We start from the raw sequence: 240855 nt of genomic DNA, 5'->3' as shown, positions 1-240855 counted from the left end.
TGCATAAATACAAATACAAGAATCCTTCTCAAATTGCAGCCCATCCCCATTAAATAAACTATAGGCCCATCAAATTATGATTTACTTATAGGCCCATAACAAGAATGTCCCTTGGGCTTTGTCTAATTGCACTTAAGAAGAACTATAGGCCCATCAATTGTGATTTATTTGTAGGTCCTTAACAAGGAGGCCCATTGGGCTTCGTATAATTACATAATTAAGCCCATTATTCAAATTATTGCCCGAAGGTTTATAAGAATCCAACAAAAGCCCATTTGCTTTACAAAATTCTGGCCCAATTGAGTTTCTGTAATCTGCTGACCCAAGCAGAAGTTGACAAAGTTTATTAATTTCATAAGCCATCTTCTCTGTGATCTCAAGAAGACAGCCTTTCTTTTTCATGCTAGTAAATGATATTTTAGACTATTTAAATATATAAACTGTAATTCAAACTATATGTCCCATGTGTTCTATTTAGAAAGTTAAGATACACATTCTATTTAATTATAAAAATGTATGAATTTAATTATACATTTAATAGAATGTAATGACTCGAATTTAACCGGCATGCTGCAGTCTCAAAAAATATATACATTTAAATTAGTCAGTGGACGAGACACAGACAAGAACAACCCAGACCCTCATCATCTTCAATTGGGTTTGGGCAAGGGAAAATTCTCAAGCCCAGATAACCCATTCCTGGATTTAAAATAGAAACTTAGGCCTTGTTTGGGTTGGTCATTAAAATGAACCGAACTCGAAGCCCCATCATACTATATAGCCCAAAAGAAAAAGTTGAAAGCTCAGTATTCGGGGACCAGTAATCGCAGCTTACCAGATGAGAAAATTACAGGCTGTACTGGACACGGCAAAAGCTATTTTTGGCCGAGCGGACTACAATCAAACCCAGCTATGAAAAATTGACAACTATTCATTCACATGAATATTTAAGTTTAATAAAATAAATCCACCACACAACCAAACCACTTTTGAACGCAATGCCGAACATCACCTACGAGAAAAGATGACCAACCAAACATCACCCAGAGAAAAGGGTAATAACCAACCAAACAGTCCCCCAGTGAGTGAGTGACTGACTGACAAATGGTTTGATTATGATTGTGATTTTCGACAGGCACAAAAACGACGCAGTTTTGATCAGTTGGATTGTTAAAAAGTAAGTCCATGTTTTTGTTGAATTGAACAGTTTTATTTTTTCTGCTGTTGTCTTCTGTTCAACCACGACCGCGATGGAATGGATAAAACAATTAGGGGTTTCGAGAAAGATGCTGCCTTTTTCTTTCTTTTTATATGTTTAAAATTAAATAATTATGAAAAAATTTTATGAGTTGAATATGGTTGATTTATTGTAAATATTTATTAAAATTTAAAATATATTAATTATATCTTTAAGATTACATTTATGTATAAAATTTACGTAAATAACTAATGGTGAATTAAAGAAAGATTAGGTACTAAAAGCCAAGAATACAATTTGCCTAGAATGGAATCTTTTGAAGATACAGTTGGGTGTAACTGCCACCTCCCCACCCCCAGATTCTCAACACACACTGACGCCCTCGAGATTTTGCACATTATTAAAAAAAAAAAAAAAAAAAAAAGGGTATTCTTCGGGTGGGCCTCAGACAACAAATAATTGGTGTCTGCCAAACACGCCCTTAATCAAATGCTTATTCTGCTGGCATTAGGTTAAAAAAGTTTATAACTTTAATCATATAGAAAAATCAAAATTAAAGTAAAATATTATTATTTTAATCAGCAATCCAGGTCGGAGAAGGTGAAGCTGCGTGGATCTTAATGCATGCCTTCAATGTCCACCGTTGGATGGTCCCACACCGTGAGACCATCAACTCATCATAAATTTGATCCCATGATCTCCACCGTCCAACTTTGACTTTATTTCTTTTTCCAATTTTTTTTTTTTTTTTTTAAAAGAAGAAGAACAGAACAGCGGTTCCCACGTTTGAACATGTCAAATTGGCGAAATGGTCCCCCGCAATCTCTCAAAGGAAAAAAAAGTAGAAATCCATTAACGGGAAGATTTGTGTAATTTTAGAATACTTTAAAGTACACCTCCTCATAATATAAAACCACCATTTTATTATTTATTTTTAAAAAAAAAAAACAACAACAACAAATATATAAATTATTGTCGAGCTGACATATTTATATATAAAATTAAGTTTATTTATGTATTTTTCTCACTATTCAAATTATAGAATTTTACAAATTAACGGTAGAACAAGTTTAATTTTTATCGTGGGTCTAAATTTTAAAATTTTTGTATGTTAATTTTATTTTATTTTTTGAACAGAATAATAAACTGAGTAGTAAACTATATAATAAAAATTAAATTGTAATAACAATCTTATGATATTTAATAATAATAATAATAATGTAAGAAAAAGGAATAAAGGGAAGATTCTTGCTGTGTAGGTGAATGAATATTGGAAGGATACGTAGATAAGCTGCCTGCCAGCCGGCAGCCGCAATGGCTGGTTTGCCTTAACCGTTACGACTCCGTTTAATTGTTATTTCTGTAATAAATATTCTTATATTATTTTAATCAATATAATTAATTTTTACATTTCTATTGAATAAATTTATTTCTTAATTAGTTTCATTTAAATTTAAATAATTTTATTTCACTTATAAAAATAAGAACTCAAAGTGATAATTGGGTATTGAATTTAACAAAAGAAATCATATATATATATATATATATATATGGCCTGACATATCTCAATGCACGCTCAAGTTACACAATTATTATTTCTTTATTCCTATATATTTTAATTGAATTTAAAATTTGTTAAAAAAACAAAAAATAATAAAAAATTTTACCCCTAAATTCCACCATAATTTAAGGTTAAATGTATTTAATTATTATTATTATTATTTTAATATTAGTTTTGTATGAATTGCATATTTTTTATAATAAAAAAAAATTCAAGAGCTGTTTTTTGTTCTGTGGTCGGGATGGGATGAGCGTACTAGGTAGTAATAATTAACTGCATGATGGGATTCCTTCAACTTTTGGAAGTTATTCATGTTTTTTGCATTAAAAATGGGCCAACAAATATTTTTCAAACCCAAATGAACAGCAGAATTTAAATTATAAATTTAAACGCAGCGTTTTAGTATATCTTAACGAATTTTATTTATGATAATAATAATTTATTTTTAATTATTTGATTTATACTTTTTTTTTTTTTTTTTGCTATAAAATTATACAATATATGCTTGGAGTTCACTGCATGATTTTTGCATATAAAAATTACATCCTCCTGTCAGAGTCTTCATGTGGATGACCCAACCATGCACGGGAGAGTTTGTTGGGGTTGCCGGTTCACCAACTTGAGAATGTGTTACATACAAATTAATATAAATTTATTTAATTTATGTACTTAATATATAATCGATAAATAAAAGTGGAATTGACTTCAAGAAAAAAAAAAACAAATATATATATAATTATTTTATAAGAACAAGAGGGTCAAAATAAAATAGAAATCTTAAAATTGACTTGAAGTACATGTTTGTCATTTAAAATTTATTTAAAAAATAATAATAAAGGATGATATTGGACATATCAACAACATTATTGTCAGCTTTTAATATTTACATAATTTATCATGTAACTTTTAAATAAAAAATATATAACTAACAAATTAAATTTTAATTATAACAATTAACGAGACATGTTAAGTATAGATTCAGAAAATGTATTATTAATATAACATAAATTTAATGGCAATACGATTATACTTGGTGGTGTGAAATGGTACGTAGGTATTCAGAAAACTATTATTCTCGAAGAGGGGTCAAAAGTTTGATTTTTTATTTTTTATTTTTTCACGTGGGGTTTTGGTTATAAATTTTGAATTTTCAAGAGAAGATAAAATTCATTTGGGTAAAGTTGGAAAATCCTTCATATCTTTATCAGTAGTTGGCAGTTGGGTCATTTCAGCTTATGCTTTTTTTTTTTTTTTTTTTCCTTCTAATTTTTATTTTACTTTTCCAAACAGGACCTTATTTGGTTCGCTAAGCTGGCCAAATCAATACTTTAATCTATTCACAAACTTCAAAAGCTTAATTAAAATCAACAAGCACTGCTGCCCTTTGTTTATAAGCACTTACAATAAGATAGAAAAGAAAACCAGAGAGAGAGAGAGAAAGAGAATAAGCCATCATTTGAAAGCAAAAGCAAAAGCGTGAGAGAGAGAGAGAAGCAGAAGAGAAGATAGGTGAAGATCGGAATTCGAGGAAGGTGAAGGAGGGTTTTTGTTGCGGGTTGAGGAAGAAGAAGGAGGAGAAGGAGACGATGCAGACAATCGAGCAGGTAGTACAGCAACCCAACCACCAGCTAATGGTGCAGAACTCGGGGAGCTTAAGCTTTAGCAGCCAAATGTCCAAGGAAGATGAGGAAATGTCGAGGTCTGCTCTCTTGACTTTCAGAGCAAAAGAAGAAGAGATAGAGAGGAAGAAGCTTGAGGTCAGAGAGAGAGTTCAGGCTCAGTTGGGTCGAGTTGAGGAAGAAACAAAACGCCTGGCCATGATTCGTGAGGTATTTTGACGAAATCTTCTGCTTTTCTTTTTAAGAAATTTCTTTAGGGTTTCATGAGGAAGAAATGAGCTACCTTGTTGAACTTTAATTTGGTTTTGGTAGGTGGGTTTCAAAGATTTGAACTTTTTAACCCTAAAATTACCTTTCCGGCTGCATGAAAGCTCAAAATTTAAGCTAAAAACTGGAAGATGTAAGCTCTGCTGTTACAGAAACTCATGATCTGAAAATTAGACGGTCATGGATTTTTATTATGTTCAAGTTCTAACCTTTTTTGGTATATTTTGCACTACAGGTAGCTTTGTTCTTCTTCTTCCCTTTTTTTCTTTTTTTTTTTTGGTTAGTTTAATTATTTATTTTTTTCAATAAATTGGGAGTCAGAACTATATTTCAGTTTTAAACTTTAAAAGACAAGATTAAGGAAAGAAACTATTAATTTGGGGTTTTTGGGTCTAATTAATTTCAACCTTAAAATGAAGTAATTGCTGTAAAGCTCTCGAAGAGGGTCGGATGAATTTGGGAATCTTTTAGTCTTCATCAAACTTTTTTTTTTTTTTTTACTGGTTGGAATTTATTTTACCTGAAATTGCAGAAAAACTACGGTAATTACTGTTAATATAGTGTATGAATTTATAGCTAACTTTTATAAATCTACCAGGAGCTTGAAGCTCTTGCAGATCCCATGAGAAAGGAAGTTGCTCTGGTTCGAAAGAAGATCGATTCGGTGAACAAGGAATTAAAGCCGTTAGGGCATACAGTCCAAAAGAAGGTAAAGCTTCAAATAGCACCAAATTTTTAGCCAATTGACACTACCAAACACATTCTTGTTCGTGACAATCCAACTGTTTTATATTTTGGCACATATGAGGATTGAATCAATAATATAAATTTTCTCGTAAACCTTAAATTTTCACCATATGAAACAGGAAAAGGAATACAAGGACGCCCTCGATGCATTCAACGAAAAGAACAAGGAAAAAGTACAGTTAATCACCAAACTAATGGAGGTAATTCTTACCAAACTACCATTCTTAGATGTTCTCAAAACACAAATTAGTTAAGAGGACCGTATAAATGTGATTGCTTTACTTTTAAACTTTGTGTTATATGAAAAAGAAATTTAAAGTAAAATCAATCTGATTTATGTATGGGTCTTCCGACTAATAATTTCCCAAGTAATGCCAGAGTAATATTGATGAGCTAATTCTGATGTGTGATATTTGTTTGTTGTTGAAATTTTTGATACGGGGATGAGCAGTTGGTGAGCGAAAGTGAGCGATTGAGGATGAAGAAGCTGGAGGAGCTGAGTAAGAACATAGATTCGATACACTGATGAGGATTATAAAGATAGAGCCTAGTTCTGATCAACTGATTAGGCTGTGTGATGTATTTAATTGTGACTTCTTTTGATATATTTATGTGGGTGTTTTGGGTTTGGTGTAATTCTATGGTTATCTTCTGTTTGTGGATTATTTTAGCTGATTTAGGAAAAGGGAAATACCCTTATAAACAGGTTTGTAACTAAATCTACCTTGACTCTGTTTTCTTTATCTTCTTCTTCTTCTTCTTCTCATTTTTTGTTCTTCGTATTCAATTTCTATGCTTTCTTTTCTTTAACTTTTGTACAATCCTTGATTATATTTTTGACTACCAATGCAATACAAAAGACTGTTTTATTGGGTTTGTAAAATATATAGCAACTGGATGATCATCTTCATAACTTGGAACAAGTTGCTTGATAATTCTAATGTTATATTATTTTTTCTAGTAGATTATACATATATTCATAAATTAAAGTCATATAATCTTTGAATAACAACACATGCAGTATAATTCAATTCTAATATACAACTATTCACAGAGAATGGGGCGGATTCACGATCTTTTCTAGGCAATGGATGGATGTACCATCATCTGGAAGAGTTGCTTTAGTGGATATATAAATGATTATATTTAGATAATTGGGTAATATGATATTAAAAAATAATTTCACATAATCTTGCCGTGTTAATCTATTTTTGATTAAAATTGAATAATAATTTAATTTATATGGGCAAGAATTATACTGAAAATAAATTACTTTAAAAAAAATATAAACAATTGAATAAAAAATATGGGATTGATAATTACTAACTAGTTATCTTCCTTTATGCTCAAAAGTTTGCTTAAAGAATGAAGATTGAGCTGGAGGTAGGTGGCGCTGTAGCTTTTAACTTTATATAGCGTTCAGACAGTAATTAATGGTGTCATATATATATATATATATATATGTATACTTACACTTACTATCCACCAATACAAGATTTTTCCAATACCCACAAAAAAAGGTGTTACAATTTCGAGTTAATCACATTAATTTAATTTAATAAATTAATTAATTACAATTAGTAAACACCCATTGAGAAAAAAATTAGCGTATGAATTTTTCATAATAAATATACTGATTAATGTGAAAATAATAAGTTTGTACAGTGTAGTTGACACTGACGTTGCATGTAAAAAAAACTGTTAAAATCTCAGCCTCATAATACAAGTAATGAATGAAAGAATTTGTAAGGGGGAGGGGGGGGAGGTACCTTATCGCCCAACCCAATCGCCATTAACTTCCTCCTCTCCACCACGTCTAAATCATATCGTTAAATCGCACGTCGCCGTCTCTTCGAAGTTGACGGCGAAGCAAACTGACGTTAAAACAAAAACGTATGAGTTTCGTGTTTATTATTTTAATTTTGTAAGATAACTAAATACTTGTGATTTAATTTCTATTATATTAAATTTGACTATTATTTTTTACGTATTTTTATTTATTAATAAAATATGTAGAATTTTAAGTAAAAAGTCAAAATTTTTAAAAAAATATAATATTCAGAATATTCTAAATTAAAATTAATTTAATGTTTTATGTCAATTCTTAATTAATATGCACAAAGCTTTACTTAGAATGTGTCTTAATTTGGTTAACCCACGAGTGGCAACCGTATTAACTACTCTAACTGCCAGAACGAGAATTATAAATTTTTTAAAATCTTTTATTTTTCTTCCTTTAAAACATAAGAAACAACTGAATCTTATAAGACAAGACAAATTAGATGTTTGTTGCCATCTGCTTTCCAAATTATTAAAAAAAAAAAAAAGAAAAAAGAAAAATAAAATGATTACAATTTTACTAATATATTAATAAATTAATTTTTATTTTTATTAAATTAAATATTATATATTAATTACAGTAAACGTATAACATAATAATAAAATTGAAAGGTAGAGTAAACGTATATTGAACACTGTAAGTTTTTACGTAGAGTATAAAAATTTTAATTGTTAAATTACTTTATTATTATTTTTTTAAAAAAAAAAATAGGACTTCCAGAGATGCTACAATAAATAAAGCAAGCAAGAGAAACACTTTACGTGCTCAGCATCTTATCAATTACACCCTTTTACTTTATTTTTCCTCCAATTATCTTAATTTAATTTTGGTTTTTTTTTTTTCTAATTGAATGCAAAGTTGACCCATTTGGTCAAACAAAAACCAACCAGCCCTCTCTACTTGGAAAAAAAATATGTATATATATATACATATACATACATTAATTTATCATGAATTTTATTTTATTTAACAATACAATCTGATAAAGTTATTTTATACGAAATTATTAATTTTAAATTATGATTTTATTTCAGTTTTTATTTATTGACGCATTCATGACTCGAATCCCAGACAACATGTGAAATAAAAGAAAAAGGCACATGATATCATTAGAAGGAAAGTTAGAGATTTTATGGGCCAAGAGGCCCAAAAATATAACCGAAGCTTGTTTAAAAAACTAAAGGGCCAGAAGGCCCAGCGAGAATGACAGGTCGTATTATCAAAGTCTCCTTATATAAAAGGTAAGCCCAAAAACGACCTCGTTTTATCTCACTTGGAAGCTCAATTAATGGGCCCTCACTACCATGTTTTTTATTCCGATTTAATTCTGGACCGATCGTCGTATGCATGAATATTTTCCTTACAGACAAAATTACAAAGAGACAATTTGACCTAATTGAAATGTATGGATTTATTCTATTAAAAATAAGCACCAAGAAAATTAGTACACCAATTGACTACTATTTTGTGTGACATAAATAAAATTATGGGCACCATCTGATTCGTACCAAAAAAAAATGGATGAGATTGAAGATTTCGGTCCCGCCTGGTCGAGTGTAATCTAAATTGATTAGTATTTCTTAATAATAAAAATATAAAAATAATATATAGGTACTTGGGGGAGGACCGTGTAACTCTTCTCTACCTTCTCTAATAGACTTATTGACGAGCCCCTCAATCATATAGTACCACCAATCAATATTTTCCTCTAAAAATATATAATCCGAATATTTTAGTATAAATTTTTCTACTTCTCGGCATCCTAAAAATTATAAGAAATTATATTTAAACTCTAAAATCTCATGCACAAAATATGATTCTAGAAATGCGAGCTCTTATGACACTTGTGATAGTCATTTTTTAATTTATAAAAACTTTTAATTTTGTGAAAATTCTCTCATTTAACCTTTAGATCCTAATTTAATTTACTTTATCACAATAATTTAATATTTTTTACTTACTTATTTACACAAACTTTTCGTTGATGATCAGATATTGTAATTCTCCATTCCTTACAAAAATTTGATATTCCAAATTTGATACAATTTTAAAATAAATAAAAATATTGAGTTCATATCAAGTTTTTAGTTCTTCATAAGTAGTTTCTAATAGAGAATGATATTGTCATAATACTTTAACCATCAAAATGATATTATTCTTTGTATCCATTTCATGTAAATAAAATATTAAAATATTTTTAAATACATAAATTTAATTTTTTAAAAAAATAAAACTTGATTTTATTTCAATTCGAGATTTGATAGAGTTAAATCTTTGGTCCGAAAAGTAAATCTTTAATCTAATGTTACATTAATCCAATCTTTGGTCGGAAAAGTTACACAAGCACCACCTTAATTTATTATTTAAGAAAAATAAACGAAAGCGAGAGGCTCAATAATTGCCTTGTTGTCTAATGCTAAAAATAAGTCTTTTGATTTCTATCTCAATGCACGTTTACTTAATTCAAGAACCCTCTTGGCAATTTCCTCTTTGCAATTTTGGCGTGCATGAACCTAGCTCTCTCTTTCAATCTCTAATTATAATATTTCCAAGACAAATATAAAAGAATATAATTAAAAAATTCAAATGAAATAAACATATGTTTTTAATTTCATATTTTTAATATTGAAATACATTAACCAATTACTATGTTACAACAAAAAATATTAAATTGATGTACCACGACAAATTTATATTTATACACAATGAAAGTATGGAGGAACATTCTCATCAACATGATACGTACCAAACATGAAGTGATATTTAAATTCATTATTGTCTCTCCATAATTTTATTTGATATTCACACGTTACTTAAATTTTGACCGAGAAAATAAAAAATTTTACTCATTTTTTAAGTTTTTTTATTTATTATTCGTGATGTATTGGGATAAATTTTTATAGGCGAGACTAATTTTTTTTAATATTTTAAAAAATTAATATAATTCCAAAAATTTATATTAAAAATAGTAAATTAATTATTATATCAAACATTATAAATAAATTAATTAGAGAGAATCTATTGACCCATATCCCCCCAAAATCTTGTGCACCTCACGGCTACATTAAAAGAATCCTATACGAACAAGAACAAGTTGGGAGGGCTTTTTTTGTCTTTTTCCCTTAAATGGAGGTAGATTTTCATGTCTTCTGGTAACCAGAGGCCTACATTAAATACAATATTCAATACTTGCGTGTGAGTCTGTGCTTTTTTATACCCTTTTCTTCTAATTGTATATGTAAACAATCTGTTTGCTTGTTGATTATAAACATGTCGTATGTACATATGTATACATGGGATTTTATCTATCTACATCATATAGCCTATACATACACACCTAACAATACATATGTGTGTATTTTGTACACACATGTGATCAATGGTGACAAAATAAAATTGTTTTAATATTTTTTAAGATTAATAATATACAAAAACTAGTGATATATAAAAGAGGGAAAAGAGGAAGCCACAGAATCCTATGAAGGGGAGAGCCACGTCAGCAGAAGACAAGCGTATTGGCATTTTGACTTGAGGGGACGTAGGGTGGGGCCCGCAATCGGAGGGGTGGAGACAAGAAATCCGACCAATTCTGACACGTGGATGCGGCGAATACGGAACACGTGTGAGATCGAGACGGACCCCCCACCACCCTTTGGCCCCCCCCCCCCCTGTTGTGTGGACGCACCGCATGACGGTGCGTTTACGAGGCGCTGTTTCGTCTCACTATTGCGAATAGGTTCGGAAAGGAAATGAAAAATCAGGGACCCACCAAATATTTATAATTTTATTTTTACAAATTTTAATTTTATTTATTTTCGTATTTACTTTCACTCTATTACTCTTAATTTGTTTTTTTTTGTTTTTATTATTATCTTAATTTACGTCACTATTATAAAATTTCTTTTTTTTTTTTAACAATATAAATATTTATTTACTTTTTATTATAATGTGATTATGAATAAATTATTTACAAGCAAGTTTTTATATTTTTATTCAAGAAACACAATATCCTAAATTTAGTTACAATTTACCCAAGCCATAGGTAAATTATTTTTAAAAACTATTTTTCATGTTAAATAAAAATATAACCTTATTATCTTCTTGACTCTAAAAAATAATATATATATATATATATAGAGAAAATAATTTGATGATGCTCTATATCATCGTTTAAAATATTATGTTTATTTTATCGTATATCAATTAATACGCTACTTTGTATTGTGTTATTATAAAATCTAAAGGTAAGTGGTAAAAATTTGAAAACAATAGTAATTCAATGTACGAAATTAATTACTGTAGTAGCTGTGTGTTAGGTGGGTAGGTCCACTGTGTTTGTGAAAAAATATATTAAGATCAATTCAAATGCAGCTGTATATATGTATGTGTGTGTATATATATATATGTGTGTGTGTGTACACATAGGTGTTCCAATAGGTCAATTTTTAAGTACCATATGGATAAATAAGTCAATGAAGCAAACATGTATGATTGATTTATTATGGTTTGTGTTATTGGAGTCAATATATTAGGAATATAGGGTTATATACTAAAGATTAACTTATGTCAAATCATATTGGAAACTATATCTTAATAAATAATCTCTTTGAATCTTTTTTTTTTTACCCTGGGTAATCCAATTTCACCCTAGTTGACTGAAGTAAATATTGACCAAGTCATGCATGTTTGAAATATGGTCTTTTGAAAAGGCAAACTTTATTATAAGATTCTTTACCTTCTTTACTTATAATTAATTAATATAATTATTAGAATATGAATAATTAATTATGTTGTTTCATATCAATTTTTTTTTTTTTTTTTTTTTTTTTAAGATAAGTGATTCAACAAATTATTTGAAATGCAAAAAGGAAGGTTACGCATGAGAATAAAAATAATTTCATGTGGATTTTATTCCAAGACTTTAAACTGTACATACATTATATATATATATATATATGTATCATATATATGTGTGTATGTATATATAAAGCTGACTCAATAGTAAAAATAATATACACACACCACCACCACTATTACTAATAAATTCATACGTAGCTAATAATTGAGTCCACTAAGCAACCAATTAACGACTACGTTTTAAATTAAACAAAACAAAATTACAAATTAAATTAATATAATTGCATTACATCTTATCTTATAGCTAATAATTAAGACTGCTGCCACATTGCACCATCCCTACCCACCCGGCAACAAAGAATTTAAAAAATCAAAAGAAGAACTTAATTCCATCTTTGAATTCTTATATTTATTTGTTGTTCCCAAAATTCATCACCTCAAGTCATACATATATACACAAATATATGTATGTATATGTGTTGGATTATGGAAACCCTTTAATGGGTGTTTTTAAAATGAACTACTTTTGCGATAGAATTTCAAAAGAAAAAATATTACTCAGTCTATCCACTTGAAATTCAGCACGCAGACACATACACATATACATACATGTATATTCTAATTGTATGCAATTTTAACTACAAGTTTATGTATTTACCTACCAATCGGTTAGTTTAATTGATAAATGACACTTTCTTTTTAATCTTAACCATTCGTGTTTGATTTTGTTTGTAGAATCTAAAATGATATATACATATATATATATATATATTGAAGAATAATAATAATAATTATTATTATTATTATGTGTATTATTATGGTAATTAATTCGCGGCAATCATGATGAGGAATTTAACTCGTGTGCTTAATCATGAGAAATATAAATAATAATTGGCGTGGCCCAAAATCGATCATCTCAAACTCCCCATTAATAAAAGTAATTTGTCATAATCCTTGATTAAGCTAATGGAATCTCATCATTTTGATAAAACAGATTGTAAAGTCTATCCACCACCGTCCAAACAAACCTTAAACTAACAGTACTGCAATAATTAATTAAGTAATCTTGATTAAGCTAGCCAATTGGCTAATAGTTATTAAAATTACTATTTGGGTAATTTTAATTAACTTTAATCGCTAAAATATAATATAGTTATGTCTTAATTAATTATTACCTAATCCGCACTTGATAGTTTTAATCAACTTTATCATATAGTTTATAAAAATATCCCATTACTTTTAACAATGTAATTATAAAGGTATTTTTATTTTTTATTTTAACAAATGGTGCCTTCTTAATTATTTATTTTACCACATCCCAAACATTTAAATATGTAAATGCATGCAAGCCGGCAATAAATTTAAATGAAAAACATTAAGATTAATTGTAACATGTTTATTGGCTTGACAATTCATATTTTTCTCGTTCACCTTACCCATTCGTGTTATATATTGGCGGAGCACTATATTTAATATAAAACGAAAATCATGTTTGATTCGTGTAGCGGAAGATTCTTTATGTATATTAAAATAAAATTAAGAAACTATAATCATAATAATATGATTAATTAATGTATGGTATATCCATACTCACATGGGTTAGTTTTATATTTAACGTTTTGAACATAATATTTTGATTTTTTTTTGGAATAGATAGATATACGAAAATGAATGCATGCTTAGATATGTAGGTGTGGGTGGGTATATGTATTCATATGTGAATTATTAAACATGGCACGTCTCCGACAAATGGAAGTGAATTGAAATAATAAAGTAAGAAAGACAAGAGTACAAAATATGAAAGAGTTAAATTACTAAAATGACTTTGTTTTTTACTATCTTAGGATTCTTAAAGAGTTTTTAAGCCTGTAGCTAAAAGTTTACCCTTTTTGACATTTTCCAATCTGTCTTTTTTATCCATGTGTTTTAACTGTTAACTCTAGCTGTTGCCCACATGGTAATTTATTAGTGTTCTTAAATTGTCTTTATTTTATGATTAATTATAATTAAATTGCGTAATTATTGGGTAATTAATTAAAAAATCCATTCCACCCTTTAATCTACAAGCTGACACGACAGTTTCCAGATTACATGAAGTACGGTTGTCTTTTTTTTTTTAACCAAGAAAGAGGAAAAGTGTAGCACCCGGAAAAAAAAAAAAAAAAAAAAAAAAAAAAAAAAAAAAAAAAAAAAGGGGGGGGCCACGTCAGCAGCCGCGTCAGCAGCCACGTCAGCAGTCCCGGCCAACCAGGGCCTGACACGTGGCAAGATCGCGTCACTCCGAAAGGAGCCACGTTGGCGATCCGCGTGGGTGCGATCCGACGGCCCAGATCAATCACGCGATCGGACGGCCCAGATTCAATCGCACGGACGGCCCAGATTCAATCAAAAACGAACGGCCCAGATTAAAACAAAATGAACGGCTGTGATCAAAAGGCAAGGGGTTATAAATAGAACCCCCACACCAGACCACAAACCCTAGCCGCCAGCCGCTCGCCGGAGAAGACGAACCAGAGGCCGACCGCCGCCACCCGCCGCCGCTCGCCGCCGCACCGGGGAAATTTCCGACCGCCGATCGAGGTAAATTTCATACCCCCGACTCGTTTTTCCCCACTGATTCCTCCTATGGCCAAATCGAAACCGAAATCCCGGCCAAACGGCCGGAATACGCGGCCGAAGCCCAGCGGCGCCGCCGCGCCCCCTCTCGGTTTTTGCCTCCGACGAGGCCCTTCCCGGCCTCCGTTCGATGCAATTTTTATATCACCGTGATCACCATTCTTTTCTCTACAGGTTGACCGGAGCCGAATCACCAAAACACGAACCTCGCCGGAGAGCCGCTGCACCCGAGAGCGCCGCCGCCGGTAAGCTCCGTTTTTCCGTGATTTTTTGGCCCCCCGAGGGCCCTAAGGTTCTTTTCTGACAAGGACCAATGCGAGTGTGGCCGAATTCGGCCGAAAACGGCCGAAAACAGCCAACCCGAGGCGACTCGCCGCCGCCAGCGGCGGCGCCGTCGCCGGAGCACGGCGGAGCCGCCGTGCCGGAGTTGCGATTTGGGCCGAAAGAGGCCCTGGGCCTAATTTGGAATTTTTTTTGGAACACGTGCAGGTACTGTTAGTGTGTTTCAGTTCCCCGAGAAAAAAATTCAGGGAAAATTAGGGACAGCCTGCAGGCGCACTGTGAATCGTATTCGGATCTCGAAAACAAGTAAGGACCCCTCACCCTATTTCCTATCACGGTATTAAAGTTCAAAATGATAAAACGGTATTTCTTGAATTAACGCATGTGTGAAATTGCTTAAGGTTGCTAATGGAGCCCGAGTCTAGTGTGATTGATGATTTACTGTTATTTGGTCTGTTTTACACTGTTTTACAGCTTTAAATGCATTATGGGGTTTGATGTGTTCATTTTACAGATTTGTGTGCATATACTACGTTTTTTATTAATTATGGGTTGAATGACTGAAAAAACTGATATTGTATGTTGTCTGTTGGTATGAATTACGATTTGCTTGTTTAAATGTGAATTGATGATGTTGATTGAGGAAAAGGAAAATGAAAGATTGTATAGACTGATAATTGTATTATGGGGGTCAGCCTGACTAGATATCCTGGGAGATGGTGGACGGACCGGGTCCGTAGGGAACCCTACCGGGATTGTGGTCTCACATGCCGGACGGGGTATGGAGATCTTATGGTTTTGGCGCCCATACCGGACGGGGTATGGGGACGGCCCGTTTCACCCTCATACCGGACGGGGTATTGAGGTTTATGGTTTTGGCGCCCATACCGGACGGGGTATGGGGACGGCCCGTTTCACCCTCATACCGGACGGGGTATTGAGGTTTATGGTTTTGGCGCCCATACCGGACGGGGTATGAGGACGGCCCGTTTCACCCTCATACCGGACGGGGTATTGAGGTTCATGGTTTTGGCGCCCATACCGGACGGGGTATGGGGACGGCCCTGGAAACTGATTATGAATGTTAAAGGTTAACGGGTAGCGGAACCCCTATGGACCCCCACGGATACTAGTAGGCTGGTAAATGAGAAAAAAGGGATATGTTGTACAATGATTGAATTACAAGAGGCGTGATAAGTGTTATGTTTTACAGCTTAGATTATTAAATGATTATGATGATGTTATTGTTTTTCTCATATTGTTTTCATAAATTCCACCAAGGTAAGTGGATGGTAAAGGTTTTCATGTTAATAAACGAGTTTATTGTAAATTGTGCTCCATTGGTCTTTTTGTGGTTTTCTACCCACCTTTATTTCCGTGACGGTGAGATATCGTGATGTTCTTACTGGGCTGGTGTAGCTCACTCCTTATTTAACCATTTCAGATCAGGAAGACATGGTTCCCGAGCCCGTTCCGCAGGAGGACGACGAAGGGGATACCTAGAGACTCTGTAGTCATACTCATAGTCTTATTTTCGAGTTCCTCTCTTAGTTAGTTTAATCTTTTATATTTTAAGTACGTTTTTGGTTTTTCGTGTAAGGGATGTTAACTAAAATTTTGATCTCGCTTCCGCATTCGATATATTTAAATACTCATTTCTTTTTAATATTTCCGGGGTCGTTACAGTTGGTATCAGAGCCGCATTTCCTCGGACCCATCCCTTACACAATAGTGCCTTAGAGTAATACTCATCGATATATCGTTACTCAATCATTACTTGTGAAGACGAGTACACGGGAATGAGGAGAGGAAGGCCCCCACTAAACCAAGCGGCCCAAGATAATTCGCTTCGGGAGGATTTAGACAGACTATTTGAGATGGTGGAGGCTCTCGTAACTGCCCAGCAAAGGCAAGAGGAGAGAAGGGAGTTACCCGGACCTCCTCCGCTAGCGCAGGTTGAGCCCCCGCTACAGTAGGCTGATCTCGAGCCACCCCGGCAGGAGCCTGTTCCTCCACAGTACCACCCGGCGCCACAGCCGCGGTACGACCCTGTACCACAGCCACGGTACCAGCAGGCGTCGCCACAGCACATTCCAGTACCCCCACCACATCAGCAGGTGCCACCACAGGGTCCCCCAGTTAACCCTCAGCCGGCCCAAGTTCCTCTACCTCGGGACCCCGCTACTTCCTTGATCGACCCCGGCTTCATAGAGAGGTACAGAAGACTGAACCCTTCTACTTTTGCAGGGGGATCCTCTTTTGAAGAGGCCCAATACTAGCTGGCAGAGACTGAAAGAGCTTTCGAGACCTTGGGAGTAGTTCCTGAGCAGAGGGCTGCCATTGCCTCCTACATGCTAGTAGGGGAGACATTGCTAGGAGAGGTTGTCTACAGGGCATGTGTCGTGGAGATAGCAGATAGGAAATTGAGGGTAGACCTGATAGGGTTAGACACATGGGATTTTGATGTAATCCTAGGAATGGATTGGCTAGCGGTGTATCACGCCACTATAGATTGCTTTAACAAAAAGATTGTATTTAATCCTCCCAACGAGGAGCCATTTACAAGTTAATAAAATTATTCGGTACTGATTTTCCCTAATGACAAATTCTTTTCTTCTTAATTCCCAGTGCCTTAATATTGTATTTTCCCTAACTAGGTAAACCCAAGAAAGAAGTTTGTATCCAAGAGATTCCAGTAGTCCGAGACTTTCTAGACGTATTTCCGGATGAACTGCCCGGTCTACCAGGGGACAGAGAGGTCGAGTTCACCATAGACTTACAGCCAGGAACCCAGCCCATCTCGGTAGCTCCTTACCAAATGAGCCGCATCGAGATGGAAGAGCTAAGGAAACAAATCACTGAGCTACAAAACAGTGGCTTCATTAGACACAGCATTTCCCCATGGGGTGCCGGGGTTACTTTTGCAAAAAAAAGGGGATGGAACGTTGAGACTGTGTATTGATTATAGAAGGATAAACAAGGTAACAATTAAAAAAAACAAGTACCCTCTTCCCCGGATTGATGACCTTTTCGATCAGTTGCAGGGTGCACAGGTCTTTTCTAAAATAGATCTACGATCAGGTTACCATCAGGTAAAAGTGAGAGCAGAAGACATCCCCAAGACGGCATTCCGAACCAGGTACGGACACTATGAGTTCCTGGTTATGCCGTTTGGGCTAACCAACGCCCCGGCCATCTTTTTGGATCTAATGAACAGAATCTTCAGAGAGTTTTTGGATAAATTTGTCATCGTGTTCATCGATGATATCTTAGTCTACTCAAAAAGTAGAGAAGAACATGCTCATCATCTTGCCCAAGTCCTCCAGGTACTCAGGGAAAAGAAGTTGTATGCAAAGTTGAGCAAGTGTGGATTTTGGCTCGAGCAAACCGCCTTCCTAGGACATGTTATATCGAAGGAAGGGGTGTCGGTGAACCCCGAAAAGGTTGAAGCGGTACTTGGTTGGGAAAGGCTGACAACAGTTAAGGAAAATCGCAGTTTCCTAGGGATGGTGGGTTATTACCGCCGGTTTGTCGAAGGGTTCTCCAGTCTAGCGGCCCCTCTAACCCGACTCACAAAGAAGAATGCAAAGTTTGATTGGAATGAGAACTGCGAAAGGAGTTTTTCAGAATTGAAGAAGCGACTGACTACTGCACCCGTGCTGGCTCTACCGAGTGGATCAGGAGGGTATACAGTTTATAGTGATGCCTCCTATCTGGGCCTGGGTTGTGTCCTGATGCAGCATGGAAAGGTTATAGCATATGGGTCTAGACAGCTAAAGAATCATGAGAAGAACTATCCTACCCATGACTTGGAGCTTGCCGCAATCATACACGCCTTGAAAATCTGGCGCCATTATTTGTATGGAGAGACCTTTCAGATCTACACCGATCATAAGAGTTTGAAGCACATCTTCACTCAGAAGGATCTCAACATGCGTCAGAGAAGGTGGATGGAACTCCTCAAGGACTATGATTGTGACATCCTATACCATCCAGGTAAGGGCAACGTAGTAGCCGATGCCCTCAGTAGGAAGAGTGCAGGCACCCTAGCCCATCTGATGGTTTCGGAATGCAGGTCCATTGGGGCTACGCAGCAGGTTCGACTGCAAGATCTGAAGAGGGCCACATGTTTGAGCCACCTAGCAGTCCAACCCGAGTTAATCCAAAGAATAAAGGAAGCCCAGTCAGTCGACCCCGCCCTAGTAAACCGCAAGAAGGATGCAGAACAAGGAGTAAACTCAGAATTTCAGATCTCTGCCGACGGATTGATTCGTTTCAAGGACAGAATGTGTGTCTCAGACGACAATGAATTAAAAAGAGACATCATGACAGAGTCCCATAGTTCAAGGTTCGCCATGCATCCAGGAAGTACAAAAATGTACCAAACTATGCGACCCCGATTCTGGTGGAATGGGATGAAGAGAGATATAGCCGACTTTGTATCTAAGTGCTTGGTATGTCAGCAGGTCAAGGCAGAACATCAACGCCCAGGGGGGTTGCTTCAGCCTTTGCCGATTCCAGAATGGAAGTGGGAACACATCACTATGGACTTCGTATCGGGACTACCCAAGGCACGATCGGGACACGATGCCATATGGGTAATTGTTGATCGACTCACTAAGTCTTCCCACTTCCTGGCCATCAGAATGACTGATTCGTTGGACAAGTTGGCAAGAATGTATGTCCGGGAAATAGTCAGACTGCATGGGGTCCCAGTAACAGTGGTGTCCGACAGGGATCCCAGATTCACTTCTCGGTTCTGGAATAGTTTCCAGCAAGCTATGGGAACAAAGCTGTCCCTTAGTACTGCCTTCCACCCCCAAACCGATGGACAATCAGAGAGGACAATCCGTACACTGGAGGATATGCTCCGAGCTTGTGCCCTTGACTCCGGAGGCCATTGGGACGACCACCTACCCCTGATAGAGTTTGCCTACAACAACAGTTACCAAGCAAGCATCGGCATGGCCCCATACGAGGCGCTATACGGGCGTCCGTGCAGGTCACCGATTTGTTGGGAGGAAGTGGGCGATAGAAGATTGTTTGGCCCGGATTTGGTGGAAGAAACCACGTCCAAGATAGTTAAGATCAAGAAGAACATCCAGACAGCTCAGAGTAGGCAAAAGAGCTATGCTGATACCCGGAGGAGAGACCTGGCCTTTGAGAAAGGTGACCGTGTGTTTCTTAAAGTCACCCCCTTCAAGGGAATTAGTAGGTTCGGCAGAAGGGGAAAATTAAACCCCAGATACATTGGACCCTTTGAAATCTTAGACAAGATTGGTACCACTGCCTACAGACTTGCACTGCCCCCTGAGCTCTCCCGGGTTCACAATGTGTTTCATGTATCCATGCTGCGCAAGTACAATCCGGACCCTTCTCATGTCGTGGCTCATGAACCGCTTTCACTCCGAGAGGACTTGTCTTATGAAGAAGTACCGGTCAGTATCACAGACCGAGAAAGCAGAATACTCCGTAACCGGGAAATATCATTTGTAAAAGTCTTGTGGCAGAACCACACACCTAGGGAGGCGACTTGGGAGCTGGAATCAGAATTTAGGGCCCAATATCCTCATCTGTTTGATCAAGAGTAATGAGGCAAATTTGGGGACCAAATTTCTTTATGGGGGGGAGAGTTGTAGCACCCGGAAAGGAGGAGGAAAAAAAAAAAAAAAAAAAAAAAAAAAAAAAAAAAAAAAAAAAAAAAAAAAGGGGGGGGCCACGTCAGCAGCCGCGTCAGCAGCCACGTCAGCAGTCCCGGCCAACCAGGGCCTGACACGTGGCAAGATCGCGTCACTCCGAAAGGAGCCACGTTGGCGATCCGCGTGGGTGCGATCCGACGGCCCAGATCAATCACGCGATCGGACGGCCCAGATTCAATCGCACGGACGGCCCAGATTCAATCAAAAACGAACGGCCCAGATTAAAACAAAATGAACGGCTGTGATCAAAAGGCAAGGGGTTATAAATAGAACCCCCACACCAGACCACAAACCCTAGCCGCCAGCCGCTCGCCGGAGAAGACGAACCAGAGGCCGACCGCCGCCACCCGCCGCCGCTCGCCGCCGCACCGGGGAAATTTCCGACCGCCGATCGAGGTAAATTTCATACCCCCGACTCGTTTTTCCCCACTGATTCCTCCTATGGCCAAATCGAAACCGAAATCCCGGCCAAACGGCCGGAATACGCGGCCGAAGCCCAGCGGCGCCGCCGCGCCCCCTCTCGGTTTTTGCCTCCGACGAGGCCCTTCCCGGCCTCCGTTCGATGCAATTTTTATATCACCGTGATCACCATTCTTTTCTCTACAGGTTGACCGGAGCCGAATCACCAAAACACGAACCTCGCCGGAGAGCCGCTGCACCCGAGAGCGCCGCCGCCGGTAAGCTCCGTTTTTCCGTGATTTTTTGGCCCCCCGAGGGCCCTAAGGTTCTTTTCTGACAAGGACCAATGCGAGTGTGGCCGAATTCGGCCGAAAACGGCCGAAAACAGCCAACCCGAGGCGACTCGCCGCCGCCAGCGGCGGCGCCGTCGCCGGAGCACGGCGGAGCCGCCGTGCCGGAGTTGCGATTTGGGCCGAAAGAGGCCCTGGGCCTAATTTGGAATTTTTTTTGGAACACGTGCAGGTACTGTTAGTGTGTTTCAGTTCCCCGAGAAAAAAATTCAGGGAAAATTAGGGACAGCCTGCAGGCGCACTGTGAATCGTATTCGGATCTCGAAAACAAGTAAGGACCCCTCACCCTATTTCCTATCACGGTATTAAAGTTCAAAATGATAAAACGGTATTTCTTGAATTAACGCATGTGTGAAATTGCTTAAGGTTGCTAATGGAGCCCGAGTCTAGTGTGATTGATGATTTACTGTTATTTGGTCTGTTTTACACTGTTTTACAGCTTTAAATGCATTATGGGGTTTGATGTGTTCATTTTACAGATTTGTGTGCATATACTACGTTTTTTATTAATTATGGGTTGAATGACTGAAAAAACTGATATTGTATGTTGTCTGTTGGTATGAATTACGATTTGCTTGTTTAAATGTGAATTGATGATGTTGATTGAGGAAAAGGAAAATGAAAGATTGTATAGACTGATAATTGTATTATGGGGGTCAGCCTGACTAGATATCCTGGGAGATGGTGGACGGACCGGGTCCGTAGGGAACCCTACCGGGATTGTGGTCTCACATGCCGGACGGGGTATGGAGATCTTATGGTTTTGGCGCCCATACCGGACGGGGTATGGGGACGGCCCGTTTCACCCTCATACCGGACGGGGTATTGAGGTTTATGGTTTTGGCGCCCATACCGGACGGGGTATGGGGACGGCCCGTTTCACCCTCATACCGGACGGGGTATTGAGGTTTATGGTTTTGGCGCCCATACCGGACGGGGTATGAGGACGGCCCGTTTCACCCTCATACCGGACGGGGTATTGAGGTTCATGGTTTTGGCGCCCATACCGGACGGGGTATGGGGACGGCCCTGGAAACTGATTATGAATGTTAAAGGTTAACGGGTAGCGGAACCCCTATGGACCCCCACGGATACTAGTAGGCTGGTAAATGAGAAAAAAGGGATATGTTGTACAATGATTGAATTACAAGAGGCGTGATAAGTGTTATGTTTTACAGCTTAGATTATTAAATGATTATGATGATGTTATTGTTTTTCTCATATTGTTTTCATAAATTCCACCAAGGTAAGTGGATGGTAAAGGTTTTCATGTTAATAAACGAGTTTATTGTAAATTGTGCTCCATTGGTCTTTTTGTGGTTTTCTACCCACCTTTATTTCCGTGACGGTGAGATATCGTGATGTTCTTACTGGGCTGGTGTAGCTCACTCCTTATTTAACCATTTCAGATCAGGAAGACATGGTTCCCGAGCCCGTTCCGCAGGAGGACGACGAAGGGGATACCTAGAGACTCTGTAGTCATACTCATAGTCTTATTTTCGAGTTCCTCTCTTAGTTAGTTTAATCTTTTATATTTTAAGTACGTTTTTGGTTTTTCGTGTAAGGGATGTTAACTAAAATTTTGATCTCGCTTCCGCATTCGATATATTTAAATACTCATTTCTTTTTAATATTTCCGGGGTCGTTACAAAAAGACATGCCATGCGAAGTGACTTTTATAATATAAGTAATTACGAGTTGAAAGTAAAATTGAAATTGAAATAAATACATAAATATATATATATATATGTGTGTGTGTGTGTGTGTACTGTTTAGTATTCATTTGGTCATGGTAAAATGAGTTGCTAAAAATATTTAGCAAATAATCTTTTGTAAAGTATTTTTAATAGTAGTATAACATTTATTAAAATTTATTATTAAAAATGTTTTTAATTTAGAATATAAACTATACCCAACTTATAATTAACACAAATATTTAAAAAATAATCCGTATAATTCTGTAAATAAATTTTTTTAGCTTGTAAAAACAAAAGTAATAATTTGGTTAAAAAACTTATTCCTTTAGTACTTTAATTAAAGAAACTTATTATTTTAGTAATTAAGTTATTTTATATGCTATTTAATGATTTTTTTTAGCTTAAAATACACTGGTTTGGTAAATAAAAATGAAAATAACTTTAAAAATAAATAAAGAATGTCAAAAACTAATTAATTTAAAAAATAGACAAACAGAAAGTTTAAAATTTAAAACTTAGTTTAGTAATTTACTATAAAATCAATACTTCAAATTTTAAAATATACTTTTTGGCCTTTATGTTGATTTTGATGATAATCACAATTTAGTTTATGTGTAAACTTGAAATTAATGGTTGAAGAGAAGAGAATAAATTGCAGAACTGAGAGAAGAGGAGAGCTCGGGTGTCTGAAAATGAGAAGATGATTTTATTGATGAATAGCAACATGGTATTTATATAAGAAAAAAAATAAAAAAAATTTAACACTAACTTTGTACATAATTACAATTATATCCCTGACTATATATTTTCATAGCCCACCTCAAGCTGGAGTATACAGATTTTGTATACCAAGCTTGTCAATAAAGTTTTAAAACTGAGAAGAGATAAGCACATTTATGAAACAATCTTCAAGTTGATATGAAGAAGAAATTGGTAATAAGCAGATGAGAGCTTCTGAAATTTTTTATCGAACAACATGACAATCGATTTCAATATGCTTGGTGTGCTCATGAAATACATAATTTTTTACAATCTTAATAGCTGACAAGTTGTCACAATACAAACCATTAGTTAGAAAAGTAATACACAGGTTAGTAAGTAAAAAAGATAACTATTGTATCTCACAAGTAACCATGGCTAAAGCTCGATATTCAGCCTCGGAAAAAGATCGAGAAATAGTATATTATTTTTTAGTTTTTTTAAAAAATAAAAGAATCAACAAGAAATACACAAAATTCCATAAGAGATTTACGAGAATCTACAGAAGGAGCCTAATCAAAATCGCTGAAGGCCATAAGATGAAATGAAGTATGAGCTGAATAAAAGATTCCTTATCTTGGTGTTCCCTTCAAATACCTCAAGACCGGATGTGCAACTTGCAAATGAATCTTAGTAGGGGCATTAAGAAACTGTGAGAGTTGTTGAATTGAATAACAAATATCAGGCCGAGTGTTGGTGAGATACAAAAGTTTACCAACAAGCTTCTTGTATGAGGTAACATTAACAACCGGGGAACCATCATGTTGGACTAACTTTGTTGACGAAGCCATGGACGATGAAGCTAGTTTACAACCTAAGAAACCAGTATCTCGAAGTAAATCCAAAATATATTTTTTTTTATTCATGTTAATACCTTTGGAAGAATGAATGGCCTCAAGTCCCAATAAATATTTGAGTTCACCAATATCTTTAATTTTAAACTCATTATGAAGAAATTCCTTCACCATTTGAATTTTAACCATGTGATCATTTTCCAATATCACATCATCAACATATACAATAAGAGTAATAAAAGAAGATTTTGAACACTTAAGAAATAATGAAGAATCTGAATTGGAATGCACAAAATTACATTTTCTTAAGACTTCAGAAAACTTGAAATATCATTGCCTACTTGCTTGTTTAAGACCATAGAGACTTTTAGTAAGCCTGCATACCTGATTACTCGAACCATGAAAGCTAGGAGGCAGAGTCATTTACACTTCTTAATGTAAATCTCCATGAAGAAACACATTATTAATATCAAGTTGATGTAAATGCCATCTTTTAACCACAACCACAGTCAACATAGTACGAATGGTCGTTAACTTTATAATTGAAGAAAAAATATCTAAAAAATCAATACCAAATTGCTGAGTATAACCTTTAGCAATCAACCTGGTCTTATATCTATCAATCGAGTTATCAACTTTTCTTTTTATCTTATATACCCACTTGCAACAAATGGACTTCTTACCATGAGGTAAATCAACTAATTCCTAAGTCTTATTCTCTTTCAAGGCCTTAATTTCAGCTAGCATAGCATTTTTTCAGAATGTAAATTAAACAGCTTGGTTATAGGAGTTAAGTTCTACATCTTGGGATATAGCAAATACAAAAGACTTATATATTAGGTCCAAGTTGTTGTGAGAGAGTACATGTGAAATACAATGTGGGATAGAAATAGAATTGATGGAAGATTTAAGACCATATAGACAGTAATCATGTAAATGAAATGGTTGCCTTATGTGTCTAATAGATGGCCTTGTTTGTAAAGGAATAGGTTCATCATACATGGGTTTTGTAGAGCTGGAATTTTGTGAACAAATAGGCTCTATTTCGGGAACATCTAATGGTAAATATGCAAAATGAATAAAAGTATCAGTTGAGGAAGGTAAGAAAACATTACCAGAAGAAGTTGGCTCGCTTGAGTGGCTTAAGACTGCATTACCTTGATCTTGCACAACTTGAATTTAGTCATTATTTTCTGCTATCAAATCATCAACACAAGGAAGCACAAAACTATTTGAACTGTTATTGACAAAATAAATAAAAGAAAAAATATGCTTAACAAAATAGACATCCCAGGAAACAAAGATCTTTTTAGATTGTAGATCATATCATTTATACCCCTTTATGTATGAAGAAAAACTAAGAAAAATACATTTAAAGGATCTATGATTAAACTTAGACTTGTCAGGACTAAGGTTGGATGCATAACATAAACATCCAAACACTTTCAAATTTTGATATTTAGGGATTGAATGAAATAAAAGTTCAAAATGAGACTTATTGTTGATGATTGGAGATGGCAACAGGTTGATCAAATAAGTTGCATGTAGCACACAATCAACACAATATTGTTTTAGTATATGAGCCTGAAACATTAAAGATCTTGCCATATTTAAAAGATGTTGATATTTTCTTTTAACCACACCATTCTACTATGGTGTATATGGGTAAAAACATTGGTGCACAATTCCTTTAGTGACAAAGAAATCATTTATCTTAAACTCTTTACCATTATCGGTACGAGCACATTTGATCTTTATATTGTGTTGGATTTCAACATATACAAAAAATTGAATAATGATTGTTCTAACTTCTCCTTTTATCTTTATAAGATACAAACATGTGTATTGACTCTTATCATCAACAATGGTGAGAAAATAACAATGACCGTATAAACAAGAAATAGATAAAGGATCTCAAATATCAATATGTACAATATCAAAGCAAGATTTACTCACAAGAAACGAAAGTCTTATTTGTTTAACAAGATGACAAATGTCACAAACAAATAAATTATAATAAGAAATTGATTTGTCTAATTGATGAATTGTATGAAGTCTTGGTGTGGAAGGGTGACCAAGACGATAATGCCAAAGGTTATGAGTGTTAACAACATTATTACAATGAAAAGAACTAGAGTTTGCAAAGGAACAATCAACAGAACATGACTTTATTGTATTGACAGTGTTTGCTGGTTTTGTATTTACTGCCTCAAGTTAATACAATCCTTACCTCTCTTTAGCTAAACCAATCCTCTCCTTGGTTTGTGCATCCTGGATTTCACAAAAAAAATCATGAAAGGTTAAGCAATATGAGGAATCAGCTAACAATCTCCTAACAATAATTAAATTGAGGGCAAAGTTCGGTGTGTATAGTGCATTATGAAGGGTTAACATGAGCAAAATATATACATCACTTATGTAGGTAATAGGAACTATTTGAGAGTTAGGTAATTTTACAAACATATTGGTCACTGGTCTACACAAAACAAACATTTCTACTGAACTAAGTACATGATCGTAGCTCTGGAATCAATTATTCATTCATTCAGTGAAGTACGGTAAGATAGAGGCAATACCTGGTGAGATATGAAAATTTGTAGAAAGTGTATTGACCTATGGTGCTGAATTTCTGTTTGGTGCACGTGCTTAGGGTTGAATCAAAGCTAATAGTTGTTGGCATTGTTCTTTAGTAAAAGTGAAAGACATGCTCTATGAAATTTAACCCTGAGAATTGAGCTTCACTTGTGAATTTTTGGACTCTGAATTTGTATCCAGTGCATGAGAATTGACTTGATTGATGTTGGATACACTTTTCTGCCTTGATTTATAGCCTGATGGATATCCATACTTTTTGTAATATTTGTCTACTGTGTGACCAATAAACCCAATCTGTTTATTATTGATTTCATTAGTCTTTCTCAAATTTCCTGAATTGTAAATATTCACCGCATTTTGTTGAGATTCATTGTATGACTGAATTATTTTCTTGTCTCAAAGAGTTAATTTCATCAGATAATTTTGAAATTCTAATCAAATTATTTTGTGCATACAAGTCAGATAAATTTTTCCAAATATCATTAACATAGTTAATTCACGTAATACTTTGAGCTATTGAGGGATATGCAGACTTGTAAGGATATCGATGGTGAGCAAGCTTGCTAAATTTTTGTTCGGATGAAGATAATATGGACTCGACACGGATTCTTCTTGATTTGACAATTATGAAACCATAACAGCATCCATAACTGTTGGCGGCCGACGAACATATTATGAGGCTTAAAAATTAATATTACAATCAATGATTTATAAGAAAAAAATTTGTCTGCTATGATATCATGTTGATTTTGATAATAATCACTATTTAATCTTTCTATAAAATGGAAATTAATGATTGAAGAGAAGAGAAGAAATTGCAGAACTGAGGGAAGAGGAGAGCTCGGATGTCTGAAAATGAGAAAATAATTTTATTGATAAATAACAACAAGATATTTATACAAGAAAAAAAATGATAAATTTAACACTAACTTTGTACATAGTTACATTAATATTCCTTGACTATATATTCTAATATAAATATATCATATAATGAATGAAAATTAAATATGGACCCACACGACTTAAATAAATCGATATGAATTGAGCTTAAAATAGATAGTGAAAGGGAAATGAGATTACACTTCGTGGCTAGAAATTGCTTCACTCAAATTCTTTTTATATAAAAAAAAATAAAATATTTATAGTAAAAAATAGAAGAATAAATTTAAAAATTAACGGTGCAGGTTGGTGGGGTAATAAATATTTTATATGTGTAGATAAAAAAGACGTACCCTGCAGCTGCTGTCAAAAACATTCATTTATTCTTTTCTTTAAAAGTTCAATTTCATTTCACCACGTACCCAAAATAAATAAATAAAAATTACTGTTCCTGGTGGGACTCACGCCTCACTCTAATCGAAATCCTCTGTTTTACCACTGTAATTTTTTTTTTTTTTTACATATAATCTAATTATATTTGTAAAAAGGTAACTGGTGAATTATTTTTTACTATATTTATTAAAAAAAAAATGAGCACTTTTAAAAAATTTTAAATTAAAGTTGATTTGTGAAATGGACCCGTCAGTGAAATATAGTGTACGACCATTATATGTATCACTTTTCTTTATGTATACGTTCGTATAAATAAAAACAATAAATGGGTTGATCATTGTTAGACAGCAGATAGAAAGGTACAGTATTCTTGTATATTTTTATGTATTATTTACTATATAGTTATAATTAAATTATTTAATTTTATATGTTAAATTAATAAATATGTACGAAATTAATAGTTTCGAGAAACCTTAATTTTTAATTTTGGATAAATATTGAATGAGTTAAAAATTTAAATTAAAAAAGGAAACGGAAAACAAATTAGGAAAACCTAAAAAAGAGGTTAAAACGCTGATAAGTGGCGTCAAAGATCGGGTCAAGATCCGGGTTCTGTAACTTAGTAAGCACGCGCGGTCTTCTCTCTTTTGTCGTTTTCTCACCGTTGTTTTCGGCTACCGTGTCCTGCGGTTTTTTATTGTCTTCTCGTGATATCAGGTTTTTAGACGAGATTTTGAGATCGTCAACGCTTTATAAATATTTATTAATTTGTGTACGAAAAAAATATTTATTTATTTATTTATTATTATTATTATTATTATTTTTTTACAATGATTTTAGAAACTTGTCGTGTTTAATTAATTACAAAACTCCCGGGCACCTGTCAGTTTACACCCCCGATTGCCAAATGGACAAAATATTTACCCGTATTTTCAGTGTAATTTCTTAATTTATGCAGCAAGAAAAGGGCATGGTAAAATTAAATTACCCTTTTCATAAGCTGTAGATGTAAATAATTTAAAAACAGCAAGTAAATTATTTGTAGTTTACAAGTACTAAGTACATATGTGTTAAATATGATGGTAAATGAATGAAAAAAGAAATCAGATTGAAGAATCATGGCCATGAAAATGCAAAATGATGATAGCCTGCAATTATTTGAAATAATAATGATCGTGATGGCCAGAAACATAAGTTGAATAAATTATTATTATTATTTTTTTACCATTAAAATAAATTATTAAATTTGAAAAAAGAAAACGAGCCAACCAGACAGACAACGGATGCTTCTCAAAATCTCGGGAAAGATGAGAGCTACGTGGAGGGATTCCTCTCCTCCAGGTGAAACGGCGCAGTTTTTGGCAATTTTTATTTTAACCAGCAATTTTTAAAAAATTAAACAACTAACCATAATCTTTTGATTATTACATAACATGTAAGAAAACCAGAAACGTCCAGTTCAGATACTCTGTTTACTGCTGCTCTACCTACACAAACACCTACAATTTGCAGCCCATCTTCTTTTTTCAATTTTCTCCATTTAAGAATTAAATTTGTCGTTTATTGCCCCCATTATTTTATCATATTTTCACTATTCACTCCCTCTGCCTCGGTTTTGTAAACCCCTCCAGATTTGAATCAGGAAGGAACTCTCCTCATTCCTTCTCCTTCTCCTTCTCCTTCTCCTTCTTCTCTCGGGGATATATTTGTATCCGACTACCTCACTTTCAGTGGACCCTTTTCAAGTTGAAAGCTCTTCAACTCTTTCATGGCGCTTACACTGTTAGCGACTTGTTGAAGAATTTCTTTTTCCAGCTTTTTCTTTCTCACTGACGGCGGCAGCATTCCTCGTTTTTTTTTTTTTTTTCTTTTCTGTTAAAAAAGATACAGCATTGTCGATTCTTGTGGATTCTAGTGATGGCTCAAAAACACTTGAGGGAGTTACTGCAGGACGATCAAGAACCTTTCCTGCTTAAAAACTTCATTGCCGATCGCCGGTTACAGCTCAAGCGATCGTCGCCCAACACCCAGTTAAAAGTCAAAAAACAAAGACCCGTCTCGGCTAGCTCCAGCTTCCCAGAAAATTTCTGCAAGAACGCTTGTCTTTTCTCCTTCCATGAGTCTCCCGACCTGAGGAAATCTCCTTTGTTTAGTTTCCCATCTCCGGCGAAGAGCCCCTGCAGAAGTCCCAACACAATATTTCTTCACATTCCGGCGAGAACCGCTGCTCTTCTGCTTGAAGCAGCTCTTAGAATTCAGAAACAGTCATCGTCATCATCGTCTAAAGCCAAAACTCAGAACAAAAGCAACGGGTTTGGGCTATTTGGGTCCATTTTGAAGAGACTAACTCATCGGAATCGGAACCGTAAGCGTGAGATTGTCGGTGACGGTGTTAAGGTGTCAGTGAAAGATATCTTGAGGTGGGATTCTTCAGTAGGACGTAATAGAGTTTGCAGTGAGAGAAGCAACGAAATAAAGAAGGAAAAAAAGGTGGGTGTGGAGGAAGAGAAAAGTGCTTATGAAACGGGCTTTTCTTGTGCCTGCAACGGTAGACCTAGCAGTGCCGTTTGGTCGGAGAGCAACGAGGAGAAATCTTTAGACACCTCAAGCAGTAGCCATTCCGATGATTACGAAGAGATTGAGTTAGCATCAAAAATCATTTTAGGCAATGCAAGTTTCGCGTCTTGCGATAATCACTTCTGTGAAAGCCCTTTTCACTTTGTACTCCAAAGAAGTCCTTCCCCCGGATGCCGGACTCCGGACTTCTCTTCACCGGCGTCATCCCCGACTCGCCGGAAAACAGAGGTTTGTCTGGTTTTCAGTTATCTTCTGTTATCTCAAGTAATCTCACTTGTTGTTGTCTCAATAATCACTTCTTCCCGTCCGAGTCCACTCCGTAACTCAACTGCTCTGACCTTCTTTGAACTGTCGGCAATGGCTCCGCAAATTTGACCGGCATGTTGCGGTCAAAAGACAGATATACCCCAAATTCTTTCTTCTTTGTTTAGTTCTGAGGGCTACTAATGTCATTTAGTCCATTTGCCATCAACCCTTTGGCCCTGTTTGTTTGATAAGTGTAGCTCTCATCATGTCTCTGCCATGCAAATCATTTATTAAGAGTTTGTCTAAGTAAAATAATTTCCCAAAAGAGGACAAATAAGGTTTTTGTTCCTTTCCGGGCGATGATCTCTTGAATAAGATTTCAGGAGTCCGTTTTAGTAATTTTCTATGTTAAAACTTTATTTTCCATCGCAATTTTTCCTGAGAAAAAGTCAACAAAATCCAATCTTACTCCTTCCTATTCACTTGATCATTAATTAAAAGTACCAGAAAGGGAATTAACGATTCCAACCCGGTTTGATGGCGGTATGTTAAACAAGGTTTTCTATGAAATGTAACAGGACGAAGAGAATTACGAAGTGGAAAGCTTAAAGAAATTACAGGTTGAAGAAGAAGATGAAGAAGGTAAGGAGCAATGCAGTCCAGTTTCTGTATTGGACCCTCCTTTCGAGGACGATGACGACGGACACGTGGACGATGAGGATGGGGACAACAACGATTTCGATCTTGAATGCAGCTATGCAATTGTACAGAGTACGTATCTAACAGAGCTCAACCTTTTTTACTGTTCTATTGTAATTTCCCCTGCATTTACTTTGATGAAAGCGCTGTAGTTTTCTGGGTTACGGTTTTTGATGTCTGCTTGCTTTAGCTCAATAATGGAAGCTGTTATTGGGTACCATCCGCATACATCATGTTAGTTTAATATGATCTCATTTTCCTTTAAGAAGATAACATACCCATTGTTGTCATAATTACGTATATGATCGGTATATTAGTGAATGTATATCATCTCATTAATGAATTTATGTAGTTTCGACTAAAATAAGATCGTTTAACTCTATCTTGTTTTTCTAACACCTTTGAATTATCACAGAAAAATTGTCGGGTTTAATTTGTAGGATTTATCTCATTCATTGTACCTTCATTTTCCAGGCTGATCTGTCTTTTAGGATCTGTAAAATTCTTTTTGAAAATTTCACCTAAAAGTCAGATAAATTCTTTTTGAATTTTTCAGTACCCACCCTCAATTGCAGTGTCCAAATTTATTACTAGTGAATTTCCTCTTATCTTGGGGACCCCTTTCATGTCAAAGCCGTTTTGTGGGTTACCCTTCAAGCATTGAAAGCTAAAGAGCTGTCAGATTTCATTCAAATACTTAAATTTTCTCTGTACTTTTTCCTAGGAACATTCAAATTCAAATAATCTGCATTTACTTGGTCGTGCCATTAGCACAGATCCCTATTGAAATCTCTGCAATTGAGCATTGTTTCCACGAAATCAAATGAGCTAATTCATCCGGAATTTTCTAGTTCTAACCTGAACAATTACTCTTGTTAGTTTTACTTTAATGGATTACAATTAATGTGAGTTCAAGAAAATAGTATGGTTAATTGACAAGGCATTCCGTATTACAGGAGCAAAGAAGCAGTTATTGCACAAGCTGCGTAGATTTGAGAAACTTGCTGGATTGGACCCAGTGGAACTCGAAAAACAAATGTTAGAATCCGAGCAAGACAAAGACGAAGACGAAGACGAAGACATTGATAATGACAATGACACAGAGGAAGATGAGGACTACTCCGAACACTATGAGTCAGTTTCATTCTACAGTGAAACTGAATTTGTCCAGCAAGTACTTAAATCAAACTTCAAGAATTCGAGACGAATTCCCGGAGGGATCAAGAGGTTGGTCTCCGACCTCGTCAGAGAAGAAGAAGAAGAAGAAGAAGAAGAAGGGACTTGTAAAAATGGCAGCTGCCTTGACAGAGAAGTAGTGGTGAAGCGGGTGTGCAAGAGATTGGATTCATGGAAAGAGGTGGAATCCAACACCATTGACATGATGGTGGAACAAGATTTCAGAGAGGAACTCGATGGGTGGAAAACGAACCACGAGCAGGTCCAAGAGACTGCACTGGAGATCGAATTCTCCATTTTCAGATTGCTGGTGGCGGAGCTGTCTGACGAACTGGTTTCATTTACATGAGAGGAGAATTTTTGGAAGCTATGATGGTTATTCTGTATTGAAGTTTTGGTTTTTTGCTTATTAACTTGTGATTTTTCAATAATGTCAAGGAGTACAGTCTAACTCGGAACAACGAACAACGAAATTAGGAAAAATTTTTAGAAGAGAAAACGATCCGAGGAGGATCTGGTTTTTCTAGGCAGCATAGTAGCTTATTTAGTTATATAATTATATGTATATGCTTCATGTATGTAATATGGGAGCTGTATTTATCCCCCCGTTAATTATGTATCTGTAGCTCTTTATATATATATATATATATATGTATGTTTATCTTTTCTAGCTTGGTTTATAATAGTCTTAGACATGAATGTGAAAATTAAGCTATATTTTGTACATAAAATCATCTTTCTAATTTATTCTCTCCAAAAATTATTCCCAAAATATCTTTTATATAATGTATTTATATATGCGTGCGCGCGTGGATACATATACATATATATATATATATACATATATATGTTGTAAAGAAAAATTAAGCGAATAGAATATGTTTTTTTTTTTGGGTTCTGGGCAAGCAAGGTATAATATGACAGCTACATTTTCTTGCTCAACAGCACTAGAAAAGGTAGTTCCAAAAGTAGCAATTAATAAAAGCGACGTCTGTTTAGGTCAAATAAATTGTTGTGTTTCTGTAAAGCTGTAAGCAGATTAGGCTGTGATGGGACAATTTATTTATAATTTTCATATACATATACATATATATATATATATATACATATACATATATATGGTAGCTTAGCATGTTTTGTTTTTGGGTCAAACAATAAGAAGTGGAAGACAAATTATAATAACTAATTACTAAATTATTAGTCAATAATAATTCATTCTTAAATTAGCTTATCAAGTTAAGCAACTCATAATAATAAGTCATCTTCGTTGATGCCCAAAACTTACTAGACCAACACATAATAAGTCACTAATTTACTAATATAAGTAACATAGTTAATATTTCATTTATATATTACGAATTTATATACTTTACAATAAACGTAATTTTAAGACTATTATAATATTTAATTTAATAAAATTATAATAATCAACTTATGTTATGCCAAATTATCCATTTCTTTTTTCTTATGTTGATAGTGAGTTAATTAAAATCAAGAGACATTAATTTATTGCACAATCTACCAGTCATCAGCTTAAAACCTGTTAATAGATATATTAATTTTATTTGATAACATATATGTATGTATGTATGTATATCTATAACGTTTAAAATCCATTGGATTTTGTATGTCATAAGAAATTAAAGTTAATGTTGCATCAAAAACGTTTTCTATTTTCTTTTTCAAAATTTATATATATTTTATTGATAGAAATATATTATAAATTTGTTAAAAATTGAGAATAAAATAATAAAGTGATAATAAACTTTGAAAACTTAATTCATAAAACTACTTTTTATTTATGTTTAAAAAATTATTCAAAAGAATAACTTTTTTATTTAATTATATGGATAAATGCATATATAAATTTTAAAATATTTTAACTTTTAATTATTCAATATCTAGAAAATTCGGTTAAATTAAAAAATGGTAAATTTTCAATTCTATAAAAAATATTTTGATGGTTGAATAAAAATAATAATTAATATAATTAAAACTAAGTTAAAAAATTCTCATTCTCGGTATAATAAATGGGCCCTGAGTATAAAACCAAATACAACTAAAGCCCATTTATGGTTGCTGTCAATAAAATCAATTGTTCATGGCTCGGTTTGAGTACATTGGGCTGAGTCAGAACCACTTAACTCGGCCCAAAGACAAAATAAAATTTAATAAATCATAACAAACTAACAATACAATAATAATAATATAATTTATAAGTTGACTCGAATTCGACCCACTGGGTCCCAAAGAGTAAAATAAACTTTAAAAAAGTCGTGTTTACTTTGTTTTATATGTACGTGTATATATATATATATATATATATGTTTTATTTTTCAGTTTTTCTCTATGCGTGTTCTCATTGCAAAAAAAAAAAAAAAAAAACATTAAAAAGTGGGTTCACATTTGAATTCAATTATTTAATGTGAGCACGTGACATTATCAATAATAAAAACAACAAATTGAATTTTGAAGATGTTCGAAAGTTTGGAGTTAATTGATTACTTGGAGTATTAGGGAGATACGCGAATAAATTTAAAATTTGTGAAATTCAATTATGAATAAATTTAATTATAAGAATAGAATTGAATTCATTATGTATATATATAAAATTATAAATTATAAAATTGTCCCGAATGCATTTCTTAGTTTAATAAAGTTTATAAAAAAGAGTAACCAAAAAACGTTTTAACGCATTGAAATACTAAAAATGATGAGCCGCCGAAATTATGAAAGAAATGGAATATAATAAAAATTTTTTGCACGTGAAGCTGCGGATTAGAAAAAGACAAGACCATACAAATTCAAATGAGAAACCAGACACAACCGACTTCACCAAACAAATGTTAAAAATTCAAAGGGCAGAGCCGCAAGACATATATTTCTATTATAATAAAATGATTTAAATTTATTCAAACAAAAGTTTGTTTTATATGGAATATGAGTCTTTTATGAAGAGCTAATTTTGGCAAGTTCCTCGGCAACGAGACAATAATCTTGCCCTACCAAATTATTGTTTAGTGCAGACTTTATAAAATCTTGTTGTTCGGTGCCCAATAAATCTTTATAAAATGTTGTCTAACAGCAAATACGCATACGTCCAGATATAGCAAAAGCGTATGGTAGGTAGCTGGGACTGATGGGTTTTTCAGTTGTAGTTGGGTCCAATTTTCAAATAGAGGAAAAAAATATTCTTTTCATGAGCCCCACAACCCAAAATGATTATTTACACGTTTTACATGCTCTTTTGTTCCTTCATTCTCCCCCCTGCGTGTGTGTGTGTGTGTGTATATTAAAACTTATTACGCATCGTACGGTATTCCTCCTAGCAGTAAGTGCGGGCTTAGTTACCGTCTGGTTTTCTTATTCTCCGTCAACTCTCTTCTTTCTCTTTTTCACTGGATCTTTCCTAGCAAGCTACGAAGCTTGCTTGCCCATTCAATCATAATATATATAGATATAGACACACACACACACACAAACACAGAGATATAAATATTTGTTTACATGGACATATGTAGAGATACCAACCAATCAAAATCAAACAAAAACAACCCGCAATCACCGGAAAAGGCTTTGCATGCATTGGAAGCTCAGACTCAAAGAAGGGGCAACATGCAGAAACGCAAGGCGGGGAGGAAGAAGTTTCAAGAGACTCGCCACCCGGTTTACAAAGGCGTTCGGCGGAGAAACGGGAAGTGGGTGTGCGAGACAAGGGAGCCAAACAAGCAGTCCCGCATCTGGGTTGGGACGTTCTCGAGCCCAGAGATGGCTGCAAGGGCTCACGACGTGGCTGCATTGGCTCTCCGAGGAGAGTCATCGGCTTCCTTGAACTTCCCGGATGAGATACGAGCGCTGCCACGTGCTAAATCATCTGCTATCAGGGACATACAGTGCGCGGCCATGGAAGCAGCCGAGGTGTTTAGGAATACTGGAGATTCTTCATCGGCGATTAATGTTCACGGTGATGATGATCAAGAGGATGAAGGGATGGTGTTCTTGGATGAGGACGAAGTGTTTAACATGCCGGCTATTCTTCACAGCATGGCGGAGGGGTTGATCTTGGCGCCTCCATCCGTGCAAAGAGAGTGTACGTGGGATGATGATATGGAAGATGAGGTTGAGTTGGCGTTGTGGAGTTACTGATCAGATAGATTAGTTTCATGCATATTGTTTGAATCTTTCTTACGATCTTTTGAAGAAAATTTTACGAGTCTTTGTCTTTCTAGAAACAACAAATTAGGAGTATAGGTATATACACATTTACATATAGTTAAGGAGCTAGCTAGTTAAGAAAAACCCAGTTCTGTTTTGTTATACAGTTTTCAGATCGTGAAGCCTCCATGTGTTTCTGCAGGCTTATTCTCGGGGTCCTCGGAGATCATATATATGTGTATACAGATACGAGCACATAGAAGTTAAAAATTTAGAAGATGAGGGCCTTAATTTATAGATATCAATAACCAAGATAAAGTTTACAAGTGTCAAAGCATGATAAAGGAAAATAAGAGTACGAGGACAAAAAGAAATTGTTACAGAAAACATTCTGTTATACGGAGGAAAGCAGCAAAAATTCCTTTTGTCATTCCTCTGTAAATTGCAGATGAGAATGCCAGCCGGTGGTGATCTGGAGATGCCTTCTCCTGCAGCAGCTGTTAGATTGAAGATTAATTATCAATGGTGCCTGCTAATTGATGAGGCTTTAACAATAGAAACATAACATGCACGAGAACAATGGCTTAGAGATGCATATGTGAAAGATTCATTTTATGTGTGTTGGTTCTTGATCAAGAAATATAATTGTTCCGTCTAAATTAACAAAAAAATCAGCAAATAAAAAATAGACGCATGATATGATAAAATAATAGTAAACAAAGAAAATGAGGCACGTAAGTTTACGAACAAAGCTCTCTAAAATTACGTGTCAAACTCCAAGTCAAATATAGTATAAAAAATAATTAGTACAAAATATTTTTATGTAATTTATACTTTAGATCACAAATAATAATAATAATAAAAAAAATACTTAAATACCTTAGATAGTAAAACACAAATTTTCTTAAACAATCTATTTGCAATTAATTCAAAATCTACTTGCAATATTTGTTAATCCACCAAACAAAAATTAAAAAACTTTGGCCAAACACTTTTTCTCCTTAGTTCTCATGTGTGAGTAAGAGAAACCAAAGCATGAATAAGAGGAAATGAAAAACTCAAGAAACTATATACATTTCTTTGCTTCCCGTGCATGTATACGAGGAAAAAACTGCTGACACAAACTGTAAGTAATACTTAATTTTTGAATTCATGGTCTTGTCTATGTAAATATTCAAGTATATGGATATTCATGAACAAAACTTTTAAAATTTTAAATATATAAATTGTAATTAAGTCTAATTCATGTTTCATAATTAAGTGTAAGACATGAACTGCCTAAAAAAAATTAAATGTAATATATGAATTACTTATAAAAACTCAAAACAAACTTATTAGTTATTATATTCATTTATTATATTTAACTTAACTTCATAATAAAATAAAGGGTATAGACGTATTAAAATTTATAAATTATTATTTTTAACGGTAAGAAAATATAAATATATATCATGTAAACTTAACTTTAGAAGCCATTTGTGCTAAAAAAATTATTGAAAATGTAAGTAATTAATTAATATTTCTAGTTGCCAGGCCCAAAACTAGTCTAAGAACATCTCAAGAAGTCCACCTGGTTAATTATTTAATTCGGTAATTAATGATTTGATTAAAAGTGAGGCACGCACGTACACATTTAAATTAAAAAAAAAAAAAAATCCATGTGATCAGGCACTAACTCGGACGAGCTACCCAACATTCACCACTTCACCATTGACAATGTACTCTGCAAAACCACGACCTATCCTCCCCGTTTGATCATCTCGGAACTTACCTTCGCAAGAAAGAGAATCTTTCCACCCATTCAGTGCGATCCTCATAAACATATGGATCAAGTACTGGTACCAGTTCAAGGAAAAGAATCCAGAAAAGATGATCACGTCGTCGAGGTCTGGAATCCGAACAAGGATCACTTAGCGTCGATGCACCAAAAGATCTCACAGACACCGATATTACTGAGCATAGCCGCCGGCAACAGCTCTTGTTGCATCTTCAGAGTCCCGAAAAGCTTTGTTGAGATTAACGATGAGTGCTACCAACCTCAGATTGTCTCAATAGGTCCGTACCACAGAGGAGAGCCAAAGCTTAGAATGATCGAGGAGCATAAATGGAGGTACCTTGGCTCCTTGCTCGACAGGAAAAAGACTAGTTCAGGTCTAAGCCTGGAAGAATACTTGAAGGCCGTTGAGCCATTAGAAATCAGAGCTAGAGAGTGTTATTCAGAGACTATTGGTCTGAACAGAGATGAATTCTTAGAGATGTTGGTTCTTGATGGGTGTTTCATCATTGAGTTGTTTCTAAAAGTTGGTAAATTAGTCCCTTTCGAGCCTGGAGATCCTATAATTTCCATGGCTTGGATATTACCTTTCTTCTACAGAGATTTTCTCCGCCTCGAAAACCAGATTCCTTATTTTATTCTCGAGTGTTTATTTGATCTTATAATGGAAGACGGCCAGTCAGGCCCTTCTCTCTCCTCTCTCGCTCTTGAATTCTTCAACTACGCGATGCAGAGACGAGATGAAGACATTGCCAAATTTCATGATCTCAAAGGGAAGCATTTACTCGATTTGGTAAGGAAAAGCTTTATCCCATTCGACCACGACGGAGATCAACGCCACAAAGGCCCCACACCAACACACATAATCCACTGCGTCTCAAAGCTTCGTCGGTCCGGAATCAGATTCAACCCGGCGAAAGAGGAAACCTTTTTGGTAGTTCACTTCCGGCGAGGAGTGATCCACATGCCGACAATCACCATCGACGACTTCATGAGCTCGTTCCTGCAAAACTGCGTGGCGTACGAGCAGTGTCACCGGAGCTGCACCAAGCATTTTACAACTTACGCGACGTTTTTGGATTGTCTGATCAACACGGCGAGTGACGTGGAGTACCTCTGCGATCGGAATGTCGTAGAGAATTATTTCGGTACGGATATGGAGGTGGCAGGATTCATCAATAAGTTGGGCAAGGACGTGGCTTTTGATATCCAGAGGTGTTACATGGCGGAATTATTCAACAATGTTCATGAGTATCATAAGAGTAGTTGGCACGTGCAGTGGGCGAGTTTCAAGTATACTTACTTTGATACGCCATGGTCGTTTATATCTGCACTTGCTGCGTTTATTCTTTTGATACTCACCGTTTTGCAGACTTTCTTCACCGTCTACCCAGCTGTAAGAGGGGATCCGGTCAAAGGTCAAGGATGAAGCATGCAGTATATAATGTCGTTTGTTTACATGCACGTATATGTATAACATTATGAAAAACGCACTGTTCCCTGTTCAAACCATGAAAAATGATTAAAGCGCTTAAAATTCAGTTAAAAAATAATATGTAAAAAAAAAAAGTTGATGAATTAAACTTGATCATAGTTGATGTATTTAAAATTTTAAAAGTTATATATATATTTATATACTTAAGATTACCATAAATTAAAAAACTTCAGAATTTTTATTAGTTTCTAATTATTTTTCATCTCATTTCCAACATAATATTATATATAATTAACTTATCTCTTAAAATTTTTTCCCATAGAATTTTTACTAACTTCTCATTGTTTTGTTTACTAATTGGTCAAATATATATATATATATATATATATATATGTTGTGTGTAGTGAGGAACGTTAGGTGTTTGGAGCATTTTTTTTCATGCATTGATGCGCCCTTGAAGTTATGTCCTTCACCAAACATTCAAATCGAGTGGTTCTTATCCTCACAAAAACTATGATATACAGTATCTTCTTCGAATAATTTGTATATAATATACAAAAATCTTTCCAAATACATTCTCAAATTGAAAAAATAAAACTTAATTTGTACTTTACAGTATATAATGCAATGCCTCGTGTAATTATGAATTACCATAATGATTTTAATAATTTATTTGGATAATAAAATTTATAGAACTAATTAGATATATTAATATTTGGTCGAAAGTAAAATTACCATTAGACATAAAATAATTTGTAAAATCAGATTAACAGTAGAAAAGAGGTCCATTAGAGCTTGGATCAAGATATTATTAACCCAGTCTTTGCTTTTTGCCGTCAGCCCCTAACCCAAATCCAAAATATAATGTCTGTAATTAATTCATTAGAAATAAATTCTAATATAATAAATTTTATTTAATCAAGTAAAAAAATTGAATTAATATTGCTGAGTAGTTATCAGTTGACCAATGTACACACAGAATTTCACATAATCAAATATTTGCCGTCAAGCACTGTATTTTGTTGCACATAGAATTTTTTTAGTATTCTTAGAGTAGAATTATATAATATTAAAATTTATTTTCAACTAATTTACGTACATTAAGAATATATATATATATTTTCGTCTCCATTTAAAATATAATCAATTTAAATAAAAATTCAAGATTAACAAATAAAATAAAATAAACCTACGTTTATATTTATGCGGCAAAACAACCTAAATAAAAAATAACTTCTTATTATGTGTACACACATATATATATATTATTTTATTAGATGTATAGAATTTTTTTAAAAATCACTGTAGTACTTTCTCTCTCTCTCTCTCTCTCTCTCTATATATATATATATATATATAGGTCAGAAAAAAATAAATTTTGACTCAAATTTTCAAAGTGCACGTGAATGTAACTCGGTGGAAATAAAAATTAGACATCAATCCACCAATAATTAGCTGACTTTATCAAATTCATTATAAAACACGGAGTTTTGTCAATTTAATTTGAAGAAAAAACACGGTGATCTTACTCCCAGAATTCCCAAGTATTTGAATATCTCCATGGATGATATATGCAGCCCTATAAATACTTAGACCTCGGACTTACATATGTATATTAATACTCCAAGCTTACAATTTCCTAAAGCTAGCACAAATCAAACTACACATATAGTTCATATTTTGTTCTTATCAATATTTTTTAACCTTTCATTTCATTTCAATTCATACACTCAATCAATATTAACCAAGAAATATGTCAATGAAGAACCAAGGGTTGATCAATGTTGAAGAATCTCCGATGCAAGAAAGCAATAATTGTAGCTCATGCAATGTAAGTTATGCGTACTACGTGCTCGAGGATGAATTTGAGTACGAAAATCTTCTTCAACGTAGCAATCTTGATTCAGCAACAGAGTCTGCGAAATGCAAAGGAAAAATGACAATTGAAAAAACGACATTTCCAGTTATTTTGAAATTATGGAAGATCATTCGAGGAAGATTGAGATGGGAGGGGGGCCGAGAAAATTACTCGGATCGAGCGGAGGGTGAGGTTGTTTGTGCAATTAGCAGCCAGGCAAGAGGTTTGAACGTTGGGCGTTGGAACCTAAGAAGAGGAGTTGGTGGAAGGTTAGGCAAGCACAAGCTCCAGAGATTCAAGATAAGGACGATTGATTTTGAAGAGGTAATTGCCAAGCCACCCAAGTGATCATCATCCCATCGAGTGTAAAATCAACTATTCACATATAAACATACACACACACACACACACACACAATATATATATATACATATATACAGTTGACAATTTGTATCTATCGAATATATGATTTCACCTGTTATTTCGTGATCAATGTTTATTTCAAAGTGTGCATGGACCAAATGATCGTAAATGGTGAAATTTGGTCTCGACCAATAAATTATTTGTAACATTATATATTCACTAGAAAACTATAACAATTAATTATTTGCATTCTAAATTTTTGCTGTTTTATTTAGAATAAAGCATAATGAAAATAAAAAAAAGGCTCTGATGTTATATTTTTAATTTTTTTTTTGTTATTAGAAAAATTATAGTAATTTCAATTCAAAATATTAACTTTATAATAAAAATATCATATTATTTGAGTTAAATATTGGTAATAATTACTGATAAATAAGAAAGAAAATACCAAATAATTAACATGTAAATTTAATATTGACTAATTAATTGTACATCTCTCTGTGTACATGAATGAGCCTGAAATATATATAGATATATACAATTTGAAGGCCCCCAATCTTAATATTCAAAAGGCAAAGAGATAACGATGAAGACATTATTTAGTTAACACAAGATTTCGTATGATTGATAATTTGTTAAGTTGGATGATTATTTGTCCTAAAAGCTAATTAATATAAAACTTTATATACATTCATACATTATCTTAATCTATATTAAACAATGTTTATTTTATTTAGTTCCTTAACATAAAAAATTAACTTATATATTATTTTAATTTTTGAAAAAGGAAAAAAATATCATAATTATCCAATATTCATATATTTAATAATTAATATATATATATATATATATATATGAAAAGTAATATATTAAAAGGAAAAGAAAGCCAGCGGCTGCTGAATTCGGCAGTAATTATATATACATATATATATATATATATCACTTGCCGATAACGAATATAACAAAATTACATGTAATAAAATAGTAATTAAATAACCATATATTGGCTTATCCATAATCCATTAACGTGATCTTTTCCTCCTCCTTCTATTAATCAAATATCAATTAAGACTTTTACTTTGACCTAAAAGATCAGATAGTTACCATAACAACGGCTCCTATAATGGTAATGAAAGTGATGATGATTCCGCCATTGATCAGCCGCAAATTAAGACTCCATTGACTTTCACTCTTCAAATCAACGTTTGGTTTGATCCATTCTCCAAATTTAACACGTGAATTTCCTCTCCTATAAATGTGCTCTCAACTCTCCACATCTCAAACCACACCAAACAATCCCTTGAATCAGACGCTGCCTCTCATATTTTTCTTATTGTAAATCTACATATACACAGCGAGCTTCAAATACACACATACAGAAGTTCTGACCATGAAAATTCGAGGCTCAGAGCTCGTACAACAAGTTGATCAGAGCTCTTACAGTAGTTTGGAGCATATATGGACATCTCAACATCTCAGACTTTCACGGCAAAATCAACAATGCCCTAAACCCTACAAGAAAGTCACTCAGAACTCTGGAAGCCGTTTTCAAGATGATGAAGTTTTGACATGTTGTACCAGCCCATGCAACGTACGCTTCGTCTATTACGTGGCAGAAGACAGATTTCAATACGATCACTACCGTGTCCAACAGATAGGAAGATCGGAAAGAGGCGGAAGCATTTGGAAGAAACTGCGGAAGGTGATGCCATGGCGCGTGAATATTCGTATCAGAAGCACCAGGCAGAGAGGCTTAAACGCAGGTTCGCGCTGTCGTCTTGGTCGGTTTAAGGTGCGGACTGTTGATGCTGGAGAGGTGATTGTCAACCCCACTAATCAGCTGCCGCCGGCGACTAATAAGTGAATATTCATAAATACAGAAAATGAATGTTTAATTTTTTTTTTCTATATATTTCTTTTAAATATTTTAAAAACCGGGAATTGTGGGCTAAATTAATCAATCTTGCGAACGGTGAGAAATTTGGTCATGTCTCGGATCAGCTCTACTGTACCATTCTTTGATTCTTTAATGTTATATGAAAGTATTCTCTATAGATATGTTACATATATATATATATATATAATACTATGATTTATCTTCCTAAAAAAATCAAATGTAAAAAATTGATATATTTTCAATTTGGGTCAACTGGGTGCGACTCGTGGACTTATGAACTCAACCCAAGAAGCTTGTTGTAGATTTTAGTAGGTGCGTCAAACCCAGTTTAGCCAACAAGAGAAATTATATATTAATGGGCTTTTCGGTTGTTTGTAAAATAATTACTGCTACTTCTGAGGCTTTTATTTTAATTCAAAGCCCATATATGTATGTATGTATATGCGTACATTAATTGAGTGAAAAACATCCAATTGCATGGCACATATAATTTTTATTTGTAAAATTCATTTTAATTTTATAATTATTCAAATAAAAAATGTATAGACTCCTTTTAAAATAAACTGGATAATTTTAATTGTATTATTTCAAGTTATATAACTATATTTATATGACTATAAACAAATTTTCCATTCTGAAAATTTAGTGCCAACCGGATTGATCTCCACGATGAAATGAACAAAATCTGCCGACATGAAATAATTTGAAACCCATGCCAATTCCCAGTTAATTGCACACACGTTATTTCGATATAAACATGTGCATGCTTACTTATACATGTCCAAGTTCAGTTCATGCAGAATAATAACAGATATGATCAAAGGATGTGGCCACTGAAGAGCAAAAAGTTGAGATTATATTCCTTTCCAAGTCTTTTACACACGTGTTTAATTTAAATACATTTAGGGAATGTGGCTGCCGGATTTCCTAATTTCTGCTTCTTCTTCTTCTTTTCTTTTTTTTTTTTTCTGGTTTCCTAAATAAAATCGAATTAAATATTAAAATAATATATTTACTTCAAACTTCTGTATACATCACTTAAATTTTGTCAGTTTAATTCCTTATAAAATAAATTTAACTTTAATTTTTATTTTAATGAGCAAACATGCTCGCAATTAATATTCAAATATATAATTTCACCCAGTGCTATATATATATATATATATATATATCCAAATAGGAAATTGTTTTAATTAAAGTGGAATCTATGACTGATATCGATCACGACTATTGATCACTACAAATTAAAACCAAATCCTAGCAGAATCCGACAGTTGTGTTGTGGCTGTATGTATCGATGTTAATTCCGGCGCAAGTCTCTAAATTGCGGCATATATATATATATGTCTGTCTGTCTGTATATATATAGATACATATATATATATATATGCGCAAAGGCACTAAATGAGGATATTAAAAAGGGCCCATGTCACCCCTAAGCATGAACAGGAGAAGCATAAAAATGAAGAAAGGTGACAATTAAATAGTTTTTTTGGTGCTTTTAATCTTTTCGCTGTTCCTTAAATCATTGCTTAACACATAATTATCACTACCTTTGACTTTCTCCATTAATGGAGATGTCCCTCCTAGCTACTAATCTAACTAATATCGCTTATGGTTTAATTTCTCAATTAGCCAATATATACATAACATTTACACCAACATAAAGTTTTACTTTAAAATATTTGGTTTTGGTATAAATAAAATATTTCTCATTTAATTAATTGAAGTTAATTATTTGATTTGTTTAATTTAATCACAATTAATACACTAATTATATAATTAACTTAATTTTACTTACGTATTTGATAATATAATTTTATGTATTAAGAATATTATATAATCCAAAGTGAGAATCGTATTTTGACTTTTCTTTAGGTAGTTGGAGGAAGTTATTCGTTTAGCTAATTCTAATTCTTAAATTTTTCTACGAATTTTTTTTTTTTTAAAAAAATCATTTAGCGAACCAATAGAAAATTGAGAATACTCCACGTACGTGTCCCAAGCTTTTGACTATGAACTTATGCTCACGCGCTTTAACTTCCCACTTTCCCTTATCGCTCCAGAACTTCTCCTGCTTCATCATTAATGTAGCGGCAGCCAGAGCACACCGATCCTCTATGGCGTATGACACGGCCAACCATGTACCTAATTTCATCACAGTCGTCCATCCATGTCATCGTAGTTGATCCAACGGCTGCCGACGTTGAAGATTTCTGCCTTCTTTATCTACTATTTGGACATGCAGAAGAGCGGGTGTACCTAGACACATACGATGCATGATTCTTGCAGGACCCACAAAAGAGGTGAAACGTCAGCGTCTAGATTGACATGGCAGAGAGGCTGTTTCAATTGTTATGGTGCCACGTGTAACGAGCCTAACTAGTTGAGAATGACACGTCAACAAAGATTTAAGGTGGGCCCCTTATGTTTGTGGGGAAACCTTATATATTTTTTTTATTGGACAGGGAATGTAGGCTGGCTATAACCTAAATAAACCTACATTCGTGTAACATGTACTCCAAGCATTTGTTGATTGGTCATTCATGTGCTCCCACCTAAATAAAATAGTTATAATCATTATAATAACGATTAAATATGTAATAATTCCATTTAAAAAAAAAAATTGAATTAAAAAGTAAGTCACTCTGTCTTATTTTAATTATTTCTTTGAATATATTATTAGCAGATATTAATTAGTACTTCAAAAAAAAGATTGGATAAGTGATTTACAAATAAATTCATTTTAATTATACCCATATATATATATACACACACACACACACCTGTCTACCGATCTATCAATTTTGAATGTCAATTATCCACCAAAGTTTTCATCAATCCATTTTGTTAAATTTTCATAAACTTAACATTAACTTAATTTATTCTTACCCAATTAATTTATCACATGCAAAAATTTTGATTTTGCAAAAATTAATTATTCATCACCAAAATCATCTTGAAAATTCAATTAATACGGAAGTTATACTTAAGGATAAATAAAAATCCATTGAGAATTGAACCAAAAATTAACTTATGGGCAAGTAATAATATATTATCTCTTTCATTAATAAATGAAAAATTATAAAGGATATAAAATTTCATATGACTTAATAAATCATATAAATATGATTAACCCATCTCAAATATTATAGTTTTTTTTTTAATAATAATAAAATTTAGAAAGAAATAGTTGTACGTATGAATCTACATATGCATATGTAATGTTGAAATATCTCATATGCAATTACTGATTGTGACTATTCCTGTAAATTGACTAAAGTTAGCAACTAGCTTTTCTTTTCTTGCTCACCAACAAACAATGGATGTCATCTTATTTTTTCTTTTTAATACTGTTCTTTACCTTTGAAACCCAGTTTCCAACTTGAACTCGAATTGGGTATACTCAAGCATCTGGGTAAAATTCCTCTTCTCCATCAAAGAAAGATACATATGCATAATTTCAACTGATCGTGGGTTGGTACACACACTCGGGTCGGATCTAAAGAACCCTAGAAGAAAAGAGCTTTAGAAAAGTCATAAACTTCATGATCGGTTATTTCCAGATGGATACCGAGCATTCATGTGCGTTATGGAAGCTTCTGTTCAGTAAACCGGCAATTAGAGAAGTACGAATCTCATTCATGAAGCAAACTGATCGTTTTTTTTACTAGTTGCCGTTAGTTGCAGTTGGCGGCAGTTAATGGCTTCAATCAATCACTTCAAGATCACAAATTTTCTGGAAAGGAGCTAGGTTCAATTATTATACATATGTATATATTTATATAAGTTTTCTATTCCAAGAAAGATACATATAAAAGACAGATACCAACTCTCAAGCAGCTCAGGAAATTTAACATATACGTATATATAGAGCAAGCTGCAAAAAGAGCAAAAAGATTTACAAGAACAATCAAAAACAGAGGCAATTATTTATACACATACAGATATACACGCCATATCTTCTTCTCTCTGGCATCTTACCTTTCCGACGGAGGACACCCATAAATTAAAAATTAAGGGAACACTAGTCATTTTTGGTTTTGCCGGTTTTTTTTTTATATATATATATATATATGCATGTATGGCTAGTTTGGTTTTATTATTACCTATAAGAAGCTTATATATAGTTTATGTATCTAACGGGCAGCGGGTGTTTAAGGAAACTTCCAAAGGTCATGATCAGCGGTGGCGGCATCATCGTCGGCAATGTCCAAACGTGGAGGGCTGACAAGCATGCCTTCAGCCATGTTGACAAGAAGATTAGGCATGTCAAAAATCAAGTCCTCATCCACAAACTCATTAACCATCGATGATCTCTCTGCCGTCGTTGTGACATTTTCATCATTTCTTGCGTTCTCATTGGCAGACAGTGCATCATTGGCGGCGCCCAGAGCAGCGGCTGCGGAAGCCGCGGCTGATTGGATGTCGCGAGGGGAGTTAGACTCCGGCACAGGCAGAGATGAAGCTGAATTAGGAAAGTTAAGCTCGGCATCTCGGCCTTTTAGGGCAAGTGCAGCAACATCATAAGCAATAGCTGCCATTTCAGGGGTAGGAAATGTACCTAACCAAATCCTGTTTGGCTTCCTGGGTTCTCTAATTTCACTGACCCATTTGCCGCTACTCCGGCGCCGTACTCCCCGGTACACCGGGTGTCGTCCAGTCACGCTACTGACATTGCTGCGGCTGCTGCCACTGCTAGAGCTACTGGCCTTGTTGGTGGGTTTAGAGTAATACTGCATGTTGGTGATTGGAGAAGGGAGAGCTTAGCAGGGAAGAGGTGTTGTTGTGGCGGGAAGATGGTGGGTTTGAAGTAGGAGGAGGAGGAGGAAGAAGGAGACGCCATTTATGGAGGATTGAGAAACGAAGAATCAGAAGTCTGTAATGAGTGCTGGAGTGCAAACCAGTTATTGATGAACTGCAAGAGAAGGGAAAGGTGAGAGCCAGCTGCTCGTGTGTTTGCTTATCTGGGTTGTACTGCGTTTTGCTGGTTACCAGAAATAACTGCCTGAGATCTTCATTAAAACGTCAATGAAATAGCGACTTATATCTTTCGGCACTCATATATATATTATAATATAAATAATTATCTTATATAATATCTTAATGAAATGAGATTGAATTTAAATTAATTAATTAAGTGTTTTTATTTCCAGAAGGGTAGAAGTATCTACAATAGATCCTGTGGTAAAATGTCGATGTCAGTAAATATTCAAAGCCGCGGTCAGACTTTTTTATACTTTGAAAAAAGATGGTAACATGTTCATCTTCATGGCTATTGTATCTATTATGACAGCATCCTACAGCTGATTCTCTATAATATTTACATGACTTCAAACTCTATATCTAAAACACCCATTATACTATATAGATTGTGGTAAGTTAATGAGTTAAATTACTGAAAAGTCCTTGTGTTTTTTTTACCTACGAAGCACTCGGAGAAGCGAAGGTGGGTTACATATAAATGATCACAGACTTGACCAACCAAGTTAAGGTGTGGTAAATCACCAGACATTATATAATTAATTACTTTTTGCCAATCCTAAACCAATTTAGAAATAAAATAAATGAAAATGGAGCGTAAAGGTTTATTGTCCTTTCCAATTAAGGATAGTGGAGAAGAGCCAAATGCCACCTTTCTTAAACTTTACCCATCCAAAATAATCTTACTACTTCTTATATTAATCCGTACGTGAAAGGTCAATTACATTATATATATACCCTTAATATTGGACGTCATGTATGCATATTCCTATTACTGCTATTTTTTTTAAATCACAAATATTTATTTAAAATAAAGTTTTTAAAAAGATGTAACATATACTATTTATCTTTTCGTTCAATTATAATAAATATATAATAATAAATTATAAAAATACACTCTTAATATATATATATATATATATTAGTGAATCTTTATTTTAATTGTAAGCTCAAGGGTTAAGGGTACCGATATCATTTATTTTTGGTGTAATGAAGTGACAAAATAAGTTTTATAGTTCATATTACCATATTATCATTTTTTGTAATAGTCTAGATATGTAAAAGAGGGTAGGATGGACAGTTGGGCTAGGATAGACATAATCAACGGTCAAGATGTAAAGTTGGTTTAAGGTATAAAAAGGACTTCAGACAGAGAAAGGAAGGAGGAGAAAAGAGGAAAAAGAAAAAAAGAAAAGAGAGAGAAGAAGGGGAGAAAGACCGAGAGACATGAGGACGAGGCGATTGAAATATGCTAGGAAAAAAACAAGATTAAAGAGAAAGGTTGTTGAATCAGAGGGAGATGGAAACCGGAGGTAATTAAATTCCTAACTTAAAATTTTGTGTTGGTAAATGTAGGTAAACTTGCTAGTGTTCCAGTCAAATTTGCTTGAGGAGTACTGAGTGATCGGATAGAGGTGCAAGTTAAGGAGCTGAGTGAGAGTGTGAGCGAAAAGGAAAATGATCGACTTACTAGAATGTGAGCTGAACAATTTACCATTTTGTTGTTTGGGAAACTAAGTTTGATGAGTCCTGTGTGCGTGTGGCCACTTGATGGCTGATAATGGTGTGTAGAGGCTGTATTCCATAAATTGAAAAGTCGAAACAGAACGCTACGGGTATGAGCGGAAAGGAAAATGATCGACTTACTGGAATGTGAGCTAAATGATTTATCATTTTGTTGTTTGGGAAACCTACCGTGAATGTTGTATCATACCGGATAGGGTATGGAGACTTGGTCATTTCGCACTCATACCGGACGAGATATGACGACGACTCGCTTCACCCTCATACCGGACGAGGTATTGAGGTTTATTGTTTTGGCGCTCATACCGAACGTGGTATGGGAACGACCCTAGAATTAAGATTGTTAAGGAGAATAGTTCACGTGTAGCGGGGACCCCTATGGATCCCCATAGATACTAGTAGGTTGGTGAAAATGAAAAACAGTAAAAATCAGTTATTGTTAATGAATACGGATTTATAATATATTTTATGTTATTGATTATGCATGAAATTGTGATCTGTATGATATAACTGCTTCTGTAATTTATTTCCATAAATTCCCTTATGGTAAGAAAAAAAGGGTAAATAGTTTTATTTTAAATAAATGTATTGGTTTAAATCTACTGCTCCATTGGTTGTTTTGATTTTCTACAAACCTTTACTTCTGTGACGGTGATTAATGTGATGTCCTTACTGGGCTAGTGTAGCTCATTCTTTATTTAACCATTTTAGATCAGGAGGACTTGGTTCCCGAGCCCAATCCATAAGAAGACGGCGAATAGATGCTAGATACCTTATAGTTTTCTTTTGCTAGGAAGGGAGATGGAACAATGAGACTATGTATTGATTACAGATGATTGAACATGGTCACAATCAAGAACAAGTATCCCCTTCCCAAAATTGATGACCTCTTCAATCAGTTGCAGGGTGCGCAGGTATTCTCCAAAATAGATCTGCGATCAGGTTACCATCAGGTGAAAATAAGAACAGAAGACATCCCTAAGATGGCTTTTCGAACCAAGTACGAACACTATGAATTCCTGGTCATGCCATTTGGGCTAACCAATGCCCTAGCCATCTTCATGGATATGATGAACAGGGTCTTCAGACAATTCTTAGATCAATTTGTTATCGTGTTCATCGTTGACATTCTAGTCTACTCAAAAAACAGAGAGGAACATGCTCACCATCTAGCCCAGGTTTTGCAGGTTCTCAGAAGAAAGAAGTTGTATGCAAAGTTGAGTAAGTGTGAATTCTGCCTTGAGCAGACCGCCTTCCTGGGGCACATCATAACAAAGGATGGAGTCTCAGTGAATCCTGAAAAGGTTGAAACAGTGCTCGGCTGGGAGAAATTGACATCAGTTAAAGAAATTCGTAGCTTTCTGGGAATGGCTCCCCTAACCCGATTCACAAAGAAGAATGTCAAGTTTGAGTGGAATGAGGACTGTGAAAGAAGTTTTTCAGAACTAAAGAAGCAGCTGACTACTGCACTTGTGCTGGCCTTACCGAGTGAATCGGGGGGATATACAGTTTACAGTGATGCCTCCTATCTAGGCCTATGTTGTGTTCTAATGCAGCATGAAAAGGTCATAGCCTATAGGTCCAGATAGTTAAAGAGTCATGAAAAAAATTATCTCACACATGACTTAGAGGTTGCCGTAATCATATGCACCTTAAAGACTTGGCGCCATTATTTATATAGAGAGACCTTTCAGATCTATACCGATTATAAGAATTTAAAACACATATTCACTCAGAAGGATCTCAACATGCGTCAAAGAAGGTGGATAGAACTTTTTAAAGACTATGATTATGATATCTTGTACGATCCGGGTAAGGGCAACATGGTAGCTGATGCACTCAGCAGAAAAAATACAGGTATTTTAGCTCATTTGATGATCTCAGAATGCAGGCGAATTGGGGCTACACAACAGGTTCGATTTTAAGACTTAAGGAGAGTCACATGTTTGGGCCATTTGACCGTCCAACCTGAGTTAATCCAGAGAATAAGGAAAACTCAGTCAGCTGATCCCGCCCTAGTAGCCCTCAAGAATAATGCAGAATAGGGAGTTAGCTCAGAATTCCAAGTCTCCACCAGTGGGTTACTCCGATTTCAGGACATGGTATGTGTTCCAGGTGATAGTGAGTTAAAGAGAGACATCATGATAGAGGCCCATATCTTAAAGTTTACCATGCATCCCAGAAGCACCAAAGTGTACCAAAGCATGCGACCCCGGTTTTGGTGGAATGGGATGAAAAGGGACATAACTGACTTTGTGTCTAAATGCTTGGTATGTCAGCAGGTCAAGGCAGAGCATCAGCGCCCAGGTGGGTTACTTCAGCCTTTATCGATCCCATAGTGGAAGTGGGAACATATCACCATGGACTTCGTGATAGGGTTACCTAAGGCACACTCAAGACATGATGCCATCTGGGTAATTGTTGACTCGCTTACCAAGTCTTCCCACTTCTTAGCTATCAGGATGACCGATCCCTTGAACAAGTTGGCAAGATTATATATCCGAAAAATACTCAAATTGCATGGAGTCCTAGTGACAGTGGTGTTCGACACTGACCCCAGTTTCACTTCTCGGTTTTGGAGTAGCTTTCAGTAAGTCATGGCAACGAAGCTGCCCCTCAATACTGCCTTCCACCTTCAGACTAATGGACAATCAGAAAGGACAATCTGTACACTTGAGGATATGCTTCGAGCTTGTGTCCTTGACTCTGGGGGCCATTGGGACGACCATTTGCCCCTGATAGGGTTTGCCTACAACAACAGCTACTAAGCGAGCATTGGCATGGCTCCGTATGAGGTGTTATATAGGCGCCCATGCAGATTGCCGATTTGTTGGGAAGAAGTGGGCGATAAAAAATTAGTCGGCCTGGAGCTGGTAGAGGAGACTATATCCAATATAGTTAAGATCATGAGGAACATTCAGATGGCTCAGAGCAGACTGAAAAGTTATGCGAACACCCGGAAGAAAGATTTAGCGTTTGAGAAAGGTGATCAGGTGTTCCTTAAGGTCATTCCTTTCAAGGGAATTGGAAGATTCGGCAGGAGGAAAAAACTGAACTCCCGATTTATTGGACCATTTGAAGTCTTAGACATGATCGGTACCGCCGCCTACAGACTAGCACTACCTCTAGAGCTTTCCAAGGTCCACAATGTGTTTTATCTGTCCATGTTACGCAAGTACAACCCAGACCCCTCTGATGTCTTGGCCCACGAACCTCTCCCACTCTAGGAGGACTTATCCAAGGAGGAAGTACCAGTCGACATTACGGATCGAAAGAGTGAATTACTCCGCAACCGAAAAATATCATTTGTAGAGGTCGTATGGCAGAACCACACACCAAGTGAGGCTACATGGGAGTTAGAATCAGACTTTAGATCCCAGTACCCGCAGTTGTTTGATCGAGAGTTAGAGGCAAATTTGAGAGACCAAATTTCTTTAAAGGGGGGAGAGTTATAACACCAAAAAATAAATTTATTTTCATCTTTATTATTATTATATTATTTTATTTTATTTTATTTTATTCTATATAAATATAATTTAGCATTAATAGAGTTTAATTTAATTTAATTTATTTTAATGGAAATAATAATAATAATAATAATAATAATAAAAGGGGTAAAAATTATTTAGGGATTTAATTGAAAATAATTTTGGAAAAAATGGGTGAAAATTTGTGTTCTAAGGGTATTTTTGAAAAAAAAAATCAGAAACCGGGGGTCAAAACGTAATTTAAAAAAGTTGTGCCACGTCAGCTGCGCGGTCAGTAGCCCCGGCCAACCAGGATGCGCCTGGTGGCAGAGACACTGACGCGGGAGGCCATGCAGGAGGGAGCCGCGTGGGCGATCGAACGGCTGAGATCCGTTCCCGTACGCACGAACGGCCCAGATCAAAAACGCACACGGACGACCCATATTGAATCGCGTACGGACGGCCCAGATTGAATCGCGATGAACGGTCTAGATTCATTCCCGATTTAATCGCAATTGGACGGTCCATATTAAAAGTGATGGACGACTCAGATCGAAAGCGGATGGGTATAAATAACCTCATCCGCACCCAAACCCTAACCCTAGCCACCAGAGCTCATCGTCAGAGAAGACAGCCCAGCCGCTGGGGAGTTGACCGTCGCTACCCTTCGCCGTACCGGAGCAATTTTCGGCCACCAAACGAGGTAAAAATTCTACTCTTTACTCAGAATTTGATTCTAAACCCACCTATGGCCATATCAGAGCGAAAGCACTGGCCAATTGGTTGGAAAACACCGCCAAAGCTCAGCGGTGTCGCTGAGGGTTGTCTCAGATTTCCCATTAGATATCTTGGGAGATGGTGGACAGACCGGGTTCACAAGGAACCCTACCGTGAACGTTGTCTCATACCGAACGGGGTATGGGGACTTGGTCATTTGGCGCTCATACCGAACGAGGTATGAGAACGACTCGCTTCACCCTCATACCGGACGGGGAATTGAGATTTATTATTTTAGCGCTCATACCGAACGGGGTATGGGGACAACCTTGGAATTAAGATGGTTAAGGAGAATGGTTCACGTATAGTGGAGACCCCTATGGATCCCCATGGATACTAGTAGGCTGGTGAAAATAAGAAACAGTGAAAATCAGTTATTGTTAATGAATACAGATTTATGATATGTTTTATGTTACTGATTATGCATGAAATTGTGATATGTATGATATTACTGTTTCTATAATTTGTTTCCATAAATTTTCCGATTGTAAGAAAAAAATAGTAAATGGTTTTATTTTAAATAAATGTATTGGTTTAAATTTACTTCTCTATTGGTTGTTTTGATTTTCTACCAACTTTTACTTCTGTGACGGTGATTAGTGTGATGTCCTTACTGAGCTAGTGTATCTCATTCCTTATTTAACCATTTCATATTAAGAGGACCTGATTCCCGAGCCTGATCCACAAGAAGACGGCGAGTAGATACTAGATACTTTATAGTTTTCTTTATTTTTTTTATTTCTCGTATTTCTTTTAGAGAACTTATTCCGTGATATTGTTTAGTATTTTTAAGTTATTGTGTAAGGGATATTAACCTTAATATTTTTTTTCGCTTCCGCACTCAGATTATTATATGTATTTTCTTTTGAATTTCTGGGGTTGTTACATCTCGGACTGGTATATAATTGTTTTCATAAACGATATACTAGTATACTCTAAAAATTCAGAGGAACATACAGAATATCTAACGAGCGTATTGACAATACTGCGAAAGGCTTAGTTATAAGCCAAGTTTAGTAAGTGTGAATTTTGGTTAGATTAGATATCTTTCTTGGGACATATAGTGTCAAGAGAGGGAATTTCAATAGATTTGACAAAGGTAGAAGTAGTGGTAAAATGGTATAGACCAAGTACTGTAACTAAGGTTAGAAGTTTCCTAAGATTAGCAGGGTACTATCGCCGATCTATAAAAAAGTTTTCAAGCATAGCCCCACTCACCAAATTGACGAAGAAGGGTGCAAAATTTGAATGGAATGAGGATTGTGAGAACAGTTTTGGTCAGCTCAAATAGAAACTCACTATTGCTCCAGCATTAGCCCTCCCTCCGGGAAGTGGGGGTTACGCGGTCTTCAATGATGTTTCTTGTTTAGGTTTGGGTGTGTGTATTGATGCAGCATGGAAAGGTAATTATGTATGGATCCAGGTAATTAAAGGTACATGAAAGAAATTATCCGACACATGATTTGGAATTGATTGTAGTGATATATGCCCTGAAGTTGTGGTGGTGCTACCTATATGGAGAGACCTTTGATATCTATGCTGATCACAAGAGTTTACAGTACTTGTTCACACAGCGAGAGCTTAATATGCGGTAGAAGCGGTGGATGGATTTGTTGAATGACTTTGACTGTCAAATCTGTTATCATCTGGGGAAGAAAAATATAGTAGTCAATGCTCTCAGCCGTAAAAGTACTAGAATGTTGACCCATTTGATGGTGACTAAGTGAGAATTAGGGGGGACCATACAAAGGATGAAAATTCAAGGATCACAACAGGGTAAGTATGTGGCCAGTTTAAGAGCCTAACCAACTCTAATTTCAAAAAATTAAAAAGTGTCAGATGGCCGATGTCAGTTTATAGTTGATGAAAGAGGGGGTGAAGCAAGGGAATTCAACTGATTTTACCTTATTTGAGGATGGAGTGCTAAGATATAGGGACAGGATGTGTGTGTCCAATAACATGGACTTAAAGAAATTTTTTTTAAGGAAACACACACCACAAGATTTATCATACATCTAAGGAGTACTAAAATGTACAGAGATTTGCATAAACATTACTGGTGGCATGGGATAAGACAGAATATTGTTGAGTATGTATCAAGATGTTTGACTTGTCAACTGGCAAAAACGAAACATCAGAAACCTCAGGGATTATTTCAATCATTACGTATATTAGAGTGGAAGTGGAAGCACATTTCAATGAATTTTGTGACAAGTTTACTGAGGAACGACAGGAATCAGGATAGTATTTGGGTGATTGTGGATAAGCTTACCAAATCCTCATATTTTTTAGCTATGAAGATTTCAGACCTGGTGGATCATCTTGCTCGATTATATGTGAGGGAAGTAGTTAGACTGCATGGAGTCCCTGTCTCTATTATCTTAGATAGAGACCACAGGTTCACTTCAAGGTTTTGGATAAGTTAACAGTTAGCAATGGGCACCAAACTGAACTTTAGTACTGTTTTTCATCCCTAGACAGATGGATAATTCGAAAGAACTATACAGGTGTTGGAAGATATGTTACAGGCATGTGTTTTAGATGTGGAAAAGAATTGGGAAGTGATGTTACCATCGATAGAGTTCGCTTACAACAATACTTATCATATTAGTCTTGGGATGACCTGTAATACCCGAAATTAATTTGTAATATTCAAAATTTATGTATAAAATTTAATTTTTAATTTTATAAATTATTATTTAATGTAAAATTAGGAAAAAATAGGTGGATGATGAAATTGAAAATAATTTTTGAAGAAATGGGTAAAAATTTAGGTTTTGAGGGTATTTTTAAAACAAAAATAAGAAACTAAGGGTCAAAATGTAGTTTAAAAAAATGTGCCATGTAGGACGTCCAGTTAGCAGCTTCGACAAATCGGAGAGTGTCATGTGGCAAGGCACGCTGACGCAGTGCCATGTGGGAGGCCACGCTGGTGATCCACGTGCCCGCGATCGGACGGTCTAGATTTATTTCTGCGTGTGTGAACGGTTTAGATCCACTTCCTATTTAAACGCGATCTGACGTCCTAGATCAAATCATAATGAATAATCCATGTTCACTTCCTATTTAAACGCGATCGGACGGTACAGATCAAACACAATTGACAGTGCAGATCAAAAGGAGACAAATATAAATACTCATATTCACACCAAACCCTAACCCTAGCCGCTAGATCCCCCCCGCCGGAGAAGAAGAGCTAGTCGTGGGGAAATGAGCTGAGTGCTGCCCCCTGCCGTACTAGATCCACTTCCGATTGCCAAAAGAGGTAAAAAAAAATTTATTCACTCAAAATTCAATTTTGAACACCCCCAAGGCCAAATTGGAGCAAAAATACCAGCAGATGAGCCAAAAACTGCAAGTAAAGCTCGACGACGTTGCCGCAAAAAAAAAACTGTCTCGAATAAGGCCCTTCCTGATTCCCATTTCGTGTAATTTTTCTACAATTGTAATCACAATTCTTTTTTCTATAGGTTGACTGAAGCAAAATACTCAACTGTAAAGGTAGGCTGGTAGAGACACTACACCAGAAAACTTCACTGCCGGTAAGCTTCGATTTTTTAACTTTTTTCAGCCAACCAAGGCCCCTAAACGTGTTTTCTCGTAAGAATAGGTACACAACTAATCAAAATCAGTTGAAACTGGCCAAAAACGACCAATTCGAGGCAAAATACTGCCGCGAGTGGCGGTGCCGTCGCTGGAGCATGGCGGAGCTGCCGTGCTAGAATTTTAAAATTAACCAAAAGGGATTTCTAACACTGATTTTGAGTTTTTTGGGGTATTTCTAGGTACTTAAAGCATGTTTTAATTCCCGAAGAAAAAGTCAAGGATCGTCAGTAGGCACAACTGAAAGTTTAACATTTCGCACATTAATTTGAGTAAGAATCCCTTACCTTATTGTCTGTTATGAAATTTGAGTCTAATTATAAATAATATGGTGTTTTGAGTACTTTAGAAATATCAATAATTAAAGGTTACTAATGGAGCAAAAAACAGTTATTTATTACTGTTTGCAATGCTTAATTGATTGATGATTTTACAGTTTTGAATGCATGATAATACACTAGAATTGATATGATAATTCGATTGTGTTTCCTTAATATATGTATTATTTGTTTTACGTGATTTACAGTTAATTGAGAAACTGAAAAATTAAAGGTAAACGAAATATTATTTGATTAAGCGAATGGATGAATAGTAGCCTTACTGGATATCTTGGAAGATGGTGAACGGACCGGGTACATAGAAAATCCTACCGTGAACGTTGTCTCATACCGGACGGGGTATCGAGAATTTGTATTTTGGCACTCATACCGGACGGGGTATGGGGACGACTCGTTTCAACCCTCATACCATACAGGGTATTGAGAGATAATGTCTTTTGGCGCTCATATCGGACGGGGTATGGGGACGGTCTGTTAGTTGAAAATATTAAGTAAAGGCTCATGCGTAGTAGAGACATCCCTATGGACTCCCATGGATACCAGTACGCTGATAAAAAAAAAGTTGTTGTTCCGACTGATTGAATATGAGATTATGATATTGTTTATGTTATTGTCTCTATAGGTCAATTTTAGAAATCTCACTACGGTAAATATATGGTAAATGATTTTATTTATGATAAATGAATTTACTTAAATTAAGAGTTTCATTAGTTATTTTTATGATTTATACCAACTTTCATTTTTGCGTTGGTGAGTAGTGTGATATTCTTATTAGGTTAGTATAGCTCACTCTTTTATTAACCATTTCAGATCAAGAGTACCAAGATCTAGAACCTGATCTACAAGAGGGTTACGAATAGGATACCAGTTGTTTACTTTCTATTTATTTCTTTGATTTTTTGTTATTTCTTTTAAAATGGTCATTCCCGTAACCCTATTGGGTAATCTGAATTATTATGTAAGGAATGTAAACTCTAATGCTATTATTTCGCTTCCGTACTTAATTTATAATTTAATTCCTTTTAAGTTTTGGGTCGTTACATGACCCCTTATGAGGCTCTTTATGGCAGACTTTGTAAGTCACCGGTTTGTTGGGTTCAAAGTTAGTGGAGGAGACGACTGCTAAGATATTAGTAATAAGAAAGAACTTGTAAGCAGCCTTGAGTGGACAGAAGGTGTACGCGGATAATAGAATGAGGGATATGGTGTTTGAGGTGGGTGATCATTTATTTATAAAGGTGTCACCCATGAAGGGTTTGTGTAGATTCAGAAAAAAGGGAAAATTGAGTCCTTATTTTGTCGGGCTTTTTGAGATTCTGGAAAGGGTGGTTGCAATTGCCTACAAAATAACACTTCTTCTGAGATATGTGGGGATGCGTGATGTGTTTTACATTTCAATATTGCGAAAGTATTGGTCCAACCCAACACATATTATACATCATGAGTTGTTACCCTTGGAGAGAGACTTGGCGTATGAATTGCGTATCATGGAATGACAAGAAATAAAATTGAGAAGTAGGATAATACAAATGGTGAAGTACTATGGGAACATCACTCGGAGGAGGAGGCCACTCGGGAACGGGAGGACGAGATGAGAATAATCTGTCCGTAACTTTTTTCAGATAATGTAGTATGATGAAATTTGAGGAACCGAATTTCTTTTAAAAAGAAGAGGATATTATAATAGCCTAGATATTTAAGGGAGAGTAGGATGGATGGTTGGGATGTGATGGGCATAATCAACGGTCAAGATGTGAAGTTGGGTTGGGTATAAAAAGGGCATCGGGCAAAGAAAAGGAGGTGGAGAAAAGAGGGGGAAAGAAAAGGAAAAAAGAGGGAAGAAGGGGAGAAAGATTGAGAGGAGTAAGGACAAGGCGACTGAAATTTACTAGGAAAAAAACAAGGTTAAAGAGAAAGGTTGTTGAATCGGAGGGAGATGAAAAACAGAGGTAATTAAATTATGAACTTAAACTTCTGTGTTGGTAATGTAGGTAAACTTGTTAGGGTTCCTATCAAATTTGCATTGGAAGTATTGAGGGATCGGATAGAGATAAAACAACGAGGAAATTTTAGGAGAAGAGTGGAAGAGAGTTTAGTGACAAGAGGTGCAAGTTAAAGAGCTGAGTGAGAGTGTGAGTAGAAAGGAAAATGATCGACTTACTGGAGTGTGAGCTGAACAATTTACCATTTTATTGTTTGGGAAACTGAGTTTGATGAGTCATGTGCGCGTGTGTGGCCAATTGATGACTAGTAATGGTGTGTAGAGGTTGTATTCCATAAATTAGGAAACTAGAACATAATGCTATGTTGGACCAGGGCGCTATATGCCGATAAGTCGGGACAGGTGATGGAAACCTGTGTGGCCAGTGGATGGCCGGTGCAATGTGTTGTGGCTGTTGCTGTTTTTAAAAAAATTGACTAAGTGTTGCTGTGTGCGTGTGTGGCCACAGGGTAGTCGAATTTGAATGAAGCATTATTGATTATAATTTGGGAGGCCAACATAGGCGACTGTGTGTGTGTTGTGTGTGGCCCACAAGTGGTCGGTGGTGCCTAAACCTGCTGTAAGCTAACATAGGTGGCTGTGTGTGTGTTGTACATTGCCAATAGATGTCTGGTGGTGTCTAAACCTACTGTTGGTGTTTCGATCAGCCAATGTAAGTGTTCAGGTGTAGGTGTTGTGATCGTTAATGGGGTTTCTTGTGTGTGTGATGGATGCGGTTGAGGAGATAAAAGCATACGTAGGATAAAAGTGATGTAGTTTTCGAGTAATAGTAAGATTTAGGGGAGAGTGACACTTGAGGATATGCTCCGAGCTTGTGGATAATAAGATTTAGGGGACAATTCGTACACTTGAGGATATGCTCTGAGCTTGTGTCCTTGACTCTGGGGGCCATTGGGACGACCATCTACCTCTTATAGAGTTTGCCTACAACAACAGCTACCAAGCGAGCATCGGCATGGCTCCGTATGAGACGTTATATGGGCACCCATGCAGATCATCGATTTGTTGGGAAGAAGTAGGCGATAGAAGATTGTTCGATCCAGAGTTGGTAGAGGAGACCACGTCTAAAATAGTTAAAATCAGAAAGAACATTCAGACAGTTCAGAGTAGGCAGAATAGTTATGCAGATACCCGGAGGAGAGATCTAGCAATTGAGAAAGGCGACCGAGTGTTTCTTAAGGTCACTCATTTCAAGGGAATTAGTAAGTTCGGTAGGAGGGAAAAACTGAACCTCCGATTTATTGGGCCTTTTGAAATCTTAGACATGATTGGTACTGCCGCCTACAGACTAGCACTGCCTCCAGAGCTCTCCGAAGTCCACAATGTGTTCCACGTATCCATGCTACGTAAGTACAACCCGGACCCCTCTCATGTATTGGTTCATGAACCGCTTCCACTTCAAGATGACTTATCTTATGAAGAAGTACCAGTCGGTATCACGGACCAAAAGAGCAGGATGCTCCGCAACTGGAAAATATCATTTGTAAAGGTCGTGTGGCAGAACCAAACGCCCAGGGAGGCTACCTGGGAGCTAGAATCAGATTTTAGAGCCCAGTATCCCTATTTGTTCGACCAAGAGTAAGAGGCAAATTTGGGGGACCAAATTTCTTTAAGGGATGAGAGTTGAAACACCCAATTTATTATTTTTATTATTTTTTTCTTATTTATTTTAATATATATTAGAATTTTAGTTTAATTTTTTTATATTTAATTTATAAGGTTTTAATTTAATTTAATTTAATTTAATGAAAATAAAAATAATAATAATGATAAAATAAGGTAAAATTATTTTTGGGATTTAATTGAAATTGATTTTGGAAAAAAAATGTGAAAATTTGGATTCTGGTGATGTGTTTGAAAAGTAAATCGGACACCGAGGGTCAAAACGCAATTTAAAAAAGTTGTGCCACGTCAGCAGCCATGTTAGCAGCCCAAACAGCGGCCCCGACCAACCAGAACACACCGCGTGGCAAGGAAGCTGACGCGGGAGACCACGCAAACAGAGCCACGTAAGCGATCCACGTGCACGCAATCGAACGGTCCAGATCTTACGCGCGCGGACGGCTCAGACCTCACGCGCACAGACGGCCCAGATCTCATCATGTGGACGACCCAAATTGAATCACGCACGGACCGTCCAGATCGCATCGCGATGGACGGTACAGATTTATTACCAATTTAATCGCGATCGGACGGTCCAGATTAAATCGTGATGGACGGCTGAGATTAAAAGGAAAAGGTTATAAATAACCTCACCCACACCCGGCCCCAAACCCTAGCCGCCAGTGCCCTCGCCGCAGAAGAAGACCAGTCGCCGGAGGAGCCGGCCGCCGCCACCCGCCACCGCACCGGAGGGTTTTTAAACTGCCAAACGAGGTAAATTTTCTCCCATTGGCTCGTTTTTTGATGTTGAATCTGCCTATGGCCAAATCGGAGGCAAACCACTGGCCAATCGAACGAAAAATACCTCCGAAGTCCAGCAGCACCGCCGCGGCTTCTCCCGATTTTTACCTCCGATGAGGCCCTTTTCGGTTCCCGTTCGATGCAATTTTTACACCACTGTGATCACCGTCATTTTCTCTATAGGTTGACCGGAGCAAAACATCAAACCGTGACTCGCGCCGGAGAAGCCGCCGTACTCAGAGCACGGTGGAGCCGCCATGCCGGAATTTCGATATTGGTCGAAAATGAGCCCTAGGTCTGATTTGAGATTTTTTGGGACACGTGCAAGTACCGGTAGTGCGTTTCAGTTTTTCAGAGAAAATTCAGAGAATTTAGGGACAGCCCGTAGGCGCACTGTAGAGTCGATTTCAGACCCCGAAACAAATAAGGATCTCTCACCCTATTTTCTATCACGGTATTAAAGTTTAATAAATGATAAACGATATTTTATGGATTAATAGATATGTATAATTGATTAAGGTTACCAATGGAGCCCGAATCTGATATATTGTCGATCAATTGTTGTTTGATCTATTTTATAGTTTTAAATGCAGTATGATATCTGATGTGTTTATTTTATGGTTTTGTATGCATGAATCATGGTTTCTTTTATTATTGTTTGAATTATGGTGAACCCGATGTTGTGTTGTTTTGTTTGGTATTATTATTGGTTTACGTGTTTGTGTATGATTGAAAAATTGAGACCAAAAAAAATAGAAAAAAGTTATGTGAATTGATAAATAGATAATGTGGACAGCCTGACTAGATATCCTGAGAGATGGTGGACGGACCGGGTCCATAGGGAATCCTACCGGGAACGTGGTCTCTCATATCGGATGGGTTATGGAGTTCTTATGTGTTTTGGCACCGATACCGGACGGGGTATGGGGACGACCCGTTTCACCCTCATACCGGACGGGGTATTGAGGTTTATGGTTTTGGTGCCCATACCGAACGGGGTATGGGAACGGCCCTGGAATCAGCTTATTAATGTTAATGGTTCACGTGTAACGGGGACCCCTTATGGATCCCTATAAATACTAATAGACTGGTAAAAGAGAAAATTTGTTGTCTGATTATTGAAGTGCAAAAGTATGACATGTGCTATGTTACTAAGTGTATATGATTTTATGATGGTTATAATGCTATTGTCTTCATATGTTATTTTCACAAATCTCAGCGAGATAAGTGGACAATAAAGATTTTTATTATTAATAAATGAGTTTGTTATAAATTATATTACATTTGTTGTTTTTGTTTTCTACTAACCTTTACTTCTGTGGCAGTGAGATAGTATGATGTTTTTACTGGGGTAGTGTAGCTCATTCCTTACTTAACCATTTCATATCAGGTAGACATGGTTTCCGAGCCCGTTCTATAGGAAGACGGCGAGTTAGACGTTTAGAGACTTTATAGTTTTATTTATAGTTTTTATTTCGAGTATTTCTTTTAATCAGCTTATTCTTTCATATGTTGAATACGTTTTTGGTTATTATATAAGGAATGTTAATAAAAATTTTTATTTCGTTTCCGCATTTAAGATTTTTTATACATACATCTTCACTTAAATTTCCGGAGCCGTTACATAATATGTTAAAATTAAAATATAATTATAGTTTAAATTTTCTAGTTTTTTTTTTTATAGTTTTATGTAATTTTTCATGGCAATATAATTATTAACAATTCACTTCATTGTTAATAAAGTGAATTGGATAATCCATGATCTCACTCAATTAATTTTAAATTTTCAACATTGTATATGGTAGGCTAAAATCTCATTGTACAAACACAACATCTATAATAATCAAGTATTTATTAAACAAATATTTTTAATTTTGCAATAAAATCTATAAATGTCATTAGTTAAACTAATAATATTGCATGCAGACGATTAATAATAATAATAATAATGATAATAATAATAATAATGTAACTTTTTAATAAGAAAATACAAGACAAAATTTTATAAAAATAGTATATGACCCACAATTTAATTTTATACCACTATCAAAATGAGCAAAATTACTTATCCTACAACAAATGAATAATTGGTAAAATAGATACTTACAAATTGAAAAGTTAATCACATAGTTGACATGAAATAATATTAAAAAAAAAACAATAATTTACAATCAAAATATCTGGGGGAAAATTATAAAAAAATATATATATAATTAAATTTATTTTGGAATAAAACGAAGTCGTTTAGGCATTTCTTCCCATAAACGTCATAGCTCTGGCCACTTTAATTTATCGGATGTCAAGGGCTCTGCTCGAGATTAAACGAACCCATATCTCTATCTTCAATGCGGGGAGTTCCATCATTCGAGACGCTGTCGTTTTTCCAAATTTGTGCTTTGAAGTAATACGTAAAGAATCAATTTTAAGTCTTTAATAATAAATAGAATTTTTAAATTTGATAAAGAAATTAATTATTATGTTTTGATGTTCCTCTCAGCCTTCCTTGAGCCAACCATACTTCATATTTCTACGCGGTACGCCGTACAAGCGGCATGTAAATTTGACAGTTGATGCAGAATCTTTTAACTGCCAACTGTAAACAAAAAATGAAATCCAGCCCACAGTATTAATCAATTAATTAACTCATTAATCAGGTTCTAATTGGATCATCTTTCAGAAAATAGTAATTCAACAAAACAAAAATATATTAAAGAGTGATCCAATGACCAATTAAACCCAATGGGCCGAACGTATAAAGTTCACTGGAAATCTTATTGGCGGATTTGTATGAGCAGCCCATCAATTTTTTTTTAAAAAAAAAAAAAAAATTATTTTTTTAGCTTGACAGGTTTTTATTTATTAAAATAAATTATAACATTTAAATCTTTAATTATAATTAACATAAAAACACTATTAGTCGTTGGTATTGTATAATCTAAATCATATAATTAATGGGGTGATAAATTTTTTGTATTGAGGAAGCAACTCTTCTTTTTATCCATTAGCCTACTTGAATCGGCACCCATTATTCGATATGATATGATTCAAATAAAAATACACACTTTCCAAGTCCGTGGAAAAGATGTGTCTGTTTGATTATGTGGGTGTGTAGACATATATAAAGATAATGAAATAGAATTAAAGGCGTAAAGTTTCTTAAGAATCATGATTAAGCTTTTTAATGGAGACAACTCACTCGATAAGACAACTTTTAATTACAACAATTAGACCAAAAAGCTTGTGTCTGGTTGGCAACCCTTTCACTTTCTTCTCTCCCTCCGTGTCTTCTTGCCAGGCAATCAACTCCTTCTTGACTCTCCCTCTCCACCACTACTAATTTCCCTGGCATTAATTCTCTTATTTTTCAAAATTAACCATTTAAATCTTTTAATATATCTAATTACTACTGGTAAGAACCAAACTTGTGTATGTGTTTGTATGTATATATATATATATATAATTTACGAGTAATTATTGAGGAATTTTCTAATTACTGGAGAAGAGGGCTCTCTGGTTATCATTGGATGGGGTCATGATCTATCATCCGAATGTTTGGCCCCATGTTGGATCTCAATGAATCGAAATTTCTTTTCATTTGGATGTTGATAACCACTGATCATATATAAAACAAATATAAATATATATATATATATGTAGATATATAATTTAAGTAATTGGGAGATGCTAATTATATATATTTGATATTAATCAAGATCAGATTCTGCCACAGCCTTAACATCATTATGATTCTCAGCGCAAAATTTGCTGCATGTTTGTTGCAGAAAGTTGATTAAGATGCATGCTACCAATCTCCAAGATAGTTTTTCCTTTGTCTTCTGCATATAATATATATGTATACACACACACACCATTAATTAATGAAGGCCTTAATATTTACCCTAAAGTTAATTGTGTCAATTCCTTATTAATGAAAACCCCCGTAGAGATTTAAAATAAGTCATTCACTTTTAATTAAATCATTGCAAACCATTGTCTACTTCTTAATTAAATAATCAGTACATTCTTTATATATATATATATATATATATATATATATAACATATCATAAGTTTGAATAAAACATTACTTTTATATGTGTTTATATTTAAAACTATATTGTAATTGATGTATATAAAATATTACAGTAATGAATATATAAATTTATTTAAATTTTTTGATAAATTAGTCTAAATGTTATCTTTATATCAAATTAAAAATTTGAAAAAATTCATATATATAAATACACACACAGAGATATATATATACACATAAGAGATTGAAGAAGTTTTTGAAGTGAGGGATGACATAACAATCATCTTGGAAAATTGAAATTAGGAGTAATACTGTGAGCGCCAGGTAACACCAGCTAGCCTTTGTACGTACATATATGTGTGTGTGTGTGTGTGTATATAATTATCAGATATATTACGATAAATATGGTAATTAAAGGTTGTGTCTATGTGGATCATCTTGATTCACCCTAATTTTCAGGTTCAATGTCCCTGGGCAGCTCATTCCGAAATTATTAATTTCATCATTAAATATATATATTGTATTAGGATTTTCTTTTCATATCATATATTTTTTTAAAACGAATATCCAAATCACTAATTATGAAATTTCAACATTATTACGCAAACTGTGCTGAGACATGAGTGATCGAAGATTTTTAATCTTAAGAAAATTCTTTGACAAGTTGTACTGATTAAACTTAATTTCTGTTTATGAAAAGTTGATAAATTTTATAATAATAATAATAAACTTTTATTAATTTTAATTAAATCAACTGTTAATTTTGATTTATTTTTTAAGCTAATTTTTATGATATAAATTAAAGGAAAATTTGTACGCATTAAAATAAAATATCTGAAAAAGTTAAAAAAAAAAAAAAAGGGGGGGGGGGGGGGAGGGTCTAAAAAGATTGGTAATGGAATTTTTTGGCCATTCTCCTTTTGAAGATTACGCTTTAAACAAATTATGTGATTGGGTTGGCTAACAAGAATCAATCAATAAAAGCGTGAGTCCTTTTTCTTTTCTTTTTTTTTTTTTTCTCACATCACACCACACCACAGTAAGTCTACAAGACATGCACACACACACAACAACAAAATTCTTTTTCTTTTCATCATTTTTTTTTTTTTTCCTTTCTTAAATCCTGTCCGTCCATCACGTATCAAACAATCCAAAAAGGAAACCAGAAAGCGTTGATAGCCAGCTAGATGAGTGGGCCCACTTACCCATTTTTGTCAAGACAAAAGCCCATTATCGGCCTCACCAGACTTAATCAGAAAAATCCAATCATTCACTCACTTCGTCATCCGCCACGTCACCTCCTGCAGCCCAAGCTCTAGTAGGCGCTGCAGCACCTGATCGGCGTAAATTATGGGCCACTCGTGCACCTTTTTTATTATATATTTTAATAATGAATTTATATATATTATTTAATTATCTTCTATTAAATTTAAATTTAAATTAATTTTTATTTTTATTTTTATTTTTATTTTGTTTGTAGTAATAATTATTGATGGGGGTGTATACAGTGCATACGCATGTATGCATGGATGGAACGTTCTGCTACTTCAAAAGCAAGCTATCAGGTCTGAGCTCTGACCCTCTGACCCACTTTTTCCTCCACACTCACTCACAGAGACCAATTAGATTCTTCTTTCAAAATTCTTCCCCACTAATTCCCCATTATTAAATTATGCTACCCTTCCTTTTGAGTTAATTCCTCCCCTCCCAACATTTTTCCAATATTAATTTTCTAACCCCCTCAATTTAACTTAATCATCAATATATATATATATATATATCCTCATATTTTAATTAATGCCTAGTTTCTATTTTTTTCTTTATCAATATTAATACCCTACCTTTTTATGTATGTATCCAAAAGCATAGGAAACAAATTAAAAAAAAAAAAAAAAAGAATTTTTGTTGGTATACATATATATATGTATATATTACGTACACACGTGTACGTACATATATATATAAATGCATGCAGTACAGTTTGATTGTGGAAGCCTTGATGGTATTAATGAATGATGCACATATGTAGATGGTCATATATATACATATGACAATGACAATGACAAGTCTTGAAACAGAAATTAGGTCATGCATTTATATTTTAATGACATACGTGTAATACTATTTTTGTAAATGGTTCGTGATGTCCGGGACACTTCCATCTCCATTTCATCTCTGTGCACTAAATGTGAAAGCTCTTATTTATACCCATGCATGCATGTATGACATGCATTTCCGTATGTGTGTGTGTGTGTATATATATACACATATATGATCAGTAATGTGATGTAAGGAAGGCGAAAGCTATCCTGCAACGTGCAGCTGAAGTTTACGGTTGCTGTAAAGTTAAGGCACTGATAATATATACATATATATAGATGTATGTATGTATGTAAGTACGTATGATGTGGTGACACTTCTGGACATACAATTTAATTATTTCGTGATAAATATATAATGTACTGTTAATTAAATTAGGTATATGTCATGTGACAGGCCCGTATGTTTTATATAATATGTACATACACACACACAAATATATCTTTGTTTCTTTCTTGGGTGTTATCGTCGTTTGGCAAACCGATAATATACTTTCTTGCATCACATGGCAATTATACTATGCTCTCATACATGCATGGGAGAGAGAGACTGCAGCTTAAGCAGAAGTTCTCTTCTGAAAAAGGGAAACTCCTGAAATATTTCAGACTCCTGAACCAAGAAGATTAGACTGAAATATATATATATATATAATATACATATACGAAAATTCAAATCCTGCCATGCATATTAATTGTAGATCATATCTGAGCTGATCAGCTGGATATCATCCCCTCAATGTTTTCTTTATTAAAAAAAAAATACAAAAAAGAAAAGGGAAAAGAGATGATGACAATTTTTATAAGAGCTGCGCAGTGTGAATTACATGTAGTTAATAAATTAATTAAATATTACTTGTCCTAATTAATTAACTTTTACCTGGGTAATTAATTTAAACATTTCATATTTAACTCCTTGCAATTCTAAGATGTAAAGTTTATATATATATATATATATAAAGGTTTTGCAATAATTTCTTTTACAAGTCAAAGAACAATTTTTTTATTTTAATTTCATAAAAAGTTAATCGGCACATTTAATGAGGTCAAAATTATTTTTCTATTAGACATTGCATAGTAATTCTAATTTTTTTTTATAAAAAAAAACTTTTAAATATTTTTTTACTGGCCAAATTTAGTAAATAATTATTCATAATCGTTTGATGTAAATAAAATACATTAAAATTAACTATTATCCAACTCTAATTAATTATCTCATTTTATATTCATTTAATTTCGCACAATGTATGCTAACCTACGCTTTCAGTCTAAAAAGTAACATAATATAAAATTTTGTAATCATGTATTATAATCAAATCATATCCTTTACAAAAACTGGATACACTTTATATATTTAATAAATATGCATACTAAAGTAATGTATTTAATTGTACTAATCGAACTTTTTATATATTAAATCAATTACTTAACGTAATTATTTCCCATTATATATTATCATTAATTTACTTTTTATTAAATATAGTTGTAATTAAACTGACTGGGTGCTCAATCAGGCTCATAATCATTCAAGACCAAGTACTATGATACAAGTAATTCTATAACCAGGCAAATTAATCAATTTTTTTAAGGAAAAACTTAATCAATTATTACGACATTAGCTAATTATCGAAAAAGTATATGTATGCATGTATATATATACACACACACACATTATAACATCAGCCCAAGCTTGTGCTAGAATTTGGTAGAGTTATGATTTATGAAAATGATGATCAATTTTACGTCACGCCCATGCAATTTCTTTTTCCAAAAAGCAACATTAAAATTAAAGTTTGTCTTTTGACTTTCAAATTCTATGATTTTTTTTATGATGATTAAATATTTAGTTTATTTCCGAAAAATCTTTTTTTTTTAAAAAAAAAATTTTTGTCATAATTTTCATTTATATTTTGAACTATAGAAATTAAACTATAAATTACTGAATTGTCAACAAAAATATATATATATATATATATATAAACTGTAATAAAAGTAAATAATCACATGTTAAACAAAAAAGAAAAATTTCTCACAACATTAATGTAAATTTAGAATCGACTAATTATTTATTATATTTTTTTCAAAAAAAGGGTGATATAATGTAATACGTATAAGCTGAAAGTGTATGTATATATATATATATATATCAGTCAGCATTGGCGTGCTTTTTACATTTGGCCTTTTTGGATCAGAAAGTCATAGGTTTAAGACTGCACGAAGAGCAGCTTTAAGAAACTTTATATTATTATGATTATTATTACAGGACTTGAACGTACCCAATATATACATGAATGGTTAATTGAACCCATAATTTTAATACAGTAAATTAAATTATTTCTATATATATTAATCCATTGCTATAATCATTTTGATTATGAATCAATAATTATTTTTATTAATTAATTAAGTTTGCTTTAACAACACAAAAGCGAAAAAAACTAAATAGCATGAAACATGAGTTTGTGATAAACAAATATCATTTCGTAAATTGAGTTTAGCAGCACTTAATTATTTTATAGTAAAAAATCATGAGGATTTTTCTCATAAATACATTAATATTTTAATTTTAGGGTACAAAAAGTAATAAAAAAATACCTTAATGCTCACAGTATAAAATAATCTATGGGTCATTGATAACACAAAAAGACATTAAGTTATATTAATTTATTAATATTAAAAAATAATTGAGTATGTATCATGCTGCTTATATAATAATTATTCTTTTCTTATATATATACATATACATAATTAAATTGTGTCTGCATACGATTCACCCATCTGAATTTGAGTGCAGAAAAGCTCGTGCAACTTGTGTAAGTCGTTTGGACATGACTAAAAACCAAGATATGAGTCGAAACTTGTAACATTAAAGACTCTAATGCTATATATCCAAAGATTGCAGATACTAAATTTTGATAATTAAGAAAGCCATTTATGATGAATGTATATGATTGTCAAGGAATTAAAAAATAATTAAAAATTAAAAAGAAAATATTGGAATTGGTGTGTTACTTTACAATATTTTAAGGTGAACAACTTTAAATTAAATACTAGGAGAAAATTACCACTTTAATTAGAATTAAACCACTATAATTATAAATAACTTGAAGATTAAATTGAATTTTTAAAAAAACATTAATCATAAAGAATAGTTTAATTCTTACCTGGAAATTTTCATAAAATTTGAGCCCAATCCAAATCGAATTAAAACAAAAAACAAAAAAAAAAAAAAAAAAAAAAAAGAAAGAAAGCATTTCGTACAGCAGCGACAGTGGGTGAGCGGTACGGCTCTACATGCATCACCATCAACTGCTTGTAAATCACATGGGCTCGGTGTTTGCGCTTTGAAAATCAAACTAATCAGTGGACGTAGACGTAGATCAAGAGGGGTCCACCTATCAGATGATCAGCTGGTCAACAGTGCCGAGATAATTCTTCAATTATTGCTTTTTCAACGTCCATGGATAAACGTAAATTAATTTCTACATTAATATTCCCACAATTTTTAAGTTTAATTTTCATGTAAATGTTTACTAAATATTAAATTAATTAATTACGTGTCCATTAAATTACATTTAGAAGAAATATAAGCACTGTATCTTGTTATATGTATAGTTTCCCCATATATATATATATATATATATAGATGTATGTATGAGTTCCTATTAATTCTTAAACGTAGGTTTTGTTTATTTCCTAGTCATGGATCGCATGGATGTTTTGCTTCCAAATCTTTATGTGTTTAGTTTATCATATTCTTACACTACATTTGAAAGATAATTAAAAACATGTTCTACCTGTTAATTACAGATTACCATTAATTTCATAAGTATATACGTGGTAATATTTAGATTAAAAAATGGGTGTATCATCGAACTTTATAATAGGTATTAATTTTTATTGGTAATAAAACAATAGAAGTGAAATATGTTATGTATGAAACTAAAATGGAAAATTTTAAATTAAAATATAAAATAAAATTAACTTTTAACCGATTAAATAACCCATAAAAACACTGATGTCTTCAAATATTTGTTTGTTAAGAAAATATATATGTATTATGTGCATAAAAGAAGTCAAAATTTACATTGAAAACTACATTTAAAGCCAGTGAAATTCATCAGTTGGTAAACTTTTTTGGTCAAATGTCACGAAAACAGGATGTGACTATAAAAGCTATTAATTTGCATTTATTTATTATTTGGTACTGTACGTTTGAAATAAAATCCTACTTGTTTCCTGACAATTTCTTTTTTCCTTTTTTTTTTTTCACTGTCATTAAATTAAAATTAAATTATTTATTTTTAAGATTACTTGGTCTTTCAGAAAATAAATGATACACACACACACGCGCGCGTACTAATGTCATGGGGACATACATATAAAGGCATATTTCAAGAGTTTGCACCTGTCGTTATCCTACGTAAAATACGTATTTATAATGCACACAATTGATTATTAATTTTTGATAAAATTTGAAGAATTAAAAGATAATTATAATTATGTATTGTATAATAGATTAGGAAGTGTATTATATATAAGTAGAGCTTAGAATAATTAATAATAATTAATAATTAAAAAAGAAAAAAACGAGAGAGAGAGAGAGAGAGGGATGGACCATTGGTGGAGACACTTATTGAATGAAACGTGTGCATCTTCATGGGGTCCAATTTCTGTACCTTGTATAGCAGAGCAGCCCATCTATATTTATACTCTTATATATATATATATATATTTTTATTATTCAAGACTAGGTACTTTTTAATACCCAAAAAAAAAAAAATTTATCTATTAATTAAAAATCAAAATATGGATACTAATTAAGCAAAAAATGGAAAATAAGATTTAATCTGTAAATTAGGTTTGGCTTATTACTGACAGACTGACACTTTGGAATTTTGACTCCTATATCACCTAGTGTAACGTGCTAATTTTGGTTCTTAATTCTTTTCATTTTTTCTCTTCTTTGTCCAAAAACACACCTTCTCACTGTATACATAAACATTGGAACATAATATAAAAAAAGGTTTTATAAAATAAAAGTAAAATTTTCATATATATACATATATACGTATATATGGTATTTGATGTTACATTATATAGAAACACAAGAAGCACAAGCACGCAGTTGAAGCAGAGATGGGACCCTTGTCCTGTGCTTAAATTCGAGCTTTTTCGTGGACGACACGATCCGAGTCTGCCGCTCGATCTCTCACTCTCTCTTTCTCTCTCGCAAAATCTTTTATATCTTTCCTTTTTCTTTGATTCTCTCTCATTTTCTTCCTCTTTCTTAATTTTCTTGCTAACCAACAGAAAAAATCTCTTATGGAAATGGACGATCACCATCACCATCATCATCACCAGTATGCTATATCAGATCTCCGCCACCTCATGAACGGTCGTCCTTCAACCCATTTTAGCACTTCTGTAATCCAGCAACCAGCATCCACCGCCGAGATGTACAGGAATCTGGCCCAAGTTCCGGCCCAACAACACCATCAGTATGAGATGATGATGGTGGGTGGTGGTGGTGGTGGTGGTCGCCAAGTTGGCGACTTTATGGCTCGTGGTTTACATGAGTTTTGTGCCGATACTGCTACTACTAGTGCTGCTGCTGCTGCTAGTGTTAGTGCTGCTGCTGCTGCTACTGTTGGTATTAATGCTGCTACTCCGAGTTTCAGTGGATTGGATGCAGACGGCGGTTCCTTCGGCGGAGATATTGGAGGCACCGGGAGATGGCCGAGGCAGGAGACTCTAACCCTGCTTGAGATCAGATCTCGTCTTGATCCAAAGTTTAAAGAGGCTAATCAGAAAGGTCCTTTGTGGGATGAAGTTTCTAGGTATAAATATTCATTTCCCAATATGCCCTAATTCCTCTCTCTTTCCGCCAAGGACACACCTTTACTTCCAACTACTCATCATTTTTCTTTTTCTGGGTATGTTTTTTCTTTCACAAATTCACTCCGCTCAAACTTCGGAAGTTCTCATAGGTGGATTTTTGGAGTATTCTTATTTTTACTTCAACTGATGGTTGAAGAAATTTGGCGGATAACTCGAGAGATACCCAGTAGAATTTCTGTTCTTAGAGCTTGATGACTCCACTCACTTGCATAGTTATGTATTCTTGTTTTGAAAAGTTTTACCTTCTTGCTTTCTTTTAGTACATGACCATCATTATATAAACTCTCTTTATAAATTAATTTCTCCCTTTTCCCCCAACCTCATATATAGTCTTTCTTAGCATGTCTTGCCGGCTTTCTGGGTATTTTCAGCTGATAAATTTGAGCCCCCCAATTAAAAGAAAAAAATCGACGGAGTCTGGCCTAGAAAATGACTAGTCACCATGGAGTTCAGTTACTACTGGCTGCCCAGGTGTTATATTTCTCTCTTTACATAATTTCAGGTGTTATGTCTTCTCTTGCTTTGTTTCCCTGGTTTCTTGTTAAGCCAAAAACCTGTGGAGATCAATAGTGCTTCTTTCACTCACTGGCTTTCCTTATGTATTCCCGCGACCTTCTTTTCTGTGCAAGTTTTTCTGATTACTAGCTACGAAAATGGCTGACCTTTATGGGTTCTCAAGTATCATCTCCTGGTTTCATCAATTGAAAAGACGTGTTTGGAAGAAAGTATTAATTAAGAACTGATCGTTCCACCAAAGCACCCATCTATTTTTAGCAATTTGAATAACCTCGAGCTTAGTTTTGATTAGCTGTAATTACTGAACGAGGAAAAGATATGACATTTGCCTAACATCTCAGAAATCATAATGCAGATGATTAACTGATCAGTCTAGGGTTCCTTTATACGTAATTTAATATATTTATTTAATTTTTCTTCATTGCAGGATTATGTCCGAGGAACATGGATACCAACGAAGTGGAAAGAAATGCAGAGAGAAGTTTGAGAACCTATACAAGTACTATAAAAAGACTAAGGAAGGAAAAGCTGGAAGACAAGATGGTAAGCATTACAGGTTCTTTCGTCAACTGGAAGCTCTCTATGGAGAGTCCAGCAATTCAGTCTCGGTCCCGGAAACGCATTACCTTGGCACCAGTCTCCGCTATCAAGGCGCCACTAACACAAATCCTCATGCAACCCAAGACCCTTTCCTCCATTCTCAAAAACTCTGTGACAGCCTTAGCCTCTCTAATAATACTTCCGAGTTCGATACGTCGTCGTCGGACGGCGCCGGAGGGCTAATGGACAACGACTCGACGGAGAAAAGGAGGAAGAGGAGAGGTGGGAGGAGCTGGAAGACGAAGATAAAAGAGTTCATCGATTTGCAGATGAGAAAACTAATGGAGAGACAAGAGGTTTGGCTTGATAAATTAACGAAGACACTTGAACAGAAAGAACAGGAGAAGATACTGAGAGAGGAAGAATGGAGAAGACAAGAAGCTGAAAGGATTGATAGAGAGCACAAGTTTTGGGCTAAAGAACGAGCAAGACTTGAAGCTCGAGATGCCGCCATGATTGAAGCCTTGCAAAACTTGACAGGAAAGCAATTTAGTAAAACTCCGTCTCCTGAGGAGCTAATGGGTACTGATCAAATCCAAAACAGCAATGAAAACCAGAACGAGAACGGCAGTCATGAGACGATAAACACCACAACGACGACGGGGAATGCGGATAGTTGGCCGGAGTCGGAGATTGCGAAACTTATAGAGCTGAAAGCCAGCATGGATTCAAGATTTGAACAAAGTGGGTGCTCAGAGGAGATTCTATGGGAAGAAATATCTGCTAAAATGGCGTGCTTAGGCTACGAGCGGAGTCCTCTCATGTGCAAAGACAAATGGGATACCATAAACAATTACTTGACACTGAAAACAAAGGAGTACAACAAGAAAAGAAAGGAGAATTCAAGAACCAGCGATGGCGGCTGTGGATATTTCCCCAGCTGTGAGTCATTATATAATCAACCGAATGCTTTTTGCGAGATAAACGAGCAAGGACCAGAGACCATAAGGCTACAAACCACTGATGGGTCTTCTCCGGGTTCTAACTCAAATGCTGCCGGAAACTCCGTCGGCGATAGCTGCTTCCGGTTCTTGATGGCCGACGGAGAAAATCTGTGGGAAAACTACGGTTTGAAGCTAAGCAAAGGAGATGAAAACCAGTAAGTTGTATTCGTTTGTTGATGATGATGATGATGAGTTGAAGGTTAAGCTGATAACGGAAGAGATCGATCAGCTCGATCATCACCGTGTCTCTCTTAACTTCGAGACAGACAAGAAACTGACTGAGAATTTTTATTATGTTGGGATCTTGGCTTTCAATGGGATTAGAGAAGGAGTTTAAGAATTAAGATAAAATAATTACGGGGGTTAATTAAATTGATTAATATCTTGGATCAAGGAGGGAAGGAATTGCTGCATGTTGAATTAATCAATTAATCTCTAATTTTCTTGGCTCTTTAATTAATATGCAGACGATTAATTCTTTTTCTTCCTCTGAATGCAAATTATATACGATATGTGTGCATATTCTATTAATTCCTCGGCTTAATTTATTTAAAGAATAAAATTAATTATTGTCCTTTTTTTTTTTTCTAGATTTTCAGAAATTAGATTTGACTTTTAAGTTTGACTTGGCTGTATGGTGCTAGACTTGGTGTAGACTGCAGGAAATATAGGGTTAGTTTTAAAAGAATACAAAGAGAATTTATGTTTTATTAAGAGTTAATAGGAATTATTGGGTACATGAACTTGATGAGTAAAACATTGGTAGATCATAAATGAAGTACCAGTCAATAACTAAAGATTTGTAAGAGTAGCTGGGGCAGAACACCTATACCGCTATATACACATATATACATATATATATATATATATATTTATGTATCCTCCTGTATCTCATTGGATTAGTCTTGGGGATGGGTTTAATCAAAGTACAGTAAAATTAAACATAAGACTATCATGGATAGTTTGGTAATTCTATATGTATATATATATATATATATTTATATTAAAGAGTATGAAGTTAAATAGGAATGTGGGTATTTTTTCATTAATAAGTAGATTATGTTATTTCCCCTTTTAAAGACACAAATACAAAAATATCATGTAATTACTTGAATATATAAATTTTTTTACTTCCAAAATAACATAGCTCCAAACTCTACTCAATCTTTCTTCAAACTTTAGTCGCTCAATAACTATATATTATTCACCAAATTTATATTATTAAATAAAACTTTTAAGTTATGAATCTAAAACTGAATTTTGCTGAGAAAATTATAAATTTATATCCAATTGCTCTTTTAGTCATTGAATCATTGGTAATGTTATAATTAAATTTAATTTTTTTTTGTTATAATTTAGTGTTGAAACATATAAACTATTTTAAGTTTTGATTTTAAATACAATTATAAAATTTTTAATTAAAAATTATAGAAATTATTTCTGCTTTTTTTCGTATTTTATTTTCCACAATTAAAAATATAAAATAAGTTTAATTGGACAATAAATTATCTGTTATTAACTTTTTAAATCAAAGAATAAAATTAATGTCTTAATACTTTACATGGTTAATTTTTAATTATCTATAAATTCTGAAATTATACTCTTTATTTACATAACACCGAATACAAATCTAGTTATAACAAAAAAGTAACTTCATTGCAATATAAGATATATATATATATATATATACACACACATGTATCTCATATTTCGTGACAAAATTAATAACTTTCTCTGTCATTTAAATGCTACTTTGAAAAAATTAAATGCTAGGTTTGCCATCATTTAATTTCCTTTCAACAATTTTTCCCATGTATTACCGTCTAAATTCTATAACATTATGTAACAATTCAAGATTTATAGTTCAATTTTTAATTACTTTATATTAAATGTCAAATTTTTAATTGAGAGAGAAAAAATTATAGAATTTTAATTATAAAAAAAAAACCAAAAAAAAATTTAAAATAACAATTATTTAAGATGGAAAATAAGAATATGGTAAGGTTATAATTATTTAGTCATAACTATGAGATCTTATAAGTTCTCAGAAACATTAATATAAAATTAATCTCTTCATGTCCAAACACTGAATAAATGGCAGACCATGAAATGACTCATTCCATCTTTTCCTACCTATTTTAGCTTCAGAAAATATCATTTTTTTATTTAAGAAAATCACTTTTTAACCATGAATTCAAGAATCTAAATTCTCATCTTCATATGAGAACCTATATATATATATATACATACATACACATATGCACACACATATATAATATCAGAAAAGGAAATTTCTAGGGTATGAAAGAGCTAACGAGCTCAGACGTCGTTTATACATATATAGAGACAGCAAAGTTCTATATATGATGGATGACTACAAGGCCTTATATATTTTATATTATATTTAAAGTTATAAGCTAATAAAAGAATATGACATTACATCTGGTGATTTAATATTAATTAATTAATTAGTTCATTGATTATTTCATATAATTTCATGTATAATCCCCATTAAATCATCGTGCTCACTGTATTTATTTTAAGTTAAAAAGAATATTTTTTTTTTAAAAAAAAAAAAGAAAAACAAAGATGAGTTTATTAAATTTTACAAAATTTGATTGTCTCTAGTTAAAATTTTGTTAAAAAATTAGAAAAATAAAATTTATAGTAGACCAGCATATTAATGCAGTTTAATAATTTATTTATGTTCGTGAAATATTAAATAATATAAATAAAATAATAATTGGTTAAATTATGAACATAAAAATTCATAATTATTAAAAACTTATACGCACAAATAATTAGAATATAAAAATTGCCCGGAGTTAAAATTCTTCGATGGCTTTATTTACACAAAGCAATTAATCCTTCACATTCATATTTCTCCATCAAAGTGTTTAAACCTGATTAATGCATTTGTTGGCTCCATGCATAAGACAATTAAGCCTTGATCCTCATATTTCTTTGTCAACTCCATTAAAATGAAGCTACAAACAAAACTTAAATATATATATATATATATATATATATATATATATATGCACACACACAGATACATATGCTGGCCTTTGGATGTGGAGTGGGGTACTACTCTTGAAAAACCAACTTCATCAATTGGCTCCTGTTTAATTATTTCAGTCATTACTCACTATACACTGACATGTGCATAAAGAGATATATACATACATAGATATATCTGTGTGTTGTGTGACGTGAAGATCACAGACGAAACAGAGAGAAAGAGAAAGAGAAAGAGAAAGATGAACATGAACATGGCTTTTCTTTATATCTGGAAACTTCACTCTTTTAAAAGAACCCTCATGGATTTTGTATGGTACCCTATAAATACGTACAAATATACATTTTCATGATGACCGAGTTTTGTGTTAGTATAAATAAATTACTCCCAGACAAGGACTCGTCCGTACAAAAAGGAAGAAGTAAAGAAGCTTCCCTCATCAGAAGAAACCAAGCAAATGGGGGACAAATTGCAGTCATCATTGTAAACCCAAAAAGATAATATATACTGAGACATACATATATCCATAAATATCTACATACATAAACACTTGTCTTTTCCCGTTGATCTCTCTGAGCTCGCCATTGCTTTCTGTTTCCTCTTTCGTGAAGCCTGAACCGAGATTGCTTGTCTCGTTGCGTGGAGACAGTTTAGCCATTAGCAGTCAACGTAAAGGATACTACAATGTATACATACATATATAATATAGTGGAAAATTTAAGTTAAGGGAAGTCAGCTTTTTTAAAGGTGGTGTTGAGGATGTGACTAGTTACTGAAGTAACAGAGAAGTTATACATGGAACTGCCATTGCTGCTCTTTGTAGAGCAAACCTTGAAAATATGTATATATATATATATATATATCTAGATCATTGAGTCTTTGATTAATTGAGGTAGAGTCCTGTAAATAAATCTCATAAAAATTTTATTCAACTTTTTAAATTGCAGGAGGTTAGAATCAGCCAAAAAGAAATTTAATCTAAATCATATAGGATGTGTATTTGTTTGTTTGGAACATAATTTGGGCTTATTGTGTTGGAAAGCTGCCTTGTTCGATCAAGCTTTTATGTCAGACTTGACACAAAAGCCCAAAACAAGACCAAAATAAAAGCCCATTTGAGGATTATATTGGCTAAGCCTTTAGGCCTGACATTCAAATGGATTTATTTATTTTAATAATATTTACCTATCAAACAGTTTTATTTACTTATAGACTTATATTTTGATCCATTTTTTAATTATAAAATATGACTTGACATTGTAGGACTTCGAGCTTAGCTCCGTCAAATTAGCCTGATGGAAGTTCTTAAGATGTGGGTTCAAAGTTTACTCTCAGGTTTTGGCTATTATAATTTCAAGACAAACGATGATATCCCATATCCCTGTTTATATGATGTTTTTCTCCTTAAATTTCTTTGGGCTTTAACTGAAAAGTCAGACGGAAAGTTGGGCCCCAAAAGCTGCCTAAACTAAATCAAGATTTCTGGAGTCCGCACCTGATGTGCCACACTAATCATGAAGAATATAAGCTACTACTGCGCAGACAATTAAGGAAATCGAAGAACCTTTTAGAAGACCCATTTCAGGAATTATGAATTGGGCTTTAGGGTACCCTGCCTTTTACGAAGACACAGAAAGAAGAGAGCGATAAGAGATTAAGAAGAGGGAAAACATATTCATCGTCCACATATTCTCAATACAGAAAGATTCTCAATACAGAAAGAAAAGAGAGAGAAGAGATAGGAAGAGGGAAAAGATATTGTCAACTCTATAAAAGACAATTAAGGAAAATCGAAGAACCCTTTTAGAAGACCCATTTCAGGAATTATGAATTGGGCTTTAGGGTACCCTACCTTTACGAAGACACAGAAAGAAGAGAGAGATAAGAGATTAAGAAGAGGGAAAACATATTCTCAACTCTACAAAAGACAGTCTCTTTATAAAAACTCCATTGTCAGTTGAAAGAAAAGAGAAACCCACGTTCAACACTTCCCAAACCAAACTCACCCACTGGAAAATCTACCTCCGGCTTATTATTATCATTATTACCCCTCTACCCTTTGCTTCCTAAACTCCGCCGGTTAATTCAGACAAAAAGGGGCCCAAAAACACAGTGCCTCAAAAACTTTGATAGCCTAAATTAAACACTCATTCCATACAACACCCCCCCGGCAGAACTGAGCATTACTTAGTACTTGTAGTTCTTCACATGGAGGCTCTCTGATGCGCCTTCGCCAAGGTTAGCATCGCCCTTGTATGTACCCAGAGTGGCTTCCGAGTTGGCCTTGCACCGGGTAAGGAAAGCAGCTCGAGCATTCTCCACATTCTCCTCCTTTCCAGCCCACGCCTTGAGAGTGCTCTGCTGAAGGGCACGTCCGAATGAGAAGGACAGCGACCATGGCTTCTTCGTCTGGAGCTTGTTCATAGCATTTAGGTTGAGGGTTGCCTCCTCCTCGCTCTGTCCACCAGACAAGAACACAATTGCGGGGACTGCAGCTGGCACAGTGCGCTGCAAGGCCCTGACAGTATACTCAGCAATCACATCCGGTGAAACCTTGGGGGCATCGGATCCGGGTGTCACCATGTTTGGCTTCAAAAGGGTACCTTCGAGCATGACATGATGGTCGTTGAGGGCCTTGTAGCAGGCAGCGAGAACACGTTCGGTGACTGCAGCGCACTTTTCAATGTCATGGGATCCATCAACGAGGATCTCAGGCTCAACAATGGGGACAAGGCCGTTCTCCTGGCAGACAGCAGCGTATCTAGCTAATCCATAGGCATTCTCATGGATGGACAACTCGGAGGGCTCGTTGGCTCCAATTTTGAGTACAGCACGCCATTTGGCAAATCGAGCACCGGCTTCATAGTACTTGGCACATCGCTGGCCAAGTCCATCAAGACCCTGGGTGGTTGTCTCGCCATTGGTGCCAGCAAGCTCCACGGTACCCTTGTCAACCTTAATACCAGGGAGGACTCCACCCTCCTTCAACACATCAACGAATGGCTTGCCTGCACAACAAAATTAGTTAGAGACCGCCATTAGCTGAGTGCTGCATCACTCATAACAGCAAAAAATCATATACACATGGACATTGCAACAACCTGAGGCAGTCTTCTGGTACAGGGTTTCCTCGAAGAGGATGACTCCGCTCAGGTATTGGAGAGCTCCAGGAGTGCAGAAAAGGAGCTCACGAAGAGCACGCCTGTTTGATTCAACATTCTCTACATTTATGCTCGAGAGACGCTTCCCAATTGTGCCAGTGGACTCATCAGCAGCAAGGATACCCTTTCCAGGGGTGCCAATGTAGGCAGCATTTTTAGCGAGCTCATCTGCAAAAAAAGAAAAAAAAAAACTCATTAACCCATTATTATTCTGTAAAATTGGCTTTAGACCAGAGACACATCCACATTCTACAACAGGGAACATGCAGTGCAAGACAGAAAGTCCTCGCCGACTGCTAATACCATCCATAGAACTTATTCTTCTAACATGATCCAACCATATGAAACTTACAAATCAGGAAATGATCTCTTGAGCACATCCATTCAATAACATAAATAACGAATTTCATCAGGAAAAAGCGATCGACAACATCGTTTTACCAGACATTCACATACATTCACCTCAATAAACGGTAGATTTCATCATTAAAAGATCCAAAGCATAGAAGAACAAGATCTGTAAAACAAGTAACAGTAACTGGGCTCTCATAGAGAACGACCACAGCCATCGAGGTTGATGGTTAGAGACACATCCACATTCTACAACAGGGAACATGCAGTGCAAGACAGAAAGTCCTCGCCGACTGCTAATACCATCCATAGAACTTATTCTTCTAACATGATCCAACCATATGAAACTTACAAATCAGGAAATGATCTCTTGAGCACATCCATTCAATAACATAAATAACGAATTTCATCAGGAAAAAGTGATCGACAACATCGTTTTACCAGACATTCACATACATTCACCTCAATAAACGGTAGATTTCATCATTAAAAGATCCAAAGCATAGAAGAACAAGATCTGTAAAACAAGTAAAAGTAACTGGGCTCTCATAGAGAACGACCACAGCCATCGAGGTTGATGGTTAGATACGAACACTCGAGTTAGACCTGGTCGTGTCTGTCAGGACCCGAAGAAAAAGATCCATAAACAAATATCGGCTACATAGATCGATCTAAAGTCACAATAGATCGATCTAAAGTCACAAGACTAGCATCAAATCTGGAGGCGACATCAAATCCACGAAGATACAGATCGAAGAAATCGACAATATCAAAGTCGATTTTCACCAAAGACGTACAAACAGGAAAATTGTGCATGGGAATAGCAGAAGCCATAACGAAATTAAATCGGAAAAAGCACTCCAACACATAAATGAATTTTCTCGAAAAGGAGGGGAAAAGAATGTGAACAAGCACAGATCTAAACCGAAATGATGATGGGATTAGTAAAATCTACGAAGCAAATAAAACAGAGAAACCATAGACGAGTAAAAACAACAATTAACATAAAAGAAGAAGCCGAAAATTGAAAAGGCGAAAGAGTAAAGAGAAGAAGAATACCAGCGTATTTGCTCTTGAAGCAAGACATGGTCGATGGAGAGTGAATAGAGAGAGTTAGGAGGTGAGTATTGAGTTGAGAGGGAAAGGGGATTGATTGTATGAAGAGGGGAGGGAAGAGGGGGGGTAGGGTTTTTAAGAGAAGGAAGGCAAGTCGAGAGGAGAGGTATAGAGAAGCATCGAGATTGCCGTTAACTATCTTTCTACCTTTTTTGCAAGGAACAGGGTACCGCCGTTGAATTCCACGTTTCTGTTTGCCAGTTTTCTTTCATCTTTTTACTATTTTGCCCTTCCTTTCTTCGTTTCAATTTTTAGGCTTTTATTAAAATAAAATATTTCTAATTTCTAATAAAGATAATAATAAAACCCATCATTTTATCATTATTATTTTAATTTGAGTTTAGAAATATTTAATTACCGATAATTAATTGGTACTACTGTAAATTTGAAAATAAATAAAATTTAATCTAAAGAAAAAAATAATATAATTGGTTTGGAATTTAGTAACCAAAAATGGCTTAGGAAGAGGAGCATTGGAGTTAACGGAAGGGTAAAATAGAGAATTCAAGAAACACACAGCAAAGCTAAGCAACACGTGTTGCGAGAAAACAGCTGCGCGTAGTTCACGGTTTCAGTTTGGTAAGAAGTAAGAACACGGGATTAGCAAAGGGCTGAAGACTGAAAATACCCAAAAAAATAATAATAATAATTATGAAAAGACGAAAATGACCCAACAACCAACCAACCAAAATCATGTGTGGGGCCGGGAGTGCTTCTTGCGTATTGGGTAGATCAATACCTTTTAAAAAATATTTAAAATATATATTTTGGAAATTTCAAAATAAAATAAATATTTTTCGAATGAGAGGAAAAAAAAGGTATAAAACCGAAACCGAAACGTTGGGCGTTGGATGTCTCATTATAAATTGTAGAGATTTTTTAAGTTTGTGTGTAAATATATTTTTTTAAAAATTATAAACTTCTGGCCGTTGGATGTTTTTATTATAAAATGAAATTTTTTAAAAGATTAAGAAATTACAGGGATTTTTAAAAGTTGTTTTAAATTTAATTAAATTGAAATATTTTATTTCTTTATTTGTTTAATATTCTTCAAATTTCTATAAGTTATAAATAAAATTAAGAAACTTACCACTGCCACCTACCCACCACCCAATATTTCCTACTTTAAAGTCAAAAACAATTTTTCTGAATTATGTATACATATATATATATATATGTTTTTATTTAATTATAATCAGTCAAATATTATATTTATGTATAAACAATTTTAACTGACGGCCGGCCAACTATATTAAAAATATTTGTGTATATATAATAACTCTCGAGTAACATAACAAGTTCAAAAATAACTACTAATTTATTTTGTCAAGTTATCATGCGATGGCCAACTAGGTAGTAATTACCGACCAGATTTCAATATTGACTTGTTGTAGTAGTTGACTGTCATTGTCTATATTAGAGAAAAATATATATAATATTAATCAATATTTCTCAACAAAATAAAAAATAACAAGTCAACATCTACTGCCACTTTGTTGCTTAATATATTTAAAATATAGTAAATAAATTTATATCTAAATCTAAATCCACCAACATATTCATTTTAAACTAATAAAATCTATAAACGAATATATACCTGAATTCATAACGGATAAAATTTTTACGTAATACGGTAAATCTTTTAAATTGACACGTGATCTTTCATTATTTTTTTTATGTTGATGGGATAACAAAAAAAAATAAAATTTATATACAATTTAAAAATCATAATTATTTTTTTATATCGTCAATTTTTATTATATTCATCATAAAATAAAAAATTATAAATATAATATCTGTACATATTATAAATTCATATTTAAATTCAATGTATTAAATCTTTTAAACGGAGCTAATAAATTGATAATTTTTTATATACATCGAAACTCATATTAAGCCTATTTATGGATTAAAAAATCCAACATAATATTATAATTTGATATTATTGAAACTCATATTTGTAGTTTTTTTGCTTTTAATGAAATTTTATTAATGTTATTTAATTTTATGATATTTGTATAAAATTATGAATTACAAAATTTGGTCTTTTTAATCGTAAACTACGAATGTGGTAATATTTGAATTATAATACATTTAAATAATAGATCAAAAAATGAAAAACATTATAATGTCAATAACAATTAAGTCAGGCCCACAATAAAAATTTATGATACCATGTTAGTGCTATATTATAAATATGTCATAAAATTTATCACATTATATTTTAGACCATATATAAATAATTGATAAAAGATTGAGTGATTCTTGACACATAAGTTATAGCATGTAGTAATTGAATATTGGATTTTTTTTATGTATATGGTAATAATTATAAAGTAGGAACATAATTGTGTAGTTGGGGAGAGGAAGAGGGAACGGTGTTCGTTTGAAGAAGAGGGTGAGGAAACGGCATCGTTTGGAGAAGAGGGAGTGGACAACTAGGATGAGGTGAGATAGAGGGCAGGATGAGGGGTATGTGGGATATAAATAGGAGAAGAAAAAGGAAAAAAAAGAGGAAAACAGAAAAGAGGAGTTAGGCGAGGAGAAGGTTCGAGAGAGAAGAGGAGAAAGTTCGAGAGAGAGAGAGGAGCCGGAGCAAGGAGGAACGAGAAGAGAGGGAGCAGGAGAAGGAAGACAGTGACAGTGCAAGCCACGGGAGTGCAGAAAGAAAGATGGAGATGGGAGGTACGGTAAATCTTAAGTCTCAAGTGTATGCTTAGGATGAATATGGAATTATGACTGTAGGTTTGGGAAAATATAGGCATCGATTAGGAAATTGAGTAGAAAACTGTGATACATAGAATAGGCGGGTGGAAATAGACGGGAAGTGTGAAATGAAAGGTGAGTGGAGGTACATGGTGGAGGCCGCAGGAGGAGAGAGAATGAGGAGTTCGGTGAGTGAGAGGAATTCTGTGATTAAAAATGTGTAAGGGAGTTTGTAGGGAGATGAGGTGAATAGGTGTGATTGACGACGGGCAAAAGCGCACAGAATGAGGTAAGTGAAGGGAGGTGAGAAATGTGTGGAGATAGGAGCGGTTAGGGACAGAATAGGCCTAGGAGAGTAGTAGAGGGGGAGCTAGCAGAGGAGGATAGGAAAGGTAGGGTGCTGTGAGAGTTGATACATCTAGTAAGAAAGGATAGGAAGCCGAGGCTATTTGGGGAGGAGTGAATTCAAGGATAGAGACTGTGTTGAGTGCTAATAGAGAAGGTAGGCATGGGGGGTGGAGTGTGTGTATTCTGAAAATTAGGAAGTGGGAAAGAGAGGCCTGTAGTGGGTGTGTGTGAGGGATTGGAATAGAGGTGTATTAGTGTGGATGTGTTGTGTGCGGGTATAAGTTGCATGTGCATATAGAGGTTAGTATAGCTGTTGTAAATTTAGGAATTTGGTAAGTGAGCATTAGGTGTAGGGGTGTACTGGTGTATGAGTGCTAAGTGTGAGTGTATATCATATGGGGAGACATGTGTAGGTCCTGTACACATGTTAAAAGTATTGAAGAGCTTCAGGACAATGTTGTGGTGTATGAACGGTTTAGAAGGGTATATCAGTAAGGGAAAAAAATCAAGTATGTGAGTCTACTGGGCAATTTGAGTAAGAATTGGATGAGATTGTCTTTGAGGTGGTTGCGCTGGGGGGACGCCAATATTGGTTGTCGCTATCTAGAAAGAGTAAGTTGATCGCCGATAGTGGTGATAATGGGGTTCTCCGATGGGTAAGGCGTTGGGTCGTCGATATTGGTGACGGAAGAAAATAGTATTGGTGTGTGTGTGTGGCCTGTTAGGAGTCAAGATATATAAGGTTCATTGATGGTCGTCGATACTGGTGACGGATGCGAATGTTTGTACGGTTGAGTGGCCTAGCCCGGTCGAGGGGGTGATGTCGGAGGACGGTCACGCCTAGCATGAGTGACACTTAAAATACCGGGGGATAGGTTAATATCCTGTGTAGTTAAATGGTAGTAATAAAGTATGACTTAGGCTACGGAAAGGGAAAACATATAAAAATGGGATTTTAAATTAGTTTTGCATATGATACTTGTAATTTAATTTTTATTGTACTGAGTTATATGTGGTCACTCTTTATTATTTACGGATGAAGTAGGAATGGAGTCAGGATCGGAGTTGCTAGTTTCTGAGCCTAACCTATAGAGTAACAGTGCAAGGATTTCTACTAGTAAAATTGAGTGTGTAAGAAGTTAGTAGTAGCATAGGTTGTGTGTCTGTTGGGGATGTATGAGGTTGTATTTCACTGTAATGTCACATTTATAGTTGAAGGTTTATATTTGACATTGAGCAATAGATTGTGATAGTTTCTTTTCTATATGTGCGACTGATTTGAAATGAGTTTTTAATATTTGGCCATTGAAGTGTTTGAGACTACGCCGTTAAAAAGAAAAAAAACAAAGCGTTACATAGCATAATTAAATGCTCTATATGGACTATTCTTTATTCGAATCCTAAAGTGTTTTAATTTGATAAAACTAAGAGTTATATAATCCAAATTGTTATAATAAATTTAATCTTCATTGAAAGTGTAACTTGCTATAAAATCATGAATTTAGGTTTTATATGTTATATTAGCAACAACTTATACGTGATGCACTTATCATTTACAATATTAACTCTCTCTCTCTCTCTCTCTCTCTATATATATATATATATATATATTATTAGTACCTGATTAAGTTATAGGGGCATAAAGTCACATTCCACAACTTGCTTTATAGAATATAGTAATTTTAATTAAATAAAGCATCTCATGGTCAGCCTCCAGCATGAAGCGTGGATCCAACGCAAATCAAAAGAATAACGCTAGCTAGCAAATGTTCTATATCTTAATATATTAATCTAATACAAAAAAAGACTATTTATATATATATGCTAGAATTAACTAATTTATATTCGATAATATATATGGTACGTATTTAATTAAAGCAATAAAATAAATCAATTAAAAATATGAATAATTAGGTATGTTTATTTATATTCTAATAATACCATACTGTATATAGTTAAGGTGCCACTTGAGAGATGACTTATTAACTTTATTATATGTGTATATGATGTACACTGGGAAGTAGACTTAATATAAAACATTAATTCATGGAGGCCCGTGCTTCATGAAACATGCAAAATGGAGGCATGAATAATGACCTTATTTGTTTGTGATATCACCTAAAACTGCAAAAAATGTATAATTAAATAGTTAACAAATAATAAAATAAATAAAAAATACACACACACACATATACACATATATATATATATTAACGTGAAGGGATATATATATATATATATTGATTCAAAAGAAATCTCGACACAGTCATTTTTATATAACAACTCATTCTAGTAGTTTATCTTTTTTTTTTTTTTTTTCACGTCAAATTTTTATTTTTTTTTGTTAAAAAATTGGTACTAATTTTAATAGCAAGCAATAGAATAAGATGTTTGTTTTTCTGTTCAAGATCTTTAGTTGTTGATGTCTTTTGTTTTCTTCCATATGCTATTAAAGTTTCAGATAATTTTTACTGTAACGGCTCTTGAACCATAAAGAAAATAAAGTATGAATATAATGCGGAAGCGAAATAATAAATTAGGGTTTACATTCCTTACACAATAATTCGGGATATCTAATAGGGCTACGGAAATAATCATTTTAAAAGAACAACTAATAATCAAAGAAATAAATAAAAGTAAACAAACTGAACGTCCTACTTGATATTCTCTTGTGGATCGGGCTCTAGATTTTGGTCCTTTTGATCTGAAATACTTAATGAAAGAGTGAAATACACTAATCCAGTAAGAATATCACGTTACTCACTGACACATAAATAAAAATCGGTAGAAATCATGAAAAATAATTAATAGAACTCTTAATTTAAATAAATTCATTTATCATAACTAAAATCATTTATTATACACTTACCGTAGTGAAATTTTCAAAATCGACCTATAGTGTCAATAGCATAAACAATATCATATTTTCATATTCAATCAGTCGGAACAATAACTTTCTCATTTATCAGTCTACTGGTATCCATAGGGGTCCATAAAGATGTCTCTACTACGCATAAACTATTTTTCAATATTTTCAACTAACAAGCCGTCCCCATACCCCGTCCGGTATGAGTGTCAAGAAATAACATCCCTCAATACCCCGTCTGGTATAAAGATAAAATGGGTCAACCACATACTCCGTCCTGTATGAGGCAACGTTCACGGTAAGGTTCCCTATGTACCCAGTCCGTCCACCATCTCCCAAGATATTCAGTAAGGCTGTCATTCATCCATTCACTTAATCAAACGATTTTCCATTTACCTTTGATTTACAGTTTTCCAATTAACTATAAATCACGTAAAGCAAGTAAAGAATGCATCAAGAAAAAACAATCGAATTATCATATCAATTCTAGTATATTATCATGCATTCGAAACCGTAAAATCAATCAATCAGTGAAACATGGTAAACAGTAATAAATAATCGGTTTCGCCTCTATTATTAACATTTTATTATCGATATTTCTAAATTACGCAAAATATTATATTATTCATAATTAAACTTCAATTTCAAAACCGAGAATAATGTGAGAAATTCTTACGCAAATTAATGACCGAGATGCTAAACTTTCAGTCGCGCCTACTGGTGGTTCCCGAGTTCCCTAAATTTTCTTTCGGGATTAAAACACATTTGAAGTACCTAAAAATATCCACACAAAAAACCAAAAATCAGTGTTAAAAATCCCTTTTGGCCAATTTTGGAATTCTGGTATGGCGGCTCCGCCATGCTCCGACGACGGCATCGCTGCCCGCGGCAGCAGTTTGCCTCGGGTTGGCCATTTTCGACCGATTTTGTACCCATCCCTGCAAGAAGATATGTTAACGGGACTCGATTGATTGAAAAAAGTAGAAAAACCGAAGCTTACTGGCGGCGGAGTTTTCCGTTGCGGTAGCTCCGCTGGTTCACCTTCGCGGTTGAGTGTTTTGCTTCGGCCAACTTACAGAAAAAGGAATGGTGATTAACAATGGTAAAAAAATTACACAAAACAGGAATCGGGAAGGATCTCATCGGATGCTGTTTTTATTTTTTTCTCACGGCGGCGTCGCCTGGCTTTACTCGCAATTTTCGGCTCATCTACAGTTCTTTTGCTATGATTTGTCCATGAGGGTGTTAAAAATCGAATTTCGAGCAAATGGAGAAAATTTTACCTTTTTTTGTGGTCGTAAGTGGCTCCGGCACGACGATCGGCTTCCTTTCTAGCGACTGCCTCTTCTTCTCCGGTGGGGGGATTTTGGCAGCTAGGTTAGGGTTTGGTGTGAATATGGGTATTTATATCCGTTTTCTTTTAATTTGGATCGTCCATCGTATTTGATTTGGACCGTCCGATCACGTTTAAATAGGAAGTGAATCTGGACTGTCCATCACAATTTGATATAGGCTGTCGGATAGTGTTTAAATAAGAAGTGGATCTATGTTGTTCATCGCGTTTAATCGCTACCGTCCGATCGCGTTTGAGGAGGAAACAGATTCGGACCCTCCACGTGCGCGGGAATAAATCTGGACCGTCCGATCGCGGGCACGCAAATCACCAACATGGCCTCCCGAATGGCACCGCATCAGCGTGCCTTACCACACGGCGCGCTCTAGTTCATCAGGGTTGCTGACGGGGCATCCCACGTAGTACATTTTTTTCTAAATGATGTTTTAACCCCCAAGTTTTCGATTTTTCTTTCAAAACACCCCCATAATATAAATTTTCACCAATTTTTCTCGAAATTATTTTCAATTTCATCCCCTACCTAATTTTTTTCATTTTCACATTAAATAAAAATTCAAAAAAATTAAAAATTATATTTCTATATTAATTTTAAATTTATTAAAATTAATTTAAGGGTATTACATTTACACTCCAAGATTTAAGTCTATTTATGGTTGAACTCAACGTGAGAGAGAAAATTGTAATATTTTTTTTTAATGTTATCTTTTTCTTTAATTATTTTTTACAGAAACAATTTTTAATCCCTTAATGTCCATCAAGAGTTATATATTTTTACAAAAAAGTTCATCCCCTATAAACTTGCGATGAATTTTTACAAATATAATTTTTACAAATGGTGTTATTGACATTTCTAATTTTACGCAACATTCATAAAAATATATTTTCGCATTTATAGAACTAAATTTAAGAATAAAACGAATTAAATTAGAGAATAAATAAAAAAAATGTAAAGTTTTACAATTTAATTTTATAATAATTAGTTTTAAAAATGTATTTATGATTTTTGCCTTACTGGGCTGAGAAACGTAATGTGTATGAGTAAAAAGCCCATTCAATTGTAAAACAAAAACATTACAAGGCCTGCTTTCTCCTTTTCTCATATGTATACAGACCTCTGTGACTCTTAAGCTCTCAAAGGGTCTGATTTTTTATTTAAATAAAATAAAATAAAAATAAATAAATAAATAAAGGGACGAAAACGACAGCGTATTATGAAAGAAAATTAAATGAAAGGGACATTTAACTTTCTTTGGTGAACAGTGCAACCTTGACAGTTCTAACATAAATGACTTAATTAACTTTATCATGGAATGTCCATGAAACGCCTGCTCATGAAAAGAGCTTCTACAGGATGCCAAATATGGTACCAAATTTACTCGTATCACTTTTTTTATTTTTATAACTCTTTTTATTTCAATTTTATATTATAATAGTTTTTTGTCTAATTATCACGTATAGTATAAGTACATATCAATACGATATTATTATTATTTTTTTAAATGTTCAAAGCCCATATATTTTCACGTTTAGGCCCAAAAAAAAAAACCATCATATTATATACATATATATAATATATATATTCATTGGGAATCAACAACATTTTTCACTATTCATCACAATATCAGTGTCACAATAAGCAATAGTCATTGCCATGGACCCCCCGATTTGAAATGGGACATGAAATCAGATACGTCCTTTTATTTTTGGGCATATATCTCCCACATAATATTCTAAATTTCTCTTCTTATTATTTTCCTCATTTTTCATTTTCACATTATTATTTTGTTGAGGTGAATCGATGTAAAAATGATACGATATGTACGTGTCGTACTTATGTGCACACGCGATATGGCTTACCAATTATTAAAAGATTAGTATGAAGGTAATTAAATGATATCTTAAATTATAATTTTTTTATATATATATTTCATTAATCTGAGGTTTGGTTTATTCTGCGGCACCGAAGCTTACAGTTTTCATTTTTACTGGAGGAGGAAAAGAACTAAAAGCTTTTTTCCAGTTACATAAACTCTGTGGTCGCTGAAAGATGAAGGGAAAAAAGATACTAAACGGAAATCATATTTGCTGAAAAGAAAAAAAACTCCCATGTTTAGAGGGAAATTGAAAGAAGCAAGAGAAAAGTTGCCTTTACAATTGATATATGTAAACCAGGGAGACAAGAATAAATCACTGAACAAATTTCTTATCTTACAAAACCCATTATCTCCCTACTCCCAAGTTAAGCATATCTTTATATTTATATTTTCCCTATAATCATAAGATTAGCCTTTTGTTTTCTTTTCTTTTTCATACAATCAGAAGTAAAAGATTAAATAAACCCATAAAGACATAATAAACTGGAATATTGAACGTGATTTTTTTTTTTTTTTAAAAAAAAAAATTTTAAAATTAAAAAATTTGATTAGCCGGGACTCTTACAGGCACGAATGAGTAATGAAAACTCGGGAGCGGCTCTTTCTCTCTTTTCTTTCTGCTCCTCCAACCACAGCCTGCTATCTAATCCACTCCTTGTCCTGAACATGAAAACAGCACAGCCAGAAGACGACGACGACGACGACGACGTTTCGTTGAAGAACCAGTCATGTACATCCCACATCATGTCCACCAGCAGACCGTCCAAGAATATTGTCTGGTTCCCTCTGAAATTCCACTTCAATTTTCTCTCTTGGAAAACTCTCTTATTATCGATCCACACAGACAAAACCGGGTTCTTCCACGACGATCCTCCGTCTTCTCCGCCGCACCTGATCAATATATCGTGAGCTGCTCCCGTGTCGGAGAACTTGGCTTTTGTTGAATACACAGCATGGCCGGAAAAATGCTCGCTTCTCGAAATTAAGGAGAATTTTGCAGGTGGGTTTTCTGGTTGGAGCATTTTGGCGAACAGTTCATCTTCCTTCATGTCTCCGAGGAGAAGAACAAGCTCTGAATCAACAAAAACAATGAGGTAAAACCTTTTGGATGGTTCGGGTCCATTTTCATAACGAGCAACGGAGAAGTCCCAGAAGATTTCAGCCTTGGAATTGTAAGAATATTGAACGATTTTGCTGCCTTTCTTCTTCGTCAAGTGATGAAAGTTCGCGTTGAATTTTGAGGGAGACGACACGTTGTCGCCGATGTTGATAGCGGCGCCATGGCCGTCGATGTTGCGGCGCCATGCGAGGGTGATAAGAAGCTGCTTCTGAGAGGAGAGTTTGGATTTGTATATACACGTAACTGCATTTGGTATGGAAGGGGGGAGGTTTGGGGGAACACATGCCTGGTTTGAAGGGCCCGAGCAGTATGAATCAGAGACCTTAATGGCGTGTTCACTGTAACATGATGCTATACTCCTCATTTGCAGAAGAAAAGATTTATTACCCAGATGAAAATAATGGAAGATGTTCACCACTTACATACAGACACATAGAAATGATACAATACAATACTATATATATATACATATATGTGTGTGCGCGTGTGTGTGATAGTAAATGGAAGAAGAGAGAAAAGGGAGAGAAGGGTAAACTCTTGTTTTCCGATGAAAGAAGAAATTTAAGAGACTGGTGGGTTACTCTTCCTTCTACACGCTTAATGAAGAAAATGTAAAGATTGAAGTTGACAAAAGAGATCTGTGTTTTCCCATGTGATCTGTCCTTTCATAGGGTTTTAAGAGAATTAAAATTAAAATTAGAGAAAGAAAATATTGAAAACAACCATTAAATTCGATTCTCTCTTAAAATTTTTTTTTCCGCCATGAGAGTCGAAAACTTTCTTCCCTCTTTTTGCCAGTTCATTTGCATTTATTTAATGATATATATATATATATATATATATATACATGCTTATAAAACGGACTAATAAATTAGTGTTTGACCTTATCCCACACTAAAATTAAAAAAAAAAAAAAAAAAAAAGTAACATCAAACTTGGCTTTAGTTTTTGCATTATACCGAACATGTAACTATTTATTGGTTCCGGCGAATTAATATTTTATTTGTAAAATTTAGAGTTTGAGATTAAAATAAAAAAGTGGGTCGAATTATTTTATATTTAAAAAATATATAGATAATATAGTGAGAACAGAGGCATTTGGATAACATGTATATAATATGATGGTGATTGTAGGGGCCACTAATTAAAGAGTGTCTTGAGATTCACCTACTACAACTAAAGACAACTATGATTCAAGTATCCTCAATATTTATATTCATTATTAACTCATTAAATTTAATTAACTAAATTAAGCTTCAGTTACAAAACCCTTTTCTTTTCGGTTTTTTATAAGCCTAAATATAATAAATGTAGCAGCAAGGCTTTTTCCCATTCTTAATTCTACATGTATAAGTTAATTAATACTAACTGTGGGTGCATGTGTATACTATAAATAACTTTTAGGTGAAAATTAATTTTATCAGTTTGGAGATTTGGAAGTATCAGGAGGAGGGTATGTGTATATATATATATATATATATACTGACAATTAATTACACGTAATTTGGTACTAACAACTCGGGGAATTAGACAACGACTTTCTGTAATTATATATAAATCTATTGTATATAAAACAGAGACATTGCATGTGAAGGGACTTCAATAATTGATTTTAAAAGTATACTCTTTTTTTTTTTTTTTTTTTTTTTAATGTTACCGGAAAACAGATAACCCGCTTAATTTAATTTTTTGTTTATTTTTAAGAAAATAAATTTCTCATGTTCGATCAATTAATTAATCCTAATTTTAATTTTAGTTTTAGTTTTAATCCTAATTATATGTAATCATTAATTTATGGAAATTAAAAGGGTTATTTCTAATCAGAAATAGTTTACTGTTGTTCATAATTATCCAATGGATGTGATCAATTAACTTTGACATAATATATATATATATTTTTTTCCCCTAAAAAATGTAATGATTTTTATTAAACCTTTTACGAATCTGACAAAAAGAAAAAAACACACAAATCTAAAATTAATTATAACCACGTTCACCAATTTCGATTGTGCCAAGTATATAACGTGTAAAATTCCAAAGTGTACTAGGAGTATTGTAGAAGTAAATATCCATACACATATAAACATATACACACACACACACACACACATGTATATATATATATATGATAACACAACATATTTTCCCTGAGAAGGGAAGCTTGGACTGTCTGCCTCCCCATAATAACCACAAAAACTGTTCCAAGGATGACAGTGTACATGCGCTCTTAGAATCATTATGTTACAGGGTGGTTTTTATTGAATAAAATATCCTACTTTACAATTCTATTTTTCTTTTTTTTTTTCATCTCACTATTTATATGTCCGTAATAGGAAACTAGTGGGTAATTTGTCAATTAGATGGTAATTTTTTGTAAGGACCATTTTAGAGCAACTTTGGTTGGCATTAATGAAATGATGAAGATTGAAAAACACCAGGAATGGCAAAACGGTGCGTCGCATTCAAAAAGCAAAGGAACAGATTGATTGCGTGCAATAATCACAGACAAGAAATTGAAGCAATGGCGGCATCATCAGCAAAGTATCATTCCTTTCTTCTCCTTCCCATTATTTATTCATTTTTTTTTTCTCAGTTTATTAATTAATTAATTAAACTTTGACCAGCTAATTACCAAATTAAAGATTCCCATTTGCATCTTCAGTTAAATTTTTTTTTTTTATTATTCGTCAGTTTTGGAATATGCACGTACTGCTTTGTTAGTTCTTTATTGTTATTATTATTTTTTAAATACAATTAATGCTTATTAAATTTAAATAATTAAGAAGCCAGCAGTTTGGAAATTACCCAGAAGATGGTAATAAAGAATATTCTGAATTATATTAAAAAAAAAATATCCCACCTTTGTTTTAATATATTTTCTTCATTCTCTCTCTTATTTTGTCCTTTTTAATCACATTCAGGATCAGTTATACACTTCTTTCAGTTCCCCAGTTCCACTTTTAACCTACCTAAAGTTCCAAGATATGTGTGTGTGTGTTATAGAGGTTTTGAATTTGGCGAACCCTAATGCTGTATACGTTCGCAAAGTACGACTAGATTGCAAATGTTAACCAAATAGGAGGCAATGAAGAGAGTATATATCTTGGTATATAAGCAACAGACCATTTTCATGTTAGAAAACTTTACTTTTCTTACATAAGTACGTACATATATATATATCATTCATATGTATGTACGTACTGTGATGAGAACTAAGAAAGTAAGGACAAACTCCAGCATTGTGAGAACACCGAATGAATCATTTGACGTAAGAATTTCATATACAACTCTGCAAGGAAACACGAAAAACAACAGACAATCCGGAAGGAAATCATAGACTTCAGTACTAAGCAATAAAAGAGACATATCTCTCTCTCTCTGTGTACGTGTGTGTGTATACACATACACCACGTATTGTGTATTGTAAATCTATAATCTGTATTTATTATACATGTTAGGGAACAAGTAGTGGATTATGCTTGTTTCCCAGTAGCCCACAATTGAAGCTCTTTCAAGTATTCCTGCAAACGTCAATGACTATACATATATGTAATATAATTATTGGATTAGGCTTGTTTCCCAGATTGAGACGAACGATGGGCTGATAAGCAACAATTATTGGATTGGGCTTGTCATAAAGCTTGAATTAGACCACCCTATATAATCTGCCAAAATAGATGGTTTTGGACTTGTAGTATATATATATATATATATATATATGTAAAAATAATATTTCAAAATTAAGATAAAATTTGACAATAAACAATTTTTAATAAACTAAAAACAAACTAAAACCATGGATTGTTTTGATTTTCCAAATTGTCTAAATTTTTTAATTAAAAATGAAATAGAAAGTTAAGGTTGATCACGTGAGGTGAGGCACGTGAAGTGAGAACTATTCGAAAGTCTGCTCTCTGGACAAGTACGGATCCTATTTTGTTGGTTGTAACCTGTAAATTAAAATTTACAAATTTTAAATTTTAGTTTTATAATTTTCTAACGTAAATTTAATTTTTATTTTTTTATATTTACAGAATTTATCAACTAATGCGCGCTCGTGAAACATCTCCACTTTAGATCAAACTGGGCCCACCTTAGAAACAACAAAAATAAAAAAGATCACGTTGATCTGACCCCCCACACAAACCCACTGTCCAGTCAAACCCCACTTACACCAAGCAATATGTCATCCATGACGTCATCAAAATTAAAATATATAGTGAAGGATAAAATAAAATAAAATAAGTAGAACTTATCTCAGTCAACATTATCTACTGCTCATCTCAATGGATCGAAAACTAGCTGACCCGAGATCCTTATAAGGGCCGGGTGATAACCCGTTTTCTTCCTCCAACACCCCTTTCATCCATCTCCTCCTCCTCCACATCTTGTAGCTTCCCAACCCGATTGCCAGAATCAATAACGCTACGAGCCCAGTTAATAACCCAGTTCTGACTCCGAAACCCGATTCCATTTTCTTTTTCCTTGTACCCTCCCGCACCTTAAAATAACCCACTTTACTCTGGTCCCCAACGCCCACCATGGTTTGCGTCGGATAATCCACCAAGTAACAAAACCTGGATGCGTTGTTATACACTGCACTCCAACAGCTACAGTTCCTTTCGCACATGGCTTCGCACAACTCGTGCGACGACGTCGTTTCGTAGCCCATCAGCTCCTTGAACGGTAACTCCACGCCTTTCCTTCTCACCACCCGAAACTGGCTTTTCGAGATATCTCCGCAAAAGTCTCCATAAGCAGTTGCAGAGCACTCGCCGGATCGAAATTCAGTCTGATTGTCCAGACATGAACAGCCTGACCCGGGCGTGCACAAACCGTATGAACCGCATGAAGACGGCAACTCGCAAGCGCCAGTGATCGCCTGGTAATCCAGAACCCAGTTAGACCCGTCCCAGTAGTACGCTTTCAAGTTCCCGTCCGGTTCTAACCGGAGAATGAGAAGCGCGTTGAATGGTTGTTGAAAGCTGTTAAATGGCTGCACGTCTACGGGAGCAGTACCTGTTTGGTACATACCCAGGTAGCCGTTTGAGTTGACTAAAGCGTAAATCGGACCTTGCCCTTCTACGATCTCCGCTTTGACTTCCATTGCTCTGTGCTTCCAATAAATTTGATTTGAGTTTTCATTGAACTTTGCGTATAAGCCCATGTAATCTTCACCTAGACGCATGGAATATAGCCCATTCGACGAGACTAGAGTCATGGCAGATGTAAAATTCTGGTTCGCCACGAGGATATTCGTGGGAAAGTCAAAGCTTTGCCAGACGACGGTGGGGGACTTTCCGACCTTCTGTATTTGCAGATTCGAATCGTTTAAGAGGACAACGCGATCCCCCTCCGTCCCAGTTGTCCAAAATATCCCGGTGGTTTTGTCGGCGATTACCAAACTGCCGTTGAAGGATAACTGGGTACGGTCCGACCATCGGGCTAAGCTGGTTGGGTTGGCGACCCAGAAATTTTCAGAGGAAGCAGCATGGAGAATCACAAGGGCGAGTTGGGTCCGATTGATACGGAGGAAACCAAACGAGAAATTACCTGTGGAGTCTACCAGGAGAGACTGAAATGAAGAGATTGATGGGTCGGGTGTGGCCTTGAAACCATTGATGAGCTCGTGGCCGGCCGTGGCTGCTTCAGTGCATGGTCCCGTGCATCCATAAGCAACACATATTGCGAGAATGAGGAAGCGAGTTGTACCATCTGTGCTTATCACCGAGTAGATGGAGATTCTCATTTTGCTAGAGAAGACGGTTGAAAAAAGAAATAATGGCAGATTGGTAAATGGAGAAAACTAGTATTGCTCATTGATCAAAAAGGTAGGAGAGCTATTGCCATTATCATATATAAAAAGTCTAATTTATACATTGATCGGATACAGATATATACTGAATATATATAGTCTCACAGAATATCACCACCTTGTATATTATATTATATATGGGTATAACCTTTTGCATTGGGCTGTTCTAGCTGAGCCGAGAATTGCATTTTCAATTTTCGAAGCCTCCTGTGATATATTTAAATATTTTATTGTTCGAGTTTGACTAAGCTGATCGAGCAGGGTTGTAAAAAGATTATATTATTATGGAGTGTATGTAGACTATAGATAGACGCAGACATAATAGATTGAAAAGTATGTGCATGCAACGGTTGTGTTAGGCTACCAATTGAGGAAGAGAGTGAGGAGTGGTCATCAACGGACACAGAAGAAGTCAAACCAAACTACAATGTCAAATAATCAGGCAAATTTTTCTTACATCAACAACGCACTAACCCCGGTAATTAATGTCTTAAGGAAAATTGGTGTTCCTATTTTTATGAACTTTTCAACTTATTTTTGTTAGAAAATTATATTATTATTTGGATATATGTATATTTTTCTTTTAAAAAATTAAATTATTATTGCTAAATATGTATTATATGATTAACAAATTATATATTAATTTATTATTATTATTTTTTTAAAAAAAAAAGTTTCATGTTGTTTATCAGACCGTAGATTAATTGTCACTGGCAGCATTACTATACAAATTTTAGATTCTATAATTAATTCCCTCTTGGTTTTAATATTATTATTTGTATTTCTCTACAGATAATTCGATGCCAGTTAGGTGTAAATTGAATATCAAACATCTTCTATGCATAAATTTTATAGTAATATTACATGTTCTTAATTTTGCTATATTTGTGTTCCTATTACTAAAATAAGTAATAGAGGGGAAAATAATTATAATTTTAAAAAATTAAACTCAATAAAAATATAAATGAATAAATATATTGTTTATATTGACCTCGATAAAGACGCATTGAAGACAAGGGTTGACAAAAAACGAAGGACATCAATATTAATGGGTGTAAGTGACGAGAAACTTGAATGCTCGTTGACTATCTTTAATTTACATTATATTTTTTATTTTAAACAACTATACATATATTTTTTAATATAAATAAATATATTTATTGATATAAAAAAAATGAATATTTATTGACTTCTTTATATTTAAGCTATTTTTCTCTTTTTTTTTTTTTTCTCTTTTTCAAGCTTTTGTTTTGACCTTCGTCCATTATAATATAATTTTATTTTACTTTTCAAATAAATAAAAAAAACATGCAAACCATGAAATTTGACTAATCCCGTCTGACACAACTCACGTGCACTGTCTCATGGACTCGTCGCTCGTGAGTCCTTTTGAAATTTGTCACCCCCACCCTCCTCCTAATTTGTACCAATTTTTTCTCTATAAATATTTCCATTAATGATATATTTTATTTTCTAAGTTATACATTCTAGAATCTCACGTGTGAAAAGGTACGAGTATAAGCGTTCGTGTGAGCGAGCCAATTTATTTAATTATTTACGTATTAGAATTTTTAATTTATTAGTGGTTTATCTTTACCCAATAAATAAATAAATAAATAATAAATGATAAAATTCACGACTTATTTATTAACATGTTTTATAACGTCAAATTCAAGTGTGGGCCATCTTATAAAAGTCTACTAATTTATGGGCTGGGTTAAGTCATCAGTGAGATGGGCCGACCCAATGATTCTATCTTTAGACAACCCACACAACTTAAAAACTAGTCGAGATGTTGGCCGAGGTTTATCGATTATGATTATTATTACTATTATCATTTAATATAATAATAATAATAATAATAATTTTTTAGGCAAGTAACCAAAATAATATATTTGGTTGCTTTAAAAGTTTTAGAAGCTTGGAATTTAAGCCCACCCCATCAGTACAAATTATTTGCATATGGGTTATGTGCTAGTGAGATTATTTTGGAGGACCATGATCTTAAATTTATGTAGCTTGATAAATTTTTTTGGATAAAAAAGTTAGAATAAATTGGAAATTTACATAATTTTTTTCAAATCTAAATGAGTTATGTTAATTTATTTATTAACATGATATGGTAAACATGTTTTAATTTTGTAATGACTGAAAATCATATGGACAAATCAGATTTAAATTTTATAGTTCCTATAAGATAATTTAAACTAAAAAGTTATAATAATATTAAAATTTTTTTTGGGAGAAAAATTAGAAAGTGTTATTGTACTCTTAGGCATATTTTAAAATCGCACCATTATTTTCTAATAATAATTATCACTAATGCATTCTCTTAAAATTGAGTGCCATGTGTAAAAAAATTTAAAATAAAAAAGTAATTTGATACAAGATTATATTCAAAGATTCATATAACTAACAAAATTGCAATACACCATTTAATACAAATACAAATAATGTTCAATATTCTTCTTAATAATATCACCCTTTTGTTTTTTGTAGTCTTAATAGTTACCCTTCCTTATTTTTGAAGACAAATAAAAAGCAGAAAAAGTATTTCACCAGAAGGAAAAACTAATATTTATTATTATGTTGAGAGTGGGATTTGAACCCACGCCCTTTCGGACCAGAACCTTAATCTGGCGCCTTAGACCAACTCGGCCATCTCAACTTTGCATGGGTGTTGCTTCCAAACAATATAAGTCTAAACTCTAAAATCAAATGAGGATTCTAACAAATTATTAAATTGTAAATAATTTATGAGACCACAAAAAAAAAATCATAAAAAAGGCACGAATATGTTGAGAGTGGGATTTGAACCCACGCCCTTTCGGACCAGAACCTTAATCTGGCGCCTTAGACCAACTCGGCCATCTCAACCTTGCCTATGCTGTTGCAATCAAAACATATAATGCTCTAGTAAATTCATCTTAAAATCAAATTTAGTATTATATTTAAGCTGTCATATCCAGATTTCCAAAAGGGATAAGAATGGAAGATTATTACATTAGGATAATCTCTTCAGTCTAAAGTCTAAAGTCTGAAATCAAATTTGTGGGCCTAAAAATAAATTACAAAATTTATAAAAAAAAACATACCATTTGTTTATTTTTAAATCTTAACTTTACATGTTAATTAATATAAAATCAACAATGTTTACTTTGTACAAGAAAACACTTCCAAATATTAATCAAACATAAATTAGGAAATTACTCTTTCCAATTATGAAGTGGGCATTTACTACGACATCATAATTATGGATTTTTGATAACATTTTCTTTAGTAATTATAGACACATATATGTATGTATGTATGTAGTTTTATATAATAGTTACGTACAAATATAAATAACTTCGAAAATAGTACCTTACGTAATAATAACTTTTTCCCGATGATGGGTACATCCAAGAATAATCAACGAAGAACACTAGAGTCATCGGGGCTTCACTTAAAATTCCGCAATGGCGTATTAAGTCAATTCACTATTAAATCAGAGATCATAAAAAATGTTAATCACGTGGACGAATCAAATTTGTATGATGTTTTGCTCTCCAAATTTCTCCAACTTCAATTTAACTTATTTTTTGCCGTAATAAATTAATTTCGAATGTCAAAATTTAAATTGTTCATAATATATGACATGGGTACGTATGATAAAATATCATTAACTATTTAATCCATGGTAAACGAATATATATGTATATATATTTTTTCCCTGTGAAATATATGTATTATTAAGGCGTAAATGTTAATTATAGAATATGAATATATAAATTGCGTACCGATTGATGTTTTGTTTGTCCGCGCCTACAAAAGCCAAAACAAATATTGTTATATACAAATTGAAATTGATAGTAGAATGGCGATGGTCAAAAAGAATTTTGTCGATACCAAAAGTTCCAATTATAAGTTCACGCACCATTAATGTCTGACTACGACACGTTGTTACAAAAGTCACACCCCTTCCATTATTACTGAATTTCAAACTATTTCTTATGATATAATTTAAATAATTTCGTGTCATTCTTTTTTTTTAAAAAATAATAATAATAATCTAATTGTAAGATAATGACGACATTTTTTAATTTGTATATATATATATAGCTTATATTTTTATTAATATAATATATTATAAAATAAATTATGTATAATTAATAATTTTTTAACAGCTTTTGGTCCTGCAAAGAAAATAAACGCTTCTCTTTTACTTTCTCCTAAAGTCTTCTCGTATCTTTTTTGGTTTTTATTCACACACACATATCGGTGTTAAGGATTATGATTTTTAATTAAGTAGACAAAGTGGGTTTTACTTCCAGTACTTTGGTTATTATTAAACAAAGACGAACTAAACTTGGTGGTTAAGTATCTATTGTTAATATCACTTGTATCTCATATGTTTATTATTTATTACGATATATACATTTTTTTTTTTCTATAAGTTGTTTATAAAATATAAGATTATAAAAGTACACGCAATATTTTTTTTTATAAAAAAAAAAAGACTATTAGAAATATGTTTAAAGAATAAACCTAATTAGTACAAACATTCCATCACTCATAATTTCATGAAAATCAAACATTAGTGAATAATTTTTGTTGGGTCTCAAGGTTTAATAAATTGATATATGGCATCAATATTTACAAAGGGAATCATCAGCACAGTATTCCTTTCCATTGCAAATACATACGAGTATTAAATGTTGTATTTTCGAATATACGTGTATATATGTATGTATGTATATATATATATATATCTTATTATGGAAGAATATTAATCAGGAAAGAAGAGTGTTTGTGTTTCGCAGGCTTTATTGCATTAGGGTTAGGAGAAATTTGCGCATCAATGGTATGTAAAAAGCATAAAGTGAAGCAAATTGAGAAGTGGGGGCTATTATAAAAAATAGCTTTGTTTTGGAAAAACCCAACAAAAACATCTAATCCTATAATTGCTTCTAAATTAATTATTAAAATTAACACTATACAACTTTTATTTAATAAATTAAGTTAATCTATTTTTTAATTAATATAAAATTAAACAAAAAAGGATTAGAGAAGACGTGAAATGGGAGACAATTGAAAAACAAAAAACAAAAAAAAAAATGTAATTTAATTTAATTTATTTTTTAATTGTCGTCCAATCTCAAGCATAATATTAATATTCTTATTATCTCCACTCCCATAATTTTTATGTTACTAAATGTTGTTGTTGTTGTGTGTGTGTGTGTGTGTGTGTGTGTTTGTACATATAATTTAATTAGATTAGATACGTTGAGTTTAAAAGATAATTAAATGGATAATTATTGAATATAAATTTGCTTAAGTGCATTTATAATTAAATTATTGCTCGAGATGATGTCGAAGGTTAAAAAAAAAAGTTTTGTAGGTGCGCGGAAGTGATGGGAATATATAGAAATGTGAGAATGGAGGACAGCTGTCGGGCTCTTGGTCCCCAAGAGTTGACTTGTTGACCCATCAGCATCTTCGGTCGCATCATTCTCTCTTACCATCCTAAAAAAATTTTTAATTTTAAAATAAAAACTCATATTTTAATATTCTAACACATTAATAATAATAGGATTAGTATTTTAACAATCTCTAAATAGTTTGATTTGGATCCATATATTCAGAGAAAATAAATATTAAAAATTTAAATTAAGAATGATTTATACATATATATATATATTTTTTTTTTCTTATAGATATTACCAATTTAATTGTGGATGATAATTAAAAAGACGAAGTAAATATATATATTTAAAATTAAAAAGAAGAGTGTGATGAAATGATAAAATGGTGGGAGTGGGGTTTACGTCTTTGCTTTTGTTTACACAATTTCAGTAGTGGACCATCCATCACAATGTCCCAATCAAAACTACAATTATGTATGTTATATATACATTCACAAAATTGTAAATAAATAATTTTAATTTTAATTTTAATTTAATATTTTCATTTGGCATTGTGCGCGTACTAAGACCGCGTTATTGGCTTTCGTGCTCGTGAGATAAAATAGTCACGTGAGAGAGATGTGGTCTGAGGATTTTTTTTAAAAAATATCAAACTCTACGAATTTTAATAAATAAATAATAAAATTATTGCTGCAATCACATAAAATTTGAATTGATAATTAAAATAATTGCAATAAAAATAAAAAAGAAGAAAATAGAAGAGAGGGTCAATGGAGATGTGTGGGACCCAGTAACTGTGTTCTGCAGGATGTAACTGCCGTGTCAAGGGTTCTGACTCCCTACTACAACATGCATATGGTGGTGATGCCAGCCCAGCCCAGCACTTGCTTTTTCTTTTGTTATTTATAAACTCACCCTTTCTTCTCCATTCTCTCTCTCTCTCTCTCACTCACTCGAACCTCCTCACAAACACACAAAATCAGAACAACCAAACAGGAACAGAAGAAGAAGAAGAAGACGACAATATTTTAGACAGCTTAATCAATGAATCTAAACATCCATTTATTCCTCCTCTTTCTTCTCTCTGCTTTTCTTCTTCTCTCCTTTCCGGCTTCTGCTTCCCGTCTTCTTCCTCACACCCAAGGTAACTCTCTCTCTCTCTCTCTCTCTCTCTCTCTCTGCCTATTTATATGTATATGTATATTTCTCTCTCTGTATGATATATGTTGCTAGCTTGGGATGAGAAATTGATGAAACGTTCTGGATCCTTCTTTACAGGTGAAAAGGAGTTGAAGACAAACGGAGTTATGGAACGATTGGGAGGAATTTCACTCGAGGAACTCTCAAATGTAAAACGTACTCTCTTATTTTCATTCGGTAAATCTCTCTGATCTAATTCGTGTGTTAGTTAAAACTGATTTCGGATGGTTGTTGTCCGCAGCTGATGGGCGCAGAGGAATGCGACGAGAGAGATGAAGAATGCGTGAAGAGAAGGATGATTGCAGATGCTCACCTCGATTACATTTATACTCAGCACCGCAAGCCTTAGATTCCCGTTCCCTTTTTGTGTACTCGGTCGCCTCCGTTCGTTAATCAGATAAAAAAAAAAAAAAAAAAAAAGGCTTTGAAGGGCGTTACAGAAAAGTAGATGGATGGAGATGTGGGGTTGGGTTGATGCTATTACTTATATTGATAACTCGAGATACATAAATAAATAAAATATTATGTGTTTATTATCTTGTAAATTTCACTGAGTTTCTCTTTTCGTTGCATCTTATGATATATGCCTGGAAGATCATAAATTATTAAATTAAAATAGAACATAAACTAGCATATATTTTCTTTTAGTAGCCACAATAAACACAAATTAATAAAAAAAATCAAATAAATAAATTCCACTCTCATCCAGAACTACTTTTATTAGCCAAGTTTATAAATACTAAAATACTAATTTCTCATTTAAGAAATTATAATTTTAGTTTGATTGATTCCCACCCCCCAGTTAAAACACCCGACAGTGTGATTTTTCCCATCTACATAAAATTATTATTACCGTTTTTACTTTATTTACGCTTTAAAATTACAGAAAAACCAATTTAAGAGTAAGAGATACTCCTGTCCCCTACGTTTTTCATATCTTCAAGTAAAAACAAATATTTTAATCGAATATGTTCATAAAAAAAATAGCATACGTCTTCATGGTATCTGGTTAGCCTAATTTTTTTTTTTTTAAAAGTTGCTGCCATTGGGGCTTTGTTTAAGTATTTGTAGATACTCGGAAGAAAAGGAAAACAAATATTTGGAAGGAATCCAAAGTCTTTTTATATGTCAGTTATATATCCTTTCGGATGTCAGCTGACCTGTTGCATTGTAGTGGGGCCATGTCACATGAGGACAAAAGTAACCACAACATGAATGCCAAGTGAAAAATTTCCAGCCACCACAGTTTTTAGGGTTTCTATAGAAACTCCATACAACAGTAAATAATTTAGTGCTAAGTAACTTGTAAATATTTTCACCTTTTCCAACCCTCAACCGTGCATAATTTGTCATACAACAATTATGAAAAGAAAAAAAACTCACATAAAAGTTAATGAATTACCACCATACGGCTAAAACATCATAACTTTTCTTCTACAAAATTTTCCATCTTAGAGGAACAACATCTTTACCATTACATCATTTTCAAATTCATCCATAACCAAATGGGTCACCAAGAACATCCAGCAAAAACCAAAATCTATTACAAGAGTAGAAAATATATTAAAAACCCCGCTATTCTGCTGAAACTGTATAATTCCCAAGCTAACAAACCCAGGCCGAAAGGAAAATAACAGGGAAGGAAAAAGGCACTATTGATGTTTAACGAACCATCTGCTGATACAAGGGTGAACCAGAAAAACAGATTTCGAATGCTCCTTCCTTCCCTCGCTTTCTCATTGTCAAATGCAGGATCAAGCACAAGCTCGGATGAGGAAATTGAAAAACAAATAAAAGAAACAGCAGCTATGAGCACAATAGAGAAAGACATTAAGGTGCAAACTATCTTCGATTTTTTATATATTTCTATTATCATATAAGGAATCCAGAAAATAGAAGAGAAAAATCAGAGCAGGAACACTAATGGTCAGGTCTCATGAATGATCGAGGTAAACAAAATTAACATCTGAATATCACACACATTTAAGCTCTGTATGTAAACCTGTATTTCCTCCATCAGTTCCTGTCAATGGCATTTGCATCCCGGTGACTTCTCTTTCTTACCTTGTAAACTATCCGTCCTTTTCCTGCCAAAAAGTACGGCCTGTCAAGTGCCAGAAAAATAATGCTACAAACAAAAGGAAATAGATCACATAACAGAAGACCTTCCACACAGTATGCATAGAAGACATCCCACCAATTGTGAAATATACGACATATATTGGTTCCCCAACCAAGAAACAAAGAAACCATCATAAACAACAATTAAAAATATAAAATCAAACAGAATCTGAAATAGTTTGAGATTGTATCATGTAAGACATCAAGGACAATGAACTGACCACTTTAATTCCATCGTTAAGCTCCAAGCCAAAATCTGAATCTTCATTTCTACATTTTGCATGCACAATAACAGTGCTCTCATCTGTAGCTCCTACAGCCATATCTCCCTCTGGAATGGTCATGTAAACTGCCCCTTGGAACATCCATTGATTTCTTTCTTGGCTGAAATAATCTTCAAAAAGCTCGCCACACAACATGCATGCATATTGATTTTCATCAGCTGGAACCATTGGCTCCCTTTCCAATGTCCCTTCAGACTTATCCAATGAGCCAACATAGTCGGATCCCAAATGTCCCAAGTTTCCAGCAACCCAGTCGTCTGAATTTGGATACCATGTCCTCGATGGCCTATCTGTAACATTTGGTCCAAGCTTTTTCTTAGCGTGCCACTCTAAATGTCTATCAAGGCGTTCCTTAAGTTTAAGGCGAAGACCACATTCGCTGCATTGATATGGAAGGTCATCAAAGAGGCCATCAATTACCTTTTGATGAAATTCACGGACTATATCTGGCTTAAATTGCACTCCAATGAGGTTTTCTGCCTCTTTTGTGGTCGATTGAGGTAGGTTAGCAGAACCTTTAGCTGAAGGTTCTATAACTGATACCTCGTCCAAGGAAGATGCAGCAAGTGGAACATCTGATTGAACAGAAACTGGTGTAGTAACCTGCATGGGGCTACTGGTAGAATTAGCTGGACTCTGGTTCTGTGATTGAGTAGGAACCTGAGTTTCCATCAGGGATGGTGAATCTGATTTCGATGCAGATATCAGACCTTTTGCAACTAGAGAGCTCAAAAGGTTTGAAATTGGATCTGGGGCCTTGCTCTCCACTTCTGAAGTCTGGGGCAATGCACTACCAGCAAGAGACGAAGGTGGTGGGCCAGATGGAATCAGTGGTTGATCTAACTTTCTCTGAGAACTATTTGAAGAGGCTGAAATGTCATCACAGGAACCAGAGGCTGGCAAAGTCGATGATGCAACCCTAGGCCTTGAAGATGTAAAGACAGTCGGGGGAGGTCCACTCGGAAGAGGAGGCTGAACAGCCTGTCCTGTTCGCCTTACTGCCTCTTTAAAACTCTGATTAGGTATGTTAACAGTATGTGAATTGTTCGAGAGGATTCCGCTCTTCATGACAGCAGCCAACAAGCTACTCTTAGTTGATTGTCCTGAGGTTTCAGCATCAAGAGGATTAGGATGGCTCGATGTATTTCCTGTTTTTGCAGAAGTTCCAAATTTTGAGGTTTGAGACGGACCTAGGTTTCGATTCTGACTGGAGAGTTCAGACTGTGTAGAGTCTAGATGTAATGGCTGTGAAACGAGATAACGGCGAGGGAGCTGAAAAGAAGGAACTGAGGCAGACAAAGCTGGTAAGTCTGGTTGCTGCAATTTTTTTTGCAAGTTACTTAGTTGAGTACTCGAAGGCACTGCAGGCAAGGATTCCAAAGAAGCAGAATTAACTGACTGTGCCGATATTTGCAATGTTTTTGAATCTGGCCGAGACACAGAATGAACTTTTTGGTAGCCTTGCTCAGATAGATTTTGTAATTGTTGGGGATGGTGTGGCGAAAAAGGTGACGATGGATGTTGGTGCATAGGCGATTGCCTAGATGGCGATGCAGCTCCCAGCGACGGAAACTGTTGTTGCCCCACTGACGCAGCTGATCCAGAAGTTGTGTTCTGAGAAATTCCAAAACCAGAAGTTCCGCTCTGATGTGAACTTATTAGTGGGCGAATTCCCTTCCTAGGAAGAGAAGATTTTGCACTTCCCGGCAAGCCACCAAGACTGGAAGAACAGCCTTCTGAATGACCTGGATTAATTACAGAGCCCCTAGAATGAACCAAGATATCTGTGGGGAGTGACTCTGGCCAGGGGGATGATGTCCTGTGGACATATGCAGGCTGGCCTTTATGTTCACTGGTCATTGAATCAATAGAAGTTTCCCTATCAAACCTTGAACCATCTGGTACATTTGGAGGTTTCTCAATTTGACTTTCAAGCTCCTACATGAAGAAAAAATTAGATAAGTGGAAAATTAAGTCCCAATTCACATGGTAAACATTAAAGGAACAGTGCAATCCAATGGAAAAGAGTCATGAAACATGATGAAGAAAACAAAAAATACAACTATTTCCGATTTTCCAGTTTAAGGCAATCGGACAAAAAAAAAATTACTTTACAAAGCTCAGATATGAAAGGTGTTATGAATCCGCAAAAGCAACAAGGCCAAAACTTTCCTTATGCTTTTGGGGGCTCATAACAAAGAGGCAAAAATTTTTACATGAGCTGTCAGCAAAATTTTATTGGCATACAATTGAAAGAAATTATGGCTGGACTTGTTATATTGTTGAAGAAAAAATACAAAATATTAACAACTCAGGCAGTCCTCATGGATCCTAATTTCTGATTTTGCAGAATATTCAGGGTCTTCAAAATAAGAAGAACATGAGCTTAAACCAAACGTGATCATAGGCTTAATAACAACCCAAATACGAGAATAAGACCCTCTCCAAAATAAGCCAAAAATGGGACAACCTATCCCATTAAAGCAAATATAACAATGGGCACGTCCAAGAAATAATCAGTGCACTCTGAATGGGGAAATACAACACATCTACAACAGCACAAACAAGCACAAGTAGTATCTAAGTGAGAAAAGAACATAGCAACTGGTGAATCGATAAAACAAACTTCAGCTCTATCATCTCAAGAGAAACTGTTGATTCTGTAATAATGCAAGTTGCATAACTATTAGAATATCATGCAAGAGAATAGCAGAATCGATATTCAGAGTGCCATCATTGCAAGCTCACCGTTCTCTCTAAATCATCAGGAGCCCAATAATCATTCCTCGAATTACTAGAGATATTGGCTGCCTCCTGTTCTGATAATCTTGAGTGCATGTCCCACATAAACTCCTCTTCCTCAGAGTTTTTCCAGCTATTAGACATCCCACTGCTACTTTTGCTTCCAATGCCTTGCGTTGTCTGTAGATGCACATCGGCATTTGCAGATTTGGCAGTTGAGTAATTTGGAAATGCAGGCTTTAGATTGAAACCATTTTTCTGGCTTGAAATTGTCTCTGAGACACCACTTCCAGATCCAAACCAAGGCTTGTCACGTCCTTGGTCCGCAACCCTTCCACTGGTTCTCCCAATACCCAAGCCAGAATTATGCGAAAGATCAGAAACATGTTCATATTCTCCATAAGCAGTACCAATATTCTTGTCATGCATAGGATCATTTGGTGCATCTCTACGAGAACGCTGAATGTTCTGAAAAGTTTAAGCATGACATCAGACCACAGAGAATGAGAATCACAGAGGCAACAAACAAAAAATTATTTCATTTACATTCACTTTGGCAGGAAGATCCATCCACGGACGTCCCACATTAACACTTGATGTTCTGTCTGGCCTCTCAGTATCCTCAGTTGAGCTGGCCATAGCCCCAGTAAGGTCATTAGTCATTCCTTTTGCCTTAATCACAAAAAAAAAGAAATGAATTCCTTGAACTCTAAATCAATATATCAGAAATAAATATTGATGAGCAAAAGATGAAAAGAGCTCAACATATTCATACTGGGAAGAGTGAAAACCATCTTTCACAATCAGTTACTTTCACAGGAATTTACAAGTTAAGCTGATGTTATCCAAACAATAGAAAGAGACAAGGCACCGCATGCTCATGCAGTCACTGAAAAACCTCCATATTTTACATCAAAAGGGAGCTCCACTTACCCTGCCTGACTGCTGTAGATGCCGCTCTAAATACTTGGGATTTACGTGAATGCTATGGGATGGACGTTGTGACTGTGAATCAGATCTAGATGTTGGGGCTCCGGAGGATGAACCATTGACCAAAGGAGAAAAACCAAGTTCTTTCTCAATCATCTGAAGTGTCTGAGGAGGAAAAACTCCTTTCCAAGTTCCAAAAAGATGCCGCATGCTTGGATGCACTGAGGAGTCCACTTGCCTGTATGCCTTACAGAACACCTTCAAGTACAACAAATAACCATAATCAGTGTGCAATTTAATAAAATCATTGCTTTGTGATTTGCTGGAGGGAGATCAACTTATGTGGCAAAGACAAGCAATTTGCATCCACACATTTATACAAGGATAGTGTGCTTCTTACTGTTTACTCGTCCAAGATTAAAATTTACCAGAAAAACATGTCAAGGATTGAAAAACTAACCTCATACAGTCTGGCAGCAAAGTATTTTATGTAATCTCTTCCAATATTTTTTACTATACTGTCTAATAGATAGAGCGAGGGCAACTTTTGCTCACTGGGAACCTGCAAGCCGTTTTTTATAATCAGATACGACATTCTAAAGCTTATCCAGTAAATAATTGAATATTTTGTTGAAGGTGCTCAAACTGGAAAACTGAGAACAAATCATGGAATGATAACAAAGATCAAGTAAAAACAAAAATAGTTACTAAATATCAATAGTAACCATAATAACATATCTTGAATAAAATTGACAATCTAAAAAAATCTTCACATAAAAAGAATCATAAAATAATTTAAGGATTGATGCCTGCTACATGTACAAGAGAAGACTAGCATAAACCAACCATTGAGCATCACTTCATCATTAGTTTCAACATTGAAAATTGTATCCTCAGCATTTATCAGTCACGCCTACTGATTCATAAAGTGGAAATAATTTATCTCCACTATATAATGAATAGAAATTCCTGTATAACTTCTCTTTGTTCCAGCTTCATTACTCTTTCAAAGAAAGAGCTGCCGAATCTTTCAGATATAACTAACCTCAGAAGGGGAAGTAAAAGAAAAGAGAGAGAAAATGAATGCAACATAAAGTGCCTCAAAGCTGGCTGGCTTCTACCTTTCCATAACAAAAAGAAAAAGAATTGAAACAGTTCTTGTAATGGATATTCAATGGAAAAGAGTGGCACTGGCTACATCTAGAGCACATTAAATGATCTATGAAATGATTTCCCACAAATAAAAAAGCCCATCCTATAAAATTGACATTCTCATGGGAATCTGAGACTCTTTGCGTGCAATCTCAGTGAAACCTGTAGAGACTTCTGGATTCCATTAAAATGTGCAGATAATTAGAAGTTGCGGAACCATTCCCAAAGGATGGATAAAAAGTTGAGAATTGGCAAGACATGCAGTCACAGCTATCGTATTTTATTTGCTACAATTTAGTGAAAATTGGAACTGATTAGGTGCAATTCCATTATAATAAGTAACATGGTTGTCATCTTGCACTCATCAATCTCACAGTCTCATTCATAATGATCATCATATCCTCACATTTGACAAAAATCATAGTACAGTTACATTGAATTTTGAACACAAAAACCAATAATTGCTATTGGCATCTTAACAAGTCCATATCAAAAGGAACACTCCACAATACGGTCAAATTAACTCAAACCCAGAAACTTTTCCATTAAAATCCGATTTACACTTACAACTTAGCCATCAATTTTCTTCCTTTCTCCTCATTGACCAATCAAACAGCAAGCACTACAGGGTGTTCCTTTACCATTCTAAAATTTTTCATATTTCTTTCTCTTTGTCATTTTACAATTCAATTTAAACAAGAAATGGGACACGCACGCAAAACAGCGACAACAGTGTGTAAAGCTGGATGTTCACCTCAAGGATGTTGGCGCAGACGGTAGCTGCAACAGCCTTCGCTGCGTGAAGATTTTCTCCAGCAATTATCGTCAAGTTAGTTATTATCGGCTTCGAATTGAAAGTGAGCTCAGATAGCGCTGTCTTGTACTGACTGACGAGCTCCTGGTGCTGCTGCACTACTGGCTGCGGCTGATAACCTCCGCGACTCGAATCATTGTTCTCGGCCTCTCTATCATTGCTGACTCTAAACCTCGAAGCCGGCGCGGTCACCGCAGCGACCGGCCTCTGCGCAAACGGCCTGCCGCTAGGATTCGCAGCGCGAACAGGTTCCTCGGCCAATCGTGGTTTCTTTAGTAGTCCGGGGTCTCTCGATCTATCAAACGGTCTACGCGAATTCTCCATGCCCGTCAACATACAAATTAAAAAAAAAAAAGAAAAGAAAACCCTAACCCTAAATCTCACTGATCCGCTATTTATTGATAATAAACAGTATAATTACATGGAGAACATCGAATTAAAAACAATAGAAAGAATACAATCAGGAATCCATCTAATTAAAGAGGGAAACAAGAATATAAAGAGCCCTAATCTGTAATTGTACACGGAAATGATTACAGAAGCCTAAAAACAGCAATATATGTATAAATAAACCAGCAAAATTTTGATGAAGGCAGCTTAATATTGGGATTCTGAATATTCTTAGTGGGCAAGATTGCGCGGGGGAGGGGGGGGGGGGGGGAGGAGAGAGTAGAGTCGGGGAGAGTGAAGCTGGGCTTCGCGAAACAGAGGAGGAATTTGATGTTAGGGTTAAATTTTAATTTAAGGAGAGAAGGAGTCTGCTTTTATAATATCTTAAAATAGATCAGTCGTGCATAGAGACGTTTCTGATTTTTGCGGGCGTCAAAAAGTTTTAAGGGAAGCTGAAAAGTAGAGGTCTGACGACAGGGCCATATGGGCCCCATCGGCTTTTAATTGGGCCACGTTTTTAGAATACTCGGGCTTTGTCCAGTGAATTAATTAATTAATTAAACTATTTTTATATGGCTAAATGCATAAAAAGATCAAGCTTAGATTCTCCATAGCTGCGAGTCAAAAGTTTTCAAAGCAGCCACTATATGTTGATGTTTTGTTATTGATCGAGAACTAAACAAGATAATTTTAAAATAATATTTAAAAATTTTCAAACTCTATTACCAGTTTCACTCTTTTTTTTTTTTTTTCAATCTTTAAGTACTTTAAATAATTCTTGTTTAAATACAAAAAAAAAAAATATATATATATATATAGAATAAAAAATAATTTCCTATGTCAAACAGAATTGTACTGTTGTCTTATGTAATATCATTCATTTCTTTTGATTATGATGAATCATCCAAAAGGCAGTGAGGAAACTTCATCCTCGTCCCTTGGCCTTCTGGGTTTCTTTTATTTTGCTGGTTTACTTCTTATTAATGTTTTTCTGCATTTGGCTCGAGTCAAATATCGATCAAATGGTAGTCAACTGGAGTCTTTATCAGGCAAATGCATGGCGAATTGAAAAAGGTTTCACCCCAGGAGATATCGCTTGAGAACAATGTCAGGAACAGGATCAAAAACCTTCCACTGTTACACCCTTTTTAAGTGTTGGTTCTTCCATATTTAGACACAGATTGATCCGGATATGAGCTAAAAGGGAGAGAAATCATGTTCATAAATACACAAGGAAGATTTCACGCGTTTATAGTAATGCAAAGAATAAACTGAAACAATTCATTAATACGTATACAATTCATGATCTATGAAGAACTAGTTTGTGAACATTACAAGGCAACTGATGATTAAATGGGAAAAAATAACTAACGGGATAGAAAATTTATATTGCTGATTCTGCTGCAAAAAGGGATTAATGCTTCAATATGTCAAGATGTCAAATACTTAACAGAAAAAGTCAGTATCTGTGGACTAAGGTGAATACAATCTTCATCTCATCCCCAAAAATATCACCGGAGCTCCTGGATCAGTGTTCTACCATATTTACCATACCAGGCATCCGCGTTGAACCCATCTTCCAAGGAAAGGTGCATTTGAAAACGTTGAGATTCTGGGAACCAGTTGACATCCAGCAACCGATAAATTTTCAGCTATTCCCACTTAGTGTTCTACAAAGACATGGCTCACTTTTGCTAACTTTATAGAGGAAAGACCAAAACTTTCAACATCTTCTTCCGGTAGATGCAATTGAAGAACCTATCACATAGACTGACTTGATCCCACACCAATTCAACAGAAATGCCATCCAGCCAAGCACTCGTTGGTCTGGGTGGTTAGAAAGCTAGGAAGAACGGCCATCTTTGGCATAATGAGGACAAATGATAGAAGGGGCATAAACAAGCACAACTTTTGGGCTTGAAATCTTCAATAGGGATCTTATGTTAAAACTCTTAGGACACTACCTAAAATTGGTTGAACCATAATCACAAGGTTGAGCTCCTTTGAGTAGGAAAGTCAAGGGTTTAGTTACCTGAATACATCAAGATTAATAAACCCCAAGAATTGAAGCTCTTTTCTTCTCTCCCCAATTTTACCACTAGATATACACCTTGGATGTCATGTCTAGAGATCAAAAATTTGATACAAGTATTCCACCTATGATAAGATGATTTGAAAAAGCCTCTATCCAGTAAAAAAAAAAAAAAGCAATCAAGACAGCTCCCATTGTCAATGCTAACGACAAGACTTGGCTCCTAGAAAAACCAGAACATAATGCATATCATCTCCAGCATAACAATAGAAGCAATATGACTCTAAAAGGAGATAAACACAACACCAAGAATGGTAATGTCAACAATGTTTGTACCAGCAAAGACAATCAGCAAAGAAGCAACCATAGAACAAAAAGCAACCATAGAACAAAAAGCAACCAAGTGTGATTTCTTACCTGGATCACACAGGACAAAAAGGTCAAATTTGAATACACCGCTGAACCAGCAGAAGAGTATTGCTTCAACCCACCATGCACACCTGCAATAATCACAACTAACAACTATACATCAGCAGGAAAACCAGCAGACCAAATGCAGCTAACAAGACAGCACAAATTGCTCAGCATGAGAAAATGAATATGGTAGAAGCTCACAAAAGGAATCTAAACTTGCAACACAATCTAAACTACAAGGAATAGAGATAAAAGAGTTAGATAATTAGGGGGAAAAAATTTATATTCAAGTAAAAATATTTATATGTGATTGTCCAACTAGTTAATAGACCCTATTAATTGAGAATAATTAAAATCCAGAAGGGTAGCTAGCTGCCAGCATAGAAGCAACTGAAGCCTAAAGAACCATCCCCTTAAGACCTATCATCTTTTTGCTAGCCTGCCTGACTGTCAGGTTCATCAAGAGTAGATTCATCAGCACATCCTGAACCTTCTGCAGCTTGTTCAGGCCCCAAATACCAGTTATCGGGGAATCCACTTGTAGTTCCCAACTCCGGCAGATTGTAGTTTTCAAGGTTACTCCATAACTCCTCGCTAGAATTTGACATGCCGAGACTGGCATTGAAACCAATGCTCCATCCATCGTCTAGCTTCGCAATGCTTTCAGTTCCAACAGATGGGAACTCTGGAGTAGTCTTCTTCTCCACCAAATCCTCTGGGAAAGAGATAAAATAATCAAGATAGGTCTCCTGTTGTGGGCTCGCTACCTTCTTTCCTTTGGAATGAGGATCTTCCCTTCCGAAGCTTGATAACCCTTCTCCAAACTGATCTAGTGTTTCGATGGATCCTTGTGTTAGCACCAACTCATCTGGGACAGTTAATTCTTCTGAAGGAATGTCCTTGACTTGAAACGGTATTTGTTCTGACCCTAAGTCCATTCCTACTGTACCTTGCATGAATTTATCAGGAGATAGCGCCACAGAAAATTTACTTGAATCCAATGCTGGAGAAGACATAGCAAGGTTGCTCCAGTTAGTTATGTACTTCACAATCTGCCTTTCGGAGGAAGGTTCTGATTGCTGATGCTTTATGAACTTCTTCCTCATCCTTGAAGAGCCAGCGTCTTCCTGATCTTTCTTCTCCTTGAGACGGGCTAAAAAAGCTGGATTTTGGAATAATTTTGCCAAGAATGATAACATTTGCCTCTGCCTTCTTTCAGCATTCTGAAGCCTCTGCTTAACAACTTCCACGTGGTGAACTGTTCCTTGGTGTTGCTGCTGCAGTTCAAGTACTTCCTGCATTAGGATACTCCTCTCTTTTCTCAACTTTTCCACCTCACCTTCTAATTCGGATCTCCCTGCCTCTGAAGGACCAACGGAGCTGCAAACCTGTTGGGATTGAGGTGACCTTCGCCTTTGAATGTTCTTGAGAAGATTCTTTCTCCCTCGCCGGAAAGCTTCATTTGCAAATTCCCACCTATCAGTATCAATCTTGCGAAAGCCCTGAATACAGCACCCAAAAGGACTCAAGAATAAATGGAGAAGAACATTAGTCCAAGAAGCAAACTACTTAAAAAATGATTCTTGTAATAAGTTCGTTCCATCTTTAGGGCCTTAGAAGCCGTCAATTTTCACATATAGATGCAGCCGGATTCTCCTAGGAAGATTATCTGTGTATCATAAAACCCATTCTTGAGAGCAGACAGATAATAGTTAGATCACATCACATGATTAATTTGACAAAGTAGAACAACATCAGACATCCATGAAACCTGAAATCTACCTGCAAAAAGTTGCAACTCCCACCGATCTTTACGTAAATAAAGTAAACCTCAGGCCTAAATATATCCTGAAATATAAAATTTAACCATCTTCTTGGAATTTCAGATTCATGCTAAAAGGAGAAAGCCTAACATGCATGAGATATAAGAAGGAAGGCCTCAAGATAAAAGCTTTTTACAATCGTTCCATGCTTAGGGATACACCAAGATATTACAGAATCCAACACATTTACAAATACTTATGTGACCGTCAAGTTTAATTACATATAGAACATCAAAAACAAAGTAGAAACAGGAAAACAGAAGCGGGAAAAATACAAAGAAAAAAACAATGACAAACATCTACATACAGATTGCCCCAGCCAGTACAGGCAGTATACCCACATAAGTATTAAGCTGCCGAACAAAACTGGAGAAATTGTTGTGCTTGAAATTTCGAGGAAGTGTGAACCGCGCGAACTCCAACGGGTCCCATACCACGAAGCTCTCTCCACTTGGGCCCCAGGATATTATGCGATCCAGGTCCGGATCATTCACCAGATCAAAAGTCTTAGACAAAAATGGCGGCACCGGGTTGCCTTGCAAGCACTCCAAAGGCTGAGGCACACCAAAACTCGCGGTTTCTTCGGCAGAGGATAACGGCAAGTTTTGAGCGGTTTCCCCAACTGGGATTGCCTCGAATTCGAACATATGCGAAGAAGAAGTAGGGGATTGCTGTGGGTGCACCGCGGAAAGGCCCTCGAACTCCATCATAGGAGAAGAGAAAGGAGAAGACAAAGGAGACCCAGAGAAACCCATTGCTGTTTCCACGAACAGAGACCCAAAAGGAAATTGTTGAGAACTCACAGTCGCCGGTTGCGACGGAGGTATCATTTCGGGTTTAACTGAAGTCCCAGTGGCAGAAGCAGAAGATTTATGAGGAGATTTTGAAGCTGGCTCCTCCTCTGGATTCATCTACTGACAATATGTTCAGCAAAACGGGAGATTCTGATTAAAATAAGAGAAAGAGAGAGCGAGAGAGAGGAAGGATTAATAGAGAGTTGATTTGGATTAACTCGACGGGCTTTATAAAAAGATTGCCGACCAACTGTTTGATAAAAAATCTTCTGAGAAAGGCGGTGGATGATCGGGTCTTTTTTCCTCATTCGAGCATAGCCAATGGTCTCTTTGTCGGTGGTGTCGTTGGTGGCAGGTAACTGACGAGCCCCTTGGTGTTTACCAGGGAAGATAGCAACCTGGAACTTGTACATGAGAGCGAAAGATAAAGTGCTCGCCGACTCAAGAGATTTTGGGTTGTTTCCCGGCAGTTTCTTTCGTTGAACTTGAAACAGTTGGGATCCGAATTGTGGCTCCGGTTCCATATTTTGCGTAGTAGGAGGCAGTTGGGGCCCCGAGCAGGCTAGATATTTTTGCCCACTAGAGAAATTCTGTCTGAGATTTTCTTATTCATATCCAAGGTGGAAACTTTATGGTGTTTGAAAATGAAAAGGAGTCAAAATATTTTCTTGGTGGCGAAGGAAAAGGAAGTGAGTGTATGGAGGTAAGCCAATAGCTGCGGGTGACGACGCGTGAGGCTCGGGTTGCAGCTTGATCAGATTCCAGCTGGCGGCTGGATTTCACGAGCCCCTTGACCCTAATGTTTTTCTGGAGTTGATATACTTGTGTTTTATCAATGTTTTACCTTAGGCTTTTACACTCAAACACAAATTAGCTAATAGTGAATGATCAATGTTTATCAATTGGTTATCTTTTTTGTTTTAATTTACTTTTACCCAAATTTAAAAAGTAACATAATATTTCAATAGTTTGTACGTTTTTCAAATTCCATGATTACCGACTATATAACTTAAAAACTTTTCTAACATAATTTAGAAATATTGCATTTTATTCATAAGTTGATAAAAAAGAAGATGATATCATCTTCAGTACTCTTTTGCACAATTATACAGCTTCTATTCTGAGTAAAGATTTTTAGGGCTACCCATAACCAGAGTCATAAATGAGAGTTCGGTAATTCATTAGCACGTTCGATTTCCCCGCTTTTATAATTTAATTTACACTTTATTATTTCATAAATTTATTGATTTTTAAGAAAATATCTCACCCGTCCGATATTGTAAACACAGCCTAAAAAGATTTAAATTAAAACAACTAAAATTTTGAGTAAAACCCTTAAAATTTAAGTTAATAACCTAAAAACCAATAGTTCTGTTAAAATTGTGAGAGAAAAATATATGCTTCAAATTACAATGAAGGCAAGGAAAAACCCAAAGAGGGAAACTATAGGTTGCTTTTTTCACTGCTACAACATATAAATAAAACATATGCTTTGGAAAGTAAGTATTTGTGACACCGCGGAATCTGCTTCTCATTAACTAATTTTACAATCTTCATTTACAAAATTATGAGAGAGGGGTATTATACAATTTCTTCCGCCAAACATGTGATGAAAAGTTGTAAATCCTTGAATTGCGATTCTTTAGTCATGTTAAAGAATTAGAACCTCCAATCGACTATGAGAACATAAATGTACAACAACAATTCTGCAACACATCATGAAAAAGAAACCATGAGCATCAGGATTTGAACAGTAAATAATCAAAAAATTCAAAATTAAAAATAAATAAATAAATAAATAAAGCACACACCATGACCAGGTAAATAGAAAAGTTCTCAACATATGGCTATGTTTGGAACAACTAAAAAGTTAATTCTGAAATTATCTAATTTAACTAGATGTGTGTGAATATCACATCTGTTAAAACAATGAAGAATATCCTCCAATCTAATTTCTACTATTCTGATAAAATTTCTTCATAAATTCCACAAATATTCTTGATTTTTTGACAACTTAGCCCAAGTTGGGCACACAGATACATGTACGTATACGAGTGTACGCGCACACATTTCCATGCACCAGCATAAATCCACCCTACCAGATATTGTCCTATCTCATATGCAAGTATGATTTATCTCCACTCCACACCCACATTGTTTTGTTCTGTGGGTAACTGAAGCTGAAATGCACAAACGTCCACCAAAAAGTTCGCTTAGGTGGATATCTTCGATTGATAATCACTATCAGTCATCTTCAAGAACAAATCAGCAGGTATAATAACCTTAGCTCCATTTGTTGCTAGAATATTACATGATGTGAAAAAAAAAAAAAAAGAAACCTAATGTAGTTTACCATCCACTATTCAAAGCCTACGTGAAACTTGTTGATTAGGGCATTACTCAGAAAAAGGTTTAAGGATCATACCTTGAACTATCTAACCAGCATGCGTCCCTCCCTGGCATCAATCTCAAAAAGAATGCAGTATTATGTGCAGAAATAAAGACTACTCAGATGTTCCAGCCCTTATGTAACTAACGACATGTCCGCATGGCCTGATTGAGGTGTATGAGCTTTGATCAATGTCCTCAACAAGTCCATGATAGTGGCGAAGGAAGGTCGCTTCCAAGGCTCACTGCCACACAACCATTTGTGATACACATAAGTCACTGAGATGTGAAATGACTGTCTTTACTCGGGAACTTATCAAACAAAATATGAACTCCAGACTTACTTAGCCCAGCAAGCCTCGATTATTGCAGCTACTTGTGGATTTAAGTCGCGTGGAATCTCAAGCCTTTTGCTCTTGAAACCAACAGCCGCCACAACCTAAAAGGGAGCATGCGCACACCATAAGAAATAAAAACAGAACGAAGAATAGTAGAATAATAGAAAATCTGGACTGACAAAGAAACATTAATATAAGCAAAATGGAAGAAATCAATATGCAAAAGGCCCATATTTTCATGTTAGCAATTCTCCAGCCTTAGAAAGGGATCAAAAATTTCCTTGAGTCGTTATATCAAAGTGCCACAGTCCAAAAGGTCGAGACAGTTACAGGGTAAGGAGGTCTAGATTTAAGGAGACAATCCACTTACATGCTATAACACGCAACATAATTAACATTCCATCCACGGACTAGATTAGCAATATTTTCGAAGGCTGTATTCGGTTCAAATGTTAATTCCATCGAATAGATAGAGGATCAAGTAGAAATAAAATAAAGGTTGAAAAGAGAAATGTGTTCTGTTCAGTTCAAACTAGGTAGATTTGCAATTTTACTTAGTTAAATAAGAAAAGAAATCTATCACAATTGAATTCTATAGGGGCAGAATTAGTTCAATTATGAATCGAACATGAAAATTATGATACATCCCTACAGTGTCAATTAACAAGGCAAATAACTTAACATTCCAAAAGCCTGTTGAATGTGCAACCTTTTGCCCTTTCGAAAAACACAAGATTTCAGCTTGTGCCAGAACAAGAGTCTTTAATGACTTCATTTATAGGTCAAAATAATCAGAATTAATTTTTTTTTAAAAATGATGGGAATTAACTGGACAGGAAAGAGCTTGATAGCTGGGCTTCAAATGCCCGGCTTCCACCTCATGTGAAAGTCCCTGGCCAGTAGGCCATGGTAGGTCCTCGCCTTAAAGTGATAGTTAATAGTTAGCCATGTAATTGATTATTCAGTATGGAGCACCAACACCAAAGCCTGGATAAGTATATTATCAGTTCATAAGAAGTTTTTTGTATCCACTTTCGACTCACCAAAAAGGAATCAACAAGAAAAAGTTGAAATTCAGATATCAATTACTCAGTTTGCCAAATCAATGCTAAAGCTGGGATAAGAAAATTATCAGTTCTATAAGAATTTCTTTACATACATTACTAAGTCATCCCAAAAGCAAAATGATCATGAAAAAGTTGAAATTCTGATGAATTGAGTAACACCTGCATCAAGGAAACAAACCTGTGCTGGATTTAGTTTGCTCCAGGGTTGTTGCATTGTAGCAAGCTCCCATAAAATTACACCAAAGCTGTACACGTCTGACTTCTCATTCGATGGTTCATCACGGAGAACTTCTGGTGCCATCCACTCAGGCTAACATAAGAACAATCAAGAACACCATTTACTCTCTTACTTTCCAATGCCATGATAAAAGTACGACCCAGATCCCTTTGGTTTAAAGTAAAGAGAAACTTACAGTTCCAGCTGCGGACTTTGATGAAAGGAATGTGTTTGCTTTCAATCGAGAAAGACCAAAATCACAAACCTGAAGAAATAAACCAGCTCTTAAGAGTAAGTACCAGAAACTACTTTATTTGCAGACTAGAACCGGAAACACTTAGCAAGAATACAAGTTACATTAAAAGATCAAAGCTAGGAAGTCAGCAAGATAAGGGTCACATGACCACACATATTCACCAAAGAACTATATTGAAAATTTTCTGCCCTGAGTACCAGAAAAATGCAGCAGACCTCGAACAAAAAGACAATAAAAATATACACCTTCCAGAATTTAGCAACTAGTCAAATTCAAAGAAACACAAAAGACACCAAACTTGTGTTTTTTAGGTGAACAAAAAAAAAACTTGACTTTCCAGAAACCTGCATGAATGAAAAAGTAAAGGAACTGAGTAAACAAGCTGATATCCCTAAAGCTTAAGTCGGAAAATGATGGAGGAACACTGTAGAGTTACACTCAACTAATTGTACACCAATATATTTTTTTCAAAAAATACTGCTGCAACTATTGAATTCAGTTGCAAGGTTAAAGCTGAGGCAGAAAGCAGTCTCACATAGGCTTCAAGCTAAATTGAAGCTAGATCCCTGACTATATTTAGAAATAGTGATGAGGCAGGTGAAGCAATATCATCCAGCTCAGTCATTATTACGTTGAGATCTAGTTGTCTATATATTAGAACCTTTCTCTTACCTTCACTGTATACTTCTTATCAACCAAGAGATTTGGAGATTTCAAATCTCTGTGAACAATGGGAGGATTGCGTTTATGAAGATAATTCATTCCTTTTGCCTGGAGGAAACAATAACAAGTCCTTTAGCAAAGCTCAACATAGAAAGTATGATAAAGATGAGATGGTCAAAATGAAATCCCTTGCATACCACATCATAAGCCATATTTAGGCGACGCCTCTCATCCAAAGTCTCTCTTGCAACAGATTTGTGCAAAAGCTTATACAAGCTACCTCTGTAATCAAAGTAAATGTTAGATTCATTTTACAATTTGTTTTTCTTTTGAATAATTAATTTTATTTATTTAAAGATTCTTTTGAATAACGTTTCACAAATTATATAAGCATCTGAAATCCAAGATCCTAAAAGGCGTAAAGTTTCTTTTGATCAGAAGTACGAGGTTCCAAGAAGACGTTACAAAACCTTGACAAATACTCCGTCACTATAGACAGGTTTGGTGGTTGAGTGACGGCACCCATAAAAAGAACAATATTTGGATGTCTGAGGCGTTTCATTATGGCAACCTGATAAAAAGAAATAAGTAATCAGAACCCTAAAATTCAATCATGGTTCTTGTATGCTTGGAAATATCCTATAAAAAACTTATATATTATATACCTCCCTAAGAAACTCCTTGAAGCGTTCTGCATGAAAATCTTGTTCCATGAGAATCTTCACAGCAACATCCTGTAGTAGTCAAAATTATAAGTATTTCCATAACATCAAACTTAACATTTTCACCCTTACATTAAATAACATTGGGCTCTCCGGCAATACCTATCGTACAAAGTACATGATAACTAATAAATTCTAGGATCTAGATTCACTGATCAGAGATCAAAGAAGAAAGAACGAAGTTGTGCCATCATCACCATTATAGCATGAATCAATGGCACAACTGCAGGCTTGTGGAGTTGCATCTTATGCATGTTAGTCCTCTAGATGTGAAACCAAAGCTGCAGAAATAAGATGAGAATAGAAATAAAGCTAAACCAGATTTCCCTTTCTTTTCTCCTCTTGTTTGGATACAAATGTTTTCTTTGCTTTTTATTTGGCAATCCAAATTTTATAGTAGTGAATTTCATGACCTATGACCATAAGATGTTGCATAGGTTGCCATGTTCTTCAAAGTCAAGTGAATGGCCAAATAATAACACTGCAGAGAGTTCAACACCATGTGCACATGAAAAGATCCCTAGATGATATCAGCAGTTCGATACCCACAAAAGAGCTAAAGCTAGAGTCCAACACAGGAGAGAACATAGGCATTAAACTTCTAGTAAAAATAATTCAGCAATGATATGATTTGAGCTTTATAGTAATAGTAAATGGAAGGAAGCATAAATGGCTTACCGAACCATGCCAATCAGCTCGATGGACAGTTCCAAATGAACCTGAAAGTGCATCAATCTGAATGTAAGTAATATTACCAATATGGCTTCCTAGAAGATTATCATAAGCATCCTCATGACAAGCTTGAGGGGTGAAAATGTTGCCTCAATAAAGTTGACTACTATTTTGTTTACAAATGGTTCTCCAAAGCAGCCACAAAAAATACCTGCTCCAATTCTCTCTTTTAAAACAAGATCACTCCAGGGAATGTCCAAATCTTCAAAATCAAAGGACAGTTCTTTATTTGGCTTGCTAGGAACCAGTTGACCACCTTCTGGAAATCTTGAATCTTTGACAGTGTCAACCCTTTGATCAGAGTAGGCTAAAACCGGTTGAACACCTCTATGACCAACAGGAGCAACATGCTTAGGCATCGAATCTTTGATATTGTTTGTTGACTGTAGAATGTTTTGAGAAGGATTAAATGATTTAATGAGTTGGGAATCTCTGTTCTGGGCACTCGGCCGAACAAATTTGGGTGGCAGAGATGCCTGAGAAATTTCAACAACTTTATCTGAGATCTGCACAAGATTGTTTCTATCTGCTCCAACCTTGTCAAATTGCTTAGAAAACATTGAGAATCCAGGATCCTGAGCATCTACAGCAGCAACAAAAACAGTAAAACTTAGTAGCAGGCAAATTAGGACATCCTCACCAGATAGCTACCAAATCACCAGCTTAATTACTTTACCTACAAAATTATGTGGAGGGAAATAATCAATTTTACCACTTCATAAACAGAAGAAAAAAATAAACTCCAAAATGTACAGGTGAAGTAACAGATAATCTAATGCCATTTGGTATATGACTTAAGTTACTTTCATAATATGTAAGTAAGAAGAAAGTATCAAGGAGGTTCACACATTATCTATGACTTGCAAATAACAATCATATAAGGCCCTCAAATAAAAGCTTAGGTGTACACAACAAAAGCATGAGCAAGCTATGACTTCAAATTAACTTTAGAGAATTGTTTTGTAAAACAGGAGACACTCCTTTCACCATATTTAATGGCACTCCTTTCACCATATTTAATGGATACATAACAAAGTTTTTTTTTTTTTTTTGAAATAAGATACATAACTAAGTTATGAACATAACTCGTAAATAGAGAAGAAAGTATCAAGGAGATTCACACACTATTTATGAACCGTAAATAACAATCATGCGACATCTATACGGAAAAGGTGAAAGAAGCAAGCCATGACTTCATATAATTGCTTTCTGAAACAGTACCTGCTGTAGGCTCATCAAATACAAGATTAAGTAATTGGCAGTCCGAGAAATACTGTTTGGCCAGTGACCTGAAATCAATGGTAGGTTCAGCCAATCTGGGTCGCGGAAAGCGCAATGGTGAAGAAATTGAGATGGAAGATGGACCATTAAGCAAGGAATCTGGCTCGCATAAGTATCCAGGCTTCCCAACCAACTCAACAAGATACTCCCTGAAATTAAAAAAAAAATGTATTTCATGACATCTCTCATTGTAGAGAAACACTGAGTGAAAATTATACTAGTAATTTTGATACATTTCTATTATACAAAATAAAGCAGGTGTCAGAACTTGTTAAGTGCAGGCGTTCACAAGCTCAAGGAAACTAAAAAAAAAAGCACCACTATGACACCCTTTCAGGTTCACAGGACAATTCAGAAGCTACTTTGGCACTTTTTCCCAATTTCTTATCGACAGCAAACTTTTTTTTTTTAGATAACTTATCAACAGTAAACTTAAACCCCTCTTATATATTCAAATCAAATAAGGATCCCTTATATGCTTATCTCCTAACTCAATGCACTAAAGCATTAGATTCAAAAGCTGCTTAATTAACTAATTTAATTGCCCTGCGAATAATTTTTAGTAATTTTATCCATAACAGTTCTACACATTTTTTGAAACTAAACCCCTTTAAGCCCTGTCAAGCAACTTGTATCAATTATTTATACTTAAAATATAGTAACAGAAGCCACTAATACGCATACCTATCAAGTCCAAACCGAACAAGACAGGATGTAGCATCAGCTCTTCTACAATACTTGCAGCCTTTTGCAATCCGGCACGGTAAATCAATTGCATCAGCTAGCACCTACACAGATCACAAGTTCCTAGATTTCATATCCATCAAAGAAACAATAAACTATAAAATATAGATTTTTTGCTGCTACAAGGTTCGGATATGTCAAGCAGAAAAAACATACGTCTAAAACACTAAATATTTTTTGAAGTTGCTGGGACTGAAAACAAGCAAATCTAAAAAGAAATTGCTGAGATGAACAAAATCTACAATAGCTTGGAACATTTCAGTCAAGCAAGACGAAAACACACATAAAAGGTTGGGACCTCACTTTGAATAGTAAAGCTCGATGTCTGCAGAGACCAACAGAGAGGCTACCTATAGGAAGCACAACAGATCCTAAGCAATCTTTTAGATCATCACTGCGCTCCCTCCAGAATGGAACAAAGTCACCTTCTCCTGTGCCAGCTGAACCCCTTGTTATAGCAACAAAAACTCGGTTATAAAGTGCAGCAGAATTTTTTTTCTTAAAGCAATAAAGGATATATAGGAGTATATGCATATGAGGTAGAGGAAGTTACCCCATGCGATTGCAAACAAGCTTTGCCAGCTGATCAACCACCTCTTTTGGGGTTATGCAGCTACCAGAAATGTTGTGGACCCTATTCAGAAGTTCTTTTAGGGATGGATCACTACGACGATCAATTAAGGTCACCTCGACTGAAGAATCGATGCTAGGGTCCATGGATCTTAATGATTCAAGTGAAGGTATACGGCCATTCTCATGCAAGTCGGTGCACACAGTCCAGACATAAGGATCCATTCCATGAATCGAATAAAATCCATCAGGAACTTTGTCAAAATATGATAAGCAGCCATTCACCTGATGCATCAGACGAATATTTTAGAACTGTAACCACATCAGCAAAGGTATGATAAAATATTTACACCTTTTACGAACTAGGAGGGGAAAAGCCTTAATACCGACTGTCATGAATTTTTTCATACTTGAAATTAAATGGAATGCACATCATAATTGGGTCATTTCCACTATGTTAATTAAAAGAAACTCCCTAACATTACTAGACCGCTTTCTTATCACTAACTTTACATTAAAGACATGATAGACACAGGTAAGTTCGCAAATACGTGTTTAACTGTCAACAGAACACTCAGGTCATAGAACCGGTAACCTCTAATTCTATATAACTCCTAGAACCGCATGCCACCTTTTCTCTAGCATTGTTAAAAGCAATTCCATAATTTCATATGTTATTCAAAACAATATTTTCTCAATAAAATATATCAACCAAGGATAATAAGCGCTAATAACTTCCCAGACAAGCACACATTTCTCAAGAGAAAGCAACTATCATATGTTCACTTTAGACTAACATATTTAACCAATAAATTCTTACAGGATCCTTTTTTACACGAACAACATCATTTCTATCAAACTAATCATTTCTTTCTGTTTGCATGCAGCAACAACGTCAACTTTGAAAACATAGACCTCCCAAATATGCCTCAGAAATTCACGCAAGCAATACTCGCCAGCAACAGTTTAATAATGATCAATAACAAAATTCAACCTTAGATCTATGTAGGCTATAGAATCATACTTTTCGAGCAGGAGTAAGCTAAACTTTCCTTTTCATTACAACATCTTCTTCTTTTTTAACTGCAGAAAAATCTATACATTTACTCTCTTGCCTTTCTATCATCAATTCTTTTTCTCTCTGTCTCCATCATAAAACTGCCTCTCCAATCATTCAACAGTAAGACTATGTCTCCAAATTTTTTCCAAACAGCATTCATTCTTTATATAATTGTGTCCACGTTGTGAATTCTCTGTTGTTTTCCCATAACTCTTAGTTTGCTTACTTATGTCTATAAGACAGGTGCAAATGTAAAACATAGACGCAACTAGTGTCTAACGCCAGCAACATAGACATTTAGGCCTGTCTAAAGAAATGTAGCAAGACATGCTGCATATAGGATAGTTGAATCCATTTCCACAAAAGGAAAATATGAAGGATATTTCACCAGTAACTAGACAATCTGAAGTAATACCTTGCAGCGTTGCACCAAGATTGAACTTAAACCACATCCCCCTAATTCTAATTAGTGCGTTTAATAACTCTAGAAACTAGATCTCTTCAGCTCAGAGCATTCTACATTTTAGAAAACCTGAAATGATTATCATTCAATTCCCAATACAAAGATAAAGTGCAGCATAGTTCATAGATAATTCAAAGAGATACTAACAAACTCACAAGCACCCCCGATATATTATCCAAAACAGAATCAAACTCTTAATATAAGACCAGGGATAACCCTACCCAGAACCGATGCGACACTGTTTCTGCCGAGCTGGACGAGGCTGTTCTCAATCCGGACTCATCAAAAACCGGATCCAAAAAATTCGGATCGTCCGCGCAAGTGGCCTCCGACGAGAGCCGCAACGCCAACGCCAACTGCAACTGGTAGCTCTCTTCTGTTTGCTGTGCCCAGCTCTTCCCAGAAGACGACCCGCCCGCCGCCTCCGCCGCTTTAGCTCTCAACTCTCCTCCCCCGCCCACAACGAACTTAAACCCTTCATCCTGAACGTATCCAAATGCATCGATCTCGTTTCCCGCAGAAGTAGACAGCGTAGGCACATAGTACTCCCCAGATAGGGAGCTCTCTCCGAAGCTGCTCCCACTCGATTGCCGCTGCAAACCCATGGAGGAAGAAAATAAGTTCCCAGTCCGATTGGTTTGCTGATTCAATCTCTGATCGGCGTTGAGGTCCCAATCAAATCCTCCTCTATCGGCTTTAACTTTATTGTTGTTACCGCTATTGTTGGCAGAAGTAGCGGTACCGCTCTTATTATTATCGCTGGATAGAGACTCGTAGTACGGCGGCGGAGCTCCGGAGACGGAGACAGAGACCTGATCGTCCGGGTGCTGATTAAGTAACGTGTAGTTCGATCTTCTACCGGGCATTTCCATTGAAGAATTTGATGAGGGAAAATGGGTCAATAAGAAAACCCTAGGGAACCGCCATTGCCGAACAGGGGGGGTTAAGACAGACTTGCGAGCTTAGTCTCTCTCAATGGAATTCTTGATAGTCGGAGAGAGAAAGTGCGGTGGGGTTTTATGAGGTGGCGAAATTGTAATTTTCTGCATGTTTTAGTTTTATATTTTGTATTTTAAATGATTAATAAAATGATTTTTGTATTTACTTTTTTTTTTTTATTCAGGGGTTGATTGGATGAATGGGTTGGAGATTTTTTGCACTCCTTGAAGGCGTATTGGCTGATTCATTTCCCGGTGAAGGAAAACCTGAATTTACACGTAACAGCCTTTGTTGATTATTTATGACTCCATGCACCGCAACTCCCACTTTCTTCCTTTTTACTCTTTTTTATTTTATATATATTTTCATGGAGGTGAAATAGGATTAATATTTTATTATATTGTATTTAAAAAAATATTATATTTTTAAATAGTTGTTTCAAATTATGAAATTTTAAAACTAATTATTAAAATATAAAACTAGTCTCAATTTAATTTCTGATTATATTAATCCCTATATTTATGAAAAAAAATTATTTAATTTATTTTTATTACTAATTCTTACTATCGTTACGTCTAATGTCTCGTGATATTTAGTATAATATTTTTTAAAAAAATAAATATAAATTTATTTCAATCAATTCACAATTTTAAAAAATAATAAGAATAATCGTAGTCATTCTCATACCTATAAATAACTGTGATCATGCACTGAAGTAACCACCGCCACCCTCGAGTTTTTCAGCAACTTCAAGGCTACACCAGACTCATTAGACTCTCCATTTTAATATCTTATGTTGGACTCTATTGATAATTTCTCATTTAATTTGGTCAGAATCGGGCATACTCAACGTATTCTCATGTTTTTTTACATTAATTCATCTAAAATTTTATGAATCACCAACCCAATTAGCTTATCTCGATGGTTAAACTATACACAAAGCTATTTGAACAACAATATGATAATTGTCGAAGACAACACTGTGGTATTTTGGACAACCATGATGTAAGGCAATTACGTTATCTTCTTCAGTGATTTGAATCTACATATATATTTGCCATCACTTTAATATCGTTGAATAAGCTATGTTCCATTCTTATGAATGAATATTACATAAGCTTATGTGTAAAGTTTGTTGATAACTCAAATCAAATTTATCGGAAGCACGCATTAATATAAGTTAAATAAGAGATCATGAAAGGACAAGATCCAATATATACTTTTAGTCAACTCATAAGGATATCTACATATGTATATGTGGGGCAGTGAGGAAAAAATAATGATTTTATGATATTTTGTTCAAATTACATGTTATTTTATTTTATTATGTTAACTGTTTGAACTGATTTATATTTATTTTGTTGTTTTAAATGTTATATTAAATATCACTTCTGAATTATTTTTTAAAAATTATGGATTGATTTAAACTAATTCACATTTATTTTTTGTTTTAAATATCACGTCATATACCGCATGACATATGACGTGATATTCATTTGCAAAAATACAAATAAGAAGGTGATATTCATTTAACTTTAATAATCATATGACATTATATTAACAACTTAATAGTAATACGTGATATCTAATATGATATTTATTTATACACAGTCTCATCAATAAGTATCATATATTGTCAAATTTAAACGCAACATCAAATTTAATGAAAGTAATAGTTAAGAAAGAGAGAGACTAAATTAAATTTTGTTAGAAGTATGAATATTAATTCAATCACAAAATTGAGGCATTAACTAACTTAAATAATAATATTATTATTAATACGAGTGATAAATATATCCATACATCATTTAATATGATATATTTATTGAGACTATGTTATAATTATTAATATTTTATAAGAATCATTTTGAGCACGTCCAACTCTATTTTTGGACTAAATTATTTAAATATTTATTACTACTCATCAAATTTCTTTTAACCTTATCATCCCAAACTCAAATATGTGAAGTTTGATGTAAATTGCTGAAGTGGGTTGGCACAAAATTGATCAGCTCCTACTCAACTTTATTCAAGCACAAATTTCTAATAAAACAAAATTTTAATATAAAAAATTTCGTAATTCATGAACTAAAATTAATAATTTATTACAATTAATTTAAAATTTATTAAAATATATCAGGAAAAAAAAAAGAATTTTTTTTTTTCGAGTGGATGTATGTCCACAGCATGTTTGTGTCCTCTAAATCTCTTCAAAATTATGTTTGTTTTCAAAATTGATATATGTCAATTTCATTATTTTTAAAATAATATTGTTTTTTTTTCATTTAAAATAATAATCTAATTATTTGAATAATTTATTATTTAAAATTTTTAAAATAAGCCATATTGTATTTATTTATTTGGCGGTGGATATATTGTATACATATATTTCCTTGATCTAAAAAAGATTAATATACTCGTATAAATCTGAGAGTATGAAATTCATAATTCACAAATAAATACCCTTATGAATAATAATATTATTATTTTTTTAAAAATAAAACATTAATTAAAATAATAAAGAGTGCCTGGGTTGAAAAGATGTCAATCCCAAGCAGGGATGGTTATTTAAAATTAAAAAAAGAAAAGAAAAGAAAAGAAAAGAAAAAGGGACTATTAATTATGAATTAAAAAAAAGGAGGCAAAGTTCGATGAATCGTATAAGCTGTAAACAGAAAGAGATTGATGTGTTCGTTTTATTTTTATTCAAATTGGAGGAGTTGGCCGGCTAATTTTGTCATCATTTCAACCCACCACATCTATTCTTAACGTAGTCGCATTAATAAGCTTTTGACGATACTGCGTCGTTTTAAATTATTCAACGAAGGCAAATTTTTTTTTATGTAAGCTTACGACGATGCTGCGTCGTTTTAAATGATTCAAGGAGGGAAACTAGTTATGTGCGCTTATGACGATACTGCGTCGTTTTAAATTGTTCGAGAAGGGAAACTATTTATGTTACTGTTAGGGTTTCTTTTTTTTTTTTTTTAATCCAAAAAATCGACCGTGAAAGAACTAAGTGAACTGTTGCGAATCTTTCGACGACGAAGAAGATGCAACGAGCTAGTCGTATTTTGACCATGTGAAGCTCTCTTATTCGCGCTCCAGAATTGGTGACTGTGTTTTTCGGGAATTTTGTTAGGTTATAGAATATTGCATACAAACTATTCGACATTTTGTTTGAATGAAACAATGCAATTATTGTCTCTTATGCGGAAGACTGGTAATTTTGATGTGTTCGCTCATATCCCATTTGTGAAATCAGGATCTAGATGGATTCTTTTCAAACAAAAATCGAGTGGAGGAAGGAGACCCAAGAAGAAAATCTACCACAGGGTCTACGAACTTGACAAAGTGATGGACTCAGGTAAAAAGCCATCCTTAATCTTACAGTTGAAGTCTATCATTCAATCACAGAAGCACCAATATCTTCTTCTCAGGGACCTTGAAAAACAAGTTGGGTTTGTTCAGAAATGGAATTTCATGGCAATCATGGAGAAGTATCCTTCTATATTTCACGTTGGGGGTGGCAAAAGAGAGCTTCCTTTTGTTTCACTTACCGAAAAGGCCAAGAAGATAGCAGGTGAAGAAGCTGAAGTGAGAAAATTAATGGAATCTATGTTGGTCAGGAATCTGAGGAAGCTGTTAATGATGTCTGTTGATTGTCGAGTACCGCTGGAAAAAATCGAATTCATACAATCCGAATTGGGTTTGCCTCAAGATTTCAAGAACGCATTAATCCCCAAATACCCAGAATATTTCTCCGTTAAAGATTTAAATGGCAGAGCTTATCTTCATCTGGAGAACTGGGATTCATCACTTGCAGTAACGGCGCGCGAGGAGAGATTAGCGCGACTAGGAGAATTTCAAACCGGTTGCAGCGGAAAGAAAGTTAAGATATCCAAAGATGGTAACTTTCTGGGGCGTTTCGCATTCAAAGTGTGTTTTCCATCTGGGTTTAGACCGAACATGAGTTATCTTGATGAACTCGAGAAATGGCAAAGATTGGAATTTCCCTCTCCCTACTTGAACGCCCGAAGATTTGACACTGCAGATCCAAGAGCTCGCAAACGAGTTGTCGCTGTACTCCACGAGCTCCTCAGTTTATCAATGGAGAAGAGACTGACATCTGCACAAATCGATGCTTTTCGTTCTGAGTATTTCTTGCCATCTAAGTTACTACTTTGCATGATAAAGCATCATGGTATTTTTTACATTACAAACAAAGGTGCAAGAAGCACTGTGTTCCTTAAAGAGGCTTATGATGGATCGAATTTGATGGATAAGTGCCCCTTATTGTTGTTTAACGATAAATTTATAGGTCTTATTGGTCGGAGATACATATCTTTGGATGATGGAGTGCATTCTCCACATAGTCTAACCTAAAAATGTATTGAAAGATAGATAAAATATTCATTTTGTTTGTAGTGATTTTGAAAGTTTTGAAATTCATGTCCTTAATATTCTTTAATCTTCCTGTTTGATAAGGTTGTAGACTACTTGTAAATGATCTTGTGGGTCAAGTATAGAGGTCTTTTTAATATGTAATAGACTATATGTAAACAAATGAGTTATTTTGGTGGACTTGATCTAATATTTATAGTTAAATTCCATTTGTTTTAAGTATCTATCTGTATTATAATTTATAATTATAATTATAATTATTTGATGTAGAGAACATTAATAATGCTATATTATATTGCCATACTTTTTTTTTTTTTTAAATATAATTATAAAGTAATAATTTTATTAATTAAATGTTTTAAGGAAGACACACAAAAAACATACAACTCATGACTTGAACCTACAATCTCACGTAACAAATAAAAATAATAGCCACCATGAAAAGTGGTCTATAGTTGACTTCAATTAGCAGACGTCCAATTTAGCTCTGTTCATGACTTGAATTTTGCAGTTTGGCCCAGAGGCCAGTCATGTGTCTTGACTTTTTATATTTGTATTTATAGAGGAACTAAACTAACATCATGCTGCAAAATTCTTTTACTCACAAGACATTTATCAGCTGGAAATTTTCTTTGAACCATACATTTCTTTGGCGTATTCCTCTATTTCCAAAATCACCAAACAGTCTTCAACTCAAACATTTCTGCCAACTGTGAGTTGTAACTTATTTGGTTTACCTGTTTCTTTTTTGATGCATTTTAATTATCACCAGCTTCGTAGAAACAGATTTCGTTTCCTTGGGCGTCTCAGGAATCTCAAGACCTTTGTGTCTCATCAAGTTTATATTTTAAAATCTCATGACGCTTTGCGCTTTTCACCGTCTTTTGCATGAACAGCTAGCATGCTCTGTGCATTTTTGTAAAGAAGCATAGAAGAAAAGAAAAAAAAAAAAATTGTAGCAATGCATGCTACTAGCTGATTCACAAGAATGGCTCAAATTTGAGCAGGAAAATAAGTAGGTAAACACTATAAGTTACATGCCCTCCCCCATGGTATCATATTTGAACTTTAGCCCAAGAAGTGGCCAAGAAAGGTATTCCCCATGGGGTCATACAAGTGAACCATGTTTTCACCTTCACCCACAAATCTAGTCACATGTGTGGTCAGTAGACTTTTGTGAGGTTTGGGATTGGAAGTAGCCATTCTAAATGTACATCACCTAATTATCATCTTCGCCTGTCTTACCTTTCGTCCTGTTCAACTTGCTGGCTGGGAAGTGTAGCCTGGCCATCAGAGGGCGGGGTGCTCGTGTCTTCTGATCGAATCCTCTTACACAAACATATCCTGCAAGTTTATGCCATTAAAGATAGCACGTCATATCTGATTTAAATTAAACCAAAGTAGAGAACAGAAATTTTCCTCATGGTTTAGCTGGCCATAGAAAGGATTTAGGAGCCAGCAACTCTTTTGTTCTGCTTCCGAACTTTTTCTCTAAAGATGCTGAATTGGAATAAGTAGGATAGGCAGATTTTTTTTTCGGTACTTCGTACTAGATTATTCACTAAAGTTCTTAGGTATTTTTTAGTTATCTAGTGATGTCTCCTTAGGTATATTGCAAAGGGAGTGCATTGCAAAGGGTTAACTATGGTTGGATTGGAAGGATTTTGATGAAAGAACTGAATCCGTTGGTATTCGTAGACCTTGAACATAATCAAGATATTTAGCGATCTATGAGTGAAATAAGATCTTGATTTCAAATTAAAGTCCTTATTGTCCTCTGGCTTGTTAATGTGCACACTTTTGTGTGAGTCAAACTGGATTTTAACAAGTATGCAGCTGATGCTTAAGGGCATATTTCTGTTCTCACCATTCAGATGGCTTAGAATTTCTAGCACTCAAGTCAGAATTAGGGTCTGTTTTATTTGTAAAGATTGCAAAATTTTGATGATTATGTTCCGGAACATACAAGTAGGTCACATTTGCCTGGCGACTCAAAACCAGAGCAGCTATGTAGCATATATGATGTAATCCTAGACGGCATGAAATATCCAGGGGACCATTCCATCCCTCAAAGTATTGAGCAAGGCTGTCCAACACATGATCAAGAAGGTTTGTGCTCTAAACTGCACACACATGAAGGCATACAAAGGTTAGACCCAACGTATGAAGGGTTTGGGGCCGAAGGACTCAAGAAAGCTTTTCAACAGTGGATCCACGAAGAAAACAAGCTTGAGCCAAGAGAAATGCCCACAAAAGAAAAGTTTTCAGCCTATTCGGCCAAGAGGAAGTTTGGCCATGCATTCTCCTACAATTTAGACGACATGGCCAAGAGACATGCATGGAGGAGAGTCCCACCTGAGAGGAAAAGACTCTCCCATGAGAATTTTTCCTCCACTCTTCTTCTCTTCATGCAAATCAGCTACAAGGAATCCTTATCCAAAATAGGACTCAGGAGATCCATCTTTCAAGAATCCTAATCAGCTTATCTCTTCCTAAATCTCATATTGAATGAGTATTTACATCCAATTCAACAAGTAGAGACTCAAAAGGGCAAGTTGTCCTCAAGGTTGCTTCTCTTCTAGATTTCCTCCTAAATTTTCTCCTCATTGCCGATTGTCCTTGATTTTCTCAAAGAAAAGAGTTATTGTCTACCTCAATGTGGTTGCATCCAAAGTTTTCTTCAACATTAAAAGTCAGTAAAATAATGGAGTCCAAATCCAAGAAGAATTCTCCAAGATTAAGCCAATCACGACTCAAGAGATAAGAGTTTTAGTTTATTTTAATTTATGAGTTTTTAAATTATTATTTTTAGAATTCTAGACAGAATTTTGAGATAGGTTTCCTAGATTTTAGGAGCTTAAATCCTATTGAAATTCTCTTAATATTTGCCTATAGAAACACCATGACATTGGTTGTAATCAATCAATTAACATCAATAAAAATTCAAGTTTTTGCTTAGCTTTTGACTATTGTGAGTGTTGTTTGAGAGGTTGTCTTCAAATGTCTTGTTGAGTGGAGAACTAGTTCTATTTGAGATAATCTCGTGGCGTCTTATCAATTTTTATTTTTGTTTCCAATTATGTTAGTTTGTAATCACAAATTGATTGTGGGTTAAATAGGCAAGATTTATTTAGGGATTTAAATTTTGCATGCTAAATTGTATATGTGGCTTTTGGATTACATTTGTTGTTCGTGGGTTTCGCATCAATGTAAGTTTAAAGTGATACTTCCACATACCTCTCCAGAAGCAATGTTGAATACCTTCTGTTGTTAGTCCTGAGAGACCAGAAGCAAAATTAATAACACTTTTCATAAATATACTGTATTATTTTCTCATTAAACTTTTACCTTTAAATATTGTGGGTATGGAGGTCCCGAAGTACACAGTTCTCCTTGGAAGGTGCCATATCAAATTTCTAGGAACATCAATAGGTTTCATGCTAGAATCATGATCAGCAAATACCTGCATAGATAGGACATGCACCATTGTATAACCAAAGGTTTAAGGAAAGGTGGTTTTTAAGTTTTAAAGAATTTGAATGAGCCTAGATTTATAAAGACATTACCTCGTTAACTTGGAAGTATGTGCCATTGAGAGGGAAGCTTCCACTCATTGCAGTTCTACATGGTATCTGTTCACGACATGGTATACACATCAAAATAAAATCGCTAAATATTCATCAGTATCTTTTAGCAGAATAATTTGGAAAATGCATATATGCTTACCAATAGTGTGCCCCGAACAGTTTGTGATTGTGCTTCCCGTATACTATTGCATGAAAAACACGTTTCATCATCACACAACTGATTGTTTTCCTTGGAAGAGCATCTGCTTTCGGGTGGTTGAATGGAATTTGCTGTTTCCCCTGATGTGAGGATTCATAACATGCAATGGAATCCATCAGAAAAAAGTGAATCCTATTTCTCAAACATATCTGCCAATTTTGTTGTTTCAGATATATAATTCTTAGATTTAGAATCATGTTCTATCTAGCCGCCAAAGGATCTGCTATGGCACATGTTATTAATATGTACCTGGTGTCCAAATGGCAAGAAGGTATGAGCATGGATCATCAGGTTCCCGTTTATCAAACTGGAATTAAAGCAAGAGCAGTCAATACAAAAAGCAATATAGGTATAGAGAAATATTGAATATTCTGGTTCTAAAAGATATTGAAGCGACTAACCCCTTTCAGAAGAGGGTGTGAATCTGGAAGTTCATAGCTGCAAAGTAGTAAGAAAAAGGAAGATAAAAAAGAATTACTACAGCTGCACGGATAGTTTGGATGGTTCCTTAGCAATTTCAGATAAGAAGAAAGTGAGAAGGTTTACATACACATTGTGTTCTGTCCGTAACCGACTAATATTCTTAAGTTTGGGCATAGGAATAGATGCAGCTTCAGCAGTTAAGGCAACTAAAGCTTTTGACACGTCACCTTCTTGAAGTTCCATATTTTCTTGCATATAATTCTGTAAATTCTGAGTAAACTCCTCCATGTTAAGCTTGATTGTGGGGATTTCATCAGGATCATCATAGAATGCATCCTCCATGTCATTTTCTAATGTTTGTATGTGCTCCGGTTCTGGTGTTGCTGGTTCTTCAATAATTGGTTCATAGTTACTGACTCCATGTTTTTCTTCTGCTTGTATATTTGCTTCTGAGTTTTGCTGTCCTTCTGATTGTTCAGTTACTTGGGGCAGAGGCAGGAACTTCTGATCAGTTGCCATGGTGAGGTTTTGATGAGGTATAGTGTTCTCGTCTCTGCTCACAATACTCTTCTCTTCTGGCCCCGGGAGCGAAAGCCTTGCACTGCATTTAGAACGATTAGATACTATATTTGACCAATTCAATTATGAGTTCCTGTACATTGAATGTTTTGTTTTTAGATTTTAATATGGCATTTCTGGCCTTCCCTATTGCCAATAACATTTAAAACATTGGTTAATATGGGAGCCTAATCTGTTTAGTTTTCATAGTTACAAGTGATTATCATTTTTTAACGATATGTACAAGTGATGTCGGACAATAGAATAATTTATGTATAAACCTAGCGAATTGTAGTTGAGAAAATATAAAAAAATTAGGAGAAAGACAAAAGAAATATGGGGCTTAAGTTGAAAAAGTGCAGGGAGATACGTTAACAGGTAGGCCAGAAAGAACAAGAACCGGAGAATAGAACACAGGAGAAAAACAAAGAATAAAATCTTAAGACATTCTTAATTCAAAGCTTATTTTACGTTCATATTAAAAACGCTTAAGGTGGTTCCTACTGTCTAGGTTAGTAGCTTTTATATATGAGCATTATTTACAACCTGAAAACAACAACAATGATAGAAGATGAAAGAAAAAGTTCTAAATCCCAATAGGACTCAATTTACCTAAAATCCTGAATGAGTTAAAAGATATAAATACTGATAATTACCAAAAGAACCCCAATACTGAAAGTAATTGCAAACTCCCTGGAAACTACATGCAAATAAATTCTAATAATTGAGGTGTACAATATGAGACCTTGCAAATGCACTGGCGAAGTGTCTGCATTCTCCTCTCATAGGACATGAGTTACAATTTGGTTTGCTTTTGGTACAGAAGACCTGCAGAAGTCTCAGAAAATTGTTTCTCTTACTTTTGCATTAAATTCATCAGGATAAAGAGTAAATTTCCCACAAAAAACAACATCACATACCTTTCCAAATGTAATCATCTGGTAATGAAGCTCATACCTGCCAGGAGATATGTAATAAATTAGTGAAATCCAGTACGAGAATAATTTGCTATGGGAGCTTGACATTCTACACATGAAATAAGTGCTAAGGGGAAATGGAATTTGTTTTTACAATGTTCTTTGGTCAAGCTTGCACAGGCGGGGCCAGAGATACTTTTGAATAGATTCCAGCACAGGGTACCTGCGAAGCGAAGGTAAAATGTTTTTTTGTCATAAATGCATATAGTTTGTATCAATATCGAGTAGTATATGTACTCACAGTTCAAGAAGATGCAACTGAAGTGACTCAGGCAAGGGTTGGAGGGGCACCCATCCAAGTCTTACAGCTATACGCCCAACATTTGTGTCAACCTATTAGACAATTATATAAGTTGAGGTCTGTTCGATATAATGTATATGCTTGAAATTGGTTACTGACTTACTGGAAAAGCAAGATGGTGGAGTGTCAGCAGCCGTACACACTCCACACTTTTTAGGCCCAGTCCTCTTATGCTTAGCAAATACTCTCTACAAGAACAAATAAAGTTTATGCAGTGCTTCAGGCACATAGAAGAATTAAAGCAAGGTACTCATTGGTGATATCCACAAAAAGTAGTTGTTTTAACATTTTTGAGCATTAACATTAAGAAATGATTGAGTCATCTTTGAGTTTACTTTGCTTTGTCAGGTGGGACATCTCTCAGCCATTCAAGGTCAATGCTTCCATGGTCCTTAACCAGTCTGTCAAGGAAAGCCTGCATGAATTTCATATTTAGGATCAACTGCCTTAAGTACTCTCCATGTCTAGGGAGTACATCGACAAATCTGACTTATTTGTCGCAACATGTAAATTCGTAGTTGTACCTTTATTCGTTGTGCAAGCATGTTGTTCATCCCCCGTTCCTTTATGGTTTGGGCAATCTCATTAACATCTGCAGATCTTACTGCTTCCCAATCCACTGAGTCCATTGTATTTGCTGTTCTCTCTTTTTTCCTTCCACTGGTCTCTGTCTGTCTTCTTAAACTATCCCAATCGAAATCATCTTTGTTCTCCTTCGTTGTCGTTTTATCTTTTAATTTCAAAGCATCATTCATCTCATTAAGCTGCTTGCCAAGTGCGTAACCTTGCTCATTCAAGTCTGATTGTGGTGCGCTCCCTTGAGTGTTATTTTGATCGTCGAGTGCATTGGTGCTCTCAGTAACGTCAGGGATTACTCCTGAATGGCTTGTAAAACTTAAGTTCTGCAATTCTTTGTTATCCCCTTGAACTTCTGATTCAACAATTGTGCTACAGTCTCCAAGATAATTTGTATTAGTCTGGGCAATAATATGTTCATCTTCTTGAAAGCTGTTGCTTGAATGGTTATTTTGGTCGGAAGATATTGATGTTGTTGCCTCTTGAATGCTTACAGTCAGCTTATTTAGAGCTGCAGTTTGACTCATAGGTTCTGATCTGAATGGACTTTCTTCTGTCGTGCTGTATTCATTTTTATTCTTGGAAACATTCAACCTTGTTTCTTCCTTCAAGCTCTCAATTTCCACCACTCCTGACTTCGAATTGAAATCCGAGCTGCAGTTACAGGATGAAATAATAGGGTTCTCTAGGCAGGTCTTAGTGCCACTATCGTAATCAACAGCTTGACTCTGAATGCATTTATCTGTCGAGTTTGAATCAGCATATATGTTGTTTCCATGTCTGTAACCTTTCTGTGGCATGGAAGACCCAGCCATCTGTAAAAGCTCCACGAAGGAGGTAGGATGTTTCAAACTTTTGAGTTGATTTCCATTAGTCAGATCTTCTCCTTCTGAGTTGCTCTCTGAGCACGAGCCTATTCTTTCTGCAGTCTGAGCAGTGGCAGAATCGAGAGAGTTCTGAGACAAAAGGACAGAATCTGGAGATGAAAATTCATCATTTATTGTTCTCTTTTCTCCATCACAAAACACTGTTCCCGTTCCTTCTATCTCAATGATTGATTTTTTGTCTTTTGAGTAATAGCATCTCTCTAAAGCACCACCTGAAGAATCCAAAACAACATCACCGCTGCTTCTAGAAGTTTCATCATAGTTGAGAGTCTCTTTTTCATTACAACCGGGGTCATGTACAGTCATCGAACTCTGGTTGCAAACTGGTTTATCTGATACAGTCTCTTCTGAGTCCACCAAATACACTATTGGTTCATGACTTACTGAGCTTGCTCCTCCTTCATGGCACCGTTCAATAGTGTTGTCTAACTTCATTGGGAACCTTGCAGCAAGTGACATGAATGCAGAACTGTAGAAAAAGAATAAACAGATTAGGGTATCTTGTATTTGACCTTTCTTTGAGTACTTTCTGTCATCTGGTAAGTATTGGAAGAAACTATAATTCACCTAGAAAGATGATCCGAGACATTTTGGGTTAGAAAAACTCCAATTACTGAATCCACAACTGATCCCTTCCAAGGCGAGAAGCGTCTATCCCCTACAGCAAGGCATCATGCTATTACACTAAGAAGCAGTAACTCAGTCATTTTAGCCAGAAGTAGAGTAAACCTCGTAATATATGACATGCAAGGAACTACAAGTCCATTATGTGCTACATTCATTGCTTAAGATGCAAGGGCTAGTGGGATTGAGTTCAGAGGTTCACAAACTCAATTTTCTCTGATTCATTTTCCTTTGGACCACATATATGAGTCTTTTTCCTTGATTCTTGCAGTTGGATGCCTTTGATTCATTTTCTTCGGACCGCATATATTGGCTATTTCCAACCAACATAGCCAATAAACCAGGGAGTATCTAGTAGCTATGAGAAGATTCAGTGCATGGATGTGCTTATGCACGCATGTTGTATCATATACTTTTCACATGAATTAGCTTTCAGCTTATTGCATGTACACTACACTACAAGAGGGAAATCCTCCTACTAAGCATTGCAGTAATATGAAATTAGTTCACGTATTTACTATGACAAGAATGCCTCTGAATAGATGTTTAGGACCTTACCCAACTAAAATGTGAGAGAGGCCAAATGTTAGCAACTTCATTCATACCTTGTACAAGATGCATCCGTGCAATGAATGAGTCTGCACGCCCACGAAACACTCTCCGTTCTTCTTCCCACCATTTTATCTTTTCTTCATCTGTTCCATCGATTCCTTCACTGTTGATGTTTCCCATTAGAAGTTTCCAGACCCTATTAGTTTCATCATCTAAGTCAACCTTCGGTCTTGGCCGTCGTTTCTTTATGGGATAGAAAGGCACAAGAGTGCCATCTCTTCTATAAAGAACAAGGGCATTCTGCTCTGGATTTCCCATTTTATAAAGGGTAATTGCATTCTGCTCCTGACATGGAATATGGTTACCTTCCCTGTTGATATCTAACAGCTTCAATTGCTCACTGATTGCCTCAATGGACATTTGATTCCATAGTACCTCTGGAGTAGTTCCTGCATTTCATAACTTAATTAAAAATAATTACCTGGTGATCTTAAGGTAGTGGCAAGACAAAGTTTTAACTTAGTTGTCAACCATACGTAATGGTAGGGCAGAGAACTTACTGTGATCATTGAGGGCAATTCGATGGTGCATTTGCAAGTCCTTTGCTCTGGGCAAAGTTGGATTGACAAAGGTGTTCCTCTTCTTGGTCCTCTTCTTTCTTGCCAATGTTGATTGCATATTTGCAACTATGGCTTCTATATTTGGATGAGACCTGGGTGAATTATTGGATTCTTGCCTATCACACTGTGCTAGTGTGTGTCCACCTGGATAATTTAGGTACATGTTGCAGTCCACAATTCTACTCAGAGAAATTGAGTCTCGAGCCCTATAAATGCCCCTGGATCTCTTTTTTGTAAACTTTTCTGATTGAATTATGCCTCGGATACACTCAATAGATTGCACTTTATCCTGTAAACCACTTTGTTGTGCTTCTTCAAGTGAAGTTGGCACTCCATTGGCATCAGACTGAGAAGAAATCCAGCAGTTAGTTGTTGACATAGAAGGATCTACTCTTGATTCTTGTCCCGAAAAAGTGGTTAAAGCCGTTATGGATGATGATGCACTAGATGTAGTAGAATGTTGGCCTTTCTCAGTTCTCTTCTTCTTGTGACTGTTTGGAAAATGTACCCAAGACATTCTCTCGTATGCTTGTAACATATCATACCGAACCCCAATCTCCTTTGTTATGCAGGTGTTTGCTGGGTCAGTAGCTCTAGAATAATATCTATTTGCCTGTCCTTCCTCAGTCACAAGGGTGCTAGTACTATCTTTATCATCTGGACCTCTTGGCTGAGTGTCAAGATGGGAAATGATTCTCATCATATCCTCTTGGCTCTTGATAATCAGCTGGCCAGTTTCTCCTTCATTGTTTTCCTTTTGTGAAGGGGCATTTCGCTTTCTTCTCCGAGGGGGATTAGTCTTTGCTGGGAGTGGTGTGCTGGGTGCTTGTCCATCAGAAGCGGGAAGTGCTTGGTTCAAAGCATGAAAAAGGTTGCAGGTGTTGCCTTCCTTTTGTATGTTTTCTACCATCACTTCCACTCTATCTGGCAGCTGCGTGGTTGACTGTGCTAGATTTTCTTTGTTACAGCGGTTTTGTGCCTGTACATCTGAATGTAGGTTAAAAGTTGAAACACATGTAGAATTTTCATCTCTGGGTTGTTCTTCTTTGTCAAAGTTCAATGACCTCCTGGCAGACTTCTTGATAGACCTAAGTGTTTTGGGTTCATAAGATTCTCCACCAGCTTCTGCTGGCAAAGGTGTTGAATCTTTGTTGAGTGGCTTCTTTCTAACATACTTCCGCTTAGGTTTAGGTGTTTGATTTTCTTTAGAGTCAGTATTTGTAGCTGCTGACTTCGGAGTCCTCTTAGGTTTGTGTTCAGTTACTACCTTTGGCCTGTGTTTTCTCCTCTTTGGTTTTTGCTGTGGTGTTTTGTTTATCTCCGTGTCATGACTACCTCCCATGTCAGGGTTGTGATTCTCTCTCGACGGTTGCGCGAGCATGAAATCAGTAATAGGCTGTGTGAGTTCATTACTGCACTCTATCCTATCAGGATTATTGGCTTTAGTCCCCTCCTTATTCCCTTCCTGATTTATTCCTTCACTGCATAAATTGACTGTTTCAGAAAGTTGTCTGCCCTCTACTCTCTTGCCTTTTTCTGGTGTTATTGGAGCAAATTCAGAGATTATCTTGTTAGGGACTTTATTTGCCGTAGTACCAGGAGGGAAATTAAGATCATAAAAATGCTGGTCAGAGGTGGATAATTCATCTGTACAGCACAATCACAGGGTCAGTTTCAGATCAAATTCAATTAAAAACAAAAAAAGTAACCAGAGGCACATGAAATGGTAAGTTGAAATATGTGTAAATGATGTTATTAAAATGTGAGTCTTGATGCTGAAATAACTTTAGCAGAAAGGGAGATATGAAATAGAAATGTGTGTTGGTATTGAGTCATTAAACAAGAAAGTATTGTAACTCAAAAACAATGTGGCCCGTAAATGCATAATGCTTAATTGTGTTCTACTACTGTCTACTTACTAAGTTTATTATTCCAATCTCAGTGGGACACAAATTAAGTGAGATGGTAGTTTAATAGTGAACTTTTTCTATTAGGTAAGAGAGAATTGTTTTTTTTTTTATAAAAAGTATAATATTAAAACCTCCAAGGAAGATGCAACCCGTATACAAAAGCTTTACGGATCTATTAACGGTCAATTAAGTCCCCCCAAATCCTCGCTAGAATAGATGAGATGACTCCTAAAAAAAAAGTCTAGTCTCTTTAACTAAGAATCTTTCATCCTATCAAATAACCACTTTATCCCCTCAAAAGCCCTTTTGTTCATTTCTTTCCAATTTACAAAAAGAGTATCCAAAGGGATAAGATCTAAAGGGTAGCCAAAGAGAATTGCATTATGACGTATTAGTTATATATCAAAAATGCGTTTGAGATTCTATAATAAATTAGTAAGGTACTTAAAAACACTAGGTATTTATTAGCATCTACCTGGAGCAGTGCATAAGGACTCCGAAGTTAAGTGGAAAACTCAAAGTTTTAGTTTACTCATCACTCGCTCTAAAAAAGGGGACTATGTATTTAAGTTAGAGCTACTAGGTTAGTATAATGGATTTAGTAGTGTAAGATAGTTGGTAGGATATGGTAAGCTACCAATAGGTAAGATTCTTTTCTATCATATGTTTGAGATGACTAGCAATGAAATATAGCATAAAGAACTATATTACTTTTTTTTCTAATACTGATAGTATGGTGGTGGTAGTAGCAACAACAATAGTAACGATAGTAGTAGCAACAATAGTGGTGACAACGACATGGGTGTTGCTTTGGCGTTTGAGAAAAAGGGTTGTAGTGGTAGTGTTGTTGTTGATGGTAGCAATAGCAACAATAGTAGTTGTGACGAGAAATGATGGGAAAAGTGATGGAAGTGAGGATGGCGGTGGCTATGATGGAGTGATGATGGTGGTGGTTCCTAGTATAAAAGGTGGTAATAAGGGTAGCAACATGTGTAATGGCGTTGGAGGTGGCAATGGCGATGAAGGTGATAGTGGTGATTATACCAACAGCTACTGTATCGATAATGGTGGTAATGATGGCGATGGTAAGTGTTGATGACAAAGACATTGGCAACGGTGGCAATGACATTTAGGGTGTCTATCATAACAATGGTGATGGATGTCGAATAGGGTGGTCAATGACGATAGCAACGACAATAGGTGATGGTGGCAACTATGACATGGGTGATAGTGAGGGCAACGGTTATTCTACTTTTGAAGAAAAAATAAATGGTTTAGTATAGTCCTTTTAAAGTGCTACTCAGGTGAGTTGTGGTTATTCACTTCTCATGAGTGAATAATGCTTTTCACTATAGGATGTGCACGTGCCTTATCCTACTCATTAAAAGCGTCCTACCGATAAAACAAATTACTCTCGAGCGTTGGATACTACAGGATAATGTTATTCAATGTAACAAATGTAGTAATAATGTATTTATACAAAGATTCTTATTGTTGAAAATGCGTATGTATTACAATTTTTTCCAAAAAAATGAAAATATGCAAGGATAAATAAATAATTAAACACATAGAAGATGAATATCCTAAATCGATAATGAATGAGTGCTATTCTATGATTTTACTTAAAGCCACTTTTGGGTGGGTCATGCAAAGCATCCTTTTTTTTTACTGAACAATTAAATCGGATATACACACTTAAATCTGCTTACTAACATTAAATAAACAATTCCAGGCTCCCTTAAATTGAATTGAATTAATTACCTAGTAACTGCTTGACTTATTTATTACTTAACCAAGAATGTTGCTACCTTATAAGTTAATCTAAGAATAGAGCTATCTAGTAGAGTTTAAGGATATAATGATTCACTATTTAAAAACCAGTTTATTAAACAATCCTTCAATCAAATATTGAGTTAAATTTTGACTTATTATATTTTTCATATTACTGAATTTAGTTATCAAATAAGTGTGTTACTAAGTTGTTACTTTGTATACTCTCGAGATCCATACACACACACACACACATGGTAGAAATAGGAAATTAACGAAAATATATAAACATATATCATCCGACTCAAATCTATAATTTTTATAAAGAGAATGAAATACCAACTATCAAATCGAGAAATAGTCGGTGTAAGCAGAAAAACTCTTTATGGCAATGTTACTCTACTATTGCATGCAAATTCAAACATGTGAATTTCACGTGAGCAATGGTAATTTTTCACTAGCTAACCAATCTTTATTTACCCTATGTTTAACTAAAGTACAAGAAAAAGTAAGAAGAAAAGGGGAGAGTTCAAATATTTTTAAGAAAAGATGGCGAATATCTCTTGCTCTCTCCCTTAAAAATTTTAATCTACTGACGCTTAATTTGAAATTAAAAAATTAAACTGCACGTAAATTTCTACTTTAAAAATTAAATAAAAATATAAAGTTAAAAACGAAAAAGTTTAACTGTCATTTTAATAATAAAAAATGATTGTCTACGGTATTCCTATAATTAATTCTTTATAGGTCTGAAACAAATAAAATAATATAATAATATCTTCACCTTCTTTTATTATCCAAAACATTTTCTGTCTTTTTTTTTTAACTTTAATTTATCCTTAAAAATGAGCAACTAGAAGCGAATATAAATTTACTTACTCTGCGATTTTTGCAGTGACTCACTGCGAGCAATCCACGTGTTTGCTCCGACTGAGAAACCGGGGTTCATGAAGGAGAAAACTGGATGGCCGGACTCCATACCCCGACCGTCAATCTGAGAAGTAGTTATGGAAAACGACGAGTCCATGGCCATGTTGTAGTTCCGTTGGACAGACGCCATCGCCGCCGCATCCGCCAGAGCCAGGAGGTCTGCACAACCCAGATTGTTCAACCCAGACACGGTGTCCATGGAGAATTCTGCACATGCATCAACAGAACTGTCATTACCAGTGCCCGATTTCTCACCTAAATCTATCTTGAAGCTATTGGCAATTACGGCCGCAGTACCTGAGGAAGCTGTCGGTCGGAGACATCCAGCTGTGCTATCACTTCGAGGTGCCGGCAAAAGAACGGCCGGGTACTTTTCCGATTCCCCCCAATTTGCCTGCTCTTGCTGATTTCCTTCTCTTTCTAGGTAGATCGGCGATATACTTGTCAGGAGGGGCTTATATGGAGTCTGAGGAATCCAGGAATCCTTAATTATCATCTCTTCTCGCAATTCTCTGGTTATCTCCATTTTTCTACCGAGAAATTCTCAACTTTCTTCCTTTTCTCTTAGGTGTTATAATTGGGGGGACCTAGAAAAACCGGATTTCCCCATTCATGGCGGATTTCGGTCTGAATTGCAGAAAAACATCCTCCGCTTTCAGCCTCATGTTTGGAAAATTCCCTTCAATTACAAACAGCGAACAATTAATTTTTCCTGGATGTGTAAAATTTTCCAGCAAAGAAACAGAATTACAGACAGTACCTAGTTAGAGCTCAAACAATAGCTAAGAATCCAAATCTCCTTGACCTAGTAAACTCCCAGTTTTCCATAGAAAATCCAGACAGCCGAGAGGAAAGATTGAAGATGACAGATCGGAGATCTCCTCGTTTGTTCCACCAGCTCTTCTTTCCAGGGCAAACTACAGTGAGCTTATAGGCTATGGAACCGGACAGCGGACCATACATTTCGCAGAGTACCAAATTTATTTTCTCATGAGCAGGAAAAGATAGCAATAACAGAAGGAAAAGAAATCCTTCTCAGTACTCGCCATAGATAATGCCACTTTATTCTCTTCTGTTGCTCTACTATTATCAAGAATAATAAATAAATTAGAAATTTAACAGAAAAGATTGAATACTATCAAAAAAAAAATTGCAAGATAAACAGTTACCAGAAAAATGAGTCAATGCCGGAGATCTGATTCAGTCTACGGCGGGCAGGGGCAGGAAGGTGAAAACAAAGTCTCTTAGAAGTGAGAGAAATTAGGGAAAAGAAAACTAGAGAGAAAGACTTGTGCTTTTTATAATATATACAAGACAGAGGCCTCTTTAAACAGATAACTCCTTTTCCCGGTAAACAATTCAGCCTTTTTTAATATTATAATAATAAATAATTTAATATTTATTAATCTACTTACTAATACTATCAAATGAATATGGTATTTAATTATGAAATGTAAGTTTAAATTTCATCAATCACTCACTCACTCACTCACTCACTCACTATATAATATTAAAAATTATGATTCTGTTGTTATTTTTATTGTCATTAAAAATTAATAACGTATCAACAATTTTATAATGATTTACCATTTCACTTTTTAAATTTCTTATTGTATATAATTATCAGAAAAAATAATTATATTCTATGTTAATTAAAATATGCATAAATTAAATATCTTATTTACAACGATAATTATTTATATTTTATTTTTAAAATTTAAATGAATATTATAGCATTATTCATTTAATTTTTTCTTAGCAGTTAAATATAATTACTTATTAAATAAGTACGGCATGTTAATTATTAATTACTCTATTTAAAAAATAATTAAGCACTAATACCTATAATGTTGCGGGTATTTAAGTTAAATCACAAAAATTATTCTTAAATTGTGGAACTAAAGTAAAATAATTATATTAATATTTAACAAAACAAAAAATTCGTCCGCGTATTAGGAAAAAAGAAAATTAAAACTACTTAAAAAGGGCAGTTACGTCCTTCCATGGTATTATCAGTCTATAGAAGGGCATAATTGTCCATCAGTAACAACCAATAACCGCGCCGAGTGAAGCGTCAAAACAAGACTCAAACACATGATCGAACTGAAAACAAAAACATGTTACGTGGCAGCCTAAACTTGATAAGTGACATGTAAGCTTCATTTGCTGGAAGTGGGCTCCACTGATGATGTCGTTAGTGGGTCCCACTTGGTAGCAGAAATTTATGATTCTTATTGGATGATTGTGGGTCATTTATTGTTTTAATAGTGATTTTAAACTATTTAATTATTTTTTATTTTAATATTTTATAGATCATAATTTTTTTTTTGTATAGTTTGTTTTGGCGGGAATGCAGTGACCGAATTATTTTTAAAAATTAATTATATTTTTTAAATTAAGTACAGTTTTATTCTACGTAATTTTATTTTTAAAATATTAACTATGTTAATATATTTATATTTAAAATAAAAATATGAATAAATTTAAATTTAAAAAAACATATAAATAATAATCTAAAAAGTAATAACTTTTTGCTATAATGACAAAAACAATATGTGTAGTATACATCTAATTCAAAAAATTCAACACAAAAGTTATAAAATTCATTTTTTTTAAAAAAATAGATGTATATTATAGTAGTTGTTTCTTTATAATTTTCTTTTTAACTGGCTATTATACTCAAATTTCAAAAAATGTGTCATAAATTCTTGTGTTATTGTTATGTTTTGAATGGAATAATAATAATTTTATATTTGGATTTCAAATATTTGACCAATTATTTTTTGAGAATATAAAAAAATAAATAATTATTCTCTTAAGTTAAGACCTAGTTCTATGTATTCTTAATAGATACTACTTCAACACATTTATATCACTAAACAAATGAATCATTCTTTCTACAAAAATACTCTAATGATCATTTTGTAAATAATTACTAGCTTCAAAGGATTTTTTTGTACAACTTCACAAAAGATAGTATGAATTTTTTAATATTTGTTAGTGTCAAAACTACTTATAATGTTGAGTAAGCTCAATATAAATAATAAATTTTTTATCTATTATTATCTGATAAGATAGTAATAAACTGTTTGACTCGTTTATTCAATTTCATCATTATTGAAAATTATTAAATTTCTCAACGTGTATAACGTATCTCTAGATAATATCCCTCATGATACTCACACATTTTAAGTTATAAGTATCACTTTTATCACCTTGTTGTATTTCTTGTTAGTTTTATTATATTATTAAATCAATCAACAACGAAATAGTATTTTCACGTTTAAAAAAAACAAACATAAATAGAAAAAGCCAACATGTAGACAAATAAACCTCCACTTTCGAGTTTTATAGAGCTAGAATATGGTATGTATAATGAGTTAGTAATCCCACTTCCTTAGCAGCAAGAGTTGAGAAAATCATTCATAATATAAAGGTTCGTCATACTATTTTAACATAGGTGTTTAAACAAATAGAGATATAGTTAATAAACCAAATTGTTTATTTATCTCTTTTATTATAGTTAATAATTCTCTTTATACTTTAGTAGAGCTAGAGATACTTTCAAATATTAGTTACTGTACATTAGAGGAGCCAAATGAAGAAATACAAGAAGTTTAAATTAATAAATTTATTAATTATGTCCAACTGAGATTATTTAATAATTTATATTCGTTAATTTTTTTATATTAGTATTATGATATTTTACATTACGTGTTTATTTATTTTATTAAATGTTTTAGTAAAATTAATATGAGAGGATTTAGAAACATTTTCTTTAAAGACAAATAAGAAAAACTTAAAACATAATCATATTTATAGGAAGTGACAGGTGCAGCTTATTGTATAAGTATTAAAGAAGAAATATATTATAAATTTGTATATCCCACAGGCGGAAGCAGGGTATGGGGCAATCCTATGTGACTCAAACGGTAAAGTGATGTTTATTTTCTCAGATAAAATTCTAGGTTGTCACTTCTCATTTTAGGAAGAGTTGTTGGGCTGCCACGAGGGTCTATAATACATCCTTGAACACGTGTAGGGTCTAATTGATGCTCAACTGGTCCATACCTCCTTGAAATCGCGAGAGGATGACCGATCAGAGATAGGCTTTGTAGTGGAGAACTATAGAGAAATCCTGGACCGCCGAGGGAATATTTTCATTATCTGGGTCTATAAGAATAGTAATAATGTAAAGGCCCGAAACCTTAAAGAAAGTGAATTTATAATTTAAATGCGGAAGCAAATAATAATATTCAAGTTTATATTTATTACACAGTAAATTAGAATGCTCAATAGGACTACGAGAATGTCCATACTACAGTGGCTCATAAAAAAAGCAAATAAATGATTTAAAATAAATAAATAAATAGATGTCCTAGGGGCTAACTTCTACTAGCTCTTGAATGGGTCTGGAAGGTAAACTACTCACAACCTTCTTACTGATCGGGATCGAAATTTGGATCCTGATTCTCTTAATCTGAAATGATTAATAGAAGAGTTAGCTACACTAGTTCAGTAAGAATATCACGCTAATCACTGATACATAAAACAAAGATTGGTAAAAATAACAAAACAATTAATTGAGCCATTAATATAAGTAAATTCATTTAATATTAAAATGTTATTTTTACACTTATCGTCATGAGTTTTTTAAAACCAACCTATAAGACAAACACCCATATAACATTTATAATTTCATGTACAAGTGAGTAAAGTCAGTCATTCTCTATTTTTACTTGTTCATTCGGACTTCTAGGGTCTATAGGGATATTCCTCTACTCGTGAACCTAATATATAGATTTATAAATTTACCCGACTGTCCCCATACCTCGTCCGGTAATGGGCGCTAAACACACTATCGTCTCGATACCTCGTCCGATATGAGGGTGAATCATATCTCCCATCTTTTTTGGTATGAGACCCTTAGCCCTGTCTCTGAGGTATTGTCTACGGTAGAATTTTTCTCTGTACCGGGTCCGTTTACCATTTTTTAAGATACCCAGTATGCTTTTTATATATAAATTTCCATCAACAAATAATATCAATCTCCTACTAACATCTCATTTTATATTCACAAATCAATCAGACGATATTTAAGCAAATAGTACATTTTTATACCTTAAAATTTAAGAAACGTAATATAGCATTTATTTCAACTCAGTCAATTAGATAAGAATCACAATTGGACAATTAAGAACGAGAAAACAATTAAACTTGTGAATTAAAGTGCATGCGGTAAGCAACAACAACAACAATCTAGCAACAAATGAACGGTATAGATAAAATAAGCAATTTCGTACAGAAAAATAAATAGCCACGTAGACGAGTTTAGGGCAATCGTATACTAACAAATTTTTCGGTTTTACTAGTGACCTGTAATTATTGTTAGGATTTTTCTAGTTTTTACAAAACACACAATTATCAATTATTGAGCCTCCATTTATTGTAACAGAAAATAAGGTGAGGGATCCTTACCCATATCGGTGTTTCGAGATGTTGCACTGTCTACCACACCTCCTAACGAGTCCCGAATTTTTTGAATTTTTTAACAGAAATCCAAAATACTCGTTACGCAACTAAAAATACCCCAAAAATTCCAAATCAATATCAAAAACCCTTTCCGGCCAATTTTAGGGTTATGGCACGGTGCCGTCGCTGGCTCCACCGTCCACAGCAGCGATTCACTTCGGCCTAATTGGTTTTGGCCGGTTTTACACGTATCCCTACGAAAAAATACGTTAAGGGGCCTTGGTTGGCCAAAAATCACAAAAAAAATTAAACCTACCGCCGAGGTGATCTCCGGGTGCGGCAACTCTGTTGGTTCTCCTTTGCGGCTGGGGTTTCTTCTTCGGCTAACCTCCACAGAAAAGGACAGTAAACACAATGGTCAAAAAATCACGTGAAACAAGAAATGGGAAAGGGCTCATTTGAGAAGTTTTAAGGTTTCAACTGCAATTTTGGCCCATACGCTGCCTCTTTTGCTCCGATATGGCCATGGGAGACTCAGAATCAAATTTCGAGCTGGTAGGGGAGAATTTTAACTTTTTTGGCAGTCGGTGATGGCTCTAGTACAGTGGTGACCGGGGGTCGGTCTCCTCCTTTGGCGGTTGGTCCTTCTTCTCCGACGAGGGCAGGACGGCTAAAGTTGGGACTCCCCTGTGACGCGATGTTTATATACTCACCCCGCATTGATCCGGGTCATCTATCCGTGTCGATGTGGAGCGAGGAGAGTCATCCGATCGTTTCTTGTTTACATCAATTATGTGAGCGAATCTGAACTGTTCATCGTGATTGATCTTGTCTGTCTGATTGCACCTAAAGAGGGAATGCATCTGAGCCCTTCACACGAATCTGGACCATCGGATCACTGGGCACACGGATCGCCTACGTGGCACTGATGTAAGCTATTTTGCCATGCGACGTGCTTTGGTTCATCAGGACTGCTGATTGGGCCGTCCCACGTGAATATATTTTTTCTTTTTACATTTTGACCCCCTGTTTCTAATTTTTCTTTTAAAAACACCCACTGAATTCAAATTTTTACTCATTTTCTTCAAAATTACTTTTGATTATGTAACGACCTCGGAAATTAAAAAGGAAATACATATAATAATCTGAGTGCGGAAACGAAACAAAAGATTATGGTTAATATCCCTTACACAATAATTTAAAAGTATTAAACAATATCACGAAATAAGTTCTCTAAAGAAAATACGAAAAATGAGAAAAATAAAGGAAACTATAAAATATCTAGTATCTACTCGCCGTTTTCTTATGGATCGGGCTCCGGAACCAGGTCCTCCTGATCTGAAATGGTTAAATAAGGAATGAACTACACTAGCCCAGTTAGGACATCACATTATATCACCGTCACAAAAGTAAGGTTGGTAGAAAACTAAAAAACAACCAATGGAGGACAAATTTTAAACAAATTCATTTATCAATAATCAAATCATTTACCGTCCACTTACCGCAGTGAGATTCATAAAAACTACCTACGAAAACAATAACATTATAAATATCATGAATTCATATATAATCTGTAACATAGCACATATTATACTTTTATATTCAAATCATCAAACAAAAATTGTCCCTTTTTATCAGCCTACTAGTATCCATGGGGATCCATAGGGGTCCCCGCTACACGTGAACTATCTCCCTTAACAAGCTTAATTCCAGGGCCATCCCCATACCCCGTTCGGTATGAGCGCCAAATGACTAAGTCTCCATACCCCGTCCGGTATGAGACAACGTTCACGGTAGGGTTCTCTATGAACCCGGTCCGTCCACCATCTCCCAAGATATCTAGTGAAGCTGTCATCTTATCCGTTTATTAAATCTCATCCCATTCCTATTTGTCCTTAGTCTCCGTTACCAGCTCAAACATGAATGCATGCACAAGTAATGTGCATCCAACAAAGCAAGCATATCTTAGATTCTCAAAATCAGACAGTAGTGAAGTAAGCAGTGATACATGCATTCAAAACCATAGAATAAATAAATCAGATACCATAATGCATTTAAACTGTAAAATAAATCAAATAGGAATTGACAGAGAAATATGTCTGGTTCGAGCTTCATTAGCAACAGTAATTAATTATAAATGTCTACTTAATTTGTACAAAATACAATATTATCATTTATTCAGACTTCAATTCCATGAAAGGAAATAGGGTGAGGGGTCCTCACTTAATTTGACGCCAAAAACTAGATTTTCACTGCACCTACGAGTGATCCCTAGGTTCCCTGAATTTTTTCTCGGGAACTGAAACACGCTTGCGGTACCTACACATGTCCCAAATAACTCAAAAATAAGACCCAGGGTCTACTCGGCCTATTTTAGAATTCCGGTACGGCGGTTCCGCCGTGCTTCGGCGACGGTGCCGCCACTTGTGGTGGCGATCTGTCTCGGGTTGGCTGTTTTCAGCCGTTTTTGGCTGAATTTAGCCAAACTTGCATCGGTTTCTACGAGAAAACACACTTAGAGCCCTCGGTGGGCTGAAAAAATCACAGAAAATTGAAACTTACTGGCGGTGGGGCTCTTCGGTGCGGCGGATCCTCTGGCTCACGTCGCGGTTGGGTGTTTTGCTCCGATCAACCTGTAGAGGAAGAAACGGTGATCACAACGATGGAAAAATTACATCGAACGGGAATCGGGAAGGGCCTCATTGGAGGCAAAAATCGAGACACCCCGCGGCGGCACCGCTGGGCTTCAGCGGCATTTTTCGGCCAATTAACAGGTGCTTTCGCTCCAATTTGACCATAGGTGGGTTTAGAATCAAATTCTAAGCAAATAGTAGAATTTTTACCAAGTTTGGCGGCCGAAAATTGCTCCTATACGGCGGCGGGTGGCGGTGGTCGGCTCCCTGGCGGCTGGGCTGTCTTTTTCGGTGAGGGGCTCTGACGGCTAGGGTTAGGGTTTGGGTGCGGATGAAGTTATTTATACCCATCTACTTTTTATCTGAGCCATCCATCGCTTTTAATCTGAACTGTCCGATCACGATTAAATAGGAAATGAATTTGGATTGTCTATCACGATTCAATCTGGGTCGTCTGTAGCGCCCGGACCGAGGGAAAAAAAAAGCCACGTCAGCAGGCCCGGTCAGCAGTCCCGGCCAACCGGGGCCTGCCACGTGGCAAGACCACGTCGCTCCTGAACGGGCCACGTTGGCGATCCGCGTGGGCGCGATCGGACGGCCCAGATCAATCGCGTGATCGGACGGCCCAGATTTAATCGCACGGACGGCCCAGATTTAATAAAAAACAGACGGCCCAGATTAAAACAAAATGGACGGCTGAGATCAAAGGGCAATGGGTTATAAATAGAACCCCCACACCAGACCACAAACCCTAGCCGCCTGCCGCTCGCCGGAGAAGACGAACCAGAGGCCGACCGCCGCCACCCGCCGCCGCACCGGGGAAATTTTCGACCGCCGATCGAGGTAAATTTCATACCCCCGACTCGTTTTTCCACGCTGATTCCTCCTATGGCCAAATCAAAGCCAAAATCCCGGCCAAACGGCCGGAATACGCGGCCGAAGACCAGCGGCGCCGCCGCGCCCCCTCTCGGTTTTTGCCTCCGACGAGGCCCTTCCCGGCCTCCGTTTGATGCAATTTTTATATCACCGTGATCACCATTCTTTTCTCTACAAGTTGACCGGAGCCAAATCACCAAAACACGAACCTCACCGGAGAGCCACCGCACCCGAGAGCGCCGCCGCCGGTAAGCTCCATTTTTCCGTGATTTTTTGGCCCCCCGAGGGCCCTAGGGCTGTTTTCTCACAGGGGCCGATGCGAGTATGGCCCAATTCGACCGAAAACAGCCAACCCGAGGCGACTCGCCGCCGCCGTGCCGGAGTTGCGATTTGGGCCGAAAGAGGCCCTAGGCCTAATTTGGGTTTTTTTTGGAACACGTGCAGGTACCGTTAGTGTGTTTCAGTTTCCCCGGGAAAAATTCAGGAAAAATTAGGGACGGCCTGTAGGCGCACTGTGAATCGTATTTGGATCCTGAAAACAAGTAAGGACCCCTCACCCTATTTCCTGTCACGGTATTAAAGTTCAAAATGATAAAACAGTATTTCTTGAATTAACGCATGTGTGAAATTGCTTAAGGTTGCTAATGGAGCCCGAGTCTAGTGTGATTGATGATTTACTGTTATTTGGCCTGTTTTACAGCTTTAAATGCATTATGAGGTTTAATGTGTTCATTTTATAGTTTCGAGTGCATATATTACTATTTTATTAATTATGGGTTGAATGACTGAAGAACTGATACTGTATGTTGTCTGTTTGGCATGAATTACGATTTGCTTGTTTAAATGTGAATTGATGATGCTTATTGAGGAAAAGGAAAATGAAAGATTGTGTAGACTGATAATTGTATGATGGGGTCAGCCTGACTAGATATCCTGGGAGATGGTGGACGGACCGGGTCCGTAGGGAACCCTACCGGGATTGTGGTCTCACATGCCGGACGGGGTATGGAGATCTTATGGTTTTGGCGCCCATACCGGACGGGGTATGGGGACGGCCCGTTTCACCCTCATACCGGACGGGGTATTGAGGTTTATGGTTTTGGCGCCCATACCGGACGGGGTATGGGGACGGCCCTGGAAACCGATTATGAATGTTAAAGGTTAACGGGTAGCGGAACCCCTATGGACCCCCATGGATACTAGTAGGCTGGTAAATGAGAAAAGAATATGTTGTATAATGATTGAATTACAAAATGCGTGATAAGTGCTATGTTTTACAGCTTATGTTATTCTATGATTGTGATAATGCTATTGTTTTCTTATATTGCTTCATGAATTCCACCGAGGTAAGTGGATGGTAAAGGTTTTATCAGAAATAAAAAGGATTTGTTGTAAATCATGCTCCATTGGTCTTTTGTGTTTTTCTACCCACCTTTACCTCCGTGACGGTGAGATATCGTGATGTTCTTACTGGGCTAGTGTAGCTCACTCCTTATTTAACCATTTCAGATCAGGAAGACATGGTTCCCGAGCCCGTTCCGCAGGAGGACGACGAAGGGGATGCCTAGAGACTCTGTAGTCATACTCATAGTTTTATTTTCGAGTTTCTCTCTTAGTTAGTTTAATCTTTTATATTTTAAGTACGTTTTTGGTTTTCGTGTAAGGGATGTTAACCGAAATTTTGATCTCGCTTCCGCATTAAATATTTATAATATAATTTCCATTTTGAATTACCGGGGCCGCTACATCGTCTGTGCGCGATTCAATCTGGGCCATCCGTGCACGATGCAATCTGGGTCGTCCGTGCGCATTTTTTATCTGGACCGTCCGTGCGCGCGGGAACGGATTTCAGTCGTTCGATCGCTCGCACGCAGATCGCCCACGTGGCTCCCTCCCGCGTGGCTTCCCGCGTCAGTGTCTCTGCCACCTGACGCGTCCTGGTTGGCCGGGGCTGCTGTCCAAGCAGCTGACGTGGCACAACTTTTTAAAATTGTGTTTTGACACCCGGTTTTTTATTTTTCTTTCAAAAATACCCCAATAACTCAAATTTTCACCCATTTTTTTCAAAATTATTTTCAATTAAATCCCTAAATATTTTTTACCCCTTTTATTAGTATTATTATTATTATTTCCATTAAAATAAATTAAATTCAATATAAAATTACATAAATAATAATTATATTCATATAATAATAACAATAATAAAAATAAAATAATAAAAAAAAGGGTTGGGGTGTTACAACTCTCCCCTTCTTAAAGAAATTTGATCCCTCAAATTTACCTCTTACTCTTGATCGAACAACTGGGGGTACTGAGCTCTAAAGTCTGATTCTAGCTCCCATGTAGCCTCCATTGGTGTGTGGTTCTGCCATGCGACCTTTACAAAGGATATTTCCTGAATATATATTCTTGCCAACTTGTCCAATGAATCGGTCATCCTAATGGCCAAGAAGTGAGAAGACTTGGTAAGCCGGTCAACAATTACCCAGATGGCGTCATGTCTTGAGCGTGCCTTAGGTAACCCTGTCACGAAGTCCATGGTGATATGTTCCCACTTCCACTCTGGGATCGGTAAAGGCTGAAGTAACCCGCCTGGGTGCTGATGCTCTGCCTTGACCTGCTGACATACCAAGCATTTAGATACAAAGTCAGCTATGTCCCTTTTCATCCTATTCCACCAAAATCAGGGTCGCATGCTTAGGTACATTTTGGTGCTTCCAGGATGCATGACAAACTTTGAGCTATGAGCCTCTATCATAATATCTCTCTTTAACTCACTGTCACTTGGAACACACATTTTGTCTTGAAATCGGAGTAATCCATCGGTGGAGACTCGGAATTTTGAGTTAACTCCCTGTTCTGCATTGTTTTTGAGGGATACTAGGGCGGGATCAGCTGACTGAGTTTCCCTTATTCTCTGTATTAACTCAGGCTGGATGGTCAAATGGCCCAAACATGTGACTTTCCTCAAGTCCTGAAGTCGAACCTGTTGTGTAGCCTCAATTTGCCTACAGTCTGATACCATCAAATGGGCTAAGATACCTGCACTTTTCCTGCTGAGTGCATCGGCTACCACGTTGCCCTTACCCGGATGGTACAAGATATCACAATCATAGTCCTTAAGAAGTTCTATCCATATTCTTTGATGCATGTTAAGATTCTTTTGAGTGAATATGTGTTTCAAACTCTTGTGATCGGTATAGATCTGAAAAATCTCTCCATATAAATAATGGCGTCAAGTCTTCAGGCGTGTATGATTGCAGCAAGCTCTAAGTCATGGGTGAGATAATTTTTTTCACGACTCTTTAACTGTCTGGACCCATAGGTTATGACCTTCCCATGCTGTATTAGAACACAACCCAGACCTAGATAGGAGGCATCATTATAAACTGTACATCCCCCCGATCCATTTGGTAAGGCCAGCACAGGTACAGTAGTCAGCCACTTCTTTAGTTCTGAAAAACTCCTTTCACAGTCCTCATTCTATTCAAACTTGACATTATTTTTTGTGAGTCGGGTTAGGGGGGCCGCTAGACTAGAAAATCCTTCAACGAACCTGCGGTAATAGCCCGCCATTCCCAGAAAGCTACGAATTTCTTTAACTGATGTCAATTTCTCCCAGCCGAGCACCGCTTCAACCTTTTCAGGATTTACAGATACTCCATCCTTTGATATGATGTGCCCCAGGAAGGCAGTTTGTTCGAGTCAGAATCCACACTTACTCAACTTTGCATACATTTTATTTTTTCAGAAAACCTGCAAAACCTGGGCTAGATGGTGAGTATGTTCCTCTCTGCTTTTTGAGTAGACTAGGATGTCATCGATGAACACGATAACAAATTGATCTAAGAATTGTCTGAAGACCCGGTTCATCAGATCTATGAAGATGGCTGTGGCGTTGGTTAGTCCAAATGGCATGACCAGGAACTCATAATGTCTGTACTTGGTTCGAAAAGCCGTCTTGGGGATGTCGTCTGTCCTCATTTTCACCTGATGGTAACCTGATCGCAGGTCTATTTTGGAGAAGACCTGCTCACCCTGCAACTGATCGAATAGGTCATCAATCCTGGGAATGGGATACTTGTTTTTGATTGTGACCCTGTTCAATCTTCTGTAATCAGTACATAGTCTCAATGTTTCATCTCCCTTCCTGGTAAAAGTGACTCCGACACCCTAAGGGGACACACTGTGTCTGATAAAACCACTGTCTTATAATTCAGTGATCTATTTTCTCAGCTCCTCCATCTCAACGCGGCTCATGCAGTAAGGAGCAACCGAAATGGGTTGGGTACCTGGTTGTAGATCTATAGTGAACTCGACTTCTCTGTCCACTGGCAGTCCGGGTAGTTCATCCGAAAATACATCTGAAAAGTCTCGGACTACTAGAATCTCTTGAATACAATTCTCTTTCTTGGGTTTGTCTAGTTAGAGAAAATAGTAAGGTTAAGGTACTCGACAATTAAGAAAACTTACCATCAAGGAATAAGTACTAAATTATTTTATTAATTTGTAAATGCCTCATCATTAGGAAGATTAAATACAACCTTTTTGCTAAAGCAAACTATAGTGGCGTGATACGCCACTAGCCAATTCATCCCTAAAATTACATCAAAATTTCTTGTGTCTAATTCTATCAGGTCTACACTCAGTTTCCTATTTGTTATCTCCACGGCACAAGCCTTGTGGACAACTTCTCCCAATAATGTTACACTCCCAGCAGTAAATACAAATAACATTGAATTAAGTTTATCAGGTAATACATTAAATTTGGATGCAAAAACAGGTGAAACAAATAAATACGATGCACCAGTGTCAAACAAAACATGAGCAAGATGGTTACAGATAGTGTACATACCCTGTACCACGTCCGGGTCGGTATTGGTATCCTGCTGGGTGAGGTTGTAAGCCCTGTCCTGGATAGGAGGTATTCCTTGATTCTGGTTCTTTGGGCACTCTCTCGCATAGTGTTGGGTACTACCACATATGCTACAGGTGTTGTTGATGCGGTAGTATGGTCGATCCCCGTGATCCCTGCCGCAATGCTGACAGATCTTACCACGTCCTGCCACTAGAGCTTGAGGGGGAGCCTGGATCACCAGTCTGGGCCTTTTGTTCTGTTGGACAAGCGCAGTAGGTGCTGGTCTGCGGGGTGGAGCTGAAGATCTGTGGTTCCCTGCTGACTGAAGGAGAATGTGGATGCTCCTCTCCATTAACTGTGTCATGGCCAGAACGGTCGAGTATGTCTTGAGCTCCAGTATAAACAAGTGCTGCTTGATCTCTGGGTGGAGGCCCCACTGGAACCTCCTAGCCTTCCTGCCATTATCCATCAATGTCTCATGGGAGTATCAGCCCAACTCCAAGAACTTACGAGTATATTCTGACACCGTCATGTTCCCCTAGACCAACTGGACAAACTCCATCTCCTTCAGATGTCGGATGTGCTCTGGGAGGTACTCTGCATGGAAGGCTGCTAAGAACTGTTCCCAAGTAACTGGAATAAGCAGGGTGGTCTGCTTGAGTTCCCACCAGCGATTTGCTTCTCCCACCATAATGTAGGTAGCAAGGGTGACTCTCTGCTTGGGAGTCACTCCTAGGGTCTTGAAGGCCTTCTCCGTCTCCGCCAACCAATACTAGGCATCTTCAAAAGAGAATTTCCCTGCAAAAGTAGATGGGTTCAGTCTCCTGTACCTCTCTACGTAGTCTGGGTCTCTCCTGTACCTCTCTACGTAGTCTGGGTCAATCATGGAGGGAGCTGGGTCCCGCAGAAGAGGGACTGGGCTAGGCTGAGGATAGACTGGGGGGCCCTGTGGTGCTACTTGCTGATATGGTGGGGGCATTGGATTATACTGTGGCAGTGCCAGGCAGTACTGTGGCTGGGGCACCGGATTATACTGCGGTGGTGGCACCGGGTGGTACTGTGGAGGAGAATGCTGCTAAGAACTGTTCCCAAGTAACTGGAATAGGCAGGGTGGTCTGCTTGAGTTCCCACCAGCGATTTGCTTCTCCCACCATCATGTAGGTAGCAAGGGTGACCCTCTGCTTGGGAGTCACTCCTAGGGTCTTGAAGGCCTTCTCCGTCTCCGCCAACCAATATTAGGCATCTTCAAAAGAGAATTTCCTTGCAAAAGTAGATGGGTTCAGTCTCCTGTACCTCTCTACATAGTCTAGGTCTCTCCTGTACCTCTCTACGTAGTCTGGGTCAATCATGGAGGGAGCTGGGTCCCGCATAAGAGGGACTGGGCTAGGCTGAGGATAGACTGGGGGGCCCTGTGGTGCTACTTGCTGATATGGTGGGGGCATTGGATTATACTGTGGCGGTGCCAGGCAGTACTGTGGCTGGGGCACCGGATTATACTGCGGTGGTGGCACCGGGTGGTACTGTGGAGGAGCAGGCTCGTATCGGGGTGGCTCAGGATCCTCTCGCTGCAGTGGTGGCTCAACCTGTGGCAGCGAGGGAGGGTCGGGTAGCTCCCTTCTCTCCTCTCGGCCCTGCTGGGCAGCAATGAGTCTCTCCAGCATCTCAAATATCTTGTTAACGTCTTCCCGAAACAAACCATCCCGGGCTGCTCGGTTTAGTGGGGGTCTTCCTCTTCTCATATCTTCGTACCTGCATTTCACAAGGAAGGGTTGAGTAATGATTCATTGGTTTGGTGTTTCTTTAAGTATCATTGTGTAATGGACGAGTCCGAGGAACGCGGCTCTGATACCAACTGTAACGACCCCGAAAATTCAAAAAGAAATACATATAATAATCTGAGTGCGGAATCGAAATAAAAAATTAAGGTTAACATCCCTTACACAATAACTTAAAAGTACTAAATAATATCACTGAATAAGTTCTTTAAAAGAAATACGATAAATGAGAAAAATATAGGAAACTACAAAGTATCTAATATTTACTCGCCGTCTTATTGTGGATCGGGCTCAGGAACCAGGTCTTCCTGATCTGAAATAGTTAAATAAGGAATGAGCTATACTAGCTCAGTAAGGACATCACATTATATCACCGTCACAGAAACAAAGATTGGTAGAAAACCAAAAAACAACCAATAGAGCACAAATTTTAAACAAATTCATTTATCAATAATCAAATCATTTACCGTCCACTTACTGCAGTGAGATTCATAAAAACTACCTACGGAAACAATAACATTATAAATATCATGAATTCATATATAATCTGTAACATAGCACATATCATACTTTTATATTCAAATCATCAAACAAAAATTGCCCCTTTTTATCAGCCTATTAATATCCATGGGGATCCATAGGGGTTCTCGCCACACGTGAACTATTCCCCTTAACAAGCTTAATTCCAGGGCCCTCTCCAAACCCCGTCCGGTATGAGCGCCAAATGACTAAGTCTCCATACCCCGTCTGGTATGAGACAACGTTCACGGTAGGGCTCTCTATGAACCCGATCCGTCCACCATCTCTCAGGATATCTGGTGAGGCTGTCATTTTATCCGTTTATCAAATCTCATCCCATTCCTATTTTTCCTTAGTCTCTGTTACCAACTCCGACATGAATGCATACACAAGTAACGTGCATCCAAAAAAACAAGCATATCTTAGATTCCCAAAATCAGATAGTAGTGAAGTAAGCAGTGATATATGCATTCAAAACTATAGAATAAATAAACTAGGTACCATAATGCATTTAAACTATAAAATAAATTAAACAGGAATTGACAGAGAAATATGTCCGGTTCGGGCTCCATTAGCAACTGTAATTAATTATGCATATCTACTTAATTTGTACAAAATACAGTATTATCATTTATTCAGACTTCAATTCCATGATAGAAAATAGGGTGAGGGGTTCTTACTTGATTTGACACTGAAAACTAGATTTTCACTGTGCATACGAGTGGTCCTTAGGTTCCCTGAATTTTTTCTCGGAAATTGAAACGCACTTGCGGTACCTACACATGTTCCAAATAACTCAAAAATCAGACACAAGGCCTACTCGGTCAATTTAAGAATTCCGGCACGGCAGCTCTGTCGTGCTCCGGTGGCGGCGATCCGCCTCGGGTTAGCTGTTTTCGGTCGTTTTCGACCGAAAATAGCCAAACTTGCATCGATTCATGTGAGAAAACACACTTCAGGCCCTCGGTGGGCCGAAAAAATACAGAAAATCGAAACTTACTAGCGGTGGGGCTCTCCGGTGCGGTGGCTCCTCCGGCTCACGTCGCGGTTGGGTGTTTTGCTCTGGTCAACCTGTAGAGGAGGAAACAGTGATCACAATGGTAGAAAAATTACATCGAACGGGAATCAGGAAGGGCCTCATCGGAGGCAAAAATCGAGACACCCCACCGCGGTGCCGCTAGGCTTCGACGACATTTTCCTGCTAATTGGTCGGTGCTTTCGCTCCGATTTGGCCATAGGTGGGTTTAGAATCAAATTCTGAGCAAAAGGTAGAATTTTTACCTCGTTTGGCGGCCGAAAATTGCTCCGGTACGGCGGCGGGTGATGGCGGTCGGCTCCCCGGTGGTTGGGCTGTCTTCTCCGACGAGGGGCTCTGGCGGCTAGGGTTAGGGTTTGGGTGCAAATGAGATTATTTATACCCATCTGCTTTTTATTTGAGTCGTCCATCATTTTTAATCTGGACCATCCGATCACGATTAAGTAGGAAATAAATCTGAATCATCTATCGCGATTCAATTTGGGCTGTCCGTGCGCGATGCAATCTGGGCCGTCCGTGCGCGTTTTTGATCTGGGCCGTCCGTGCACGCGGGAACGGATCTCAACTGTTCGATTGCGCGTACGCAGATCGCCCGCGTGGCTTCCCGCGTCACAACTTTTTTAAATTACGTTTTGACCCCTGATTTTCGATTTTTCTTTCAAAAATACCCACAGAACTCAAATTTTCACCTATTTTTTTCAAAATTATTTTCTATTAAATCCCTAAATAATTTTTACCTTTTATTATTATTATTATTATTATTTTCATTAAAATAAATTAAACTAAATTAAATTCAATATAAAATTACATAAATAATAATTATATTTATATAATAATAACAATAATAAAAATAAAATAAAATAAAAAGGTTGTGATGTTACAGATTACATCTCTAACTTATTTTTTCTTAAATAATTTAATAAAATAAAATTAATTTAATTTAAAAATTATTTTTAGTTATATTTATAAATATCAAAATTAATCCTGAACTAAATTCTGGACCCGAATATTATAAATAAGGCTGCCCACCAAATAGCCCGATCTGCATGCTTGTAACGCAATTTTCAAGTATGAGATAATTTACCTCCAAATGTTGCATTATTTATATGATTTGAAATGAAAGTTTGTCATTTAAAAAAAAGTTAATTATTTGGATCGTAAAACTTTTCAAAATACTACTCAGTGTACCTTATCCATTAACGACCAACACCATAATGCATATTAATATATATATATATATGTTATCTTAGTATTAAACTTTTTTTAAAAAAATATTATATAAATTTTTTTAACATACTGTGATTATTTCAAATAAGAGAAAGTAATTAGATAATACTTAATTTAATTATTATAATTTTAATATATACTAATAAAATAAACACTTACCTTCCTGAATCAAATAGGAGTTAATTATTATTAGCGTAAAATATACCTATAAAATGATAAAAAAATAATATTAAAACTCGCGACGTCTAAGTATACCATATAAGTTTTAATGATTAATTATCATATTGCTGGTTCGTAGATTGAATTATATAATAATATTAATAAATATCTCATAGAAAAAGCCTGATTAAATTTTACTATCAAAAGAAATGCAAATAACTCTTCTATATTTAGTTAAAACATTTTTATATATTCATGTAGTTGTCCGTTCAAAATTTCTATAGTCTAGAAGGCCGTAAGTATAAAAAATTATAATAATATTTTTTTTAATTTGATTAATCTTAGTTTAATTTTATCATTTTCTTTATGATTTACTATATTGAGATTTGTTTTTTTAAATTATTATAAAAAATTATTTTTTAAACTATCAAAATTTAATATTTGAGTATTATTACACATATTGATCTATTAATTAAGTAATCAAAAAAATTAAAAAATATAAATTTATATTATAATTTGAAATAAAAATATAATTAATTTCCAATTTAGCTAAAAGGAATTATACGCTGCAAATCTTTTAATTAACAATTTAATCACTAGTTGCTGAGAAGAAACAATTTTATGTAGACACATCAAAATAAAATTTTATATAGATTTCTACGTAAATGTATATTTCTTTTATATTTAAAAAATTAAGTCTGAGTATTAATTTATTATAATTAATGAAATATAACTACCATGTGTATTTATGATAATTTGTTAAAACATAATTTAATTTGGTAATTACAATTTCATCAATACATTATTAAATTTAATTTTAAATAATTAAATTAATATTATAAATTCGTTATTAATATTTTTTAATATATTTATAAAATAATAAATGTACGAAGGTTTGACCCGCACGTGTCTATGAACATTAATGCACAATGAATAGATTGTTTGTTAAGGAGCAACGGTGTTTGTCATTCGCCTCATCCTTAAAGTGAGACAAACAAGAGTAGTGCCGGATGTAGGAGTTTCCATTAGGGTGCAAAAGAATTATTATTAAAAACAAAAAAGAAAATTAACTATTTTAACTTTATTTAAAATCCTAATTAGAGATGAATTGAAAAGAAATTGAAAATTATAAATTTTCTTTTTTATTTTATTTAAAGTTATATATATTTAATTAAAAGAGATAGTCATATAATCGATAATTATTTAATTTAAAAGAAATTTTATTATTCTGTAATTTTTTTATTATATTATCTATACTATTTCATAATATATGTAATTAATGTAAAAAGTCACAGTCTCAATTAAAATTAAAGAGTACGAGCATAGCATTAATTAGAGACACTTTACAAATAGATAAGCTTTTCCTTTTAAAGCCTATATATACATAACAAAATTTTTAAGTTTTTGGGTATAATTACAATAAAGTTTATTAAAATTTTACAATATATATGACATAATTCTTGATTAATGTTTGATTAATATGGCTAATAGGAGAGAGTTATATTGCAGTACAACATAGTTTCTTATAATGATGCTAAATAAAGAAATAAAAATTATTGTTTGAGAAAGTTTTATTGATTTAGATGAAAATTTAATTACAAAATGACCCTGTTAATTTTTGTTACTCATTTAATCAAATAGGTACACACATATATATATATATATTTACACACGTTAAACATAATATATATATATATATAATAAATTGATTTTTTTTTTTTTGAAAATAAGTTCTTTGCATTAATTAGGACATCAATACAGTAATGTCAAATAGTTTTGCCTATCGCATGAGCTATCTTATTATATTGTCTTCTCATTCACTCATTTATTTAATCAAGTAGGTAGACATATATATTTACACACGTTAAACAATGTGTGTATATATATATATATATTAAATTGGAACTTTGTTTGAAATAAGTTACTGCATTAATTAGGCATCAATACAACAATGTATGGGATAATTCTTTCCCAAACACGAAATTCTGGGTAAAGACAAATAGCTTTGGTTATCACATGAGCTACCTTGTTACATTGTCTTCTCACCCACTTGAATGAAATCTTTGGTCTCGACATCAACATTGATCTATAGTCCGTTACGATGAAACCATGTTCAGACTCATCTTCCTCCCGAGCTGTCAGTGTATTATAGACTCTCTAAGCATCTATCTCTACAGTTCCTAGCCCCTGAATACGTGCGTGTATGTATTCCAAAGTTCTTCAACATCCCAACAATTCAACAACGTGCGTCGAGTGGCAACCCTTCAGGCGGCCAGAGAATGCGACAACTACATTGTCCGTAGAATCACGTATAACTCCGTCATACCCGACCTCATATTCTGCCCTCCAGAAGCTAGCATCAATATTACATTTCAAGAAACCTGTCTTAGGTGCTTGCCGTATTTGCACTTCCATTGCATCCTTTTCCTGTTGAGTACTTACTCGGGCATGGACTGCCTTAGCTTGCCTCCATTCCTCCAGAAACTACCGCAACAGTAGGACTGATGTCTTATCAGCAAAGATCTTTCCAGACCACACGAGCTCGTTTCTCTCAAGTTATAGTTTCCACAAACAACAGAGAGCTGCTTCCACCTCCTGCTTCGGTCATGATCTAGTCAGCTGTTCCCCCCACTTAAATATATCCGTAACATCATCCTTCATTCTCTGCATACTCAACAGGTCCCAGCACCCTTTGGTTTTTTCACATTAAAATAATATGTCTGATTGTTTCCTCCCTCCTACACTATTAAATTCATACTTAAAAATTTAATATTTGTTAATAAAGTTTTGAATTATTTTATTTATTTTAAATCGCTCAATGTTTTTTTATTTATTAATAAAAAAATTAAAGTTGACTAGCTTATATTTAGTGTAATAACCTCAAAAATTCAAAACGAAATATATAATAACTTAAGTGTAGAAGCGAAATAAGATATTAAAGTTTATATTCCTTACATAATAATTTAAAAGTATTTAACAGTATTACAGAATTAATTTTTTGAAAGAAACACGAAAAATAAAGTAATAAATAAAAAATAGAAAATATTTAATATCTACTCGCACTTTTCTTGCGGATTGGGCTCTGGAACCTAGTTCTCTTGATCTAAAATAGTTAAATAAAAGATGAGTTATACTACCTATTAAGGATATCACATTATATCACCAGCACAGAAACAAAAGTTGGTATAAAATTGAAAACCACTAATGGAGCATTAAGTTTAAACTAATACATTTATCAATCATAAAACCATTTACCGTTCACTTATCATAGTGAAATTTGTGAAAAACAACCTATAGAGACAATAATACCATACAGATCATAACTTCATAAATAATCAGTGACATAAAACATATCATAAATCCATATCCATTATCAATAAATCAAATCATAATTGTTTCCATTTTCACCAGCCTACTAGTATCCATAGGGGTTCATAGGGATGTCCTCGCTACACGTGAATCCTTTCCTTCAACAATCTCAATTACATGACCGTCCCTATACCTCGTCCGGTATGAGCACCAAAACATTAAATCTCAATACTCCGTCCGGTATGAGGGTGAAGCAGGCCATCCCCATACTCCGTCCGGTATGAGTACCGAACTTCCAAGTCTCTATACCCCGTCCAGTATGAGACAACATTCACGATATAATTCCCTATGTACCCGGTCCGTCCACCATCTTTTAGGATATCTAGTAAAACTGTCGTTCCATCTGTTTATTTGATCATACAACTTTTTCTTTTTTTAGCCTAGTCTCCATTACCCAATCAAATATAATCATATAAACAAATAAACATGCATCATGTAATGCAATCATATCTCAAATCCTAATCAAACAGTAGTCACGTAAAACAGCAATACATGCATTCAAACCATAAAATAGAATAATCAGATACTATCATATTTTTAAACTGTAAAATAAATCAATAGAGAATAATTTTCGGCTCGGATTTCATTAGCAATCCGTAATTAATTATACACAATTATTTAATTTGTACAAAATACCATATTATTATTTATTTAGATTTCAATTCTATGATAGAAAATATGGTAAGAGATCCTTACTCGATTTGATGCCGAAAAGTTAAACGGTTTACTGCACCTACAGGCGGTCCTTGGGTTCCCTAAATTTTTTTTCAGGAACTGAAACGCACTTATATTACCTATAAATGTTCTAAATAAGCTCAAAATCAGTCTCAAGACCCACTCAACCAATTTCAAAAATCCAGCACGGCAGCTCCGTCGTGCTCTGACGACCTACTCAATTCAAAGTATCTAAACATTATCTAATCAATTTTAATTTGTTATTAAATATAAAACATTAAAAATTAAATTATAATAAAATATATTATGAATTAAATTGTAATAAATATGATCGATTGCGTTGAGATTAATTGACCCAACCTTTTGCACCAAACCAACAATGGGCTCATCTTATAAGCCAAGGCCTAGTTGAGGAGGAAGATAAATGAAGAGTTAGTTAGTAGTCACCTACTCAATTCAAAGTTTCACGTATGTTTGATAGTTATTGTTTATTTTTTCATAAAAGTATATCAAACAAAATATAATATAATTTTTTTTTGGGTGACATTAACAATTTTATCTGAGTTCAAATTAAATTAATTTTTTAATTAAAATTTTATATTTTTAAAAAATATTCTTCCGAAATGATTTACAATTTCATTTTGTAAGAAAAGCATTGTTTCAACTCTAATATAGTTCTATAATTAAGTGAATTTTTATGGGTAATATTGTTTGCACAATAAATTTTAATAGATCATCAAGAGTGAAATATTCACTAATGATATAGCATGTTTAATTAATCAGAATTTTTTAATAAATAAATATCATAATGTATTAACAATAATATAACACCTAAGTTATATTTGGTTCTATAAAATTTTGGATTCAAACTTTTAAATAATGAAATTATAAAATAAAAATTTTACATTAGTTAATTATATCTTAAATTTTACATTGTGGTCAAATATCATCTTTGCCTTTTTTTAAAAAAAAAAATTATTATTACCAATTATTTTATTATTAAACCAAAAAATTTCCAATCTTTGATCAAATTGATAATAGAATTGGTCAACGAGAATCCCAAGTTCAATAATTCTACTATATGACCTACACATGACCGACCGAATCTCATGCGAAGGGTGGACAAGTGTTGATTAAACATGTATCAGTCAGTAACTTTTTGTATATATAGACATGCATATACGTACATACATATATATATATATATATAAATACATTTATGATTGACCGTACTGGTCTGTCGGTTCACCCACCACCGTTCTCGTGACTCTGAGCCTCTTTTTATGGGAGGAATCCTATCTCCCCTCTTTTGTATCCATCTCTATATTCCTTTTTCAGGTTTCTGATACAGTCACCATATAGGAAACATTTTTTCCATGCAACCACTCTCTTGTGCAGACACGTGGATGGTGTCTGCTGCCTCTCCTCAGCGGTCGCTTTTGCTTTGATTGCTTATTTGAAAAGTCTCTATTCTTTAGGGTTGATCTGTTCACCTGTCACTCCCGTGCCCTCGCCCCTCGATGATGGTGGTTTTCTTTTCTTTTCTTTTTTTGTTTTTTCTTTTTCTTCTCTCTCTCTGACTCTCTCTTTCTAATGTTTTTGGCTGCTATACAAAAATTAAACGTATTTTAATTATGTTTCTAACTATTAAATCATTTTAATAATAAACTATGCTAATTAAACCATTTATTAAGATGAATTATAAATAATAAATTAAAATTTTGTATGATTTAGATTTTTAAAATTTAAGATGTATTATTGTTATTATTTTTTTTCTTTTTTTTTTTTTTAAAAAAAAAAAAAGAGATTGTGGTAGAGCCTTGGGTTTCAACTTAAAGCTTATCGGTTAAGCTCATTTATGGCCATCGATTTTGACAAAACCAACATAAATAAATTAAAGAGCTGTTACAGGCTCATGTCCTCCACTAACAATATATGTTAGAAAAATGAACTACAAAGTTAACTGATGTCAATTTCTGGCCACTAATTTCATCAAAATTCAATTTATAGCCACCGGAAACGCGGTAGGGCAAGTGGGCTCAAGATGGATTCCAAAGCTAAGAGGCCTATTGGCTGGACAACCATGCTGCTCTGCTGCTAGTAAACATATGGTAAAATTCTCCAAGGAACAAGTCTGCGGTACTCCTTCCAAATTTCTCTGTACTTCTCCGCACAGCGAGCTTCGTCTCTTCGTTCTCTCCATATCAACAGAATAAGAAGATAGATAGGGTAGAAGTAAGGAACTGGGGAGCTGCAAAGAAAGAGGACTTCCAAGAATGATATTTGTGTGATCCTTAAGTGCATAGCTTGTTCTGCGTAAGGTCTAGGGAATTAGAGGGTACCTTATTCCACAAGGCAAACTGAAGGAGAGAGCTAGCAGCAGGTCCCCGAGGTAGTTACAGTGCCGCGCAATTCCCCTTCAATGAAAAAAAAAACCATAATGTTAAACAGTAGCCTGCAAATGAAGCATAAAGAATAATGTCTATGCCAGCATCAAGGAGACAGGCCCAATAGTTCTTAACCAAATTGGGAGTAGCATCATAGCCTTAGGATAGGAATTTGGCACTTGGGATCATATTAATCAAATTTTACATCTATATTTTTTAAACAGAAAATGCAGAATTTAGGATTATGCTAATTGTGCAAAGATGAAGGGAATCATAAGAGATTCAAATCTCACCAATAACCAGATGCAAGCAACTTTCCTCCAACAACCTTTGGAGGTTTGCCCCATATAAGTGCTTTTGGATTTTTCTTGAACAAATGTTTCTGTTTATTAGCTCCTCTAAAAACCATGTATCTGCCAGGTTTTGTTGTCAATGGTTAATTCATGTTTAACTTAAAACAGGCAAGTAACAGTTGTACAATGTCATAAAATTTACCCAATTAGAAAGACAAAGCAATTTGCTATCGATGCAACCGTCGTCAGCTCCACCTTGTTTCCTAAAAGCCACCAACCCTAATGCAAATAATAAAGAAAATCCCAAATTAATCAATAATAGGATAATCTCCGTAATTACAGGTGTAATTAATAAATTTGCAGCCAGGGTTCTGCCAAGTCGATGACTACTAATCTTCACAAAATCACTTTGATTCAACAAAATAACACCTATTACAAGGAAGCTCAATGTATTGCGAAAAAACACTAACCAAAAAACCTCCGTTCCATAGTCAATTTTATTATCATTATTATTATTATTTTTGTAAATTAGAAAGAAAAAAGAAAGTACGAGACATTTGATAAGTTGGTCATTTTCTCGGGAATTTCTATGGAAGCCGTAAAATATGAAGCATATAGAACAGTCCAAACAGGTTTTGACGTAATTAATTATATGATGAGCTGTCAAAAGAATACATTGGCATTTCAAAACTAAAAGATCTCCTTAAGGAGGGGGAGGATCTACCAACAACAAACCAACTTGTGAGAGCATCCACCAAAAAAAAGCTCCAATTGATTAATATACATGCAAAAAAAGTTGGAGTTGTAAAAAAGTTGGACTTTTGTGGTTTAAAATCTATAACACGGTAAAGGAACCGGTGGTCGTGCATAGTTTCCCGACCATGAGAAGGTCAAGAGAATTTCATTGAATCTAAGAACAGTCAAGACATGGTTATCACTCAAGTACGGTAAAAACTAAAAACTTAGAATTATGCACTGCAGTTAAGTAGAAAATTCCTTCATTTTATAAGACTTTAGGAATCTGTCTAATATCATATAATTTAGACATGCTTGCAATCAGTTTGTTGTCATGCAGTGATCTGAGCATAACAATAATGTAAAGGCATTCATTTCAACATCATTACGGTCAATGGTTACATGCCTGGATGCTAAAAGTGAAAGGAATCCACACTAGATCTCCAAACACCAACATGAAACCTAATCTTTCTGCAATTATGTCCCATCTGCAAAATCCAACCAGATCAAAATCGAGTCAGATATGTAAATCTAGTCTGAGAAGGGATGGCAAAATTGAAATCTCAATAGGTACGAGAACGCAAAGTGAACAAGCATTTTAAGAATAAGAAACTATAAATGCATGGACAGTATCTCAGATTTGACTAGAAGTGTCAGTCAATGTGCTGGCTAAATCTAACACCAGATACAGGAAATCCTAGACCTTGGAAAAATTAATTAGTATTCAACAATCAACCCAAGCTAAGAGAAATTTTACTCAAGTTTAATTTAAAAAGATGGCTATATTCAACCTGCGTTTCTTTATGTAGCTTGACTGCAGCTTGGTTCAGTTCATCTTAAGGAGCATATACAATATGAACTCGTCGAATTGGGTGCTTTATTTTCAGATGGAAGCATCACCTATATCTCTTCAAATACTTCAAAAAAACTCTACCTCCACCTCACCAAAAAGAGAGGCATCATAATTATAAAATGGTATCATTAGCATTGATGCACACTCACAATGCTCCTTCAAGAACCTCATGTCTGTTGAAACCTAAGATTCCCTTATCTTGCCTGATCTATAGTTTCATCTTCAGAAAATTTTCTTTCTATCTATTTTAGTAATTTCAAAGACAGAAACATTGTCCAAGCACAATCTGAGCAACTAATGACTGAGATCTCAGGCAAAAACTTGAGCAGGCTGGTTTCCTTTGGCCTTAATTGGCTAATTCCTTCAATGCTGAAAGCAATGTCAAGTGAACTTCATGCATTAATTACATTATGTGGTCTGGTACAGGTACCAATAATAAAACAGTATCCCATGATTCATGGGAGAGAAAGTCTTGCCACATCATTTCCTTGAAAACCAATATATCATGTTTGCAACAAGTAGCTTCTATAAGGCCAAGATTCAGAATGCTACAAAAAATGTTCAAGATGTAGGCTTAGACTTCTGCTTTGATGTCTGTCAAGCTTAAACAAATGCAAAACTATGCACACTTTTGGCAGATCCTGCGCAATATCAGCCAGGCTCAATGCTTCTTTTCTTTTTTTCCTGAATATGTATGTCTTTGTCATTTTTACATTTATAGCACATGATCCCTGTGATTCATATTCTATCTTAGGTTCCCATGAAGTTTTTGGATAGGAATGCAAGTCAGCCTTTATCAATACATAAAGTCAATAAAGACTTGGACCAGAGCGTCCCGTAAGGATAAGTATCACCAATTGTATGTACAGATCACTGAATCAAATCTAGCATGATATTGTCATATGAAAAAAAAGCATCCTTTGAGAAGCTAGGATAAACAAGTTTGATCCCTTGCTGGGGAGAGAGAGAAGTAGTTTACTTACGTAGAGGTCATGTACTCCTCGTGAGCGAAGTAATCCAGGACATAGAGCTGGGAATAAAATTTAGGCAAAAGAAATATTCAGCAATTGCATGTAATGTATAACAAGATAAAAAGAAAAAGCTATCATTTACTAAAACCAGATTACCGCACAGAATATTTGGTAAAGAATCATCGACTGGCTTAAGGAGCCACCTTGAACACTTTTTGCTAAAATTGACAGGTTGATAAGCAGCCATCCCATCATTCCAGCTCTAACAAAGAAAAATCTAAAAGAATTTTCCATAGTTATCAGAAAATAGTGTATCCATAATGGTGATCATGTTCCCATTAGTTTATTATTCTTTTTGTTTACCCCTTAAAGGGCTGTTCTGAAGGCTTGAACATAAATGTGGTTGACACACACAAAAGGGAAGCAGGACTTGGTTAAGCTCAGTTGATATGTTAACCATTTAATTTAAAGTTGATAATCATCAGTACTCACTGGTGCAGAACAAAAAGAAGTGGAGTGGAATATTTTCCATGTTAGAAAATATTTTCATAATCAGTATATGACATTTTCTAAATTATATGTTAGATTAATAAATTTTGAGTTGGATAAGGTAGGCCAGATTGAATTGTCTCTCCAGTCTAATAGTTGTCCTTTTCTTGGTTCTCCTCTTTTCCTGCTCTATCTCCTGCTCCCTTTTATTTCAGTTTTCCCTTGGTTTTGTTCTATCTTTCTGTCTTTCTCTATCCAGTCACTCTGCAATTGTTTTTTCTGCCCTTAGTCTAATGCTTCTTTGCATTCCTCCTCAATTACTCTACTTTCCCTAGCCCATAAATCCTCTGAATTCTATCTTGTCCTACATCACTTGGTACCAGACCCCGGTTGTCCTGCATTGATTAGAATTAGAGCCAGGTTGTTCTACATCATTCCTGCATTATCAGAATACTAATATATATATATATATATATATATATATATCTACGGGTCATACTTATAAGCTACACAGCTAATGTGCAGAGAAATGGAATAATTTATTACATACTTCACAAAGGTCCAGAAAAGAAAGGCGAGACCACTTACTTGAGATCAATGCCCATAAAACAAGGATTGAGTTGTATCCCAAACCACCTAAAGATAAAAGGGTAAGCATATTGATTATTGGAAGGAAGAAAAAACACAAGTGTGAATCATTCCTTTTCCAGGAAAAATGTTGAAAATGTACTTAAAAGAATTGAATCTTTCACTATGAACACTCCATTTTTGAGGGAAATGAAAGTAGTGAAGAACACGTGTTGGGTGCAAAAAATTTGATAAAGTGATTCAACAGCTAGCAACTAGCCAGGCTCCTCAGAAATCCTTTTTTCACTACTCTGTCTTCTAAAATTAGCTGACACTTCATATTGGTTATCTAAGAGACTAATTTTACAGGACTAAGCAGGAGAATATCCATTTCTCTACCACTTAAGATTGGGATACATATGAAAAATACCAATCATCTATCAGGTTTCCTGTTAAATGAGGCTTCAGAGAGGAACTTTGACTGGAGGACTTGCAACCAGCAATATAGAGCATCAATGTTGCCTGACATTAAAGAAAGAAAAGAGTCAAATGGAAAAAGTCAAGAAAATTTTGGAGGAAATTAACATAATAAAATCAATAGCATGTGAGGTAAAGTCAACTTATTACAACCAACCAGTGATTGGAGAAGAGTGGAGATCAGATCTAATGCTCTTAACATCTTATACTTAGAAAATCAGGAAAATGTAAATGAAACATATTCTCAAAGAAGGAAAGAAGTGCACCAGAATGATAAAACTGCTCAAGATAAGCTTTTGGCTCAAATAAAAACAAAAGAGAGGGGGGGGGCTTCCTTTAATTATCAAATAGCCAGCATTGGTCTCAGACAGCTATACACTGTATAATTTCAGTGGTTGAACCAGATAAAAGGGGCCCCGACCCCCAAAGAAGAAAGGGGAAAAAGTAGAAATTCAAATGGAGTTCCATTTTTGCCACAAAGGATCTCCATAGAAATCAAACCAATGCCCCACATCATTTTGGTATAATATTCTGGTTGGTCTTTTCATTCTAAAATGGAAATCTCAGTTTCTAATTATCCATGTTGATTTTGTGCGTCGATGGAGGTAATCCAATGTCATAACCAAACAAGGAAGATAAAGACAATGTTTGTGATAGTTCGCCCTGGACGAATATGCCAAGAAATATTAGAGCATGCATTCAAGAAGATAATCGTGATTTTAGAGCAAAGAGTTAGAACCATAGTTAGAAAACAGAAAATCACTTCCTTAAAACTTCTAAAAGGCAAAATTCCACTGCTATTTACCAGAAAACTGAATAAAAAAGTTGTTGACAGCAGCTCAAGCCCTCTATCTGCTATCATCTGCAAACATGATCAAGCTGTCAAACATACACAGGCACATTCAGTTGCACACACAAGCTACCAACAGATATTAAGTTTTCTACCATTAACATCTCCTTGAATGTGTATTTTACAACTGTTTTGACCATCTCTTTAACAAATGCAACCTGGGAATAGCAAACATCAAATGTTGCAGTATCATGCCTAAGTTGAGCTCAAGCTATCTTATCATGCAAGGCAAGGAACCCACCCCGAGTAGTTCATATTGCAAGTTAGTGCACTGTTCATGGTGATGTCAAAAGGGCTTAATTCTATTTATCCAACATCTTCAGCATGTTTTCAATGCTTAAATTAACAGTAAAACATACTGAGGCTCACTCATTTTGAGTTTCAATACAACCCCTCTGTAATATACAGTATACTAAATTTCAGAAATATACTGTAAACCGCACCCATCCAATTTATTCTGAGCCTAATGCGTACCTCATCTCAACTAAGCTAACTTTCCAAGTAATTGAAATTTAGCAAGATGAACCACTTCACTCTGCGTACTAGAAATAATTCCCCTGCAAGGCTGCAACTTGCAGTGACAAAATCAAATATATATTCTCCTAAGTACTAGTTTAAAAGAGAAGTTTATTTTTTTGTTCCTATCTTCACAAAACTCAAATTATTTATGACTCATTTAGTGCACTTACTACTCCATTCTAACTAACGTAACCTGTTAACCTTCATATTAGTCTTAACCTAAAGAATTAGTGCATAATTTTATATTGCATTTCAACCTCACCCACACCTTGAATTCCTTAAGATAAAAACTTTTCCACTTCAATTTTTGAAATATAGAGTAGGATTAAGATCAAACACTGAAATCACATTCTAATTCTAGTAGTAAAGGGTAATATCAAAACCAGAGGTAAGAATTAAATGGAAAGGAAAAATGGAGTGAGAACTGAACAACACGGAACCTTAATGCTAAATAAAAGTGAACTTAGAGAACTAAGATTTATCAATAAATTCCAAAAAAAAGGAATATTGTTCCAAACGTACATAAATTAGTAAAAAAGAAAAGCACTGCGTACTTACAGCAGGCGATATGAAATCCATCTTAGCACCGACCCCGAGAAGCGTAACCAGCAATAGAAGTGAAACCAATCCTACCCAAAACGAGGAAGAAGTACTAGAGTTTATAAATAGCATGCTATTTGAAGCTCAATATTTACAGTACACAAAACACCAGATGTATACACATCAAAACACGCACTAACCATTACAGCGATAACGAAGGCGAGTGCCATCGGACAAGAGAACCCCGGGGACAATTTTACCCGGTAGAATAGATCCAACGATCGCCAAATAAGTGAAGAACACAGCTAATATAGCTACCTAGTACATTGAAATGACAGACAAGATTTCAAGAAAGAAAATGAAAAACAAATCAATTGTCAAAATGAGGATCGACGGGATTGAGCCCATTCAGAGATTTCGCTTGGGAAGAAGATGTCAACTGAGACGGAAGCTCTTGGCTGACAAAAAGCTATTCAATAACCCACAAAATGAAGCAGAATAAATTCTTACAGAGTTCCAAGTAGGCACTAAGGCGTGTAGAAGAAAATCTAGATCCATTCTATCTTTATGCGAGTCACTTTGTAACATTCAATCGATTCTGATTGGAGACTGGATGCAGTAATGGTCCCAGTCTCTCTCTAGCTGCTCTCTGCTTCACTTTCTCCACGCTGTTAACAGAGCAGCAGCGCTTAAAATATCTTTCAATTTTACAACAGCAGGAATGCTTTGGCTTTCCCTTTTACTCCGTGGTCGCCATTGTTGGTTTTACTGTTAAGCTTAACATTTTCACAATCTCTCAAGCTTCTATACAGTACCTAAAAGGCAATTATTAGTTTTTTTCGTTCTTAAAAAATCATACTTCAGAAAAGAAAAAAATATTAATATTTGAGACCCATTTACTTTTTGGGCCGAGGCCCATAAACCATGTTTCCTTCCAGGGCCATTTCTTTGTTCACCAAATTTTACTGACCCAAACGTCCGCCAAGGGCCACGCAGCAGATGCCGCCGAAGGCGTCTCAAATGTTGCGGCTCAGCGCATATTTCCCCTTATATACTGTCTCCAGCCCTAGTATCATTCGATCACTGACTCACTCTCAGAAAGGAATATAGAAAAGCCCTAGCTTGTCAGTCAGCTTAATTTCTCAGTACGATAATGGAGTTTTGGGGTAATATTCTTGCTCTTTGTTCCTTATTTTTCGTCTTCGTCACTTTACTAGGACTCTTTGTACGCTATGATCTTTACATTTCGTCCCTCTTGTGTTCACTATCTCTGGTGCTTTTTCGAAAATGCACGGAAAATAGTTGTTAATTATATATGACTTTCTGCAAATGATCATCATCTTTCTCTGTTTATATGTATAAATACTGTCTGTGGATATGGAAGAAAAGAGTGCCGGCTGTGTTGTATGAGAGTTTACTTCTAGGCAGCACGGAGTTTCGAGTAAAATTATTACCGAACATTTTTCTGAATATCGATTGTTTTTTCTCTTCCAAGCCTCCGTAACTTTGTTAGCATGACGTTAGCGCACTGTTCTAAGCACCTTGTTTGTCTGGGACTGTCAATTGTTTTTGTTTCCATGGATATTGTAATCCTTATGGAAGATGTTTGGCTGTTATTGATCCAATTCTAACTTTTTTTCATTATATTATGTGATAATGTAAGGTTTGGAAGTGAAAAACGGAGCGTCTGTTAAAGTTGAGCCTGGAGATGACAAGATCTTGCATGTTTCCCAGGTCATATTTGATGGCTAATCTTTTGAATTTGGTTTACATCCGGGTATTCCCGTAAGTGTTTGAATGCTATTGTTTGTTGAAGTGCGGTTCTTCAATGATGCAGGCTTCCCTTGGTGAGGTCAAGAAGGAGAAAGGAAGTGATCCTGTTTACTTGTATCTGAAAGTCAAAAATCAGAAGTTTGTGCTTGCAACACTTTCTCATGAGAAATTTCCTCAGGTGAATTTGGATGTGGTATTTCATGAAGAATTTGAGCTTTCTCATAGCTTCAAAAGTGGAAGTGTCTATTTTACTGGATATAAAGTTGAAGCGCCTGAAGGATATCCTTGATCGTCATCTATTTGTATTTTGTTGTGCTACTTTTACCAGCTTATTTTTAGTCTAATTATGGAAATCATATTGTTATTCTCTGATATCTCCTTGACTGCAATTTTTCCTGCCATCTCCACTTCTGAGTCTGATTATGACAGTGAAGAGGATCAAGAAATTCCACAACTCACTATTGAAAATGGTAGCAACACTTTCATCTTTCTCTTTCTCTGGGTTCTTTGGTGCATCTGGTTTTTAAAACTACTCCTGAATATGCAGTAAAAGTTGAGTCAAAAGCTATTAAAGCAGAGCCTGGTGCCGAGAAGCCTAGTGCTGCAAAATCTGATAATGCAAAGAAGCATGTGAATTTCAAGGAACCCCCTAAAGATGCTAAACCAAAGAAGGAGGAAGATGATAGTGATGACGATGACTCATCTTCCGAAGAGTCCAGCGATGAAGAAAAATTGGTATTTTTCTTTATTTTGTGCATTGAATATCTAACTTGTCTCTATGTGTATTGGGAATGGAATCTTCCTTTCATATTTTTTCTTGTAAAACTGAGGATAGATTCTGTACGTATAGATATATAACTTATATTTTATTTCAAGACAAGTGAGTTTTCCTCTTAACATTAGAGAAGGTTTTGGTACACATTCTGTTAGTGACTCATTTTATTTCAGGATAATTGAGAGTTTCTCTTTATAATTGTGAGGTTTTTGGTTCATGTTCCGTTGGAGAGCTAATCATTAATGTTAATAAACAATGTGGTAAAGAAACTGCTATAGCCTTGTAGCTCAAATGGATCTCAATTATGAGATATTGTTAGTGAGTTCGACCCACATTTGTATCAACCAACAATAAAGATGTGGAAAAACTAGACATTGTTGCATACTGCTGATATGGAACAAGAAGACCCTAGAATTTAAATATTTAATATTTTTTTTTAAATAAAAGAGATAAAATATATTTACCAAGGTACCAAGGGAGTACCAACTGTGTACAAAATAGTTACAAATCTATCAAGTGGATTAGGACGAGACCTAAGTCTTTCCATTCTTTCACATCATGACCTAATAAGATAGATTCAAAAGTATGAAACCATTTACTTCAAATGTTTACAATATCAGTTTCAATGCTCTCAAAAGCCCTCCATTTCTTTCCTTCCACACAACCTAAAAAATGGTAAGTGGAATAAGGAATCTATGTCTATTCTTTTTACAATGACCCGCCCATGCCCAAAGTTCCTCACTAACTTTATCGGCTCTAACCCAAAACAAACCCAAGAGCTCATAAACCATAGCCCAACTGTTGTTAATCACAGGACAGTCTAGTAATAAACGGTAACATGATTCCTCATCAGTTTTGCAAAAATAACATCTATTCGCCATAATGTTTCCTTTTCTTTTTAACATATCAATAGTTAATATGCTGCTTCTCGCCACCTCCCAAGTAAAAAACGTCACTCTAGGAGGCGCTTTCACTTTCCATTTAAGCTTGAAAGGTGCAGTCATGTTCTGAACATCACTCCTTTTGCTCAAGCTGCAGTAGAACAACTTAACCGAAAAATCTCCATTCTTATTCAGCTTCCATATCCTCTCATCATTGTTTCCATTCAGCTTAATTTTATCTAAACAGAACAAAAGGTTGATGTATTCCTCGATCTCCCAGTCTTGTAGATTCCTCCTAACATTAACACACCATGTTCTATCACCCTCACCACCCCCAAAAAACTTCTCCACCTTCGCCTCCTTATCACTAGCAATCACAAAAATCCCGGGAAATCTGTCTTTAACTTTGAACTCCCCCACTCCCTTGTCATACCAGAAATTAATCACCTCCCCCTTCCCCACCTTCTACCCAACATAGCTCATAAAATTTTTCCTGCCATCCCTTATTCTTCTCCACAGAGTCTTGCCATGCGGTTTAAACCTCTCTCTTCTCCCCCTCTCTTTCTCCCAATCCCCCCACCTCGCCACAATCACCCTCCTCCACAACCTGTCCTTCTCGTTGAGAAATCTCCATAACCACTTCCCATGAAGAGCTTTGTTCATATCCGTAATGGATCTTAATCCCAAACCCCCCTCTCCCACTCCTTTCTTAACCTCCTCCCATATAATAAGATGATATTTTATGTCTCCAACCTCATCACTCCATAGAAATCTACATCGGATTTTTTCAAGTTTAATCGCAATGCTTGCCGGAATGCTCCCCGATGACTTCCCCAAGCATCTTAGACATCCTTCTTGCTAACATTTTAGATATAAGCTTATAAATGCTGCCAACAAGACTAATAGGTTTGAAATTTTTAATATTTTTAGCACCGACTACCTTCGGGATAATATTTTTAGCCCACCTCATATCCTTTACAACTGTATTTTTCATCATCCTACATAACCAGAATTTTCCCAGCCGACCCCATAGCAGGCACAAACAGTCCACCTTTTTAGCACCCCACAAACTACTGATAACCCCACTGCTAATCTCTTCCATTTTGGTTTCTTGTAGACAGACAATTTCCGGTTTCCATCTCCTCAGACACCCCTTTATAATTCCTCTCTTTTTCCTGTCATTTACCCCCCTCACATTCCATGATATTGTTTTTTCAATCATAAGATACACCTAATAGACTGACTCACCTCCCCTCCTTCTACATTTTTTACCCTCCTCCTTGAGTGACCACTCCAATCTTCCCCTTTTTTCTTTCATATTTTCTCTCCCCCTCTACCACCTTATATCTATTTTCTATTTCCTCCAGCAAACTAAACACCCACTGTTCAAACCCATCAAAAGACATGCCAAATAACTTACCTTTAAGAAGTTTTTTTAACCCATATGGAATATTGTTCCTTTAGGGTTTCCTCCGCTTCCTCGCCCAACCTTAGTGGACTTTCACACCAAATGGGAGTTACATCCAGCGCTGCATCCTCCTCGTACCCAAGAATCGTCTTCCCATCAACTTGCGTAACATTCACCAAAGCCATGGAAAACGCCTTATCCATACGCGTATGCCCATCAATGTCACTCATCTCCTCTATCTCAAAGCCCTCCTCAGATATCACGGAATCGACATACATACCTCCGTCAATATCAGCTTCTGCACCTTCCTCATCCCCCAAACACCCCATTGAGACGTCCATCCTTACACTTTCGGGAACCGTAACCTCACTCTCCTTACACAACGCAATATCATCCGTTTCGACACCCCTCACTCTCCCTTAAACTTTTCTTTTAATCAATTAATGGGCATGTCGAGTTGAGCGGATTTGGGTTGCCAGAGTTTCCTAATCCGCTTCCTTTGACTGGGCTCCGGTTGATCAACTCACTTTTCTTTTTCAACCCGTGAAAATTTCATATTATTTATCCTTCTCGGCCCATTATACATGGGTCAAAAAGATGGGTCCACCCGAGACAGCCCCGAAACATAGTTTGCCCTACCCGACCACCTTTCTCCTCTTGCTTTCTCACCACCTCCGCAAAGGTCGCCCTGTTCCTTTCCAGCCGAACACTCCACTCCGCCATACAATCTGGGCATCTTATCACCCATTTAGCCAAACTGGAGAAACTAGCTCGATATCCACCACCACATGGATAGCTTCCATAAACTGCCACCAGCCATCTACTTTATCTCCCTCCGAAAGAGTGATTCTATTTAAATTTCTACTCGCCACCTCCTTGTCTTCCGAGAATACCAAAAATTTACCTTGCTTGTTGTTTCCCAGAGACATACGAAGTGTTCTCCAACTGCTTTGGCGATATCTTTCCCATACACTTTTCTCCCACCTGAACTCCCTAAAGCTCTGGAGCAACCACTTCAAATCTTCCTTCTGGGAAAATTACGATTTACAATAACCCCAACCATTCTCGTACACTCTCACCCCGTTCCCTTCCCCTACCACGTCGAAGGATTTCTTTTCCACTACTAGAAACTGCCTCAGTCCCACTGGCATTTCAGCCAGCAGGGCTGAACACCAGAAGCCAAGTAAAAACTATTACTGAGAGAAAGAGAGAAAGAGGGGTTCGAGAGCTCTCTTTCAGTTAAGGAATCAAATTATTGAATTGATTGTTCTAAAATATCCGTGTAAATATTTAATATTATTGGATATTTTTGTAAGTATAATTTTTATGAATAGTTTACACGATTTAACTTATGTAGAAACTAGTAGAAGTAAAGTATAGTATTCTATTTTTTATCTAGTTTCAATTCGTACTTTTTATTGTTTTGTGTAGTTATGATAGGCTATATAAATATCCTGCGGATAGATTCGTGGTTCATAATTATTAGACACTGCTTATGAATAAAAACTATTGATTTTCAGTCATTTGATTAAGTGCCTAAATAACTTTATGATTGTGGTTGTTGCCAATCACGTGATTGTGGATGTGATTTATCTTTTTTCTTTCTTTAATTTTCCTATCTCTCTAAGTCTTATTCCTTTGCTTCATTAATTTGATATGGAGTTAGAATTGATCTCAACATTTGCAAATCCAAAAAATTGCTAAAACACTACAACCCAAAATCGGAAGACCAATAAATTGTTGATGAGAGAATACCGAAAACCAGTGATGGTCCACCTCAACCCCCGGTCCTTACTGAGAAGTGTTTGGCACCATCAATCTCAGAGATGTCCGACTGGTGTCGCCACCGAATCGAACCCTCTAAATACACGGGAATAAGCGTCCCCACCAAATTTAAGCCTCTAAATACACTGGAGTAAGCCTTGCTTTTTGGAATGAGCCGTTCTCAATTTCATAAGCAACCACAGTTGCTAGATCCAAAATTAGGGGTTCAAGATAGTACCTTTTTGGAATATTGACGTACGTTGAAAGACCGAGGGGAGCTGCCGCATGACCCTCACATGCCGGTCATTGGATCTGAGTTTTGACAATCTGAAGCTCTCTGTTGATTGATTCAAACTAGTTTGACTTAATCTGGTTTGGTTACTCTGATTTACCCACCTTTAGGTTAGCTATTGATCAATCTTGAGGTTTTTTGGTGTCATGGTGTGTCCTTTCACTTTTGAGGTTAATTTGACCGATTTTGTTCTCTTTGCTTAGATTGATTATTTGGGCAGAGGAATTAATATTTATTCATTCTTTGAGCTAAATGTTGATCAACCTGTCGAGCAATCAAATATTGATGTGAAACTTGAACTTGCTTACCGCATATGTAAGCAAACTAGCATAACTAAAACTTGAACTTGCTTACTGCATATGTAAGCAAACTAGCATAGCTACACCAGATAATGCGCAGATGAGAAAGGTTTTGGAGCTACTTGTTTCTACATTTAAAATATTAGATGGCAGAACAAGGCAATTGCATGTCAGAAAGATCTTAATTTTAAATGGTTGCAAGACTTAAGACTATATTTAGTGGTATTAATTAATTATAAAGTATAGAAACGTTCAAGCACTTTGTACAATAGATCTGACCTCAAACAAAGGATGTTTCCTCTTACATTCATGCAGTTTTGATCAATCTTTTAGAAGAAAGTGATTGCATCTCTGGAGAGTTGCTTTCTACAACTCTACATAGTGTTCAAAGATATGATGACAGTTTTTGCTACTCCCGATGGGTTACTGGCGAGAACTCTCAAACGTTGTGTAACTAACCTTAAACCTCCCATTGCAGTCAGTAAATTGTCAGATATTACCTGCCATGATTAAGGTAATGCAACGCCCAGCACATGCGATGATCTATCTCTTCCTATGGAGAAAGATGATATGACTACTATTGACCATCCGAGTAAGAACAATTTAATAGATCAAGTAATCAAGGAAATTATTGTTGATCATCCAGCTAATGGGAGAAAATTAGTAGATGAGATTGAGGAGATTAGAAATTGAGTAATGTAGTGATGGATCATTTGATTCAGTAGTACCAATGGTATTTTTGTGGTTGAGGATGGATAATTTCTATTTGATTTAAAGAATAAAGAGGCCCATGTGACCCATCAATTCCTTACAACAAATGGGAAACTTTGGTAATTCTTCCTTTTATGGATTTTGTCAGTCTAATTGGGAGTACTACTTCTAAATCCTTGTTTTTAGAAGCATTCTAATTTTCTTATGATGATCTTGTTTGCAAATTTCAATTCTTTGGAAGACATGTCCAAGCTTTCACTTTCTTGCTATTTCAACATTTCAAAACTTGAGATTGAGATTAAGATTTTGCTAAGTGGGGGAAATTATGCCGAACAAGATGATTCTAGAATTTATATATTTTAATATCATGGAATATTTATATAATTATAATCATTATATACTGTTTAGGGTATTTAGTTTATTTAGAAACTATTACACATAGGCTCATTATTATTAGTTTAGTATTTTATTTCTTATTTAGTTAGAAGACTTAATTTGTTTTTTTCTTTTCTATTTAAAGATTCTAGTCATAGTAAGCTTACGTGGACAAACTATAAATACTGGAATGGATTACTACACATACTGATTATGAATGAAAATTATTAATTTCTGTTCATTGAATTGAGGACCCAATAACCCTGCAGTTATATTTGTTCCAATTCCTATGATTGTGAATTGGATTTATCTTTTCTTATCTTTTAATTTCCTACTTATCTAAACCTTCTGTTGTTTCACAGCAACTTGTTTTAATGCTTCTGGATTCTACTTTTTTTAAAATTCTCTTTTAAGTGCATGCATTGACTTCATCTATGGTAGGTTAATAGCCACTTCAGAGTTATTCTTGAATTTATTTGTTACCAAAAAATAACGGTTCATGATTTACCTTCTTTTTTGTCATTTTTCCCAGTTCCCTTTTCTTCAGAAATATCTTCTGTTTTCCTTGTTTTGTGTGAATTATTTGATATCAATCTGCTTCTATGCATTATACCCAGTTCTGAAGACTGCAAATCTGGTTATTGTTTGACTTACTAAACATAGTTGTTAATCATGTCTCTTCTGTGTTGTTGACCTAAGTCTTGCTAGTTATTAGCAATTGAACAACTTATCTAATTCAACTCTTGAGTTCCATGACAAATTGAGAGCAACCATAAACGTTTTAGATTTTTCATGGGTTTGGATGATTCAGGTTCCGGGGGTTAATGGGGAGGATGAAAGCAGTGATGACGACGAAAGTGATGAAGAAGATGATGACAGTGATGAGGATGATACTTCTGATGATGAAACTCCAAAGAAGGTATATGCAGCCATAATCAGTTTATCTCTTCTGTCAATGGCCTGCAAATTTTCCTTGTAATGATTTCTATAAAATCACTAACTAGTTTGGTTTCTCTCTGGTTTAAAAGCCTGAACCAAGCAAGAAGAGACCTGCAGAATCAGCTCTGAAGACACCTGTATCTGATAAGAAGGCAAAATTAGGCACAACCCAAAAATCTGGTGATTTTCAAACTTATGTTCTTGGAATGAGGTTTTTTATTTTATCATGCCTCAGAATATAACATTTTCATATTTGACTTTAATGTGACAATTAAAACTTGCATAGAGCTTATTTCAAAAGAAAAAACTTGCATAGAGCTGTTTATGAGTTGGTCTTGTGCATGACTGGGAGTATCAGATTTTTGTTTCTGATTCAGGCATTTCCAATAATATCTGCTTATTGTCTTTCTCTTCCTCTACTTCTTTAATGTTGTAGAAGGAACTCTGTGCTATGTGATCTTAGTTTTGTTTTGCTTATATGTCACTGATTCTTTGCTGAAATTTGTTGCATGTGGATGATTGCAAAAAAGCTGGTGGCCATGTTGCAACTCCTTACCCTTCAAAGCAGGGAGGGAAAAAACCTGGTAACTCTGAACAGACAAAGCAGCAGACAACTCCAAAATCAGCTGGATCTTATCCATGCAAATCTTGCAACCGTTCATTTACCTCTGAAACTGGGTTGCAGTCTCACACAAAGGCCAAGCATGGTACTGCAGCATAATCGGTTGCCCTCTGTCTAAATTTTGGTTACCTTGGTGATTTTTGTGAAGTAGAGCTGGAAGGAAAGATGGAAAATGTTCTAGATTTGAAGTAAACGGAAAGGATAGTGTAGCACATTATTCCTATCTATTTCTTTTTTTGGGAGGTAGGACGGTGTGTTTGTCTGATCCGAACTGTGTTGTCTGTCTAAGTAGTGTTTCACTGTTTTGTATGTTGAATGAGGCTGTTTGCTCTCTAATTCAGTGATGTGGATTCGGGCATTTGCAGGGATTTTTTTTTTTAAAAAAATCAATATTATGTTTGAAAGAAAAGAACTCTATAAATGTCTCGTTCAATTCTGAATTGATCTTTAATTTTTACTTTTATAGTGGCCTTAATGTGGGTAATTGATTGATTTGGACTCGGGCGGAGTTTATTGCCCCCTTAAAAATTAGAATGCCGGTGAAAGTGGGTGGTCCGTCAACTCCGTCCAAGACCATAACTTCTGTGCCATACGTACTGGTTCCTTGCTATTTGTCAACGATCTTTAAGTAGCAAAGCTTATCATGTTTTTCACTGTTACATTTTATTTAAATTCTACTTTTTAGCTGTGATTTTTTAATTAATCTTTATATATTTCAATTCTTATTTTGAATTATTTATTGGGTGGAAATTTGATTCTTATTCCAAGTAGTTCCTTCCAAGAAATTTAAGGAAAAGGAGGCGAATAATTCAACTTTGAAAAAATCAATGTTATAATTATAGAGATGAAAACTGATTAACTATAATTAGAATTCAAGATTGGCTAAGAAAGAATAAAATTGGAAGAGAAACTAGAATATCTCCAATGGCTTAGCCATCTCTGCCTTCCTCCTCTCTCTCCCTTTGCAAAGGCATGACGGAGCTTACTTTCTAAGGCTGGCCATCGTACCAGCGGTAGAATTTGGATCGAATTTTTATTACAGAAACAAACAGGCAGGTTTGCCCGAGAGGTTAAGGGGGAAGACTTAAGATCTTCTGCACATAAGTGCGCGTGGGTTCGAACCCCACAGCCTGCATAATATTAATTTGTATTTTATTTATTTATTTATTAATTATAATTGGCCAAAAGCTTACGGACAAACCGGAAGACATATGCTCAAGGCGTCTTATATTTTATATATACAAGTGGCTGGCTGGGCAGGTTTTTTTTCAAGACATTAAGACAAAAAGCTTTTATCTTTGTTATGTAAATCAAAAGCTGGAAACTTTTGGTACAAAATTCTGGGATAATGTTATCTTTTATCATGTCAAATCAGGAGGTTAGAAGAATTGCTGAAAATTAGGAAGGTATGGTTAAGATGTTTTGCAAAGGAAGTTCGTATGTAGGTTTGAACCAAAGGAGTCTTAAAGTTAAAAAAAATTAAGAGCTTCACCAAATTGCATGCAAAGTCCTAACTCCAAAACAATTATTAAATAAGTAATTTTGCCTTAGAAGTTTAGGTGTCGAATATTTAAATTTAGATGTAGTCCTCAAATCCTAAATTATGTGGACTACATATTTTCGGTTCAGTTTAAATTAAAAATTTGAAATTAATAAAAATTATAATATATTAATTTTTATTAAATTTTGAATGAACTATTAGCGTAACTTCTTGTTTGTTCATCAATTATGGATTTGATTACCGATTAATGATTTATATACTTATCTTTAGTTTTAATTTTAATTGAATTCTATTAATTCTTAGTTTTTTTATAAAAAAAACGTAAAAGAAGGAAATGATTTTGGACCCGTTGAGTTATTTCACTTGTTACTTGGTTTAGTTTGAGAAAAATAATCCTAATTAATTAATATTACATCTAATTAATTACAATTAATTAATTTAATTAGTTATTCACTCGCACACTTTTACCATTAGTTTAGTATTGACGGTGTAAGCACCTTTCCTTTTTGTCTGAGAGATTTAAGGAGAAAGACTTAAAATCTATTTGCTCGTGAGTACGCATGAGTTTGATCCCTATAACTTGTAAATTATTAAATTTTATTTTTCATATTGTTATGGCTACAAAAAAGTCAAAAGAAATTAGCCTAAAATTTGAGACAAACTTGTAAATAGATGTAGAAGTTCCCTCAAAAAATTAAATGAAAAGATGAATGTAATATTTTAATAGATCAATCAATAAAATACCATAGAAGTGAATATTATAATACAAGACAATAGAAAATAGTTTCTACACATAGGAATGAATTGCATAATTTGTTCTATTAAGTATTCGGTTGTCAATAAATAATATAAAATGTAACGTATGATTACAAAAACTTATATAGGTTTACCATAAAGCTTAAGGAGGAAGACTTAAGATTTCATTTAAATGTGTGAGAATTTTAATTATGTATCGATATTATTTTACCTATCAAAAATAAGAAGAATGTAACTAGAAATTAGGAAAGACCACGTAGGCAAATAAGGAAGTTGTTCGAAGAGGCTAAAAAAGAAATTAAATTTGTAGAAAATAATAGAAAATATAATTAAATAAGATTAATAAAATATAATATAATTAAATACGATGGTACAAACAATAGAAGATATAACATTTTAGTTTGTAGATATAGGGCTAAATTGAACAAATTCATTTAGTTAAATTGTCTAATAATCAATGAATATTATAGAACACAATATATGACGATAAAAATATCTTTGATTTAATTTCATGTTTATTTTGTAGTACTTTAATTAAAATAATTATTGATATTCTATCAAATACATCGGCAGGTTTGCCCGAGAGGTTAAGGGGGAAGACTTAAGATCTTCTGCACATAAGTGCGCGTGGGTTCGAACCCCACAGCCTGCAAAACAAGATGACTCTTCGTTAGGTTTTTTTTTCTTCCCCCACAGCCTTGCAAATCATTGATTGAGGTTTTGATTTTTGATTTTTGTTTTTTTATACCAAGAAGAAGTTCATGGAGACACTGCGAATAAATACACAAATCCAATGGAGAGGTTAAGGGCGGAGACTTAAAATTTCATAATCTATGAAAATACAAAATACAATATTGAATATTGTGTTTTGTAGATATAGGAACCCAACTGAACAAATTTATCATGTTAAATATTAATGCAATGTATGATTATAAAATGCATTTAGTATCTTTTTCACTTTTGATATTCAAGTTTTGGAGAATAAAAAATATGTTTATACTAATAAAATCTAGACTATTTATATTAATTAAATTTTTTGTAATTAAAATTTTAACAATAATATTATACAAGTACATTACTCACTCAGAAACAATAAAAGTACAATTCTAACTAACCTCCATCGTGAAGCTAGTTACATAATAAATCTTCAAATGTTTTTTAAATTATTTTGTACTGAATTCTAGTTATTACATAAGATGATAAATTAAACCATTTTTCTATTTTGTCATCCTTTATTTTATAAAAATAAAACGTTACATAATTGCTCTTGCAAATATATTGTTATTGGAAATTAATATTATTGATGTCAATTAATTAATTAATTAATAAATATCCAAGAATCTTTTATTTAAATAAAATTTAAAAAAAAAAAAAAAAAAAAAAAAAAGTCATCGTCCCAGGAGATTCCTGGAAAGTCTGAATCAGCAGTCGGTTATATGTTGAATTCATCCAATATTTCTCTTTCACGGAACAGAATTTCGTTCACAGTAAATTATTTTTTTATATTTTACACTACTTCAAAAATTATTTCCATGTTTTTGCCTACTGCAGCATGAAAGGGGTAGTAGAAAAATTCTCAGGATGCACCCGGCAACCATTTCAAATAAGTTAAAATGCACCACAACTACAATTCATTTCACAATTATGGAGCTCAAAAAAAAGTTCTCACAAACATGCTCTCAACATAAATTACCAAGTATCTAGATTCGGCTGGCAGTCTCTAAAGCTCCTTATATCAAAACCTTTTTTTTTTTTTTTGTCGTCAAAATTATTGAGTAAGAACAAAGCATAAAACTTTATTCCTTGAGACATAAAAGCTCGCTATCGGGTGCAATCCCTCATCCATGGCTTCTCAAGTCTAATAAGGTTCAACGGGCTTGCGGAATTGAGCTCCAGCATAGACTGCCTCTGAACCAAGCTCCTCCTCAATTCTCAGGAGCTACATACACACAAGATAACCAAAGTAATTGGAAACTGCTTACATAAAGAGCAAACATTCTTTAAACTTCATAGGTCAGGGAAACCAACCTGATTGTATTTTGCTAGACGTTCAGATCTGCATGGTGCTCCTGTCTTAATTTGACCCTGATCATACCCACAACTTCTGTTAGAAACCAAAAATAAATTTAAAAAACACATGGTCTTGGACTAGGATTAAAAATTGAAAGGTTACCGTTGCCAAACCCACTGAAAGATCAGCAATGAAAGTGTCCTCCGTCTCACCACTGAAAGAGAAGGTAAAACTAGTTAGATCTTCATGTCCACATGAAAAATAAAGATTTTCAGTAAATTATGATTTTGTTTTTCTAACCTGCGGTGACTGGCCATCACACCCCAGCCAGCTTGCTTGGACATTTTAACTGCTTCAATACTCTCGGTTACTGATCCAATTTGGTTAACCTGCCCGCAAATCACATCACTTTAAGATCTACTTTATATATTTAGTTTTTCAGCGTGGAAAGAAAAATTCCAATATTTCATCCGAACAATCGCAATATTACCTTGAGAAGAAGAGCATTGCAAGCCTTCTCGTTAATTGCCTTCTCAACCCTCTGCAAGCATGAATATCGTGCAGTGAGAAAACGGGAGCTAAGTAGATGGTATTCTTATCTCGTTAATCAAATAAAATTAATCAATGTTAGACAAGACCGTACCTTAGGGTTAGTAACCAAGAGATCATCTCCCACAATTTGAACTTGTTCTCCAATTTCACTAGTTAGCTTGCCGTAGTGCTCCCAGTCATCTTGGTCGAACGGATCTTCGATTGACACAATAGGGTACTCAGAAACAAATGACTTGTACAGATCCTTGAGAGCTTCACCAGAAATCTTTTGAGAACCATCGTTGGACTGCAAAATATAGAGACAACGGATCTTGAAACAACCATAACAATAATTTTGGCATAATCCTTCTCCCAAAAATTCAACTAAACAAGGTGGATTTACAGAGTCTAAGATCAAAGTGATTTAGAATCATTAAGAGCACTTGTCAATTAAAAGCAACCTCACCTCTTCTTTGAAGTTCAAGTCATAGGTTTTATCAGATCCATAAAATTCAGATGCAGCAACATCCATTCCAATAACGACCTAACATAATCAGGAAAACGTTTAGTCCAATATCTAATGATTACCTCATGACCGAAAAAGCAAAATAGATTCATGAAGAGGGATCAACAAAAACTCACTTTTTCAGTGTAGCCAGCTTTTGCAATGGCTGTCTTTAGCAATTCAAGACCTTCCTTATTCTCCTGAAGAAATAAAAAATCATATGAGAGAACTCATAATATAAATACTAAAGATAAGAACCAGAAATAGCAAAAAGCGATTAACCTGGATATTAGGAGCGAAGCCACCTTCATCACCAACATTTGTTGCATCCTGACCATACTTCTTTTTAATCACAGCCTGGAAAGAGAACCAAGAAAAGAAAAAACATGTCCAGTTAGCAATTGCTTTGAAGTTTCTAGCAAGAATAATCTCTCTAACAACTTAAGAAAGTAGAGCAGGAGATATGAATGAGAACACATGAAACCATATCAGTAATAGGGAATCAAATTTTAAGTGACAAATAAATCCTGGATAGGAGTCTAATTTGCCAGTAGAGCCGACAGAAACAGAGCGTAAAGAAAAGATTTTTTTTAGACGAAAAAGAAGCAATATATTAAGTATTAACAGGGAACCAAAGGGATGCAACCCGGTTACAAGAATGTATACAGAAAAGATGGTTTGCAACCAACCTTCAAATGGTGGTATACTTCCACACCCATCTTCATGGCCTCTCTGAAAGATGAAGCTCCAACAGGAAGAATCATGAACTCCTGCAGAAATAGGTAGATTGGAGATTCAGATTCTCAAGATTGCAGAATATCCATGAAGAATACGTATTTGTCCGTGGAATTCAGACTACCATACCTGCATAGCGAGTTTATTCCCTGCATGTGATCCACCATTAATCACATTGAAAGCCGGAACTGGGAGAACCAATTTCTTGTTACCAGCAAGGTTAGCAATGTGCTGCATCCAGAAGGGTTATATTATCAGATGAATTTGGGAAATTAGGGACCCGGAAGACAGACTTAAAACGGCCATGCAAGGACATAATAATATAATCTAAGAAATGCAAAGAAAAATTTAACTACATAAACAAACTGCATCTCCAGCAATTTCACCGCATCTCAACCAATTCACTTTACATGACACAAGAATTGAGCATGCAATACCTGGTAAAGTGGAATGTTTTTTACAGCCGCACCAGCTTTGCAAACTGCGAGAGATACAGCCAGGATGGCATTTGCCCCGAGCTGAAAAAAACACATGATGCGTAGTGGCGATCAGGAGCATGCTGCATTATTGACATGCGATTATCCATAGAACATAAACAAAAGGAAGTCTGATTAGATACCTTCTGCTTGCACCAACCCCACTCATTCTGAGTTCCATCAAGTTGTTGAACCATGAAGTTGTCAATGGCCACCTGCTCAGTTGGGTCCTGGACAGGGAAGTAAAAGATTGCAGTTAAGAACAAAGAAAGCAAGATATTAGATAAATGGCTAATGTCACTAAGCATTATCAGCATACTTCAAACTTAACTTAGGAACTGCCTAGGCAAATTCAAATTGCAACACCTAACAATGTGTAGTGCCAATAATATTCTACAGTAGTGAAAGGAGCAAACCTTGCCAATCAATGCGGGGCCAATAATCTTGTTAACATTCTCCACAGCCTACAAATGGCGGTACCAGTTCATCAGTAAAGAAGTTGAATCCCCATTTTGGGTACGGAAAATGTGCAGCTAAATGATAGACTCACCTTCAATACACCCTTCCCAAGGTAGTCTGATCCTCCGTCTCTTAATTCAAGAGCCTCGTAAACTCCTAAAACGCACGAAAGAAACAATGACAAAACGGTAAGTGTTAAAACTATCAAAATCAATTTCCATTAATAAACTCCAAACTTTACTAGCATCTCTCGACGACCCTTCATGGACAATTTTAGTAAAAATGAGCTGATTTTTCAAACGTTAGCATCTAGTGACAATAGCAGAAAAAATTTAAGACAAGTATAATTGAATAGGAGATTACAGTAGACATACCAGTGGATGCACCACTTGGAACGGCAGCTCTTGCCTTCACGCCTTTTGATGTGTGCACATCAACCTACAACAACCATTTGATTCATTTTATAACCCGATGAAAAAATCGAAGAAAAGGAGTAACGCAATAGCTGTGAGCATGCAGAAGAAAAAGTACCTAAAATCAACGAGAGAAAACGGAAAAAAATTCACCAAAATCCTTGTTTTAAGTACTCGAACAACAGTCAAAACATATAATAAGAATTAGAATCCTGAAACATCAGATTAACAACATGACGAGTTTCGCAGTATTAACAACAGCAGTTAACTAATCCAGAAAATGATTCAACAGAGAAAGCTACTAATCTCGAATCAAACGCTAATCACAGTACTCAACAGTAACGTCGATCATAAACTGGATCACGATAGTCGGAAAAAGATCCGGGATACCATTTTCCGGAACACTTAACAAACAGATCGATAACATAGAAAATATCGAAAACGATAGATAAGAATAAAAACAAACCTCGACGGTGGGATTGCCACGGCTGTCGAAGATTTGCCTTGCCTTGACGGAGACGATGGTATCCATGGCCAGAAGCTCGTAGATCTAAGAGAGGAATCAAGCTAGAGACGACAGGATGGAGCAGGAGAAGGTTTTGATAGAAAGAAGAGAGTGAATGTGGTATATAAAGAGAAGACGGTTGAGATGAAATTAATAAGAACCGTCGGATCAGATATTAGGTTTTGTTGGTATTAGAATAAACTGTGGTCGTTACCGTGGTGTGTGTTTTTACTGAAGCCCTGGTTTTGAAACTCACTTTACATACATGTCCACGGTTTTGTTTAACTTCACTTTCCGTTTGGTGCTCTTTTTCAAAACCGCAGGTCTGATGCACTGAGTAGTATTATTTAACTATTTTTATTTAATAATTTTAAATTTTTATTTTTTTTAATTTAAAAAAATCTAAATTAGGTCAATTTTTAAAATATATAAATTATTTGTGTATTTAAACTAATAATATTCGTACATATTGATGAGCATCATCTCCATAGATGTCTCAGGGACTCCGTGATGTTGTCCTGCCAATGGAATTTAGAAGTCCTGCACCAGGTGTTGCCGATGAGCACGTTGCTCCATATGGTTGCAGTACCAATCACTATAGATAACAATATCTTAAACTTTTACTTTTGGGGTATGACGAGCTCTAAGTGTTTATCGGTTAGCTCGGCTTACGCCCCCCTGGAGAGTGATCATTAGCACTTGGAGGATAGAAATTGGAGAGACATTTGGCGTTGGCCAAGTGCTCAATAGGTGCGTACATTCATCTGATTGGCTGTTAAGGGAAAGCTCTTGACGAATTATGAGATATATCGATGTTACATGTCATCTACTGCGTATTGTAATAGGTGTGGCGATCCTATTGAGGATGTGGATCATGTCCTCCATAATTGCAGCGTGACTAAACTGCTGTGGTTGAATATCATATCTGCTGAAACCCATTCAACGTTCTTTTGTAGAATAGTTAATGAGTAGTTCGTATTGAACCTCAAAAATAAATGGTCCTGGTGCAAGACATTTCAGGATTGAAAAGTGACTTTTGACCTTATTTGCCGGAGTTTGTGAAACCATATAAATATATTTGTTTTCCAAGAGAATGAGAGCAACATCGACGAGCTTGTTAATGATGTATCTCTCATGACTAGTTATACTTTTATAATTAATAATATGATTTTTTTTTTTTCAGGTATGACACACAGGTCTAAGAGCTTGTAGCTTAGCAGAAACCTCTCAATGGATGGTGGAAGGTGAACAATGATGGTGCTTATTGTGCTGCAATCAATTTCGTTTGCTATTGCAGACTTATTAAGGATAAGGATGGTGCTTGCATAAGAAGCTTCAGCAAGAAGATTGGTAGATGCTCTATTATTCATTGCGAGTTTTAGGATGCTTTCGATGATCTTCAATTCGCTTGACATGCTGAGTTCCGTAGTATTATCTTAGAAATAGATAGCGTTTTAGCGGTGCAATTACTTACTAAGGAATATTGCAGTACTAATGTGTATGTCGTCCTCGTTCGTAAGATCAAACACTTGTTGGAGCAGGATTGACAAATCAGGATTCAACATGTTTATCGCGAATGAAATAAATGTGCTGATTAGTTGGTAAATGTTGGGTTCTCTCTACTGATGAGTCTCCACTTTCATGTTCAAGTATCGAATGATTTACAGTAGTTCCTCACTAATAATATCATAAGTAACTCTTGTCCTTAAATATGTATGACGATCTCTTAATTTTTTCTTTTTTAACTTTTGTATTTTCTTATACAAAGAAAGAACTAATAGTATTGTATTAATTAACTAAATAATTATTAAATTAATAAAATATTCTTTTGCAATACTTGTACCAAAAATAATATTTTACTCATAAATTTACTCTGTTATATAAAAATATAAGAATTATCGTTCAAAATTAAAAAAATGAAATAAAAATTTAATTTTATAAATGATCCTACATTTTTTCTCTGTTATTTATTTTATAATATTAAATTAACAGTATCTAAAATATATAAATTATATTACTAGTACAAAATACAAGAAGAAATAATATAACTGTCAGAAAATAAATACAAAGTATTTGTATTAATGATTAATTAAATATTTTTTAATACTTTAATTAATACATTGTATATGTACTTTGAATAGTGTTGTGTTTATGTTATGAAGTAATAGAGAAAATTAATAGACTATTTAATAATGCAAATGGTACACGCTAAGCTGTTAATTTCACTAACAGACTTTCCATTTGTAGAACTCCACTAACGAAGCTGGGACAAATGAATTTCGTCAGCATATATTTAAAAAAAAAAAATTAATAATTTAACCTTTTCTAAATGTATGAGTTATTCATAATTGTTTTGATTACAATTTGATTTATATTCCTATATTTAATTTCAGTTAATTTATGTTATTTTATAATTTTATAATAAATAATTTCGAATTATTGCAGTTGAATCGGATTATATAATTAATTAATAAGGAAGTCAGCATTGGTAGTTGACATTATGGCTGCAAGATTTGCAGCTTCCGAATTGTTTAACAACAAACAGTCACATGTGAGCTGACGATGTGATCGAGTCCGGCATGACCCTCATATCCTTATTTTATTAAAAAATATTACATAACACACATAAGAATATTGTAAGTGCCAATTTTCAGGATAAAATAAATATTTTTTTATTTTTATTTTTAATCTTTTTATATTATAAATACCAATAAATTAATTTATTAAATTAAAAAAAAAAAAACAAGAAAATGGAATATTCGATTGGCATCTTGGTACGTGACACACAGTCTTCTTGCCGATGAAAATAATAAAGTCCGCTTTACTCACTTCACCTAAAAAGCCCAGTTACGTGGTTGATAGTGTCGTTGTCTTGCATTACACGTGTCGCTTAGTGATTACGCCACGTACCTCGTCCACCATCAAATGTTTTGCTTTGGGCCCAACAATGCGGCAGATATTTCTCCCAGAAAGCCCAACAAAAGCTTCCAAAACTAAAGAACGGCGTTTTCCCCCCTTTGTGACGTGTCTTCTCGTTCCGTTCATTGTCTGCTCCGCCCAGATTTGGCACCTATTCAATCTCTTTCCTTAACCACCCAAAAATATTCCTTCTCCATTTTCTCTGCGCTTTTCATTACTGTGATATTAGAATAACAGATAACAATGGCAGCTTCTCTTTCCATCTCGCGACTCCTCTCTTCTCCATCCGCCTCACTCTCTTTCTCCTCCTCCGCAACCGCTTCCTTCCTCGCCCCCTCTAAATCTCTCTCCTCCAGATTCTCGCTCTCTCCTCTCCCTCTCAGGCTCCACCACCACCCTAAACAATCTAAGCCCCTCTCTTTCTCAACTAAATCTTTTGGTGTCTTTGCCGTCATCTCCGTCGGCGACAAGCTCCCCGATGCCATTCTCTCTCACTTCGACTCGTCCGGGGAACTCCAGACCACGACCGTCTCCGCACTTACTGCTGGAAAGAAGGCCATTCTATTCGCCGTGCCGGGCGCATTCACCCCCACATGCTCCCAGAAGCACCTTCCGGGATTCGTGGAGAAGTCGGCGGAGCTGAAGGCGAAAGGAGTGGACACTATCGCCTGCATCTCCGTAAACGATGCATTCGTAATGAAAGCGTGGAAGGAGAACCTAGGGATTAACGACGAGGTGCTGTTGTTGTCGGATGGGAACGGGGAATTCACGAAGAAGATCGGGTGCGAGCTTGACCTAAGCGATAAACCAGTGGGATTGGGGGTTAGGTCGAGGAGGTACGCACTGTTGGCGGAGGATGGAGTGGTGAAGGTCCTCAATTTGGAGGAAGGCGGAGCTTTCACCTTCAGTAGCGCAGAGGATATGCTCAAAGTGGTTTGAATCTGTTTAGTTTGTTTTTCCTTTTTCATCGATTGAAAATTTTCTTTAGGGTTTTAAGTTGCTTGTTTGTTTGACTGAAGAAAATGAGCTATTTTGGTTAATAAAATCTACAAAGCCTCGAGCATGATTTTCTGGTGTTGAACCTGCAATTCAGTATTTAAATGTCATATTTCTTTAATCACCTCCGTGATTGCAGTATGGATAACACGGCATTGTAAATTGATCAGAAAAAATGTGCGATCTCTGGTTGTGCTTTGTTTTGCTGCTCTGAACTATAATAGGCTAGGAGCATTTACCACCGCCAGTAGAAGCAGTGTAATCTGCCTTCTTAATGTTCTGACAAACCCACCATTTCGAGATACAGCCATGGAGAATCTGAGTTGGGAGATTTATGAGGGAGAGTCCTGCACTCATAATTTTCATGCCTTTTGGTGATTGGGTGATGATGAAATCTATCTGACCTGTCTAGATGAAGGCTTCTCAGGCACCCACAAGGAAGAAGTGAGGGATGAGTAGGAAAAAACATCGAGGGAACTTGAAATTTCCAAGTGATCTTTCCGTGGTAGATAATGCCTGTTCTAGGTTGAACGTTGATTCCTCGAGTAGCCATCTTGTATTCTCTCCCTTGGTAGAATCTCAATGTTGATGCCTCTCCTCTTCTTCTTCAATGTCTTTCAATGGAAGTTTAGCACCTAATAGTGGCTCCCCCTTCAAAGACTCAAAAGAATCTTAATATAGTGGAAAAACCAAATGAAAGCAACAAGAGACAATTTCTTTCTTATTAGTCAAAAATTCCCGGTTGCCATTGGCGCTTTGACACCAAAATTCTACTGCAAAGTTGCTGCTCAGTGCTGCGGCACTAGGTCTGGGGCACTGCAGTGACCAAATTTTATTTATTTCTTGATCGCAAGGCATTGTTGCACCAATTTCTAACTGCTGGGTGCTAATTTTGTGTTTATGTGCTAAAATTCCTTCACTCGAACTGCAGCTTGGACTTCCCAACGCCATGACTCTGAGATTCTCTTTTGGGTGATGTGGGAAACCTATGAAATTTCTAAAATTGCCTCCTAACTTGCGAAATGACACAAATACTCTAAGTTAAGTTAAAACTCATAAAAATTGCCTTGAAACAAGTCAGCACCAACAGTTTTGGAGCTTGATTTATCAATATAAGATGGATTAAATCAAGTAGATTGGTTTTAACTAGAAACATAGTCTTGTCATCACTCTTTCTATTTCCAAAGTCAAAATTTTCTCGTCCTAATATGGTAATTTGATAATCAAGCAAGGCTGCTCATACAACATTTTATTCACACATCTAAATTGACCAAAATAGCATGTAACAAGATCAAACGTAAACTCTAGAATACTAACTAAACTTAAGGTATGATATTATTTACAAGTATAGGTATTTGAAAACAACTTTCTATACATTATGGAGAGAAATAAGTTACTTTATTGATTGTTTATTTTATTTGTAGATTTCTTTTATTTTATGTATTGATTGGTTGTGATATCATAATAATTTTTAAAATCTAGTTTCTGCATTATTCATTAACAATTTATTATTGAAGTTTTTTTTTTAATATTAATTCCTTATATGTTCAATTTCCATATTTTTCTTAGAAATATTTAATTTGTAACCAAAACTAAGGGTTACTATTAACAAATATATATATATATATTTTTTTTTATGGTGATAGATTAATTGAATCTTTTATTATTACTATACTTAGTCATTTTACGATATAGTAATATGACTATATATGTGAGTTATTCTTAGCACATTTGTTCACCTCGGTTTAAAACTATATAGTATAAGGGTTATCGTTAGATTTAAAGAAAGAACCAAAAAAAAAAAGAAAGATTATATATAGATTATAATACATAGTAAACTTGATATCCCCCTCCAAAACATTATAGATTCTTATTTCTGAATTTCTTAAAAAAAATTTAGCTAGTTCTTAGTAAAAGTGAAAATTTGTGAGATGAGTAGATAATTAATGCAATTCAACAAATGGTGATTGTTGAATTAGAATTACTCTCTTCTACGCCAAAATTGGAATTACCACAAAATTAAGACCATACCAAATTTATACCAGAGTAGATAACTACACAAAAATTAAAATTACTTTTATTCTATTTTCTTACGTAATAATAGTTAGGAAAAATAGAGTTTGATTTCGAAGAAAAAGTATGGTTGAAATCTTAATGTTTTAATTCTATTTTCTTACATCAAATGTGTAGGGTTCAGTATACTTTTGAATTGAGAAGAAAAGCTTAACACTCATATTGAATAGCTGCACACGAAATATCTTCTTCCAAAACTTTTTCTTCGGATCTTCTATAAAAATCTTCTTTAAATTTTTTATTTTATTTTATAGAAAGTCATTTAATAGTTCTTTTTACAAAGACAACACATGATTTAAATATAATTATTTAATTATAAAATATGATTTCAATCAACACCCCGAACAATACTGTTTCCAAGTATTGTGAAACCAACCATAGTGTCACAAAAAAATAATTCTGTTTTGTTAGAGTCATCGTCATCTCAAGTGAAGGTTATGGTGCCTAAACAGTATCTTGAGATGCCAAATACTATTTAGAATCATTTTTTTGCTCTAATAAAGATTAATTTAGGCCTCGACCTCTTGATAAAAGTTGTAGCCTTAAGGTGCATGCATTTCACAATGTATAGAATTACTTTAGTTGGATAAATAGAACTCAAGACATAGCTTAATTTCTAAATCCGTGTTTCCTAAATCCGTGCTCAAATTACAATGAGATTGAATTTTCTAATTTTAATAAAGATTTTGAGAATTTAATTGAGTTTGGATATATCGATTTAAAAATCTTATAATATTTACTTTAAACGTCAAGAAAGACTCTTCTAAAAATATAAAAATATCTATTTTACCTTCAAATATCAAAAGAAACTCATTTTGCCCCCTACTTCTCTCATAGTTAATAAAATAGACTACTCAAGTTTGGTGAGAAAGAGAAATTTCAAATGGCCTACTTCTCCCAATAGGTTTTTCTTTGTGATTAGCACAGCATTTTTTTATTGCTATTTTCATATTCGTTTACAAATAAATTTATAAATTTATTTCAATCACAGCTTGCATTAATCGTAATTACTATAAAAAAAAAAAGTTTATAATAACATTATATTAACATTATCAATAGTGATTCATTATTTCATAACTAATAATATAAGTAAAAAATTATTATTTAATAATTATAAAATAAATACAAGTAACATCTTTTTTAATAATTTTTTTCGTTAAAATTTATATATTTTATTAATAAAATGATACACGAACACAAATCATACCACGATATTTTAATGATGATGCATATAAAATATAACCCGACTCAAATATATAATAACCTTATATGTAGAGAAGGAAGAGAGTAACAACTATCTAACAAGGAAATTATTGATGCATTTTTTTTTTGTTCCATTAGTTGAGAGATTAACTGACATGGAATATTACAGCAAAATAGTTTTTTCAAAAGAAAAAGATCAAAAAAGAGAAGCATAGCCCTCTACTTCAACTGTTTCCCACTCTCCGCAAGCTTATTACTTTCTTAAGCAAACTTCAACCAGAACCCAAAAGAAATCTAGATAAGTAACTTTAGATTATAAGCAATCCAAACCGAAATGTTCAATCTATCTATTCCAAGATAAAAACTTATAAGCTGCATTGACTTGCTGCTGCTTATCTGATCTGTATGATGCAAATCCCCTTACAATCTCCTCTATAATTTCCCTAACTTCTTGGATATTCACAAGAGAACTAAATCACTTTCGAGCAATTAATCCAACCCGAAATACTTTATGATCAACCTAAAAGAATGACAGCTTCTCAAATCCTTTTATACATGCTAAAAATGAAACACAATGTGGCTTTGAATGCCAAATCATAGGCAAATTCTGATGGATACCCAGAAAAAAACTTGCCTTAAATTGGTCAAACTTCAAGAGCTGCACTAAGTGTTGGGAACAATGGTGCCTATGTACCCAAATCCGGCGATGAAAAAGGCAATTGCTTGGGCGTAAAGGTACAGAAAATAGTGATTTTTACCAAAGGCGAAATCATAACACCCACAAAAAAAGAGGAAACCTCCAACACCAAGCTCCAATAAATGAACTCTGCCAACATTCATAGCAGAAAAAGAGTCAGTTTTTACTAGATATAGTATCAAAGTCAAAACCCTAGCATTCAAATTCGGATTATTTACCCACTTATATAAAACAAAACTTAGCAGGATCGCGAACTTGTATATGATTAGACAAAGTATATACTAATGTAATAATTATAGTTCGAGTAATTTTATCAGTTTAAGTTATTATATAAAAAGTTGACAAGTTCCTATCAAAGAAAGAATAAATGAGCACCTTTCTCCAAGTTTGAAACGAGGTTTCTTGGATGCTTTTGTCGCTGCTTTGGCTTTGAGAGCACCTCCTAGTTTCTCGGTCACAACCCATTCGTTTACTCTCCCTGCCTCTAGCAGGCCGATGAGAGTAGCCTTGGTCCGATGCAATGACATTACGTTCTCAAAAAGGATCCAGAAAACCATTAAATGGAGAGACCTGTGAGGGGAATTTCAAATTGAAAATCAGCTCAAAGCAAGAAAATTCTGATGATATTAACCGAAACACTCAGCAGAACCTCTTGAAGAAACAAGAAAAATCAAGATTCAATAAGCCAAAACATTCAGCAAATGATTAGAAAATTTGAAATGGGAAGAAACCTGGGAGTTCCCACGGCGTTGAGGAGAGTGATAATGGAAGGAATATAAACGGCTCCCCATTTGGGAACGTAAACCTCAGGCACCAGAACAGTTGCAGGCATTACGACGCAGTAGAAAACGAATGTAACTATATGAGCTATGATCTTCCTAACCAGGAAGAAGCTGTATATCACATGTACCTTCTTCCATAATGATACTTTCTGCATTAACAGTGAAAAGGTTAATTTTTCGTGGTAATTTTATCTTTTGTATACACACACACACACACTAACCTTGTTTCTAATAATTTCCATCAGCATTTTCCGGCAAAGGTTCGCCGGACCACATGACCAACGATGTTGTTGGTATCGGTAAGCCTTGAAAGTACTGGGTAATTCATTTTTCACCTATAGAAAACCCTAGTTACACGATGCTTATATCATATTGAAAAGAATTTAATAGGTAAAATTCAAGAAATTGGTGGGATTTTTGTAAAGAAAAGTTCGGAGTACCTTGAGGGTACCGAGGTAAAGAAATTTCCAGCCTTTAAGACTGGCTCTCACAGCCAAATCCATATCTTCTACTGTCGTCCTGTCCTTCCATCCCCCTGCCTCATTCAGAGCATGAATTCTCCATACTCCCGCAGTCCCTTTAAAATTCTATCTATTAATCTCTTGTAATATAATTAAATTTATAAAACTTTCTAATTATATTTTGGGAAAAAAAAAAAAAAAGGATTTGAGGGACTACCATTGAAGCCAAAAAAGGCATAGGTAGAGGACCCAACTTCTTGTTCAACAGTGAAATGGTAATCCAATGACATTTCTTGCATTCTCGTCATCAAGCACTCATCAGCATTCACTGCAAACATAATGTTTTCTTATTTATCAAAAAATAATAATAATAATTCCCACAATATTAATTAATAATCAATAAAAATATCAGAACCAGAATAAAGAAAATAAGAAACCAAAACGTGGGGTAACAGTCACAGGCACAATGAAAGGAAAATGACTGGAGGAGGTCCACCATTTTAATTTCCCCACATGCAGCTGCTGGGCTAGGTGTTTGGCTGGAATGCAAGTCAGACAAGTGTGGTCTTCTCGATATATTCTCTTCATCCAAACATGCCCTTAATTCTTCCCCCACCCAGCTGTTCTCAGCATTCAGCAAACAAGCATTTCATCTACTTCCATATCTATTAATATTATCATTTCTCGACGGGCCCAAATGAAATTATGGAAATTTGAGGGTACAGATTATAGACTACTCTTGAATCGAGTGGCAGCTTTATCAGCAAAAAGTTATTTCATAGGGGTCCTCTTACTTTTCAATTATTGTCCCTATACCCACACTAAGATTTGATCTATCCATGTCCAGACCTAAAGATTTTTGCTACTATTTTAGTTGACTACACTTGTAGAATTTTATAAAATTACGTTCTTATTTCAAAATTATTTGTAGTTTATTAGGATTAATATATGTATATCATCTTATTATTTTAGTAGTTCACACGAAAAAGGTTGCTGTCGTGTAAGAACGAGGGAGAGCCAACAAGGACAAGACCATGAGAAAGAGAAGAGAAGAGAAGAGGTCGAGGTTGAGGCTGGTGGGGTTGGAGCATCCTCAACCCTTCACCGACAGTTTCCAAAATATTATATATACACTTTTTCGTCTTATGATTTTGTCTGTTTAAATTAAAATTAATAATTAAGGGTTCTTTTTAATGAAAAGTTTAAGGGTTTAAGATTAGATTAATAGAGTTTCTTTATAAGTGTAATTTTTTGTCGAAAATAATTAACTTAGTAAAAATGTCATTTATAGTATACATACACCTAAATTTATATTAGGTTTAAAATAAATACATAAATATTATAAATTTATAGATAAATCAATTAAGAAATAGTATTAATTATTTTGTCAGAAATAAATAATACTATAATAAAATTAAACTCATAAGGACGTATGTAGTCACATTTTATTATTTTAGAAAAAATTTCTACTTTATATAAATTGAATTAAACATAAATTGACAAGTTAAAATTATCAAAATTATAAATTTACTTAAAACACAGTCTTAAAATCATAAGTTTCTATTATTACTATCTAATTTATAATTATTAATTTCATACTAATAATAATAATCATTTCAGTAGAATAAGGATACATGTATATTCACATATGTATTAGACGGATTTAAAATTAAGCAAATTATTTACGCTTCAAAAGTAAAGGACTCTGTTGGGTGTAATAGATGTAAATTTGTATATTTATATTCGAGTTAATTTAGGGGCCAGAATTTTTTATTATTTATGAAATTGGTGAACTCCTAGTATTTATTATATAAGGAGAATTCGTGGTGGCATATATATATATATATATATATATATATTTATATTTTTACTTTATAAATTTATATTAATATAAAAAAGAAATTATTAAAAAAACTAAGTAAGTTGGTGGACGTTGTAAATGTGATTAGTATCCTTTTCAAACAAATTTAAAAATAAAAAGGAGCGAAATTAATTAAGGTTGTTATATCGTTATAGAAACGACGTCGGAGAATAACAAGGAGAACGAGGAGTACATACCGAATTTCCAACGAGCCTGAACCAGAGCCAACTCAGGGTTGTGGAGGAGAAACGGAATGGTCCGCCACAGAAAATCCGGCTCCGGCTGGAAATCGGCGTCAAATATGGCGACGTAATCGCACTCTTTCACGTAGCTCGCCTTCATTCCTTCTTTAAGCGCCCCTGCCTTGTACCCATTCCTGTTATCTCTTATCTCGTACTTTATATTTACACCTTTGCTCGCCCATCTCCCGCACTCCGCCTTCACCAGCTCCTGCAAAATGTACAACTCTGATTCGTTATAATTCAGTCTTCTAATGTTGTTTTTTTTTTCATTTTTAATTCTGGGTTTTTGAGTTTTGGGTACCTTGATTATTGGGTCTGTTGAATCATCCAGAACTTGTATGATAATCCGATCAGACGGCCATGATAACCCGCATGCTGCTCCGATCGATAACTGATAAACCTGCAATGGGAATTCATTAATGGAAGATGACTTAACAATACGTTCAAATTTTAAAAAATAGAGAGATAGAGAGAGAGTAAGAGACCTCTTTTTCGTTGTACATTGGGATTTGAACCAGAACCATGGGATAAGCTGAATTACCCAGTTCGAGATCGTCTTTCATTGGCTCCCATTTATACCGTTTCTCTGGTTTTCGACCAAAAACTTTCACCAACATAATCACAATCCCCATGTAAACGCGTTCCACGAAAAGCATCAGCGACATGATTAAGCAAATCGCGACCGTGAGTTTCAGAAGTGGCACGATTAATGGCGATTTCACCTGGTCCCAAATCAATCTTACTTGCAGCGTTATGTCGTCTTGAGCCCCCTGAAATGCCTCGGGAAGTAGCGTTGTTGAGTAAAGCCGATCCATTAGTGTTTTCTCCTTCTTCTTCTTCTTCTTTCTTTCTTTCTGTCTGTTTTAAGAACAGAGGAGGTAAAGGGAAGGAAGGTACAAAAAAGCAAATTTTGAAGAAAACCCACTAGATCTGAATTGATTCAAAGGAGCTTCTTTGCGAAAATAGTGAGAATATTTCCTTTCTTTTCTTCTTGCTCTTTTCTTTTTTCTTCTTCCCTTCTCTCTGTGATTTTGCTTCTGGGACACGCAAAACAATGGCGGCAGAGCTGGAATGTCAGTCACTCGAACCCAAACAAAAAAAAAAACGAAAAAAAATAAAACAAACCGAACCTCCTCTGTTAATCTCAATCTACCAAACCAGAGAGAAAACTCGTATAAATTTTCACAGAACAAAATCTCAAGAAAAATATATAAATGGCATACTCTGCTTCTGTTACAGAGAATAACAGAAGCAGAGACAATACATTGACAGAAAACAGAGAAAGAAAAACAGAAATGGTAAGCAAGAAACAGAGACGAAGAACAATGTCTTATATAATCTCTCCGTTTGAGGTTTTTTTTTTTTTTTTTAATTAAATAATTATTATTATTTTGTATCTTAAAAATCCAACTGTTCCAACTACAAATAACAATTGTCCGGCTTATATTAAAAGTAAAAGTGACAACTGCCAAAATTTACCAAAAAGAAAAGGTTTGAATCTTGCTTAACAAAAAATGCAAGTTCAAGGTGAAAAGTCTAATCAGCAGACGGCGCCGATCGACATTCCGGCGAATGACGTCACTTCGCGGTTAGCTTAATCTACTCTTTTTCAATTTTAGACTACCCAATTCATGATTTGATTATTATGTAGAACCTAAAACTTGAACCATACTTTTTGTTTGGTAATCAACACATTCTTGATCATCAATTACAACCTTTTAACCATTTTTTATTAAGTAATTAAAACATATATATATATATATATACGTATGGCAGGGGAAAAAGAAGCGGATAGACTACCATTTATTGAAGCAATTAATGTACTCTTCAACTATGCTTTTTCTTGTAATTAATGTTCAAATATTGATTTATAATTATTATTATTATTATTATTCATTCAATTAAACAGTGAGTTTAATAAGTAATTATTTGTAATTTATTTTTTTTCAAATATCTTAATGTAATTTAAACTCAATCAATTCAAACAAAACTATTAGATTATTTGTGCTCCTACAAACGCATAACAAATGTGGATTTAAAACGTGTTAACTAACTTGACAAACCTAGCCGAACTTCAAGAACAAACACTAATAAGTTACAAGTAATCGGCAAATTAGTCGTGTTAATTATATAAATATATACGTGTATATGTATGTAAATGTGTAGTTTTCACATCAAAATACTAATTATTATTTGATTAAATAATTTATGTTTTTATAGATATATCTTTCATATATTATTAATATTATATTATAATTGGTGTATTAATTACTTTATTAATAAAAATATAAATTTATTATATTAAAATAAACAATAAATAGGGGGAAAAAAAGGAAAGCATTCTTAACTCACCATCAGAATTAGTTTGGGAATATAATATGTAAGTATACATATCTATATACGGACTGCTCAACGGCTATGATTGACTCTCTGATGAGTAGTTAATTCCTTGATTATCTTATGATTAATTTGTTAAAATAAGGTTTGTTGTTCATTAATTTATAAATATCGGACTGTCTAATTTATTGTCATTTTTTATTATAAATTACGATATTTTTTGTGGTTCCTCACCATAAAAAAAAAAGGGCTATAATTTTTGGTGGTATGCATATATATATATATATAATATTTTATTTTACTTTTTAATTGAGAAATATGAGTCCGCATTATTCTCGTGCTAAATTTTCCAGCAGTTGTCGGTTGACTGGAACATTTTGTCACTTCGGCAAATGGTTATTTGTTTTATGTTTCAATAATTATTTTAAAATTTTGACATTTGAGGAGTAAAACTAAAATTTTTAATTGTTGTAAATAAAACTATCGCATATTACATGTATAAATAATTATTAGATATTATATATCAAATAATTTATGAGTAAAAAATGAAAATGTAATTTTAACCAAATAAAAAATAATAATTGTACTTTTAAATATTCCTTTATATATATATATAAGAATATATTTATGTTCCGATGAAAAATCAATTATGTGGAGTGCTTATTGAGTGAGCATTCGGCATTCCAACTGGTTCCACGATGGCAGAGATAATGATTGATGATGATCAAACAATGGCATGTTTCTTCCGGTAGAAAAAATCATAATATCAATTATAATGTATTATTAAAATTATTACATGTGTATCTATATATACGTACAGGTTTTCGAGCTAAACTAATTAAAAAATTCAAACAAAATTAGGAGTAATTGCGAAATTAAATTTGTCGGTTAGAATATCTTGTCGTGAAAAAGTTTGACATGATTTAGTCTTTAATATTTTTTTTTTAAAAAAGTAATTGGTTATCTTATAAAAATTTTAACAAAGATAATACATATTATTTTTTCTCATATTTTAATTGTTAATGAAATTTAAAAATTATAAGAATTGAGTATTAACATTAATAAACTTACCGTATATAATAAAAATAATGTTTTTTTTATGTAAATCATTCCCAATTATTTACATTATTGTATATTTATATGGTTTATGTTTTATTTTGCTTTTTAAAAGCTTTATTTTTTTCAATTTTTTTTTTAGTAATTTAAAAAATATTTGTCTGGGTTCAATTAAACTGTCTCTCTTCTTTTAGTCATTGGCGGTGGAGTTAATGGTTTGACAATAACGTTTATGGCTAAAGCCTGTTGGTTGGATTTGAAGCGGTGTCGTTTGTCGATTTGATTTCCCATCTAACTTGGTCTCCTAATTTATTTTAAACGTTCAAAATCCCCGCTTCTTTAATACTCCCAATAAGTCTATTTTTTTTTGAAGTATAAAAAAATATAAAAATTAAAAAAATAAATAAATAAATAACGATTATAAATCATTTATCACATGAACATAAGAGTTGAGACCTATCGATAAAGAAAAACTAATATTTATCAATCAATTAACGCATTTATTTCATTTACTATAAACATGTTGGATGTCATATAATAGTAAGTATCTAATTTTAGAATGATAATACGAAATTTAGCATGTCAAATGAGTTAAAATCCTTCGAGTATTTATGTTGAAACTTATGAGGCAAGCAAAAAATCTAAATTTCTTTCATTTGAAAAATGTAACGTTTTTACACTACAAAACGTCAACGTTTTTTGAATAAGGGTAATCGTCAGAGTATGTCTTGCTACTTCCAAACATAATTTTAATCAAACAAACATATTATTAATTATGCGAGATTCAAATTAAAATTATAAATTAATCACACTAACTCGAATTCCGACATAAGTCAGACAATTGATTCTACTGACCAAATCGAATTAAATTGCTTAAATCCCAACTCCGATGGCTACTTTTTATTCAATTAATGTATTAATTGTCATTTGAATAATAATGAAAGTCAAATCATGTTTTATTAGCTGTTAACGTGTCTTGATTATGAAAATGTACTAAACCTATACTTACAAATACAAAGAAAAGACTAAACGGATGCCACCTCCATCTAAGAATGCCCCACCGCCTATATACGTAATTACTTCAAAATTTAATAAAATTTCAGCTTTTTTTTTTTTATAAAAAAATTAATTATTAGCAATTACCACTTGCGATTAGTTCAAACAAATATTTTTTTAATATTTTTAATTACCGTGTTCAATTAGTGGTTGTGGTATTAGAAATACTCTCAACCGGGTCCACCGTATCAAACAAAATATAATCAAATTGAATATGTAACTTTCTAATAGTAAATGATTGTTTTTAATTGACATATGGCCTTGATTTTCAATCAATTAAAACATGTCATTTAATTTAAATTTTTAAATACTCTATACGTCTGTATATATTTATTTACTGTGATAAATCATATCTATTTTATATTTAAATTGTACTAATATTAATAAATAAATTTATTTTTTAACTAAAATTATTTATAATTTATTAAAATAGTATAATTTTTTAAAATAAAATTTATCTTTTTAATACAAAATAAAATATAAAATTATTCGCTTGTTACCCTTTTCATGATTATTCTCTTTATAACGAATCAACTGATATAGTTTTATGTAAATTAAAAAAATAAAAATTACTTGTTATGCAACAAAAAGAGCCTAAAGAGACAATATATAATCATACAATTAAAAAGTTAAATACAAGCACGTAAAACCAATATAAGAAAATGATAATGGGTTCCAAAAAAAAAAGTTGAGAATTGCTTTATACTTTGATTTTGCCCGTGAAATAAAACAAAGACAAAGATTTTGGAAAATCTGAGTACATGTGCTGCTGTCCGTCCGCCCCGCCCATAATATTTATATCTTGTATTTTCTAATTATAAATCAATAATAAAGCTGTGCAAGATTAATTATTATTCATCAACGTTTAACCACACGATTGGCGCACGTAGATTTTTAGGTTTATCAACCAATCACTAATTGTGCTGTAAGGAGTTTAAATGAAAACCCAGAACAATCCCATTCCGCAAACAAGAATATAGAAACTGACCCAACCCAAATCTTCAAATATACGAACATTAAACACTATTAGCCCATAAATATTCTTCACATTTTCACCAATTTTTTAAATTATAAAATTTGATTTTAAGATATGATTATCTAATAGTAGCAACCCACCCAGTTCGCAAATATTATTGTATCTTACAACCCGATTACCAATACGCTTCGTTTTAGGACCACTAACCCACAACGACACCGTTTCGAAACAAACAACAGTTCTGCTCCCAAGTAGGAAAAGAAAAAAAAAAAAACACACAAAAGGAGAAATTCAAAATAATCGATTAACATTCAACCGAGGATCCACCTCGACCCTGCCCACACCCTCCGGCGCCTCCTTGGCCACCTCTACCTCTCCGACCACCAACCCGGAATCTCGGGCGACCTTCTCCTCTTCCTCCTCGTCCACGTAATTGGGATCACCACGGTCAATGGCCGGAGGTGCCGCCTCCAGCTCGTTCTCGGCTGGTCCGTCGGGGCCATCCCACGTGTATTTCCCACCGCGCCCTGATTTGGGAGGTGGTCTGCCGATGCCAATGCCGTCGGCCGGGTGACGGTCCATGCGTTGGACGCCCTTGTCGGCGAGCTTCTTCTCGATGTACTTGAGAGTGTCGACGTTATGCGTCTTCACTTCGGCCTTCTCCACTCTCTTCCGGCCTTCCTCGTCGCGGCTCACAGCTCTTATCGTCACAGTCTCCTTCTTGTCGTCAATGGGCTTCATCGTTGTCTTGTTTCTATCGTCTTTGGGATATGATGCTTTGAGATGGATGTTGAGGAATTTGTGTATAAGAAGAGCTTGGATAAAGCTTCGCGGTCATGATTTCTATATATATATATATATATATATATATATATACACACAGACTGGTAAAAATGGAGATTGAGATAAGCTCGAAGGAGCTGGAAAAATTTCATGTCAGGCTCGAGCTGGTCCTAGAATGTTCTGCCACGTGGCAATGTTATCTTTCTAGCAAGTATTCGAAGGTTAAACTGCGGCTTCCTCCGTTCATATGTTAAAAAATGATTATTCATGAGCTTTTTTTTTTTTTTTTAATTCAACATATATTTTTTTATTTCTGGAATTTTTTATTAAACTCAAAATAAATCAACTATATTTATGAATACGATATTTTTTAATAATACGTGCCTATGTAACTTCTAATAATATTATATTTTGTTAATTTTAATTTTTATTCATAAAAATTTAAAACAATTTACTTTTGAATTAGACATTATAACTATATTAAAATTAGTACGAAGGACGTGGGCTTGTCCTCGGCCCAAATATTCAAATATATTAGTGCAGCTAAGCCTTATCCTAAATAAAATATCAATATAATTGTGGACATAATACTATTGCTAATCTTTAATTAATTTCTTACACTAATATCAGTCTAATTAATAACACCACCAATTTCAAAATCGACATGAAATTAATAATATTTTGTAAAATTATTATTTATAAAATATGTAAAAATATTTAAATTAAATGAACGAAGTGGCCAGGGTACACGTGGCAAATTGGGCAGGAAATATGTTGCCCGCTAAGTACGGGCCTGGTTCAGCATGACCCAGTCAACGCGGTCAACAGATCTCTTGATGAGGTGGACGCCGAAGACATAAACGGACTGGCCCAAGATGATTGAAGCTCAGCAGATAAGCATCGAGTGATTTCGGTAGAAAAAATTAAAAATTTGAATTAGCTGAATGAATCGATCAATTATGACGCTAAAACTGAAATTAAACTGATAGATTAAGACTGATCAGTTCAGGTTTATTAACAGAAATTTCAAATAGTTTATATAATTAAATTATTGAAAATTCATAATCCATTCACTAATTAACTTCCATTTGCTAATAAATTAAACAACAGTATAAGAACATATATATCTCTAATTCTTATTTGTAAGTTGTATTGGGGGAAGCCGAAATTTTTCGTTTACACGTAAATTAATTACCTGAAACTTTGATGATAAAGTTAAGAACTTTGTGATATGAACTTACACAAAATCACTCAAAAACTTCGTGGGTAGCTGATAAAGTAAATAAAGTTTCAAACTTTATGTAAAGATAATATTATGTTAATGTACCTGAGCCAGCTGCATGGGTCAAGTTAAAGCTAATTCCCTTGCTTGGAAAATGGAAAGCCAATAGCCAAAATCCTTTATTAAATGGAATTTTAAAATTCAAATGTAAACACTTTTTTAAAGTATCTTCGTACTAATTACCGTTACTATCTTTACTAAACAACTTTTTAATATTTTTCTTTTATACTTATAAAAAATAGTTTTCTTTTATATATTTTAAATAAATTTTAACATTTTTACAAGTATAAAAATATCCAAACATAGTACAAGCAACTAAAATTATTACCATCCTACTTTCCAGTCTCAGAATAGGAAAAGATTCCTCTTTTCCTATTTGAAAAGAAGCCTATCCCATTTCAATTTCATATTAGAGACTACTTGAGCACTTACTCGGGAAGCCTGATTATAGTTCGACCATAAACTTAACCAGCAAGGATACTCCTAATTATCATGGCAGAGGAGGAAGTCACTCCCTTGACCCTCGACGGCGAGATTGTCTCCGCCGCCGCCGATCAAGATCGCGACAATTGCGACGAGACTACAACTGATCGTCTCTCCATTCCTCCATTGGAGAAATTGAAGTTTCAGCCAAGGAAGAAACTTCTTGTTCTTGGCCTAGGCGGAGTTCTCACTCACAGAATTTTCCATACAGAAACCGTTAAGATTCCGAAGAGTCGAAGTCCCACTGGGAGATACGGGAACCATCTTGGTATAGTCAATGTCCTAAATATTAAAACAATGGGTTTTTTTTTTATTTTTTAAATTAGTTTCTTTCTAGTTTTTACGCTCGTTTGCAGTTTACAAGAGAGCTTTCTGTGACGAGTTTCTGAGCTTCTGCTTTGAAAGATTTGAATTGGGAATTTGGTCTTCGGCTACCAGGTAATTTTTCGAGTTAAATTTTCCCTTTTTTGCCCCATAATTTCTTTTATTTCTCTTTCTTTTGGTAATTTTCATTTGATGTGGCAGACGAAACTCTGATAGTGTACTGGATTGCATATTGAGAGATTTACGGGGAAAGCTTCTATTTTTATGGGTAAGTAAAATAGTCTTCATAAGCATAGAAATTAAGAAATTATGCAGATAATAAATGGTGGATTTTGCGTTTGCTGGTGCTGTAGGATGAAGATCACTGTACTGATTCTGGGTTTAAGTCTTTAGAGAGCAAAGGGAAGGCTCTTCGTTTCAAGCAACTGAAAAAATTATGGGAGAATCTTAACCAAAAATTTCCAGATAAATTGGAAGGATACTCTGCATCAAACACCTTGTTAATTGATGATAGGCCATACAAGGCCTTACTAAATCCTGTAAGTTCTAATGGGTAAAACTTTTTAACTTCTGGGCAGTAAATATTTTACCAATATAGATTAAATAACATGGTGTTCTAAGACCTCTGATTTGTCCCACCTCGCAGCCCAACACAAGCATCTTCCCAGAGCTTTACCTTGCAAAAAATGTTAATGATAAAGTTCTTGGTGAGTTTAATTCTTTTCAGTGTACTACATAGTTTTTCTTATCACTTTTGTAAATAATGGGAATTTACTGTGTTCTACGCAGATCCAAAGGGAGAGCTGGGTTTGTTCTTGGAAGGTCTTGCAATGGCGGATGATGTGCAGTCATACGTGAGGACACACGCTTATGGACAGCCACCGATTGTTCCTTCGCATCCAGACTGGTTTTACTACTCCATGGTTGTCGATAGAATCTCTCAGAGAATGAGCTCGCTGAAGATTTGATTTAGATGAAAGATATGAGTGTGAAAATGGATGAGCAGAATTTTGTATTTATGTAAGTTATAAACCTGTTTTCTTGCTTTTCTTTCTTCAGCTTTCGTTCCTGGTCTGTGTCAATGGATTGAGTTTTGGTTGCAGCTATAAATCTGTGTTGTTGAATCATAATGGGATTTTAGATTCTGGGTGGAATCACTTCAAATTATTTTTAAACGACAGTCATAGTTTTTACCCAGAAAAATTGTAAATTAATATTCGTTTTTAACAAGTATCATTTTTTTATTTTAATCATTCAAAAAATAAGAAATAAAAAATTACATACAGATATTTCTAAAGCAACAATTTTTATAAAATTCTTTCACTGAGTTTGGGAATAAATTACTTACTTGAAAGTTCATATGAAAACACAATTAAGTGCAAAAATATTTTTAATTTTTATAATTGCAGCCATACGATTGTGATTAGTGATTAATATAATAATTAATTCTTTTTCTTCTCTTTTTTAAGCTTAATCAGAACTTCCTTTCAAATTTCATTTTTCTTTACAACTTGAGTGCCAAAAAAGAGTTAAAAGAGAATGAATTTGATAATTAAACAAATATTTGTAATTTTATTGTTAAAAAAGCACAAATTTTACAACGTTCGTAAAATAATTTTACAGTTAAATCTCTTATACATTATCTTGTTAATTACTAACAAATCTCACTCAAAGTTGGTTAATTACAGTTTAATTTTCCAACAAAATTAAATACAATTCAATTTTCTAAAAAAATTAAATCAAGTTAGTTTTCCAACACGACTCGGTAATTTCTCTACCAAGTATTGACCAGTGTTCCGAGTAGATTCCTTAAAATTCTATAAATTCAAGAAGTGGAGTCCGCCATTTCCCAATCAATCTTCAAGCTGTATAGGCCAAACCACTACAGATTTCATCTCGGCACTGATCGGGTAAACGATGGCAGAGGATGAGATTATCTCGAATGTCCTATCGACCTCTGCTGTAAGTCAAAGTGAGGGTTGTGATGTTGACAATCGAGAGGATCAGGAAGAAGACGCAGCAATTGGGTGTTTGGTTTCGTTGGAAAAATTGAATCTTGGACACAGAAAAAAAGCTTATTGTTCTTAGTTTACATGGATTGCTTTTAAACTCTCTTTAAAGGCGATAGGCTTAGAATGCCTGAGACTTGTATCGTTCCTGCCAGATATGGGAAGCATCTGGGTATCTTCTAGTATCAAACATCTTTAGTATCTCATGTTTATTTTCTAGCTTTTTTTTTGGGTTAATTGGTCAATCGTTTTCTGCAGTTTTTAAGAGGCCTTTCTGCGATGAGTTTATGAGTTTCTGCTTTGAAAGATTTAAAGTGGGAATTTGGTCCTCTGCACTAGAGTCAGTATAATAGATTAACCCCTTTACTTCCACATATGTTTATATATATGTTTTTATATAATCCCTACGATCGATCTTATGGCTTGAATGAATTCTCCCCGATTATCTGTAAACAGACGAAATGTTGAGGGCGTCTTGGATTGTGTAATGGGATATTTTAAGAGTAAACTTCTGTTTGTGTGGGTAAGTAAAAGTTAACCTATCCTGGGTTTATAGCTTTCTCTGACTTCCAAAATATAAGTACTGAAGAAACATATGTTTTGGAGAAAAAATGTAATGGGTTTTGCTATGCATTTATATATACATATATAAATGGATAATCTCCAAACTCAGGATCAGGAACAATGTATTGATTCTGGGTTCAAGTCATTAGAGACGGTATGGAAGCCTCTATATCTCAAGGAGCTGGAGAAACTATGGGGAAAAATCAACAAGCAACTTCCAGAGAAAAAGGGGAATTACTCTGCATCAGATACATTGCTGATAGATGATCAACCTTACAAGGCTTTACGCAATCCTGTAAGTTTGATGGACAACCAGCAAACCAAATTTGAAATTGAAAAATTTTGTATAATGATAAGAAATATTGTGTTTATAACAGATTCTCATGTCTTCTTGCAGCCTAACACTGGTATCTACCCTAAACCATACAAGCCGGGGTTTGTTCATGATAAGGCCCTTGGTGAGCATACAAAACACAAGAATCAGTATCTTGAATTCCTGAATTTAAATTTATTTCTTAAGATATTGAATACTCACTGATTGTTTATTGCATTTTACTATTTGTTTTAGATCCTAATGGAGAGTTATGCTTGTTCTTGGATGGGTTGGCCAAGGCTGATGATGTGCAGTCATATGTATAAGGCATATTCATTCGGGCAGAAACTGGCCACGGTTACTCCTTCACATCCCGAATGGTTCTTCTACTCAGAAGGTTATTCATCGTCTTTCCAGAGGATGAGTTTGACTAAGATATGAATTACAATGAAACTCCAGAATCGGAAATCAGAAGGCATGTTAGACCATGTTTGGAATAATTTTATATATATTTTAGCAACAAATTTCCAGTGATTGCTTAAGGAAAATGAGATGGATTGAAGAAAGGATTATAATATAACGACTATGACTAGAATCCAACCAGATGTCTGCAGATGGCCGCTTATGACTAGAATCCAACCAGCACCGTGTAAACCGTTTCCCGAGCTTTACATGGTCAGGTCAAGAGGAGTCAATGCGGATTCCTTTCTCGGAAAATTGAAAGCCAATCGCCAATCGTTTATTAAATGGAATTTTAAATTTCAAAATATAAAATCTCAAAAGTATCTTTATACTAGTTGCCATTCCTATCTTTATTTATTAAACATTTTTTTAATATTTTTCTTTTATACTTTAAGAAATAATTTTCTTTTATAAATTTTAACTTTTCCGAAAGTATATATTTCCAACGTAGTACAAGAAACTAAAATCATTACTCTCCTACTTTCCAGTCCCAGAAAAGGAAAAAGTTCCTCTTTTCCCATTGGAGAAGAAGCCTATCACGTTTCCATTACATGGGTGAGTGACTCAGAAAGCCTGATTATTGTTATACCACAAACTTAACCAGCAAGGAGAGTCCAAATTACTGTTAGCTAAGATCAAAATGGAGCTCAACCTTTTATTTTTTTTACATTTCTAACGTTACAGTCAGGTGTTCTATTTATAGAGTTAATAACTAACATCTATCTGCGAAAAAGGATGGATAAAGTAAACAAACTAAACACTCGGTAAGACACTAACTTCCTTCAAAATTTTACTAACAAGTCCTATGAAATAGGAGCAGGCGTTATTTTGACGAAGCCAAAGCTAACAAAGTAAATAACTCCAACAAATGCCTCCAAGAATGTTTAATAAGCCTGATTGCAGAGGGCCATTTTCAATCAGATTTCTCCAAGGTAAAGACACCAAGTAGCTTCCTGAGCTTTTAAAAAACGGCCACTTTAAGAGGCTTTGTGCATATGTCAGCCACTTGATCTTCACTTATGCAATGAACAAGATCAATCGTTCCATCTTTTGTGAGATTCCTCAAGAAATGGTACTTAACAACGTAGATATGCTTGTTTCTACCATGTAAAACAGGATTTCTTGAGATCTTAATTGTTTAACTATTGTCACAGAAAATTGTGGTGGCTCCCTCTTGCTTGAAATGAAGTTGTTCAAGAACTTTCTGTAGCCAAATGGCTTGACACGCACATGAAGTTGCAGCAACGTATTCTGCTTCAGTTGCTGATAAAGTCACAATTGATTGTTTCTTTGAAGACCATAAAACAGCTCCTGAACTGAATACAAAAATATATCCTGAACTGCTTTTGCGATCATCATGATCTCCAGCGTAGTCACTATCTATAAAACTAATTAAATCTGATTTTTTTCCATTTTTGTAGAGCAGGCCATAGTGAGAGGTATCTTTTAAATAGCACATAATTTTTTTAGCAGCCGTCAAATGACTTTCCTTTGGGCATTCCATCTATCTACTAATAAGGTTTACAACATATATTACATCAGGTCTAGTTGCTATGAGATACATCAAACTTCCCATAATTTGTTTGTAGAGAGTGCTGTCTATCTTCATACCTCCTGGATCTTTAACAAGCTTGAGTCCCATTTCAGTTGGTGTGCTAGTTGGATTGCAATTCTTCATCTAAAACCTGTCTAAAATTTCTCCAACATATTTTTTTTGTGAAATAAAAATCTCATATGCAAATTGCACCACTTCTATGCCAAGAAACTAATGCATTAAACCCAAATAAGACATCAAATTTTATCATCACGGATCTCTTAAAATCTTCACACATTGAATTATCATTTTCCGTGAATATGAGATCATCAACATATAATAGGACATAACATTTTTTCACCACCACAACACTTAATGAAAAATATGTATTCATAAGGGCATTTTTGAAACCCTTCATTTAAAAAGTAAGCTTCAATACAACTATACCAAGCAGGTGAGGCTTGTTTTAATCCATAAAGCGCCTTGTTCAATTTATACACTTTATGCTCATTTCCAAGCTTAAGATACCCAGGAGGTTGATCAGTAAATACCTGTTCTTCTAATGTGCCATGCAAGAATGCTGAGTTTACATCCAGCTGAAAGATAGGCCAAGAGTTTTGAGCTGCTAATGCAATTATCAATCTGATTGTGTCATGCCTTGTAACAGGAGCAAAAACTTCTTTGTAATGAACTCCAAACTCTTGTTTGTATCCTTTAGCAACCAACCACGCCTTGTATCGGTTAACTTCACCATTCTCCTTTAGTTTTGTCTTATACACCCACTTTACGCCAATAGTTTTATACCCTTTTGGTAGCTCCATCAATTCCCATGTATCATTCTTTTCTATGGCTTCAATTTCGGCATCCATAGCTTGTCGCCACTTTGAATCTTTTATAGCATCTTCAAAATATATAGGATCACAATCTGAAAATAAGGCAAAGTGAGTAAGTGATTCTTCATTATTGTTAATTCCTTGTACCTCATAATCTTCCATCCACGCGAGTCTTCTTCTAACTCTCTGAGCTCTTACTTCTTCGCTACTTTCAGCTATTGTGCTTTCATTAACTGAACGGAGCTCTCTTTCAGCAGGTTGAGTGGTTCCCAAAGGCTAGTGCATATTATTTCCATTTTCTCCATCAAAATCAGCTGGAATTTGTTGCTTAGTGTGATTCTCTTCCCATGTCCAGAACCTTTCTTCATCAAATATTACATCACAGCTAATCACAATTTTTTTGGTAATAGGATTATACAATTTGTATGCTTTTGAGTGATCACTCACACCAAGAAAGATGCATTTTGCCCCTTTGTCATCAAGTTTTCTTCTTTTTTGATCTGGAACATGAGCGTATCCTATGCAGCCAAAAATTCTAAAGTGATCAACACTTGGTTTATGTCTGCTCCATGCTTCTTCAAGTGTCACGTTTTGAACAGCAAAAGTGGGGCTTCTGTTCAGTATATGTATACTCTAATTTACTGCTTCGGGCCAAAATTTTTTTAAGATGCCACTCTTCACCAAAATAATCTGCACAATGTTTAGGATTGTCTGATTTTTCCTCTCTGAAATGTCATTCTGCTGCAGTGAATAGGCTGCTGTATGTTGCCTTTGGATCCCGTTATTTTTACAAAAATTTGTAAATTCTTGTGAAATTTATTCTCCATCACGATCACTGCGGATGATTTTTATAGACTTGTTGACTTCTTTTTCTACCAACAGTTTGAAACTTTTAAAAACTGAAAGTGTTTCAGATTTCTCCTGCAAAAAGTAGATCCATGTTTTTCGACTAAAGTCATCAATGAAAGTTATAAAATAACGTTTACCACCATTTGACGTTGGATTTATGGGTCTGCACACATCGGAGTGAACCAGCTCTAGCACCTTTTTTGCCCTCCATGACTTTCCTTATGGAAATGGGTTACGTTATTGTTTGCTAACAACACATTTTTCACAAATTGGAGGTTGAGATGAAATTTGAGAAAGACTGGTTACCATATTTTTTTGTTGCAATGTCTTTAATCCACCAAAATTTAGGTGGCCATAGCAGTAGTGCCATAACCATTTTGTATCTTTCAAGTTTGCTGAGAAACATGAATGAGTGGTGTTGTTGAGATAGAGTGAAAATAATCGATTTGCTGACATGTTAACTTGGACAATTAAGCCCAATTTTGCATCTTGAATACGGCAAACTCCATCTTTAACGGTAATCTCATGTCCCTTCTCTTAAAGCTGACCAACACTCAATAAATTTGTCTTCAAATCTTGAACAAACAACACATTTGAGGTGGTTTGAATAGAGCCTGCTTTAGTTTGAATTATTATCTTTTCCTTTTTTATCATAGAAATTTTTGAATTATCTCCAAGTTTTACATCATCTATGAATGATTCGCCCATTTCCGAAAACGCAGATTTGTCTCCACACATTTGGTTACTACAGCCTTTGTCTAAATACCACAAATTCTTGTTCTTCACTTTGTTTCCATGACTAACCATCAACAAGGATATCTCTTCTTGTTCTTTAGCTTCTACAAAATTTGACTTCTCCCCTGGCCCTTTGGATATATTAGTTCGACATTCGGATTTGTAGTGGTCATACCTGTGACATCTATAACATTCAACATTACATTTATCTGCTGACTTGATTGTATTAGTAGTTGAGTAATGGTCTCATCGACCTCTTCCACGTCCTCTGCTTCTTCATCTTCCTTAGTATTCTTGTGATTGTCTATCTTGCTGTTGATTTCGATGATTTGCATCATCCTTATTTCTTCTTCCTCTACCTCTTCCTCTATTGAATGTTGAGCACCTCCCTTCAGTTGAGACTTTTAATGCTTGTTCTTCTTTTTCCTGGAAGTTTATTTTCTGCTCATGAACTGCCAAAGAACCTTGTAATTCATCAATTGTCAGTTCATTAATATTTTTTCATTCTTCAATTGAACAAACAACAGAGTTTAATTTTGGGGTCATAGACGGAAGAATCTTCTCTATGACTGCAACATCATCCATCTTATCACCATGGATCCGCATTTTGTTGACAATTGCCATTGTCCTTGAAAAATAACCTGTTACAGATTCTCCTTGCTTCATTCGAAGTAATTCGAACTCCGAACGAAGCGCTTGAAGCTGCTACCTTCTCGCCCTCGTTGATCCTTTATATTTTTTCTTCATAGAATCCTAGATTTCTTTGAAGGTGTCTTTGCAAAGAATTGTCTTCAATATTAAACGATCAATAGCTTGAAAGAGATAATTTTTAGCCTTGAGGTCTTTTAGTTTTAGGGCTTCCAAATCTGTTTTTGGTGTTTGAGTCAGTGAGACCCCTGCTTCTGGTTCTGTTACACTAGATTCAACAACACCCCAGTACTCTTTTGATCTTAGAAAATTTTCTATAAGCATGCTCCAATGATCATAGTGATCATCGAAACAAGGGATAACTGGTTTGTAAAAGATTGAAAAGTTTCCTGCGGTTTTGAAGTAAATAAACGGTCAAGATCGAAAGCAGAAAATGAAGGGCCAAATGAAGAGCACGTTGGGATGTAGGACAAGTGGACGGTAGAAATTAAAAGATGCTATCTGTTGAGGATAGTTGTAAAAAGTAGGTTCTGGAATTTTTTATTTTTGGGTTGTTGAATATTTGTTAGTATTTGTTTCTCTTTCCTCGATCAGAGTATTCCTCTCATTCTGTGTGTATATAAATGCACATTTGTGTACAATAAAGAAGACAGACGAAAATATTATAAATTTTTTTTTTTACTGTTATTTCTACATAGTATCAGAGCAGTGTCTGTACTAAGCACCGTTCCACTAAATTTTTACTACTAACCTTCCCTTACAATGGCCGACCCAAATACTGCCAATGATATACTGACCCTCCAAAGCTTAGATAAGCCTAGAATGCAGCTGGTCTCTGCACCTCTTGATGGCTCCAATCATCTCTCTTGGAGCCAAGCCATGATGATTGCTTTAGGAGCTAAGGACAAGTTAGCTCTCGTTGACGGCAAATTCGAAAAACCAATTCCCAACACAGCAGAATATGAACGGTGGCAAAAGGCCGATAGCATGGTGGTGTCCTGGATCCTCAACTCAATGACCAAAGAGTTGGCTAGCGCCTTCCTGTACACTACATTTGCAAAAAATTTATGGGATGAAATCAAGAAAAGGTACGGAGAAAGCAATAGTCCTCTACTCTATCAATTGGAACGAGAAATTAGTTCAATTACTCAATCAAGCTTCTCAGTTATTGCTTATTTTACAAAATTAAAGAAACTTTGGGATGAACTAAGTTACCTAAGACCATTACCTGCATGTACTTGCAATGCTGCTAACTTGCATAGTAAAATTGACAGCACAGACAACTTAATCCAATTCCTGATGGGTCTTAATGATACATATGATCATGTGAGGAATTAAATCTTGATTATGGAACTATTACCCACTGTTAACAAAGTCTACTTAATGGTGCTCAGTGTTGAGAGGAAAGGAGAAGTGCAAATCGGCAATGCATCCGAGGGGATGCCAGCCGTTTTTTATGCCAACCAGAAGGAAACTCTAAGGCCACAAAACCGAAGAATGGATAAAGACAACATAATATATACTCATTGTAGGAATACAGGACACACTAGGGACACATGCTTTAAATCCACGGCTATCCTGAATGGTTCACAGAACTGAAAGGAAAAAAAAGAAAAGAAAAAGCAAATACTGTTTCAAATGGAAATTCCACTGACATTAAAGGGGAAACAACGATCACAACAAGTTGGAATGCAGAAATGACTAACATTATACAGCAGGAAATCAGCAAATACATGAGAAGTCATGGAGCAAGCACAATGGAATCGGCAGGATGCGTAAGCTACTCCAACCCTGCAGATAAACAGTCTAACTGCTACTTTTTACACACATCGGATGATATAAGCACATGAATAATCGATACAGATGCAACATTACACATATGTCATGATTTTAGCTTGCTCACTAAAACTACTAAACTAGAACCCACAGTACTTGTCTCTTTACCCGATGGAACCCTGAACTACTCAACATATAAAGGTACCATAAAACTATACAATGACCTGACCTTACATGATGTTCTTTACATACTAGAATTTGCATGTAACGCGATCTCTGTCAGAAAATTGACTCAAGCCTCAAATACCTAAGTTTTTTTATATCCAAACCATTGTTTTGTGCAGGATTTGACGACTAACAGAAAATTAAAGAATGGTAGAATAAAGGGAGGCCTGTACACCCTGAGCAAAGATATAGAACCAGAAAAGGCATGTACCAGCCACACCCTACAACTCTGGCACAAAAGACTCGGCCACACATCAATGAACAAGCTACTTCATATTCCCACCCTGAATTTTTCAAACGAAATGGATTCACATGTTTGTGAAATATGTCCCTTAACAAAATAACAATGTTTACCTTTTTCCAAGAGTAGTATTACTACCAATGATGTTTTCGAATTAATAAGTGTTGATCTTTAGGATCCTTATTCAGTTCAATCTATTTCAGGAGCTTCTTATGTCTTAACTATGGTGGATGATTTCTCTAGGACAACTTGAACTTTTTTTTTAAAAGAAAAATCAAATGTTTCAAAGATTTTAAAACAGTTTTATAATCTTGTGTCAAATCAGTTTTAAAAAACCATTAAAATTATTAAGACAGATAACGGTATTGAATTTGTGAATAAATCATGCAAAAATTTTTTCCAAAAAAAAGACATTGTGCATCACAGAACTTGTACTTATACGCCACCGCAAAACGGTGTGGTAGAAAGGAAGCATAAGCATTTTTTACAAGTTGTTAGAGCACTAATATTTGAGTCAAATTTGCCAAAAGTTTTTTGGGGAGAATCCATTCTCATGGCTATATATATAATAAATATTTTGCCAAGCTCAGTTTTAAAATGGAAAACCCCTAATGAAATCTTACATAAAAAATAACCAGATTATTCTATTTTAAAAGCATTCGGTTGTTTGTGTTTTACTACAAACATACACCCTCAAAAGATAAATTTCGATACACAAGCTTTAAAATGTATTTTTTGGGGTATGAAGTCGGTGTCAAAGCATACAAATTATATGACATTTCAAACAAAAAATTATTCATGTCAAGGGATTTTGCATTTCATGAACATGTTTACCCATATCAATCACAATCACTGCAAACCAATCATCAAGATACACCATTACTGATACCCAATGTAATCATATCAGAAGACAATGAAGACCAACCACATAACAAAAGGGAAGTTACCTTACCTGAACTTAAAATTCAAGAATTAGAAATTCGAAGGAGTACCAGGGTGAGGGTTAGGCCTTCTTGGATGGAGGATTTTATGACACACATGGCTGAAACACCATCTCAAGACTCCCTTTTCTTTATGTCAAATCCACCTGTATACAATCATGACTATGTCAATTTTATTGCACGACTCGATTACACAAGAACCAAAATCATATGAGGTTACTAAGAAGGACAGTAGGTGGATTGAAGCTATGCAAGCCGAACTAGTTGCACTAAAAAAAAATAAAATGTGGGAACTAACCTTGATACCTGAAGGAAAAAAGGTAATTGACTTAAAATGGGTGTATAAAATCAAACACAACCCAGATGGAACAGTAGACAAATACAAGGCGAGACTCGTCGCCAAGGATTACAACAAAGAATTTAGAATCGACTATCACGATAATTTCTCACCGGTAGCAAAAATGGTAACTATCCAATTACTTCTTGCCATAACGGTTGCAAGTAATTGGCTTGTCCATCAATTAGACATAAATAATGCGTATCTACATGGCTATATAGAGAAATAACTAGACCTAAAACCCCCAGAGAGCTACACTAAAACAAGCAAAGAACAAGTTTGTCGCTTAACCAGAAGTCTATACGGGCCAAAACAAGCTGGACACTAATGGAATAAAGAGCTCACTTCAAAACTTCATTCGATTGGGTTTACCAAATCTGAAGCAGACCATTGTTTATTTACAAAAGAAAGTAAAGAAAATTACCTTGCAATAGTCATTTATGTCGATGACTTACTTATCACAGGGCAAGATGAGAAAGAAATCAACGAAGTCAAAAGTGCGGTGAATGAGGCATTTACGGTGAAAGATCTAGGACATGCACGATACTTCTTCGGCGTTGAAATAGCTAGGTCAAAAGAGAGAATCTACATCAGCCAACGAAAATATATTAAAGACATACTACAAGACACAAGCATGCAAGAGGCAAAAGCAAGTCACTTTCCTTTACCAACGGGGTTGAAATTAAACACGGAAGAGGGTGAAATCTTACAGAACCCAGAAAAATACATACGCTTGATCGAGAGGCTGCTTTATCTCAACTTCACTAGACCAGATATCTCTTACTCCACTCAATACTTGAGCTAATTCATGCAACAACCCAGGAAGCCACATTTAGACACTGGACTCCATCTTGTCAGATACTCAAAACAGTACCTAGAGCAAGGCTTGTATTTTCTAAAGGAGAACAACTACAAGATTCGGGCTTTTTGTGACTCGGACTGGGCATCATGCCCGATGACTCGTAAATCCACCATAGGTTTTTCCGTCTTCCTCGGGCCATCGACGATATCTTGGAAAACAAAAAAACAAACGACAGTCAGTAAATCATCTGCAGAAGCCGAATATAGAAGCATGTCTTCAACTGTGTGCGAGCTACTATGGATTGCCTATCTACTCAAGGACTTCATGGTCACGCCTTCTTTGCCAATCTTATTACACTGTGATAACAAAGCTGCAGAGTACATCGCGACAAACCCTGTGTTTCACGAAAGAACAAAATACCTCGATACAGATTGTCATATTATTCGTAACAAAATCTTAAGTGATTTTATCAAAACGGAGCATGTTATCTCAAAAGAGCAACTCGCAGATCTACTCACAAAACCACTAGGCACAACAGCCCACCATCATCTTCTTTTCAAGATGAAACACATCTAAGGTGGATTCAAACATGGATTGATTTGAGAGAATGGGTGTTTAGAGAAACAGAACTACAAGTGTGTTTCACCTTGAGGAGCGGCTATAAAAGATTAAAAAGTTTTCTACTAGGGTTTTGAAGGAAATGAACGGTCAAGATCGAAAGCAGAAAATGAAGGACTAGATGAAGAGCACGTTAGGATACAAGACAAGTGGACGGTGGAAGTTAAACGTAACCATCTATTGAGGACAGCTGTACAAAGTAGGTTCTAAAATTTTTTGTTTTTGGGTTGTTGAATATTTGTTAGGGTTTGTTTCTCTTTCCTTGATCGGATTATTCCTCGCTCTGTGTATATATAAATGCACATCTGTGCACAATATAGAAGACAGACGAAAATATTATAAAACTTTTTTTTTCACTGTTATTTTGTGCTGGAGCCATATACTATCACAGTATATTGAGGGTTGTTGCTGTTGCTGCAAGTTATGGGTTCTTCTTCACTATCACTCTCTCGTGTTTCCCTCACTCTTACACTCACGGGTGTTTGACTCACTCTCACTCACAGGTGGAGCTCTGATACCAGTGTTAGCTAAGAATAAAATGGAGCAAGTGTTGACTAAGATCAAAATGGAGCTCAACCTTTTAATCTTCTACATCTTTAACGTTACAATCAGGTGCTTTATTTATAGAGTTAATAACTAACATCTATCCGCTAAAAAGGAGGGATAAAGTAAACAAACTAAAGACTCGGTAAAACACTCACAAACTTCAGAATTTCACTAACAAGTCCTATAAATGATTAAATAAGGAATGAGCTACACCAGTCCAGCAAAGACATCACACTATCTCACCGTCACGGAGGTAAAGGTGGGTAGAAAATACAAAAGACCAATGGAGCATAGTTTACAACAAATTCTTTTATCAATAATAAAATCATCGCTATCCACTTACCTCGGTGAAATTCATAAAATAATATACGAAAGCAATAACATTATCATCATCATGAAATCACATTTAAATCTTTAAACAGCATAATTCCTCTCATTTACCAGCCTACTAGTATCCATGGGGATCCATAGGGGTCCCGCTACCCGTGAACCCTTAACACTTGTAATCAGATTCCAGGGCCGTCCCCATACCCCGTCCGGTATGGGCACCAAAACTATAAACCTCAATACCTCGTCCAGTATGAGGGTGAAACGGGCCGTCCTCATACCCCGTCCGGTATGGGCGCCAAAACACATAAGGTCTCCATACCCCATCCGGTATGAGAGACCACAATCACGGTAGGGTTCCCTACGGATCCGGTCCGTCTACCATCTCCCAGGATATCTAGTCAAGCTGACCACATTATACAATTATCAATTTACATAACCTTTCATTCCCTTTTTTCTTCAGTCAGCATCATCAAATCACACACAAACATGCAAACTGATAGTTCACGCCAACAAGACAACACATAACATCAGGTTCTCAGTCATTCAGTCATGATCAATGAAACAGTGATACATGCACACGAAACTATGAAATAAAAACATCAGACATCATACTACATTTAAAACTGTAAAATAGAACAAACAACAACTGACCGACAAATACACGAGACTCGGGCTCCATCAGCAACCTTAAACAATTTCACACAGTTATTGATTCATGAAATACCATTTATCATTTATTGCACTTTAATACCGTGATAGGAAATAGGGTGAGGAATCCTTACTTGTATTCGGGGTCCGAATACGGCTCTACAGTGCGCCTGCAGGCTGTTCCTAATTTTCCCTGAATTTTTCCCGGGGAACTGAAACGCACTACTAGTACCTGTACGTGTCCCAAAAAATCTCAAATTAGACCCAGGGCCCCTTTCGGCCAATATCGCAATTCTGGCACGGCGGCTCCGCCGTGCTTCGGCGGCGATTCGCCTCGGGTTGGCCGTTTCCGGCCGAATTTGGCCACACTTGCATCGATCCCTGCGATAAAACAACCCTAGGGCCCTCGGGGGGCCAAAAAATTACGAAAAACCGAAGCTTACCGGCGGCGGTGCTCTCGGGTGCGGCGGCTCTCCGGCGAGGTTCGTGTTTTGGTGATTCAGCTCCGATCAACCTGTAGAGAAAAGAATGGTGATCACGGTGATATAAAAATTGTATCAAACGGAGGCCGGGAAGGGCCTCATCGGAGGCAAAAATCGAGGAGGGGCGCGGCGGCGCCGCTGAGTTTTGGCCGTATTTTCCGGCCGTTTGGCCGGGATTTTGGCTCCGATTTGGCCATAGGGGAACTCAGCGTGGAAAAATGAGTCGGGGGTATGAAATTTACCTCGATCGGCTGTCGAAAAACTCCCCGGTGCGGCGGCGGGTGGCAGCGGCCGACTCCTCCGGCGTCTGGTTCGTCTTCTCCGGCGTGGGCAGGCGGCTAGGGTTTTTGTGGTCAGGTGTGGGGGTTCTATTTATACCCTTTTGCATTTTGATCACAGCCGTCCATTTTGATTAAATCTGGGCCGTCCGTGTGCGATTGAATCTGAGCCGTCCGTGCGCACGCTTAATCTGGGCCGTCCGATCGCGCGCACGCGGATCGCCCACGTGGCCCGTTCCTGGGTCGACGTGGTCTTGCCACGCGGCAGGTCCTGGTTGGCCAGGGCTGCTGACGGGGCACAATTTTTTTAAATTGTATTTTGACCCCCGGTTTCCGATTTTCTTTTCAAAAATACCCCCAGAATCCTAATTTTCACCCCTTTTTTCCAAAATCAATTTCAATTAAATCCAAATAATATTTTTACCTAATTTTATATTTATTTTATTTTATTATGTTTATTTTAATTTAATTAAATAAAAATAAAATAAATTAATTAATTAAAATTAATAATAATTATTATTATTAAAAAATTCTGGGGCGTTACACAACCCATCGGCAGAGACTTGAAACTCTGAATTACCTCCCTGTTTTGCATCTTTCTTGAGGGTTTCTAGGGTGAAATCGACGGATTGAGCTTCATTTATTCTTTGAATCAACTCAGGTTGAACAGTCAGGTGGGCCAAACATGTAACTCTCTTTAAGTCCTGAAGTTGTACCTATTGTGCGACCCCTATTGCCCTGCATTTTGAAACTATTAAGTGAGCTAATATACCTACATTTTTTCTACTTAGTGTGTCGGCTACCACATTGTTGCCCTTACTCGGGTGAAACAAGATATTGCAATCGTAGTTCTTGAGGAATTCTATCCATCTTCTCTTAGTATGTTAAGATTCTCTTGAGTGAATATGTGTTTCAAGCTCTTACGGTCGGTATAAATTTCAAAGATCTCCCCATAAAAGTAATGGCGTCAAGTCTTCAAGGAGTGGATAATCGCGGCAAGTTCTAAATCATGGCTGTGGTAGTTTTTCTCATGACTCTTCAACTACCTAGACCCATAGGTTATGATTTTCCTATACTACATCAGAACACAACTCAACCCTAAATAGGAGGTATCACTATAAACTGTATATCCATCTATCCCGCTTGGTAAGGCCAATACAGAGGCGGTACTCAACTACTTCTTTATTTCTAAAAAACTCATTTCACAATCCTCGTTCCACTTAAACTTGGTGTTTTTCTTTGTGAGCCAAGTCAAAGGAGCAACTAGACTAGAAATCCTTTCACAAATCTTTGGTAATAACTTATTATTCCAAGAAAGCTATGAATCTCCTTGGTCGATGTTAATTCTTCTCAGCCAAGCACTGCCTCAACTTTTTCAGAATTCACTGATACTTCATCCCTTGATATGATGTGCCCTAGGAAGGTAGTCTACTTGAATCAGAACCCACACTTACTCAACTTTGTATACAACTTCTTTTCTTTGAGAACCTGTAAAACTTGAGTCATATGGTGAGCGTGCTCCACCCTACTTTTTGGGTAGTCTGCTCGAACCAGAATCGACACTTACTCAGCTTTGCATACAATTTTTTTTCTTTGAGAACCTGCAAAACCTGAGTAAGATGGTGAGCGTGCTCCACCCTACTTTTTGAATAGACCAGGATATCATCGATAAATACAATGACAAACCGATCCAGGAGTTGTCTGAAAACTTTGTTTATCAAATTCATGAATATGGCTAGTGCGTTGGTTAGTCCAAATAGCATTACTAGGAATTCATAGTGTCCGTACCTGATTTGAAAGACTATTTTGAGAATGTATTCTATCCTAATCTTTACCTGATGGTAACCTAAACGCAGATCTATTTTGGAGAAGACCTGGGTACCCTGTAATTGATCGAAAAGGTCATCGATCTTGGAGAATGGCTACTTGTTCTTAATCTTGACCCTATTCAGTTTTCTGTAGTCAATACATAACTTTAACGTCCCATCCCATTTCCTTACAAATGTAACTCTGGTACTTCAAGGGGACACACTATGTCGGATGAATCCACTATCCTGCAATTCATTGATTTATTTCCTCAACTCCTCAATCTTAACACGACTAATGTGGTGAGGGGCAACCGAAATAGGTTGGGTTCCTGGTTGTAGATCTATGGTGAATTCAACTTCTTTGTCCACTGACAGTCCAGATAGTTCATCCAGAAATATATCCAGGAAGTCTCGGACTACTGAAATCTCTTGAATATAAGAGTTTGCCTAGTTAGAGAAAACAGTCGGGTTAAAGCACTTGATAATAGGAAAATTTGCCATGAGGAAACAAATGTTAAACAATTTTATTAATTTATAAATGACTCATCATTAGGAGGGTTGAATACAAGTTTCTTATGAAAATAATCTATGGTGGCGTGATACGTCGCTAACTAGTTCTTTCCCAGGATTACATCAAAGTCCCACATGTCAATCTCTAGTAGGTCCACAATTAATTTTCTATCTACTATATCTATGCCACAGACTCTGTATATAACCTCCACCCAATTGTCATACTCCTAGGAGTAGACACCAACAACACATAATCAAGTCTTATAGGTAATACATTCAAGTTTGATGCAAAGGCATGTGAAACAAATGAATGTGAGGCACCAGTATCAATCAAAATATGTGCAAGATGATTACAGATAGTGTACATAGCTTGTATCACGTCTGGGTTGGCCTTTGCATCCTGCTAAGTTAGATTGTAAGTCTTGCCTTAGATAGGTAGTCTGGTCTGGTTCTGATTCCTCGGGCACTCCCTCGCATAATATTGGACACTCCCATATATGCGGCAGGTATTGTTGAGGCGATAGCAGAGTCAATCTTCATAATCCTTGCCACAGTGTTAGCAAGTTCTACCGCGTTCTGTTGTTGAAATCTAAGGAGGAGCCTAAGTAATCAGTCTAGGTCTCTTGTTTTATTGAACAGGTATAGTAGGCGCCGATCTGCAGTGTGAAGTCGAGGGTCTGAGGTTCCTTACTACTGGAGAAAAATGCAAAGGTTCATCTCTATTAGCTGCATTTTGGGTAAAACAGCTGAGTAAGTACTGAGCTCGAACACATACAGCTACTGTTTGATCTCAGGACAGAGACCCCACTCGAACTTTCTTACCTTTTTATCTTCATACATCATGCTCTCAGGGGAATACTGGCCCAAATCTAAGAACTTTCGGGCATATTCTGATACAGTCATGTCACTCTGAACTAGGTGTGCAAACTTCATTTCCTTCAGATATCAGAGATGCTTTGGGAGGTACTCTACTCTGCATTAAAGGCCACTAAGAATTGTTCCCAAGTGACTGAAATGGGCAGGGTGGCCTGCTTGAGTTGCCACCAGTGGCCTGCTTCTCCCACTAGCATGTAGGTGACAAATATGACTCTATATTCAAAAATCACCCTAAAAGTCGTGAAGGTCTTCTCTGTCTCAGCTAACCAGTACTTGACCTCTTCAAAGGAAGATCACCCTACAAAAATAGATGAGTTTAGTCTTTTATACCTCTCGATGTAGTTTGGGTCCATTATGGAATGAAGTAGGTCCCGTAGGAGAGGGATTGGATTATGCTAGGGATGGACTAGATGGCCTTGTGGTGGTACTTGATGATATGGTGGAGACACATAAATGAAGGTTGATAGAAATCATAAAAATAACTAATTGAGCTCTCAATTTAAGTAAATTTATTTATCATGAATAAAATTATTTACTGCATACTTAACGTAGCAAGATTTGCAAAACTGACATATAGATGCAATAATATAAACAATATCATAATCTCATGTTCAATCAGTCGGAACAACAATGTTTTCCTTTATCAGTCTACTGGTATCCATGGGGATCCATAGGGATGTTCCTACAACGCGTGAACCTTTATTCAACATTTTCAACTAACGGGCCCTCCCCATACCCCATCCGGTATGAGCACCAAAATATAAATCCTCGATACTCTATCTGGTATGAGGCAACATTCATGGTAGGGTTCTCTATGTACCCAGTCTGTCCACCATCTCACAGGATATCTAGTAAGACTACCATTCATCCATTCAGTTAATCAATCAATTTCTCGTTTACATTTAATTTTTTAGTTTCTTAATTTAACTATGAACCATGCAAAACAAGCAATACATGTATTAAGGGACACAAACAAATCATCATACCAATTCTAGTATATTATCATGCATTCAAAACTGTAAAATCAATTAATCAATTAAAACATGATAAATAGTAATAAATAACTAGTTCAGACTTTATTAATAACATTTAATTATCGATATTTTTAAATCACGCAAAATACTGTATTATTTATAATTAGACTCCAATTCTATAACAGGGAATAAGGTGAGGGATTCTTACCCGAATTGATGTCCAAACGCTAAACTTTTAGCTGCACCTACTGGCAGTCACTGGGTTCCCTGAATTTTTCTTCGAGGATTAAAACACACTCAAAGTACCTAAAAATACTCTAAAAATCTAAAATCGATATTAGAAACTATTTTCGGTCAATTTCGTAATTCCGACACGGCGTCGACGCCATACTCAAAGTACCTAAAAATACTCTAAAAATCTAAAATCGGTGTTAGAAACTATTTTTGGTCAATTTCGTAATTCTAACACGGCGTCGCCTCCATCCTTCCGGTGTCGACACTGCCACCCGCGGCGGTGGGGCTGGCCATTTTTGGCCAGTTTCGACCAATTTTGGCCGGTTTTGTACTTTTCATTGCGAAAAAACACGTTAAGAGGCATCGGTTTGCCGAAAAAAGTCGAAAAACAGAGGCTTACCGGTGGTGAAGTTTTCGGTGCGGTGGCTCTACCAACTCACCTTCACGGTTGGGTATTTTGCTTCAGTCAACCTGTAGAAATAGGAATGGTGATTACAATGGTGTAAAAATTACACGGAAGGGCCTCATCAGAGGCTGTTTTTGCTTTTTTTTGTGGCAGCGCCGCTGGACTTTACTCGCAGTTTCTGACTCATCCGCCAATCCTTTTGCTCTGATTTGGCCATGGGGGTGTTTAAAATCAAATTTCAAGTAAATTAAAATTTTTTTACCTCTTTTGGCAGTCGAAGGTGGCTCCAGCATGGCGGCGGGAGGTGGTCGGCTCCCTTCCCGACGACTAGGTCTTCTTTTCCAGTGGGGGAGTCTGGCGGCTAGGGTTAGGGTTTGGTGTGAAGTGAGGTATTTATATCTGTCTCCTTTTAATTTGGGTCGTCCATTGCGTTCGATCTAAATCGTCCGATTGCGTTTAAATAGAAATTGAATCTAGACCGTCTATTGCGATTTGATCTGGACCGTCCGATCGCGTTTAAATAGGAAGTGAATCTAAATCGTTCATCATGATTTGATCTGGACCGTACGATCGCGTTTAAAGAAAAAATGGATCGGAACCGTCCACGCGCTGGAACAAATCCGAACCGTCCGTTCGTGGTCCCGCAGATTGCCAGCGTGGCCTTCCGTGTGGCACCGCGCTAGCATGCCTTACCACGCGGCGTGCTCTGGTTCGTCAGGACTGCTGACTAGGCGTCCTAAGTGGCATATTTTTCTTAAATTGCATTTTGACCTCCAGTTTCCGATTTTTCTTTCAAAAACATCCCCATAACCCAAATTTTCACCAAT

The 240855-nt window shown here is 35.2% G+C and overlaps 23 protein-coding genes, 1 long non-coding RNA gene and 4 other non-coding genes across 33 annotated transcripts; 13 read left to right on the top strand and 15 right to left on the bottom strand.

The window, feature by feature from the left end:
- Positions 1 to 4178: 4178 nt before the first annotated feature.
- Positions 4179 to 6135, top strand: LOC110822755 (uncharacterized). The gene is made up of 4 exons (XM_022052946.2): positions 4179 to 4588; positions 5244 to 5354; positions 5512 to 5592; positions 5844 to 6135. The coding sequence occupies exons 1-4, from the start codon at positions 4346 to 4348 to the stop codon at positions 5916 to 5918; spliced, it is 510 nt and encodes a 169-aa protein (XP_021908638.1). The 5' UTR covers positions 4179 to 4345; the 3' UTR covers positions 5919 to 6135.
- A 23973-nt stretch (positions 6136 to 30108) lies between these two features.
- LOC110822756 (uncharacterized) lies at positions 30109 to 33920 on the top strand. The gene is made up of 3 exons (XM_022052947.2): positions 30109 to 31357; positions 31954 to 32146; positions 33031 to 33920. Exons 1-3 carry the CDS (start codon positions 30470 to 30472, stop codon positions 33597 to 33599), a joined length of 1650 nt encoding a protein of 549 aa, XP_021908639.2. The 5' UTR covers positions 30109 to 30469; the 3' UTR covers positions 33600 to 33920.
- A 2772-nt stretch (positions 33921 to 36692) lies between these two features.
- Positions 36693 to 37772, top strand: LOC110822841 (dehydration-responsive element-binding protein 1B). Its single transcript, XM_022053063.2, has one exon. It carries the CDS (start codon positions 36758 to 36760, stop codon positions 37394 to 37396), a length of 639 nt encoding a protein of 212 aa, XP_021908755.1. The 5' UTR covers positions 36693 to 36757; the 3' UTR covers positions 37397 to 37772.
- Positions 37773 to 39062: 1290 nt separating this feature from the next.
- Positions 39063 to 40608, top strand: LOC110822665 (transmembrane protein, putative (DUF247)). Its single transcript, XM_022052836.2, has one exon. The coding sequence runs from the start codon at positions 39229 to 39231 to the stop codon at positions 40606 to 40608; it is 1380 nt and encodes a 459-aa protein (XP_021908528.2). The 5' UTR covers positions 39063 to 39228.
- An 8224-nt stretch (positions 40609 to 48832) lies between these two features.
- HRD (Integrase-type DNA-binding superfamily protein) lies at positions 48833 to 49520 on the bottom strand. Its single transcript, XM_022052837.2, has one exon. It carries the CDS (start codon positions 49472 to 49474, stop codon positions 48890 to 48892), a length of 585 nt encoding a protein of 194 aa, XP_021908529.1. The 5' UTR covers positions 49475 to 49520; the 3' UTR covers positions 48833 to 48889.
- A 25449-nt stretch (positions 49521 to 74969) lies between these two features.
- On the top strand, positions 74970 to 78384 carry PTL (Duplicated homeodomain-like superfamily protein). Its single transcript, XM_022053058.2, has 3 exons — positions 74970 to 75152; positions 75271 to 75797; positions 76802 to 78384. Exons 2-3 carry the CDS (start codon positions 75283 to 75285, stop codon positions 78075 to 78077), a joined length of 1791 nt encoding a protein of 596 aa, XP_021908750.2. The 5' UTR covers positions 74970 to 75152; positions 75271 to 75282; the 3' UTR covers positions 78078 to 78384.
- A 4470-nt stretch (positions 78385 to 82854) lies between these two features.
- Positions 82855 to 85669, bottom strand: LOC148252804 (fructose-bisphosphate aldolase 6, cytosolic-like). The gene is made up of 3 exons (XM_088209159.1): positions 85509 to 85669; positions 84039 to 84266; positions 82855 to 83945 (listed from the first exon to the last, which is right to left on the bottom strand). The coding sequence occupies exons 1-3, from the start codon at positions 85534 to 85536 to the stop codon at positions 83125 to 83127; spliced, it is 1077 nt and encodes a 358-aa protein (XP_088065285.1). The 5' UTR covers positions 85537 to 85669; the 3' UTR covers positions 82855 to 83124.
- A 9251-nt stretch (positions 85670 to 94920) lies between these two features.
- On the bottom strand, positions 94921 to 96608 carry LOC110822779 (DUF868 family protein, putative (DUF868)). The gene has a single exon (XM_022052993.2). It carries the CDS (start codon positions 96195 to 96197, stop codon positions 95262 to 95264), a length of 936 nt encoding a protein of 311 aa, XP_021908685.2. The 5' UTR covers positions 96198 to 96608; the 3' UTR covers positions 94921 to 95261.
- A 3261-nt stretch (positions 96609 to 99869) lies between these two features.
- On the bottom strand, positions 99870 to 101912 carry LOC110822847 (D-mannose binding lectin protein with Apple-like carbohydrate-binding domain-containing protein). The gene has a single exon (XM_022053075.2). The coding sequence runs from the start codon at positions 101580 to 101582 to the stop codon at positions 100101 to 100103; it is 1482 nt and encodes a 493-aa protein (XP_021908767.2). The 5' UTR covers positions 101583 to 101912; the 3' UTR covers positions 99870 to 100100.
- Positions 101913 to 104235: 2323 nt separating this feature from the next.
- TRNAL-AAG (transfer RNA leucine (anticodon AAG)) lies at positions 104236 to 104316 on the bottom strand. The gene has a single exon. It is a non-coding gene; the product is annotated as a tRNA-Leu (tRNA).
- A 128-nt stretch (positions 104317 to 104444) lies between these two features.
- On the bottom strand, positions 104445 to 104525 carry TRNAL-AAG (transfer RNA leucine (anticodon AAG)). The gene has a single exon. It is a non-coding gene; the product is annotated as a tRNA-Leu (tRNA).
- Positions 104526 to 107935: 3410 nt separating this feature from the next.
- On the top strand, positions 107936 to 108798 carry PSK3 (PHYTOSULFOKINE 3 PRECURSOR). The gene is made up of 3 exons (XM_022053076.2): positions 107936 to 108197; positions 108332 to 108402; positions 108495 to 108798. Exons 1-3 carry the CDS (start codon positions 108098 to 108100, stop codon positions 108600 to 108602), a joined length of 279 nt encoding a protein of 92 aa, XP_021908768.2. The 5' UTR covers positions 107936 to 108097; the 3' UTR covers positions 108603 to 108798.
- An 833-nt stretch (positions 108799 to 109631) lies between these two features.
- Positions 109632 to 117085, bottom strand: LOC110822667 (pre-mRNA cleavage complex 2 Pcf11-like protein). The gene is made up of 7 exons (XM_088209012.1): positions 116237 to 117085; positions 114791 to 114892; positions 114334 to 114588; positions 113947 to 114072; positions 113407 to 113868; positions 110596 to 112596; positions 109632 to 110340 (listed from the first exon to the last, which is right to left on the bottom strand). The coding sequence occupies exons 1-7, from the start codon at positions 116630 to 116632 to the stop codon at positions 110326 to 110328; spliced, it is 3357 nt and encodes a 1118-aa protein (XP_088065138.1). The 5' UTR covers positions 116633 to 117085; the 3' UTR covers positions 109632 to 110325.
- Positions 117086 to 119389: 2304 nt separating this feature from the next.
- Positions 119390 to 122509, bottom strand: HSFA3 (heat shock transcription factor A3). The gene is made up of 2 exons (XM_022052951.2): positions 121297 to 122509; positions 119390 to 120634 (listed from the first exon to the last, which is right to left on the bottom strand). Exons 1-2 carry the CDS (start codon positions 121864 to 121866, stop codon positions 119567 to 119569), a joined length of 1638 nt encoding a protein of 545 aa, XP_021908643.1. The 5' UTR covers positions 121867 to 122509; the 3' UTR covers positions 119390 to 119566.
- Positions 122510 to 123255: 746 nt separating this feature from the next.
- On the bottom strand, positions 123256 to 133269 carry CTR1 (Protein kinase superfamily protein). The gene is made up of 16 exons (XM_088209301.1): positions 132472 to 133269; positions 130711 to 131012; positions 130461 to 130605; positions 130098 to 130201; positions 129354 to 129562; positions 128284 to 128715; positions 128079 to 128119; positions 127344 to 127412; positions 127149 to 127249; positions 126876 to 126960; positions 126688 to 126786; positions 125956 to 126024; positions 125721 to 125852; positions 124482 to 124576; positions 124175 to 124382; positions 123256 to 123455 (listed from the first exon to the last, which is right to left on the bottom strand). The coding sequence occupies exons 1-15, from the start codon at positions 133120 to 133122 to the stop codon at positions 124274 to 124276; spliced, it is 2643 nt and encodes an 880-aa protein (XP_088065427.1). The 5' UTR covers positions 133123 to 133269; the 3' UTR covers positions 123256 to 123455; positions 124175 to 124273.
- Positions 133270 to 136072: 2803 nt separating this feature from the next.
- On the top strand, positions 136073 to 137783 carry LOC110822602 (Ubiquitin carboxyl-terminal hydrolase family protein). Of its 3 annotated transcripts, XM_022052739.2 has the most exons (3): positions 136078 to 136331; positions 136455 to 136556; positions 136630 to 137783. In XM_022052739.2, the coding sequence occupies exon 3, from the start codon at positions 136673 to 136675 to the stop codon at positions 137573 to 137575; it is 903 nt and encodes a 300-aa protein (XP_021908431.1). In that variant the 5' UTR covers positions 136078 to 136331; positions 136455 to 136556; positions 136630 to 136672; the 3' UTR covers positions 137576 to 137783. The 3 variants fall into 3 exon arrangements, with proteins under 3 accessions (XP_021908429.1, XP_021908430.1, XP_021908431.1); XM_022052738.2 differs by having other exon boundaries at positions 136075 to 136331; positions 136455 to 137783; XM_022052737.2 differs by having other exon boundaries at positions 136073 to 137783.
- Positions 137784 to 138572: 789 nt separating this feature from the next.
- DML1 (demeter-like 1) lies at positions 138573 to 152828 on the bottom strand. 2 transcript variants are annotated; one of them, XM_088209299.1, is made up of 22 exons: positions 152677 to 152828; positions 152268 to 152590; positions 151805 to 152186; positions 151457 to 151714; positions 146838 to 148544; positions 146331 to 146726; positions 145669 to 145759; positions 144163 to 145570; positions 143974 to 144053; positions 143742 to 143826; positions 143579 to 143670; positions 143432 to 143500; positions 143281 to 143317; positions 143106 to 143188; positions 141930 to 142403; positions 141781 to 141817; positions 141629 to 141686; positions 141320 to 141459; positions 141160 to 141225; positions 140942 to 141056; positions 140831 to 140869; positions 138573 to 138937 (listed from the first exon to the last, which is right to left on the bottom strand). In XM_088209299.1, exons 3-22 carry the CDS (start codon positions 152031 to 152033, stop codon positions 138813 to 138815), a joined length of 5589 nt encoding a protein of 1862 aa, XP_088065425.1. In that variant the 5' UTR covers positions 152034 to 152186; positions 152268 to 152590; positions 152677 to 152828; the 3' UTR covers positions 138573 to 138812. The 2 variants fall into 2 exon arrangements, with proteins under 2 accessions (XP_088065425.1, XP_088065426.1); XM_088209300.1 differs by having other exon boundaries at positions 152268 to 152587; positions 152677 to 152819.
- Positions 152829 to 175975: 23147 nt separating this feature from the next.
- Positions 175976 to 183573, bottom strand: FK (Ergosterol biosynthesis ERG4/ERG24 family). The gene is made up of 13 exons (XM_088210207.1): positions 183298 to 183573; positions 182988 to 183105; positions 182806 to 182876; positions 181684 to 181740; positions 180832 to 180923; positions 180423 to 180470; positions 179502 to 179622; positions 179358 to 179404; positions 177928 to 178009; positions 176989 to 177065; positions 176787 to 176906; positions 176449 to 176523; positions 175976 to 176357 (listed from the first exon to the last, which is right to left on the bottom strand). The coding sequence occupies exons 1-13, from the start codon at positions 183373 to 183375 to the stop codon at positions 176204 to 176206; spliced, it is 1140 nt and encodes a 379-aa protein (XP_088066333.1). The 5' UTR covers positions 183376 to 183573; the 3' UTR covers positions 175976 to 176203.
- Positions 183574 to 183796: 223 nt separating this feature from the next.
- HD2C (histone deacetylase 2C) lies at positions 183797 to 192997 on the top strand. The gene is made up of 8 exons (XM_088210208.1): positions 183797 to 183953; positions 184451 to 184521; positions 184625 to 184839; positions 184969 to 185030; positions 185108 to 185295; positions 191877 to 191984; positions 192094 to 192184; positions 192535 to 192997. The coding sequence occupies exons 1-8, from the start codon at positions 183941 to 183943 to the stop codon at positions 192723 to 192725; spliced, it is 939 nt and encodes a 312-aa protein (XP_088066334.1). The 5' UTR covers positions 183797 to 183940; the 3' UTR covers positions 192726 to 192997.
- Positions 192998 to 193678: 681 nt separating this feature from the next.
- TRNAL-UAA (transfer RNA leucine (anticodon UAA)) lies at positions 193679 to 193761 on the top strand. The gene has a single exon. It is a non-coding gene; the product is annotated as a tRNA-Leu (tRNA).
- A 1691-nt stretch (positions 193762 to 195452) lies between these two features.
- On the top strand, positions 195453 to 195535 carry TRNAL-UAA (transfer RNA leucine (anticodon UAA)). Its single transcript has one exon. It is a non-coding gene; the product is annotated as a tRNA-Leu (tRNA).
- A 910-nt stretch (positions 195536 to 196445) lies between these two features.
- Positions 196446 to 200637, bottom strand: LOS2 (Enolase). Its single transcript, XM_088209298.1, has 17 exons — positions 200480 to 200637; positions 199975 to 200038; positions 199692 to 199756; positions 199558 to 199605; positions 199285 to 199371; positions 199103 to 199183; positions 198795 to 198896; positions 198620 to 198700; positions 198213 to 198287; positions 198068 to 198130; positions 197892 to 197969; positions 197538 to 197732; positions 197385 to 197435; positions 197195 to 197283; positions 197057 to 197108; positions 196912 to 196968; positions 196446 to 196822 (listed from the first exon to the last, which is right to left on the bottom strand). The coding sequence occupies exons 1-17, from the start codon at positions 200543 to 200545 to the stop codon at positions 196742 to 196744; spliced, it is 1335 nt and encodes a 444-aa protein (XP_088065424.1). The 5' UTR covers positions 200546 to 200637; the 3' UTR covers positions 196446 to 196741.
- A 2907-nt stretch (positions 200638 to 203544) lies between these two features.
- On the top strand, positions 203545 to 204503 carry LOC148252803 (Thioredoxin superfamily protein). Its single transcript, XM_088209852.1, has one exon. It carries the CDS (start codon positions 203681 to 203683, stop codon positions 204374 to 204376), a length of 696 nt encoding a protein of 231 aa, XP_088065978.1. The 5' UTR covers positions 203545 to 203680; the 3' UTR covers positions 204377 to 204503.
- Positions 204504 to 208198: 3695 nt separating this feature from the next.
- Positions 208199 to 213070, bottom strand: ATCSLA09 (Nucleotide-diphospho-sugar transferases superfamily protein). Its single transcript, XM_022053127.2, has 9 exons — positions 212238 to 213070; positions 212054 to 212152; positions 211708 to 211960; positions 209867 to 209977; positions 209629 to 209765; positions 209410 to 209523; positions 209138 to 209337; positions 208782 to 208976; positions 208199 to 208535 (listed from the first exon to the last, which is right to left on the bottom strand). The coding sequence occupies exons 1-9, from the start codon at positions 212565 to 212567 to the stop codon at positions 208373 to 208375; spliced, it is 1602 nt and encodes a 533-aa protein (XP_021908819.2). The 5' UTR covers positions 212568 to 213070; the 3' UTR covers positions 208199 to 208372.
- Positions 213071 to 217227: 4157 nt separating this feature from the next.
- LOC110822772 (plant/protein) lies at positions 217228 to 218037 on the bottom strand. The gene has a single exon (XM_022052974.2). The coding sequence runs from the start codon at positions 217916 to 217918 to the stop codon at positions 217469 to 217471; it is 450 nt and encodes a 149-aa protein (XP_021908666.1). The 5' UTR covers positions 217919 to 218037; the 3' UTR covers positions 217228 to 217468.
- Positions 218038 to 219566: 1529 nt separating this feature from the next.
- On the top strand, positions 219567 to 221179 carry LOC110822771 (uncharacterized). The gene is made up of 6 exons (XM_022052973.2): positions 219567 to 219993; positions 220082 to 220163; positions 220251 to 220317; positions 220403 to 220588; positions 220696 to 220756; positions 220839 to 221179. The coding sequence occupies exons 1-6, from the start codon at positions 219735 to 219737 to the stop codon at positions 221015 to 221017; spliced, it is 834 nt and encodes a 277-aa protein (XP_021908665.1). The 5' UTR covers positions 219567 to 219734; the 3' UTR covers positions 221018 to 221179.
- A 131-nt stretch (positions 221180 to 221310) lies between these two features.
- Positions 221311 to 223783, top strand: LOC110822810 (uncharacterized). Of its 3 annotated transcripts, none has more exons than XM_022053025.2 (6): positions 221311 to 222230; positions 222317 to 222398; positions 222515 to 222581; positions 222732 to 222917; positions 223020 to 223080; positions 223203 to 223783. In XM_022053025.2, the coding sequence occupies exons 1-6, from the start codon at positions 222185 to 222187 to the stop codon at positions 223259 to 223261; spliced, it is 501 nt and encodes a 166-aa protein (XP_021908717.2). In that variant the 5' UTR covers positions 221311 to 222184; the 3' UTR covers positions 223262 to 223783. The 3 variants fall into 3 exon arrangements, with proteins under 3 accessions (XP_021908717.2, XP_088065301.1, XP_021908718.2); XM_088209175.1 differs by having other exon boundaries at positions 223191 to 223783; XM_022053026.2 differs by having other exon boundaries at positions 223235 to 223375.
- A 4869-nt stretch (positions 223784 to 228652) lies between these two features.
- LOC148252802 (uncharacterized) lies at positions 228653 to 233976 on the bottom strand. Its single transcript, XR_015813866.1, has 3 exons — positions 232837 to 233976; positions 232248 to 232712; positions 228653 to 231325 (listed from the first exon to the last, which is right to left on the bottom strand). It is a non-coding gene; the product is annotated as an uncharacterized LOC148252802 (long non-coding RNA).
- Positions 233977 to 240855: the final 6879 nt, after the last annotated feature.

This window comes from Carica papaya, chromosome 8, assembly GCF_054855325.1.
Source record: "Carica papaya isolate Zhongbai chromosome 8, ASM5485532v1, whole genome shotgun sequence".
In the NCBI taxonomy this organism is placed as follows: domain Eukaryota; kingdom Viridiplantae; phylum Streptophyta; class Magnoliopsida; order Brassicales; family Caricaceae; genus Carica; species Carica papaya.
The sequence above is the reverse complement of the archived record's forward strand: the minus strand, read 5'-3'. Positions and strand labels throughout refer to the sequence as shown.

Bases quoted from the DNA above. Each gene is read 5' to 3' on its own strand.
- LOC110822755 (XM_022052946.2), top strand. From the start codon at position 4,346: ATGCAGACAATCGAGCAGGTAGTACAGCAACCCAACCACCAGCTAATG. The intron at 4,589-5,243 runs GTATTTTGACGA...TAAATCTACCAG, and splicing joins GCCTGGCCATGATTCGTGAG to GAGCTTGAAGCTCTTGCAGA. The intron at 5,593-5,843 runs GTAATTCTTACC...GGGGATGAGCAG, and splicing joins TAATCACCAAACTAATGGAG to TTGGTGAGCGAAAGTGAGCG.
- LOC110822756 (XM_022052947.2), top strand. From the start codon at position 30,470: ATGGCTCAAAAACACTTGAGGGAGTTACTGCAGGACGATCAAGAACCT. The intron at 31,358-31,953 runs GTTTGTCTGGTT...GAAATGTAACAG, and splicing joins CGACTCGCCGGAAAACAGAG to GACGAAGAGAATTACGAAGT. The intron at 32,147-33,030 runs GTACGTATCTAA...TCCGTATTACAG, and splicing joins CAGCTATGCAATTGTACAGA to GAGCAAAGAAGCAGTTATTG.
- LOC110822841 (XM_022053063.2), top strand. From the start codon at position 36,758: ATGGACATATGTAGAGATACCAACCAATCAAAATCAAACAAAAACAAC.
- LOC110822665 (XM_022052836.2), top strand. From the start codon at position 39,229: ATGGATCAAGTACTGGTACCAGTTCAAGGAAAAGAATCCAGAAAAGAT.
- HRD (XM_022052837.2), bottom strand. From the start codon at position 49,474: ATGCAGTATTACTCTAAACCCACCAACAAGGCCAGTAGCTCTAGCAGT.
- PTL (XM_022053058.2), top strand. From the start codon at position 75,283: ATGGAAATGGACGATCACCATCACCATCATCATCACCAGTATGCTATA. The intron at 75,798-76,801 runs GTATAAATATTC...TCTTCATTGCAG, and splicing joins TTGTGGGATGAAGTTTCTAG to GATTATGTCCGAGGAACATG.
- LOC148252804 (XM_088209159.1), bottom strand. From the start codon at position 85,536: ATGTCTTGCTTCAAGAGCAAATACGCTG. The intron at 84,267-85,508 runs GTATTCTTCTTC...CTTTTTTTGCAG, and splicing joins CTTCAAGAGCAAATACGCTG to ATGAGCTCGCTAAAAATGCT. The intron at 83,946-84,038 runs GTTGTTGCAATG...TTTGTTGTGCAG, and splicing joins GTACCAGAAGACTGCCTCAG to GCAAGCCATTCGTTGATGTG.
- LOC110822779 (XM_022052993.2), bottom strand. From the start codon at position 96,197: ATGAGGAGTATAGCATCATGTTACAGTGAACACGCCATTAAGGTCTCT.
- LOC110822847 (XM_022053075.2), bottom strand. From the start codon at position 101,582: ATGAGAATCTCCATCTACTCGGTGATAAGCACAGATGGTACAACTCGC.
- PSK3 (XM_022053076.2), top strand. From the start codon at position 108,098: ATGAATCTAAACATCCATTTATTCCTCCTCTTTCTTCTCTCTGCTTTT. The intron at 108,198-108,331 runs GTAACTCTCTCT...CCTTCTTTACAG, and splicing joins TCTTCTTCCTCACACCCAAG to GTGAAAAGGAGTTGAAGACA. The intron at 108,403-108,494 runs GTAAAACGTACT...TGTTGTCCGCAG, and splicing joins CACTCGAGGAACTCTCAAAT to CTGATGGGCGCAGAGGAATG.
- LOC110822667 (XM_088209012.1), bottom strand. From the start codon at position 116,632: ATGTTGACGGGCATGGAGAATTCGCGTAGACCGTTTGATAGATCGAGA. The intron at 114,589-114,790 runs GTTAGTTTTTCA...TTGTACTTGAAG, and splicing joins TTGCTGCCAGACTGTATGAG to GTGTTCTGTAAGGCATACAG. The intron at 114,073-114,333 runs GTAAGTGGAGCT...TTTGTGATTAAG, and splicing joins ATCTACAGCAGTCAGGCAGG to GCAAAAGGAATGACTAATGA.
- HSFA3 (XM_022052951.2), bottom strand. From the start codon at position 121,866: ATGAATCCAGAGGAGGAGCCAGCTTCAAAATCTCCTCATAAATCTTCT. The intron at 120,635-121,296 runs GTGGGTATACTG...TGCTGTATTCAG, and splicing joins TTCGGCAGCTTAATACTTAT to GGCTTTCGCAAGATTGATAC.
- CTR1 (XM_088209301.1), bottom strand. From the start codon at position 133,122: ATGGAAATGCCCGGTAGAAGATCGAACTACACGTTACTTAATCAGCAC. The intron at 126,025-126,687 runs GTAAGAGAAAGG...TTATTTCTTCAG, and splicing joins ATAAGAAGTATACAGTGAAG to GTTTGTGATTTTGGTCTTTC. The intron at 124,577-125,720 runs GTTTGTTTCCTT...GCTCCCTTTTAG, and splicing joins GCAAACTAAATCCAGCACAG to GTTGTGGCGGCTGTTGGTTT.
- LOC110822602 (XM_022052737.2), top strand. From the start codon at position 136,382: ATGCAATTATTGTCTCTTATGCGGAAGACTGGTAATTTTGATGTGTTC.
- DML1 (XM_088209299.1), bottom strand. From the start codon at position 152,033: ATGGAGATAACCAGAGAATTGCGAGAAGAGATGATAATTAAGGATTCC. The intron at 145,571-145,668 runs GTGAATTATAGT...CTTTTTCTACAG, and splicing joins GTCTCGGATCATCTTTCTAG to TTCTGCATTCATGTCACTTG. The intron at 143,827-143,973 runs GTAAACTCAAAG...TTGTTCTTGTAG, and splicing joins GTCCCACCTGACAAAGCAAA to AGAGTATTTGCTAAGCATAA.
- FK (XM_088210207.1), bottom strand. From the start codon at position 183,375: ATGTTACAAAGTGACTCGCATAAAGATAGAATGGATCTAGATTTTCTT. The intron at 182,877-182,987 runs GTTAGTGCGTGT...CGTTTTGGGTAG, and splicing joins CCTTCGTTATCGCTGTAATG to GATTGGTTTCACTTCTATTG. The intron at 176,907-176,988 runs GTAAATTTTATG...AAAACCTGGCAG, and splicing joins TGCTTTGTCTTTCTAATTGG to ATACATGGTTTTTAGAGGAG.
- HD2C (XM_088210208.1), top strand. The intron at 184,522-184,624 runs GTCATATTTGAT...TCAATGATGCAG, and splicing joins AGATCTTGCATGTTTCCCAG to GCTTCCCTTGGTGAGGTCAA. The intron at 185,296-191,876 runs GTATTTTTCTTT...TGGATGATTCAG, and splicing joins CCAGCGATGAAGAAAAATTG to GTTCCGGGGGTTAATGGGGA.
- LOS2 (XM_088209298.1), bottom strand. From the start codon at position 200,545: ATGGATACCATCGTCTCCGTCAAGGCAAGGCAAATCTTCGACAGCCGT. The intron at 199,372-199,557 runs GTTTGCTCCTTT...TTCCCTGTCCAG, and splicing joins GCCCCGCATTGATTGGCAAG to GACCCAACTGAGCAGGTGGC. The intron at 198,897-199,102 runs GTATTGCATGCT...TTCTGGATGCAG, and splicing joins AAAACATTCCACTTTACCAG to CACATTGCTAACCTTGCTGG.
- LOC148252803 (XM_088209852.1), top strand. From the start codon at position 203,681: ATGGCAGCTTCTCTTTCCATCTCGCGACTCCTCTCTTCTCCATCCGCC.
- ATCSLA09 (XM_022053127.2), bottom strand. From the start codon at position 212,567: ATGGATCGGCTTTACTCAACAACGCTACTTCCCGAGGCATTTCAGGGG. The intron at 212,153-212,237 runs GTCTCTTACTCT...TTCCCATTGCAG, and splicing joins CAATGTACAACGAAAAAGAG to GTTTATCAGTTATCGATCGG. The intron at 208,536-208,781 runs GTGCTCATTTAT...GAATGTTGGCAG, and splicing joins CGTTTCAAACTTGGAGAAAG to AGTTCATTTATTGGAGCTTG.
- LOC110822772 (XM_022052974.2), bottom strand. From the start codon at position 217,918: ATGAAGCCCATTGACGACAAGAAGGAGACTGTGACGATAAGAGCTGTG.
- LOC110822771 (XM_022052973.2), top strand. From the start codon at position 219,735: ATGGCAGAGGAGGAAGTCACTCCCTTGACCCTCGACGGCGAGATTGTC. The intron at 219,994-220,081 runs GTATAGTCAATG...GCTCGTTTGCAG, and splicing joins GAGATACGGGAACCATCTTG to TTTACAAGAGAGCTTTCTGT. The intron at 220,589-220,695 runs GTAAGTTCTAAT...CCCACCTCGCAG, and splicing joins ACAAGGCCTTACTAAATCCT to CCCAACACAAGCATCTTCCC.
- LOC110822810 (XM_088209175.1), top strand. From the start codon at position 222,185: ATGCCTGAGACTTGTATCGTTCCTGCCAGATATGGGAAGCATCTGG. The intron at 222,231-222,316 runs GTATCTTCTAGT...CGTTTTCTGCAG, and splicing joins CAGATATGGGAAGCATCTGG to TTTTTAAGAGGCCTTTCTGC. The intron at 222,399-222,514 runs GTCAGTATAATA...ATCTGTAAACAG, and splicing joins ATTTGGTCCTCTGCACTAGA to ACGAAATGTTGAGGGCGTCT.